This window comes from Notamacropus eugenii, chromosome 6 (genome assembly GCF_028372415.1).
Source record: "Notamacropus eugenii isolate mMacEug1 chromosome 6, mMacEug1.pri_v2, whole genome shotgun sequence".
NCBI lineage: Eukaryota > Metazoa > Chordata > Mammalia > Diprotodontia > Macropodidae > Notamacropus > Notamacropus eugenii.
In genome coordinates this window covers 17,097,705-17,386,062 of record NC_092877.1, presented here as the reverse complement: position 1 = coordinate 17,386,062, position 288,358 = coordinate 17,097,705, and the positions used below count along the sequence as shown (strand labels likewise).

General features: G+C 45.5%; 3 protein-coding genes across 9 annotated transcripts; 2 read left to right on the top strand and 1 right to left on the bottom strand.

The window, feature by feature from the left end:
• The first annotated feature begins 3,479 nt into the window (after positions 1-3,479).
• CAPRIN1 (cell cycle associated protein 1) lies at positions 3,480-48,164 on the top strand. Of its 4 annotated transcripts, XM_072619194.1 has the most exons (18): positions 3,480-3,643; positions 4,177-4,401; positions 19,669-19,731; positions 19,837-19,923; positions 21,588-21,909; positions 23,653-23,790; positions 27,506-27,558; positions 27,635-27,721; positions 30,583-30,738; positions 31,108-31,216; positions 33,231-33,292; positions 34,372-34,482; positions 34,696-34,845; positions 34,981-35,131; positions 39,130-39,324; positions 40,699-40,799; positions 41,389-41,452; positions 46,928-48,164. In XM_072619194.1, the coding sequence occupies exons 2-18, from the start codon at positions 4,177-4,179 to the stop codon at positions 46,990-46,992; spliced, it is 2,139 nt and encodes a 712-aa protein (XP_072475295.1). In that variant the 5' UTR covers positions 3,480-3,643; the 3' UTR covers positions 46,993-48,164. The 4 variants fall into 4 exon arrangements, with proteins under 4 accessions (XP_072475295.1, XP_072475296.1, XP_072475297.1 ...); XM_072619195.1 differs by lacking the exon at positions 27,635-27,721; XM_072619196.1 differs by lacking the exon at positions 39,130-39,324.
• A 2,346-nt stretch (positions 48,165-50,510) lies between these two features.
• NAT10 (N-acetyltransferase 10) lies at positions 50,511-75,810 on the top strand. Of its 4 annotated transcripts, none has more exons than XM_072619191.1 (28): positions 50,511-50,638; positions 51,459-51,580; positions 52,824-52,915; positions 53,539-53,710; positions 55,662-55,784; positions 56,475-56,536; positions 57,860-57,974; positions 58,061-58,168; positions 59,187-59,320; positions 61,313-61,406; positions 61,835-61,933; positions 62,878-63,014; positions 63,218-63,342; positions 63,670-63,917; positions 64,080-64,196; positions 64,478-64,579; positions 65,020-65,094; positions 65,563-65,679; positions 67,268-67,401; positions 67,497-67,545; positions 68,279-68,375; positions 68,454-68,564; positions 69,319-69,491; positions 70,213-70,332; positions 70,518-70,616; positions 71,542-71,615; positions 73,668-73,751; positions 75,141-75,810. In XM_072619191.1, exons 2-28 carry the CDS (start codon positions 51,473-51,475, stop codon positions 75,250-75,252), a joined length of 3,081 nt encoding a protein of 1,026 aa, XP_072475292.1. In that variant the 5' UTR covers positions 50,511-50,638; positions 51,459-51,472; the 3' UTR covers positions 75,253-75,810. The 4 variants fall into 4 exon arrangements, with proteins under 4 accessions (XP_072475292.1, XP_072475294.1, XP_072475291.1 ...); XM_072619193.1 differs by having other exon boundaries at positions 50,621-50,959; XM_072619190.1 differs by lacking the exon at positions 50,511-50,638 and adding an exon at positions 50,764-50,892.
• Positions 75,811-87,292: 11,482 nt separating this feature from the next.
• ABTB2 (ankyrin repeat and BTB domain containing 2) lies at positions 87,293-276,694 on the bottom strand. The gene is made up of 17 exons (XM_072619189.1): positions 275,739-276,694; positions 140,095-140,241; positions 132,950-133,163; positions 111,822-111,974; positions 110,531-110,696; positions 107,356-107,445; positions 106,931-107,032; positions 104,659-104,755; positions 103,412-103,547; positions 100,358-100,587; positions 98,197-98,375; positions 97,752-97,857; positions 96,916-97,018; positions 96,153-96,243; positions 92,864-92,932; positions 91,947-92,060; positions 87,293-89,309 (listed from the first exon to the last, which is right to left on the bottom strand). Exons 1-17 carry the CDS (start codon positions 276,610-276,612, stop codon positions 89,112-89,114), a joined length of 3,069 nt encoding a protein of 1,022 aa, XP_072475290.1. The 5' UTR covers positions 276,613-276,694; the 3' UTR covers positions 87,293-89,111.
• Positions 276,695-288,358: the final 11,664 nt, after the last annotated feature.

Here is a 288,358-nt window from a genome sequence, read left to right as displayed (position 1 = left end):
CGCAACCACTGGGATCAAGGAGATGGGCATTTCAAGGGAAACTGCCAAATACAATGCACATTTCTCATCAATGGGAAAGAGGTATTATAGACTATGCATTACCTACTGAGAAAACAAGGCTATGCTTCAGCTGACAAGAAGTCAGATAATTAGGGGTTCTGAAGCAAGACTTTGAGAATCAGTTTGTAAAGGGCTTCAAATCATGTTGAATGAAAGATACTATACATTCAACAGCTTTAAGTGAGAAATCTGTGATGATCCAATTGAGAACAGCAGACCCCAGACGCTGGGTGAGCTCCTTTTTTAACTAAAACTTGGGGCAGGTGTAAGGTAACCCAGAAGAGACTCCAATTCACATCTGGCTGGTCATGAATGACAGGCTAACCGGCATGTTTTAGGCATTTCATACTTCGAGCTGTCTCTTACGCCGAAGCAGGCCATTTTGGGTCAATCTGACTGCAGTGTTTATCATCATAGATAATACGTCTGGACTGAAAAGCTTTATTTCTGCGAATAGTGGAGGACATGTGAAACTGACTCGGAGCACAGGTCACGCCTCCAGATGTTCACGTCACCCAGAGGGGACCTGGCCAAAGGGAATGCCCTGTGGCAACCTCTCCTCCTCCTCAGACCTCCTGCCTGAGGTAGGCCGCACTTAGAACGCAGGCTCCTTGCACAGCAGCTTGGCAGAGCCAGTCAGGGCTCCTACTCTAGTCTGGTAACCCTGGGTTACTTTCATGCCAGCATGAGGCTTTGGAGAAGGAATGAATTCCTTTACACAAGAGCTTCTCACCTTCAAGTGTGTAAGCAGATTTCAGGGGATCCATGTACTTTCATGGGAAAGAAAATTTACATCTTTTCCACTAACCCCTACCTGCAAATTAGCATTATATTTTATTTAAAAACCTCCCTTGTATACCATGATCTCCTTCGTGAACTCTTCCTGCGCTATAGTGCGTATGTTTCCCTAGGTTAACTCTGGCTCCCTCTCCCAGAGCCAGGCAGGCTACATATGGACTTTAGGGTACCTCGACACTGAGGGATGGGGGTGTCCTTCCTTGCCATTGGCTTTAGCTCCCATTGGCTGCTTTTGTGAAAAGTCTTTTTTTAAAGGCAGGCTGAGACACTTTGCTAGCTGTGCGCCCTCCGAGTGCTCTCTGCTGTAGGATGGGAGATCACGCCTATCGCCAGGGCTGCAGCGTGCAGCACAGGGCAGGCCTTTACCGAGGCCTGCCTCCTCCTCCCGGTGACTCCGGCTGTCACAGGCCCCAGGTCCATCCGCCCGTCCTCCTCCGCTGTCTCCACGACCCCATCCGCCCACTTCACCCTCTGCCGCCCCTTTTCCTTCTGCCTCAGCCCTTCCCCAACAGCAGGGACAGGCTCCTATCGTTTCTCAATCCCGACGGCTGTGACCGGAGCAGACGCTTGGCCTCCCTGAGGCACACGATGGCCACACCGGCTTGGCCCGTTTCATTGAGTTGTGGCTGGACAAAACCTGCAAACAGGACAGAATTCCGTACGTGGGAGCCCCGATCGTCCAACTTAGAGGGACGGGAAGGACAATGCTGGGAGAAGCACGGGGCTACGGCGGATAAAATACACAAGCAGGGAGGGCAAACATTCAGTGTGGATGGCGGTATCGTCGGATCCCGGCGGGACCTCGGGTGCCATCCAGCCCAAGCTCCTGTTACAGAGCCGCTGGGTCCGAGGTTCTGTCAGAACCTGGGTTCTCTGGTCTAGTCTGAGCCTTCGCTGCGGGCAGAGCCCATCTCAGGCTCCCCAACAGCACCTGTCACCGGACCAGACTGCACACGGACTCCGGGTGGGCAAGCGGAGGCCCAGACAGCGCTGGTTTAGAGGTCACCCCAGGACGGACGTGGGCCGCGGCAATCCGAGGTGCCCCGTGGCCGGACTCTGCCTCGATCGGGTGACGTCACGGGTCCGACGGCAGGACCCAGGGGCCTTAGGAGCCGTCCTTGGCCTGCTAACCAGAACCAGGGGGAGGAGGTCTAGCCCCCTAACGAAGGTACAGCGGCCCGGAGCCGAGGACTCCGCGGCACGGACACTTACTGGTCCCCGCAGAACCCCGCGAGGTGCTGACGGCAGCACGAGGGTCAGACCAGGAGACGCACAGCACGGGCACAGGTGCAAGCCCAACGTCTAAGAAGGGCCTCCTGTTCAGGGCGCGGCGGGCAGGGCCCACCAAGAACGTCAGGTGGCCGCGCTCAGCGCCGGGACAGGTTACCTGCTCGAAGCTTGAACTAACAATGGCCGGGATACACCGGCCCGTGGAGGCCGCCCCGGCACTTCGGGGGGCTCCCCAGGGCGGGTACCGGCCTCGGCCCATCGCCACTGGTACAAGACCCTTCAGCGTCCGCCAGCCTACCACCCGGGCTGCCGCTGGACCCTCCCAGTCCTCAGAACCCCGTGCTGACCGGCCGCGCGGAGCCGGCCTCTGAGGCCCGAGCGCCCCCTCCGCGGGGCGCCCACAGCAGCACCGCCCTTCCCGGCCTCCCGTGGGAGCACGTGCTATCCCCCCCACGCTACAAACCGCGTCTTCTCCGGCACTGCGCAAAGGCATGGCCCACCCCGACGCCTCCGGGGTACCGGCGGCACAGCCCCTCGGATCTCTCCCGCACCGAGCACAGCCCGGGGTCCCCGCCTCCTCCGAGGGGGCGGCGGCGCCGTCGGTCCTCGGGGTCCCTGGGCAGGCCCGGCCCGGAAGGCCTCGCCCTCCCTTCAGTGCCCGGCCGGGGAGCTCAGCGGCAGGGCCGGCTCGAGCCCGAGGCACCCCGCCCCCTCCCGTTAATTCTACATTTATTTCGCTGCGGCTCCAGGGCCGCCCCCGGGAACAAGGCTCTCGAGGGCAGCCGCGCTGCGGCGGCGAACACGAGGCGCCGCGTCCTCGTCCCCTTCTTCCCATTTTGCATACTCTGGGTATCGGGTAATCGCTGCCCCTCGGGAGGAAGGCCTGCGGAGCTAGCGGCCCGGTTTTCGGGCCCGGCTCCGCACGCTCGCCCCACCTTCTCCTACAGGCCCGGGGCGTAGGTGGGGTGGAGATGGGGGAGGGGGGGCGCCGCTCTCCCCAGCTCCGCAGCCCCGCCCCTCCATATAAGGGATGTGCCGGGCCTCCGCCTCTAGACGCCTATTGTCCCCGGCTGGGCAGCCCTCGAGTTCGCCTGAAGGACCCGCGGCGGTCCGGAGGCCCGGATCGGCGGCGCCCGCTCCGCCGCCGCCCGCGGAGCCTTCCCCGGCCCGAGGGTAGGGCGGCTCGGCGGCGCGGGCCCCCGGGCCCGGGTGGCGGCGCGGCGGGCACGCAGGCGGGCAGGCGTTCGCGGCGGGCAAGCCGCGGCGCCGCGCAGGCCCCCGGCTCGTTCCGCTCGTCGGCGCCCTCCCCTCCCTCCTGCTTCCCTCCCCTCCCCTCGCCGGGCTCCCCTCCCCCCGGGCTCGCTAAGTCCCTCCCGCTCGCCTCCCTCTGCCTCACTAGCGGCAGCTCTCGGTGCAGCAGCAGGGACGGGGCAGAGCGGCGCGGCGCGGCCTGAGCCCACCGGCAGACAGTACAATACAGCCCGGCACGCACCGCCACCCTCCCCCCCGCTCGGCCGCCCCACTCCGGATCCTTAGCGGCCTCCGCGCACGCACGGTGAGCCCGGCCCCGGCGCGGCGGCGGGGCCCGCGGCCTCGGCCAGGAAGGGGGCAGCCTCCGGCCCCCCTCGCTCCGCCCGTCCCCCTCCCGCTCGCTCGGGAGGCAGCGGCTGAGGGCCGGCTGCTCCCCGCCCCCACCCCAGCGGGGACCGTTGCTCGGTGGCCGTTGGCGGCGGGCGCTGCGAGGCCCCGCCCCCGGCGCGAGCCGCGGGCCCCGGGGCGGCCGAGGCCCAGGGAAGAGGCCCGCGTGGGGGTGGGGGGGCAGGGTCCGGAGAGCGGGCCCGGCGCGCGCCTCCCGTCCGGCCTGCGCGCGCACCCCCGGCTCCTCGCGCGCGCGCCCCCGGCCCCGCTTTCCCTTCCCCCGCCCCGACCCCCGAGCGTCGCGCGCGCGCCCCCAGTAGGGCGGGCTCGGCGGCCCGCCCGGTGCGTCGCGTTTTGTCCCGCGCCTGCCCCCGTCCGCCCTCTGGTCGCTCGCTCTCGCTCTCCCTCCTAACCCGGCCCTCTTGTCTTCTCGCCCTGTCGGTGTCCAAGATGCCCTCGGCCACCAACCCCAGCAGCAGCGGCAAGGCGTCCGGGCCGCCCCCGGGCTCCTCCTCCGGGGCCGAGGCGGCGGGCAGCGCCTCGGGGCCCGCGGGCGCGGCGGCGGCGGGGTCGCAGCAGGCCGCGAGCGGCGGCACCAGCTCGGTGCAGACCGAGGCCATGAAGCAGATCCTGGGCGTGATCGACAAGAAGCTCCGCAACCTGGAGAAGAAAAAGGTGCCCGCGGGAGGGGGGGCGGGAGGGGGAGGGGGCCCAACGGGCCGGGCCGCGCCGCCCGCCTCCCAACTGCTGGGGCCCGCGGCCCCCCGGGCCTTTTGTCTGGGGCCCGCGACCCCCGGGGCGGGCGGGGGAGGGGCCGGCGGGGCACATGGAGGAGGCGGCGAACATGGCGGCGGCCGGGAGGGAGGGAGGGAGGGAGGGAGGGAGGGGAGCGCTTCGGGGCCGCCGCCGCCTGTGAGCACAAAGCGCGGGGGGGCCGGGGGCCGCGGCCACGCCCGCGGGGGGCCCTTTTGTCTCCGCCCGCCCTCGGGCCGGGGGGGCCGGACGCAGCTCCGGTAGAGGGGCCCCCCCCGGGGCCGGGCGCAGCTCGGGTGGCCCCATTTTACAGAGGAGGAAACTGAGGCAGAGAGGGCCGCCCACGACTGGCCGGCGCCTGAGGTCTGACAGACGCAGCCCCGGAAATTTACATTCCTGGTTTACCGCTAGTCCTCCGAACCCTGCTGACCCGGACGGCGGTTTAGACCTTGAGGCCCGGTCCGGTGCTGGGTTCCCGGCAGCCAGTTCTTTGTCTGGGCTTCACCCTGGGGTTCTGTGCCGGGGGCGGTTCTGTCAGGGGAAGCCCCCCTCTCCGCTGGCCGGCTCGGGCTCCAGGAGGGCCGGCTTCCCTCTTGCGGAGGAGCGGCTGACCTGGGCAGAGTAATGGCACTGAAAGGCCCGGGAATGCGGTTTGCTTGTAAGTAGCAGAAATGTTCTGAGGCCGTTGTGGCTGGCCCGGGGAAGCCCGCACGGCAAGGCCTGTGTCGAGAGCAGCGCCTCGATGCTTCCAGGCTGTGCAGCCGGGCCGGTCTGGGTTCCGAATGTGCTGGTAGCCCAGTAGCGTTACTCGCTGCCGCCTGACCTGGCGGGAGGGGCCCCTGCCCGGGAAGGTCTGCGCCCCAGGTGTGCCTGTGCCCGGCCCTGGCACCGTGCTCGGGCGCGTCTGTGCGTGCAGGACCTGACCCGAGCCCAGAGTTTGGGCCGGGGCGGTGGTTCTTAGAGCGGGGCCACTGAGTCCCGCGGACGGGCGCTGCACCGCGCCTGCAGGTGTTTTTCCCGGAGTCCTTGGCCATGGAGCTGCTTGCGGGACGTTGCTGGTGTGCGGGTTATGTAATAGCACAACGTGGTGACACGGACCAGGCTGGGAATGAGAGTGGGAATGCCGTGTCGCTTTCAGTAGCAGTCTTTGGAGACTGAGGTGACGGATGCAGTGAGCTATTTAAGACAAAGAATTAAGTTGTTAAAGGTAAAATTTGAATGATTTTAGTGATGGCCCAAGCACTTATTCCTTTTGGTTATTAAATGAATAGCTTATTGTAGAATGTTCTGAGACGATTAACAGCTTTCTCAAAAGCTAGGTAAGCATTTATAATTTGGGTGAACTGAACATAAAACTTGCTTTTCCCCCCTAAATCATCTGGCTGCAGTTAAAAAAAAATTCTTACTGGCTAACTTTCTTAGCTATCAGTTTGCTAGTACAGAATTAGGAAAATTGATGAAATAAAATTAGATGACTAGACGGAAGTGTTGATGATTTTGATGTAAAATCAAACATTTTATCATATTTAGATTCTTTTTACTTTCACTATTAAAACTCCGTGTAAGGGAGCTCTTCCACATGGAGGCCTAAGAACTTTTCCCTACATTTTGGTCAGACTCTTTGTTCCTGTGTAACTAGTTACTATGAGGAAATTTTTTTTTTCCAGTGATTTTCTAGTTTCAATCTTAGGAAAACTAAGGGTTTGTTCAATAAAAGTTTCACCTAGTTGGATGAAAGAATTTTTTTCCCTCTGCATTGTTTTTTTCTTAGGTATGACATAATAGTTTGCCTTTTAAAAGACCTCTTTGAAAAATATGAATTTTAAAGCATCTGAGAACTGAAACTGGAAGTTTTTTTATTTTAAAGTTCTGACAGGTTCAGAGGTGAGGAAAAACAGAGCAAGTAACATTTTAAAATGTTTTGATGTTGAATTTGCGGGGTAACACCAGTGTAACTTAGGGAAATTTGGCAATGACTGCAGTAGGTAAAACATTAACCATTATAACCTTTCTGGAAATGCAGAAATTGACAGCTTTGTAATTAAGATGAGACCCTTTCAGAAAGTCACTCCACAGTATAGTTGGCAAGAATTTCTTATTGCATTAAATATTTCTGTTTTTATTAGCACTAATCAGGGGGAAAAGATAGTCTCTTCTTATTCCAGAACGTGATGGGGTGCTGCTAAGCACTATTCTTGCTTTATTTTTTTCAACAGTGCTCTCTCTTGTTTAGGTGACACAAAATAAAATCGTGAATGTGCTTTTCTTTTTCTCTGTAGACATGTCATAGGATAATCAATTCTTGGGGCCAAGAGATGAAATTTGTTTGCTCCTTTAAGTCTCTGGTTTATTAACATGTGCATTTAGTTAGTATAGCTTTTTCACTGCATTGCAGAGGACAAGGTGCCTTCCTTCATGTCTTGCATTCACCTTGGCATAAAGGAAAGAATCTTTAATACAGATTTTTTTTTTAAAGAAGTAGACAAAGTTTTTTCTAAAATATTTGACAGTGGTGATGAGTTTTTACGTGTGAAAAATGTGCTTTTACATATTTGACCAAGGATTAAGATTATCTTTTAGTGATTCCTGTCAACTTTTTCATGGCTGAAGTAGAAAAAAGGTTATGTCATAGAAATAAATAATTACTGACATTTATAGTGGGCTTTAAGGTTTGCAGAGTGCTTTATGGTACATTTTCATTAGATCCTCACAGTCACCCTACGAGGTAGATAAGAAGTAAGAGATATTCTCCACATCTTATAGATGAGAAAACCGCACCAGAATGGTTAAGGACTTGCCCAAGGTTATGCACAGGGATAGTAAAGATCAGAGGATTTGAACCCATCAGGTCAGTTGTACTCCCACGTATAGTCTTGTATACCATAGTGTCTAATGACAAACCCCAGATGAAGTACACACACAGACACACACACACACACACACACAAACACACACACCCCTCCCCACCGACTGTTAGTGGACAACCTTTAGGATGTTTGACTCCGTCTCTGAATTCTCAACAAGTGCCAGTACTCTTTCTTTGAAAGGGAGTGGGAATGATAGCAGCTTGGGTTGGTAGAAGTGATTCTTTAGTTGTGGCAGCTCTCCTGGTTTTTGTCATGACAGTGACTCTCACGTACACCAGGACCATGGACTCCAAATCCAGTTTTATTTCCACTATGCAACACTGCCTGTGGTTAATTTATAACAGTTTGCTAACTTTTAAAAGATATGAGAGTATGGATTCCTAAAATTCTAGAAGTGGCATGCCATCTGGTCTTAGTATTCTCTTATCTTTGAACTCAAGGCTGGATTAGGTAACTTCTAGGGGTCCATCTAGGTCTAAATTAAAGTTTCGTGATCTTTGGAGCTAATTCACTTCATTATGGAATGCAGGTATAGTTATATTACTGTCCACTTGCATGACAAACAGACCATATAAAACCCTATAGAAGTTGGAGAGTGCAGTGATCCATCACATTAATATGCATTGTTTGAAGTCAGACATGGGGAACAATGAGAAAAACTGTCCCATCTTCAGAATCTTAGTGTGGAAGATTGGAGGTCATCTAGTGCAAACCCCACATCCCCAAGCTTGTCGGCAACCCCCTTGACGGGTGGTCTCCAGGGCAGCCTGTTCTACTTGGAGATTGTCCATTTGCAACTTCTGCTCATTCCTTCGTAGTTTTGCTCATAGGGGCTAAGCAGAGTAAGTCAGTCTCTTTTACATATATTACCCGAGTGTTCTTTAGGCCAAACATCCCCTCTCACTTGGACTAATTCCCATATGGCATGAATTATATAGGTCTTTCATTTTGCTTGCTCTCCTGAGTTCCCTACCTTCCTTCCTAATAGGTGACTATTAATAATACTCCATATGTCTGACCAGGGCAGAGTGTAACAGTTCTCTGGCATCTTGAAACTGGGATACTCTACCTTGATGTGTGTTAAGATTATGTTAGGTTGTTGTGGCTGTATTAGTCTGTTTATTCTCGAAAAAATTTCCTTTTTTGTTACAAATTTGACAAACACGAACCTTTTTATGCATAAAGAATAAAAAAGGATTATATATGAAACTGAACAACTAAGTTTTTAAAGTGTGCCTTCTGAACTAGAAGATGGGTCGTGTGTATTTTTTAAAAATTTTTTTGCTTTTTTTGGTGTCACTATCACCATTCTCCCTCCTATTTCCTCACTATGTCTGAAAATGTAGGACTCATTTTGCACCTATTCATCTTTTTCCTGAGGTTGTGATAATTGATCATTGCACTGTCAGAATTGTTAAGTCTTTAAAAGTTATTTTCCTTTAAGGTATTGGAGGTATTGTTTTAGTAATCCTCCTGGCTGTGCTCACTTTGCATCAGTTTTTTCAGGTCTTCTTAAGGTTTCTCTGCTTCTTTCCCTCTGTGTCATTTCTTAGAATGCCTTACATTCGTATTTTGTCATTGTTTTACCCATTTTCCAATTTGTGGTTGTTCACTTTGTTTCCAGTTATTTGCTACAACAACAAAACCCCTTACTTTTTTGTACTTATGAGACTTTTTCTTTTTGTGTTGCTGATGTCTTTGGGTTGTGTGCATAGTGGTATCACTGGGCCAAAGGGTATGCTGTGTCGTGACTTTTTGGTACAGTTCCAAATTGCTTTTCAGAATGATTGCACCAATTCACAACCCCTTCAATATTGCAGTAAGGTGCCTGTCCTCCCACAGTTCACTAAGCTTGCAGATCACTAAAACACCTATTTTTTAGGGGGGTTGGGTGAGCTACTTAGACATGTCTCCCTCATCTAGACTCGTTTTCTGCATGTTGAAGCTGAGTATAGGGTTCACATTATGTTTTGGCCACTGTTTTAGCATCTTAAGGTATTTTCTGAAGCCTGATTCTGTCATCTAATTTGATAGCAGGCCATCTATGCCTATATCTAAGTTTGATTAAAAAAATGTGTTAGACAGTACTGGGTCAAGCATAGTTCCTTGGAGAACTTGACTAGAGTGCTCACTAAGTTAGTAGAAAATGGTTGTTTGCAACCAGTTCAAAATACACTTATCTGTCAGGCTCCCATCTTTTCATCTTGTCTGCAGGAATAGTATGGGAAGCATCAGTAAAGTCTAGGTAAGCTACCTTTATCAAACGAATCAAGCAGCTCTATTAGAAAAGGAAATAATGGTTAGTCTGCTTAGACTGATTTTCAAAGTCATGTTGGCTGACTGTTAGCACTGCTTCCTTTTCTGAATATGCACTAACCATCTCTTTAGTATGGTGTCGTAAAAATCTGAAAAGAATCCAAGTCAAACTCGACCTATAATTGGCTTTGTCTTCAAATTTGTTTTTTGTTAGTCTTCCCAGAGAAAAGTTCCAGAGGATAAGAATGCAAATAAAAGCTCATTGTTACAGCTATTCTTATAAAGAAAGAGATCTGTAATGGAAGTTTTAAGTCTTCATGGTGATTATATGAGATTGAAATATCAGTGTCTTGTAATGAAATTGCTAGGAATGACAACTTTTTAAAGCTTTAAATGGAAGCTTTCTTAGCACTGTGGCAGGCCTCAAATTAATTTTTACATAGTGGTATATGAATGATAGAAAAGGGGTGGGGAAAAGCATTGTTGAGTTGGGGAGTATGGGGTATGTGAATTTTCTCTCCCTCTCAGTTTTGGATGTCTTGATTCATGTTTGTTCTATTTGGGTTTTTTCTATTGTCAGAGAATGGAGTTTTAAATTTTAATTTAAAAGGTTGTGGAGGCTGTTTTGTATGGCAATTACAGTATGGTTCATCTACTGGCTTTTAATTTAAAAGAAAACATTTCCACATTTCCCTATTTTTCAAAGTGTATTAGCTCACCTGCTTCTTTAGATTCTCTAATCTATTCCTTGAGAAAGATTAAGCTTTTCATTCCACTCTCTCAACTAGAAGGATTCTCCCTTCCTTTACTTCTGTGGCAGTTCTACCACTCTGTTTAATACTTAGACTAGGGATACAAAGAAATAATGATTTCTTGGTGTCTTCTTCCCAAGTGTGGTTAGGACAAGGGACCCTATCCATGTATGCCGTACAGTACCTTGCACACAGTAGATTGAATAAGTTAATTGAGTCATTGTGAAATTTCATTTTAATAATTGGATCAAGAAAGCAAGTGAACTTTTTCTGGGACAGCAGAACTGTTGCAAGGAGCAGCTTATTCTACTGGTGTTTACTAGGGTAGATCGCAGTGTAATGGGACTTTTCTGTTGCAGTTTTGAGATTTGAGGAGTAGTAGGCCAACCGATTTTACAAAGTGTAATAGTGTCATTTAAAGGTTAGCAGCAGAAAGAAAGTGAATAAGCATTTATATAGCACCTATTTGCCAGGCACTGTGCTAAAAGTTTCACAAATATTATCTCATTTGATCCTGTTAGATAAGTAGATACTGTTATTATCCCCATTTTATAGTTGAGGAAACTGAGGTGATCATGTTGAGTGAATTGTCCAGGGTGTTACACAGTTAGTAAAGGTATTAGACTCAGGTCTTCCGGCTTATGACATAGGATCACATAGAATTCTTACTAACATAAAAAGCATCTTAAACTGTTCCTAGAAGCATTTTGGAGATTTATTACATTCTATGTTACTGTTAAGCAAACTAATGGATCCACAAATTTTGAAGGTGATTCAAGCTTTGCTAATTCTGAATTCAAGATTACCCTTTTAAAGATACTTGGTTTCCATTTTTAATTACAGATCAAACCTTTTGATTTTCAAAAGAACTATCTAGATCCCTTTGATTTTCCTGGAATTTTATTGTAATGGATATTGCTCTGAAAATACCTGAATAATTCAGAAGATATATTTTTTCAGATTATTTACCAATTGTACCTTTTAAACTGTAGAAAGGTTAACAGTTATTTCAGGACAATAATGATTGTTAACTAAAGGGATTCAGCTTAATTTTTAATAATGCCCACATCTGTTTCTTGCTAGAATCATGTAGTTCCATTATTTTCCAGTTGTTATCTAGTGCCAAGACTGTACAATGATACCTTTGCTAGAGTAGTTGGTATTCTGTTTTACCTTATAGATTCACTGTGCTTACGTAGATGCACATTTGAATTTTTCCTTAATTTCATATAGGAATCAATAAAGGTTTTTTGTGTGTGTGTAAGCAATAATCACCTGGGAATGCACACATTTATACGTCTGTGGAGCTGGAGACCAATGTCTGCTTGAATGCCTTTAGGCCCACTATCTAAAGGTGGGCTTTTATTGTTGGACAGCTCTAATAGCTCTAAATTTATTTCCTCAGCTGAAAGTTCCAAATTGACATCACTAATCTCTGGTTTAGAAAAGAGAAGCAAGATAGACCTTGAATTGTTTGTTTTTATGCTGTAATCTCTAAACCGTGTTTCATTCCCTTCTTCATTTTATCACTCTGAACATAACTTTAAAAAGACATTTTTATTCCTTTAAATTTTTAAGGTCTTTGTTCATTCCAGACTTATTTTCTTGTGACACTATTGGTGTACATTTACATTATTATTCTGTATCCACTCATGCTTTTCTGCTGCTTCTAGCTTTTGTTAATTAATGCACTTTTAAGATTAGACTCACTAGCAAATTTTGTACTACCATATTTTTTTTCCTTTTCTCTGAGGTTCTTTTCTCTTTAAAATGGTTTATTGCTTGAATAACAATTGTTTTATTAAGTATTTACTATAAACAAATGCTGGAAATTAAAAATAATAATAATGATTCCTACCATCAAGGAGTGCACATTCTATTGGAGGGATACAGTATTTACACAATTCAGTAAGAATGGGTAAAAAAGTATTATTAGTGTTTTAATAATTAGGGAGATACATGCTTTTTCTTTTAACTTCAGAATTATTTTCGGTTGTCAGAAACAAAGGCTTATCTTTTTAATGTCAATATTCTACTGGTATGTGGCTTTGTGAGTCTTAGAATGGAAGAATTAAAGATAATTATAATAGAGGCACATAGTGGATATGAGCAAGGCACCAAATAAGGACAGAATTAGGAAGAAGAATTAGAGTTTAATAAAGTCATCAAACTTCTGAATTAAAAAAAAAAGTGGTCTGGTCATATGGGTAGAGTCCCATGTGTAGCCCTGATATTGCATGGGGCCCTCTATGTTGGAAGATGTGGAAAAGGCCACATAGCCTGGGCAGTGCAGTTAAGGGTGACTTGGAATCTGCACTTGAAGGGACTATGCAGTCCATCAACAGGCATTTCTTAAGGCACTCTGCTTCAGGCACTGTGTCAAGTGCTCAGCTATGAAGTAAAAGCCAAACAAGTTGTGCCTTCAAGGAACTTAAATTTAAATGGAGGATACCAAATGTGCATGAAATGCCAGCTACAGAGTAGATGAGGCATTAGCAAGTGGAAAGGGGGTGGCAGAGGAGGGAATGGCTCCAGGAAAGACCTCATCTCCTGGAGGAAAGAATGCTTGAGCTGAGTCTTAAAGGAAGGAAGCTAGGGATTTTAAGTGGTGGACATGAGGGAGCGTTCCAAGTGTAGGGAATAGCACTTGCAAAGTCATGGAGATTAAGTGCCCTCTTTAAGGAACAAGAAATAGACTAATGTGGCTAGAACATGATGAAAAAAGATCTGGCAATGGATTGGAAGAGTGCTGAATTGAATGGCAATGGAGTTGTGAACCTGGATGATGGTGAGGATGGTGATGCTCTTGGCAGTAATTGGGATGTTTGGAAGATGGGGAGGATCAGGGGAAAGATAATGAGTCCTCTTGGACATGTTGAGCTTGAGATGCCCAAGCACATCCAGTTTGAAATACCCAATAGACAGTTGGTGATGTGGCATTGGAGCTCAGACTTCAAGTTGAATCTGGGAATCATCTGCATAGAGGTTATAATTGAACCCATGGGAGTTGATGAGAGTACTGAAATAAAAGGACAGAGCCTTGGGTATCCTTCCCATTTTGGGGAGTTGATGTGGATGAAGATCTTGCAAAAGAACTGAGGTGGCCAAGCTGGGAGAAGAAACAAGAGAGAGCAGTTATGAAAACTCAAAAAGAGCTAGAGTATCCAGGTGAAGAAGGTGGGCAAATATGTTAAAGGCTATGGAGATGTCAAGAAACATGAAGGCTGATAAAAAGACCATTAGATTTGCCAGTTTAGAGATCTTGGGTGACTCCTGTTTAAAAAATATATCAGTTTTATTTGATTTTCAGTTCCAAATATACTTACCTCTTTCTTCTCCCTCTTCCCCCCCCCTCATTGAAAAGGCAAGAAAAATAAAACCCATCTTAGACTGTATAGTGATGAAAACAAAGTCTTGCATTTAGCCATGTACAAAAAAAAGGAAGTTTTTTGTCTTTAAAAGTTGATTATCTTTATAATACTGCTGTTATTGTATAAATTGTTCTCCTGCTTCAGCTCATCCAGCTCACTTCACTTTGGCATTAGTTTGCATTTTTCTGAAACCATCCTTTTCATCATTTCTTACAGCACAACAGAATTTCAGTTACATCAAGTATCATGACTTATTCAGCCATTCGCCAGATGATAGGCATTCCCTATCCTCTCAGTTTTCTATCCTTTGCCACCACAAAAAGAGCTGGTATAGTTATTTTTGTACATATGGATCCTTTTCTTTCTATGACCTATTTGGAATACAGAACCTAGTAGTAGTATTGCTAGGTCAAAGGGTATACACAATTTAATAGCATTTTGGACATAGAATGATTGGACTAGTTCATAGCTCCAGCAGCAGCGTGTTAATGTCTCTCTTTCCCCAAAAGCAGTTTCCATTGAATGAAGATGGAGACCAGATTGCATGGGGTTCAAAAGAGAATGAGAGGAGAAGTGAAGGCACTGCCTTTTTCAAACAATTGAGCTGAGGAGAGGAAAGCAGTCACAGGAGGGTCTAGCGAAGGGTTTTAAAGGTGGGTATGTTTGTAGGCAAACAACTACATGAAGACTGGAAGGGAGGGGAAGGGAAACAGGAAGACATGTTGGGAGGTTATTACAATAATTCAAAGGAAGAGATGCTAAATAAGAGTCTAACTGAATCAAGGGTTGTTTGTGAGCCTCTCTCTCCTCTTTGGCAGACTGGTAATACCTCTCAAAAGGTTGGGCATCTGATAAGTGGATAGAAAGATTGAACATTGTCATGAAAGGGTGTGATACTGAGGGTGGGGAGGATGACAGGCTTGGGGAAGACTCCAAGTGCATGGGGAATACGGAAGAGATGACCCAGAAATTACAAGCCCCAGTGGCTTGGGAGAATTGGAGGCGTCCAAAAACACTTCGAGATTGGGAAGAGAAGCAGGCCTGGGGAAAGTATGGAGGGGATGTGTTGAGTTTTTATTGTGAGGTTCCAGAAAGAAATCCAGGTCATCACCTTCACTGAAGACATTGAAACCATTCCCCAAGAGTTCCCTCCTTATCTCACCTTCATTCTAGTCTCTGATAAGACCCTTTGCTTGCCAAGACATTTCAGTTATGATGTGCTTTTAGGAGCAAGGGGAAAAACTTCACAAGAAATTCCTTAACAGTCACACCTCTCCTCTTCCCCCCACCCCCCCAATCCCTCATGATGTAATACAATTTCATGATACTCTACATCAGGGTTCTTTAACCTAGAGATTTGAACTTGTTTTTTTTAAGTATTCTTTTAATTGTTTCAGCATAGTTGGTTTTCTTGGCAATCTTAAGGCATTTTATTTTTATTCATTTAAAAACCTTTTGAGAGAGGTTCTTAGCTATTCTGAACAACCCTTGATTTAGTTAGACCCTTATTTAGCGTCTCTTCTTTTGAATTACTGTAATAGCCTCCTAACTTTTCTTCCTGTTTCCCTTCCTTTCCTTTCCAGTCTTCATGTAGTTGTTAAAATAATCTTCCCAGGTGTAACTGTGTCCTTACCTTGTGCCAGAACCTTCAATGGCTTCCTAAGGTCTATAGAATGAATACAATATACGAACTTCTGAGTCTAGTATTTAAGACTCTTTATAATCGGATTCCCACCTCTCTTTTCTACCCTCATTTCACACTACTAAGATTCTCACACAAATAATTTACTATTCCCCAAATACAATCTATTCTCTTAGTTTATGGTGTACTCTCTCATCTAAATTTATTCCATCTACCTATTAAAACTATATTTCTAGTCCTACCTCATATGCCATTCCCAGCTATAAGAACTCTCTTTTCCCCTTATCATAGTCTATTTTCATACTTATATGTTATAGGTTTCTAAGGGCAAGGCTTAATTTTTAATCTTTATATCTCCATTTCGTTTCACCAAGGCATCTATTCAAGAGAATAAAAGGTTAGAAATACAGTTCTGTTGAGTCACAATTATTAAAGCAGCTTAAATTAAGTAGCTTTCTGCTACTTGTGAACCTTTCTGAGCTTTAACAAATATGAGAAAAATGAGAGTGCATAGATGTGGAATAGGTTGACTTATGAGGTGTAGAGAGTTACTGCTCTGCAAGTCTTAGAGGGAAGGGAAACTTGAGGCTGTTGCAGAGAGGGTTTACAGATGAAGTAACAGGCCCAGCCTTGCTAAGTAATTTGCCCAAGGGTCATAGTTTCTTAATCTATCAGATGAAGGAATTAGACTGTAATCTCTAAGGACAGTGATAGAAACCCTGGTGCTAGCCTAATTCTAAAGCTACTAGTCATTTTCTCCACCCAACCTAGAAGTAGAAACACTAACCTTACCTCTCTACCGTGTGTGTGTGTGTGTGTGTGTGTGTGTGTGTGTGTGTGTGTGTGTGTGTGTGTGTATACACACACACACATATACCTCCTTCCTTTAACAAAATAGTTTCTCCTGTTTTGTGGTGGGAGGAGTTATATACCTACATAACTTTGGTTTTATGCTATTTTCTTGTTATATACCTATCCTTTTAAACATTCATTGGTGCCAAATTAAAAATATCAACATCCCTCCCCAGTTAGACCATCCTCCTGTAACTCACCAATTTTTCTTTACACTGTAATCATTATATTTGTTTCTTGGTTCTTATTTTGAGTTAGTTTGATTAAATCTTCCCAAATTTCTCTGCATGCCTTGTTTGTTATGTGATGTTAGTTCATATTCCACAATTTGTACAGCCATTCTTTAGCATGTCAATGCTCACTTTGTAGTTTTTGCCATCACAAAATACTGATTTTAGGGGGTGGGGTGGTGTGTGTTTATACTTGAAGATTTCCATCTCTGACATTGGAGGCATGTTCCCCATAGGGATTACTAAATCAAAGGATATAAACCACCTACATATCTCCTTTTCATCCAGTTTGTCTTAATTATTTACAAACTTTCTATATCTCAGTTGTAAAGACTTGCCTGAGGTTCAGAGAGGTTGTGATTTGTCCAGAGTTACATGCAGTTGGCTGTCAGGTGTGGGATTTTGAATTCATTTCTTCCTGCTTTCTGTTCCACTATTGCACACAACTACGTAGCAAAAAGAAATATTGGGGAAGACCCTAAGATGAAGGAGTATTGAGAAAAGCTTCTTGCAGAAGGTGGGACATTGGCTGATAATTGGTGGAAGCCAGGAGGCCAAGATGAGGAGTGTGCCATGACAGTGTCCCTGGATTGTAGAGTTATATGGAGAGGAGCAAGGTGTGAGAAGAATGGAAAAGTAGGAAGGGCTCTAAAAGTCAAGCAGAGGATTTTGTATTTGATCCTGGAGGTGATAATAGGGAGGAGCTTCAGGAGTGGTTGAATGGGGATGAAATGGTCAGACCTCTGATTCTAAATTCCAGCATCATGGATCTCACTGTTCCATTCTACTTAGGTACTGGGCATTAGGTACTGGGATGAAATTGGCAGGCCCTCAGATTCTTCTTAGCTCCGTTTTGGTGACTTAGAATGTCTCTTAGGGGTTAAATGACCTTTTGTGGGACCTAGTCGTATCTCACCCGAGCAGCTAGGTGGCACAGTGTATAGAGGCCGAGCCTGAACTCAGGAACTCTTTGTGAGTTTATATCTGGCCTCAGACACTTACTAGTGAGTCACTTCACTCTATTGGCCTCAGTTTCCTCATCTGTAAAATGAGCTGGAGAAGGAAATGGCAAACCACTCCTGTATCTCTTCCAAGAAAACCCCAAATGGGGTCCCATAGAGTTAGACGTGACTGAAATGACTGAACATCAAAAATAATTTCATAGGTGCTTAAGAGGAGCTGCTTTTGCTTTTTCCAGTTTTAAAACCTCACTTTGGACCTGTTACCTAGTACAGACTTCAGTGTAATATTAGCTCTGTTTGGTATACAGGCCTCATAAGTGTAGAGTACTGTGAGCCTAGAGCAAGACCTGGGTGCTTGATTGCTTATGTTGTGTGTAGTAGGAACATAGAACTGTGTGTACCTCATGTACCCCTACCAGGCTAACTGCTGTTATCTATCTTGAGAGAGAGGACTGATGAACTCTTGAGTGAAGATTGAAGCATAGTGTTTTTCAGCGGAATCTAGAAATAGGTTTTGCATGACATGATTTGCCTTCTCAGTGGATGGGAGAGGACCTGAGAAAGGGAGAGAATTTGGAGCTCAGAATTTTTAAAAATGAAATGTTTGACTGTTGGTACACAATGATGCCAGTAATTCTCACATGAAATAATAAATGTGGAAGAGATACAAACAATGCCAGTAAGGTGTAGAGATTATTAAGGATTGGAGAGATGTTTTCTGGGCTTTATAGATAAGAATATTGTTTGAGTTGGCCTCAAGAAACAATTTGGAGCCATGGTTGAGGTGCTCCACCCTTATTTTTTTATTCATTTTTCTGGGAATATTTTTAAATAGTGGTGTGGAGATGAGTTCAGTCTGACACCTAACTCAGAATTGATCACTATGTCAATAACTTTATATTCTGAATTTTAAGGCTTTTTCCTTTTCATTATTTAGATATAGTTTCTAAATGAATGAATTCTAACTGTGAAAGGGTGAATTTTAAAATATCAAACTCTATTTCTTGTTCTTAAATCATCTCTAGATGGGGGTAGGGAGGAACCTGAAACCAGAAATGACTGGTCTTTGTGGGCCAGATGAGCAGTGAGGTTAGTCTGGGAGGGAGGGAGGAGGGCTGTCTCCTGAGAACAACCTGAGGCACATCCTTCTCCATTCTTTGGGTCTCGGGAAAGGCCAGTTCAGTATTATACAGATGACGATAAATATAGATGTAGAGCTTATGTTAGTATTTCATTTTTGCAAATGCTTCTAATTCCAGTGCAAATCCCACTTCCTCAATATAGTCTGAGGATATCAGCCCATAGTAATCCCTCTTCTTTAACTCCTTTTATGTTTATTGTCTCTGTATGAAACAAGTCAGTCCACTGACCTATTCTCTAATTGCTTATACCATATAATTTTGCACTTTGATTTTTTCCTTCTATAAGTTAATTGTTTAAAAATACACATTTTCAAGCCTCAGTAAAACGTACATTTGCAGCTATTCACACATTAAATGAAACTACTTTTAAGTGTCTGTAGCAGCTTATTAGTGAATTTCTTTTTTATTTCCCTTTTTTTCAATCGCTAGTGTATTTAAATTTAACACTTTATAAGATACAGTGAACTATATTTATCATATAGGGAACTCTTTTTAAGTTGTCCTGATTTTTGCTGTTTTACAAGATATTGTTATTATATTAGACTCAAACCACACCAGAAAGTTTCAAAACTTGGTTGATGGTCCAATTGTAGCACCTTAAAAAAGTATTCTTGTAGAACTTGTTGCCCAATCCTGTTTCATCTTGCTGAATGTTTTGATTGATTAGGCAGGAGCATTCCTTATGGATTGTAACCTTATTAGTTGTTTGAGGTGCCTATAATTTGTCTTTTTGTCTCCATTTAGGAATTGTGTTTTCTATGCTTTTGTATTTTTTCTAGCTCTTAGGATTTAAAAAAAAATTACTTGAAGTGTTAGTGTTATGTTTTTTACTTAGAGCAAAGATAAACTTATGAGTGTGATCACTTAATTTTATATTGTGATAGTTGGCATTTGTCCTTCTAGAGTATTTTAATATACTTAATGGGAACCTTGCTATTAATGGTTTGGCAAACTTGTAGCTACAATCAAGACTGGTACAAATCTAAATTTTATGAATCCCAATGGAATCTTAATACTCTCGGTTAGTTTTTTAGCTTTGTCATGTTTTAACGTGTTTAAATTAACTTTGTCCCAAAATATTGAACATCAACTTTTTTTATTATTATTAAACCTAGGGCAAGCTTGATGATTACCAGGATCGGATGAACAAGGGGGAAAGACTTAATCAAGATCAGCTGGTAAAGATCTTAAATGTTTAAAGCCTATGTTTTTGCTACTATAAATAAGAAAATAATACTTTAGTTCAGGATATTTCCAATAAAGATGAACTCTTGTATTTGTAGGATGCAGTGTCTAAGTACCAGGAGGTCACAAATAACTTGGAGTTTGCAAAAGAGCTACAGCGGAGTTTCATGGCCCTGAGCCAAGATGTAAGTAGATAGTGGATAACTGGTAGCAATACATGTGTGCTTTTACATCAGGCATTGGGGATTCAAACAAAAATGACTGTGTGTCCACGTTCTAGTCCTGGCTCTCTCACTTGCTAGTGGTGTGATAAAACATTAACTCATGGGATAATGACAAGAGCAAATTTAAAGATGTTACAATAAATGTTCTTTAAATTCCCTTCTGCCTTTAAAATTCTATAATCTAGATATAGTGAAATATGAAAAAATTTTAGATAAGGGTACATCTGCAGCTCAAAAGTAATCATCCTTTTAAATGTCAGTGATGTTTAATTTAGTCACTGTGTATATGCTCTGCCAACACAGATCACATCTAGTCTATCTTTAGTCTTTGAGAATTGTTGTGGCTAAAAAGTTTTATCACCTGCATCCAACTTGAATGGAAGTAATGAACTTCTGTAAGCGAAGGTAGGCAGGATGGCAGACAACCCAGTCTTTCATTATATTTGACTGAAATACACTGTATTTCACTGTATTTGAAACCTTTCCAGCTTGGTTTAGGACTTGTCAGAGCTGGCAGAACTCCTGGAACCCATGGCCACCTTTGTGCCATAATGAGGACTGAAAAATGCAACATTCATTTACAGGTCACTTCACGTATATAGGTTAAGTAGTACCTTTTCCAGGAAGACTTCATTAATTATGTCATGTCCTTAAACTTTACAGCCATCCCTCTCTCTGCACTGTTGGTACTGTTTTACAGTAGAAATGTCCTTTGTGGGTTTTAGGTAATGTGGTATAGAGCAGAGGTGTCGGAATTCCAGGCCCAGCCTGAGTTGATACTTCTTTTTCTATTTGAGTCTGACACTGCTGGTGTAAAGGAAAAAACTTAGCTTTGGTAAGGAAATCTGGCATCATAACCTGACTCAGACATTTTAATTGTATGACCATAAGCAAATTATCTAAATCTTTGAGTTCTTCATCTGTGAAGTGGAGATAACCATACTCAATAACAGGTACTTCACAGGATTATTATGAGAAAAATGATTTCTAGATCTCGAGGACACAGTGCTTTTTATTTTTAGTCCATAAGCGTGTATTCATCCTTCGCTGCCAAAGAAGACCATGCCATCAGAGAAATAATGACATGACTTGCACTTGGCTTTGTTTTGAGTGAGGGAGGGCTGTGCAGGTCACCAGCCTCACTTCTCCTCCAGAGCCATCTGAATCCAGTGACCAGATGTTCATCAGGATGACTGAAGATGACCCAGGGTGAGGCAGTTGAGGTTAAGTGACTTGCCCAAGGTCACACAGCTAGTGAGTGTCAAGTGTCTGAGGTGAGATTTGAACTCAGGTCCTCCTGACTCCTGCACTGGTGCCCTATACACTGCACCACCTAGCTGCCCTGTAGTCCATAAGTAAAGAAAATAGAGATAGGATGAAATTTTTATTTTAGAGTGAAATTATATTATAAAATTTTGACATTTTTGTGGCAATTGATATTCCCAGTCTTTATGTTAAAAATAGTTAAGGATGATGCAGTGACCTTGAGAACCAAGACCTGGAATGAATGGTTAAGTTAGGCATATGTTGCACATATTTTAAGACAACTTAATGATTTAAAATTTACTGTATAGTTGAATAGAAGGCATATCACTGTTGATTATTTAAAATGTTTATTTTGGTAGATTCAGAAAACAATAAAAAAGACAGCCCGGCGAGAACAGCTCATGCGAGAGGAAGCAGAACAGAAGCGTTTAAAGACTGTCCTGGAGCTGCAGTTTGTTCTGGACAAGTTAGGGGATGATGATGTCCGCAGCGACCTGAAGCAGGGTGTCAATGGTGTGCCCGTCTTGAGTGAGAACGAAATGTCTGTTCTGGACGACTTCTACAAGCTGGTCCAGCCTGAACGGGACATGAGCATGAGGCTGAATGAACAGTATGAACAAGCGTCCATTCATCTGTGGGACTTGTTGGAGGGAAAGGAAAAACCAGTGTGTGGAACAACCTGTAAGTAGCTCTGGCTTCAGCAGGAGGGACTGGTCTGTTGTACAGAGGGAGAATTCTTCAGATGTGAAACTGAGACTCTCTGAAAGGTTCATGGATGATCAGATAGACTCTTCCTCAGAAGATGATTGGTATGAGTACTTAGGGATACATTGATTGGCACAGCTGAAAGTTAAAAGCTAAATGCATGCCAGCTTCTGACTGCCAAGGCACTGACCCAGCCCTCCTCCCGTACATCGCTCCTGTGTTACTTTGGGGTCATTAGTCTTTTGTGGATGTTGCTTAGTCTTTTATTTTCTATTTAGCAAATAGAATTGGGTCAGTCTTGTAAACAGACTGCTTAAACAAGCACAAATGAGGGTTTATGCTGAGTTACAGGAAATCAGTATGTCGTACAAGGAAGGTAGGGGCCAGAGTCAGTCTTAGGAGATTGCTGAATCACGTTGAGCACATTACATTTTAAAAACATCCTAACTGACGTCTACATTAGAAGACTGCTTAAAAACCCTGTCAGTTGTTTTTGACTTTTCAGAGCTTTACCTGACAACATTTCAGAAATATTCTTGGACTTCTATTACTGGCTTATGTACCATGAAATTGATAACTTAAAAGTGAACTTTTAGATTCAATTTGAAAGAATTTAAATTTAATTCTCCTTGTTGTGAGATGCCCAAAATGTTGTGAAAAAAAAGTAGAAAAGATCTGAAAGTAAATTGGTTTGAAAGTTTCAGGCCAAGATTGTACTTTGTACGTTTTGTATAGTGTTTGGCATTTTCTTGCCAACCCAGTAAGTATGTAATGTTTTAATAAAGGATAAATTATCTTTCTTTACATGAAAACTACAAAAATTGAACCTTTTATCTCATCACGATATGCTGGGGGGCAGCATGATATGATAATAGAAGATAGGACTTGAGAATTAGAAGGCCTGGTGTTCACGTCCTGCTTCTGATACTCTGTAGTTGTATCATCTTAGGCAAGTCATTTCACCCGTATACCTCATTAATATTTGTAGTGTTTCCTTAATGGATTTATGTTGAACAGGTAAAATAATGATACAGAGAAATTTGTAACGCAAAATAACTGAGCTATTTGTTAATTCATTTTGAGACATAGCTATAAAGTAATAAGTGGTTTCCTAGGGCATTCATTAAAATTTTGTATGACTTTTGAGGTTGATTTTTGTATATTGAACTCTTCTGAAAAGTTATCTGATCGTAAAATGAGATTGTGATAAGCATTGTAACATCTGACAATTGTGTTTTGAGAAGACTACAGCTAGGTGGTAAATGTAGCTTGACTATTTAATTTATACTATAGAAAGGCTCATACTGGCCCATTTTACTAAGGAATAAATAATAAGATGCCAGCCTTAGCATTTCATTGGCCATTCATCTTTCACAAATAATTGAATTGTCCTCAGAAGTAAAAGTTCAGTAACAGTTAAATTTGACCTAAATAAGAAGCAGAAAAGAGAGAGAAAAAGGCAGGGCTTGGAACCAGTTGAGACCCAGGGAATGGTATTGCCTTTAACTTGCTAGCTTTGTAACCTTGGGCAAGTCAATTCTGAGCCTCATTTCTCTCTAAAATTGGGGATGATACAATGTGATATCTCCCTCACCTGGCTATTGTGACTATCAATAAAAATGTATCTGCAATTTATTTTCAGTAAAGTAGAATGTCAGGAGGACTTTTTGAAACGAAAGAATTTTGTTGATATTTATTCTTGCTCCATGTTTCTCTTAGATAAAGTCTTAAAGGAGCTGGTTGAACGCATTTTTCAGACCAGTTACTTTGATAGCACCCACAACCACCAGAATGGCTTGTGTGAGGAAGAGGAGACAGCTGCTCTTCCAGCAGGGGACGATCAGGCCGCAGAAGCCGGTAAGGACACAGTAGTGAGGTTATTTTCATTAGGGTTGAGAAGCTTGTTGCAGTTTATGCCTCAGTGTTGGTTGTCTATGTCTCTGTACTTGGTTATGCATGTGTGTGATGCCCTTTATTTTTTAAAAAGAGCCTTTTAAGTACTAGTGTAATAGAAACTTACTATCTTTTAAGTTAGATAGATAAAACAGTTACTGGAGGGTTACTGTGCTGGGCCCTGTTGAGTGCTGGGATACAGATATAAGCAAGTCCTAAGACATACCAGGAGCTTCTGTGACATCACCTGCATAGGGCTGCAAGGGGGGAGGAGGAAAGGTCGCCAGGCAGAGTGGGGCCTCAGGGCAGAGATTGTTATATCAATATCCTTTTTTACTCCCTTCCCTTAGTCTTATTCCTGGTATTCTAAGTTCCAGAAATTGACTACTTTTGTTTTTTCTTCATTTAACCCTTACCTTTCCTAGCTTAGAAAAAAATAAGGTACGTAATCTCTGGCCTCTCCATCCTGTCTTCTATTTCACTGATAGGAATTCTCCTTTCCAAGAACCCCTTTCTAACTCCTCGCTCCTTTAGTATTCTCTGGATCTCATTCCCCATAGGCTTCAATAAGAAGCGTTCCCTAATACAGCCTTACTTTTTTATCTCTTTGGATCTAAGTTTGGTTGTTCTAATGATAATGTGTTCAGTCTGGATTTTTATTGTTTGGAGGACTCTCTTTCATGTGTACATCATCCTTGTGCATATTTTCTTGGTTGTACTTAACTTCACTCTTGAGTCATTTGCTTACGTAATGTTTCCTATTCCACAGTTCTTCATACTTGTAATTTCTTCTGGTGCATTATTCCTTTATTAACGTATTACAGTTTGTTTAACCTTTCCCAATTCTTGAGTCACTTTGTTTCAAGTTATTTTGCTACCCCAAAAGAGTGCTATTAGGAATATTTTAGTTCAATGGGACCCTTATATCTATCTTCGACCTTGGAATATATACATAGCAGTTGGATATCTGGGTCAAAGGATATAAAATATTCTTGTCACTTTTTAGAAGCATAATTCCAAATTGCTTCTCAGAAGGTTTGTACAATTAAAAGCAGAAGCATTGTTACTCAGTGTTATTGACCTGCCTTTCAATATAGTGCTGGACAGGTAGGACTGTCAGCTTTCTGCTAATGGAAGCACAGTCATGATGTTGAGAATAGTAATTATAATCTGTACGGCATTGGTTCAAACCAGTGATGTTTGAGGATTTTTTTTTTTTAAATAGCTCTTCAAAAATTGGAAGTAAACTCACAGGTGATCTAATTCAATCCGTACCTTTCAGTTCTAAAAGAAATTTAAATACTGTATTTTTCAGTGAATTCTCTCCATCTCTCCTTCCATTAAGAAAAGAAAAGACAAACCCTTGTAATAAATGATGCATTGTTTTGGCCATGTCCCCAAAATAGATGTTTTATTCTACGATCTCAGTCCATCACTTTTCTGACAGTGGGGTATCCATGCTCCAAGACTGGTCCTCTGGAATTGTGATTGGATATTGCAACTGATCTGAGTTCTTAAGTCTTTCAGAATTGTTTGTTTTTGTAACATTGATGTATTAATTATTCTGGTTCTGTTCATTCTTCATCAGTTCATATGAGTCTTTGTAGTTTTCTCTGAAATTACTTTTTTCTCCCCAGTTTTTGTAGCATGGTAATCTTCAGTAACATTCTTATATCATAATTGGCTCAGCCATTGTACATTTGAGGGGCAGTTTTCCTATACTTTGTCACTAGAAAAAGAACCCTTATAAATATTTTTGAACATATGGGTCCTTTTCCTCTTTCTTTGATCTCTTTGAGATTATAGGCGTATTAGTAGCATTACTAGGTCAAAGAAAGAATATGCAAATTTGGATGTAGTTCCAAACTCTGCAGAATGGCTGTACAAGTTCACAGCACTACCAACAGTCCATTAAAGTGTGCCAGGCCTTCCAAAATTTGTCATTTTCCTTTTTTGTCAAGTTGGCTAATCTGATTGTTTTGAGGTATAACTTCAGAATTAGTTCAGTTTGCATTTTTCTCATTATTAGTGATTTGAAGAATTTTTTCCCCACATAGATTCTGATCTCTTCCTTAGTCTGCCCATATACTTAGACTGTTAGAGAATAGCTCTTATTTTCATAAGTTTTAATCATTCTTCCTATCTCTTAGAAATGAGATCCTTATCAGAGAAGCTCGCTGCAAAGATTTCACATAAAATTAAGATTTTGAACAATAAAACCCATGAAGGAAAACAATTCCAACCCTTATACTTGAATAGGTATCATCTCTATAACTTCAACAAATGATGATCCACCTTCATCTTGGAAGATCTACCTAATTAGCAACGCGCTCATTACCTTTTTAGGTGTAGTGCATTTCACTTTTGGATTATTACAATTAATGGGAAGCTTTTGCTTATAAGTGAGTCAGAATTTGTTCTTTGTCAGCTTCCACCCATTGTTCTTGCTCTACCTTCTTAAGTCAAACAGAATCAAGTCCTAATCATTTGTCTCTGGTAGTCCTTCAGGTATTTGAGGAGCACTTACATGTCTCCACCCCCACTCCCCCATCTTTTCCAGGCTAAATGATATCTATGTCCTCTTCCCCCTTCTTTTCTTGGAATTGCTTGATGGTCGTTCTTTTGGACATGCTTAAGGTTTATGTCCTTTGTGGAGTATCGTGAAGATTGAGGTCTCTTGAGGGCATAATGTACTGGAACTCTCCTTGTAGCCTTCCTTGTCCTGGACATAACTGTGGCTTTCAGTTACTTTTGGGATTGGGAGCTGCCAGCTCGTTCTGTCTTGTGCAACTTTCAGTTTACTCAAACAATGGTTTAGCCATGTCCCCTTCTTTTCTCAACTTGTCACTGTTCTCTCTTTATGAAATTGATTTTTTTTGCTATAAATGTGGGAAAGTGGTATTGGTTCTAATAATTTAGGAAACTGTTAATGATAGTGGATAATAGGTAGTTTGTGAAGGAGGGTGTAGTATAAAGAGCATTGACTTTGAAGTCAGAAGAGAAAGGTGCAGATCTTTCTTATTTCTGCTAGTTACCTTGAGCTGGCATAGCTGGGGCAAGTTATTTCCCTTCTATGGACCTTAATTTTCTAAACTTTGTCTTTAAAATGAGGGACCTAGGCCAGATGATCCAAGACCTCTTAAAAGCCCAAATATCTTCTTAACCTTGTATAATAACATCCATGAAACTAACTTTGCCTTTTTAGCAGACATCTGGTATCTGATAGCTATGCCTTTCTCCTGTATGCTGTTATTTCCTATTTCTTCTGCCCAATTTTGAATTTATAATCTTGTTTTCATGGTATTAACTGTCCTCCTACTGTTGTTTAATTGAAAATAGTATTTTTATATAACACAAAGTGAGATGAACCATATGTTCTCAATTGAAGATTGTCATTTTTTGCATCACAGCTTACCAGATATTCTGGCTCTTAGTTGAATTGATGGTAAAATTTTTCTAAGATAATAACCTTGAAATCAGATAAGTATAATTCCCTTTAAATATAGTCTTTAAAGAATATAGTAATGAAAATTTAGATTTAAAAGAACTTTAATTTTGGGAAATATGCCTAAACTATTTGATCTTCTAGTTACTTTTTTGTACCTGTATTTATCATGTGAAGTTTTAAAATTACAGTACAATATACTCTTAAATGTTACTTTGTTGTTTCTTTTTCTAGAAGTTGAGACAGCAGAAGAATATGCTGAACAAAATGAAGTTGAGTCAACAGAGGTATGGTTTTTATTTGAATGTTGTTTGCGACTTTGCTTCTTTAAAAAAATGCTCAACGTGCCTTTTTTTTCCCCAGTATGTAAATAGACAGTTTATGGCAGAGACTCAGTTCAGCAACAGTGAAAAGGAACAGGTAGATGAATGGACAGTTGAAACAGTTGAGGTAAGAAAATGTCTGTGTTGGAAATTGATGTGTAAGTTTGATGGCTGTTTAATCCTCATTGATGGATATTTAACTTTGCCCAGTAATTCTGAGTTATCTTAAAACCTGGGCTTGTAAAAATTACACTTAAAAGAAAAGGAAGGGGCAACTGGATGTTCCAGACAAGGTGTGAATCTGATCTCATGGGGAAGTTGAGTATTTCTGACTTTTAGGATTATTTTAACAGTATTGTAAAGGACTGGCAACAAAGTAATTGACACAGTTAAGATTCCATTTTGATAGATGCCATTAAGAAGAGAAGTGTAGGTGATAAAATGATTTCCATGTACCTGTGGATCATCCATTTTAGCACTTTGAAAAACTTTGTTTTCAGCAAATACTTCTTTGTATTTCTAGGTCAGTCCTTGTGTGCGGAATTTTGTGGACTGTTTTCTACCAAGTAGCACTTACCTTCCAATTTCCCTTCACCTTTTCCATCTAAAGCACCCTCAGAAGGATCCTTTATAACTTTAAAACTTTCTCTTAAAACAATGCATATCAAAATCTCTAAGCTTAGGAAGAGCAAGGGCATGGGTGGGATGCTTTTGATCTTTTGGCTCAAAGTATTTTAAAACTTGCTAATTTAATAGTAAGAGAGTTGATAGGTCAGCCCTCTTTGGTCTCCATATCATTTCAAGTTGGGAAAATAGAAGTTCTCCTAAAATAGTCATTTAAAATTATTACTGTAGTTATTAAATATTACAGTAATAATTGTTAATAACAACTGTTATGTTGTCTTATGTATTATGAATCAGGATGTTATTTTATTTGTGTTGAATGATTGTCATGGTTGGTTGTTTTTTCTCCCTCTTTCCTTCTCCCACCATCCCACCACCCTCAGCGTGTTGTAGAGTAGTAGATTAGTGAGGATGGAAGCCAAATAGTGGGAGGTTAAAGAAGAAATAATTGGAAATGGTAGGTATGAGACTTCTAGGTATTGGTAGAAAGCAAAAAAAGCTTGAGTCTGTGGTAACTTGTAAGAAGCCTCTGAAATGACCGCAGTAAGTTCCTGCTCCTAAAGGCTTAGCTGATTATACTGTGTCTTTATAAGGGCCCTCTTAGAGAGATTAGACTTCTCTTGTCACAGAGCTTCCTTCCTTTTACCTGTGATATCATCACTACAAGTGGACAGAACGAGACCTCCATGCCAGGAGCTTTGACGTGACATGGGTACCGAGGGAGAATGCAAGCTCCCTGATCTCAGCCTGGGTAGCTTGCTCCTTCTGGTTCCGCATTTCTCTGACTTCCCTCCATGTTCTTGACTTGGATTACCTTCTGCTTAGTATTTGTTTGGGTCTATCATATAGAAAGAATGTGAGCTCTTTGAAGGTAGAGGCAGCTTTGTTTCAGAAGTCTTTGTGTCTATGCTAAAGCGCAGAGAGCCCAACATTGGGAGGCACTTACTTTGTAAGTGCTTTTATTGTTTGAGAAAGTAAAGTAGGACAGTAAAGAAACCAGTGTTTTAGGAGTTCTCATGTTGATGTCTGGATGTTGTAGCTTCAGTATAGAACTCTCCACACATCTTTTTCATTTTTCACATTTGCATAAAGATGACACTTTCTCATGTTAGGAGAATAATCTTATTGTAAAAGGTCCAATCATAACTTAAGGTATCCACATATAATACTGGTCTAGAGTCTATCCTTTTAGGGAAATCCTCTGGATGACTAGTTACGGGTATTTGTTAATATTTTATGTATAAGGAAAGGATATATAATCAGGTAATAATTTAGTTAAGGTGATTTAAGTAAGCACAGGTAATCAAGCTTAGCAAGAAAGATATCTAAACAGAGTCTAAAATGGAGCTGAATAATGAGTATATATATTTTTAGTACTCTATAAATTATCCTACTGTGTGATAACATGGGGTTATTATAGTGATGCCTGCTTTGTTTAGATAAAATTGTAATAATTGTGTATAGGCATGTGAGTTAGATAGCCCTCTGCTATTAAATAAAACACGAAATGAAGTTTGTGCTCACCAAAGGTGTTTGTTATGATTTTGGAAGGAGTATCAGTAGTACCTGATATCCTCCAGGAACATAGGAAAAAAGAGGTGAAACGTGTGTGTTTTCCAGATTAGTCTACGTAGTACTATGATGAACCCACTGACCGAGCGTAGTATGTTTCTTGGACAGACGTTGGTTAGACTAGACAATGAACTGGGTCCAGAATTGAATGGAGGTGTAGGCTGGATCAGTGTTGAGAAATTATGCAGTGCTTTTCATAATCTTAAGTTCTATGTGAAACAAAAGCTGACCTTGATTATTATGTTCTTCTGGTGATTTTCTGGTTCTGAGTCCTAGAATTCCGTATTCTACAAAAAACCAAAGACTCCCTCAGGGACAGTGGAGGTCCACGGGCATGAATAAACAGCAGCATGTTAACAGTGTAATACTGTACAAAGGGAACAGAAGAGTGGTCAGAGTGATACTTGACCAGAAAGAGCTCAAAGGGTGGGGTGTTATCGATGGTCCTCATCCTCCTTGGTTTCTGCGCAATGTCAGGTGCTTTAGAGGAAGGCTTCCATACCATGGTGTGAACTCTAGAGGATTAATGAGAAGACACAGAAGGCAGTTCCACCAGGGTTAGCCCCAAGAAGAGAAAATGTAAATGAGTTTGGATCTTACTGGAGAGCAATCATCTATGATGCCCACAGCAGATCTCCTGGAGATCATGGAAATGTTAAAATAACATTTGAATAGTATCCACATTAAAGCCTAGTGATTTATAGCACTAAATTGTTACATAATTTCTGACTGCTTTATAGTTACCTGTATAATGATTTTATTACCCCTTGCCCTCCTCCCTTTTTCCCTAAGGTGGTAAACTCACTTCAGCAGCAGCCTCAAGCCACATCCCCCTCTGTGCCGGAGGCCCACTCTTTGGCTCCAGTGGCTCAGGCTGATCCTCTTGTGAGAAGGCAACGAGTGCAGGACCTCATGGCACAGATGCAGGGGCCGTACAATTTCATACAGGTGGGTGAACAGATACAACTTGTTTTTAAATTAGGGTAATTACTTTTGTTGTTGAATTATGATTTCATAGACTCTAGAAACTCCCCCAAATTCCCTTCTCCTTTGTCAGCATCTCTACCTCTTATTCCTCAAAACGTAATGTCTGGATCCTACCTTGTCATGGAAAGTACAAAAAAATAGGACAGTGATTTCTCTTGTTCTGTGATCTGACCAGTCAGTAACTGGCATGGAAACTGCATTGGCATGTAGCGGCCTTGAGCGGATCACCTAGGCAGAATCTAAGCACCCCACCCCACAGCTGAACTGAGGCCCTGTGGCTTCGGATGGTCACCACTGTTTCTCTTTCCATTTGGGTTTATCTTGTTGTAGGATTCCATGCTGGACTTTGAAAGTCAGACACTTGATCCTGCGATTGTGTCTGCACAGCCTATGAATCCATCCCAGAACATGGACATGCCTCAGCTGGTCTGCCCTCCAGGTGAGTGACAGCAGTGTGCTTCGAGCATGTCTTTAATATCAAATATATGAGATGGAGGGGGAGAGGACAGAGATACACCCTGGCCAAATGACTGAGCCCTTCTCAACCTCAATTTTCTCATCTGTAAAATTGGGATGATAGTAGCACATGTTAGAATCAAATAAGATAATATTGGTAAAGCTATTTGAAAACATTACATTGATATAGAAATGCTTCCCATTAATATCATTATCATCATTATTATTAGTTGCCTGAGAGAAACCTAGAGGCCAAGTGAATTATGGAAGATTGCTTAGTCAGTGTCAGAATTGATACTTGAACCACTCAAGGCTTCCGGAGTCGAAGCCTTGTACCTTCTCCATTTTAGGAGACTTCAGCGTTTGGCATTTCCCTTGCCACCCCTTCCCCACCCCCATTAATACACACACAGACTAAGAATTGTTGGCTCTAAAACCTATTAAGCGTCCAGGAGAAATTGAACCTGAAACGACGCAGAAGAAGGGAGATTGAAGGAGGAGCCAAGAACCAGCAACATTAGTCCAGAATGCCCTGCGGCAGCATGGGTGTTAGCTGCTTTGGGTGCCTTGATGCCCTTAGAATTATTGGGGGGAGGGGCAAAGGGGCGTTAGAAAGAAACTTGTAGGTCTATATAGAAAATACATTTGGAAGAGCTGTGACAAATTACTGATAATTTTATATACTTTGATATTTGTTTAATAAATGGTTCCATGCTTCACAAGCTTATTACATGATAAAAAGCCAGATACATTAGATAATTAGAAACTCTAAAGGAAATAAAAACCCATATGAAGTCAGTATTTCGTAGTTCTTTTATCTATCTACCCATAACTTTAGAGGACTTAGGATTGAATCTGTTGGAAAAAGCATTTCAGTATGACTTTCTCATAAAGATAACTACCAGCAACAGTGATTTATCCCTGAGGTTGCTTTTGAGCTACTCAAAGGACCATAGATGTATGGTTGGAAGGGATCTTCTAGGTCAGGGGTAGGGAACCTGCTGCCTCGAGGCTGACTTCTTTGTAAAAGGAAGAAAGCAGGCCTAGAGGCATGAAGTGACAGCCAGAATTTGAACTCTGGTCCTCTGACCCAAAGGCCAGGGCTGTGCCTGCCCTGTTATACTGTCTACCTTCAGAGCCAAAGAGAGTGCTCCACACAAGTGTGTCTGACGTGTATTTTCAAGGACTTTTGCTAATTTCTACTGGAGCAAATGAAGATCTTTTGAATTGATTAGCTGGAATTATACTGTATACAACATATATATATATGTGTGTGTGTGTGTATACATACATAAATACATGGGAGGCAGAATTATTTTCAGACGTTTTTGCTGGTAATAAAGAAATTGGGAAGGAAATGACGACTCCTCAGCCTTTGGTTCAGGCCACAGACAGAATGGGCATTTGGGTACATTCTTCTCTCACTCTTTTAATGGAAATTTTTATTCTAAACTTAGTAGCCAACAGCAAAAAACTCCAAAACCACAGAAACGTAATCTAAACTATTTCAGTCCCAATTCCAAAAAAGTATATATGATCTTTGGCAGTGATATCCAAAAACATTTCTTTCTGATTTTTGTGCATAGTCAAAAGGCATGGTTTTTGGTATTGTTTTGACTTCAGTTTTTAATATTAATGTTTGTGATTTCTTTCAGTATAATAATACATTGTGTATATGTGTGTGTGTGTGTGTGTGTGTGTGTGTGTGTGTGTGTGTGTGCGTGTGCATGAATGTATATATGTATGTATGGGTAACCCATTAAATTTTTTTTAATTGGATTGCCAAAATTGAGTGTTCTCCCAATAAGATCATTTGAAATTTGTTTCATATGGGCTTGTTCCATCTTAGCCATGTTATTTCCATTATACTACTACCATAATTATAAAAATTATGTTATAAAAATGACTAGTCTTAAATGAAGTAGTTGAAATGATAGCTATTTGGAATTGCTTAGAAATGACGACGTGTCAATTATCAGTTCTTTGTCGAATTGCAGTTCACACTGAATCTAGACTCGCTCAGCCTAATCCAGTTCCTGTACAGCCAGAAGCTACACAGGTGAGGGTAATTGTCTATCCTGATCTTTTTTCCCCCCATTTTATGTGATCTTAGAGGGTCATAGATTTAGAACTAGCAGAAACTTTAGAGGTCCTGTCACCTAGTCTAGACCCCCTTGATTTATGGGTTGAGAGACTCCAGCTCTCACAGAAGTAGTCATTTTTACCCAAGCAATTAACCCACATTTTGGTTAGAGTTTGCTCTTCGGTTTGGAGACCCTTAACCTTTCATTTCAAATCAATTGTTAATTTGTATTTTTAGAAAACCTTTATTGCTGCCTCACCTGTATCTGTCTTGACTTTTCTCTGGTGGCTGTAGTTGAGGGATAGAAGAAAGATTTTCATTCAAAAATAAGGAGAAAATTTTACCAAGTGAATTCCACAAGCACCGATTTCTTAATTTTAGGCTCTGTATAACAGAGAGATTATATTAAAGAAATAATTGTGTCTCCAGAGCACAGATGTACCCAAACGCAAGTTAATCCAACTAAAGAACTTGTTTACACACACACACACACACACACACACACACACACACACACACACACACACTCTGCATGTGTATATGCATACACATGCGCTTTATACATATACTTTTGTTATCTAGTCTTCAAGTCTTTAGATTAACTGTAAGATTAGGATTTAGCATAAACACTGTTACTTTCATCAGTTCTTTCTTCTTTTTTTAAGATGCAGTATTCCATACTTTTATTCTCCATCTTAGAAAAAAACAGGTGTATTTTGCTTTTAGTTCATATCTTTTGGCCAATTTTGAATTGGGCAGTGATCAGTTCTTTCTTTTTGAATGAATAAAGCATTTATTCTGTGCACAGCCCTAGGGTTGCCGATGGAAAGCTCTTGAAGAAGTCCCGCTCTGAGGGAGGCTTCACCTTCAGGGCCAGAGGGGCAGGGCCTCTTCATAGGTGTCTGGGGCTTATTTGCCAAAAAAGATTTTTCTGCTTCTTGACAAGGAGATGATTTTTTTAAGTCCTCCCAGTGAGGGGAAATGATTTTTTTTTTCCTACTCCATTTGGCAAATCTAAGGGGCCTCAAATGAAATTGCTACACTTTCTCTTCTAGGTACCTTTGGTTTCCTCAACTAGTGAGGGATACACAACATCCCAGCCCATGTACCAGCCTTCTCATGCTGGAGAGCAGCGACCTCAGAAGGAACCCATTGACCAGATTCAGGTAGGCTTGATGGTTGCAGTGTGTGATCACTGCATAAAGAACGTTAGAGGACATTACTGCTTATGGTAGAAAAAACACATTTGAGTAAATGAGATGTTTTGTTCTAGATTAGTCTTACCATATAAAGGTACATTTAAAGAAGTAACCTATTGTCATGGACTAGTCGCTTGACCACAGGACTCTGCTGACAAATATTTTGTGCACTGTTTTTAGGCTGCAATATCACTGACTGCAGACCAGGCCCCAGCGTCCTCACCCCTTCCTGCTGCTTCTCAGCCCCAGGTATTCCCAGGTGGATCAAGCAAACCTCTACACAGCAGTGGCATCAATGTCAATGCAGCTCCATTCCAGTCCATGCAAACGGTAGGCAAGGGAGCGTAGTCTGGATGCTCATGACTTGGCAATGTTTGCAAGTTTCTGAAACTTGTTTTTCACACTTAATTTATTTTTAAATTATCTCATCAGATGGTATATTCATAACTTTTTATCTTCTTACAGGTATTCAATATGAATGCTCCCGTTCCTCCTGTTAATGAGCCAGAAACTTTAAAGCAACAGAATCAGTACCAGGCTAGTTACAACCAGAGCTTTTCCAATCAGGCTCACCAAGTAGAGCAAACAGAACTTCAGCAAGAGCAGCTTCAGGCCGGTAGGTAAACATCATATTTCGATTAAATAACTAACTTGTTTCCTGTGTAGTTCCTTGGTAACATCCAGATTGTTTATGAACAGAATGAAGCACTCATAGTTCATAAGGAGGTTTTGTGACTAGATACGGCACTAGCCATGGACATCAGTTATCTTTTGCTTATGATACATTGAGTAGCTACTTTGTATTTGAAAATATCAAGAATTAAAAGGTCAGGGACTGAAATCTGTAGTGTCTGCTTACTTAAATGAAGTAATATCCTAGAAAGGCTGTCATTATGTAATGTAATGGGAAGCATACTCACATTTTACTTGACTCCTAGTTGATCTGACCCTAGATGTATCTGCCATGTTGCCTAAACCTGTTCAGAGCTAGATCACTTTATTTAAACTTAGCTCTTAAACTTGACCATATTAAAGCAGTGATCCAAATTATTTATGGAGCAAACATTTAGGGTAGAGATGATAAATGGATTACAAATGTTAAGTGGTAAGACAGTCTCTAAAACAGTTTTTATATTTACTTCCCAGCCATGGGAATCTATTACATCTAACCCATGCAGAGCTTGGACTCCTCTCATTTAGAGCCCGTATTCATGTGGCAGTAGTCAAATGCCTAAAAAAATGGAAAATTTTCTGTGAGATTCATCTTTCAAAATTGTGCTTTGTCCATCTACAGAATTTTAAGTACTCTCAAATATTCCATGGTTTTCACAACTGATAGCATCCCTGTGGATTCACAAATCTTTTCTTAGGCAATCACTAATCTACTTTGGCTGCATCTTCACGTAAAACATGCTGGCCATTTTGGATACGAAACTTTGTAGGTGGTATAAAATGATGTTAAATGGGCACATGATTCTATTTGGTCATAACCATTCTCCTAAGCTCAGTCTTTATTGTGGTGATGAATTTCTAGATGGTGCCTGCTGGCCATGATCATATCACTATAGTATGATACTCATGGTGTAATAGAAAGAGCACAGGGCAAGGAGACAGGTTCTGTTGGTAACTAACTGTGTGTATCTCTGGAATCCTCCATAGTAAAATAAGAGAATTATTCAAGGGGATCATCTCTACAGTCCCTTTCTTGCTCTAATATTCTGAATCCTGAGACTCTCTTGGTTGGATTTGTCCTATTTGTAGAATTTCTAAATTGGTCATTTTTCACATCTTAATATTACGTGCTTAGATAGCTGCAGTCATACTAAAGAGAAGAGCCTGCTCTAGTGATGAATGTAACTGTTACTGTTCATTTGCAGAGTTCAGGGTTAAAATGACTGGGCCAGAATTAAAATGGTAGTGACTACTGGTGACGTTTTATTCGCGTTATGAATTCAGCTCTGAAATGGGATCCGTATCTTCCCATTCCTCCCTGGAGTGTCTTTGAACAAAGGCAATAAAATTCGGTCCTGAAGGTGCTATTACAGTCAGGTGCTGTGTACCTTTAAGTAGATGTGTTTTTATAATCTTAAGTCTGGAGAATAATCTTTTCAAGTGGGTGACTTCAGAGAGACCATTAGAAATGTAGTTTTGAGTCATGGTCATAATGTAGGAAAAGATAATGTGGTATTCATTGGGTGTTTATATACCATATTCAAAGAAAGGGAGTCAAGGTAAGAGATTTCTGGGATGGAGTGAGTAGTAACAGTGAGGGCTTAAAATTCATTTCCGTACAGTTTGCGACCTAACTGAAAAGATGCTCAAAGTGACATACCTGCTAAAAAATGCCATCGAAAAGTTAGTCCCTGCCTATGGCATTAACTTTTTTGTCACTGTAGAGTAGGCTGTTAGGGTATCAGCTTTTAGCAGTGTGACCATTCAGGAACGGTTCTAGAGATTTCCTGGCAACTTGGGGCTTACTTAGAAAGTAAGAGTACATTGTATGATTGCTGAAAGTGACGAGCTTCTAGTCACCATCATCTGCCACCCCCTCCCCCCAACCCCCTCCAGTGGCCATTTGAAAAGTAAGTTTGCTCCTTCTTCCCACTTTTTGATCATCAAGTTTAGGATCAGCAACAGGATTGTTCAACACCAGCTCAAAGACCCAAGCCTGGTATCCTTAGGATGGAGGGCTGTGGGGGAGGGGGGAGGGGAGGGGGCTGTGGGCAGCGAGTGCAGGAGAGATGACTTGCTAGAGCGGGTAACATAGGCTCTTTGGAACTGAAAATAAGCAGTATGGCACTTGACTCATGGGCATTTCAAGTATCCAAAGGATTCTGGATAAGATGATGTGATTTAATTTATCTGCTATAACTCCAAGGGCCTCTTATCCTTGTAGATTTATCTTGTGTTTAGTAAATATTCTTTACTATTCTATAATGCACTGTGCAGAATAGTAAGGAGCAAGATAAAGAAATAAAAGTAAATCCTTGCCCTTAGAAAGAAGCATGAAAAGATCTCAGGTTTTATTAATGAGCAGCGCTAAGGTGAGCCATGTCACTGGGCTATTTCTGCTGTCTTTTAATCTCCCTGGTATAGAGTTTTATAGCCATTTCCATCTGGTCTTTGAAATCATGAAATTAGTATTGGACTATAGAAATGTTATATGAGTGTGTTCTGTTTACAAAAGTTGTGAGTTAATTGTAAATGCTTATGTTCTTCTTCATCAGTACCTGATTAAAGAAAAGTATAGACATGGGTATTTTGAGAAAAATGTAATCATGTTCCACCAGGTTCTATCCTCATATCTGTCCTGCTAGATATACAAAATCATTTTCAAATAACTTGATGTAGGAAATAAGTAATTATGCGTGCTCATTTTATGTTAGTTGAATTATTCTAGAACCAGATTTCTGAACTTGGGGTCTAAGGACCCCCAACATTTCTGGAGATAGATTTTGACCTTGGGTGGGAGGGAAATTAATTTTTTATTTCAATATTATTGGTTTCCTTTGTGATCTTGTGCTATTTTATTTTATGCATTTAAAAACTTTTTTTGAGAAGGAGAACATAGGTATCACCAGACTACCAAGGAGTATATCTGTGAGATTTATGACAAAAAAAAAAAACAACTTAGGACTTCTTGGTCTAGAACAAGGTCAGTAATGACAGTTATTTGTATTTTATATTGTGCTTAATAGACCTGCTCTAATACTGGTTTGATCATATCTAGCATATCTAAGCACACCTTGAAAAAGATTGTCAAACTACGTATGTACCAAGCATAATGTTGAAACCATGTCACGAGGAACAGCAGTTCAAGGAATTTGGCATGGTTTAGCTTAGGAACTTAGATAATAATCATTATATTATTAGCGATTAGATTTATTTCTGTTAACTGCAGAGGGATAGATGTAGTCAATGCGTAAAAAACACATGGAATTTGTATGTTGACTTGTTCTGAGGAAAAAATTTAAATGTGACAACTTTGTGCTGGTAGGATAGGCTCATCCTAATGGAAATGTTCAAATGTGTGGTAGATGATCTTCAATGAAGGAAGCTATAACATGAGTTTCTATTTGGTGGTGCATATCGGACCAGATTCTTTTCAACTCTTAATATTATCTTTTATGTCTTACATACAGAATGATGTGCAAAATATTTTATAGGATTTAAAATTCCAATTAAATCGGCTCTTATATTTAACCATGCCCTTATATTTGTATGTGGGCAGCTAGGTGGTGCAGTGGACAGAGCACCAGTGCAGGAGTCAGGAGGACCTGAGTTCAAATCTCACCTCAGACACTTGACACGCACTAGCTGTGTGACCTTGGGCAAGTCACTTAACCTCAACTGCCTCACCCTGGGTCATCTTCAGTCATCCTGATGAATATCTGGTCACTGGATTCAGATGGCTCTGGAGGAAAAGTGAGGCTGGTGACCTGCACAGCCCTCTCTCACTCAAAACACAGTCAAATGCAAGTCATGTCATTACTTCTCTGATGGCATGGTCTTCCTTGGCAATGAAGGACGAACGCACATATATTCGTATGTGTATATGTACATGGATGTACTGTATAGTCCTATATTGGCTTTTGTGTGTGTGTTGTATTTTAGTGGTTGGTACCTACCATGGTTCCCAGGACCAGTCGCATCAGGTGGCAGGTAACCACCAGCAGCCTCCACAGCAGAACACTGGATTTCCACGTAGTAGTCAGCCCTATTACAACAGCCGAGGAGTGTCACGTGGAGGATCTCGTGGCACTAGAGGCTTGATGAATGGATATAGGGGCCCTGCCAATGGATTTAGAGGTAAAGAATGAGTTCCAATAAACAAAATTTATAAAACATCTACAGTCAACCCTATGGTAGTTACTAGAGTACAGAGGCCAAAGGAAGTAGTTCCTTCCCTTAAGGTGCTCACACTCTGTCATTATGCACTGATCGCGATTTTGTCACTTGTTTTTCAGTGGCTCTTTGTTACCTGACAGAGCAACATCATTTCTTCCCTGATCCAGCAGTAATCTAAGTGGTCTCCTCACCTCCAAACTTTGCCCTACCCATTCTCTGCTTCATAGATGCCAGTGATAAAGCATGGGCCTGGCATGTTGCTCCCTGGTAACTTTAGCATTAAACACAAATTCTTCCATTGATAATTTAAAGCCTTTCACAGTCTGCTCATAACCTACATTTCCAGTCTCTTTAGCCAGTATACTCCAGTCTCTGCACCTGCGTCTGGGTTGTGCCATCTGGCTAAAATGCATTCCTCTTCACCTCTGCCTTTTAGAATCCCTATTTCCTTCAAACTTAGCTCAGGCTTCACTTCCCCAGAAGGCCTTGCCTTGGGCCTCCCTACTAGAATCACTTTGTATAAGTCATCTTTTTTGATAGAACATAAGCTTCTTGACAAACAAAAGATTGATGTTTGTTTTATCTCTGTCACCTATTCCAGTGTCTGGCACAAAGACCTTGAGTATAGATGATTGTTAACGTGTTCCAAACCTTTCCAATTTGGGCACCATACTACTAACCTGTACAGTTTTATCTCAAAAGCTTTTCCCTCTCAAATAGACCATCAATTTCCTACTTTCATAATTTGTCCATGCTGTTTTCTTACACCTGGACTTTGCTGTCTTCCTTTGCTGTCTCTACCCCTAATTCTCAGTCCCAACCTTTTCTTTTAAAATTGGTCAGCAAGCATTTACTAAACACTTAGTGTGTGCTCGACAATGAGTACTACAACTATTTCTACTTCACACCCCACCTTAATTGCAGTCTCTTTTTTCAAAAGAGCTCTCTGACCTCAACTAATACCTACCTGTATTTATTTTGCATTGTAGCAGTTGCATCATTACTTTTTAGCATTAAGTATTTGTCCTATCTTTCTAGACTGTAAGTTCTATTAGAGGAATAATCTGTTATTTTTCACTGTCTCCCTCCAGTGATTATCATGATGTTTGCACATAGCGCAGCCACTTAATGAATACAGAAGGTCAGGAATATTAGGAAATTGAAAAACATAATTTTTTTTTCTAGTAAAGAGATGGGGGAATGTCTTACCAGCAATCCTTATCTTACCCTGCCTTCTTCATACACTGTCTCCATTCCTCATTTTCTGATATAAGTCTTTGGACAAATATTTAAAATCTCTTGTGAAGATTACTATTTTTCTTTTATCTTTTTTAGGAGGCTATGATGGCTACCGCCCTTCGTTTTCTAACACTCCAAATAGTGGTTACACGCAATCCCAGTTCAATGCTCCACGAGACTACTCCAATTACCAGCGGGTGAGTAAACATGTTTTACTATGCTTAAAAACTAAACTAATTACACTAATGATAGGATAGGTGATTATGATAGGGAAGAATACAAAGCTAATATTTTCTGTTTTTGTTATTTATAGAGACAGACTGTATATATTTTGTACATGCAAAGAAAATGATTCCAGGCAAGAGTGTTTCTTTTAACACAATGTTTTTATGTCACATTACAGCATCAGTTGTTGAAGCAAGATTTGATGAACCAGTTTCAGAATCTATTTAGTGTACTTAGTCTCTTCCGTGAATTTCTAAAAAGTCATGAGATTAAAGTAGGAAGTAGTCTTAAAGATAGTGTTTTTGACTCTGTTCTTTCTCTTAGTGTGGGATCTTTGTAAAATGATCATTTTCAGCTAATTTATTTTGGTAGTGGACAGTTTAAAGGGGTTGAGGAGAATTAATCTTAAAAAAAAAAAGAGGAAAAAATGTGCTTGCTTCTTAAACTTCAAAGGTAATTTTTAGGAAAGTGATTTGTATTTATGTGTTTGATCTTGCCTGGCATTTTACGAGTGTTATATCAGTAGGTATTGTCTTATTTTCATGTTTTTTTGTCATTTAGGATGGATATCAACAAAACTTCAAGAGAGGATCTGGGCAGAGTGGACCACGGGGAGCTCCTAGAGGTAATGTAGAAGAGTGGGCATGTAACAGTTTTCTACCAGAGTGCATTGACTATTCCTCATCTGCATTTAGATTTGTTTTTGTCCTCACCAGAGATATGATTGTGTTATTTTTAAAAAGGTCAAGGTTTTGTTACTTTGAGTTAGAAGTGACTTTCAAGATTTAAATCAACCTGGTCCTTTTGAAGATAAGGAAGCTAATGCCCAGAAAGTACCATAGTCATGGCCATAGATTAGTTACCAGGGGGTAAATTGTTTGGCTCTGATGGAATGGGTACCATTTTAAGCAAATACCACAATTATTTGCATGTTAATTTATTAAATCAGTTTAGCATTATATAATATCTAAAGTGTTTTCACATAAATGTTTTCATTTGATCTCTCTCTCTTTAAAAATAGTGTTAAGTAAAGAAAGTCTGGATGTTCTGATTTTACTGAAGCATAAAATGAGGCTTTAGAGTGTGCTAGATAAAACCTGATTTTTAGTAGGATGTGACATTTTATAAGGGGATTCCCCAGAGAATCTCTTATAACTAGTGAGCTACAGAAGCATATTGTAATAGGTGTAGGGTTTGCTTTATTTTAAAGATAATTTTGACATGCAAACTTTATCGCAACAGACCTTTTAATTAGCTACAGGGTGACTTTAGAAGCAGGGGCATTGGATGAAATTTGGGGAAGTTTATTGACTCCTGATTCCAGAAAAGGAAAAAAACAATTAGAACTCTCCCAAAATAGTATATGTTACCTGGGGAAAGTAGTGAGTTTCCCCTCTCTGGAAATCTTTAAGCAAAAGACGTCAGGTCTATTTAATGCAAATGCTGTAAAAGATTATTGTTCTAGACATGGGCTCTTGATATCTCTTAACTCAGAATCTCTGACAAACTACACTTGGAGGAATCTGGGTGAAGGTTCCCAGGATAATGGAATCCTAAAGAAAGTTGCAGAAACTAGCATTGTTTGGCCTGGTGGAAATACCCCAAGCGCAATCTATTTGAGGGCAGGGACTGGCTTTTGTCTTTCTTGGTATAACCAGCATTTAGTACAATGTAGTATAGCACATAGTAGGCACTTAACATTTGTTTTATCAATAGATTCTTCCTAAGTGTTTGGAAGGAAGTATGTAAAGTGATTTTCCTTGACCTTCTTGGATAAGAACTAGGACATTATATATTACTCTGGTCTTCACCCCCTCCTGACCCAAATTCCTTGCTGCCTGACAGTATACCCTGCAAAAACTAAAATATTGCAAGGTGAGGATTGTCTAAAACTGGAACAATACAGAAGAGGGTGTCCCCTTCCTAGGGAAAAAGTGGTAGATAGATTCCTCTTCACACAGGGTGTTCAGACTTAGGCTGGATGACCACACATGAGGGAGGTGACTGTAAGAGCTTTCATGTTTCTCCATTGGTTTATGCCCATTGGTGAGTCCAGCCTCTGTCTTAGAAATTCTAGGACGTAAGGATCCAAATCTTGAACACGCTCTCTTCCAATCAGTTTTTTTGCTCATGATATATTTTCATGTTGAAAAATAATTTTTGCTGGTTTTTAAAAGCTGTGTGTGTGTAAGGAACTTTTAAAACTTACACAGAAGTGTTTGTATGTACATAGTCAGTAGTAATGTTTACATCTACACGATCACTTAGTCATTTTTTGTGTTTGACTTTTTATATGTTGCTGTTCTTGATCTTTTAACTCCTACTAAGATAACTTTCCTTACTGAGGCAAGTTGCCAACTCTGTAGCTCCTTTGGAAAATTATAGTGAGCCCTTAACTCGTACACTTACCAAGCTGTTTCCAAAAGTTCCTTTTATAACTTGATGGTTTGGAACTTGGGAAACATATTTTCTCATGGAAGTCATTTTTTACTTCATTAGGTGTTCCTAGACTAGGAAGTTAAAATTATCACTAAAGCTCTGAGCATATGCAATCAAAAGTAATGTGAAGTAATATTATTACAGTATTTTAATAAAGATGAGAGAAAAAAAAGGTATACCTCCTACCAAGACATCCAACTAAATTGGTACTTCTGTTAAGTGTTCCTTCTTCTCTCTCCCAAAATGACCTTCCTGAAGACTTACCCCTTCTGCTCTGGGCAGGTTGTGTAGACCATAAATGTAAGTCCTGCATATTATCTAAACTTAGGTTTCCCCCAGTCCCTAGCAAAGTATACCCTGTAGGATCTCTTAGAGTATGTGGAGGCTCTTATTCTTCCAGATTCCCCTTTGCCTGTCGATTAGATGCAGATGCTTGAGGGTTCTTTCTCTCCACCCAATCCCACTGGACCTTTGTACCCTGTTTGCCTGTTTGGTACTTGGATTGTGCTTTCCTTTGGCTGTTCACCATTTATTCGGTCAATATATTGAAGGCACTTCTGCCGTTTTACTTTTCTATATAAAATTTGGGTACATTCGTCAAAGATTCACTTTTGTAAAAGTGAGTTTTTAAGATTGGCTTTTAAAAAAAGTAGTTGCCAGTGCCAAGTGCTTGAAGACATACACTGATGAGGAACTCATGGGAAAAGTTCTGTGAAATGCTGCCTTCTCCTTTGGGGAATGTGGTTCTTGGGTTCTCTTCATTTTTCTCTTCCACTTTTATTCATGGAGAAAGCCTAGAGCATCAAACACAACAAATAGATGAGATTGGCAATGGAATGAGCCACAGAGGGAGTTGTCAAAGATTCCAAGCCCTGGAAGGGGTCTCAGGCCTGTCTTCCAGGTGCCTTGGAATAAGCACCATCTCTTAACAAGTCAGGATTTGTCTCCTTTGGGTAACTGTCATTGTTGGGAAGTTTTTCAGTCTTCTCTCCATTGCTCCTATTTGCTCCTATTGCATCTTTTCCATGTAACCACCCTGCCAGCCTCTAACTGCTGTCATATTCCCCCTTTCCAGCTGAGCTCCTTCAGTCTTTGCATGGTGTTTTCTAGAACCTTCACCATCTTTGCTGCCCTTCTCTAGACAAGTTCATTTTGTTTATGGCTTTCACTAGAGTATTCTAGATATGGCCTGGCTAGGGTAGAGTTTATCACAACCTGTTATTTTCTGTCTTCTGGGACATTAGACATATGCCTATTCTATATGGGAGAGCATTATTGATATAGTTGGAATTTTTGAGCATGTTATACTTTTTACTGGCCATCCTGTCTCACTTGTAATTCTCCTCTTACAGCCCTCAGCAAGAAGAGACCTTGCAGCATAGATGAAGGCTTGAATTGTTAGGGTAGTCTTAAATTCTTGGCAGGGATTAGCTACTCCAGAACAGTAGGACTTCAGCCAGACCCAGGTGGAGGAAGGAACGAGTGACCTACAGATGCAGCTGGGGGCAAAGTTGCTTGCTTCTTGGGGGGAAATGCATATCCACCGTTTGACTTTTCAGTGTAGTGGAAATGGTATTAGTATCGTATGAAGCTTTGTTCCCTAAAAGCATTCCTAAGTTAGGAATTCTGGTTTAGTAGATTTTATCTTTAAACTTTATCTCTGGTGAAGAATTGATTTTTGTTTACTACAATATTTTTTGTATTTATAGTGCATGATCACATAAACCTAACTAGTTTCTCCTGTCAAGTTCATTAAGTAATACTTTTATGTGGAAGTAAGTATTTGTGAACAGAACCACTTTTTTACTTACACATTAGTTCTGTAAAAATTCTGAGAATCATTTAAGGTAGCTTTTTTCTTTTAAAAGCCACTCAATTTTGATCGCTACTTGTAGTACAAATCTTAAACAGTTACCCCTGACTCTTTAGGGATAGATTCTCATACAAAATATGCCATTTTAGAAAGATGTTTTTTGTGATATGTAGAGAATTTTAGCTCCTTTTTTTCATAGATTACCTATTTTGCTAATAGTCCTACTGATTTTGAAAACTCTAAATAGGCCTTTCCGAATTTTGGGGAAGGGAGTCATCTGATCACTAAGGTGAAGCAGTGTGACAGGTACAGTGGTGAGCACTGATTGTAGGTCAGAGGGCCCCGATTCAAATCCCACCTGTGATACTTGCCACTTGTGTGACATTTGGTGAGCCATTTATCTCCTGCATGAGCCCCACCCTTATCCCCCCTTCATTTGTAAGTACAAAGGTTGGACATTGATGCTTGGAGATTCCTTTCTCTTGGTAGAGAGTTGGGTGATGGGTGCTAGTAGTTTAACTTTGTTTAAGTTACCCACTGCATATAAATCTACCGGTTTCATGAATAGTACAGGCAAGTTCATAGTAATTTAAGACTAGTGAATAATTTTCCTTACATCCTCCCCGTGAGGGGTAGGCAATACAGGGTCATTTTTTCCTTTTTTTAGAGACCCTGGAGGCTCAATGTCTCATCCATAGAAATACAGCTATTGAGAAGCACAGTGGTCATGTGGAGTGACTAGAGAGCTGGTCTTACAATGAGGAGGACCTGGTGTGGAATTCTGGGTCCTGTCACTCTTGAGTGACTTGTCACTTAATGTCACTGAGCCTCATTTTTCTTCATTTTAAAATGAAAGAATTGCCTATCATAGTAGGTATTGACATTATGATGACCTTAAAATGAGAGGTCTGTAATGTACTGGGCAAACCTTAACAAGTCTTGCATAAATATCAGTCTTTACTGTTACATGACAAAGTGAGGATTTGAACACTGGGCTTCCACTTTAAAGTCTGCCCTTCTCTCTGAGAGACCTTCTGAAAGGGAGTTTACAAGTGAGTGGGTGATGAGAGGGCTGTGCCCCAGGATCACTTTCCAGCTTGGTGGTAGGGGAAGGCTTCAGAGAACACAGCTGTTTGCATTTGGTCTTTGGGGGATTGTTCTGGATGAAAATGAGAGCAAGAGCCTTGAGGCAGAAAAGGTGACCATAGTACAGTCTGACTGATGTGTGCCAAGTATGTTGGGAAGAGTAGCGTAGTCATTGGTGAAAATGTTCAGTTCCATTATAAACATCTTTTGTAAAGAAGAGATGAGTTGAGAATTAGTGGGGTAGCCATGACAGATGGGTGAGTATGCCACAGGGTATTCAATATTTGCATCAGGCTTATTTTCTTTTCTCTTGTCTTGGGGTGTTTAATAACTAGGAGCTAGTTAGCTAAACAAATGAAAGGAACTCGAGTTAAAACAATCCTGGTCCTGATTGTAATAGGACAGAACCTAGGTTTGTAGCCTTGTTGCACAGCCACCCAATCCTACTTTTAAGTGAATGCTGTGCATTTTCTTCTTAAAAGTTACTCTCTTTTCCTTTTGGTGTTTATATTGGAAAGTATTTGCTTTGTTTTTGTTTTTTTTGGAATGAACAATGAATATCAATGATCAGTTGAGCTGAAGAGATTTGAGTAAACATGCACAGGGAAATCTGTAAAAGAAGAAATCTTCAATACATGGAGAAAGGCTTTTGAGGCCTGGCATTTCATGCCTGTGTCTATCTTTTGGGATTTTGTCTTGAAAGAGAAATTGAAATACCAGTGTGTGAGAAGACCTAAAAGCCTGTTTTGTTCTGTTCTACAGGTCGTGGAGGGCCCCCAAGACCCAACCGAGGGATGCCGCCAATGAACACTCAGCAAGTGAATTAAACTGGTTCACAGGATTACGTTTAAAACGCCAAAAACACACTGGCCAGTGTCCCATAACATGTTACCAGAAGAGTTATTATCTATTTGTTCTCCCTTTCAGGAAACTCATTGGTAAAGGGACTGTTTTCACCCCATAAAGACAGGACTAGAGTTGTCAGCTTTATGTTACCTGGATATGGAAGGAAACGATCTTTACTCTGCATGTTCTGTCCTAAGCGTCATCTTGAGCCTTGCACATGATACTCAGATTCCTCACCCTTGCTTAGGAGCAAAGCAAAACACACACACTTTTGGGGTGATCAGGTCTCCATGGTTATAATTGAAGTGGCTTGGAAAAAAAGCAAGATTGACTCATTTTTGGCATTGGATAAAAATCAGCAAATCAGCCCTAGAGTTGTTGTTTTGATGGTAATTGACAAAAACTAAAATATTTCCCATGAAAGGAAGATGGAAAGAGTGGAGTGTGGTTTGGCAGAGCGACTGCATTTCACCGCTTTTTCTGGTTTAAATTGGAGCGATGAACGTTTAGATGCATACTAAAGATGCATGGGTCCCTAATTACACAAATAAGGCTGACTACTTTTGATACAGCACTATTCATCACCAGGCCAAACTACTGTGGTTAAAAATATATACACATAAATTGCTTTGTAACAGCTGATATTGTACAAGACAAAGCCAAAATGCAAAATTAGGCTTTGATTGGCACTTTAAAAAAATCTGCAACAAATATGGGATGTAATCTGGATGGCCGCTTCTGTATTTAATGTGAAGTATTTAGATACCTTTTGGAACACATTTAACAGTTTCTTTGATAGCAATGACTTTTGTAAGGATTGGTACTATATATTTATCATTCCTTATGACATGCACATTGTCTGTCACTAATACTTGACCTTGCTGTATTGTCATCTAAGTAATTGGTACAGGTACTGATGGAAATCTCTAATGGATAAACATAACACTTTGGGTCACATGTCTCTCTCTGCAGCCTGAAGGTTTTTAAAAGAAAAGGATATCAAACGCCTGCCGCTGCCGCCCTTTAAAATCGCTATCTTTTGAAAAGCACCAGGATGTGTTTGGATCGATTTCCCCTTTTAAGGGAAATGACAGCCAGCAGTTTCAGTTCTAATGGTATAATTAAAACAAATAAAACGTGTTTATAAAAATTGTATCCTGGAACACTGGTGTTGAGCAGCTGACATACGCAGTTGAGATCATAGAGTTGTTCATTGTCTCTGAAGTTTCAGTTATCTCCTGTTCCACTGAGGTTTTCCTACAGCTTTTGTTGTGTACCTGCATTTACTGCTTTCTCTTGAATTACCCACATGAATGGAGTTCGGTTCTTCTTCAAGGCTTTGGTCTTGCCCACAATAGTGATCTCTTCCGTTACATGAGGAATCCCCCCAGGTTTCCTGGGGGTGCCCAGTGCAGTAGTGACTTAGCCTCTCTCATGCTATGTTGGATCTCCTGTGTGCAGTTGGAGTGCTAGCTGTACTTCGACGTGCCTGTGGACTTCTCTGCTGCTTGCTGTTGCATCCCACTTTGGCTTCCTGTTGAATTAATCCCATGTATTAAGCAAAGGCTGCTAAGTTAATGATACTTGTAGTCCAGAAACTGGATTTTGTTTTCAGCCTTCAGCTCAGTAATTTGACGAGTAGGTTTTCAGTTGCTTTAATTTTTGAAACCATTCTTAAAACACTCATTGTTAGAAAACTGGACTTTTGCTGACCTTGTAATCTACTAAAATGATAGGCTATTGAAGGACTCTTGAGAACATTCCACATTCAGAAGTTTTGTAAAGGGGCTGGGGTTGAAGGGCGGGGGGGTGTCTTTAATGTTTATTTTAAAATAAAATAAGTTCCTGTCTTTTCTCATTTTTGGTTGTGGTACATCTTATTGGAAGGGTTATCTGTTTACTTTGATAAGCAAGAAGGCTTCTTGGCCAGTTTTCTCCCCTAATTAAATCATATCTGGCAAGGATGTACCACAACCATATATAAGTGCTGATAAATATAGTGGATTTTATTAGTAACATGATAGCTAACATTCCTATGGAAAAAACTTGCTGCTTGTATAGAAGGTGCCTTCACAGGGTTTGTTTTAAATAATATTTAGGGCATTTAACATGATGAAATAGTGCTGTCTTCCCCCAGGGATGGTATCAGGACTCTGAGGTCTGTCAGATACACATGCATGTATGTGCACCAGCAAATGTACAGCTTTTCTTTTTGGGGGAGGGAGGGCGGGGAAGAGACGACCTGTTGCACTTAAAAACACAGTTTTTTTTTCCCCCACATAACCAATTCATGTCATTAGAAATTTTTAAGCTTCATTAAGGTCTGTATTTAAAAGCAAGGCTATTTTTATTAAGCATGGTGTTTTAAGTAGATGCCTCATCATGGCATGGTGGTGACCTTGTGTTTTTAAAGGCTACACCAACTATGAGGTCTGTCAGGTTCTGTCAAAGGAAAAGCCTATGTTGAACGTGCGTATACAATGACTACTTTGCCTAAGAAAATGCGTTGTTTGGCCCATTTTGATTGTAAGGTCCTCTGAACTCCAAGATCATTGTTGAAGTATAGCTTGCATATTCATAATTGCAGAAATTGTCTAGCAGGAATTGGTTTAAATGTTTACATGTTGTGGTCGCATTGCCCTAACAAATCTGTTGAGTTTTTCACGTCAGTCTGCACCCACTTGGGTCTGTTCTCTTCACCAACAACAATGGAAAAGTCATCTTTAGGCAGCTCCGTTTTTACAGCAGGAAAACGTGTATTACAAAGTCAGTGATGTCCTGGTGAATCCGGAATTGGTATAGATTATGGATGTGCACTAAACAAGTCCTCTGACTGGGTGGTGGAGCATCTGTTTTATTTAGCGTGGTTGAAAAGTGTCGTTGACATACCTTGGTCAGGACTAACTTTGTATCCCTCAAAGAATCTGGAGACTTGACTAGTAACTCGTGGTTGAATGTCCTCCCAACAGCTCAGCAGTCAGGAGCTTCCGAAGCTTGCGTGTGTCCCTGTTGTGCGTGCTACAATGTTGCCAAGAGGCTTGCACTTCCTTGGAAACTGTCTCTCTGGAGCTCGTTAGCACAAGTTGTTACTGAAAACTTGCTGAGCGGGTGCAGGAGGCGGTCCGTGGGGACCTGAGGGACGAAGACGGAGGAGTGGGGGGCAAGAAACACCCTTGTTTAGGGGCCACGGCTCCCCTCCCTCGGCTGTGCGAGCCGACCATGTGCAGTGTCGGCCTTCTGTCCTGACGCGGGGGGTGGCAGGTTGGGGTTCCGGTGCTCAATGAGTCCGACTGTTTGTGGCCCGGACTCGGGAGCAGGGAGGGGAATGCACGGAACCAGCTCGGTGTCACGGGCGGGCCTGGTGCGAGTCGTGAACCCGGGGAGACCTGGGGCGGGGGAGCGGTGGTTAGGAGCCACCACGCGGGCTGCCAGGAAGTTCCCCTGGGGACCCCCAGAAGCGGGGCTGCGGCTTCCTCGGACGGGACCCCGGGGACGGCGAATGCAAAGGCCTGGAGGTGGGAGGAAATCCACCGTCCCTGTTTGAGCAGAGAGGAATACTGGGAAGGAAGGCTAAAAATCCCGGTGGTCTTCGAGCGCGAGACTGAGTCGGCGCAAAAAAAGGGAAAGGTAGGACGCCAGACCGGAGAAGGCTTTCGGGACACCGAGCTCTGCGGAGGAATTCTCGTGGGGCCCCGCCGATACTGGGGGGTGACGTCACTGGAGGGCGACGCGATCCTGGTAGGTCCCCGTCGGGGCCGCCCGAGCGCGCCTGCTCACGAGGACATAAGAGGCGTGGCCTGCGCGCCTTCGCTCTAGGCCGCCTCCGTGACCACCTCTGCCGAGGGCCCGGGGGCCTTCCTCGTGGCGCCTGCGCACGAGCGGTAAGCTCCACGTGCTTCCGGCTGGCCCACCCCAAGCGGCTTCTCGCAGGCTGTGCTCGCCCGGGAGGTAACGGGGTCGGGCGGAGTGCGGGGGGGACCGGAGCGTCCGTGGGCGTGTCCTCTAGGGGATCTGTCGGCCTTGGAGCCGTGACCCCCGCCCGCCTCGGCCTCCGCTCCTGTAAAGTAAGGGAGGACGGCGCGGCCTTGCTGTTCCAGCCCCTGCTCCTGTGAGCTAGCCTGTGATGCCACCCTGCCGCCCACCCCTGACCCCGGGCGCGTCCCAGCGATTGCGGGCGGGTGCTTCGTAACACCCCCACCCCAGCCCCCTTGGGCCCGGTGTTTCCAAGCCCCCCCTTGCCCTGCCTCAGTTTCCCCATCTGTAAGGGAGGCAGATGACAGACACTCCCGGGCTGTTGGGGTTTGTTTGGGGGGGTCTTTACTCCTTGCCATAAGCGCCCCCTTGTTTCCGAAGCTGCCCACCTTGGGTCGGTGCCAGGGCCGGGAGGTCCGGCCGGCCCTTGTGGGGGGCTGACTCAGTTTCCCCCGTGTGCCCGTTTCGTCCTCAGGGCCCTCCTTCGCCATGCAGAGGAAGAAGGTGGACAACCGCATCCGAGTCCTCATCGAGAACGGCGTGGCCCAGCGGCAGCGCTCGCTCTTCGTCCTGGTGGGCGACCGTGGGAAGGACCAGGTGAGCCCTGGCCGGGAGGACTGACCCCGGGAACCCCGGGGTCCTGGACAAGCCCTGTGGGTGACGGGCCGGGTGGGAGGATGGGGGGGCGACTGACCCCGGGAACCCCCCGGGGTCCTGGACAAGCCCTGTGTCTGACGGGCCAGGTGGGAGGATGGGGGGGGACTGACCCCGGGAACCCCGGGGTCCTGGACAAGCCCTGTGGGTGACGGGCCGGGTGGGAGGATGGGGGGGGGACTGACCCCGGGAACCCCGGGGTCCTGGACAAGCCCTGTGGGTGACGGGCCGGGTGGGAGGATGGGGGGGGGACTGACCCCGGGAACCCCGGGGTCCTGGACAAGCCCTGTGGGTGACGGGCCGGGTGGGAGGATGGGGGGGGGACTGTCCCCGGGAACCCCCCGGGGTCCTGGACAAGCCCTGTGTCTGACGGGCCAGGTGGGAGGATGGGGCTGGGGGGGGGCTGGCTTCTGATCCCTTCTCCGAGTGAGGACAGAATGCCTCAGTTCCCCTTGGCTCCCTAAGGCTGGAAGGGACCTTAGAGATCGTTGATCCCGGAGCCCTGGTTGTGTAGGTGACAGAACTGAGGCTGGCCAGGTTCTCCTCCCCTCCCAGCCTAGCCTCCAGCTCGGTGGCCCCTGTTTCAGTAGCTTTGGGCTCTCTTCAGGCTTCTGACTGAATCACTGTGTGCTGGGGGAAGCCTTCCCTCTGAAGAGGCATCACTCCACCATCTGTTAACGGCCTGCCTACTGTGTGCCAGGCACCGGGGAGGATCACCGTCCTTGCTCTCTGAGACATTCTGTGGGGAGATATAAATACAGACTAATGGGGGGGGGGAGCGGAATCAGACAAGGCTTCTGGGGAAAAGCCCTAAAAGAAGGTGAGGAGGGAGAACATTCCAGGCACGGGGACAGAGCAGGTGAATTTAGATGCCTTTACAACTGAAATCTTAATCTCCAGATTTCTCCTCTGCCTCCTGCGTTTCCGGAGGCTCACCGTTATACTCATTATCACTAACACACGTTCCTCTGTTTTGTCTTTATGTGGTGAGCTCCTTAGGGGCAGGAGTGGTCTTCTGTCTCTTTCTGTATCTGCCAAGCAGCGGTGCCTCACGGGTACTAGGTGCATAATGAAAGCTTGTCAGTTGATGGATGGTTGCTTCTTCAGGAGTTCCCTCCCCTCCCTGGCATAAATGGTCTCATTCCGTTTCCCATCCTGATCCTGTGCCGTCTCCTCCCTCTGGCAGGTGGTCATACTCCATCATATGTTGTCAAAAGCGGCTGTGAGGGCCCGGCCGTCTGTGTTGTGGTGTTATAAAAAGGAGCTAGGCTTCAGCAGGTGAGTTTGACCCCTTTTCTCTAATCCTTATAATATCTTCGTAGGCCCAGCGCCTCCGAGGTTGCCTGGTGCAGTCCCCCTCCCAATTTTCCAGGTTGCAGAAGTGGAGAATTCAAGGCTGCATGTGGCCTCTAGGTCCTCAAGTGTGGCCCTTTGTCTGAATCCACACTTCACTGAATAAATCCTCTTCCTAAAAGGATTTGTTCTGTAAAACCTGGACTCAATACAATAGCAGCATGCAAGGACCTAGAGGCCCCATGTGACCTTCAGGCTGCAGGTTTCCCACTCCTTCCAACCATTAGAAGAACAACAGTAGCTAGTGCTTATAGGGTGCTTCGCAAGTAGCATGCCTCATGTGAGCCTCACCAGAAGCCTCAGGAGATAGATGCTGTTATCATCCCCACTTTCCGTGGACAGAACTGAGGCAAGCTGTGCCCAGGTAACCCTGCCCACGGTTACAAGCATGGCAGGTGTCTGAGCTCAGATTCTGCTCAGTAGGTGGTGACCTGGGCAGATTGCACCCTCCCTTATGTAAAATGGGGGTGCCCACAGCCATTGAGAGCATCAGGTTGGGGGCTGTGCCACCTTCCGCACGCTCCATAGGTGCCGGCTTCTCTCTGCAGTCACCGCAAGAAGAGGATGAGGCAGTTACAAAAAAAGATAAAGAGCGGCACACTGAACGTCAAGCAGGATGACCCCTTCGAGCTCTTTGTCGCAGCCACCAACATCCGCTACTGCTACTACAACGAGACCCACAAGATCCTGGGCAACACTTTCGGCATGTGCGTCCTGCAGGTAACAGCCCAGCTGCGGTGCCTGAGGGGAGAGGGTTGCAGTCTGCCCTGTGCAGATGCTCTCAAAGGGTGCTTAGAGTGGCCTCTGTTTGCTAAGTGTTTATGTATACGTATGTATGTGCATATGGGGCAGCAAGATGGCACCGTAGTACATAGAGTGCTGGGCCTGGAGTTAGGAAGACCTTACTTCAAATCCAGCCTCAGGCACTTACTAACTGTGTGACCCTGGGCAAGTTGTTTAACCCTGTTTGCCTCAGTTTCCCCATCTGTAAAATGAACTGGAGAAGAAAATGGAAAACCACTTCAGCAGAGGTTTCTAAACTTATGTGGCTTAGCGCTCCCCTTTAAAAGAAAAATTACTCAATCCCCCCCTGGAAATCTACTTTCTTTAACCCTTTAACATTTTTTTGAAATTTGTCATTTAAAAAAAATAGAATTTTTTTTTTAATGACATCTTGAATTTAACAATGTATTGTAAATTTGTGTTTTTTTCCTTGCACGGAAATTTTGATGTTGCAGTATTGCCATATTCGTATTGCGTTGTAATTAAGTCATTACATGCACGCACATGTTCCTGCCAGTGCATGCCGGACTTCCTGACACCGTATGACTGTTGGCTTGTTGCCAACACTTGCCTGTTAAGACCTGTCAGTGAACTTGACCCCTGGTCCATTATAACTTGCATTCTGTGTGTTTATTTGAAAAATAACGTAATCACTGTGACCTTGAACTGTTACACGGCAGATGAAACATATAAGAACCCTATGCTTCCACTGCCCCCTTCTTTTTGTTCAATGCCCTGCAGTTGCACCAAAGTCTCCTGCCTTCCCGTGGGTGGTTCCTGTGCCCCCCAGAGGGCAGTGTCACCCACTTTGAGAACCTCTGCACTTGAGTATCTTTGCCAAGAATATCCCAGGTGGGATCCTGCCAGGTCAGACATGGTGAAAAGAGTGAACAGTGAGAAGTGTGCCTGCAGAGGAGAACATGGAGGCAGATCTGTCTGTGTAGGCATACGTCTATATGCACGTGTAATACGTGACATACATCTACATCGACGTAGATGTTTATAGAGAGCTAGCATTTGTAGAGTTCTGGAGGGTTTGCAGAGTGCTTTACAAATGTCTCACCTTATCTTCACAATGACACCGGAAGATAGGTGCTGTCATTATCCCCCATTTTACAGTTGCAGAAACTGAGACAAATTAAGTGACTTGCCTGGGGTCACATAGCCAGTAAGGGTCTGAGTCTGGATTTGAATTCATCTTCCTGATTCCAGGTCTGGCTTTCTATGTACTGAGCCCCCTAACTTGCAAATTTAATGTAATATTTTCCTCTCTACCTCCCTGGGAGGGTGGGGGGTTGGTTCCTTGCTGTGAAGAGAGGCCATTACTGACTTCATCCGCATGTGGAGGGGTGGTCTCTAGCGGTATGCCCCAGAGAGCATCACTGGCCCCAGCCGTTGGCAGCATCCTTGTGCATGTCCTGACTGAGGCTGAGCCACCTTTTGGGATGGCGAGGTCTCAAGCTGTAGCCTGAAATGAATAAGAGACTTTAATGGGGACTGCTGGTTGCTCCTCCTTCCCCCCTTTAAAACACGTTTATTGGTGGGGAAACCTCCTGTCTGTGCAGGTAGATCCAGTTCCATGTGCTGCTTTGCGTTCTGCTCCCTCCCTGTCCGGGGCACTGAGATGCCCCTGAGCTCCTCCAGGCTGTGCTGGCAGGGCTGAGCTGGGGTGGGTGCGCAGGCGCCCTGTGACAGGTGGACAGAACAGCTCATTGTCCCAGTTGTGGTCAGAGGGGAGCTCCATCCTTGGCTTCCTGCAGGGGGTGGAGCATGTCAGGGCTGCCCTGGGACACCCCTTGCTGAGGGTCTTCAGGCAGTGGGGCTGCACGGGGGATGTCTCGTCGGTGCTTTGGATGAGTAGTATTTGTGCGTCTGATCCTCCTCTTAGGACTTTGAAGCCCTGACGCCAAACCTGCTTGCACGGACGGTGGAAACAGTGGAAGGGGGCGGCATCATCGTGATCCTTCTGCGGACCATGAATTCCCTCAAGCAGCTGTACACCATGACCATGGTGAGCCTGTAGTGTTGGCGCAGGCCTTGTGGTCATTGCTCTGATGGGGGTGGGCCACCATGGTGGGCACACAGCTTGGTGAGGGGCAGGAGCATTCAGCTTGGGAGCAGGCTCTGCCCCTCGGGCCCAGTGGGGAAAGAGGATACATAGACAGATGATGAGAATATGTATCATTAATTGCATGCCCTGCCTGTGAGGGAGTAACCTAACACAAGCCCCAGCACAGGGGCTTACACAGGCAAAGGCATGCCATGGGAAGCCCAGGCTGTGTTGGGGAGGGATGGGATGAGAAGAGGTATACAGAGAGGATAACAATAGGAGAGGAGACTGGAAAGAAGGTGGAGGACCTTGAATGCCAAAGGCTAAGTATAATGTCTTGCTTTGGTAGGGAGCCACTGAGGGTGTTTGAGGAGAAGGGTGACATGATGCTGTTGTCCAGCTCTGCACAAGGGGCACAGATCGAGTGGTAGAGTTAGTCTATGGGATGGATGGAGGGAGGAGGAGAGGGGAGGGGAGGGGAGGGCTGCCCACCATGGCCCAAACCTGGGAGGCGGGGCTGCCCACCATCGTCCAGGCTGGAGGGAATAAGGACTGGTGGCAGTGAGAACACAGGGGAGGAGAGAAATCAGATCTACATGGCCCTGGAAGGGCCCTCCTTACCTGCTGACCAATGTCTCCTTGTCCTTCCAGGATGTGCATTCCCGCTACCGGACAGAGGCGCATCAGGACGTAGTAGGACGGTTTAATGAGAGGTGAGACTATGGGCCATGTTGCTCAGCAGATTCTTGGGGATGAAGGGTGTTTGGGGTCTTGAATCCATCCAGAGACTTTGACCTGGTTTGAGAAAAGGCATCGTGGAAATCCAAGATGATGATCCTTTAGGAAGATATTAACAGTGTTACCAGATTAATGGGGGCATTGTAGACAATGGAAGGGGTCTGGCTTGGGGAGTTGAGACCTGGACTTGTCTTGGCTTTTACTGAAGTAGGGAATGGTATGTCTGGATTCAAACCCAGGCCTTCTGAAAGCAAATTCACCTGTTTTCCCCCATTGTGTGGCAATTCCTCCCTATTAAGTACAAATGAATAAGGGAGGAGTTTGGGCCACAAAGTCGGAGGGGGAGTTTGAGCTGAGCCTTTGAAGTGAGCTAAGAATTCGAGGAGGCCACGGCCAAGGGAGGATGAACAGACAGCCTTTGTGTGCCAAGGAAGATGGGCGGTTCAAGGAGCTTCTCTCTGAGCTTTGGTGACCTTGACTTAACTTACTCTCTGGTCCCTCCAGCTCTCACAGTCTGTGACTTCCTTTAACTTCAGTCACCACTGAGCAGTTCCTTCCATTGGTGGCTTGGGTGAAAACACCCATGGGAACCTTGTTAGATATGCAGGCTGGATCACCAAGCCTTGGTCCTGAAAGGCAAGGCTGCCGGGAGTCTCCCATGAGGCGAATTGTAAGCATCAAAATGTGGAAATCAGAGATGTTGACATTGTAGGCTGGCAGGAGGATCTGAGTTGGAGTTCCACCCTGACATCCAAAGCCTGTGTGTGACTGTGGGCAGGTCCCTAGACCCCTTGGTGCCCTAGGCAGCTCAGCGCTCTGTGGTCCCAGGATGTCTGACAGGGGTTAAAGTGACTAGAGCTGGTACATGATTTCATCTGATCCTCTGAATAACCTTGTGTAGTAACAGCTAAGGGCTACAGTGGACAAAGGGCTCTAAGTCAGGGAGACTGAAGTGCGAATCCTTCAGACATGAAGTAGCTGTATGACCCTGGGCAAGTCACTTTACCTCTGCCTGCCTCTGTTTCCTCATCTGTAAAGTGGGGATGATAATGGCCTTTATCTCCTAGGGTTGTGAGGATTGAGTGAGATAATGTTGGTAAAGCACTTCACAAACCTTAGAGCCTTCTAGAAAGGCTATGTACTGCTTTCCTGAGGCAGACAGAGGGGAGATAAGTTGTCTGGTCAGTGGCAGAACCAGGTGTGGGGCCAGACCAGTTCCAGTGTCCCTACAGAACTTGGCTCCCTCTGTGTTTGGAAGGACGTAGAGGGGAGGGGCTGAGCTGCTTCCTTTCTCCCAGGTTCATACTTTCGTTGGCTTCGTGTAAGAACTGCATCGTCATCGATGACCAGCTCAACATCCTGCCCATCTCCAGCCACATAGCCAACATTCAGGCCCTGCCTCCCAAGACACAGGTGAGCACTGGGGCGGGTGGAGCGGCGGCATACGTCATCAGTGGTCATCTTGGAGGTCATCGGCCTCTCTCCCCTCTCCCCAACAGGATGATGACCTTTCCCCTTCAGACCTGGAGTTGAGAGAGCTCAAGGAAAGCCTGCAGGACACCCAGCCTGTGGGTGTGTTGGTGGACTGCTGCAAGACGCTGGACCAGGTGAGTGAGTCCCCACAGTAGCTTCCTTTCCATAGCACCATCTTCTGGTATTCTTCTCATTAACATGGCTGCCCTCTTGGGTTTACCCGATGTCTCCTCCATGTGCCTTGACATCTCCAGCGTTCAGAGGTTTTCAAAGTGCCTTCCTGCCCTGTTTATCTGGGCCTCCCAACAATGCCTGAAAGACGACAGCCCAGTTCACTAACACTCTCATTGGACAGGTAAAGAAACAGGCCTGGAAGGGTTCTCTAATGTGGCCACAGTCACACAGCTGATGAGATTCAGAGGCAGGATTTTTCACCCAGGTCTGTGATACAGCAGAGTCAGGCCTGGGTCCTGGTGGAGGCGTGGCCATGAATAAGCCTGTGGGTATGCGCTGGGTACCTGGGGATGTGTGACTCAGAGGAGTCCCCAGAGGACCTGGGGTGCCCTGTAACTGCCACATTCTATCCTTCCCGGGAGCTGTCCTTTGGACCTGGGTTCCAGAAGACCTGAGTTCATATCCAGCCTTGGGTACCTGTTAGTTGTGTGTCCCTGGGCAAGTCACTTGACTTCAGCCTGCCTCAGTTTCTTCATCTGTAAAATGGGGACAGTAACAGCACCTGCCAACCAGCGTTGTTTGTAAAGCATTTTGCCGTGTTCTAGCACTGCATAAATGCATGCTGCCATCACCATCGTAGTGAGAACGGAAGCCCCCCAGGAGCTAGTTCCGTCTTTTTCCTCTATACATCCCCAGTGCTCAGCACAGGACCTGGCACGCAGTAGCTGTGTTACCCGTTTATGGACCGATTGACGATCATTGTTACTGTTGACAGCCTATCTTGCCTTTGAGCCCTGTTGAAGGCACGTTCCCCAGGCTCGGCCATTTGCTCTTTCTGTTCTTGGCTTTTCCTCTCCTGGGGAGGGCAAGAGAGGTACCCAGCCCCTACCTCCACACCGAGGAGATGGGCTCTTCTCCCTCCTCTTGCCCCAGTCCTTGGGTTCTCTGCTCACCCACTGACTGCTCTCCTGTTTGTAGGCCAAGGCTGTCCTGAAGTTCATCGAGGGCATCTCAGAGAAGACCTTGAGGAGCACGGTGGCGCTCACGGCTGCCCGAGGGCGGGGAAAGTCGGCTGCCCTGGGCTTGGCCATTGCTGGTGCAGTGGCTTTTGGGTGAGTGGAAAGAATGACTGCTGGGGAAGGCGGGAGGGGGGGGGGGGCGTGCTGTGGGGCCTCTTGTGACTCTGTTCATTCATCTGTGAAATGGGGCCAGTGGTGCTCGTGAGCGTGAGCACTCATGATGGAGGAAGCTAGGAGAGACCTGAGCCAGGAATGCCCTGCTGGCATCTAGGGCATCTAAGTCCTCACCCCTTCCCAGGCTTCAGGCAGGTGGGTAAGACTTAGGTGGATGCTCTGCTCCTGGCATGCTGGGCACAAAGCCCGGTCTCTGAAGGCAGAGGATGTGAGGCCTGCCTTTTGCACTGCCCTGTGTCGACCTTGGGGCAGTCTGTTGACTTGTTTGGGTCTCGGTTGCTTTATTTATAAAATGGGAAGTTGGACAAGGTGGTTTCTGAGTGCCTTCCTCTCCTGAGAGGTACGATTCCCAGGTTCTCCTTTTATCATCTGTTTTCACCTGAGTCTCAGGTTTTTCACATAGCTATGAGGGGCAGGGCTAAGATGGTGACTCCCCTCATTATTTCCATGATAGGCTTTATTGTTTTTTTTAAGATTGCTGCCCTTCCTTATTCAAAGGAAATACAGCCAAAGAAAACCAAATCATCTCGTTGCTGACGTCTCACAGCATGTGCCTTGTTCAGCACCTGTGGCCCCGAATTCTTCACATTTGACTATTCCTTAGGGAATTAACATTCCCTCCTGTTCCTAGGCCTCTGTTTCTCATCCCCCACTTGACCAGCGCTGACCATGGGAGGGTGAGCGGGGCAGGCCCTTTCTGAGGGCACCTTGTCCTTCTGGCCTCTTGTGAGGAGACTGACCCTGTGCCTCTGGCCTCAGGCCCCAGCTCTGGCTGTAGGTCTCACGGTCCCAGACTCAGCATAGCTATGACAGTGGGGGGACCAGGCATGGTCAGAGATGTGAGGATAGAGGAGCTCTGCTCTGCAGACCTGGACAGCATGTATTGGGGAGGTTCTTTGTCATCTCTCCAGAGGGGACTACACTCGAGAAATACCAGGAAATCACAAGGTTGCTGTCTTAACCCCTGCTGAGCCTCAGCTCCCTTTCTCTCTCCACATTTAAAGCAATGAGGCTGAGTCAGAGGGACGCTGATGATCACTTAGCTCAAATTCCCAGCAACCCCCTCATCTTTCATGTCCTTGGGTCTCTGCTCAAGCGCCCCACCTGTGTCTGCCCTGCTGTCCCCTTCCTCCTCTCCTGCTAGGACTTGGTCAGACCCCAACCCCCCCCCCACCCTCCAGAGGAGGCATTTTCTGATCTTTCTGGGCACTGGTGCCTCGTGCCCTGTGTGTCTGTTTACTTGTGGGTATGCGTCGTTTCCCCAGAAGATGGCTGAGGACAGGGTCTGTTTTATCTCTGTTCGGTCCCCCATTGTACAGATGAGTTCATGGAGGTCCTGTTTGAGCTAAAATGACGTCCATATTTATACAGCTACTGAGTATCTGAGGTAGGCCAGGAGTTCCTGGCTAAGCCTAGTGCTCCAGCCCCCTGGGTGGGGTACACCTGTGGGTTCCACTAGTGCCGAGTGCACTTTGGTCAGCACTTGGTCACTGCTGGACTGATTGTTCCCTTTCCTGTTGCAGATTGAAAGCCCCTTCTCTCTCATCCCTAAAGGTTTTCTGACTGAGGCTGGATGACCATGTGTCATCATGGCTGTAGTAGTTGGGGGTCATGGTCAGCTGGAGGTTGGACGAAGCGGCCGTTCCGGTCCCTTCCTGTTACATGAATGTGTGACTGTCCCAGGTCTCAGCTCCCTTCTCTGTACGATGGGGACAGTTCTTCCACTACCTCCGCCGTGAGGCTGTGGGTGAGGATCTGGGGGCAGGATGCGTCCAGGCCTGTCCTTCAGCCACTCCTGGGTCTCTCGCTGCCCCCTCCCCTTCAGCCTCCCAGCGATACCTGTTAGGGGAACACTTGTCTCCCCTTCTGTGGAAGGTCAGTGTGAGAAGCAGCCTTTCCTTTTGTCTTCAGGTACTCCAACATCTTTGTCACGTCCCCCAGCCCAGACAACCTGCACACCTTGTTTGAGTTCATTTTTAAAGGCTTTGATGCCCTTCAGTACCAGGTGAGTGACCCAGGGAGGGTGTGGGCACAAAGGCCCACCTTTGCCTTTGATTTCAGAGGCAGAGCTATGGGCCTGGAGCTCTGGGTGAAGCATGCCCTTTGTGATGCAAACCAGTGCCTGTAACGCTATAAAGCTGGCAGTCTCACTTGACTCTCACAAACAACCCTGGACAGTAGGTGCTAGTATGATCCCCATTTTACAGAGGAGGAAGCTGAGGCAGGCAGCTGTGAAATGACTGGTCCAGGGTGTTGCAGCTAGGAGGTCTCAGAGATGAGGCTTGAACCCAGGTCTTTGTGACTTGAAAGCTGGCTGTTTGGCCATGGGGAGAGTATTCGAGAGCAGGGCTGACCTTTGTCTCTGTTTGCTGTGGATGTTGCTCGCCTACCATCCATCTGTTGCCTTCACTCTCCCTCTGACTTGCATTTCAGGAGCACTTAGACTATGAGATCATCCAGTCGCTGAATCCAGAGTTTAACAAGGCAGTGATCCGGGTGAATGTGTTCCGTGAGCACCGGCAGACCATCCAGGTAACGCTCTGGTTGGTTCTGACCCCGCACAGCTTCCCTGATGCCACTCCTGTGGCATCTCCTAGCATCAGATGCTGCCTGAGTAACTGAGCACATGTCAGAGAGCATTGTTTTACGATAAACCTCTCCAGATTTTTGGCCTCCTCCAAGGGAAAATGTTTACATTTAACAAGCATGCCTTAGTCATCTTGAAAAGTTGTGGTCTTATCCCACTTTTCAATTAAATCAGTGGGGCTGAGAGATCCTAACCGGCTTCAGGTAAATAGGCCCTTTGTTCCTCTGTTGGACTGACATCAGGGTGTGCTGGCCTGTCTGTCACTGGGTCAGTAACGTCACCTGGAAAGCCTTTGAAAAACATGCATTTCCAACAAATACTCCCTTCTTTTCCATTTTAAACAACTCTTTCCCAAAAGCCCTATAAATCCTGAGGAGCTCCCGTTGTCTGGCCAGGGAAGAGGCCCCTTGTGGCTGAGCGCTTTTGGGCCGGATGGAGGCCTGGCCTGGCGGCCTGGGTGTTGTCCTTGAGTCGTGAGCTGCCGTGAGGCTGTCAGCAGTGTGCTTGTGCAGACCAGAGAGGAGTCTGGCCTTGTCCTTTCTCTTTTCTCTTCAGACTGATGGCAAAAACATCCTTTTGTGGAGTAGTATTTTTTCTTGCTTTGCTCATCTGGAATTTATGTAGTGAGGAGAGTAGCTTCTTTCTTGTCTATGACTGTGGAAAAGAAAAGAAATGCCGAAACTTGCTGTCCTTCTGAATAGGGTTCGGACCTGGATCAGTGATTTTCATAGGGTGGGCAGACTCCCCCAGGTCCCATGGCTGCAGAGAAGGAAATAAACATCGGAGTGAGGTGGCCGAGGAGAAAGGAGGGAGGAGCAGTGGTACAGGCTGCCCCCTAGCACCTTCCGTGCTTCCCGGGGTCCCACCTCCTCCTCTGTCCCCTCCTCAGTATATCCACCCTGGAGACGCAGTGAAGCTAGGTCAGGCCGAGCTTGTTGTCATTGATGAGGCTGCTGCCATCCCTCTGCCCTTGGTGAAAAACCTGCTTGGACCCTACCTCGTGTTCATGGCTTCCACCATCAATGGGTAGGAGTGGGGGGAAGGGGGGGCCATTTGGGGGCAAGGGCAGGCAGGCTACCACCCCTGGGGCTGGGGTTGGGTGGGCCCAAGGGTGGATGGACCCCAGGTGGTTCATCCACACTGTGTCTTAAGGTTAAATAGTGAAACCAAAGGTTCTCAGGCATAGGCAAGGGCATCTCTTTCAGCTGTTTCTGCTGTCTTTGATCTAGATATGAGGGAACTGGCCGCTCATTGTCCCTCAAGCTGATTCAGCAGCTGCGGCAGCAGAGTGCACAGAGCCAGCTGAGCACCACAGCGGAGAACAAGGCCACCACCACCGCCCGGCTGGCCTCAGGTACTGCCCCAAAGGAGTGGAGCGGACGTCAGAGGGACACCTGTCTTCTGATGTCACTGGGTCCCAGCCTGGGAACCAGGCCAGCACGGGAGGAGGAGCAACACCTGGGACATGGGGGCCTTGGCAGCTGGGGTGGCATGGAGGTGCCGTGACACGGAATGGCCACGAAGCTGGCAGGTGCCAAACTGTCCTGGATTCCAGAAGCCCCTGAGCGCGGTTCCTATACCCAGTCACTGCAGGACGGGGAGGGAGTCACTCCGGACAAAACAGCACAGGGGGCCTGTCTCAGGGGTCCTTTTAACTCTTACTTTTCCTCCCTGGGGGCAGCTCGAACACTGCACGAAGTTTCCCTTCAGGAATCAATCCGCTATGCCCCTGGAGACCCCGTCGAGAAGTGGCTGAATGGCCTGCTGTGTCTCGACTGCCTCAACATCACCCGGATAGTCTCAGGTTGCCCTCTCCCCGAGGCCTGTGAACTCTACTATGTGAACCGGGACACCCTCTTCTGTTACCACAAGGCCTCCGAAGCCTTCCTCCAGAGGCTGATGGCGCTCTACGTGGCTTCTCACTACAAGGTGACATCTGACACTAACCTAAACCATCAGAGGCCCCCATTCAGCAGCCTTGGCTCTGGGGTTCAGATCCTCTCTGCCTGCCTCCCTGAGCTGCACCTGCAGTGCCCCACTAGCTGAGAAGGGATTCTCATGAGTATGTCTGACCCTCCTCTTCCCCCCCAGAATTCTCCCAATGACCTTCAGATGCTCTCTGATGCCCCAGCTCACCATCTCTTCTGTCTCCTGCCACCTGTCCCTCCTACCCAGAATTCCTTGCCAGAAGTACTTGCTGTGGTCCAGGTATAAAAGGCCCAACCATGGTTTGGGAGTCACTTGCTTTTCTTGTATGGAGGTGAACTGAGGACCTTGCAGGATCCTGGGAACTCCAGAGAGCCTGTGGCTGGTGGGGGGCTCTCTGATCCAAGAGGAGAGTCTTCAGTATCCAGCCTGATGCTTTCCCAGAAGTGGCCGAGGGCATGGGCACTGGGGAAGTACTCTAGCCTGGGTTTGAGGCCTTGCAGTGTGACCCATCTCCCCCGGTGTGGCTTTGTGACTCTCTTCCCCCATCCCTGCCCGGTTAGGTCTGCCTCGAGGGGGAGATCTCTCGTCAGTCCATCCTGAACAGCTTGTCTCGAGGGAAGAAGGCATATGGAGATCTGATTCCCTGGACCGTCTCTGAGCAGGTGACGTGTTTTTTGTTGTGTTTTTTGCTTAGTACTGAGCAGTTACATCTTTGGGTGTAGTTAGCAGCAGAGAAAAGCTTTTTAGTTCAGTTTTAAAAACCCACAAAGTTGTATTGATGTTTGTTTTTTTATATCACTGTCCCCAATGACTCGAAGCCCTCTCCCACTTTGGGAGAATTCTCCCTTTCAGCAGATAAGCTTGGTCCAAGAAAATAAATCATCACACTGACCGCTGGCTAAAAATGCATGCCTCCCTCTGCCCCTGTAGTCCACCACCTCTGCCAAAAAGATGCTTCAAGCCTCTGGTCATAGTTGCTCACTTGCATTTTTCAAGAGTTCTGAAGGAGCACTGGAATGCTGCTAGGTTGTTGTAGTCATGGTGTAAGCTTTCCCCTTGGTTCCACCTATTTCTGAGTTGCTGTCTTATGTCCCCCACACAGTTCCAAGACCCTGACTTTGGCAGCCTCTCCGGTGGAAGGATCGTCCGCATTGCCGTGCACCCAGATTACCAGGGGGTAATGCATGCATGGATCCTCTTGGGCTGTCACTATGGGGCTGTGACCCCGGGAGTCCTAGTAGTGAGAAAGGCCAGGTCACCCTTACCACTGATGCCCCCTTGTCAGTCCCTCTAGGGTGCACACTCAACTTAGGTAAGTGAGTGCTCTGTACCAGACTCGACTCCAGTGCGCATCTTGTGTCCCTAGGAGATTCCCGCTGTTGAGTCACCCACCGCTGTGACCTCAGGCTAATGGGGCCTTGTCTTGGGCATCTCAGGACAGGGAACAAGACACAAACTGAGACTGCTGGTCCTTGAGTTGCCTTTAGCCTGGTCTCAAGACTAGCAGTCTTGAGTGGTGTGTTGTGACCCTGGGGAGGAATTTCCCAAATGCCAGCCAAGAGGAGGACTTTTGGCCTGTGGTAGGATGGGATGGAGTCCTGCAGGCACTGTCTCACACTCTTGTTTGTGCTTCTTTGCTGTAAAGATGGGCTATGGTAGCCGGGCCCTGCAGCTGCTTCAGATGTACTATGAGGGCCAATTCCCCTGTTTGGAGGAGAAAGTCGTCCAGAAATCACAGGAAATTAACACCGTGAACAGTGAGGTGAGCGACGATGGCCGGGGCTGCTCCTGGAGAGGCTCATTTAGTGAGATTCCATGGGACCGTGATCAATCAGCTCTCATCATCACTTTTGTTAATATTCAGTTAGATCAGTGCGCCTCTGTCGGTAATCCTGACGTGGTCATACCTTACTTTGGTGAGGCCTGTTAGAGGAACCCCACACTCAATGAATTCTTGAGTCCATGCCCATCTACATGCACTTAAGGTTGTGCGTCCACATTGGGTAAACACCACCAAGCTCGTGTTCACGTGTCCTCCCCCCTCCCTTACCCAGGAGGCCTCCCTTAAAGTTGAGATTTTTTTTTTCAGAGAAGTTTTTATAAAAATTCAGAAAACTTCGCAAACCCTGACCATGACTGCCAGCATATGCAACAGCCCACAGCTGTAGTCTCTTCCTCTGTGCTGGAGGAGATGGCCAGAGCCTTCATTTTCCTGGCTGCGTGTGGTCATCCTAAGTGCAGAAGGTCGGGGCTTTCTGTTCTTCTCATTGGCTCTGTAGACATCATGTATGTAGAGAGATATACCACCTGTCTACACACACATCTGTGTGTGTGTACACGTGTGTACATACATGTGTCTTTGCACATATGGTTTACCTGGTGCTCTTCTGCATCACTTCATCCAGACATTCCCATGCTTCTTGAAGGTCTCCATGTTCCTTGGGTCCTACAGGGCACTCTCTCTGTGGTGTAGTGCCTTATTTAGCCATCCCCACTCTGGGCATCTACTTGGCTTCCAATTCCCCCTCCCCCAAATATAACCAAACCAGCTACAGCAGGCCCCCCTTTCACATGTTTGCCCTGGAGGGGCTCTTTTAGAGCTGGGAGGGACGTTGGGGGGTGCGGGGGTCATCTTGTTAGCCCTTCATCCTTGAAAGGCTGAAGCTGTGGCCAGAGAGTTGGCATAGGAGGGACTAGCTCAGGGTCGTTTAGGCCCAGCTGAGATAGGTCTGATTCCAGAGCTATTTAAGAAAAAAAAAATTAATAGATTTTATTTCAGCTCAAGATGCTTCCCAGCAGACATTCGCAGGTCTTTCTCTCCCCAGTACACACATACATACTTGAATATGATTGCCCAGCAGTGTAGTGGTAACTGGTGAGAAGGGACCCCAGAGGGCATCCGATAGTCTGTTCCCTAAAGACGAGGAGAACTTAAGACTTGTTCAAGGTCAGACAGATAGGAAGAGGCAGTGGCAGGTTTTGAACCCCGGCCCTCTGATGCCAGGGCTGCTCCTCCTTCTCTCTCACACCTTCTTTGGGTATACATATATTATTATTCCCAATTTATAGATGATACTGAGGATCTGAAACTAGTGTCAGCTGCCCAGCATCCCACAGCTCATACGTGGTGGCCAAGATGCTGCCTGACACAGCCCAGTATCTGGCATGTAGTAGGTGCTACATGGTGCTTGGCTGCCTTAAACCTGCTCTGTCCCTGGAAGGGCCACATGCTCTTCCCAGAAGCAGTGCCCCACCAGCCCCCACCAGGGTAGACTAAATGGTCACTGAGTCATAGTCCGAACCTGCAGGGAGAAGTGAGCGACTCCCCCTCTTCCTGACTTCTCCCTTAGGCTGTCAGCTTGTTGGAAGAGGCTGTGACTCCCCGGAAGGACCTGCCCCCATTGCTCCTTAAGCTGAGTGAGAGGCCTGCAGAAAGCCTGGATTACTTAGGTGTCTCCTACGGCTTGACACCGAAATTGCTGAAGTAGGTCACCTGCCCCATGTGGCTCTGGGAGCTGTCCTGGGATCCTCCCAGCTTGGCTGCTCAGCACAAATGTACGATGTCTGTTGTTCCCTCAGGTTCTGGAAACGTGCTGGATTTGTTCCTGTGTATTTGAGACAGACACCGGTGAGTGTGAGAGAGAGAGGGTAGGGGGTGTGTGTGTGTGTATGTGTGTGTGTGTGTCTGTGTCTGTCTGTGTGTCTGTGTGTGTCTGTGTGTCTGTGTCTGTGTGTGCGCACTCATGCACACACGAGTGCTCCATTGTCCCATGAGGGAAGTTTGGCATCCTATGAAGGAGTGATGCCTTTAATACTGGTATTTATAGCTCCCTAGGGCAGGGACAGTCTGGCCAGAGTGAGCCTCAAGAACCCTAGAATCACAGTGAATGCGGTGAGGGGGTGGCCCCTGAGGACTTGGACCCCCTCCATGCCCAGCACTACCTGGAAGGGACACCCAGCATCTTTACACCTGGATCCTTCTACTTGGCCTCACGTGACAGGCTATGGCTTTGAAAGGGCTACCTGTCCTGCTGATTCCCAGGAGGCCATTTGCTGGGGGCCTTTGCCTCTTCCTGAGGGGCGGCTTGGTACGGAGGCAGGGGACAGTGACAACTTCTCGCCCTGGAGCCTGAGTCTCACTCCACTGTGTGTTTGTGGTGCTTGGGCATGTGTTAATGATGTTAACATGTTACTGGTGGCGTTCCTAGTCACTCATTCATTCTCTGGCCTAAAGGAGAAAGACCATCAGAAAGGTAGCGAGAGCCCTTGTCCTGAGGGCCTTGGAGTTGTCCCTGTGTGGGGCCGAAGCTCAGTGCCTCCGCCAAGGACCGTGGGCTCACGCTTGGGGGTCTGTTTCTCAGAATGACCTGACGGGTGAGCACTCCTGTATCATGCTGAAGACCCTGAGTGAAGAGGAAGATTCGGAGCAGGAGCCCTGGCTCCCAGCCTTTTGGAAAGGTATGGACTCAGGGGGCTCGTGGGAGGCCGGGGCTGCTGAGCCCCCAGGGCACCGACTCACCCTGCTCTGTGCCCCAGATTTCCGGAGGCGCTTCCTGTCCTTGCTGGCCTACCAGTTCAGTGCTTTCTCACCTGCCCTGGCTCTGAACATCTTACAGAATAAAAACATTGGGGAGAAGTCCCAGGCAGGTGAGTGAGTGCTCGGGTTTGAGGGGGGACAGGTTGTAACAATGGAAAGCAGAGGAGGCAGAGGAGAGAGCCCTGGTCAGGTCGGGGTGGAGGGGCTGGACACCCAGCTTCTGTCACCTTCCACTCACCCCTGCTAGCTGCCAGTGATAGAGAAGAGTTAAAGCTTTAAAGTTTGCAAAGCTCTCTGCCCATAATCTCTCCTTCAAGCCTCAAACACCCTTGTGAGGTGGGTGGTATTCCCATTTTACAAAAGAGGAAACAGCCTGAGGGAAGTTCAGTGCCTTGCCCAGGGCTGCAGTGAGTGTCCGAGGCAGGGTCTGACTCCCAAGTTCAGTGCTCTGTCCACATGCCTTTTTAACTACTCGCTTTCCTCATTTGTCATGTGGAGAATAACAGTACCTGGTCCTTTGACCTCACTGAGGAGCTCATGTGCATGGATGTATGTTAAAAGGATATGTTGGAATGGGAAGGATTCCCAGGGTTCCCTTCTGGTTTCAAGATGGTGCCCTGCTGCTGGCAACTGTGGTCTATTCAAGTTAATCTTGTCCCAGGAATCTGGGCAGGGGGACATGAGGCCCCTCCAGAAGGAATGGTGAAGGGAAGTCTGGGAAATTAATCTTTTCCTTTAAAAGAAAACAAAGTCACCTGATACTGACTCAGGAAGAGTGAAGGTGACAGAGAGAGGGTTGGTGGGGGCGGGTTTGACCTCAACTGAGGGCGAGAACAAAGCCCACCTTGGGCTCTGTGTTCCCAGAACTGAGCCGAGCAGAGCTGGAGGTCGCCTTTCTTTCCTATGACCTGAAGAGACTGGAGATGTATTCCCGGAACATGGTGGATTATCACCTGATCATGGACTTGATCCCAGCCATCTCCAGGATGCACTTCCTGAATCAGCTAGGGCAGCTGTCCCTGTCAGCCGCACAGTCGGTATGTCCAGCGTCCCTGGCCCTGGCTTTGGGGCAGATCCATTGGGCCACGTGGCTTGTCCCAAGTCCTCTTCATCCTCTTTGAGCCTCGTGACTTCCTCTGAGGCCAATGGACTTAGCAGCAGCTTAGCTGACCATCGGTCAGTAGTGGTTATTAAGCACCTACTATGTGCTAGGCATTTCTAGAGATACAGTGAAAGACTAAAGACAGACCCTGCCCTCGGGGAGCCCATAGTCTAACAGAGGAGACAGCATGCAAACCATCACATCCAAGCAGGACATAGATAGGATTAATGAAAGGGAGTTGTCTGTGGCTCTGTCACCCTGGGATATTATAAATGAATGTGAGTACCCTGGGATCCTGTAGAGAAGTTGGGAGGAGCAGTAGGGTCTTCCCTCTGGCCTACCGGAGTCTTCCCGCCAAGGCTGGATGAGAGGATTCTGGAAGGTACAGGTAGCTTTGTAGTGGCATCTCGTCATCAAACTTTGAGATCTGGTGATCGTTTTCTTGGGCTGTAGGAATTAGTGATGCTTTTAGTAGTGGGCTGAAGGGAAAGAGTCCAGAAGCCTATAAATGGTGGTTGTGTCATTAGCAGTCATTGTCTGTATTCATCAGTGCCACATGAGAATGGGCACCAGCCAACTTAAATTAGATGGTTTGTGTCACCATGTTCGGGGCTGACTAGGCCAGGAGTGTGCTGTGACACCTTCTTGTCCCCCAGGCTCTTTTACTGGGGGTTGGCCTGCAGCACAAGACCATGGACCAGCTGGAAAAGGAGATTGAGCTGCCCTGCAGCCAGCTGATGGGGCTTTTCAACAGGATCATCCGCAAAGTGGTGCAGGTAACAGGCCTTTTCCTTCAAAGAGAAATCTGGGTCATCGCCTGCATCTCCCTCGACACCCCATCCTTTCCTTCTCCCACACAGTGTAATTCAATAGTGAAAGAGTCTGATGTAGGCAGTGTTCCATCCTAGGGGCCCCCCACCTCTGCTAGAGACACGAGCCAGTCCTCTGTTTCCTTCCTCAGTTGTTCAGCGTGATCCAGGAGAAGGCCATTGAGGAGCAGATGGGGGCAGCAAAAGATGTGGTCATGGAGCCCACCCTTAAATCCCTGAGTGAAGACCTGGTACGTCGGCTCATCTCCCCGGGAGCTTCTGTCCCTCAGGCTCTCTCTTAACTCCAGGGGCACCAGCCTTGTCTTTGAAGCCCTAGTCTCCCTCCTTAGATTTTCTGTCCTTCATCAGTAAATGCTAATTATTGCTACGGGAACATGTGTCTCTTGTCCAGAAACAAGTATTGCTCCAAAAAGACTTTCCTCTGTGTCAGCCGGGTGATGTGAGAAAGAAAGAGGGAAGGAGGAAGAAACGATGCACAGGCATTTATTTATGTTTACTCTGTGCCAGGCCCTGAGCTGGGTGCCGGGAATGCCAGGCGGTCCCTGCCCTAGAGGAGTGGGGGGGGGGGGGGGGGGGGGGTGACAGAACATTAAAGGTTGGGTTGAGGAGAGGCATGGCTTGAAATCAGGACCAGGGCCAGGAAAGGAATGGAGGCTGGGCGGCCTGGACCACTGCACAAGGTGGAGGCCTCAGGAGGACCCCAGTTCAAGTCCTGCTGTGTGTCCCTGGGCAAGTCAGTTACCTCTCTTGATCTCAGTTTTTCTCATCTACAAAATAGGGAATTCTGAGGAGTCCAAGACAATCCGTAACCTGTTTTACTGCCAGTGGGCAAATCATCTCTATTTATGTGTGATTCTTTTTCTGAGCCTTGTGTGAAAACCTGAGCTCTGTACTTCTTAAGAGCAGAGAGGGTTATTCTTTTGGTTAGGAGCTCCTTTGTCCCCCACCCCCAAACACAGATTTAGACTTGTGTGTTGGTGTGGAAATATTTCTCCCCTGAGGGAAAGGTAGCTGTCCCCTCAGTAGACTCTGGACAGATGTGCTTGTGTGGGATGGCAGGGGAGAAAGGAAATACTCTTTTCTCTCTTTGACTTGTTTTGTCATGGCTAAGTGTCAAGTTCTGACTTACTTCTGCTGTTGGTTTTACACATTCAGGATGAAGCTGCGAAAGAATTCCAGGAAAAACACCGGAAAGAAGTGGGGAAACTCAAGAACATGGACTTGTCACAGTAAGGGCCTGCTCCCAGCTTCCCAGAGCCCCTGCCGTGGCCTGGAACTCTGCACTCAGAGCCCTCTCCATAGAAGGAAAGCTGGGAATTCCACCAGTCTCTGTCTGTGTCTGTGTCTGTGTCTGTGTCTGTCTCTGTGAGACACACATGCACACACGCACACACGTGTACGTTTTAGCCTCTTTGGTTTTTCAGGAAGGGTTCTCTTACTCTGGGGTGATAGCTGCTGTTTTTAGGTTTTGAGGCCCAGTGTTTGGAGCATCTCTTAGACCAGAACTGACATTCTCCCTCCTCCAAATTTTAGCCCATACTTTTCAGGATGCTTCCTACTTTCCTGTTTCATCTCAGGAACCATTTATTAGCACCCATGTATGCTGGACGGGCACTGTGCTAGGGTCTGGGAGTTTAGGTGTGTCACTTCAGCAAGAGAATTTACAAAACTCCCAAAGTAAAAGGTCTCATGTAGTTGAGTACATTTGGCCCTGTGTATGTCAGCAGCTCTGGAGGGGATCAGTGTGATGAGCAAAAAGCCCCTGATGCTGTCTGCTTCATTCATCAGCCTCCTGGCCCTCTTTTTTGTTGCTGCATATTGCAGCCTGGGGGAAAGGGCTGGAACATCCTTAAATCTTGGAAAAAGTCTCACTGTCCTTGTGATATTGTCCAGGTCCACAGGAAGTCAGCCTGGGACCTCAGCAATCCCCTGAATCTCATCTGTCTTTGCCACTGGTCCATCAGTGCCTGCTTTCTGAGGGGAGGACGGGTGGTTTTCAGGCGCCCCTCAGCAGGTAGAGATGGGCCCAGATCCCCCCCAGCCTGCTTTCTGCTGTAGAATCAGGTGGCTTGGGGGCATCTTCCTTTTTTCTATTGAACTGACAGGTGGACCCCAGCCCAGTGAGGCTGTCCGCATCATTCTTTTCTCCTTAGCTGACTGTGATGATAGGACTCCCCCAGCCTCGCAGGCATGCCCCAGTTTTCACACCAACCTTCTCTAGGTGTGGTAACTGTCTCCCCCTTGGTGGGAGGGAAGCTCCAAGAGGAGTGATCATCTCTCCCTAGAGGTGACCTCGTCTAGCCTCCTGCCTTGGGCAGATGCAGGTAGGGAAGCTGAGGCCCACACAGTGGGCTCTTTCACCTCAGCCCACCTGGCTGTGGCCCCTCCCCACCCAAGTAGCCTAGTGCACTCACTGTGAGGAAATCTTTCCTTTTATCAAGACTCAATTGGTCTCTCCAGCTCCCTGTACTTGGAGGTGACTCTCTTGTCTTGGTCCCTTTCCTCCCTCCCATCCTCTCCCCTGAGTCATGGACTGGCGCCATGTTCCCAGGCCCCCCCACACGTCACGTTCACAATTCCAGGTTCTGTGGTGTTTGGGGTACTTTCAAGAACCCTGGGAGGTAGAAAGGGGATAAGTGTTCTCTGTTAGCACTGCTTTGGGGAGGAGGGAAGAAGATCTGCAGGAACTCAGATGATACAGCTTTTAAATATCTGGGACAAGATTCGTAGGTTCTTGGCTCCCAGACTGGAAGGATCAACCATCGCATTTTACAAATGGTTTACATTTGCCTTGGTTCCCCAGTGAATACAGAGGTGCGATTGGAACCCAGAGCTTTTCTGATCGCTGCTCCAGACGGAGCTCTGTTGTGAACATGGGATAAGAGTGGGGACTGGGATGCGCCTCAGATCGCAGTGGGCTATTCTGAGACACAGCCCCCAATTCAGTGACAGACTTGGAACAAGATGGGGGATTGAGGGGGCTGGGAGAGCCATCATAATGGTGTGTGGGAAGGGGATGGTGTGAGCTCAGGAACCGGGGAGGAAGGGGAGATGTCTGTTTGAGGTTTCCACAGGGGAAGTTAGTGAGGCTGCCAAAGGACAGCAGTTTGCAGTGATTCCAGCAGGACACCCCCAAGCTGGACCATGAGCTCTCCCCCTTCCCCTGACTGCATCATGGTCGCCTTGTTCCTCATCCTGCATGCCTGAAGCAGGCTTCACAGACTTTTTCAAAGGTGGCCCCTGCCTCCTGCTCCTCAGACTTTTTCCTGTGCTCTCTGCAGATACATAATCCGTGGTGATGATGAAGACTGGAACGAGGTCTTGAACAAAGCCGGACAGAACGCCTCCATTGTCAGCTTGAAAAGGTGAGACCTGGAGCCCCTGGAACTCAGGAATCACCCAGCTCCCTCCCTCTCTGTTTTCCACATGAGAAACCCGAGGTTCAACCTGGGGAAGCAACTTCCCAGGGAGAGTATGAGGATCAGCAAAGTCCTAGAGAACCTTGGGTTCAGCCCCCCAGGAGGTGTAAGAGATAGATTAGGGGGCTTTTATGTCTTCAGGGATTAAAATGGAGCCATTCTCGAGCCTCACCTGCCTGACACCTTACTCAGGGCCAGTTGGGCCCTCCTCTGTATCAGGAAGCTTCCAGCCTCTGAATTCCCCAGGGTTCAGGAAGCCTGATGAAGGAGGTGGGGGGGGGGGGTGCTTCTGAGAAAATGGCTTAAATCTGTTTTTAAGAATTTTTATCGGTGACTTTTGACACTGGTTGTCTCTCAGCCTCATAATTAATTTTTCAGTCCGGTTAACATTTACTAAATGACTGTCCTTTGCCCTCCCCCCCTCAAGTATGAGTGCATGCACACACACCCTGCTAGGTGTGCATGGGAACAGCTCTGGAAGACAGATGAAATTCCCTCCCCAAGGAGGTGACATTCGGCCTGGAAGGAGAGTGTGCACAAGGCTCCAGTGAAGGAGGGGAATCAGGGACTGTTCCTATAGGAGGTGGCATATGGCGAGTCTTGGAGGGAGCTGGGAATTCCGAGGGACATCGAGGAGGGGCGCGTGTGCCCTTTAGGCCAAAAATTAGTGCAAACACACTGGTCAGGGGAGGGATATCGAGTGTCAGAAACATTTGAGCAAACCCAGCTAACCACTTAACCAGGCCCACCAATGACTGCCACCTTCTGTGCCCATAACCCACCCCACCAAGAGAAGGGAAGGGGGTCAGGCAGCATGTCTTCTGAAGAACTGTGTGGTCATCACAGCCAGTCTTAGTTACCTGCCTTTTGGCGTTTGTGGTTTTGGAAAGGTTCGCAGTGTGTGTCATCCCTGTGCAAGTCACAGGGATTCTGGTTTTCACTTCATGGCCTGATATTGGGGGAGGGGGGGGGGGGGCGCGGCACCAAGAAAGAGCTCATAGGAGATTGTTTCAGGAGACCCCCTTGTCCCCACAGTAAGCGGGACTCCAGCTCCAGGAGAGTTTGGTCCTAACTGGTCCTAGTGGATTGTTCAGGTTCAGCCTGAGAAGCAGCAGCTGTCATGGTGGGGAGTGAGATGCTCAGATTCCCTCTTAACCCCTGTTGGGGTCTTTGCCACTCTGGTTTCCAGATTGGCTTCCAGGCTAAAACCCTAGGAGGAGCGTCTGAGGCAGAGAGGCCAAGACCCAGCCGTATCAGCCAGTGCGGGGTCTCCCTGGGGTTTTTGATGGGTGTGTGTCTCCACCCTTATCTCATCCTCCTCCTGCCTTTTTTCAGTGACAAGAAGAGAAAACCTGAAACTGAAAAGGATCCGAAACAGAACAAGAAGCTGAAGAAAGGCTGGGATATGAAGAGCAAAAAGGACAGCAAGCAGAAAAGGAGGAAGTGATGTGGGATGCCAGCTCGGTACTGGGAGACCCGGAGAGAGAGGCGGTGTGAGGACGGAGGGCAGAGCTTGAGCCCCTCCCGTCCACCCACCCACACCCCCTTCCATGTTTCTTCTCCATTTCCTTCCTGGCCCACTTTTGCAGACTTGTTCCCACGCACCCTGGAGAATCCGAGGGACTGAAGACTCATGCACAGGATACAACACAGGGACCTTCAGAAGCCAGCTGTAATGGGCACGAGGAATGAGGACTCAGGGCAGGGGATGCCAGGATAGGTGCCCACTCAGGTCTCAAAGCCAGATGCCTCAGGTCCGGGATTGCCTGCATCCTTTGGCAGTCCTGATCCCCTCCCATGTTTCAGGACTGGGAAGTCTGGAGCTGACAGTAGGCGGAATCGTGCTGGCTGCCATTTTGTTTTAGGTGGACTTGCACATTGATGCTGGAAGTTGCCACTCTTAGGCAGCCTGGGGGTGAGAGGGGAGTGAGGCTTTTTTTTTTAACACTTTCAATCCCAGAAGGACTATTTGCTGGTTGGGTATTAAATACCTTTGTGTATATGATCTGTTCCATGCCAGTTATTGTCTGATCTGTGAGTTGAAGAAGCGATGGTGAATACGGGCCAGGAGGAGAGAGCAGACACCTGCTGGCTGGGAGACTGCGGGTGCTCCCAGAGCCATAAGTTGTAGACGAGTTACTGAGGAGCCTTGGTGGAGAGAGGTTCACCACGTGGAGTTCCACTTATACTGATGAACTCATAGGGCCAGACCAACAAATGCTGAGAAAACGTGAGAATCCAGTCATTTGATCCTGTGTGGGATGGCTCAGGTCGCTGCATAAATCAGTTACTCAGAGGCCTCTCAAAGGGATGGCAGAAAAGAGATTTATTCGATTCTCGAGAAGCGGGGCTCACCTGTAGGAGTAGGAAAGCTGAAGACAGAAAAGGCAGTGATTTATATGGACCCCAATGCAAGTCCCTCCCCCCCCACTGACCATTATCCTCATTAGCTGAGAATATGGTCTTACATTCTAGACACGAAATCTAACCAATCCCTTTTGAAATGAAGACATTGAAGAATTAGGTAAACTTTATCCACTCATTGAGACCCTAATGTACTACACAGTTTTATATCTTTATATGGAATTATTCTTTTCTAAAAATATGGTAACCTTGAGCCTCTCAGTCTTACCTCACCCCTGGGAGAAGAATTACAACCTGAGAAGTCTTCACTAAACCTATCCCACTCAATCCCTGGATGCCTGCAGGGTTTAGAAATGGCCCAATGTGTTTGCCGTCAGTGGGTTATGGACATAGGGGTTGGTGACTTGACCTCAACGTCAGAGGCAGACAGGAGAGTTAGGAGGCAAAATCTTGTTCCAGGTAAAGACATCTGAAAGAGCGGGGGGGTGGGGGGAGTGGGTGTCCTGGATGGGGAACCCAGACACCAGTTAACTGCATTGGAACTTGCTCCAGACCTAGGGCCTACAAGGTCTGTCTTGACTCTCCTTGAAGGTCATGGGAGCTTAGGCAGTCCCCAGCCCCCCCCAAAGCCGCATGCCTCCCTCCGGTCTGAATTTGGAGGAGTCCCTGCGTGAACATCTCTGTTGCTGTGACTCATCCTTCTCTTCTGGCGCCCGCTTCTGCTGCCATACTTGCTGGGCGATTTCTTTGTCAGTAACAGTCAGTCAGCTGCCGTGGACTTGGCTTGCGCAGGGTTCTCTCCCTGGCAGTAGCCGCTGGTGGAGGCTTCATTTGTGCCTACGCTTGATGATTTTCCCCGAAGTGGTCTCAGGGAAGAGTGTTATTTTCAGATCAGTGAATCTTCATAAGGAAAGTATGATTTCTAAGGCAACTACGTCCCCTATTTCATGAAATTCACCTTGGATGAGTCATCTTATGTCTTAGCTGGCTCCTCATCAGTAAAGTGAAAGCGCTGACCCTCAGGACGGCCAGGGAAAGCAACTGCTTCAAATCCTGGCTCTGCTGTGGGCTGGCCATGGTCCCCCTTGCCCCCAGTCTATAGTCCTGCGCTCTTGAACCATTTAAAACATTTTAAAACCTTGAGTCTGTAAATTCACAAAAAGAGTTAAGGACTCTTTAGAAACTGTATGCATAGAGGTGCCATTTCCACAATATCCTCATTTATTTTTCTTTGTATTTTGATTTTCAGAATGAATGTGGCCATCTCAGATACTGAAGTTTATTTCCATAACCTACTTTCAGTCTTTGAGATTATAGTAAACATCCCTTTTCCATGAGTTCTGATGGACAATTCAAGGAAGGTCTAATACTCGTTGCCAAAGGGAGGTGGTATGGGGCTGGGCTGGAGGGTGAAGGGGAGGAGACGGCTCCTGGCTGAAAGGCATTTTAAAATGCAACTCCCTGGCCTCGATCCCCAAAGGGAGATGAGTCTTGACCGTTGGGGTAACTGCTGGGCCGCCTGCTTCATCTCAGCCTCAAAGAATAGCGCTCAGCAGAGGAGAAAATGGTGTGAAGGGCGATGGGAGAGAAGGCCTTTTGTTTCCACGGCCTGCCAGTATATCAGTGAGAGACTAGACACCTATCTCCCCCTGACCCTGTGTTCAGAGACAAGGTTGAGCCATGCAGCTGATTCGAAGGGTAATGAGACCAAGGCTTTTCCTGTGGTAGGAAAAGGTGGAGCCTGGCTCAAGAAGGGGGACTGACTTGTTCCCCTAAGTGTTCAGGCCTGAAGTCTGCATACTCAGAAAAACCTTGGACTGTGCACTAAGCCCAGCTTGAGCTAGAATGGGAGGCAGAGGCAGGCTAGGGAGGGGCTGAAGTTTTCTACCAGCCAAGAACCAGTAAATGAACCTTCCCAACCCCCAAGGCTCCCTCCAAAATAGGTCCACCGAGTTTAGGTGAGAGTTGGAATATGTTTGGAAGATGGGGGCAAACTTCCTCAGAACAGATATTATGGAATCAGAGTTTAGACCAGGAGTGCTTTGGGTTGTCCCCCCACCCCACCCCCCATAAAAATACTTCAAACTAAGGAACAGCAGTGATTGCCTCTGACTCCCACTCTAAGCCAGAGCCAGGGAGGCTGTACTAGACCTCTTCTTCATCTCTAAGACCGTAGCCTTTGACCTCGTCCTAGTGTTCTTTTCATTAATACAGCCGTTGTCTACATCATTTTCTTGGTAGGAGCTTCCTTCTCCCTTTCAGGGGAGGCAGTGAGGTAGCTCAGTGGATAGAGCACCAAATCCTGGGTCAGGAATACCCGAGTTCAAATCCAGCCTCAGACACCAGCCATATAAGCCTTGGGCAAATTCACTAGAACTTCAGTTTCCTCAACTGTAAATTGGGGGTGTGGATATCAGCACCTGCCTCCCACCGTTGTGAGGCGGCTCCAATGAGATCTTTGTAAAGTACTTAGCAATCTTAAATGAAAGCTTGCCTCATTGTTTCATACACCATTTCCCATGTTTCTCTGAATTTCACATATATAGTCTATCAATAAGTAGGTGCCTACTGTGTGCCAGGCCCTGTACTATGCTCTGGGGATACAACTACGAAGAATAAATTCAGAGCAGTCAAACAGATGGTACTTTAAGAAGGACAGGCGCACCCTGAACATGGCTCCAGCCAGCAAGCGTTTATTGAGATTACTGCGGGTCACCATTGAGTCATGTGGGAAAACATGAAATAAGTTCTGTCATTAGGGTCTACCTTCTAGAGGGGGAACCAATCTATGGTTGGAGGTTGTCCTATGTTCTTGAAGTGAGCCAACATGACACCACTATCCTAGAGTCGAGTCACAGTGTGTCCAACGGACTGCTCAGACCATTACGAGCTCGGAATGCCCTACCACAGATTGGGCACAGACAGTTCAGTGAACATTTGGGGTGGTTACTCCAAATTGGCACATCCTGTGTTTCCTGAGTTGTTTCAATTCTGCTTTGCTTGTAGAGCACAGCACCTTCTCTGATGTGGGCACGCCGTGCTAAGCGGTCCTCTGCCAGCGTCTCCCAGGTCACGATCAATTCCAAAGTTCTTGAGACCTTGAGAGTGTCCTTGTATCGCTTCTTCTGACCACCATGTGAGCACTTGCCCTGTGTGAGTTCTCCATAAAACAATCTTTTTTGGCAAGTGTACATTTGGCATTTGGACGACGTGGTCAGCCCATCGGAGCTGCTCTGTCTGAAGCTGAGTTTGAATGCTTGGCAGTTTAGTTCGAGGAAGGACCTCAGTGTCTGGTACCTTATCCTGCCACGGGATTGCCAGAATTCTGAAGGGAGAGCCAATATGTAAAATAAATAGGCAAATAAAAGGAAAAGTAGAGTGTAATGATAAGGTCCTTTCAGAGAGAAGGCCCTAGTGGGAAAGGGAAGTTGCTTCTCATTCTCCAGCCTCTCTGCCCATTCCTCTGTTGGATCTTCACCCACAGCTCCTTGCTCTCCCACCCTCCTGTCCTACCCCAGTCCCTTCTAGGGATTCAGTTATCTACACATCATTCTCAGATCTATTTATCAACCCCAGCCTCTCTCCTCCAGACTGGACTCCACCTGCCCCCAAACATCCAATGGCAGCTTGAATCCAGCCTGTCCAAAACGGAACACAATTCTCTTTCCCCCAAACTCCAAGCCACATCCTAACTTACCAGTTGCTCTCAAGGGCCCCACCGTCATCCCAGCCACCCAGGTTCACCAGCTTGGTGTTGTCCTTGATTCTTGTAATCCCTTCCCATCAAGCTGTTGCCGGGTCCTTTTCCCCTCTCGATCCTACGTTCAGAGCCTCTCCTCCCACCCTGCTATCACCGCAGTGTGGGCCCTCAACCTTAGCCTTCCGCTTGGTCTCTTCTCTTAGCCAGCAAAGAGAGGTCACTCCCTTATTCAGAAAACTCCTTCAGGAGCAAGTCTAAATTCCTGTTTGGCTCCAAAAGGCCTTTATAACTTTTCTGGTCTAATTACACCTTACTTCCCTCCATGTTTTCTGAGACCCAGGCATGCCAGCTTCCTGGTTGGTCCTTGCCTCTTGCCCATTTCTCCACTCTGGGCATTTATGCTGAATCTCTTCTCATGTCTGGAATTCTCTCCCTTCTCATCTCTGTCTCATAGTTTCTCCCAGAACTTCCTTCAAGTCTCAACTAAAATCCCATCTTCTTCAAGAAGCCTTTCCCAACCCCTCTTAATTTGTGCCTTCCTGGCAGCTAGGTGGCAGAGTGGTTAGAGCCCTGAAGTCAGGAGGCCCTGAGTTCAAATGTTCTGAGTTCACACATTTACTAACTGTGTGACCCTGGGCAAGTGCCTTCCCACTAAGATTATCTCCAGTTTATCCTGGATATATCTTGTTTTTACACAGTTGGTTGCATATTGTCTTCTCCACTGGACTACGAGAACCTTGAGGGCAGGGAATTTTTGTATGCCCAGAGTCCAGCACCAGTGTCTGGCACAGTAGGTGCCTAGTAAATGTTCTTTCTCTATTAGACTGTGAGCTCCATGATATCAGGGACTGTTTTCTGCCTTTTGCGAGGAGCTCGGTGGTAGTGGTACAAGTGGGCAGAGGGCTGGGCCTGGAGTCAGACCTGGCCAGCTGTGTGAGACCCTGGGCAGGTCACGTACCTTCTGTTTGCCTCAGTTTCCTTCTCTGTACAATGGGGATAAAAACATCGTTTACCTCCTAGGGCTATTGTGAGGATCGAATGAGATAATATTTGTACAGCGCTTAGCACAGAGCAGGCGCACAGTAGTATAACTGATTATTTCCTTGCATCCCCATCGTGTATCACCATGCTGGTTACGTAGTGGATAATAAATAAATGCTTGTTTACTTGACTTAACTAGAAGCTAGGGCAGTTGGGAAAATCCTCCCTGGAGGAAGGAGGTCTTTGATCTGACTCAGGAAGGAAGCCAGGGAAGATAGGAGCTGGATGTGAGGATGGGCAAAGTACAGGGGCACAGCTGGGCAAAGATGAGGAGGTAGGAAATGAGGACCTGCCTTTAGGAGAATCAGTTTAGGGGCTGAGAGGAGGATGGACTGGAGTAGGGAGAGACAGGAGAAAGAGAGGTCGACCATAAAAACAATAGGCACAAAGGGATGAGGGCCTGGACCAGGGAGTGTCCATGTCAGAGGAGAGAGGAGAACAGACCCAAGGGTGGCAGGGTTTGGCAATGGATTGGCTATGGGAGGAGAGAGAGTGAGGGGTCACAAGTGATGTGAGATTGTGAACCTGGGGGCCCTGGAGAATGGCAATGTCCTTGATCATGGTAAGGAAGTCTGGAAGAAGGGAGGGTTTGGGAGAAATGATAATGCCCTCAGTGAAGCCCCAGAAATAGTGATCCAGTAACTTAGCATGTCAGGAACCCTCCTGGGGCTCAGGGCCAAATGAAGTCCCTATATAGAACCCAGTTCAGCGGTGAGGATTTGCAGGGTGCAGACTTGAGCCCTGTATTTTTGGGGGGTCAGCTTTTAAGCAAGCTTTTCTCTGACAGGTGTGATCGCCAGTATCATTCTGTATCATGCTCCAAATCCAGAGAAAAAAGGCTCCTCTCCCCAAGACCCCACCATCTGGGCCCCAGACAGAGTGAATGACATCTGTAACGCTGCTGCTGTCTCAGCAAATCCTTGTGGAATTAATTCAGATGGGCTGGGCTAGAAACACTGTCACCAGGTTGGTTGGTGGGCTTTGAACAAAAGCTCATCTTGAATGGCCTGCTATCCCCCAGGCTAGAAAGGGGGGGCGCAGGCTGGGCCTCCATTGCTCATCTGGCCCTGGGGGCCCCAGCTGATGCCTTAGTGACTGGGAGAGAGGGTACAGTCAGCTGTGCAGACAAGAGGGGGTGGGCAAGAGGAGGAGGGAATGTGACAGCTTCTGGGGCTAGAAAAATGCAGGCTCATTATCTGTGTCTGTTCCTATCACCTCCTTGCAGTGGGCAGAGACAAGAGGCCCAGCCTCCCAGTGTCTTCTTACAGGTGGAGGATGGGAAGATTTATCGTCTGTTCCCCACCCCCTTCTGTTTTATGAGAATTCATTTCAAATTGGAAGGAATTTTGAGGGGCAGGACAGAGTGGAGAGGTCTATGCAGCAGTGAGTTTACCTTGTACAAGGGATCCCAACACCATTTTCTTGTTATCTGGCCCCCCAAGACTGGGCAGTTAGGACAGGGAGTAGGGGGCGGGGATGGGATGCTGAGAGTCAGAGGACAAAAGGCCCCAAGGAGGCAGCTCATTTTGGGGGGGGAAGGTGATAATAACAACAGCCAACATTTATGAACTTTGCAAAGTCCTTTACAAATATTATCTCATTTTATCCTAATGACAATCCTGGAGGTAGGTGTTACCCATTTTACAGATGAGAAAAACCAATCCAGGGTCACACCTGAGTAAACACCTGAGTCAGGATTCCAACTCGAGCCTTTGTGGCTCCCAGAAAGGCCTCTATTCACCCCATCATCCAGGATCCTGGTGATAACGTGGGTGGAATATTAAAAGACTCGCCTGAAGAGTCCCAGATCCCTTCTCCACCTATGCCTCCAGGAGGCCTCTTCCCAAGGCAGGATGTAACTGAGCCCAGCCAATGGGGGAAAGGACCAGGAGGCACCTTGGATCCAAGGTCGATCCAAGCTCCCTTTAATTTAACGGATACCTTTCAGCCCCCTCCCAGTGCTGCTGAGCAAATAGGGCATTTTCACCTGGATGGGCCCTGCCCTCCGCAGGTGCTCATGGGGCAACAGCTAGGTTATGGGCCTGACCACTGCATTCAGGCGGCTAGGTAGTCTTAGATTTCCCCCGAAAGTTCCTCCAACTTCAATGGCCAGCCGGAGTCAGGCCACGGCAGAGTGGGGGGACCAGAATGGCGAGGGGGGAGGGAGAGGCCTGAGTTTGCAGGAGGAAAATGGGGTTTAAATCTCAGCTGTTCCCCTTCCCTCCCTGGAGACACCTAGAACTTTAAGATCCTTTCAACTCTAGAACCACAGGCCTCTGTCCTGTTGCTCGGGTCTTAGAACGGGAGAGAACTGCAGAAACCATCCAAAATGCTCCGTGTAACAGTCAAAGCACTTCCTCAAAGGCACACCAGCAGTGGGAGGTGACCAACCGAGACAGGATTTGAACCCAGAACTTCAGACTCCACATGCAGCATGCTTTTCACCAGCCCACTTGGCTCTTTCCCTAACGCCCTCTAAGGTCTTGAACACCCTTCTGGGGCCCAAGGTTTTCCTCCAAGGGGGTCTGGTTGACACTAAAGAAAACAAATCCTGCCTCAGGGAAAACAAATAAGGCAGGACCAGATCCACAGATAAGCAGTTGTTTAGACGCTGACCAAGGAAGAAAAACAAGTGCGGTGTATTGGAGGCGCCCCTGGTCAGCCCAACAAGCCATCGTTAAACAGTCTAGCAGTGAGCCAGGCCAGGCGCTAAGTGCTGAGGTTACAAAGAAAAGCTCTCACGGAGTCTGACCGGGAGAAAACCTGCAAACAACTCTGCACAAACAAGCTGGGATGGAAAAAACAGGAAATCAGCATTCATAGCGGAAGGTGGGGTTTGAAGGGGCCAGGGAGGTCAGTAATGAGAGTGGAGAGGGGAGAGTGGGCCAGGTATGGGGGGAGGGGAAAGACGAGCAAGGACAATCCTTGGGGGCCATCAGACAGAGGGTCTTGAGCAAGAAACAGGCATTGTCCCTGGATCCCAGAGAACATGGGAGGGGGCGAGAATGGAAAGGTAGGAAGGGGCTATTCATTGAACAGAAAGGGGTGACTTGGTCAGCCTTAGGAAGATTTGTTTGACAACTGAGTGAAGGTCAGCTTGGAGTCCATACCAGCTAGGGTCTCTAGACCCCAAGGACAACCCTCCCTTTCTCCTTCTCACTTCCCAGTGAACACTCCTCAGTTCCTTTATGTAAGAATGAACATTTATTTCAACAAATAAATTCAGTGAACATTTGTTATATTAAATATCTCCTATATGTAAGCGGATGGGAGTGGGGAGTGGCAAAGCAGTGAACCTCAGTAAGTAGATGGTAGGATGTGACATCTCAAAGGAGAGATGTGGACACATCTAGAGGAAATTTGGAGGACGGAAAGATCACTTTCACCGGAGGGATTGGGGGTCTCTTGGACAAGCCAGTGTACCATATGGAGCCCCAGGTCCATGCATTTGGGGCCAGTGACTTCAATTGGTGTTCACCTTTCCCTTCTTAAAGGCATAGACTCTCTTGCCTTTGCCTCTGTATCCCCGTATCTAGGACATAACAAGTTCTAATTTATTGATTACTGATTGTGGGAACTTCTGGTGTGAATGTTCCTTCCACCAATGTGGCTTAGTGACTTATTGGTAACTTTACCTTTAATCAGGATATTCCCCAGATTACACAGCTAAAATGTGTCAAAGGCTAAACTTGAACTTGTGTCTCCCTGAATGCCTGAGGCTGGCCACTCAGCAGGGATTAATTCAATCCATTTCTTCTAGCTGAGAGCAGGCCCTACAGAAGTCCGATAGAAGAGGGCTTTCTTGATCTGCTGAGTATCTCTCTGGCCCCCAGAGGGCGACATGACCTCATATTGGAAGGCTCCATATTTTTCCCCAGCCTGATTCTGTACCCAAGACCTGGTCCAGGCTCTGGACAAAAGAGGCCATTGGTTGGGGTAGATGGGAGGTTGGAGGGGAAGAGGGTGGAAGGAAAAAAATCACATCCTCCATGAATGGGCCTTTGGGATGAGCTGCACCCCAATGGCAGGTCCAGGCTCCCCTGGCCACCTCTAGAACACTCCCTGGTAGCCCCATGGTCAAGCCCTTTGACACTGTGACCTTGTTCCACCACGTCTCAGGCAGGAAGCATTTTCATTAACCATCTTTGACTCAGACTTTCGTCAGTTTATGAAAAACCAGCCTGGGGAGCAGCTGTGTCATCCGCCCCAGCTTCCTCCATCTTCATCTCTGGAAACCCAAGCTGAGGGGGAGCAGAGCCAGCCCGGGCTGGCTCAGGCCATCAGACAAGCAGGCAGCTGCAGCTGCCTTTGGCAACAAGCTCATCTGTGGAGCTTTAGAGGACAGTCAGGTTGAGAGTGACCACCGAGTCACAATGGGAGGAGGCCCGGATTTACAGTGAGGACCTGAGTTCAAATCTTCCCTCTTCTACTTGGCACCTGGGTGGGTCTCATCGGTAAAAAGGAAACAGATAGTGGTGAAACAACAAAGACTAGGGTCTAATAGTAAAAGTGAACATTTAGTGTCGGAAGTGGGATTGGAATCCAAAAGTTCCTGGACTTCAGGCCCGTCATTCTATGCACTCTACTGTGCTGCCCAAGAGAAAATGTGGTCCCCATTCTCTCCTGATCCTGACCCCAGATATCCCATCCCCAGATGGTGGGAGCAGTTGGTGGAGGATGTCAGTGACTTATGTTGGCTCACAAACACTGGCCTAAGAATAAATCGATAAATAAAGCATCCCTCCCCACCCAAGAAAGCATTTGTCTAAGGACCTGGGTATGAGGATCACTGGGAAAACTCCACCCTCAGTAGGTGTGCCAGTGTCTCCCTGCCTCATCCCTCCAGAACACCTTCCCCATCTCCTCCTGTGGGATCTTGGGTAAGTTACCCTCCCTCAGCCTCAGTCCCCTCCTCTGTCAGATGGGCTACAAAGCCCCTGAAATTCCTTCCAGTTCTAGAGACCATGATACTAGAACTTGGGGTTTGGAGTCTCCACAGAAAGTAATAACAGAGGGACCTTGTAGATGAAGGTAAGAGCTGCCATATATGTTATGTTAATATATGATAACATAATCCATTATAATACATAATTTCCATAATATATAAATATAAAATTATTGTATATTATAAAATTATACATGTATATACAGATAAAATTATAGTTTATATGTAAAACATGTAATAACGTATATTATTGTCAGGCACTGAGTTAGGAGGCAAATAGGAAGGAAGTCCCTACCCTCTCTTGTTGGGGGGAGGGCAGCGGATGCCTCCTCAAGCTTTCCAAAGCCCTCTTCTCAGGTGACTTACAGCAGCGGCTCAGGTGAGGCAGGTGCTCATTTACAGCTAGGGAAGACCGTGATTCCCCTAAGTTATTTTGATGGCAGAGCACAGACTCAGCCTGAGATCTCGTTCTGACTGTGTGTTCTATACACGCCCAGTGCTTCCTTTCTGACCTCTTATGGGTGCCCGGTCATCACAAGGGGCTTTTTCTTCCTCTTTCTTTTGTAGGGGGAGGAGAGCAGAGAGTTGAGCAGGATTTGTTCGGTAAAATTTGGCTTCAGTCAAAAGGCCCCATGTGGCCTCAAGGCTGCCCCTTATCTTTTTCCTTTAAAGGTGATTATACCTGTGGAGAGATGGTCTGGAGTCAGGGAGACCTGAGTTCAACTCTTGCTCCTGCTGCATCCTGGCTGACTCAAGGGCCCCAGGCGCCTAAGACCTTGAAGTTAACAAGGCAGGTACTGATCTCCAGGAGTTCCCAACACCCATTAAATTCTAGGTCCGAGAGAAAGCAAAACAAAAAACAAACCTGTAATCCCTCCCTACCTTACTGAGCTGTTGGAGGTTGATAGCATTCTCCCTCTGGCTTACAAAGTGCTTTGCACACCCAGCCTCAAGCCCAATATAAATGTCAGCTGTAATTATTTGTGATTAGGGTACCGTCTGCCTGTGATAAGACTATCTTAGGATAGATAGGAGGGATTCTCCTGTTTCACCAAAGGGGAAACAGCAGTTTGAGCCAGATCACTGAGGTCACAGGAGCACCAAGGCTGGGATTTTGAGAGGGACAGGACTCCAGTGATCATTTTGTCCAAACTCCTCATTTTAATGGGGTGCAGGGGAGGGAAGCAATTCTCCCAAGGTCCTGTTGTTAGTGGCAAGAGCTAGGATGGGAACCTACGTCATGTCCTTCCAAACCCAGGGCTTTTTCCAGTGCCTCCCAGTGACCAGCAAGACTAGCCTTTACCCACTGGACACCCTGTGTTCTCCAGGCCCCAAACACCAGTGCCTACTTTGTCCCTCTCTCAACCAAAGGCTTAATAAGGGTCAACACTGCCCCCCTACATACACACACTTCCTCACTCACACCAAGCACAGAGATTCACTGTTAACGAGTGTTTATTGTTAATAAAACCCTGATACATTTACAATAAATGACAACATGAATTAATGTACAGTTAACATATCATACAACATTACAGCAATAAAATAATGCCTATACCTTTGTACATCTCGCCGAAGCAGCTATTTGAAAATTATTTTCCAGTATTTCAAGCCATTCAGGGCTTTTTCCCAGGCTGCCCCAGGGGAAAAGGACACTCCCTCCCCAAAAGCCATGCATGGCTTTGGGTGAATAAATAAATTCTGTTAGAGCTCAAAGAAAGTACAGGCTGGCCCCCCGCAGAATGAGATGCCCATGAACCATCTCTTCTGCGTTCTGGTCCATACATACAACCAGTTCAAGGGGCCTAGCTTCCTCAGAATCTCATGTGTCTAGGAGGCCAGGAAGCAGAGGGAGTGTGTGGTCTGGACTAGGTGGTAGAATACTGCAGACTCCCCACCTTTCTCGTTCATCACCCAGTGTGGTGGTAGCATTCCTTCATGCCAATCTCTTATGAATTGCCAAGAAATGTAGGGTCTCCTTCCTTCTCTTCCCCATTCCTAAGACAAAAGACGGGCTCATTCCAGCCTGAGCTCTCCAGACAGCTAGTAGCAATGGTCTTGGCCTAGGATGGCCTGTCAATCAATGCTCTGCTTCAGCCTTGGTCTACACCTGAACTCTCTCTCATCATGGCCAGTGTTCCCTGGGTCCCTGAAGACCATGAAACACAGTGAGGCCAGTGTAAGCCCCCCATTCTTTGTCATCTTATCTCCTACCTTCCTCCACTAACTTTCCTTTCCCTTCAGACTAAAAGCCAAATGTCCCCCTCCGCTGTCTTGGAAAGGAAATTTCTGACAGTCACTGGCCCTGACTTTCAGAGATCTGTTTTGACCTACCCACCCAAAGTCCCAAACCAGAAGAAAACTGGAGAGTGAACATCTGTACAGAGAATTCAGTCCCATATGGAGCCTAGGCAACCCCCCTCAATGGCAGGGTGTTGAGGAAAATGCCAGGGGACTGTGGGTGCCTTACCTCCATGGCATTTAAGAACAGGCCTTCCTTGGTTTACTAGCTGTGATCCTGACACATGTTATTCTGCTGAAAGCCACAGTCCACTACCCCCATTCCCTTAAGAGCCCTTGTCCTGACTTGGAGATGGAGGGCACTTGGTGTGGCCTAGAGGAGAGTCCTCCTTGGCCATAGCAGAGTATGGTTAAAGGCGGGTCCAGAGTCACATTAAACTGTCCACATTTGGTAATTACCCTTCAGAGCTGAAGCCACCTAAAAAAGGGGTGGGGGTTGACTGTAAGTACAAGCTGGCAGCACATGGTTTTTTGGTGCTAATGTAGCAGAAGGAGGGAATGAAGACCCTGCCTTTGGTGGCATAATAGCATAAGTGGTCTACAAGTCCCATCTACAGGGGCAGGCTGAGATGGGCACTGAACTAGAGATATATACACAGCATCGGCACCACCCCTGCCATGGAGAGACAGGATTTCTCTGGGGCATTTGGATTCCCATGGATAATGTGGACTGGCTAGCTTTTGCCACAACCCTCTCCTTTCCCATAGAGTCTTCTCTGTGTTCAGAACACTGTCCTCCTTGGGACAGCTCCCCAGCTGACCTTCCCCACAATAAAATGGCAGGGCAGTTGCCACTGGTGCCTCCTGGCATGAGTGTGTAGAAGCCAAGCTGTTCCCTTCCCCCTGTGGGAGGGTTGGCCAGGCTGGTGGGCAGTGGGCAGCCTTGAGATGCTGGAGATCTGCTGGGAAGGAGCTGTCCTGAGGGGGGCCGGGCAGGGGGCATGGCTATGCCTCCTCACACCCGGGAGGTGATGTACACCGAGTGCACGCGTTCGGCCAGTGTGTTCTGAAGGTCTTGTAAAGGATCCAGTCCTTGCACTTTGCTGCTGCGGCCATAGATAAGCTGCCGGAAGGAGTCCTGCTCCAGCAGGGCCTTCATGTGCTTCAGGAAGAAGCCCTCACAGAACAGGGCCAGCTCCGGAGCATTGTGGATCTGTACAGGAAAGAATGGCCACAGGGTGAGGCTGGGCAGGGTCAGGGTGGGAGGCAATGAAAACCGGGCCCAACTCTGACACACCCTAACAGCATGAGCTCAGACACCTGAGCAGAGCACTGCCCACTGCCCTGAACGACTGTACAGGTTGGATGCCACCAGGCCCTTCCTGGCCATGAACACCATCCCTCTGGAAGTGATTTTGTCCCTGTTTAGAAGTGCATACTTGTTCTCTCCCAGGAAAAAGTAAGATCCTTGGGGGTGGCGCTTGTTTCTGCTTCTGCAGCCTTAGAACTCAGACCAGCTTATTCAGCTAGGATGGGTCAGAATTGGAGTTTTGGCACACCTCGAATCTCAGCGTGGAGGAGCCTGGTGCCCTAGGACCTGTCTTCCCTACGCACTGGGGAACTCACTCAGTGCACTGAGCCTGGAGTCTGGAAGACTCATCTTCCTGAGTTCAAATCCAGCCTTAGATCCTTACTGGCTGTGTGACCCTGGGCAAGTCACTTCACCCTGTTTGCCTCAGTTTCCTCATTAGTAAAATGAGCTGGAGAAGGAAATGGCAAACCATTCCAGTATCTTTGCTAAGACAACCCCAAACGGGATCATAAAGAGTCAGACATGACTGGAAAAACAACTGAACAATACTGGCTCATAATCTGGCACTGCCTTCAACTGTTCGAGTTTGGGCTGGTCTTGTCTCTCTAGCAAGAGTGGAAGTTCCTTGGGGGCAAGTGCCCTAATTCACTATTTCCCATATCCCCTTCAGCCATGGGAACCTAGCAGGCACTCAACTTATGGTGGATGAATGAAGCCTTGACAAAAGGTTCTATCTGCCTCTTCCTCTTCCTCTCCCCAACCCCCACTTTGTCTTACTATCTACCTATCTCTGATCTCTTCCAACCTGTCTATCACCTCTCTTTCTGTCTGTCCATCTGTCCATCTATCCATCCATCCATCCATCCATCCATCCATCCATCCATCCATCCAACCTTCAGGCACTAGCTGTGTGATCTGAGGCAAGTCACAACCTCTGTTTGCCTCAGTTTCCTCAACCGCAAAATGGAGATAAGAAGACACTCACTTCCCAAGGCTGTTGTGAAGATCACATGAGATAAACTTTGTGAAGATCTCGGCACAGTGCTTGGCACCTAGGGGTGCTATGTAATGCTGGCTACTACTATCAATACTGTATTACTGTTATCTGATATCATTTGTTCGTTTCTAATCTCTTCAGCTCCGCCATCTGGGGCCAAGCAGAATCCCTCTCTGCCTTTTTTCCCCCATGGCTCCTCAGATCCGCGAAGGCTGCCACCATGCCACCCTTCCTAAGGTTTCTCTTCTCCAGGTGTCAGGGCTCCATCTTCTTGGACTCTCCCTGGGAGGGCAGAGTTCCCAGGCCCCCTGCCAGTCCATCTCACTCCTTTGACTGCCCCTCTTGAATTGCAATGCCGAGCCCTGCCCTCGGGGCTCCGGATAGGGTCTGACCTGGGCACACGGGCCCCTCTCTCATTCTGGATCATGCCTCTCTCACTCCATCTGGACCATCATCCTGTGGACTCCCAGGGAGCTCCCAGGCTGCCAAGATCCCCAGCTGTGCTCTGGGACACACCTGACCTTCTCCTCCCCTTAGATTCTCATGTCTGGCCCCCCTCTCTATCACTTCCCTAGCCTTGGCTCCCATCCTTTTCTGGCATTGCCCTCCTCTGGGCCCTCTGCTGAGGGTGTGTGGGCACACACGCAAGGCAGGGGTCACTACTGCTCGTCTCCATTTACTGGCTACTTCCCCAGGCCGCCTGGAGACTCCCATTGCCCTAGAGACTCTACTGACCTCCCCATTCATATCATCATCATCATCGTCATCATCACATCACATTTCCAGGGTATTTTAAGGCTTCACAATAACCCTCTGAGGCAGGTCACTACTACTACTACTACTACTACTACTACTACTACTACTACTACTACTACTACTACTACTACCACCAGCTAGCACTTATAAAGCACTCTAAAGTTTGCAAAGCATTTTATAAATACCTCACAGCCACCCTGGGAGGGAGGTGCTACTATTATCCTCATTTTACAGATAAGGACACTGAGGCAGGCGGAGGTGAAGTGACTTTCCCAGAATCACATCTATGGTGGAATTTAAACTTAGGCCTTTCTAACTTTACCCCCTGCAGCCCCGTATGGAGGAGAAGGAAGAGCAGGGCAGATCCTGGAGGATTTCTGGGAGTTGAGTTGCCGTATTCAGTTCCTCAGCCTGCCAGGTTTCTAAGGTCCCAGCACGGAAGAGCAGCCTAACCCTCAGGACAGAGGGAGGTCTTAGGGTGCACACTGATGTTGTGGAAAGAAAGGGGGGAATCACAGTGGGAGGTGGCAGAGCATGACGTTCTGGCCCATGGATAAGCAAGGCGTCACCAACTTGAGTGTGTAAGTACCAAGGATGAGAGGTAACCCAGGTATCAATGAGGAGCTGACAGCATCTCTCACTCCAACCCTCCCTTCTCTGGCAAATCCAATCCAAAATGGCAGCTCTGTTTTCTCAGAGTGTTCACAGAGCTAGTTGGACAGGTCTTATGCTGGTCCATTGGGGGCAGGGTATGATGTTGGGAAGGACTGTGCTTTCTTCTTTACCTTGGCATACTTGTAGATGTTAACAGAGCTCTCCATGCTGATGGTCTGGGAGCACATAATCTCACAGTGTCTCTGAAGGGCATCGAGCTGGAATAGGCTGGCAGCAGACAGCAGCTATGGGGGCAAAGATGTGCACATCAGTCTTCAGGAAGGCCCTGGGGCAACCCAGCAATCTTTTCCTCCCTTTTCTCTAGAGCAGCCTAAATTCACCCTAGAGATGGCACTCAAATGGAAGGAGGCCAGCATCTACCTCCAATTCTCCATTGTGCCATCTCGCTCATTAGCTCTACTACCCTTACTGACCCTTGGGATTGGGGCACCCTGGCATGGATCTATGGTGATGGCTGGGGTTTCTTGTCCTAGAAGACCTCTTAGTATAAGGCTCATGCTCAAGTGTCAGGGTGACCTCCGGGTAGGAAGGAAGGAAGCAGGGCCTGAGATCAGATGACCTCTTGGAGGGAAGCTGGGGAGGGAAGAGGCTACACCTTCCAACACTACAGCATTACCAGTTGAAAGGGAAGCCAAGCCCCTCAGAGATCTGCTCTGTGGCAGTCACAACTAACTCCTTCAGCATCCTGTTCTCTAACACAAGAAGGTGGCTATCTTTCCTGGCCAGTCCTCCTTGTTCCACCTCCAAGACCTCAGCTGTGAGGCACCTTCTGAAGGCTTGAGGCTCTACTGCTCTTGGCAGACACCTCTCCTCACCCCCCAAGGTGCATTTCTGAGATGATCTCTTAAAATAGGCCAGAGGAATTCCCAAAGAACTGCTCCAGTAGAGCAGGAAAAACTAGCCCTCATGGTGACATATCATTCCGTGGAGCAGGCTCCATACTCTCGGGAACTAGTAGGTAGGAACAAGCTACCTCTTCCCCACCAGCACCAGTGGGACGATGGCATGATGCCAGCATCAAGCTCACCTCAAGAATGTCAGCGGTGGGGATTTCCATGGACTCTGTTCCTCCATAGTAGAGATACTGCATCATCAGCTGAAATGGATGGTATAACGTGAAAGCCAATCCAACCCATGAGCAGCTTTGTGGGGCAGTGAGAGTGACTGGGAAGGGAGCTAGGCACAAGGATTATCCTTGGGTCAAGGCTCAAGAGCCAGAGGGGATCTTTGACAGCATTAGTCCAACCTTTCTTTTTACAAATGAGGAAACTGAGGCTCGGAGAATTCGTGGAAGAGATTGGATTCAAACTTAGGCTGAGCCCAAGTTCAGCAATCTTTCTTTTCTTTAAAAAACAAAACAAAACTATGTATTGACAAAACTGTCAGTTCCCTTCTGAACTTTCTTCTGCTTTTTCTGTGTATTTTAAAAAAATGTTTCATTGATGCTTTTTTCTACTATCAGACTTTTCAGATGCCTGGGTTCAGATTCCAGGCTGGCTACTTCTTACCTGGTTGAACAAACTGCTTAACCTCTCTGGGGTTCAGTTCCCTCATCTATCACATAAGGAGTCTGGTTGAGGTTGTCCTCCCAGACCCCACGAAGCATGAGGCCTCGTGATCCTCACATTGTCGCCTGACACATGAGCTGTAGAAAGCACAAAGACTGGCTTTTGTCCTTGGGCTCCCTGGACAGGATCCCTCCCTCCTGCCCCTCTGCTTTATTGGGGCTTCCTTCCCAGGTCCCACATATTAAAAATACAATTGGGAGAAAAACAGACCAAAATTTGAAGGCTTTTGAGGCAGATGGTGTAATGGAAAATGGAATTAGATTTGGAGTTGAGGGCCCTGAATTTGAATCTTTCTACCAGTGTGACCTTGGGCACCTTCCACTCTGGGCCTCATCTGTAGAATGAGGGGTTTGGGACAGAAAACCTTCAAAATCCCTTTGAGCTTGAGATCTGATCCTATAAAAATCATTTGGGTCCTAGGTTTATCCTTTCCTGACCTAGAGTCCAAATATCCTGGTTGGGGTAGAGAGAGAGGCCTCTGCTTGGAAATTCAGGAGGTGGGAGCCCCTCTGATTTTCCTCCTATCACCCCCCAGGTCTCAGGCTCTGGTCCTAGAGGCCTAGCCAGCTGATGAAGCCTGGGGCCCATAGTCACACCCCATTCCTCCAACGGGGTTGGAAGGCACCCAGGCCTCTAGAGACATGCTCATGCTAGTTTTAGCAACCTGGGAGCAGAAGCCAGGCAGGAGGGGTGGGAAGGGAGGGGCTCAAGACCAAATTTGGCCTCATGGCCTGGGATAAACCTGGCAGGGAGAGAAGCCTTTCCAAGCGGCAGAAGTTCAAAGCTGGGGAGAACAGGAGTTCAGGAGGGGGGGGTCTGTCCCCAGTGGGTGGCTCTCTGGGATTCCTTGACAGAAAGCAATTTGGGGAGGGGGTGGGGTGGGAGGTTATTCTCTGCTTTGGAGGCTGGTGCCCAGCTCACACAGAACTGCTCTCAGTCAGAAAAAAGGAAAAAATCCCTCCTGTACCACTAAGGAAACAGACCCAGCAACTGGCTAGCAACTAGCTTGAGTGAGCCTTGGCAGGGGTTCTTTCTATTAAGGTTATGCCTTTGGGGCTGTCAGAGACACCAGAGGGTCTAGAAGAGAAGAAATCTAGCCACCTGGGGGGGAAGGGAGGCTGGAGGGACTGCCATGGGGCACTACCCATCTGGGATTTCTAGGCTTCCGCCAATGGGCCAGCACCCTGAAAGTCGAGGTGGAAAAGGCTGCTCCCTCCACAAATCTAAACACGGGATCCTATTTCTACAGACCTCTAGTTTCCTGTCCAGATGAGCCTCTCACCAGCCTCCTTCTTCCCCAAACAGGGGAAAGGGATGGATGGAGAAGGGAAAAGGGATACAACAAAGGATGGAAGGAGGCACAAAGAAAGAGGGGGGAGGGGAAAGCCAGATGAGCTGGGATTTGACCAGCAGGGGCCCTTCTGTCAGGGGTGGGACTGGTTCATGCGGTCTGCTGTAAGAGCTGGAACCCCACAGGCTAGGACATCCCTGGAGAGCCTGGGCCACAGGTTAGCCTCAGGGCAGCCCATTGGCAAAGAGGGCCCTGTAGGGGGCCAGGTTGGGGAATCAAATTTGGTGCCCAGTGGAGCTATACCTCTCCTTCCCGATTTAGAAGTCAAAACCAGAAACCTGAATGGGGCCCCTCTACATGCTCCCCTGTTTCGAACGAATGAATCTCCCTGAGCTCACATAAGAATGCAAAGTCAACAGACAGCAAACCAGAATCTTTCCTAGTGAGACAAAGCTGGTTTTTGGTCATAGGAAGTGAATGAATGCCTGCTCTGACTCTTGGCATTTGTGCTGGAGGCAGTGTGAACTTTGAGCTGGGGAGACCAGACTGAGCAGGAGAAAGGGCTGGGTTAGAGGCATCCACATGGCAACCAGGGGTACCACCTGAAGGGGTAACCTTCTTCTCTGCTTGCTTGTGGGACAGGACCTTGGACAGGGCTGTTTCATCCTCTGTGGCTGTGGCTGAGCCCAGGCTGCTCAGGGGGCTGGCCCTGACCCCCATCTCTCCCCCATTTGTCCCCCATTGGAGTCAGTGTAGAAAAGTAAAGAGCTACACCACTCCTCCCTACCTCCACTACTTCCAGAAACTCCAATACAAATGCCATCGGATTATTCTGGGCATACTGTAAATAGATACCCTATTTAGCAGAGAGCCTGATCTGTGTGAAAGCATGGAGACTACAGGCGTGAATTCAAATCCTGAGTCTGACCTTTCACTAGAGTGTGACCCTGGCCAAGTCACTTGTACTTTTGTATTCACTTTTTATCATCTGTAAAATGGCGACAGCTATCCTAAGATGACCTACATCATGGGGATATGGGAGGAAAAGCACTTTATACCAAAGTATTATAGAAATGTGAGCTGTGTGACCTTGGACACGAAACCAGGTAACCTCTGTGCTTCAGGGTCTTTATCTCTGAATGAGGGGAGGGGACTAGATGATCTCTCAGGTCTCTCCCAGCTGTAGAACTAGGATTCCAAGTCAGCTCATCTCCTGGGGCCTCACTTTCCTCATCTGTCAATGAAGGGGTTGAACTAGCTGGCCTCTAAGGTCCCTCCTAGCTCTAGATCCATGAACTAAATTAAAGCGACTTGTAGTTAAGAAGCCAGGGGGACTCGGATTTGGGTCGATATTTGGTGTTCTAGGAAGATGCCTTCCTGCTCTTAGAAAGGTGACTAGCTCACATGGGGATAGAAACATCATTGCCCTCCGAAGAGAGCACAGGTCTTGAGCCCACCTGGAAAATGTTATACTTCATGTCGCTGATTTCGATGGTTTTACTGCTGTTTCCATCTTGCTCTGACTTATTGGTCATCAGGGTCTTGAACCTGAAGCAGACGAGACAAAACCTGGTTTCTGGAATGTTCTCCTAGCGTGTTCCTCTCCTTACTGACCAAGGTCCCAGTGGCTCCTCAGCTCACTTTCCTAGTCACTCAGGCAAGACCTCTCTTAATCATTTCAGAAAAATCTTCCAAATGAATCCCCTCGGTGGCGGCGTAACTCTCTGTTCTCCACCAGGAGGCCAGAGCCAGCCCTTTGTGGGAGAGCCTGGGCTCCCTCGGACAGAAGGCCAGCACCCCCGTTCTCAAAGACTGTTGTTTTCTAATCACAAAAGCACTGACAATAGCATGAACCAATCGTCTGTGGGGGATATCCCCAAGAGGTCTAAGTATTGAAAGGATCTCGGCTCCTTCCTACATCTAAGAACAGGACAACATTTTCCTCTGGAGTGGGGCATCAGGGGAGGGGGGGACGGAGAGGTGGCCTGGGCTGGAGTCTTTTTATTATTAAATTCCATTTTATCTCCAGTTCCAAATGACCAGAACTATTGCACTTGTACTAATGCTCTGCTCATGTTCCAGGACTTTCTTCATCAGCTTTTGACAAGTGAGATTTCGCACAGTCTAGCAGTGATTTTTCATTCATTCATTCGTTTTTTTAACTCATCTCATTCATTAGGCAGGCCACCCGAGGCAGGAGTCACTGAACGCTGCCCTCACCTATTGGAAGCAGTCACCAGCAGGACTTTGTGTGCGTAAAACAGCTTCCCTTCCACCAGAAAGGTCACGTCTGACATCTCCTTGTTATTCAGAAAATGAGGATCTGAGGGAGAAAAGGCAGAGGAAGGAGAAAGGCTCAGAATTAGCAGCGCCAGCTCCAGGTTCTAGAGGGTGAGAAGTGGGTAGCAATGTGATGCAGTGGAAGAGCCTGGGCGACCTTGGACACGTCCCTTGGCTTCTCTGGGCCTCAGTTTCCTCATCCGTAAAATGATGAGATTGAACTAGATGGCTCCTGAGGTCCTTTTTAGCCCTAAACCTCTGATGCCATTACAACCCTGCGAGGCAGGTGTAATTATCACCTATTTTATCTATTTTATAGACTTCCTATGACACCATGTTATCCTGTATTTCTTGAGCATTTCTATTAATTGGGGAGGTGGTAGAGTTGGAGATTTTCAATTGTGGTGCTCCAGAAGACTTTTGAGAGTCTCTTGGACAGCAAGGAGGTCAAATCAGCCAATACTTAAAGAAATGAACTCAGACTATTCACTGGAAGGTCAAATACTGAAGCTGGAGCTTAAACACTTTGGCCACATGAGAAAACAGGGCTCATTGGGAAAGACTGGAGGCAAAAGGAGAAGGGGACAGCAGAGGAGGAGATGGATAGATAAGTGTCACTGGAAGAAAAGACATGAACTTGGACAGAGAGGTGGAAAGAAGAAAAAGGAGAATAGGGAAAGAGAGAGAGAGGAAGGGAGAGGGGCCAAGAGGAGGGGAGAAAGGGAAGGAGAAGGGAGAGTTTGCAAGGTGAGGGAAGCTGGGGGGAGCTGGGTTACCTAGTCGGGCTGGCAGGGTCTTCCTGATCTCCGGGATGCTGGGGATGGGGCTGCTCCCATAGCAGTGTGTGAAGATGCTGGCCAGCTGCTGGATGATGGAGTCATTCTGCATTGGGGTGGGAAGCACAGACAGGCCTGGGTCAGGTTCCCTCACTATGGTACAGCTGCAGATGAGCTGTGGAGGCCAGGAGGAGGGCGGCCAGGCGGCCATGGCCTTTTGTCTCTGCTCTATTGGGCTTGGCGGGGAAGGCGGTCCCTCAAAAGCAGTTCTTTTGGCCCCCAGCCCCAGCCCCGGCTCAGAGCAGACACGCTGCTGTCCCCCCTGCTCGTAGTGGCCAGGAGAGACGTGGTTTTCCCATATTGGGGAGGAGGGTGCTAGTGGATGAATCCCATTGGCTGGGGGAGCCTGGGTGGTCCCAGGGGAAGGGGAGGGAGCGCCACTCACTTTGCTGGTCTTGAGGATGTCAAACATGAGCTGGAGGCCCTCGGTCACCAGTTCCTCATTGTAATCTTCCTCTCTGATGGTTCCAAACTCCCTCAACAGACTCTGGACCACAGAGTACCGAGACTGAGAGAAGGATGTCCTCAGAGACTCTATCCAGACATGAAGCTTCCAGGGGACACCTGGTGAGGATGGGGGAGGGGGGGAAGAACCCAAGGACCTCTTAGAATGAGCAAAATGGGCATGATCATAACTCCTATCACCAGAGGTTATTGTGAGAATAAAATGAGGTCATATATGCAAAGTGATCTGCTGTCCTTAAGTACTGTATAAATGCTAGCTTTCAACATGATTACTGCTACCACTACTCTGGGCACATCCCTTAACTTCTCAGTATTCCTGGCAATTTCCCAAGACTTGAAATTAGAGATGAACTGCCCATCTGCATTAGTGGACAGACTTTCTATGGTTCTGTAGACACGAAATCATAAGTCTGGGTCAAAAAGTCTCCATACTCTTCTCCCTCCCCACCCTAAGCCCACCCCAGACCTTCCCAAGCCTTTGATTTATGAGAAACCTTTTAGAGCGAGACCTCAGAGGTCATCTAGTTCAATGTCCTCATTTTACAGATGGGGAAACTGAGGTCCAGAGAGACTGAGTGACTTAGCTGGTGGCAGTCAGGCCAGTCCTCAGGGCTCTTTCCACCTCACCTCCACCACATTCTGGCCACGTGCCTAAGTCTTCCCACCCCCTGGGCTCCTCCCCAAAGCTGGCACGACAATGGAGAGGTTTTTCCCTGCCTGGGCCCTGTGTGAGCTCTGTCCCATTAGAGCTCAGGGAATGGCTTGCTCAGAGTTAGCCTGTAATGAAAGCTTTAATTCACACTTATGGCCCTCTGTTGACAAGGCAGGAGGTCGGGCACAGGTTCCAAGTGAGAAGAATGGCTGTGCTGGGAGCTTGGGGAAACTGGGCCCTGCACATCTACAGCTGGTCACGTGGGCCAGCCTGGGTCAAGATGCCTTCACCCTGCAGGACGGGGGCTTCCTTGGAACCCCTCACCCCATGCATGTCCCTGCAGACACATTTGCTGGGGAGAGCTGGCTCTTTCTGATGCAAAGGTTCAGCCAGCCTGGAGGACTTTGTTTTCTGGCCTCCACCCCCATCTAAAAGCCTGCTCTTGGTCGGAAGCTCTGGAGCATTCCTCCTTGCCAGATAGCTGGGGATGTTTGTGACTTCAGATAGAGCATAATTACTGTTTACAGGCTCCCGGGGACATGTCAGAGAGAGATCTGAGTAACTGAAGATGCAAAACTAATGATACTTCTTGGCAATTAGAGAGAGATTGCATCTTGTCTCCCCAATCATGCTGAGGTGGGCATTGGGGTGCTAGGGGTGTGCACACGAACCAGTGAGATCCACCAGACTCCCTCGGGTTCCATCGCCCCCATTCTATAGACAGGCAAACTGAGGCCAACTCTGATAACAGACAGAGCTGGGCAGGGTCTTCCCTGATTGCTTTGCTTCCTTCCATCCCTCTAACTGAAATCATTTCTGTGTTTGTGGTCCATGATCAGGAGATGGGATTGTTAATCAGTAAATCAATTATTAGGTACCTGCTGTATAATCAGGGGGCTGGACCAAGAGACCTGATGAGATTTATTACAACTGGAAGACAGGAGCATGGCATAGGTGTCAGGGAGGGAGCTCGAGATGTGCCTTCACAGGGAGGACCTGGGCTCAGATACTACATGCACTATTTGCTATCTACATAGACCTCTCTGGCCCTCACCTTCCTGCTGTGTAAACTAGAATGTTTGACTAAGTGATTGTGAGGTCTTTCCAGCTCCACGTGCTACGATGCTACCTCCTAACGATAACTGCCCAGAGCTCTCCCTGATCACAGTATTACATGAGCCTGGTCTCAAAGCCGGTCACCTTCCCCACTCATCACGTCTGTCACAGGCTTTGCACACAACAGGTACAAAAGCACTAGCATTTCAATTAAGTCAACCTCCCCTACACATACTGATGATTAGATTCAGAACTGGCCTTTTCCCTGCTTCCCCACCACGGAACTTCTATTTGCCTTTTCTGAAGCCGTAGATGGGCAGGAAGAAGTGGGTGGGGTGGGGGAGGGGCCGAGAAGAGGCCCTTGGGAACTCACCAAGCGTCCTCAGCTCCATGGTGATGTCCACGTAGCCATGCTCAGCACTGTAGTACATGGCCTCCTGCAGTGCCTTCATCCTGGTCCTACACAGCCGGATCTGGCCCTCACTGCTACTACCCTGGCTGGAGGTGTCGCTCTCCTCCACACCCTCAGCCAAGATTTCCTCCAGAGAGAGGACGTCTGCCTTTGACTGCTGTGGCTGGGTCAGGAGCTTTCTCAGGACATTTCTGTAGGACAAGAATGGAGAAGGCAAAGAGAAAAAGGAGAGAACCCCATGGGGACATATGTTAAAGCATTCAGTTATTCACCCATCTATCCATCCAACTATCCATCTACCCATCTGTCCATCTATGCATCATCCATTTATCATCTATCCATCCATCCATCCGTCCATCCAACTATTCATATGCTCATCTATCTATCTGTCTGTCTGTCTGTCTACCTATCCATCCGTCCATCCATCCATCCACCAAAACAAATATTAAGCATTGAGGATATAAAAAAGGACAGTCCTTGTCCTCATGGACCTTGGGGGAATGTAACTCATAAATTGAAGAGTAAAGATGTATGCAAAATATACAAAATATTACAATATTACAAATATTACAAAATATACAAGATGTACGCAAACTATAAGAAAGCAGCATGGTTTAATGTATAGGAAGCTGGCCTTAGAGTCAGGAAGGCTTAGGTTCAGGTTTTCCTCTAACACACGATGGCTGGACACTTAACCTCCCAGTTCTCCAAGCAAGTCTCTAAGATCATAAATTGCTGGTCTGCACTGGTATAGAATTTCCTCATGAAATCAAAGGTCCACTCTCAATTCCCATGTAAAATAAATAATAAAAAATCGGGGGCACCAACGAATTAATCTCACTCCTAATCTCTTCTGCCCATTGAAATCCTACCTAAAGTTTCTAAGGCCAAGACAAATGTCCCCTCCTCCAGGTAATCCTCAATGACTCAGCCATCCACAAAAGATCTCTTCTTCTCCTGGACTTTCAGAGTGTTCTTCCAAGAATCACATTCTACCCTGTGTCTTATCTTTGCTCCACTGGGGAGGGACTATGTATCTTATTCATTCTCCTCAGTGACTTGTATGCAGCAAAAGCTGTGTGGTGTAGTGGACAGAACATTGGACTTGGAGTCAGAAGGACTGGATTCAAATCACATCTCAGATACTTATTCATTGTGTGATAATCTCCCTGTGCCTTAGCTTCCTCATCCCTCTCTTACAATGTTAGCCCACTGAGGACAGGAACTTTTCTGTGTTTGCATCCTTGACAATGAGCACAGTGTTTAGCAGGTATTAATAAAAGTTTACTAAGTGCTTCTTCATTCACTGGTGTGCAAAATGGGGAAGGGAGGGTTGGACTCACTGGCCTCCAGGATTCTTTCTAGCTGGAAACCTTTGAGCCTCATAGGTACTTGAATGATTTTTATTGAATGAAGGATTGATAACAGCTAGCATTTGGACTATCAATAGATGGATGTTTATTGGGGACAATCAAGGCATGCACCTGTCAGCTTGTCGAACTCTGCCCAGCATCGGTCATAGTCTAAGGTCTCCAGAGAGAGAGCCAGCGACAGGGCTACTTTGGACAGGACAGAGGGACCTCTGAACTCCATAGGGATCTTTGAAGTACCAGCCTTAGACTTTCACCTACACCTTTCCCACTAAAAAATGCAGATTACAATTCTTTCATCATCTCTGAACTTCTATGCTACTTTATGTAGGAGGAAGCCAAAGACTTTTCCAGGGTTGTCCTTTCTTCTGGTCATTCCTTATCTCCTTCCACACCCTAGTCACCTCACAGGGTCATAGAATTTAGAGCTGGGAGGGATCTTAGAGATCAAGTAGTCTAATCCCCGCATTGTACAGATGAAGCAATTGAAGCCCTGGGCAGGGAAATGACTCTTCCAAATTCACTGGAGTAGTGAATGGTACAGCTGGGATTTGAGCCCATGTCCTTTAAAGGCAAATCAAGTGCTCATCCCATTGCCCCACACTTCCTCCTTGGACCTGGGAAGCAGTCATGCACATAGGGAAGCTGAACCAGAGAGACAGCAGGGCCGGTGCTGGTGACTACGCCTGAGACTCTCAGCTAGGGGGCAGAAATAAGGACTGGCCTCAAAAACTCAATCTGGGCAGCCCCTGATGAGACCAGCCCTCCATTTTTCTTCCTGTATCTCAGGGGCTGCCACGGTGTGAGCATACCGCCCCAGAGAAGGGCCAGGCAGAGGCAGCGCTATTCCTCCAAGTGGCCACCAGTGGGAGTTGTCCCTACACATATGGGACCCAGAGAGGTCTTGAGATGCTTTCTGAATGAAGGTGTCTTCTTGGGCAGATATAAGGATAACCTATCCCACCCTTCCCTCCATCCCTCTCCCTAAAAGATCCTGTGCTCTGGAGAGAAGGGTTAGGAAAAACAATCATCCTGCTTCCTCACCCCCAAACAGCCTGAAGAAGGCTTTCTGGCCTTAGAATCCAGAGGCCAGGGACTACCTCTCTCTCCGCCTCAGTTTCTTCATCTGTAATATGAGGTAGCTGCATTAGATGACCTCCATGGTCCATCCCAGCTCTTTATCTACAATTCCTTTCAGTTCCAAATCCTAAACTTTTAACGGGGGTGAACAGTTCTCAAAGCTGTGCTATACTGCAAAGGGGAAGACTGTACTTGGGCCAGTTAGGACTTCTGAGGATTCATTTTGGGGGGATGAATGGTGAAAGGAAACGAAGCCACGCCTGACGTGTGATAGCCTGCCATTTTTAGGCTTATCTGGTACTGGTTCATAGTTAGGTCCTTATGCTTTAAAAAGCCACTGGTTGGATCAGTTTAGAGATAGCAGCTTCCCTCCATTCTGACCACAAAGGCCAAGTCTCCCTGAAAGCAAGCCCTGGGCAGCCCATTAAGCCTTTTCCTGACAAGAGACCGGGCTTTTCTCTTCTTCCAGCCCTATCATCGCCTCCCATGGTCTGCAGCAGAGGCTCCTCCTCCTGGTTGGATGTACTGGGAACCTGTAGGGGTAGGGGTGGCAGGCTGTACATACCTGTGCCCATGAGCTGCTGAGTGGCTGAAGCAATTCATATCCTCGTGGAGTGAGGAGGCCATTCCATTAGCTTCTAGCGTGCTCAGGAGAGGGTCAGCTCCCCGGCTCAGTAACAAACTGACCAGCTCATAGTTCCCTGGCACAAAAGGCAGATCTTAATATAGGCCTATATCTGAAAGACTTCAAAGTCAAAGGATACAAAACCAATCACAGAGGCATTTTTTGGGGGGGCTGATAGCAAAGGACTGAAAGTCAAGTGGCTGCCCAGTGGTTAGGGGAATGGCTGACCAAATGATGGCACGTGAATATTAGGGAGAATTAGTGTACCATAAGAAAAGAGCAAACATGGAGGATTCAGGGAAACTGAGGCAGACTCGTACAGACTGATGCAGAACAAAGAGAGATGAGAGGGCAATCTATACTGTGACCACATTCCTGTAAAGGAAAATCATGGGGCAGCTAAGTGGTAACAGGGGATGGAGCCCTGGAGTCAGAATTTGACCTCAGACACTGTGTGTGACCCTGGGCAAGTCACTTAACCCCAACTGCTTCAAAAAAATGGGGGAGAGGGAGGAGTCAGGCATTCCCTTCACTTGGCAGAAAAGTGGTGGACCTCGGGGGTGGAACGAAACACATCTTGCCAGACAAGGCATTGATTTGTTTTCTTAACTGCTATTTCTTTGTGACAAGGGAGGGTCCTGTTTGGTGGGGTGGTGGTGGAATCATCCTAATAATATTAAAATAAAAACCACTTCAAAGGGACACCTGACTTGGGAAACTTAAAGGTGAAAGGGACCTGAGGGAAGCCTGTCGCTCCCCTTACCAAAAAGAAAACAAATAAACAAACATTTTGAAAAACCTGGCTGGGAGACATTTCACAAGGTGGGGAGTAAAGAAATGCCCCAGAAAGACAAATTTAGAGAAGGCAGGCGATCTCTTCTCTCCTTTGGGGTCTCTGAAGGCCACCCAGAGAAAATCTTACTCAGTCAAGGATTCCCTCCTGGTGTCTCTGTTTAGTCTTGTCTGGGTGCCAAGTTCTTACAAACCCACTGATGGATGGGGAGAGTGGGATGCCAGGGGACAGACTCCAAACTCACTGGAAGGCTTTCAAGTTGCCCCACCCCCTCCCCAATTCAAGGGCTTTCCAGGGTCCACATGGTGCCGCTCGTGACACTGGAGTGTCAGCTGGGATAGCAGGCTCCTGGTGTTCGGGAGCCCCTTGGTGGCTGTGGGTGGGGGGCAATTACCTGCTGCTGAGGCCAGCTGCAAGGGTGTCTCTGCGTAGCTTTCCTCCTCGCTGTTCGCTGCGGAGCCCTCCACGTGGGCACCGGCATCGAGAAGCAGCTGTCAGGGAAAGGGCAGAGAACTATGGTGAGCCTGGAAGGGGAGGCTGGAGCTGGGCAGGCTGGTGGGGGGATGGGGTGGGAGTGCAAGAGTGGGGAGAGGAAAAAGTGGCTGGGCCCTGTGATACACCAAGCATCAAAACTACATTTGGGCAGCCAGAGGAAATGAGAGTCCTGTACATTAGGGGCAATCCAGGAAATAAGCCCCCAGAGAAGGATGTCCTTCCCTCAGTCATCACCTCCTTCCTCCTGTGGCTGTTCCCCTTGATACACTTGCTGGGACCAGTGACCTATTCTGGATACTGGAAGGAGCTTCAGCAGACTCTTAGGGACTGCAACTCTCTCAAGTCAGAGAGTGGGGAGGAAGTGTGATGGGGGAATGAATTCCACTCTGTTCTCACTAAGGTCAAGGTCACCTTTGGAGACCTTGGCCTTGGGGCTCCTGGGACTGCTGACGTGGGCTTCGGCACCCACTCATCCATGCCTTATCCACTGACATGGAGAAAGAAAGGACGCTCAGTTCAGTTCAGTTCAGTTCACTCTAACCAGCATTTTTTAAGCACCCATTTTTGCCAGGCGCTGCTCTGCGTGCTGGGGACACAGTGACAAAATTTAAAATCCCTGCCCTCAAGGAGTGGACATTCTTCTGGGGGCTATGCTATATACAAGCTGCCTGATCTCAGGCAAGGCGCTGAAATTCAAGGCCAGGAGTCTCTTGAAGAACCAACCGGGCTATGGTAGGGAGGGATGAGGGAGAGGAAAGGCAGGGACAGAGGTCAGCCACAAAGCTGCTGACAGAGATGCTTGTCAATCAAAAACAAGTCCTGGCATGGCAGGCTCTGCCAACGCCAAGAGGGTGAAGGTGGCAATGAAACCGGGCACAAGTCTAGACATTCCCCTGGAACAAGGAGAGCTGCCCCAAAGAGGAATGGCCCTGCCTTGAGAGGTGGTGAGTCTCCCCTCTTTGGACGTCTTTAAGTACTGGCTGGATGACCACTTGTCAGCCAGGTTTCAGGGGGATTATTCTTAAGCCCATGGTTGGATCAGATCCCCTCTGAAGTTCTGAGCCAGTATAATGGCACTTCTGAAGACAGAGGACCTATGTTCAAATTCTGCTTCTGAGGCTTTTTTTTTTTTAAATCTCTGCAACTCTGGGCAAATCATTATACTCTGTGCCTTGTCTGAAAAAAGAGGGGGCTGGACTAGCTAAGCTCGGAGGTCCCTTGTCCCTCTATGGCTCTGAGCTCAAGGTCTTTTCCAACTCTGGCATTCTGATTCTGGGACCCTCCCATCAGTCTTCATGCAGGCTGATGGGGGAGATGAAAAGTGGGGTGTCTTTAAGGATATACAGCAAGCTGGCCACATCAGATGAGGCATCCATCAGATGAGAACTGTAGAAAGAGGACTGGATATGGGGTCAGAAGGCCTAGGTCTGAATCCAAGCTCTCCTACTTACTACAGCAGTGACCGTGGACGAGTCAGCTAAATCTCTTTGGGCCTCAGTTTCCTTTTCTATAATGTGATATCAGATCCTCTCCTTCCCCATGTTTTGTGAGTATTTTTCTTACCATGACATTTGAGCTAATCTTATCCTTGGGTAGATCAATGAAAGCGAAACATAGTAGTGGGGGCTCATGGGCTCTGGTTTTAGAGGGACAGGTCCAGAGAATACCCCAAACCTGGAGTAGCCACCATCCAGGAGACCTAACTTGTGAGTTAGGGAGGGGATATGCTCCCATTATGCACCATAAGCTCTGTGAGAGCAGGGACAATTTAATTTTTGTCTCTGTGTCAATAATGCTGAGCACAGTGACTTGGCATATAGTAGGCACTCAGCGTCTGTTGAATGATTTTTAGGGTCTGTTCCGATTCTAACTCATATGATTCTATGAGCACACCGGATGGAGCTCCCTGGCAGGGCTGGTAATGCCCCACTTCCCAAGGAAGCTTCTTCAACAGACCTAGGACTGACAAAGGACAGAGGAAGAAGATGGTGCATGTACATGATCCTTCTCTTGGTGTCCCTTTGATACTCAAGTATCTCCCTGAGGCTGGGGTTGTGGTAGGAAGGAGCCTGGGCCAAGGTCAAGCCCACACTTGAAAACCCTGATGCTGTGGAGTGGTGCAGGTGTAAGGGAGGAACATTCTGGGAAGCGATGAAGGCCAGGGAACTCACCTGAACAACGGAGATATGACCGTGTAGCACAGCAAACGTCAGAGAGGTCCAGTGTCGGCTGTCAGGGTGGACTGATGGGTATCGGGGAGAACTGCTTGGGACCTGGGGAGTTGGGAAAGCCAGTTGAGAGTTCACTTTCTTATTGAGGGGCCATTGTTACACCTTTGACTGACACACCTGAGAAGAGGTGAACATGCCACCACTGGGAGGGAGGAATGTGCAAGTTGTTGGCAGGTGGGAGTGGGATGCAGCTACCACTGGACTCTCATTGGCCCGGGAAGCAAGGCTTTGCCTCAAGTGTGACCTCCCTTTGACTGGCCCTGGCTCCTGTCCTTCTGGAGAGGATGGGGCTCCTTCTCTTGGGGCCCATGTCTAGGATGGCCAAGAAGGCAGGGCCTGCATACAGGGGTTTGGAGGTCACTTACTGGGATGTCCAAGTTTGCTCCAGCATCTATTAACATCTGGACCATTGCCTCATCCCCAGCAGCGCAGGCATACATCAGTGGAGTCATCCCCTAAATGGACAAAGACAGAGATACTCAGCTGTTTGAAGGGTTTCAGGGAGATTTGTGTTCCTGTGACTCAACGGACTGAGTCAACATAGTGTTGACATGTTATTGGCAGACCCATGGGAAAAGGGGCACCATGGAGTGGGTGAAGAGGACCTGGCTTTGAATCCTGACCTAGACACTTACTAGCTGTGTGACACTGGGTAGGCTGCTTCAGGTCTCAGTTTCCTCAGTTGTAAAATGAGAGGATTGGATTCAGTGGCCTCTGAGGTCCCCCTATGGAATGCAGACATAGGCAGACTGTACTTGGGACATATGATGGTGATTTAAAGTATAGAACATAAGGCAGGGATAATCTTATTTTTGTGTCTGCAGCCCCTGTACCTAGCAGAGTTCAGCCCCCATATGCTCACTGGATTTCCTGATGGACTGTATGTTGTGTAAGTATTACTCCTGCCTTAAAGATAAGGAAACTGAAGCTCAGAGTAACCTACCTGGAGTCACACACATCTAACCTTGATCTCTTCTGACACTAGGTCCAGTGCTCTTAACCCACCAAAATGTCTACATCCCTGGGGGATGCCAGAGCAGGCTACAAATTCTGGGGTTCTGCCATCTCCTACCTGTGTCATGATCACCAAATAGATGTAATTTGGGAGGGGGCTTCAATTTTTTGAGCTGTAACATGATCAAGTTTGGGTGGAGTGGCCTCTCAGGGACCTAGACATAGTCCTAGTCTATAAGACTTAATGGTAGATGAAAATGGTGGGTGAAAAATCCGTGGTGGGGTAGAAAGCTCATTAGCCATTGACACACCAGTTCTCTCATGGCTCAGAAATGTCTACGTGGTGCCGCCACTTCCCTTCCCAAGCTTGAACAGTGATAAGTGCCTCCACCTTCCCCAAAAAAGCTCTGCAGAGAAGGAGTTAACTCTCAGTGGTTTTCCTCAGAAAGCATTTTCCTGGAGCCTTAAAATGTTATTTATTAAGTGATGTGTGTGCAGACAATATCGCCCAGCCTTGTAAATCCCTCTCTCTGAATGCCTGGAGACAAATGAATAGTCTGAGATTCATCAGGGAGAGAGACGGGGCTGTTTACCAACAGATCACTCTAGAAATATCAAAGGCCAGCAAATAAATAGGAAAGGAGACAGTTCAGTGCCCTGGGAGAAATCTGCTCCCCTCGCTGGGGCACAATCTGACCCCTCTCCGATGGCCAACGAAGCTGTCGGCCCCTTGAAGGTCGGGTCTGACTTCTGCCTCTTTGAATCGCATTGTATAACAGAGTGATATTAAAGGTCTGGCCCTTCTGACCTTAATTCCATTTTCTCCCACTACCAGATAAACTGGCTGTGACTTAGCACAGAGACCCTTGGTGGTCTCTCAACCCTTCACTGGCCTTAATTAAACCTTCCCAGCCCCCCCTCTCCCTCCATCCAATCTGAAAAGAAATTCTGGAGTGTATCGAACATGTACATATAAGAGATAAAACTGAAAGAGTTATTCCTTTTTTATAAAGAAGAACATATCCCCTCAACAAGTTTCTTATGCACCATTGGAGGTCTGTATCCCACAGCTTGGGGATTCTTGACTTCCCAGCTAGGTCCTAGATGGCTACATGATACCTAGCTGGGAAGGTTTTGTTGTTTGCTTTGGGTCACAGAACTAGTCAAGTCTCAGGGGTGGGATTTGAACCTAGGCCTTTCTGACTCCCCACAACACTCTCCACCCTGGTTTACTACCTCTTTTCCCTCAGGATGCCACTGCTCCCACCCTGCTTCCCCCCAACCCCAAGCACATTCTACCTATTTCCACTTAAATACTTTGAAACACTTTTTTTTTGCCCAGACAATTCTCCTTCATCCCCCCACTAACTACAATCTCCTCATTCCTCCTCTCCTCCAAGAAGCCTTCCCAGACTATGCGCGCCCACTTCTGAATTCCCCTGGCACTGATTGCCTGGACTCTCCATTCAGCACCCAGTCATCAATGACCTTATCGAGTATAATTTCTTTTCTCTTTACTTAACTATATCCAATGCCTCTTAAGGATAAGGAGAGTGTGCTGGCCTGAGGACATGCTTGCTGGTCATCTGGGGCTGTAGGTGAATCACCTGGTCTGTCTGGGTCTCAGTTTTTTCATCTGTAAAATGGGGACAATGCCTTCCACGTCTATCAGAAGGTTTTTGTGAAGGAAAGATTTTACATCAATGTGAATACAGAGACCTTGACACCTGTTCTGGAGTCAGGACCTGGGTTCAGGTCTCTCCTCTGATACTTACTACCTATATAATTCTGGGCAAGTCACTTAATCTCCCTGGGTCTGTTTCCTCATCCATGAGAAAAGAGAGTCGACCATTTAGCCTCTAAGGTCCCCTCGATTTCTAAGTCTGTGAACCAATGAATCCCCTACAGTGCCTAGAACAGTGAAATGCACACAGTAGGTGTTCAATCATTCACTCTGTCCGATGAAAGACTGATGGTCACTTGCATTTGTGTGTGTATTGAATGCCTGAGCAAGGTACCAGGCTGGCTTCCCTTGACCTCCCAGCCTCTTGTTCCCGCCCCACCCCCTACCCAGTAAAACTCTCTGGAATTCCAGGGTTAGAAGTACAGCCTGGAGAAATGGAAATCACATTTCTGGATTTCCTAGCTTGAATTGTAATGATAATAATAACAAACAACTGCCAACACTGACCCATCCTCATATGCTGTACTTTCCCATCATCACACAAATGTGAGCTGCTTTACACACACTATCCCAGCTGAGGTGAGGTATGAATGGGAGTAGGGGGGAATTGTACCAGGGCTTGGGACATAATAAAGTCTTAATAATAATCTTCCTTCTCTCCCTCCCTCCCTCCCTCCCTCCTTCCCTCCCTCCCTCCCTCCCTCCCTCCCTCCCTCCCTCCCTCCCTCCCTCCCTCCCTCCCTCCCTTCCTTCCTTCCTTCCTTCCTTCCTTCCTTCCTTCCTTCCTTCCTTCCTTCCTTCCTTCCTTCCTTCCTTCCTTCCTTCCTTACTTCTCTTATAGTAGAAATTTGGAAGACTTGTTTTTCACTGTTCAGACTCTCCCTAATTTCCCTTGTCTCTACCTGGTCGTCCATGGTGTTAACTCCATCAGGTCCCAGTGCCTCGATGGCCTGGTTGATGAGATCTGTCCTCCCACAGTTGAGCATTCGGAAACCTAGGTCCTGGTTGAACTTCTCAGTGGCTGCTTTGGCATCGAGTCTCCGAAAGGAACTGAAACAGCATTCAGGCCTGTCCGAGAGAAAGAAAAGAGGGTATGAGCTGCATTAGAGGAACTCTTTCTGAGATGTGTTCAGGGAGTGTTTCCACTGGGACTCACCGCAGTCAGGCTACCCCAGAGGTGCTAGGCTGGGGGTGAGACTTCTACAGGATCATATTGGCCAAGCGAAGGATGGTCTTAGACACAGCCAGCCTCATTCTTTCTCAACAAATCATGAAGTCCAAAAAGCACCTTGGTAGTGTACATTCTACCTCCCTCCTGAATCTGGGGTGCGCTACTGGAAATGTCTGTGTCCTTACCCGTTTCACATCACTCCCCTTTATATACTCCATATCTCAGCCAGACTGGCCTACTTGGTATCATAGATTTGGAGCTCAAAAGGATGGAGGAAGACATCAGTCCTTGTTTAATGCATTTCATACCTGACATTTCCAGTCTCTCCCAGTCTCCCTATAGTGGCCTCTAAGCTGGGAACGCTTTCCCTCTCACCCATCCCTAAGAATTCCTAATTTCTTACAACTCAGCTCAGCCTCAGGCACCATGTGAGGCCCCTACTCAATTCCCCACATCTACATCTATTTATCTGTGTACATGTTGTTTCTTCTCAACAGAATTTAACTCCTTGAGGGCAGAGGTGCTCTCTCGCGTTCTCTCTCTGTCTGTCTCTCTCTCTCTCAACAACCCAATTCCAAGACAAAGGAAAGGGTTGGAATTCTTCTGCTGTGTCCATAATGCTGGGCTCTTCCACGGGGCTTTCCCATTCCAACTTGCCTGTTACATGTACCGATCATGGAATCTCAGGAGATGGGGACAGTCCCCAGGGACCAGAATTGATTGAGATTTATGAGCTAGTCTGCTAATACTCCTGGGTATTTATGGGGGACTTTCTCAGAGAAGTTCAAAACACCTTATAGCCTTTACCACCCACCCTCCCAACATCTTTGTGAGATGGGAAGTGTATGATTGTGGCTAGCAGTGGCCACAGAGGAAGAAGTCTGAAACACATTGCTTCCCTTGCTCAACAGAAAGCTGTCTGTAGGCTTGGGACCACCACCCCTACCCCTGCCAGCTCTGTCCTTACAGAGTGTAGAACTTCGGGTGTTCCCATCCCAATCCAACAAGCACATCTCACATACTTTAACTGCCGGGGCTCACAGTCCAGGCCAGGTAGGAGTAGTCGGGCTGTCTGCCGGATGTCATCACTGTCCACGGTCAGGCTGCGACGGTGTTCTGCGTAGGTGATGGCCACACGCATCCATTCCATCAGTGGAGGGAGGAGCATGAAGGGCCTGTAAGAGCAAAGAGGCAGCCGGGTCAGCAGGCATGGACATGAGTCAGTGACAGGAAAGAAGAGGATGTTCTCCAGTGTTTCTTGGAGAATGGCTGGCAATTAATTTGTCTTACGGCTTCTTTAAAATAATGCTCCCTTTTTGTACCCTGTCCAGCAAGCTGAAAGGGAGAGAGGCAACAATTCAGTGAGAAGGAGAGGACGTCATCAGGAGAACCACCTCAAACTGCTATGGGACGGAGAGAGCACCAGACTGGGTCAACACCATGCTGACTGCTCTATCTCGTGCCTCAGAAACATCAGACACAGCCAGGGAAATGTTACCAGTGGTCAAGGAAGGCCAGTCAACAGTCAGTTGACAAGTTGATTGTCTGCCCAGTTTCACAGCCCAGGTGGAATCAGAGAGTTGGGCCTCATGGGAGCAGAGGAGACAGCATTGGATTAGTCAGGCGTCAAGAGACCTGAGTTTTGGCCTCCCACAAGCCAACTCTTAACTTCAACAAGTCATTAAGCAATTCTGAGTCTCAGTTTCTTCAATTGTAAAATAAAGGATGATCTCAAAAGCTGTTTCCAGAGTAAGCATTTACAACAAGGATTTCCAAATGGGCAAGGTCACTTTGTCCCTGTCCTGCCAGCTCAATCAATGCAAATAAATTAGGGGTGTGTGTGTGTGTGTGTGTGTGTGTGTGTGTGTGTGTGTGTGTGTGTGTGTGTGTGTGTGTGTGTGTGTGTGTGTGTGTGTGTGTGTGTGTGTGTGTGTGTGTGTGTGTGTGTGTGTGTGTGTGTGTGTGTGTGTGTGTGTGTGTGTGTGTGTATGCAACAGTACTAGAAAAGCCTCAGTCTCTTAGGCTGAGGAGAGTAGCATCAACCAGCCCTATGATGACCTGGCCTGCCAATGCTCCAGAGCAGGGCAGTTCATTTTGCACTACTGTCCCATGAAAGCCCCCACCTGAAACATGCACAGAGAGATAGGACACTGACAAAGCAGGAGAGGGCTTTTTGGGAAGTGTCAGGGGCATGAAATCCTGTTAGGAGAAAGGTTCTATAATAGGATTTGGGAGTAGATCTTTCCTCTAAGGGCTGGGGGGTGAGGGGACCTCCTACTTCAGAAGAAGCAATTCAGCATCTCAAGGACTTTTCTGTTTTCATCCTGTCATGAGCAAGGTAGAGCCGGTGCTGACACAGGATGTATCTTTGACAAAAGGCCTGTTTCCTCCCCCTCCCCCAGCCTCCTTTGTTCCTTCTCAGTCCTGCCTGAGATCACCCACCATCTTAAGTCAGAGAAACAGCTCATGGCTGGTCAGGGCCACTCCTGTTAATGAAGGAAGGTTGCTCAGGATCCGTTTGGAGGGCTTTGTCTAGCTTCCCCAGGCAATGAGGACCCCCTCAGGAGACCATTTCACAGTCTAATAGATTTGGCCATTAGGGAAGTCTCCCTGACAACCAGCTTCCTTGCTTCATGACTCACTGGACATACAGACTGCCCCAGACGGATTGAGCCCTTTTCCCCGCTCACCATCACAAGAAGGAAAGCTGTCACCAGAAAGCTGCACCCTTAAGTAGTCCTGCTAATGACAAGCCAAGAGATCTATTTCCCTCTTCTCTTCTTGTTCTGTCAACTGCAGCAGGCTCAGGGGAGGGGCTGCTGAACGGGACCCAGGCTTTCCTCTAAGTACCTTGGTGCTGGGTCAGCTAGAGCTCGCTAAGGTCCATATTTGCTTTACCTGCCTGTTGGTTCACTTGGGATCAAAATATGAGCTTCCCAAGTATAAGATGAGGAAAGCATGACTACACAGGAGTATGTTAGAAGATCTGAGAGTTTTAATGGATCACAAGTTCCATGTGAGTCAATGGTGTGATCTGGCACCTCAGGGAACTAATGGGATTTTAGCCTATATTAGACAGGCATAACTCCCTGGAATTAGGATTTGATAACGCCCTCTGTACTCTGCCTTGGTTAGATCAAATGTGAGTGCCATGCAGAGTTGTTTTGCGTGCTCTTAGAAGCAGATGGCTAGCATAGAGGATAGAGGATGGGACTTGGAGCCAGGAAGATCTGAGATCAAATCCTGCCTCACACACAATTGTGTGACCCTGGGAAAGTGACTTCACCTCTTTCCTCTTCTGTAAAATGGGGTTAATAATAGCACCTGCCTTTCTCAGTTGTTATCAGGACACAGTGTGATAACAGACGTATTTGTAAAGTACCTTGCTAACTTTAAACTGTTCTATGAATGCTAGTTGCTATTATAATATTACATTATTAATTATGATAGGAAATATAACCATATTGATAATATTGAAATTACCGTTAACAATGACAAGAAATAACAGTCAGGATGGTGGTTAGGAATGGGGACAGGGATGAGAGGCAAGAATGAATGAACAAACCCATGAATTATCTTCCTGCCACAGTTCAGTTCCTAAAGCCAACTGTCTGAGAGGTTCAGTCTTGATCACAGACCTGCAGTGTTTTTCGTAAATTAGACGATATTTAGATTTCCAAAGTACAGTTGAACATCAGAAGCTTTCAGGTCAAAACAGGAAGCCAAGCTCAGAAACCCGTAGTCAAACTGCCAGCTAGCCCCGTCCTTTTTAGCCACAACAAAAAGTCAGTTAACCTCTCTTAAGCAACTTCCAGTGACAGGAGAGTTGCTACCTCCAGAAGCAGCCTTTTCCATTCTGGGATTCCTCTAGTAATTGGGTACGATGTTCAAACCTGCCCCTCTGCCTATGCTTTGTTGTGTGGAGCAAGTAGTCTTTTTGTAAGCAATTCCCCTCCAAATACTTGTTAAGTGACTTGAATTGGACAAGTCACTTAGCCACACTGAGCCTGTTTCCTCACCTGTAAAATAAGGGGGTTGGTCTAGATGACGCCAACTCTAAATCTACCATCCTTTGACTCACTGAGCTTGCAATTCACTTAAACCATCTCTAGCTACACTTCCTGCACTCCACTGATTATCTGAGCCCAAAGGTACAATTAATTTTACATGTATCCCTATTTATTAATGTTTTAAATATTAGCTCCACTGGATATGGCATAAAATTTTACTTACATATCATCAAGCCTTGGGAATAGAAGAGCAAAGAAAAAGATAATTCACAAGTTAGCAAAACAGTGTTGTGTTCATTGGGTGATCCATAGAGCTGAATGTATGGATTTTATTGCTATAAAACCTCTTGAAGCCTCTCTCTGCTGGGATGTGTCCCTCATCTGCCCAAACCCAACCCAACAAGGCAGAGCTAATGGGAAGCTGTGTTCTAGTGAGACACAAATATCACAAGGAAGTTGGGTGCTTGAGAGCTGCCGGTAGGACGCTTTCTACTCTTTTGAAGATGGTACACAGCTACATGCATTATTAATAATCACAAAGAGAGCCATCTCAAAGATGTTTTCTGAAGACAAGGTCATCTTGTTTTCCTTCTGCCCTTGGGGTACGTCTGCTCCTCATTTGAATGCAATTATGACAATTCCACCTGCAAAACCAAGCTCCTCCAACCCTCTTTCCTCGATAAAAACCACATGGGGACTGGTGGAGGGTGAAATAGTCAGGGACGATGCCTCAAACGATGGCCTGAGCACCAGTCAAGAGACCCCGCTGAATTTGTTCCTCCCTAATACGCCTCTTCTGGGTCATGGGATTCGTGCTGCAATTTCTCTCCAGAAGAGTTAAGTAGGACAGCGGTAGGAGCTTTGGAACTGGAGCCAAAGGTCCTGGGTTCAGATTTCATTTCTGCTACTTATAAGTGGTATGACCTTAGGTCAGCACCTTCTTTTCTTGGGCCTTGGCTTTGTCTCCTATGATATGGAGCCTCTCCCTGAGGCTCTTTCTAGCTGTGTTCTATGGTCCTATAATATTTTTTCTCACTCCCTGGGTGTCTTTAGAAGAGCTGGCTGGTGTTCTTGGGCATGCTGGACCAATCCAATAAAAACGAACCCCACTGGCTGCTTCTACAAGGTAGAAGGGCCCCCAAGGAGCAATGTTGAAATGTATCTGTGGATGGGGCCTCTGCTTGCTTTCCCCCTAATTAAAAGGGGAAATATTCTCCCTTCTTGTCTTTCCTCTTGGCTGCCTCTGGATCCTGGGGCAATGCTGATCATATTGACATGGGCGTTGACAGCACCAGTGTTGGGCAGAGGGAATGCAGGGAAGGGTCTTTAGGGCCAGAGAAATCCATGTCCTCTCAGCTCCTTTATGCTTGATAGCTTTCTTCAGGCAGGCTCGATGTTTGAGAAAGCATCTGGCAGTTCAGATGTTGGCAAGTCAGCAGCGGGAAGAGGGCCAGGGCTCTGTCTCTGGATGGCCCCGATCCATCTAAGGACAGCCTTCCCATTTGAGGAAAGGGAATAGTCAAATCATCTGGAAGTCAGTGTGGTACAATGGAAGGGAGAGAAACTTAGGCCTGGGTGCGAATCCTACCATCTCTTATCCCCCATACATGCCATGTCTGGATGGTTCTCCCTCCTTTCTACCTCTTGGAATCCCTAGCTTCCTTCAAGGACAGTCTTCAAGTGGCTTCTCCAAGAAGTGACTCCAATCTCACCTTTTGCAAACAGCCTTTTATCCTGGTCCCCACAGGGCTAATGCCTTCCCTCAGAGACTGTCTCCCGTTTACAATGTATTATTTTGTATGCACAGCGTTGTTTGCAGATTGTTTCATTAACATGTGGGTTCTTTGAGGCTGCTTTTACATTTCTTTATGTAGGGCAGCTAGAGTACCAGGTCTGGAGTCCAGAAGATCTGAGTTCAAATCTGGCCTCAGACACTTACTTACGGTGTGACCCTGGGCAAGTCACTTAACCCTGTTTGCCTCAGTTTCCTCTTCTATAAAATGAGCTGGAGAAGGAAACCTCCAGTATCTCTGCCAAGAAAACCCCAAGATGGGTCATGAAAAGTCAGTCATGATTGAACAACAACATTTTGTATTTACATATCTGGGTATGGTGTTTTTCCCCAATAGACTATAAGGTCTTTGAGGGCAGGGAAAGTTTCCTTTTTGTTTTTCCATTCCCAGAATCTAGTACAATGCTAAAAACATGGCATGCCCTTAATAAATGCTTATTTGAATGGAAAAAAAGCTAAGAGGTACTGTTGGGAGCTATGTCTCTACATCCTGACCATAGACTACTCCAATGGATGTGACTTCCAACCAGGATTTACTGGATGGTGGGATTCTCTGGCCACCAGACTCTCCACGTCCACTGAAGTCAGTGTACACTTTTTAGGACTTCTGCAGGCTGTTTTCTGCTTTTGTGACCAAGGGAAATGAGATGTCTTCATCCTCAGTAGATCTCTGCCCTGGCTTCTGCCTATCATTTCAGAGCCAAGGGACAGTTCATGGACTAGTTCATTCTCTAGGTTGGGGGAAATGATGAGTACTGTGGTGGGCAACCTCCAGTGAAACAACCTGCACCACTTAGTATCACCAACTGTCAGAGCTAGAAATGACCTGAGATGTTGGCTAGCCTGATCCCCTTTTTCAGAGAAGGAACAAGGGTACAGAGTGACAAAGCAGAGTAAAGGATCTCTAAGATCACAGAATTTCAGAATGGGATGGGAACTCCAGGGGCCACAGAGGTTGACTCCAACTTGGAAGACTCGTCTCTTAGAACATACCCAGTGAATGTGTGTCTAGCCTCTACTTGGTGATTCCCAAAGAAGAATCCAGTCTCTTCCAAGGCAGCCCATTCCATGGTTGAGTAATTCTTAATTGTTAGTTTTTTAAATTAACCTAAATCTCAAATCTGTTGTTTTGTGACTTCTACTCACTGATCCTGGTTTTGCCTCTTGGAGCCAAATAAAACCAATCCATTTTTCAGGCCTCAGTCCTTTAAGTACTTGAAGACAACTACCTTGTACTCCATGACTTCTCTTCTCAGGCTAAACACCCTGAGTTTCATCAAATGAGCCTTTATGATAGATTTGATCCCCTTCACCACCCTGGGCACTGTCTAGCTTGGTAACGTCCTTGGTAAAATATGGTCCCAGTGTGATCTGATCAAGGGGGAGGATGGGACCATTACCTCTTCAGTCCTGCTTCAGGACTTTCTCAGAAGTAATTACATAGAATCAGTTAGTGAGTGGCCACATCTTGTGGCACCCAGGGCAGGGCTCACATCACTCTGCCATGTTGGCTGGAGAGCAATAGCTGCTTTCTGTATTTTTTTCCAACTTGAAGGGCCATTTGCACCGCAGACTCAACCGCTCCTATGGAAGGTCTTGAAAAGGCCTTCCACAGGACCTGGTTTGTAAAAAGCCTTTTCTTTCCACCTTAAAAAACAGAGTGCAGTGGGGGAGAAAGAATGAAAACAAGCAAACTGGAGGCCCTGGTTTTAAGAGAGCCTCGAAGCTTGGAAAAAAATAAATAAACCCTGTATCACTCAGCACACTTATGATTTATTGTGATTCCAGTCTTAGAAGCAGTGTCTTAACAACGGGGAACAGGAAATGACTCCAATTTCCAGGCTCAAAGCAGGCCCTGTTCCTACATAGGGAATGGGCAGGGGGCCTCAACAAAACTGGTCCAAGTTGGTGGCCTGGATGCCCGCCTACAACCAGCAGTTGTGAGAAGAGGCCAGCAAGATTCAAGGGCTTTGGCCAATGCTCTGGTTGGAAAGTCAACTTTGGCATGGGGGTGGGTCTGCCCACTGTGTACTCATGTCTGTATATGCACATGGACAAGTAGTATCAATATTGACCTGCATGATCCTTACCGTGGACCCCCTGTCCCATCTAGTCTGTCCTAGAGTCTTGGGAGACCAGATCACAGCTACTTAATGGAAACATTTGGTTAGAAGCCCAAAATGTTTTCAGATTTAGGGCCTTGATCCTACAGCTGGGAAGATTTAGAGAGGGCACCAATGACTGGTAATGGACTTGTTTCCTGATGACCAATTTCATCATCATCTCTTACCCCTCAAGACTCAGAACCCCAAGAAAGGAAACTCAAGGGGATGGGCCAAAGGAAACAGTTTATTTAGGAAGGTGTGGCCAGGAAGATGTTCACCCTCAACCCCCAATGATCTTTCCCTCTGACACACCCTCATTTGCCTTTTGTACCATTCAAAATGATCCAAAGAATCCTCCCCTACCCCATCTACTTTGCCAAACAACACACCCATCCACTATTCTTTCTTCATCACCAGGAGGCGAGCGGGTATTTTTCCTATGGTTTGGGATAGAGACATTACAGATCTAGACTGAAGGTCCAGTTTCCTGAGACAGGGGCAGGGGAGATGAGAGTTCAGGCAATTTCCAAAACGACAAGTCTCTTCACAGGTCAGGGACGGCCCAAGTGCAGAAAACTGCTCAACATGATCCAGGTAGATTCCTTGGGGCCCAGAAAGAGTTCTCATCACAAATTCCCTTGCCCCCTCCCCCCCAACCCCCAGTAGAATCAGGGTGACTAAAAATGGGACTAAAATTCTGGTTTAGAATACAAGAAAAGTAGTGTTCTCTGAAGCCAGACTCTCCTCCAACCCAACTGAAACAATTAGAGTCCAATTCACATCTTGGGTTAATTATTGGGAAAAAATGTTGGGTAAACCAGAACGGTTTCCTCCAGCTCAGACCTCTTTAGACGTCTCACCCTGCCACTCCTGGTGCCGATCCCATCACTCACTCTCCAGAGGGGATTTCTGGGTAAAGGTTGTTTCATAGGAATGGCTTTGGGGTCTCTGAGAGGGAGTGCGCTTCCTTTAGCGTGTTCTTGTTCACCCCCTGCTCCTCTTACCCCATTTGGTATCCATTAGCACAAACTCTAAATAAAGATCTGGTCCCTAATGCTTCCAGCTGGAGAGCTTATTTGCACTGGGATAGGTCTGGAATGACAACAAATTCCCAATTATCCATAAGTGGATTATCTGTGACAGCCCCCAGCTTTCTCCCACCGCCATCTTCAGTCTATTCACCCTCCCAGCTCATAGCTAGGTGGTGGTTGACAGTAGAAGGGGTCCTCAGCTTTAATACTAGGCATGATTTTGGAATGAGGTTAGAAAGCCATTTAGAAATTATTTTTGGATGAGCTCAAGGAGAGTAGGCTGTTTTCCCTATGGGAAACTAGAATTTCTTGAATGGCCAATGAAGGACCAATATTTTGAATTAATAATATTTGACTGGTACATAGCTATGGGTTATAGAATACTATAGTCTCTGAAACAGTAAAACTGCAAATTGTGTGTACTCATCCTTCGTTGCTGAAGAAGACCATGCCATCAGAGAAATAGTAACATGACTTGCACTTGACTTTGTTTTGAGTGAGGGAGGGCTGTGCAGGTCACCAGTCTCACTTCTCCTCCAGAGCCATCTGAATCCAATGACCAGATATTCATCAGGATGACTGGAGATGACCCAGGATGAGGCAATTGGGGTTAAGTGACTTGCCTAAGGTCACACAGCTAGTGAGTGTCAGGTGTCTGAGGTGAGATTTGAACTCAAGTCCTTCTGACTCCTGAACTGGTGTTCTATCCACTGTACCACCTAGCTGCCCCTAAAACTGCAAATTACTCACAGGACAAAGGAGAGGTGTACGGGTGGTGTGTTTCAAGAGAAATCAGGGAAGGCCCCCAGAGGTAAACTTATGGGCAAATAAGACTCTGAGCTATATATGATGGGCAGGTGTGGATGGAGTAGAGTCTGCATTGTTAGAGGGAATATACCCATCAATGAGACCACTGATCCATTTGAGTATTTGGATTAACCATAATTCACTTGATTTGTACCATGCCTCATCCTTCTCCACTAAGTCCAGTAAAGTGAGAGGGGACTTTCAGATGGGGCCATATTTATTCTTTTTGGGGTGAGTAGGAAGAATATTGGTCTTAGGATCATGGAATTTTTGGGGGGGACAGGGAAGGGAGTCTACATCTATGATTTAATAAAGATAGGTATTTTCCAGCATGGAAACTACTTTCATAGTTACAGGAGTTGTAGTTTTAGAAAACTGCCTGGGTCACTGGAGTGGTTAAGTGACTTGCCTAGGGATACAGTCTCATAGTCACAGAGGCAAAACTTGAACCCCTTCCTTTTAACTCCAAGATAGGCACTCTATTTCCCACCATGATACCTGGTACTAGGGGATCATTAACTCAAACTGGAAAGAGATTTTGAAGGTTATCCAGTCCAAGCCTCCAAGTGAAGAATTGAGGCCAGCAGAGGGAAAGAAACTTGTCCAATGTCAATGGAGGAGCCAGGATTGGAATCCGCATCCTTCAACTCCAAATATCTAGCATTTATTCCAACTACCTCAGGACTTAGGTTTGAATCCTGATTATTCATACCTGTGAGACCTTGGTCAAGTCACTTAAACTCATTTGACCTTAATTTCCCCATGGGTTAAATGAAGACCTTGGATTTGGTGAGCTCTTCCAGCTCTAAATCGGTGATCCCATGCTCCTGTCTGGCTCTACCCAAAGCACTTCCCCTCTCTTGGTTCCAGTTTGGATGACACGATCTCTAACATTCTAGATCTCAGGATTCCAGACACTGCTAACATTTTCATGGACCATACAAACTGTTGAGTTAGTACATGTATTTGGGCTTAGGGTTACAGACGGACAATGGGCTGGATGCAGAACTGAATACAAGCAGATAGGACTGTAATTAGGAAAAGGTGTATTGATTTTCCTGACTGCTACCTAAAACTATCTTTTTAATACTGACATACTTCCAGTGGCACTCTCTGGCTACAAAGTGTGGCATATAAGTCTCAAAAAGAGCATAACTGTAGATGATCAATGGGAAGTCACGTGGTGGGTGACAGCAGCTGACAATGGTAATGTTCATGTGTGAGAGAAGACCCTGTCAACAACTCTGTGTCACAGACATATCTGATCCAAAATGGACATGGGCTAGTCCTCCACTGGGAGTGAGAAATGATATCTGGACAGCCTATGGACTGCATGGGGTATGAAAAGAAGGGCAGGCTCCTGGGCAGATCTTCTGGGGAGGATTTTGCAGAAAGAATTGGGCACAAGAACTATGGGAATGGATGAATATTCAGTGAGCAGAACCAAGACCATAAAGGAAAGAAAACACAAGGAAAACAATACTGAAAGACTTTGTTATGCTGATCAGTGCAGTGACCAAGCATGCATGGATTAGAAAGCGTATATCTTGTGTGCTAAGGTGGAGACAGTTTCTGCCCTCAGGGAGCTTCTACTCCTTCATTGTTTTCTTGTGTTTTTCGAGGGTTTTACAGAGTCATAGCATCTACAGCTGGAAAGATGGTGACAGAGACCATTTGTGTGGAGTGCAGTAACATAGTGGCCATGACCTCAGAGGACTAATCTTGACATACAGGTGGTGAACTCCAGGTGTGGAATGAGGCATACAATTTCAGACACAGTCAGTGTACTGATTCATTTTGGTTCTAGATTTGTTTGTTGTGGGATAGGATTGGGGGGAGAGGAATTCTACCTGAAAGTGAGAGTTACATAAAAAAGGAAATGAGAATGAATAAAACATCAAAAGACAAAGGAAGGTTCCCTGCAAGAAGTGCACAGGAGGGGGTTGGCTTGTGTGTGAGCAGTATCCCAGGCAGTCCCCATGCTGATGAGATCAGGAATCTGCCAAGTCTAAGTCCTTGAGTCAGAATGATTGAAGCAGGGCTCCAAAGCCCAAATAAACCATTTATTAGAAACTTGGAGAGACTTAAGTCTTTGGTTACTAGAGGTTACCAGACACCCTCATGTCTCCACAGATCCTTCCCATTAGAAAGAAAACCAGTGTGGGGTTGTCATCTTTCAATCAAAAAGATAATTCCTTCATGCAGCACTTTTCCAGTTGGAAAAACTTTCCTGGGAAAGCCCCATGCTCTGTGACTTTGCAGGGACTCATCGGTTTCAGTAAACCAGGGTGAGAATTCTAGACAGGGTTCAGTCTAGACAACGCCTAAGATCTGGGGTGGCCTGATGTGGTACTGCCACCCATGGGGGATGGCGAGGGGGCCCTCTGGACCCACAAGCACCAGCGCCCCTCAGTCAAGCCGGGCCTTTCCCACTGAGGATTGGGAGAGAGTCCGAGGCATCTTGTGGGTGAGATAAGACAAATTCCAATCAAGCATGTTGGGCAAGATGCCACCCTTTCTACTCCCTTCTCACACTTCTGGGAGCACTCACAGCCAACAGTGAGCCAGACCTCTTTGCTTGGTTTTGTTACACGTGGCGGATAGATCAGAGCGTGTCAGGCTCACAGAGCAGTTGGCCCAGTGGGGACATCCTTGCCCATGTGCTTTCTGAATGGAAAGGCACAGAACTGGCCTCTCTCCCTCTACCATTCCCTCTCTTGCTGGAGCAAGACTTCTTTTCCACCCCAAAGATTGCACTTGGGCTCTCTCTCCAGGGCCTTGCTGAGGTTACGTACTCATATTTATCCTTTGCTGTGGCTAGTAACAAACCTCAGGCCCCATTCTGATGCAGGAAAGCCAGAGAGGAGGAGGCCTTCCTACCTTCTTCAGAGTGGGTACCCTCCCAGCTGTGGCTAGCACCGCTTAGACCTCTTTGCTTTCAACAGGTGGGCTTAGTCGGGTGCTTGGATTAGGATATTAAAGGATATTAAAGACATCAACTCCTTTCACCCAACAAGCATTGATGGAGCACCAATTGTGAATCTTGCCAGTCACATCTCTTATGTTCGGGTTCTGAGGATGAGTGGCATTGATTTAAAGTGGTCTCCCTGCACTTCTGGGCTTCCAGGGTGAGAGTTTCTAGTACCCACACTAAGGCCTCTTAGAGAAAATGGTAGATATAGGTATCCAAGGAGTTATACATATCAATGTGGGGCAGCACCCCAAGATAGCAGAGTTCAGAGTCAGTTATAGAACTGAAATCTTACAGATAGTTGGACCACTTTGATGTAAGGAACAGAGAGTCAGGAAAACCTGAGCATAAATCCTGCTTTTAGAGATTTACTAGCTGTGTGGTCCTGGGCAAGTCACTTAGCTGCTCTGTGTCTCAGTTTCCTTTCTTTACAAAAAGACAGTTCAACTAAATGGTCTTTTAAGTCCCTTCTAGGTCTGCTTCTGTGATACTAAAAGTCCAAGGGCTCCTTGTCATAAACTTTTCCAGCATTGTCAAAAAGCTGTCGTGAGATGGTTAGAGAAAGAAGTCATGGGGAGGGATCCCTCCCACTTAAAGAGAGGAATAAGGGAAAAGCCTTGTCACCATCGTCATCACAGTATTGCTGGCTGATAGGCTTAGAGTTAGAAGGGACCTTGGAAGTCACCCAGTCCAGAAGGGAAGCTGAGCATCACCCTGGCTGCTGTTTCTTTAACCCTTTAAGGTCTGTAGGGTACTTCATGTACCACGTCTCAGGCTGGTGCTGATTATCCCCACTTTATAGATGAGGAGAATGAGGGTCAGGGAGATGAAGTTACCTCCCAGGGCTAGCCTCTCAGGCAGCAGAATATGAAGCCAGGGCTTCCTGATTCCAAGTTTCCTACTTTGTCCACTCCAGGTGGGTTCTCTGGTTCCTCTGGCACAAAGCAAATGTGAAAAGTCTTCTACTGGCTTTTCCTAAGGTGTTTCAGCTCCAGATCTATGACCCCCGGTCCTATGAACTCGGACCCGGGGCTGACTCCCTGACAGAGAAGAGGCTTAAGCAGACTGTTCCCTTCACAATCCATCATCTGTACTCACAGCTGTGTCTACACCACGGACCAGAGGACCAGACACCCAAGAGCATAAGAGAAAGAAACCTTCAGGGCCAGGAGTTGCCTTCAGTTGACTTCCCCTTCTTCTAATCTCATCTCTAAGACTCAGAGGTGAATCCCATATTCCACCAGGTGTTCGTCTCCTGAAAAATCCACAAACAGTAAGGAGATGGGAATTGGGACAAAACCTGCCCGTGTGGGCTGTAATTCTGAGAGAGGAAATGAATCTTGACTATCAGTCTGACGAGGCACATAGGAACAGGCAAGAAACCAGTCCAGTTTGGCTCTGATCAGCACAGGGATGTCGCTGTACTAGCCTCCAGCCCTAGGCTCTGAAGCTTGGCCCTCCAGGGCCTCCTTCTTTGAAACAAAAAGGGAGCAATGATGATGATAATAATGAAAAAATAATAACTGTCAGTTCTCCTTACAGTTGGGATTTCCTGCGCTGAGCTGGAGACAAAGAGCATTGTGGTGACCACCCTCACAAAGCCCCAGGGCCCCACGGTTGCCAGCCCCCTCTCTCTCTCCCTGCCTGTCTCCAACAATAGGACAGGAAGCTGTACCAACCTAGCAGCCCTCAGCACAGCAGTCAGCAGCCGGGACGAAATCCTGTCCTTTCTCCGGGTCTGTCAACATTTGGCACCAACTGCTTCCTCCGTCTCGCCCAAATCCCTTCATTCTTTCTTCCCAAGGAACTTGGCACTTAATACCCTTTGACTGGTCCTCACTGAGCTGCGGGCGATTAACAGATGGTGAAATGGGCCCAGGATGGGTTAGTGGCACCGCAGGGCAGGAGGAGAGCTGGAGATACTAACCACAGTGGACCAATGAATCACATGAGCACTTATTAAACACCTACTAAGTGCCTGGCCAAGAACGACAGCTATCACCTCATTATCTCAAACGGGGACTAAAGATGATTCGTTGTCATTTGTTTGTTCGTTTTGAGCCCGAATCTGATTTCATTAGTTGCTGAGATTTCCTTGTGAGGAAACGCCCATTACCAGTGTAGATCGGCACCTGGTCTTTAACTCATACTCTTTGAGAGTTTTCTGGGGTACTGAAAGTTAAGAAATATAAAGTGCCTACTATATGCCAGGTATGCTAAGTGCCAGAAGGGAAAAAGACAGTCTCTGCACTCAAGGAGTTCCCAATCTAAGGAGGTGACAACATGCAAACAAGACGTACAAGGGATAAATTGGAGAGAAAGAACAGATAGCAGCATTTAGGGGGAGGGGCTGGGAAAGGCTTCTTATAGAATGTGAAATTTTAGTTGGAGCTTGAAGGAAGTCAGGAGGCAGAGATGAGGAGGGAGAGCATTCTGGGCATGAGTTAAGTGACTTGTCCAAGGTCACATAGCATGCATGTTTAAGAATGGAACTTGAACCCAGGTCTCCCTGACCTGGAAGTGGGTCAACTCTTTATCAGCTACATTACATCACACTATTGGTCATAACAGCTAAAGTTCTGGGCTTGGGGACAGGAAGAATTAAGGTTGAATCCTCCCTCTGATACTACATTTGTGACCTTAGAGCAAGTCACATAACATCTGCCAGCCTCAGTTTCCTCATCTGTAAAATGGGCATATTAATAGTACCTCTCAGAAAAGGGTCAGATGAGATAAAATACATAAAGCACTTTGTAAACTTAACATATGTATATGCTAGCTAATATCCTTATCTCTTGTTTAATATCCCTACAGCAAAAAATCCCCACGCAACTAATTTGAGATGTAGGCCCATGAGTGTGAACACACACACACACACACACACACACACATGCACACACACGCATGCACACACACACTGTTATCAAATCTGAAAAGCGTCCTGTGCCCCAGGCAGAGAGCAGGAGGGAATTAATTGGATATTAAGAACTGACTGCATTTGGTATATTAAATGTACATTAAGTGCTGGGGTTCATACAATTTTCCATCCAAGAATCACAAGGAATGTGAAAGGTAAAGTGCAGGAAAGTGATCACTAACTAAGCTCTTCTAGCTCCAACATTCTTTATGGAGGCAGCATAGCATGATGGAAAGATCTGGAATTAGAAATCTGGATTCAGGTCCTAACTCTGCGGCTTCCTAGCTAAGCAGCCCTGGGCAAGTCACAACCTCTGTGAAGGTTACAGGGGAAGATCCACAATTGTTAAGTAAGAGCCTTTCTGACTCTTCAAGTTTCTGAGTCTTCTAATTAGATGGATGACCTTGGATGGATAGTTCTTCTTTCTGGGTCTGTATCTGGGGAGGGATGAACTAGATGATAATGAATATTCTCTCTCTGGTTTAGAATTCAGTATTTTGATCAAGATGGAAGGGTTCTATAAATCACACTGATTCCTCCATGGGCAAATAGACTCCATAGTGGTTCAGACATAAGCTGAGTAGGGACCTCAGGTATCTCTGTTCCTAATCCTCTGCTTTTCCAAGCTTGAACCACATCTCAAGTCCAATTCACTTGCTCATTTCCAAAAGAGGTCAGCATCCCTCCCCTCCCATTCCTCCCTCACCAAGGTAGGCCTCCATGTTCTCGGGACGAAGGCCTATAAACAGACCACTTCAGAGGTTTATGAGTTTGCCAGGCTGGGGAATAATCTGAAACACTACAGTCAATTCACTCACACACCATCCTCCTCTCTTGTACTTGCATTTTCAAGTAAGCAGATGGAGATTTAATGCACAGAATGGGAAAAAAACCAAGAGCAAAAAGCTTAACGTGGCAAATCTTCTTGAAATGGTATTTAAGGGAGACATACACAAAACAAAGCCCTGGCTGCTATCATCTCCACATTTGATAAGAAACCACTTTTGCAAGCTGAGCAAAAAAAAAAAAAAAAGACAGAGAAAAAGAAAAAAAAAAGATGAATGATCTCGAGTCTTCTTTCTTAACGCACTGCATTTTGTGGATCTGTCAAGTGTTTCTCCAACAGGGAGGTGCCTCCCTAGTCCTTGCACAGTACAGGACCAAGGCAGAAATCTCTTTGGGCTATGTATGGAGACTCAGGCCACTGGCTGGATTTTTCTGAGAACGTGGGGAGGGATGCCCTGCCCCCAGGCTGGGCCCAGCTAGCCTTCATCCTACTCTTTGTTCAAGGTGCATATATTTGGCTTTACTTAACTGTATACATGAGGTCCTTCCCTCAGAGAACAGCAGAATTTGTGAGCTTTTTGAACAGAGACTGTGTCATTACTGTGTTTAGGGCTATTGCAGGGTGCCTGGCAAAAAGGAGGTGCTTAATCAATACTTGCTGAATGGAGTTGAATGTCCAGGAATCTGCCAGCCCAAGGGAAATTCTACCTCTTTGTCAGGTGGCCAGGCCAGGGTAGCCCGTCTCAGCCTCATTCCCTCTTACCCTTGGTGTGGTTGGCCCTGATCGCCAAGAACAGTCCTCAAGGGAGCACCCAGCCTGGACTTGTCTGGTGGAAATGGGCCAGCTTTCCCTGTTCCCAGGCAGGCAGAGGCTCGGAAGGGGTGAGGGAAGAAAGGAAAGCAGGGTGGGTGCAGCCGGAACTTTGGGCCAGGGCTTCTCTCAGGAAATTCCCCGGCAGCACCTCACTGCCTTCTCCTCCTCCCCTGATAAAGGGCCTGGGGGAAAGGGACCTGGAAGCATGGGGATTAGGGGAGAAAGGCTGCACAAACCACAAAAGCCACAATGCTGCACTGAAGGGGATGGGGGGGGGGGGGGCGTTGGAATGGGAGGAGGATATGCTGATCCCAGAGCTGAGCCAGGAACAGCTCAACACAACATTGCCTATCTCATGGGTACTTAACTGAAGCACTGAGAGGCCAAGGGCCTCCAGCACTGGGGGTTCTCCATCGAGGAGGCTCAGACTGACTTAGGTCCATCAGATCAGAATTGGAAGAAGGAACCCTTGGAGGGTATTTGGTCCAATTCCTTCATTTTATATACAGGGACACTGACACCGGGAAAGGTGAAGTCACTTAGGATCCTAGAACAAGGGACCTTAGAGGCCATGCAGGCTGGCCTTTCTGGGACTCGGTTTCCTCCTCTGTAAAATGAGGGAATTGGACTAAATGACCTCTAGCGTTCCTTCTTCCAGCTCTAAATCTATGCTTTTCAGTCACTTCTCTTCAAGACTCAGTTTCCTCATCTGTAACGTGAGGGATTAGATAAGGTCTGTTTCTTGGGTCATCTCCAATTGTTCTGATCTATATCTGACCACCAGACACAGACGACTCTGGAGGAGAAAGTGAGACTGGGGACTTTGCCCAGCCTTCCCTCGCTCAAATCCAATTCACTTGCAAGTCACGGCATCACCTCCCTGATGTCATGGTCCTCTTTGAGAACGAAGGACAAACCACGCAACTTGAACAAGATGGTATATGGGGTCCCTTCTAGCTACAAATCTATGTTCACAAGTCACTTCTCACTTTGGGACTCAATTTCCTCTTCTGTTAAATGAGGGGTTGGACAAGACGGCATCTCAGGTCCTATCTAGCACTAAGTCTAAAACTCTACTGGACCTACAGGAATTTCATACTACAGAAGTATGAGCCCAAGGTCCTTTCTGGAGCTAGAGAAATCAGTGTTTGCACATGGAAATGGAGAAGTGACCATGAGAACTAAGAAGTCATCAAATTCTCTTTTTTTTTCCCTTTTTCTTCTCCTTAATCCAAAGTTAGATGTTGGTTTAAACCAGGCCCCATATCTCCCTCCTACTGAAAAATTCCCAGATCCACCTCCTTCATGCCTGACTCCACACTGTGGGGGATCTCCGGCAGGTCTGATGCACAGAGTGACTCTGGGATGGATGTGGGGTGGGGGCGGGGGCAGAGTCTGAGAAACAACCTCACTGATGGGTTCTTGGATGGTGGCAGCTGCCACCCAATCCCAGGGAAGCCCACGGGGCACAGCTACTCCCCAAGGCTGAGGTTTCTCTGCTTGAGACTCTGACAGAGGCTCTCTGGAATGATACTTGGTGAGGTCTGAGCCCGCAGGCACCTGAGGATCTGAGATGATGAGAATCTGTTTACTCACTGTCTCAGAGCTGGGTAGTTTTGCCCATCACCATGATGACAGAGAGGATAGGGGAGTGGAATATGGCAAGAGATCATAAGACTCTGCCCCTAAACTGGCCTATTCCCCTCAGTGTGGCTCATAAGCTGATAGAGCTCTTACTATTTCAATAGCAAGAAACTTCTCTTCTTTCCTTAGGAGTATGTAAACTCCTTGAGAGCAGGGACTGTTTTGTCTGTGTCTCCTTGGCAGCACACAGTAGGTGCTTAATGGGTGCTTGTGGAATGGTATACATGGTCAGACTGGGTTCATGCTTTGGTTAACTGTGCTAAACTGCTTCCTTCCCACCCTTTCTTTTTTTAATTCATTAATATAAGGGATGGTTCCCGGGGCAATCCTCTCTGGAGTAAAGGAAATCAGCGTGCACGGAAACGAAAGGGTCACCAGGAGGAGTGACTAAGAGATCATCCAGCTCTAGATTTTGCCTTTTTCTTCTCCTTGATCCAAAGTCAGAATGTCCTGGTTTAAGCTAGGCCTCATTTCTCTCTTCTACTGAAAAAGTCCCAGACCACCTCCCCTCACACCCAACTCCACACTGTGGCAGCAACCTTGCAGGTCTGACATTCAGAAGATATCAACATAATTAAAAAAAAAAGTCCCTGTCGAATTGTTAAAGGACTCCTCAGATCATGTTCCTCATGAGCCCCCGCCAGCCTTCTTTCTGAGGCTTCTATATTTACTCCAGTCACTCAGAGGCCTACTCCGAATGTGCTCACTCTGGCCAGGCCCAAGCGTCCTAGTGAAATTAGGGCCTGGCAAGACCCTGCAAGGGCACTCATGCCGCATGCCTTCAGGCAGGACCATGGCTCAACCATGGCTGAGAGGGGGGCTTCTGCTCTCTTCCTTAAGGCTTCTAGAGAAGGTCATTCCCTGGAGTATGGTCTCCTTTCTTCATACTCTGTGGCCTCCAGTCAGAAAGGTCCTCTCACTCAACCCCCACCCCGCCTCCCCGCCTTCTTTCTGTTTTATTCCAGAGACTATGCACCTGTAGGGCAGGGGCTGTGACCACACCTAGACTTTTGATTATGCCAACATCTAGAAAGCATCCTGTGTGGGTGATGGGAAGGTATCTGCATTTTCCACTTTCCCAGGCTATCAAGGGTTCCCTGGTACAATAGGGTGGCAGGGCCCAGGTAGAGTCGGAATGTGACCACTCAGTGGCCCAGGACCCACCCAGCTTCTCCTTGCTCATATTGTAATCCCCAGTGGTCAATTCTTTGCCATGGGCCCAAGCCCTGGGAAAGATCAGGCCTAGGAGGCCTGTGTTCATCACAGGTCATAGAACTTGTCTTCAAGCCAGATCAACCGGAAGACCCCTTGAGCTGTTGCTATTGGTCTAGAAGAGACTCCCTCCATCATGGGACAACTTAGTCTGAGAGCTGCCCCGCTTTCTGCAGAAGCAGTAGAGAAAGCCCCTCCCTCACCAGCTGTCATCCCTTGCTGGGGTCTTTGGTAGACAATGGACAGGAAGGGGCAGGTCTGGTGTGGAGAGTGGATTTAGAGAGATGGTTGGGGTAAAAATCAGAGAGCTTGGAAATGGATAGGTCTTGGCCACAACATAGAAGATGAGTGAGTATCCTCACGCTTCCCAATATTGACTGAGACACACACACACACCCCCTCTGTATACAGTATACAGTGTGCTTTGGGAACACTCTGTGTGTGTGTGTGTGTGTGTGTGTGTGTGTGTGTGTGTGTGTATGTGAGAGTGTGTAGGGGGAGTGTACCTCAAAACAGGAAATGAGTGGTCAGAGTTTCAGGCAGTATGTGTGTGTTGACAGTTACTCAGGCTCAGTGGAATGGGTTGACGGTGATGATGGGAGCACAGCACAAAACAGATCTCTTCCCTTAAGTGGGAGCGATTAGTGGGCTAGCCGTCTGTCTGTTCCACCAGCAGAGATATCTGGAACACAGCTTCAAATCTGCACTGTGGGAGGGGGTCTTAGGAGAGGCCCTGGCTACCCTACCCTTTCCCCTGACTGAGCCAAAGAATCATCCCATTTTCTTCCTATGGCCAAGAGGTCTGGGGTTTCCCCACATGCTTTTTGGCTGTGACTGAAGCCTTGGGCTCAGTGTTCTGACTGGAGAGTGGGGAATTAGTCACCCAGTAAAAAAAGCAACCTTCTCTACTATATTGAGACATTGGCCATATAGATAACGCTGGCCAGTAAATTGGGATGGGAGAGGGACTCATCCAGGCTACCAGAAGACAGCTTGCTCACTTGGAAATCTCTAGGTTGCCCTCATTTTAGGACTAAAATATAGGAAATTGTTTATTCTTTTTAAATATTGGTTTTAATTTCTCATGTGCCTGTGATGACTCACAGAAAATACCTTGCTTGCAAATGTGTTTGGGCAACCCACAGGGTGGTGTATGTGTGTGTAGACACATACATATGTATATTTTAAACTCATATGTAAAAACATACACACCCCAATACACCTCAAGCACTAACCCTAGTCGATAAGACTAGGTTCCTAACTAGGGGTCCCCAAGGGATCTCTCTGTGGATCAGATTTCAGGGAGGGAGCAGTCTGTGGGAGAAAAAAATGACTTTCTTTTCACTAACCTCTAGCTAAAATGTAGCATTTCCTCTAAGGTCCTTCCTAGCTACAAATCCTCTGGTTTTATGATGCCATCTATATCAAGGTAGCAACTTCTCCTTAGCATTGGGAGGCACTTGGCATCAATTGTCACTTCCAGGCTGGTCACTGTCCATCAGCAATCAGGTCTTGGTCACATTAATGGGGTTGGGAGAGAATATACACCAGGAAAAGACTTTCCTAGTAGAAAGGGTTACGGTTCTTTGAATTTCCCATGAATCCAGCTCTTAAGGCTTGTAGCTAACCCATCCTCGTAGGCTTGTGTAAGGGAAAGAACTGAGGAGAACTGGGTTCTAGTCTTGGTTTGCCACCTAAGCTCATGAGCAACAATGGACTGCTCTGTGCCTCTTTCCTCTCTTTCTACTAAATGGGGAGATAATCTCCAAGTCCCTTCTACCTCTAGCATCCTACAATTTGGGATCCCAAGTTAAGCCCATTCTGAAAATCTAGCTACATATCCTGGCTAGGCCCTGAGCCATCTTGGACCACCAATTTTAGCCTCTGCCTGGGCTCACAAAAGCTTTGTGGGAAGGCGCTAGCACCAAGCCCTTATGTCCCCCTGAGGCTCTGGCCCCTTTACCCAGCTCGGGTGGCCAACAAGCATCTCATTGAGGGTAACGCGCAGGACCCTCACACCCTATGCCTCCCTTGGTGTCCATTCCTTGCCAGCTTTCCTACCGTTCATTGTTCAGGGTCATTCTTGGCGGGTCCAGGTTGGGGTTCTCCATGGACTCCATCTGTGGGCAGCGCAGGAAATAGTAGAGCGTGTGGAGGGCATCAGGAGACCAGGTGATGGGCTGCTGCGGCTGGCGGGCCTGGCGGGCCGGGCTGGTGCCTGGGCAGAGAGGATGGTGGCACTGCATGTGATGCATAGCCCGGGAGACCAAATCACCTGCAGGGAATTGGGGAAGGGGGACCAGAGAGAGAGGAGAAAGGGGAAATAGAGTCTGAGTTTTCAGCCCACGGGTGTAATTTCTCCTCAACCCAAGGTTCTTGGGTTGCCATGAGAAAGCACTTCCCTCTAACCCTAATTATTATTTACCCTCAGAGCTAAGAGGCGAGGGTGAAACCGACTTCCAGACACACAACACCAATTAGGTTTGCCTTTCACTTACAGTCTTGACTTAACAGCTGAATTAGACACTTGGCAGGGCCAGAGGTCTCCTTGGGAGTTTATGCTAATATGGTTTCTTTTTCATCATCCTTGCTCCCTCCAGCCCTGGCAGGATTTCCTCCATCTCTTTTGGCTAAGGAAATTCATTGCTACCTCTTCTCTCTCTCTCTCTCTCTCTCTCTCTCTCTCTCTCTCTCTCTCTCTCTCTCTCTCTCTGTCTCTCTGTCTCTCTGTCTCTCTGTCTCTCTCTGTCTCTCTGTCTCTCTCTCTCTCTCTCTCTCTCTCTCTCCCCCTCCCTCCCTCCCTCCCTCCCTCTCTCTCCCTCCCTCTCCCCCACCCTGCCCCCATCTGTCTGTCTGTCTCTCTACTACCTAAAGGAGGCCATTGGTTTAAGTCTCAGGACCAACAGGGGTCCTATCAGACTTACAAACTGCAGTGTAGGCAGGTGGGAGACAGAGGCCACAGTCTCTGTACCTAAGAAATGGGTGCCTTTGGCAATTCCCCTCAGTGGAAGGGACACCAAATTTGGAGAATAGGACCTGGCTTCTATAACTTACTACTTCTCTGACCTTGGGCAAGTTGGTTTATTTCCTTGGATCTCAGTTTCTTTATAAAATGAGGGGGTGCAATTAGATTATCCTCTGAGGTCCTTTCCAACTCTAGATCTATGAGCCTTACTCTGTTTCTTACCACCAGAATGACCTTAGGTAAGGGATCTCGATTTCCTCCTCTGTCAGGGGAGTGGAATGGACTGGGTGACCTCTTAGGCCTTTTCCATCTCTAAATCCTGTAACATGTGCCTCGTGGTACATTCTCAGACCCTTCCATTTCCAGGACCTATGTTGATTTTCAATGCCCCTCCCCCCCCCTGCAACTTTCCCCAAGCAAAGTACAGGAAATATTCCTTCATTGTATGCCTAGTGACAATACTGAGAAAGGATGGGGCCAGAATAAGTCTGGGCACCTGCAGGTACCTCAGCTCTGGGAAGGCTGGGAGTGGGAAGTGGCAGCCCTTGTGCTCTGTGTGGCCCTTTCTCTGACCCCTCCCGTGCTGAAGAATTCAGGGATTCCTTCAGCTTTGTCCACAGAAATGCAGAAAGGCATAAGGAGGCAAAGTACAGAAGTGGGATATGGATTAGCTGTATCCCTTTTGAACTTTTAAACACAGAGATCATGAAAGCTTCATATCAGGGTTGAGGGGGGGGTGGTGTTCAGTCCTGGATTCTATCCCTGAAATGCCAGAGGATCATAACTTTAAAGCTGGAAAGGCCCTTAGAAGCCCCCAATACAACACCTTCACTTTTCAGATGAAGAAACCAAGGGAGGTGATGCATATTGTCCAAGGCCACACAAAGAATAAGGAAGTGCTGATCCAGGATTAAAACCCAAATAAATCTTAATTTAGCTCATTCATTGGAGTCTGACGCTTAGCTCCTGGGAGTATCAATTCACTCTTAAATCTAACCTCTGGATGAGAAGGTGTATTTATTGTTCCAGAACTCCTGGAGATCATCTTTAAATTAGGCAGAGTTCCTGCTCATGGGCTGTGCTGGACGCAGGGGATGATTAGCAAACAAGCCTGAAGAGATGAGCACATTTTCATTCCCCTCCACAACCACCTCAACCCCCAGCAGATGCCCCAGCATCCCTCTAGCAGTGACTCATTTCTTCTGGTCCCAGCTGAGAGATCTGGGGAATCTATTTCACAAAGCCCACCATGCCTGAGTAGGCCCAGGCTAAGCAAGGGGTGAGGGGAGGAAGTTGCCTCCATCAGAGGCCTGGGATCCAAACATTCACCTATATTCTAGGAGAATTCAAGGAGTGCTAAAAGGAACTTTTAAATGGAAAAAAAACCCCTGCAAATGAAAGCAGGTTACAAAAATTAATGACAAAACCACCCAGCTCTGGGTCAGGGGCTGATACTCACTAGCATACAGATGATGGAGCTGGAGAAGGTGATGCCAGCAGCAGGTCCTACCTACCCCACCCCCTTTTTTTCTTGAAAAAAAATCATGAAAACCAACCCAGGAAAATGCAAATCACTCTGGTTAGTCCAAGCCCCAGAGTATTTTTAAAATTACACTTCTCTCCTTCTTCTCAATTCTCATTTACCATGACAGTCTCCTTCTGGAAGTCAAGCCAACAATGAGGCTGTTAAACAGCAAGGTCTGGTCCTGCCCTCTGGCCTCCCAGGGCCCAGGCGACTTGCTTAATCAACCTCCTGGCCAGGCACACTGGCCTCTCAGCCTTTCCCCTCTTCGTGGCTCTCTCTCAGCTGCAATAAGTTGAAACCTGGCTCCTGTTTCTCCCAGCCCAAATGTCATAACTCTTGGCAAAGCCACAGGAAGGAAAAAGCCAATAGCATCAAATGAAAATAGTGTTGAAATGGTATTTCAAAGGCACAACAAAAGAGGATTAAAAAAAAATTGCTATTGGAGAAGCCTTTGGCATCTTCCAGCCAAAATCCAGAGGACAGGATTGGGAACTGGTGGCAACTTCCAAAGGTCTTTCTGAAACACAGAGCCAAGTCATTTTCTCTTCTCTGGGGCCTCAGTTTCCTTAGCTGTAAAAATAAATGAGTTACTCTCGAGGACCTTTCCACCTTTAAATCTGTGATCCTATGAAAGGGACCTGAAGAGCCAAGAGGGATCACCCGAGGCTGGAGCCCTCACAAGCCCTGCTAACATCTCCAAATGGATGAGAAGGAGCCCAGGCCTGGGCAATCTCCATGCTTTCAAATAAGGACATGGATGCTCTGCTGCCAGCCCTGACTGGCTCTCCCCAACCTGGCATCTTCTGGACTGTGTGTCTGCTTGGCCCCAGAGACAAGAGTGGGTTTCTAAGTGTTCTCTCACCACATGTTTTTCTTTATTTACTAGAGCCTTTTCTCAACTTCTCATTAGACTGAGGACCCAAGACTCAGTATACCAGGGCCCCCTGGCTTCTTCCTGGGCTGATGCAGGGGTGTGATGGGACCAGGGGACGAATAATAATAGCTAATCTTTACATAGAGCTGACTTCGTAAGTCAGGCACTAGGCTAAGTGCTTTATAGTTATTCTCCCACTTGATCCTCACAACAATTCTGGGAGGTCAGTGCCATTATTATCTTCATTTTACTAATTAGGAAACTGAGGCAGATAGAAGTTAGTGACTTGTCCAGCTAGTAAGTGTCTGCAGCCACATTTGAACTCAGGTCTTCCTTACTCCAATCCCAGGGCTCTACACACTGTGCCCTAAAGGATTCAGAGTTTAAAGGTCATTCAATCTCACCCTTTCCATTTACTGAGCAGGAAACTGAGGCCCAGAAAACGGAAACAACCAGCTTAAGCTAGTTAGAAATGGCAGTAATCATAATAAAATGGCGATGGTAATGGTTAATAATTATAACAACATGGCTATTATTTATATAATACCTCAGTTTGCAAAGTGCTGAGCTGGGACCAAAACCCTGGAGGCCAAAGTTGAACTTAGAGGTCTTTTCACGACATCCCCCTTTCTCAAGGGGCAGCCCAGAAACAGAAGCCAATGAATGTGGAGGGAGAGGGAAGAATTCTTTCCCCCCTTTCCCTTTCCCACCAATTAACCATTCAAAGCTGATGGTCAGGGGTCCTCCAGGTTCCAAGCCAGTCTTTTCAAACCTCTTCATGAAACAGTCAATGAAAAGAGCTCCGAGGGAAGTGGCATTTAGAGCAGTCCTCATTTGTCCTGATTGCCAGGGAGAGGTGGATGGGGTTTTTTTCCTTTCTCTTCTTTTCCCCTCCCCCTCTCCATCCTGTCAAGTTTTCCCAGGTGGGGAGGGGCGAAGAACAAAGAGGAGCTTTCCAAGCTTCCTCTGCAGTTGGGCCCATGCAGACCGATACTTCTCAACCAGTCTGGCAGGCTCCGTGAGGTGCAGACGTTCAGAGAGCTAATGAATGTCAAAGCCTTCCTGGGCGAATTTAGGGACCAGCTGTTAGCAAAGTGCCAAGTATCATCGGCCTCATTCTGTTCTGTGTCTCTCCCTGTACCACCTCCTCTTTCTTGCTGAGACAGGACAGGGGGGTCAGACAGATCCAGGCTTCGGGAGTGGGGAGGGGGGAGAGAAGAGGGATGGTCAGAGGCAATCGACCACATCAAAGAGCTTTCTCTGTTGCCTATGATGAGTCAGGATGGCTGTGGTATAATGGAAAAGCATTTCCCAGGTGCTTGGGACGTGCCAAACATTGTGCTAAGTGCTAGAGACAGAAAAACAAAATCAAGGCAGTTCCTACTCTTGAGAAGCTTATACTCTAACTGGAGGATTCTACACATAAAGTGAGGCTCCCATGCAGGTCACGGCAGATGGAATGGCCAGGGAGGTATTTAGGTAGGGAAAACAGCAGGGCAGATGGCAAGGCCCCAAGGACCTTAGAGAATAGTGAAGAAGGTAGATGATCCCTTATCAAGAGGATGGTGGGTCCAAGGGTCACAGTGGAGTGGAGTTCTACAAGAGGTATGGATATGGAAGTTGGCACTGAGCTGACAGTGGGCATACTGTGCCTGTAGGGAATGGGGAAGGGGGATAATGAAGGTTGGTTGGGAAAGGAAAGACCCATAATTCCCCTAAGCTGCAGCAGGTGGTATCAATCTGTCTTCTGACTGACCACTGGACTAGTGTCAGCTTACCAATGCCTAGGTGAGCTGTGGCATGGCAGGTGGGCAGATACCAGGGATTCCACAAGAGGCAAGCAGTACAAGTGGTCAGGAGGAGGTGACAGAATGATGGCGGTGCATCAAAACTATTGGGAAAGCCAATGGAAGCCAGACCCTCCCTTCCCATAGGCCCTTTCCCCTCCTTTCCTCTTCTCCACAAATGCCATGGGTGTGGCAGCTGCACTGAACAAGAAGGAATTATGTTTGATTCTGGTCCAGATCAAAGTGACCCAAAGAATGCCAGTGCTTAGATACTGGCAGCCTTCATGGGGCAGGATGGTCAACATGTTTGTGCAGTGGGCAGGCAGTTTGGTGTAGTGGAAAGCTGCTTGGGATTGCAATGAGAAGACCCAGGCACACATCTGGACTCGGACACTTCCCTGTGTGGTCTGGGGAAAGTCAGCCAACTCAGTCTGTTCCCACAAAATGCGGTGATAATAATCACAACAGCAAATATTTGTTGTATTAATAATCCATCCTTAATACAATTGATTAATATAATTATTAGTAACTAATATTTAGATGGCACCCGCAGGTTCTCAAAGTGCTTCCACATATGATCTCATCGGATTCTCACAGCAATTCTGTGAGCAATTCCTTTATTTTATCTTTGATTGGCTCTGTGATTTAGCTGAGATAGGAGTGAGGAACTCCTCTTCCCGATGCAGACCAATGCCTTCTCTGAGACTTCCTGTTTTATAGCATCGATCAGAGGTAACTGGGAGGTTAAATTACTTGCCCACGGTCACACAGCTGTGATGCATCCGAGGTGAAACCTGAACCCAGATCTTCCTGACTTTAAAGCTGATTCTCAAAGACAAGTAAGTACAGATGAGGAAACTGGGACTCAGGCGGTTAAACGAGTTATCCAGGGTCACACGGTTAGTGGGAGACAGAAGCCAGATCGAATGCATGTCATTTTGTCAATAAATGTTAGTTAAGTACCTGCTACATGCAGGCACTGTGCTAAGGGCAGGGGATACAAAAAGAGGCAGAAGTCAGTCCCTGCCTCAAGGAGCCCACAGTTCAGCTAGGGAAACAACTATGCACAAACATATATCCAGCTGTCCCTTGTGAGTATCTGCCTCTCAAGTGCCATCTGAATGTGAGAGCTGGATACAGACAACAATCTAAATGTGAGTGAGCATTATCTAGCACTTTTTGACAATAAATACCAAGTGCCACAGCCCATCACCAAGAACTCCCAGACAGGCTGTGGCCTGGGATTCGTGGCGCCACTGGTGGGTAAATATTTGTTGTTGACAAAGGTTGAGATGGAAAAGAAATTCCTTGCTAGAATCCCATCCCTGGAGACTCCATAACCTGCTGGGCCCTTTTCCTCCTATTCTTTATCACAGCCAGGGCTATTGGAGCTTGGAGATCTGAGTTTTGCTCCAGACTTTCCATTAGTTTGTAGCATATGACCTTGAATGAAGCGCTTTTTTTCTTCTTAGGGAAGGAGAGAGGGAGAGAAACAGAGAGAGACAGAGACAGAGACAGACAGAGAGAAGAGGAGAAAGAAAGAAGAGGAAGAAAGGAGAGTAGAAGAGAGGAAAGTCAAGCACTGAAGAAACCACAAAGTTCAGTTATTCACAGCAAAAGACCAGGAATCCATCACGGGCTCGTAGACCAGTAGGCCAACTTGATGGAGAGCATAATGGGAAGGTCCTGCCTCAATACTGCTTGGCTGATTACTTCTTCGTGCCCTGAGCACACACATCTGCTACTTACTGGGGCCCTAATGATATTATTGGGGTGAATTCATACAGAGATGGGAGAGGCAATTTAGACACAGACATTTCTCAATTAAGTGGGACAAGGATAAATGAGAGCTATGTTGGGACTTCTGAAGCTCATTGCCCCTCAGATCCTCACTGTCTTGGCTTTGCTGCTGGAATGGTGATGATTCAGGAAACATTCCTTAGGCCAGGGGGAAGTAGAGGAGGAAGAGGAAGAGAAAGAGAAAAAGAAGATAATTTTCTAGCTTCTGTCCTTCTCCCCCTTACAGTCATGCCCACCAGGAAATGTGAAACTCACTCAGTTCAGAGATGCTCCCAACACAGGTGGCCAGCAAGGATTGCTCTAACGTCCGGAGCTCCAGCTGGGCATAGGCATCAGCTCGCTCATCATTGCCCATGGAGCCATCATTGTAAGGGCTGAAGTATGCAGGAAGGGAGAGGACACCTAGGGAAGAAATAAAGTAGGATGGTTACAAACTGGGGGGCAGAAAAGGGACAGGGAGCCAAGAACCCAAGGTACAGCATCTCAGTGCCCAATGAGACTTCCATGAGCACACACCTTGATAAATCTCCTCAGTGATGTACCTGACAGTCATCCAGCCTCTATTTAATGGGAGGAAACTCATTACTCCCCAAAGCTGTCCAGTCCACGTTGGGATGGTGGTAACTATTGACTCACCCTCCCTTTAAATATGCTTCATTTCAATTTCCAACCATTGTTCCTAATTCTGTCCAATGGTGATGAGCAGAGTGGGTCTAATGCCTCTTCCATGTGACAGCCTGTTAAATATCTGAAGACAAGTCTTATGTCTGCCCATGGTCCTTTGAACATCATCTCAACATCCCCAGCTAAAGCTCAGTTTGTCCAGACAGGGCTCACAGAAAAGGTCACCTGTAAAACAGACCTTGCACAACAAACTAGGTAATTTACCCTAGAAATTTTGCCATCCATCCATCCATCCATCCATCCATCCATCCATCCACCCATCCATCCATCCATAAGTATTTAAGTGCTTACTATGGGCCAGGCACTAGTGATACACAGGCAAAACCATGGTCCCTATGTTCGAGTTTGTGGTCTAATGGGAAAGGGGAGTGTTCAGAACTGGGTACAACCCTTCAGGTGTGGCCTGATTAGGGCAGAATACCGAGGGGGGCTATTCGCTATTCTCCATACCTGCCATTCTATTTCGTATCTGTCCCTTCCCCTAAAATACTCTTCCTGCTCACTTTCATCTTCTTTCTTTTTATTATAATTTATTTTTTTAGGCAATTGGGGTTGAGTGACTTGCCCAGGGTCACACAGCTAGTAAGTGTCAAGTGTCTGCATTTGAACTCAGATCCTCCTGGCTCCAGGGCCAGGACTCCACCTACTTCACCACCTAATCACGACTCACCTCGATGGCCACTTTCCACAAGGGGCCTTTCCTGATCCTTCTGTTGCTGCTGTTCACACTATGTTTTCTTTTGACATGTTGCTCCCTCCCCGTAGAAGCACTGTGCCCAGTGCAGAGGCATTTAGTAAATGCGTTCTCATTAGTTTATTAGTTTATCATATCTCTAAGATCTAGCATAGCACCCGGCATACGGTAGGTGCTTCATAAAGGTTTCCTGAAGTGAATAAGGCCAAAAACTAGGGGGCTGACACATTTAACCAACATACTTTTATATGCACCTGTTGTCTCCCCATAAGATGACACCGTAAGCTCATTGCAAGGAGAGATGGTTTCATCGTTTCTATTTGTATCCTTAGCAGCTGGCAGAGTTGAGGTTCAATAAATACTTGCTGACTGACTGACTGACACTTATAGAGCCCCCTCTTTGGGAACTATGCAATGAATTGCAGCACTTCCACTTGGCGATATAAGTAGAAGCAGACATTAGCTTCCACCCCATAAACCCCAAAGGGTCATTTTCCTTCACGTCTGCAGAATTTCCTAAACCTCCTGCTCTCCTCCTCTCTATACCAGGAAGGGAGAAGCTCAACACTACAAAAGGCCTTTGGAAAAAGGCAACTGGGCATTTCTGATTTTTATTTGGATGACCCCGAGCTGTACCAGTGCTGCCCGAGGGTCACTTATCCTCAGGCATCCAGTGTAGTGCCTTACTAAGTTTTGAAAATGTAAACTGAGTCTGGATTAAGGTGACCAGTGGATGCTTAAGAGCTATGGACACAAGATTTCTTGAATAGAGTCTCCTAAACTTAGGGTGCCATCTTCCCCTTCTGTACAATCCATGCCTCCACTCTTCTGTCCCAAGGAGCGAGAAGGTACATTATTATTTCAAAAGAAAAATTCACTGCAGCTATTTTTTTAAAAAATCCACACCACTTTTTGAGAGAGCCAGAGATTTCCTGGATTTCTTGGAATATTGCCAAGATGGCTTTGGAAATTTCAGGACTGGGACAAAACTGTGAGTACCACCAATGACATCCAGAATTCTCTTGAACTACTAGAGAATCCATGCCTCTGAGTAATGCATTCTACACATTTTAATGGACCACTGCTATGATAAATACCCAAGCCTCCTGGTCGAGTCCTGACTCTATGGGAACCTTGAGGTCCTTCCCTATCTCTTCTGAAATAACCACGTCCTCCCACTATCACCCAAGGAGTCACCTTCCTACACAGCCCCTGGTAGAACTTTTGTTTCCCCAACTTTGAGGGTTTTGTGGAAGTGCAGCCTCAATCCTGCCCTGCTCTTGGCCAAGATCTCCCTGCTTTACTTCACGTCAGCTCTGCCATTGTATGTTGGTCCAATCCTGTCTTGGTTGGGCCAGGGGCTGGGTACAAGGCTATTCTTCTCCCACCCCCCTTTGCCTGAAACAGATCTGTTCACATCCTGCTCAGACTTGGCCAAGAATTACATCAGGCACTTCCTAGAAGTCTCTTTCATTCAGAGAAGGGCTAGCTCTGGTCCCCCAGGGGTTTTGAGCTCTATAGTGCTGTTCCCTAAAAGAGAAGCTCTTACAGACAGCTGGGTAACCAGAATAATTAGGAAGTGGAAAATTAAAACAAACTGAAAGAAACAAAAACAATAACAAAAATCAAATCCCAATGCTGGTTAGCTCCTAAACCCGAAAACTCAAACTCACAGTCGGTCCAACCACACTGGAAGCAATCCCCACACACCTCTAAGCTGTTCCATACAGACCCTGTCGCCATCTCTTTTCTGTGTAATCCTAAACAACAACACTGGTGAAATGTGCAGGAAATTTACAGCCTTTAGAGCAGGGGAATGGGGAATTCAGCTGATTTGTCAAAGGATTCACAGAGTGACAGAATTCTAGCAGACTCTAGAAACAGAAACCTGGCGTCTCTGCTCGTAATTCTTCCCCTCACTACCCCTTCTCCCACAGGGCTCTCACTTCATACTGTCAGGAAGACAATGGTGATGGCATAAATCAACATTTGACCCAAGTCTTAATTTCTTCTTCTGTAAAACGAAGACAACGGCAGTAGCACCTCCACTCCAGGCCTCTTTTATCAGTTGAACTGAGAACTATAAAACGCTGACAACAGCAGTTACTAATTGACCCAAGCCTCCTCCAGCCCTTGGTGGCAGATGATTATGAAAAGGTATCAGAAAGCTGTTCTTAAGGGACACTCCCTTCACTTCCTCTCTATCTCTTCTTGTTGTTGTATGTAATATTAGCCCATGTCCTCCCTGGTCCTCCGTGGTGACGGCAAAGAGCTGCCCACGGACCTTTGAACATCATCTCAACATCCCCTGCTAAAACTCAGGTTGTCCAGACAGGGCTCACAGAAAAGGCCACCTGCAGAAGCAGACACCTTGCACAACAAACCAGATCATTTACCCTAGAAATTTTGTCAATCTTCACATCCCATTTTATTCCAGTAGCGATAGAAGGGAAAACATGCTCATGTTCCTCTTTCACATTATTTATTAAAAATGGGGATGATGAGACCTGTGGTATCTGCCTTACAGGGTGATCGGGAGGCACTTTGTCAGCCTGAAAGAGCTTACAAATTGAAGTTTAATTCTTTTATTTATGTTATTAATATTTCCATATTGCTTCTGTATGCAGGTTATTATTGCTCTGGGGATCACAGATTTTGAACTGAAAGGAACCTCTGAGGCTATCAGGCTAAACCCTTCATTTTACAGATGGGGAAACTGAGTCAAGTGACTTGCTCAAGGCCACAAAGATATTCAGTGTACCTACCAAAAAATCAAGAAAAAATACATGTACCTAAATAAATCAATTATTCTTGTTAGTGTTATTATGAACATAGCATAATTAATTATTATTTCATTCTTTGTCTTTGTATCCCCACCACCTAGAACAATGTCTGGCACATAAAATCTAACAAACAGTTAGTGACAGATTGACTGGTTAGTTGATAGAGGGATAAGCCTGAGAAGGAAGGTGAGGGGTGATGGATCTTTTTGTTTTTCAGTCATTTCAGCCATGTCTGACTCTCAGTGACCCCATTTGGAGGTTTCTTGGCAAAGATGCTGGAGTGGTTTGCTGTTTCCTTCTCCAGCTCATTTGACAGATGAGGAAACTGAGGCAAACAGGGTGAAGTGACTTGGCCAGGGTCACACAACTAGGAAGTATCTGCGACTAGATCTGAACTCAGGTCGTCCTGACTCTAGGTTTGGTGCTTTATCCACTGCATCATGTAGCTGCCCCTAATTTAGGAAGCTACTTTTTGCTTAAATCCCTCACCGCCTCCCCCCCACCCCACCCCTCCTTCCACCATGGTCAAGGGCAGCAAAAGTAGCTCATCTTACCTGGTGCCTCTGAAGTTATAGCTGGGCACACAGGCAATTACTCTTATTTCCCTTTAGAAGAAATTTGTCTGGGATTCCCTTCCCCCACCTGTTTTCTTAGGTGCAGGATTCTGGGGTAGGGTAGGTCCATAAGCTTCTGAAAATAAAAATTATACTGCCCCACTAAATGGTTTCCAAATAGTTCATGTAATCTAATCCCTTTTATTTTTTCTTTTAAAAACAGGGTGCAAATGTTTCCATTCTCAGAACTGGGGTTTTATAGTAGGTGCTTTTTTCTTTGTACATTGGCCATACACCAAAGAGTGACTTTTTCCTACGACACCCAGGTCAGAGTTTAAGGATATCACAGATTTAGAAGAAATTCCATCAGTTTAACTTTCTCCTGCCAATCTAAGCCCAACAGAGATTTCTTTTTGAGGAGGAGGGTGAAGAAAAGAGAGAAAAAGAAAAACAGGAAGTTTGGCAAAAATATGCCTGGCTGCGTATGAGTCAATGATGAAGGCTGAAGTGAAGTACAATGGAAAGGGCACTGGGTTTGAATCAAAGGAGCTGGATTCAAATTCAGCCTGACATTTGCTAGCTGTGTGACCCTGGACAAGTCACTTCATATACTTGTGGTCTCAGGTAGCTGCCTGAGGCTTTACTACTACATCATACATCGGTTGCCATATGTGATGATGGAGTAAATTACTATACTTTTCATCTCCTTTGTGCATTCTTTCCCCTCTCCCCCACTTAACAGCATTTTATTTTTTTCAATTATATGTAAAGATAGTTTTTGACATTCATTTTTGTAAGATTTTGAGTTCCAGATTTTTTCTTCCTTCCTCTCTCCTTACCCCACTCTCAAAGACAGCAAGCAATATGAAATAGGCTATGCATGTAACCATATTAAGTGTATTTTCACATTAGTCATGATTTAAAAGACCAGAACAAAAGGGAAAAACCACAAGAAAGAAAAAAAAGAGAAAAGATAGTCTGCTTCCATCTGCATTCAGACTCTGTAGCTCTTTCTCTGGAGGTGGACAGCATTTTCTATCATGAGTCTTTTGGAACTGTCTTGGATCATTGCATTGCTGAGAAGAGCCAAGTCTATCATAGTTAATCACTGCACAATGTGGCTGTTACTGTTACAATGTTGCTGTTACTGTTACAATGTTCTCCTTGTTCTGCTCACTTCACTCAGCATCAGTTCATGTAAATCTTTCCAGGTTTTTCTGAAATCTGCCTGCTCATCATTTCTTAAAGCACAATAATATCACAGTACATTCACATGCCACAACTTGGTTCAGCCCTTCCCCAGGTGATGGGCATCCCCTCAATTTCCAATTCTTGGCCACTGCCAAAACTCTGTGCATTCTTGTAAGATAGTCATAGGACCACAGATCTTGAGTTGAAAGGATATCTAATCCAACAACTTCTTTTTACTGATGAGGAAACTGAGGTTCAGTGAAGGTCACACAGGTAATGAACATCCAAGGTGGGACTGAAAGCAATACAAACCCATCAACTTTCTGTTTGTGCAACAGGCTTCAGCTGAGATCCCAGAATGCCTACAATGGGGCTGCTGGGGTAATTCAATCGCAGAGTGCCGGAAGTGATCACCATTACACAGTAAAGCAATAATGAGCATTTATCACTACAGGAATCTGCCACAGAAGGAGAAGGGAGATCAAAGGGAGAGGAGGGCGACAGGCACTTTGTTTGGAGACCAGCATCTCAGATTTCTTGTTGGATAGAAAGGAAATAGCATTAATGTTGTATCCAAGTTGCATTTCTCTTCCCAAGTCTGTAAACTACCTTCTTCTGGCTGGATTTTGGGGGATGAGGGGGAGGCTGATGCTCGGTCCCCTTTTCCTACAAAGCTGCCATTGTCCCTCCCTGCTTGTGCTAAAAGCCACAGAATTTAATTTGTCCACGGGGACTCCCAAACACGAAGGTGAACCCCAAGAGAAGGATAGGCTCTCTGGAAATGATAACCAGCTGAGAGTCTGTGGAAAGAAGGTTGGATTTGAAATCAGAAGTTTAAGGTTTACCTTTGTGACATGGGGCAAGTCACCTTATTTATTCATCATGTATCTATTTATATCTGTGCCTCAGTTTTCTTATATGTAAAATGAAGGGACTGGACTGGATGACTTCCAGGGTCTTTTACAGCTCTAAATCCATGATAGATCATTTACAATTGAAGGAAGATGGTCTTGGAATTCTTCCTAGGAAATCGTGCCTTTTTTCTAACACAACGCACACTTTTTGATGGAGGGAGAAGTTGTATTTTTGCAAGATGTTTAATTTAGAGCAAATATCACTTTTACTGCTAGCCCAGCAGTCAGCTGGTGGGAATTGGGAAGAGCCAAGGTGGCAGCGGTCATATGTTGTTGGTTAAATTCGCCTCCCTGCTTTTTTAAACTGAAAACTAATAAAATGGAGTCTGTTCTCAGTCATTACCCCTCTGAGCAATACTAAAATAAAGTCAGGGGAACCAAACCAGATCAATTTCAGGAAATTAAACCTAAAGGTGAACTTTGGAAAGCAGAAGGAACAGTCTCCACATTGGGCTGTGTGGTCGGGTAGGTGAGGGCTTGGACCCCTTCACTCCTTCCCTTTGAAAAAGATCCCTTGTTATTTAGAATTTAAGAGGTCCTGGGTGGCCTCTTTTCCAAGATACGACATTAGAGAAAGGCCTGGAGAACAGAAAGGACACCAACTGGTACAGAAGAAATAGGTCCTGGATTTGGAGGGAGAGGAATGGCATTTACTATCTGTGTGACCTTAAATGAGTCTCCTTGCCTTGCAGCCCCCAATTTTCTCATCTGTAAAACAAAGAGACTGGTCTAGATGAGGGGTTCTTTACCTGGGGGCCATATCTATGGACAGATTTTTGAGGGAGGGGGGTCTGCGGAACTTCAGTTGGAAAGAAAATTGCATCTTTATTTCAATATAGCTGTTCCCTTGGTAATCCTATATACAGTTTAACTTATGCATACTTGTACATACAAGGACCAAATTAATGAGAATGATAATAATCATACAATTTTTTAACAATGATGATGATATGAATGGTAGCTTAGATTTTATAGTATTTTGTAGATTGGAAAATCTTTTCCCACAAAACCAGAGGAAGAAATTCCATCTAAGGATGCAGGCTGGCACTTTCTTCATAACTCAGAGAGTTACCTAGAACACTGAAAAGGGAAGTGAAGGTGCTTGGGGCTCACCCAGCTGGCACGTGCTGGAGGCAGGAGCTTACTATTAGATTTTTTCTTTTGGACTTTCCCCCCTTTTACTAACTTTTATATTATGGTTGAAGGCATCACTATCCTCCCAGACCCTCAGGCTCACAACCCAAGTGTCACTCTGGACTCCCACTGTCTCTGCACACCCTCCCACACCATTTCCAAGCTATTGCCAAGGCCTATTGATTTCACTTTTACAACATCTCTTGACCATGCCCTCTTTTCTCCTCTGACACAGACACCGCACTGGTATAGGTCTTCATCACCTCACATCTTGATTATTATAACAGCAGATGGTGGGTCTGCCTGCCACAAGTCTCTCCCCACTCCAATCCATCCTCCATTCATTCAGCTGTCAAAGTGATTTTCCTAAAGATTTTCCCCCACCCACCAAATAAACTCCAGTGGTTCCCTATTACCTTTATGATCAAGCCCTAAATCCTCCATTTGGCATCTAAAACCCTTGTAAGGTGCAACAGGCTCAGATGGTTCAAGAATCGGGTTGAGTGGAACTCAACTCCCACTAATGGAAAAACAACTTGGAACTTCCTTCCCACAGAAGACGGTTTAGGAGAGCTTTCTTCGTCTGTGAAAGATGGCATCATGTCAGGAAGGATGATGTTTATTTTAAGTCGACAAATGAAGAGTGACTAAAACTACAGGGACCAAGATGAGCTAAAACCCTATGGCCGAGGCCTCCTCTGACAGTCAGCGGCTCACTCTCAGCTCTGAAAAGACTTAAAATACTGCAGTGATGACACTGAAATAAGGGAATGCCTGGCTGCTTTCCAAGCAGATAATGCAATGGAGATTTTCCCTTAAAAGCCAAAGGGAGCGTCAACATGCTGACTTTATTTTCTCTTTTTTGCTGACGCAGAGATGCAGTCTTGGCTGGGCCAGGAGCCAGCCCTCTGAATCCGGGGTCCCCCTTGTATCAGCCCAATGTGATGGTGACTCAAGGCTGATTCAGGTGAACAGTCATAGCGGGGACTTCCGGCACCCCTGTGTTGTCTGATACAAGCAATGAGATCACTTGGCCTCATTGAGGCCATGGGAGCAAGAGAGGCTTACACGGGGAGACTGTTCATTCCGAATGCACACTTCGTGCCAGGAGGGATGGAGCCAAAGCTTCCCTCCTGGCCTGGGCATGGGCTCTGAGAAATCACATGATTCTCCTAACCTCTCCCCCAGCCCCAAGGGCTGCCCATGAGGGGGTGGGACACTGTCAGAGTTTGTGTCCTCCATGCTGGCTGAGCAGCTTTGAAGACCATCTTCCTGAGCTCCCACACAACCTCCAGCCCCACCTTTGTAACTCTGTGCCCTTCTCTCTGATGAAGAGGTGAGTCTCCTGGCCTAAATTTTGACCCAGTAAGAGCATGACGTGGTGGACACAATATCGGCCTTGGAATTCAAAAGGGTTGGGCTTGGATTCTGCCTCCAACATTCACTTGCTATATAACCAGGGGCAAGTTATACAGTTGTTTTGATCTTCAGTATCCTCATCTATAAAATGGGGAAAGGCAGCATGCTCTAGGAGAGAGCTGGCCAGAGTAGAGAAGACTTGGGTTCAGGACTCATTTCTGGCATATTGTGATCCCAGGAAAATCACTTAACTCCTCACAGCCCAGGCAACTCTTTCAGACTATCAATTGCAAAACAATCCATCAATCTGCAAGCCCAAGCACCTACTATGTGTTAGGCACTGGGAATATAGACAGCATAAAACAATGAAATACAATGTGATACAACACAGTACAACACTGGTATGATCTCTACTCACATGGCGATTATAATGATTAAGGTCACTAATGAATGAAGCAGATGAATTCATCAGGAGAGTGTGTTTTGAGTTAAGATTAGTGGGGATGCAGGATAGAGCCTTGGGGAACACCCACGGTTAAGGGGAATGGCCTGGATGTTGAACCAGCAAAAGAGATTGAGGAGTGGTCAGATAAGTGAGTAGGCAATAACTTGAGGAGATGGTTGGGTCCAGAGAGGGATTTTTTAAGGATGAAGACTTGGGAATATTTTAAGGAAGTAGGGACAAAACAAGTAGCTAGGGACAGGTTGAAAATTTGACAGACAGAGGAGATAATTGAGCTTGTGGTCTTTTTGAGAAAATGGAAGGGCATGGGATCATGGGCAGATGTAGAAGGTTGGTTGTGGCAAAGAGAAAGATCACCACATTACCAGACAATGAATTGGCAGAAAGAGTTTTCTTATTTTTGATGTGCATTTGTACCCCCAATACCTATCGCAGCGTCATGGTACATGGTACGTAGGAGGGATTAATAAGTGCTTGCCGAATTGAAACTGGTAGATACATGATGTTTCATTAATGAATTCGTAATCTTATAGAGTCACCAGCTTCTTTAGCAAGAGGCAAACAAAATCAAAACAGCATTTACAGTTAATAATAGATTCTACCATGGGACAAATGAGAAGAGAAAAAAAAGAAAGAAAATATCTGAGAGAGAGCAGAGCATGACTGAGACTTTGGTCCAGTGAGGGAGAAATGGGCCGGGAGAAGTAGAAGCAAGCTCCATAAACATAATAGGAATCAGAGGTTGGCAGAGGAAACTACCAACATGACAAGCCAAAGCTGTTGGCCAAGATATCTATTAATAGGATGCTAGTAAGCAACGTCCTCCACTGGAGTCTCACACTCTGGTGTGACCTGTATCATGTGGAATTCGGTCTTGGGTTGTTTTCCTGGGGTTGGGGGGAGTGTTACAGGAAATAATCAGCAGGGCTAATCAATCAAAAATTTATTAAGTACCTACTACGTTCCAGGTACTGTGCTAGGCACCAGGGACACAACAAAAATGGAACAATCTCTGCCCACAAGGAGGTTACATTGTTTGTCCCAATCTGTTGGCCAACAGTTTGGACCTTGATGAGGCCATTAGCTTCCAGAATGTTAGAACTGTGAAAAAATAGGCCACTTACTTAAGGTGACACTAAGACATAGACTTGAACTCAGATCTTCTGAAGAATATCATCTCTCTCTCTCTTTCTCTCTCTCCCCTCCCTCCCTTTCTCCCTCTCCCTGTGTGTTTCTCTCTCTTTTCTTTTCTCTCTCCACCCTTTTCCCCTCCCATTCTTTTCTTCCCTTTTCTTCCTTGCCTCAAGTTTTATACAAAGTATAGAATGGTTTTCATAAGCACTAGACTTGGAGTCAAAAGACATGGATTAGAGTTGGGACTCTGAGCCTCAGTTTCCTTATCTGTAAGATGGAGATTAGGATGCTAGCACTACTGGTAGCAGGGGAGAAATGCTTCTTTTTGGGCATCGGGAGAGAGCAACCATGGCCACCATGGATAAAGAAAGGGCCCAGGCCTGTGATTTAATCAATATAGAGGCCTCCTTCTGCGGAAATCTCCATATACAAAGAGAAGAGAAGATGTGGTACAGTGCTGTAGTCTGGGATCCCGACTAAAAACCACGACTTCAGGCAATCCTCTAACATCTCTAAACCTCAGTTTCCTTAACTAAAAAGGGGGTGGATTAGATGACCCCTGAGGGCCTTTCTCCTCTAAATCTATGATCTTACAAGCCACTGGGCAGCAGCTGCACAGAATGCCGGATCCGGAGTCAGGAAGACTTGAGTTCAAATCCAGCCTCAAACATTTATTAGCTGTATGACCCTGGGAAAGTCACTTAACCCTGTTTGCCTCAGTTTCTCATCTGAAAAATGAGCTGGAGAAGGAAATGGCAAATCACTCCAGTATCTCTGCCACGAAAATTCCAAATGGGGTCAGGAACAATTGAACATGACCGAAAAATGACTAAAACAACCGAAGCTATTACCACCACAACACTCTTCATTATACAAACATAGAAGACTCCATCTTATTGGTTAATCAGTGACTTGAATTTGGGGGAGGGGAGCATCTATTTTCTTAGGAAGTGCTATCAGGTTTCCTAGCTCATTTTTCCTTCACTTTGGGCCTTATGGACAGGGTGTTATAGAAAGTTTTATAAGAAGGGGAGGGGGAAGATTTTTGAAGCAATTCTCTGTGACTTAAGGGAAGACTTTTGTTGGGTGTTACCATCTACAAATGGAAAAACTAATTGTTAAGCATCTCAGGAACGATTCCTTTCACTCACAGAATTCCCATTACAAGATTCCAAAGGGATCACATAGACTCCATGGAAAGGGAACACTCTATGACCTCGCCAGGCCTTGCCAGGCTTGGGCGACTGCTTCTCCCCAGGAAGGTTACGTCAGAACACAGGAGGGAACAGAGGTCAGTGGTTATTTCAGTAGCTGAACCCTCATTCTAGAGAGCCCCAATTTCTATGACACAGGATGCCCCCCTCACTGGAAAGAGCTCTCAGAAGCCCTCCCAGAAACTAATCCCACCATCTCCTTGCCCAGATTTTAAGTACCAACAACATCTGCAAAATGTGAGATAACGATGCTTTCCCTGCATCCCTTTTGAGATTGTTGTGAGGAAGACAGCTTGGTAACCCTTGAAATGCCAGAGAAACATGAATTATGGTAAATTTCAAGCCAGACAAACTTCAGCTGCCTCTTCTTGTTTTACAGGACTGTCCCCTCATGTCAAAAGGAGAAGGAGATTCTACTGTTATGTAACCTTGAGCAATAGACCTCTTGGGACCTTAGATTCCACATCTCTATAGGGAGGTAGATAAACTAAAAGTCTCTGGAGTTTCTTTCGACTCTCAGTGAAGGGAACCTCCTGATAAAATCTTACAGTTGGAAACAGCTGCTAACCTAGACCAATTCTGTATGATTGTGGCTGGGCACCTAGGATGGTCCTCGCCCTAGGGTTTCCTGGAATATCTCTGGAAGATGATCACCTCCTTTCATCTTGGACCTTTCAGAGGGAGGTTACTCTGACCCTTACTGGGCCTCCAGATAGACACCATTATTTTCCATAGTGGCTTTAATGGGAAAACCAGGTCTAAGACAGTTTGACTGAGTTACTTGTCCAGGTTGTGCTGCCTTTAGAGAAGAGTTCATGACTTTGGATGTCCTTGAGTCTTTTCCCCCCTCCTTCTCCCAAATTCTGGATGGCTCCCATTGGTGCTTTTATGACTCCAGTTCCCAGACTCAGTTGCTGACAGCAGAGGGCTGGCTGCCCAGGGGCCAGCTCCAACCTAACACCAGCCCTCTGCTCACGTGGCTAGGGGCTGACTAGAGGCATTCAGGCAGTTTTTTCAGAGGGTGAGAGAGGACAATGGAATAGAACTGAATGCACAACCGGCTTTTTTCAGCTTCAAGGAACTGGGGGAGGGTAGGCAGGGAGATTTCTTTCTAGCTAGGAAAACTAGATTCCCAAAGAAGCTAGATTCTATAGGTACCCTCTGGCCTGGAAATCAAATATGATGAAGAAGCTTGACTTTCTCATAGATCAAGGCTCAATGACCCTTCTAGGAATGCCAGACTCTAGGGTCAACACTTTGTGGTTTCCTCTGCAACTCCTTTGGGTGCATGGAAATCCCTCCCTCCCCCAGCTCCCCCTCAAGAGCCTGATGTGATCCTGTATACTTAACAGTGGCACACGGCTTGGGCCCCAAGTCCCTCGAGGTTGGTTTTACAAACTCCTACTTTCGGTCTCAAATTAGACTCATTAAAAAGCAAATTCCCCACAGGGCTATAAACGTCCTGTGGACAAACGGAGAGCAATTTTATAAGGGTTGGCTCGTGATTTGCCCACCAGCACTATGAAAGGCATGGAAACAGAGATTCAATTGTTCATTGTTACAATGGGAAAAAAAGCCCAGGCCCTGATCACAGGACTTGAGTTCAAATCCTGTCACTTCTCACCTGAATGACCTTAGGTATGTTACCTCCATGGGCCTCAGTTTCCACATCCATAAAATGAGAGAATTAGACTGGATGGACACTGAGATCTCTTCTAGCTCTAAATCCACAAGCCTATTTTCTTTTCCCTTCATTTACATGGGCACTTAACACATACCCCTGAGGAGAGGGAGCTGGTAGGACAGTGGATAGAGCTCTGGGCCTGGAATAAGGATGTCATGAATGCAAAATCCAGGCCTTGCACACTTCCTAGCTGTGTGATCATGGGCAAGTCACTGAAGCCTCTGTCTGCCTCAGTTTCCTCATCTGTAAGTTGGGGATAACAGCACCCACCTCCAAGGGTTATATAAATGAGATAATAATTGTAGAGCACTTAGTACACACAGTGGCTGACACAGTGTTATACAGATGTTTGTTGTTGTTATTATTAAAAGCAGCAGAAACAAACCCTGCTCTCCAGGAGGTCACAATGGCAGAATCTGAACCTATGTCTTTCTGACTCTAAGAACTCAGTTCAGTCAGTCTCAAGTGAATAGGGTGAAGTCAGGGAGAATTGCTGCTTGGGTAAGGACTGGACATTGGAGGGCACTTTCCTCCTCTCTCACACTCTTGCAATCTGTCTGCTGCAGCACCACCACTCACTCTGTGATCCCCAGTCACGCTTTCTTTCTTTCCATTTGTGCTCCCTTCCCTATCTATGAGGCCTCTGCTTTACTTCCTCCCCAGAGCTTTCAGGCTGGGATTCACGATCACCATCCTAAAGCTATGCTCTCTCTCCAAGGGGTATCTGACTCAGGAGCCAGCCTGGACACATCGAAGGGTTTTGCTGCTTCTATGGGCCACACTCCCTCACCCCAAGCTACCAACTCCCAACACAGGGAGTGAGAAAGCTCAATCACAGAGATCTTAGAACTGGAGGAAAGACTCTTGGGAGTCATGTAGAACAACCCCTTCATTTTACAGAGGAAGGGCAGGGGCAAGAAGAGAAGACAGACTGTCCAAGCACACCGCAGGGAAATTGGAATCAGGACTTGAACCCTTCACTCTTAATTTCCCAGAGCGGAGAACATTGCTTCAATGTTCTAACCTGAGTTCATCACCAGTTAGGAGACCCTTAGTGTGATCAACAAATCTAGTATCGTGAATTTAGTACTTAGAAAAGACCTTACAAGACATCAAACCCAACCTTGTCATTTTATAGATGAGAAGCCTAAGGTAATGGGACTTGCCCAGGGTCACGAAGCTACTTAAGTATCTGAGGGGGGATTTGAACCCAGGTCTTCCAGCTGCCCTCTGTCCCTAAAGCCACATGGACTGCCTCTCGGAGGTGGGGGTGGGGGGGTATGTGCATTTCTGTTTTAGTTCTTCAATCCCCAACGCCAACCAATCACTCAGTTTTTGGCCCCTTGTGTCCATGCCCACTGCACAGGGAAAAAGAAGAGCGCTGGAGAGAGAAGCGATAATTATGGGCTCAACAGAGCAGCATCTTAGGCATAATATCACAGCTATAGAGCCTGAGACCTCAGAGGTCCCAGAGTCCTCATTTTACCGCAAATGCAACTGGGACACAAAGAGGTTACACACTTGCTCAGTCCTCAGGTAGTAATTATCAGAGGTGTGATTCCAACTTCCATCTCTTGGAGGCAAATCTAGTGCTCCTTTGTCTTCACATCACATCACATCACACATCACATAACAGGCAGGGGGATGCTAGGTAAATGTTTAACTCCTGCCTCCCCCAAAAGGCATGACACCCTTTCAAGTTTAATCTTCATCATTAAGATTTCCCCCATCACTTTCTCAAGTCTGGGCAATCGACAAAACAATAAATCAAGCCCTGATCTCCAGCGTCTGCTGATTTCCCAGGTGTAAATACTCCCATGGCACATTTAACAGTTGGTGGCTCGAACTCTGCAGAGGTGTTTGCTATTTAGTTTACCAAGTCAGTCAACAAGCATTTACTTATCGTGCCACGCATCGTGTTAAGCTCTGTGGACACAGAGAAAGGTCCAAAGAGTCCTTGCTTTGAAGGAGCACCCATTCTAACCAGGAGAGGGGGGCATCAGGTAAAAAGATATTACATACAGACTAGATGGGAGGTGAGGCACTCAGTAAAATCTCCACTGCCCTTTCCAGCCCTTTGATCTCATGATTTCTTCTTTCGGGGAAGGGATCGAGGACAGTCAGACACCAAAAGGTCTCAAGATCAAAGTGCCACAAGAGGGGACACTGCCCTTTAATATTTCTAAGGCAAAAGAAAAGCCTCCCTGTCCTCTGCCATCCATCCCTACTTTGAAAACTTAGAGTTATTATCTCCTTTGTGCAGTCTTCCCTGAGTCCTTGGAACCAGATGTGCTGTGGCCCTCCCCCTGCTCCCCCCAGCACTTGGCTTCCTTTCTCTCTCCTGGTACTGATCACAGTTGGCCTTGCAGGATGGTTACTTATGTTCTTGTCTCCTCTCTCCTCTCAAATTGTAAGTGCCTTGAGGCCAGGGGGTCTTGTACAGTGCTTCCCCCACTGGACCTGGCACCCGAAAGGTGCCAACTGACTGACTGTCTGCTGACTGACTAGTTTGGCCCCTCCCCAGGAGCAGAGCCTGAGAGGCAGCCTCAGTTCCAGCTCACATCTCCTGCTATAAACAACATCTCTGATGCTAGAGGGACTTTTTCAGACCTGAGCCCCTGCTGTCTTGGTGTTTCCCCCTCCTCTCAACCCGCCTGCTTCTTTCTCCGAAGGCAAAAAGAAGAAATAAGTGTCTGTCTGGAAAAATAAACACATGTGCTCTACTTGAGAGAGCTTGAGATGGGGCTTGGAGAGTTCTGAAGCCCCCATTAACTATGGGGCTTAGAAGAAACCACTGACCATTTGATTCTGATTTTCTCAAATAAACACTTGCAATGACTTGGCAGGATAAGGTCTCCCCTGATCCAGGAAACCAGTTCCTTTTGTAGGGGCTTCTCCTCCGGGGTGGGGGTGGGGGAGGAGCAGTGCCCTCTCTCCAAGCCAAATTAACTTCCTCCTGGGAACAATTCACAATTGGAGGCTGGAGAGGAGGAGGAGGTGGAAAAAGAGGGAGGAGGGATCAGAGGAAGGAGAAGTCCTTTTGAACCTAACTGTAGCAGCTGATCTGAAGTTCCTGGAGCACAGAGTTTGAGAGATAGGAAGAACCTATTTCTTCAAAGTCCACCCAACCCTCCCCTGCCCAGCCTTTTTTCCTTACTCCAAATCAACCCTTTGGATTCTTGGGTCCATGGGAAAAGGGCAATAGTTGTTGAGGATCCAACCTTTGCAAAGGAAATTATTCAGATTGAACTTGTCAAATTCTCTCTCTCTCTCTCTCTCTCTCTCTCTCTCTCTCTCTCTCTCTCTCTCTCTTCCCTCCCTCCCTCCCTCCCTCCTTCCCCTTTCCTCTCCCACCCAGGAAGTCCTTGGAGCCCTTAGATTTGAAGTCTGAGGACCTGAGTTCAAATCTCAACTTTGTCACTTTCTGCCTGTGAGACCTTGGGGAAGTGATTTCCCCTCTGTGGGTCTCAGTCTCTACATTCCCACAGAATGTAAGGTCCCTTGAGGGAGGGGACTGTTTTATTTTTAATCTTTGAACCCTCAGAGTCTAGCATGGTGCTTCCTCAGGTAGATTCTGAGGATTTCAAGTTATTTCACAATTGAAATCTGAGGATAGTAGTCTCTTTTCCCCCTCTTCTTGACTTCATTATTTTTTCACATTTTCAAACTATAGTTTTCTCCTATACATGCTCGCAGGCACTCCAAAGCCAGGGAAGGAGCAGGAGGGCAGGAAAATAAAGCATAAATACCCCAAACCCTCAAAGGATAAACATTTTAATAAGCCATGGGCCCTGGAGAATACAATGGTTGGATTGGAGATCTATCTGCCACTCTGGCTGGCCAGCTCCCTTTTCCTTCCTTCAGGTTTCTCTCCCTCACCTCAAATTCTGCCCCCTCCAAGCTGTTGCTCCTTTCCCCTTCTTTCCCCTTTCATTCCCTGGTCCCAAGAGCTTATGTCAATTTAGGTCCCTTTTGTCACCTCCTGGTCCACTGGAATCACTCACACATGATGGCAAGTCAAGAGTTATAGGAAGGATTTGTAATGGAAATTCGCGATTAGCAGCCGAGTTTAGATTCATATATTTAGAGCTGGGAGGAACTCAGAAGTAATCTAATCCAACCCCCTTCTCTTTTTACAGATGAGGGGAAGGAGGCTCAGAGAGGCCACTTGTTCAAGGTTATATATAGTGACTAAGCGTCAGGGGCAAGATTCAAACCTGGCTCCTGTCTCCAAATTCTGGGCTCTTTTTCTGGTAAGGTCTTCCTTCTCCATCCCAAATCTGACCTATTTCCCTGGCCCTATTTGCTTATGGAGAAATTGGGGGCTCCCCCAAGGAAAATTAGAAGGAGAAATAGTGGGTTTAATCATGGACCAGACACCAAAAAGCTCCAACTTTGAGGTGGCCCAGGACAGACATATGTTATTCAGTTGTTTTCCGTTGTGTCCTATTCTTTGTGACCCCATTTGGGGTTTTTTTTGGCAAAGACACTGGAAAGGTCTGCCGTTTCCTTCTCTAGTTCATTTTACAGATGAGGAAACTGAGGCAAACAGAGTGAAATGACTTGCCCAGGGTTCCACAGCTAGTAAATGTCTGAGGCCAAACATGAACTCAGGTGCTCCTGACTCTAGGGCCAGCACTCCATCCACTGCACTTCCAAGCTGCCCTGTAATAGTTATATTTGAGGTTTACTTATTGCTTTTCACACACGGCTAGTAAGTGTGTGAAGTCAAATTTGAACTCAGGTCCTCCTGACCACGACTCCATCCATTGCGCCTAGCTGCCCTAGGAAGAACATTGCTTTCTACCATTTCCAAGGCAAAAGAAAAAGGGAAAGCCATCATCCTTGCTTTGAAAACTGTAAAGCAATGCATGAATAGGAGTTATTACGGTCGTTCCCTTAATTATGTCTATCTTCACAGCCATTTCAGTTAAATTCATTAATTCATTAATTTCAGTAAAAATTAAAGTTAACTTCAGTTCAAATTCTCCCATTCTGATGAGCAAAGAATAGAAGTTTATATGTAGCCCATGGCCTTGAGACTGCATGTGGCTTTCTAGGTCCTTGGGTGCAGTCTTTTGCCTGAGTCTAAGTTTTACAGAACAAATACTTTTATGAAGGAAATTGGTTCTGTGAAATTTGGATTCAGTCAAAGGGCTGCACTTGAGGACCTAGAGGGCCACATGTGCCCTTGAAGCTGCAGGTTCCCCAACTCTGGATACACTAATAGCACCATAGTTACAGGGCATCTTGGCTACACTGTCATTTAATGCTCTCAGTAACTTTGCAACAATCGCAGTCTTAGGACTAAGGAAATTGAGGTTGATAAAGACCAGAGCCATAACTAGACTAGACCAATTTGGCCTTTGGCTTAGGGCACCAAGTTCAGAAGACTATGAAAGAATGGCAAATCCTTCAACTGCTAGAAACAACAGAGCTTGGCACTTTGTTCATAAGAATGCTTTTTAGGGAGACTTCTGTGTTCTTCCATCCTCTAACTCAGAATACAGCACAATGGGGTCAATGCTGCCACAGGTGGAAAAAAGTGAACATGTGATGTTCCTGCTACCCAGCACCATCTCTCTGAAATCACAGCTCACCAGTATGGGGGAGGGGAGCACTGGTCAACTGGGGAGCCAGAGAGGAGGGGGAGGGGTGACCTCTGGGTTGTCATGTGAATCTAAATATAGCTTTCTGTGGCAGCTTCCTCCAACCTTCTTCAATGGGGACTCCTTTGAAGGAGAATGTTGATGACCCTCCCCAAAGTATTTATAGCCAGTTCTATGGCTATAACGATGCAGGGACCAAGGCCCTGAGCACATGACTTTAGTCTATACCCTTTGTATATGTCTACACAGAATCTATTTTCATAACAGAACAAGTTCTGATTTTGGCCTTTCCTCTGTGGATTTAAGATAATCTTCCTATAGGAAGATAAAGGCTTTGAAGGAGTCAGATCTCTGTCACCCAGGGTTGGGGTGGGGCAGGGGAGAGGGATGGTGACATGGATGCTGTGAAGCCCGTGTTAATAATAAAAGACAAACACCTTTCTCATGACAAACCTAGGAGGGAGGCAGGTCAAGTATCATTTTTCCCATTTTACATATAAGGAAACTGAGGCTCAGATAGACAAAATGATCACAGGGTCCCATCTCTAGAACTGGAAGGGACCTTTGTCCCTTCAAACACATACGCGCGCACACACACACACACTCTCTCTCTCTCTCACTCTTTATATTTCCACATTATTCATGTTGTGAAAGAAGAATCATAACAGAATGGACAATGATGAGAAAGAGAAAATAGTATGCTTTGATCTGTTCCAACTCTCTCATTTTACAGATGAGGAAACTGAGACCCAAGGAGGTTAAATAACCTTCCCAAGGTCATACAGGGAGTAAGCAAGTATTAGAGAACCTAAGTCTCTGAGCCAGGATTATTTCACTGCTTCTTGATATCATGTAGATGGCAAAGAGAAGAGTGAGGCCGGAACCAACCAATCTACAAGCATTTATTAATCACTAACTGTATTCCTGGCTGGGGGGGGGGGGGGGGCGTTAGGGCTAGAGAGTCCTACCAATCTCTGCTCTCAAGAAGCTCAGACCCTCCCAATCAACTTTACTATATTGCCTGCTGGCATCATAGGCAGGCCACCGGAACGGTTAACCATAAGGCTGGTTCCCTTTCTGAGGTTTTTGGCTCCAGGACCCTGGGATTTAAATATCTTTTCCAGGTCCTTTCTTAGGGGTTTTGGAAACCTGAGGCAGGATGGTCCAGTGGATAGAGAACCTTGGACTTGGAATCAGAGGGCCTGGGTTCCAGTCCTGGCTCATACGCTTACTATTTGTATGACTTCACTTCTCAGATAGGTGCCTCAGTTTCTTCATCTGTAAATTAAAGGAGTTTGACTAGACGACCCAAGGTCCTTTTTGTTCAGTGCTAAGTAGGCGATTTGGTGCCCTGAGCCAAGGAAATGTGCAGTTATATTCTTTACTGAGTGGTGAGGCCCCAAAACCATGCTTCCTGGCCTGAGGGCTCCTTCCTACAGAGCCCAAGAAGGGGCTTTCCCCTTTCCATCATCAGACCTTGATTGTTGTGGGTTACTGTGCAACAGAGAAGAGTCTTTACCTAGGAAAGGCCCTGGAGCCTGGTGAATCATCCTTATGAGCTGCCTGGCAAGGTGAGGGAAATAACATGTGTGTGTGTATGTGTGTGTGTGTGTGTATGCGCCACAGAGATACAGAGACAGACAGAGAGCCAGAGAGAGACACACATAGTGAGACAGAACACATAGAGGGGAGGGAGAGAGGGAGGGAGGGGGAGGGGGAGGGAGAGAGAGAGAGAGAGAGAGAGAGAGAGAGAGAGAGAGAGATTTTCTCATGGGATCTGATGTTGGAAGGGGCCTTACAGAGATCACTCTCTCCAGTAGTTCCTCACCTGTCAGGCCCCAGAATGTGCAGGGTGGGGGCAGGGAGGACTTTATAGTTATCACAAGAGGCCTCTGAGGCCATATACACATCAAACATTGCCATTTTCATCTCCATTTAGCTCTAAAATGAGAAGCATGACTCAGTACCATGAATGAGCAAACACATAGCACCGTCTTCCTCATTGGTCTCCCTGCCTCCAGCCTCTCCCCTTTCTAATCCATTCTCCACTCAGCTTGCCAAAGGGCATACCTAACCATGTGACTCCCCTCCTAGACTCCCAAGGTTTCTAAGTGTCTCCGGGATCAAACAGAAACTTCTTTGGAATCCCCTTCACAACTTGGCCCCCAACCTGTCTTTCAGCCTCACTATACATTTACTCCCACTTTTTCCCTCTGAGATGTGACCTTCTTCTCTGTTCTGTTTCAATAACAATAATTTTATGCCACACTTTACGGTTTGCAAAAGCACTTTATAAACATTACCCTCACAATCCTAGCAGATTGATGTAATCGCTACCCCCATTTTACAGATGAGGAAACTGAGACAGAGAGGTAAAGGGACCTACCCAGGGTCACACAACAGCTAGGAAGTAAGACATTCCCTTTCTCACTTCCACCTCATAGACTCCCTCTCCTTTTTTAAGACTCAGGTCAAGCATCACCTGCTACAAGAACCCCTTCCTGACCCTCCCACAACCTTCCCTCCATAACCATGTTCTATTTTACTGCCCTGGATTAATTGTGCATATTTTTTCTGCACATGCCTTTATATGTACACACTGTCTCTCACACAAGAATGGGAGTTTGATGGAAACAAGGACTACTTCCCTTTTGTCTTTGTATTTCCAGTGCCCAGAAAAGCGTATGGTTCAAAGTGGGCATTTAACCTCTGGTAACTGAATGACTAACTAGATGAAAGTCTCACATGTAAATATACTTTTTTTCCCCTGGATTTATGGTTTCAACTGGATGGGGAACTCCCAGTGTGGAAACTTCCCACCAATGAAGATCAACAATTGATCTAAAAATTTATCTTCTTGAAGAGATTTAAGTGACTTGTCCAAGGTTAAGCAGCTAATACCATATCAAAGGCAGGACCTGAAGCCACGTCTTCCTAACACCAAAGCTAGCCACTATTCCAGGCTGCTGCCTCTTCTACCATTTCACAAATGTTGTGTTTAACAAGAAACAAATCCATTTGAAACAACTTCTAAATTCAGGTTAGTAAATATATGAATAAAGTTTTGCCATCTCATATTTTCTCAACCAACAAGCTAACACGACAATGATGATGATGGTGATGTGTGCTGAGGGTGTGTGTGTGTGTGTGTGTGTGTGTGTGTGTGTGTGTGTGTGTGTTGAAATTTCCATTAAAAAGGAGTCCTTTAAAACAGTGGGGAACATTGATCCCTCCCCATTCCATCCCCATTATACTGATGAGAAATGATGAGTCAGAGGTGCTGTAATAACCCAGAGCTATCTGGGAAATCTGCCCCTTTCCTTGACATGGAGATCTGTTATCTTACTCTCACTTGATAATAACCTAAATGGATTACACCCTAAAAAACCAGAGACCTGGGAAAGAGACACCCAAACACTTAGGATGGTTCCACCCTACAGAGTAATTCAGGCTCCCATCTTTTCTTTGGCTCCTCACCTTCATTGCTCCTTTTCCCAGGAAGCCTTCCTTTATCCACACCCCCATCTTATAGCTGGAAATGCGCTCTGCCTCTTTGCATCTCATAGGAATCTGTATTCTCCTGCACTAACATTCTCATTCTCATTCTCCTCCTCCTCCTCCTCCTCTTCCTCCTCCTCCTCATCATCATCCTCAGTGCACATTTCATCACCTCTGTTGGAGTGGGAATTCTTTTGGCATAAAGATTATTCTTATCCATCTTGAATTTCTTGGCATCCCCCCCTTCCAGCATGTAGCAGGCACTTAATAAATATATGAATAAAGTTGGCATCTGAGGAGAAGCAGGGTAAAGGACAGGAGCAAAAGCACGTGGAAGGTGCCTCAAGGGCATTAGAAACTCTTCAAAAAAGTCATTCCTTCATTCCTCCACCCACCCAGCCATCCATCCATCCATCCATCCACCCATCCATCCATCCATCCATCTGATAAAATGAAGCAATGCTAGGCACCAAGAAGATTCCAAACTGATATAAAATAAGACCCCTAGCCTGCAGGCTCTTCAGACTCTCTATCTCACCTGGCTGAATGAGCTTACTAACTGCTGATTAACTGAAGAGACTCTCCCACAAGTAGCTGGAATCAGGATTCATACTCAGGCCCTTTGATGGCAAATCAGGCATTTCTACTGTGGGGATACCTTCTCTCTTGATGAGAGAACTAAGTGCTGCTTTAGAGGAGAGTTAGAAGAATCCATCCGAGGCAGCTGATCTCCAAAGACAAGTTGGGGGAGGGGGTCAGGGCCGGAAGCCTGTCCAGAGAGTTGGAGCAGGGGAGTCGGGAGTGGTCCAGTTGGGAAGTCTCTTGAGCTGTCATTCTTCAGAAGGAGATAAAAATGGAAAGCGGTGGGAATGGGGGAGGGGAGGATAAAAATGGAAAAAAGGGAAAAAATTGGAAGAGAGGAAACAGAAATGACCAAAATAGAGCAAGTGCTTTCTTCTTGAAAGACAAGGTCATTTGGAATGGCTTAAAGGTTTTCTCTGCGCTAAATCTGAAGGGTTCTGAAACAGTTTGGAAAGCATGGAAACTCCTCTTCCTCTGTTTTTGAGCAGCAAAAGTGAAAATAAACAGAATTAGCCCTTCCTTCTCCCTCTCTGATCTTGTTCTAGCTGGACACTTATTTAAGTGTTTGCAAAATGTGGGGCAATTCTTCTCTGGTGCCTTTGAGAGTTTATCTCCAAGAGAGGGCGGGGTTCCAAGTTGACCTGTAAATTCCCTTGACTGGAACATCCTCCAAAGGCTGGCTAGATATCCATGTCCCTCCTTTCTTGAAGCTATGACAAGCAGCAGACAGGAGGTAGCAGAAGCTGAAAAGGGAACCCCCCCCCCCCCCAATTCTCTTTTGATCTCTTTCCTCTCTCCCTCCTCTAGATTTCAGTAACACATTGATTTACCTCTCCAAGCCCTCAGGGTACAAGGCTGCCCCTTCATCTCAGAGAGAAGTAGATGATGATTGAGATGCCAATTTATCAGGCCTGTCTGATGGGGGGAGGGTATAAGGCAAGAGAGGAAAAAGCATTTGAGGAGTGGGAAGAGAAATGAATTTAAATCAGTTGGAAAGCTAGTTTCTGTGATGGATTAACTACAACTTCCCTTTGACCTAATCATCTCAGACAACAATATATTCTTTAAGTGTACTATGTAGGGGTATCCATAAGGATTTCAACTCTCTACTTGTAGAGTAATTTTATTGGGACAGTGATCCATAGGAAACATCCTCTCCTCTTTCTTCCCTTCTGTGTTCCCATAAAATACAGTCTTATTTCAGTCTTCAGAGCCCTCAGAGGAACTTTGCCTCAATTTCATTCAACAGACATGAGTGCAAATAATCCTCATCCTCCTCTTCCTCCCCCTCCCCCTTGCTAGAACAACCAAAGATATTACTAGTTGTTCCATGGACTTAACATTCTTGCCTCTGCTTAGGGCCTATTCCCTCTTTATTTTAGCGCTGGATAAATGTTTGTGGAGTAGAAAAGAATTAAAGGAATCTGAGGGTGAGGGAATCTCCAGGGAGTGAATGGGCACTCCCTGATTTAATCAATCAACTAGCCTTTTTGTATAAATGAGGCATTTCACATATCAGATCTACTGTATGTGGGGCTTCCTTAAAAAGTCAGGCTTAGGCTAAACTCTAAAAGTTTGCTTTTAGGGCCCTCATATTCTCCTCCCTACCATCCACACTATCCAATCCTGCTTTAGAGAAAGGAGCCTTCTGCTCAGCTAAAAGGGGTAAACAACGATAATAAAATACGCCTGCACCTCAATACTTGCAGACAATTACAAACCTCATTTTGTGTACCTGTGCATAAGAGAAAAATAGCAGGATGGCCGTTTGTCCCAGGACCATTTAAACTTGAACACCTTTGACCATAAAGATGAGGATGAAACACTAACAACTCCCATGTTACCCTTTTCTTACTTGCTCCTTGCAATAACCTCCTCAAACTCACTTTACAGATGGAGAAACTGAGGCTCAGAATTGCCAAGGGACTGGCACACCTCCTCCTGAATCCAAGTCTGATACTCTATCCATGGAGGGTTGGGACTATCTTTTCGTTGTTACTGGTATCCCTTGTTCTTAGCACAGTCCCTGGCATCAAGTAGGTACTTAACCAATGCTTGGGGGGTGAGGGGATGGGACGTTGTTTATTTGTTTTTAACCAGGGAGAGTTCACAGCAAGAACCTTTTGAGAGTTCTTGAGATCACCCAAATCAATGACCCACCACAACCCTCCCTCCCACTACCTCTACACATACCTCCATACACAACATGTCTGCCCAGGTCTTATGGGCTGAGAGTAAAGTCTATGAGATGGGGAAGGCTGGTTGACCTCCATCCTCTTGATCACACAGTGAGGGTGCTGTTTAGGGCTTTGCAGTTTCCACCTTTACTAGGTCTCCCTATGGATCCCTAATATCTACTTTGAGTCATGTTTGACCTGCTTATTTAATGTGGTTGGATCAAAGGACAAACTCAGTACGGAAGCCAGTAAGGAATGTCAATTTCCTCCCTCTAGCTATTCTTTTTCCTAACATTTTCTCACTGCTAGACATTTTCAGAAACCTGAAGTGATTTGACTTAAAACCTCTCCAGCCAATTACTTTTCTTGCTGTGATACCCGCCCCTCCCTTCCCTACCCAGCTCTACCCCCCCCACCCGCCACAACCTTTCTCTGGGTGGGGAAATGGTCCTTGAGGTTTCTGATGGAAAGAAACTATCTGGACAAACTTGGACAAGTCTCATTCTGTCACTCATCGCTGACCAGCCATTGGTCAATGCTCCTGAGTGTCTGCCGCCTGAAATGACACTTGGGCATCTATTTTTAGCAATAGTCTATGCACCTCTGCTGGGCCCCTTCCTCCTAGGAAAGACATTTTTAGCTCCAACTGCTTCAGTCTGAAAATATCTCTTAAATGTCTGCTATGGACAAGGCACTGGGGATGGGGGCAAGGGGCGGAGTCCCTACCCTCAGGAAGCTTATCTTCTGCTGGAGGGATACAGTGTGTATATAGATAAGAAAACATAAAGTAGCCACAAAGTATTGACAGTACTATGAGCACTAATGATTGAGGAGAAGGGTTCAGGAAAAGGCTTATATTGAAGGGGGCAGTTAAATTGAGCCTTGAAGAAATCTAGGAATTGCAAGGGGAGGGAAATGAGAAGAGGACACATTTGAGGTATGGGAGACAAAGTCCCGGAAGTGGGAGATGTTATGTTATGCACAGGAAACAGCAAAAATGATCCTGTCTGGCTAGAACATAAAAGGTATAAAGAACTACGATGGATTCAGTCTGGAAAGACAAGTTGGAACCAGAGAGTGAAGGGCTGGGGGATGGACTGAAAAGGAGAGTACGTCCGAGGTTACTGCAATGGCCCTGGCCAAAGGCGATGGACAGCCCAGGCTCCAGGGGGGTTTTCTTACCACAGATGCCTTCGCTCACTCTTTGGGGGCCCAGGAAGGTCTGGGAGGGGGAGAAAAGCCAGAGGCTGAGGACCTGAGTTATCACTTCAAGTCAGCTGGAGTTTCTTATTTCTGTTACACGTCCAAAGTTCCTCACCACGTAAGACAGTTAATAGACTTACAAGATTTGACAAATCATATGAAAATAATCCAAACTCCTACTGCCGTTCGTTAAGGCCTATTTGACTAGGCTTCTGAGGGCCCAGGAGGGGGAGGGGTGCAGAGGTTTTAGTGGGGGGAGGGGATCTGGCTGCACTTTCTCTTTCTTTTTCTTTCTTTTTTTTTTTAAAGTTCAGAGCCAAAAGAACGTCCAAAGAATACTCTCTTTCCCACAGTTTCCGAAAGTTTTCCATTTAATGAGCCGACTCCTGCCTGCCAACAGTGAGGCCAGGTCTCTGAGAGGAAAAGCTCCCCAAAGTAATGATTCCAAGGAATTTCTGATCCTCTACCTGGCTGGGATGAGAAGCATTACCTCATGGCCGGGTTGAGGTGCCCTGAGAATTGTGGTCCTCCCCTCTGCAGCCAGTGTGGGCTGGGCTGTTAAGGGGAGAAGATCTGGATCCCAGAAAGGATGCCCACCCACCATGTATGCCAGTTAAACCAGGTAATGATCAGAAGGGGGAAACATGGACCTCTAGCTTCTGAAAAGGTCTCTGACTCTCCTTGCCCAATCACAGCGGGAAGCTTCATTCTGAGAAGGCAGCTTTGGAGCATTGCCAGAGAACTCTGCTCCAGGGAGCCTGGCTAGCACGATCTCCACTAGGGCCAGCTTTGTAGTTTATTAGCCAATGGGCAAAGAATGCACAGGCTGCTTCTCTGTTACCCAACTTCCTTCGGGCCCAGGACCCCTGCCTGGGGTGGTAGGTGAACAAGACAGGAGGGCAGACCAGGCTCCTGCAGATGACACAGATGGGAGAGGGGGGCATGAGGCTCAGTCCCAGACCTGTCTTTGCAGACTCCCAGTACCAGGTCAGGGGGTATGCTGTTTTCCCAGGGATAGCCGTTGACCTTCACACTCAAGGGGACCAAAATGACATCGCTATGCCAATACATATAAACACATGTATGTGTGTGTATACCTGTAAATGATGGGCACATGTGTACACATATGTTATATAGTAATAAAAATATATAGCATATATAACCATATATAAATATATAGTATATATAACTATATTACATATAAATATATAATAATAAAGATATAAATGATGACTATAATAATAATAAAATAATAAAAATGAGGAGGAGAAGAGAAACAGTAGCAAATGAACTCCTGGAGGCGAGGGACTACCTGATTTTGCTATCTGGATCCCCACAGTTTAGCCCAGTGCCTGACTGCCACATCATAAGGCACTGAATTGGTTGAGCTTTAAAGTCTACAAAGCACTTTAAATATATTCTCTCATTAGTGTTCCTTGGAAGTCCTTCGAGGTAAGTGGCACTACTAGTGTTAGCCCCATTTATTACCCCCATTTTACAGATGTGAAAACTGAGGCTCAGAGGGATTAAGGGTCATGACTAAGTAAGCATCAGGATTTGAAACTAGGTCCTTTGACTTGAGGGCCACTGAACTTTCCATTCTGCTTCACTTATCAGCTAAGTAATTTGGGCAAGTCACATGGCTATTCTGGGCCTCAGGTTTGTTTTTTTTTAATTATTTGTAAAATGGGTGGGTTGGACTAGATGGTTTCTAAAGTTGCTTTCAACTCTAAATCCATGGCCCTCCAATTTGAAGCTCCTCAGTGGTAGAGGTCAGATTGGAGTCAAGCTTCTCCTAGCTCTAAGCCTCAGCACTATACACCACTGCCTCTAAGGAAGCCTCCCAGATGTACTGTCCCAGATGGAGCTGTCAGTGGCTAGGGGAGGTCAGCCCAGCGACCACAGTCTTCCCTTATGTACTTTCAGCAACTTTCTCAGGATTCTTTCCCTAGGGCCCGAAGCGGGGCTGGGCTTTTTTTGCTGCTTTGGAGTTCTCAAAGTACAGCATCAGCTGGGGGAAGGGCCAGCCTTCCTGGAACTCAGAGTGAGGTGTGGCCCACTGGGAATGATTCAAAGGAGAAAAGTCCCTCAGTCCTGAAACAAGTCCTGGGTTGTAATTTTACCATTCATTAGTCACTCCTTCGTGTAAAACACTCCCCTTTCCTGGGTCCTGTTTCAATATTTTACTGCTGCTAGGAGGGTCTGAATTGTAAGTCTCTACTACCTTGTTCTGAATGAGATGATTGGAGGAGTAATATGGTGTGTGTGTGTGTGTGTGTGTGTGTGTGTGTGTGTGTGTGTGTGTGTGTGTGTGTGTGTGAAAGAGAGAGAGAGAGAGAGAGAGAGAGAGAGAGAGAGAGAGAGAGAGGAAGGGAGGGAGGGAGGGAGAGAGATAGGCAGAGGGTTTGAGTTGGTTGGCTGCAAAGACACAGAAAGGAGGCAGGGATTCCAAAGATAAACTTCACATGTTTTGACAAGTTTGACAGTGTGCAATCTCAAACCACATTGGTGGATCCCAGAGGAATCAGATAAACCATACCTGGAAAATGTTTGAAGAAAAGAAGGCGAATCAGACAATAATAAATTTTCTATACTTTACAGGTGCGGGTGGGTACATGGAATGCATGGGAGTGGGCTCCGGTGGATGCATTCTCCAAGTGAGCCAATGGTTAGGCAGTCAGTCTGACAGTCAACTAGACAAGTAGGACACATCTGAGATATTTCTATACAGAATAAATAACCACTGAAGGCTCAGTCCTGAGAAGTTTGGAGGAAACGGGAAAAAACACTTTAATCAAGATATTGGTCTTAAAGAAGTATTGACTAAGAAATCTCTAGGATAATAACAGCCTGCATCCAGATAGACCCTTCCAGGTTAGGAGTCAATCAACTGACAACTGTTTAAGTGCCTACTATGTACCAGGGATTATGTATGGTCCTATAATAAGTAGCACACATGTTATTATGCTCATTTTACAGATGGAGAAACTGAGACTCAGAGAATTTGAGACTACAATTTCATACTAGAAAGTTAAGCCTCCCCCCTCCCTCCCAGTTTTTTTCAACCTGTATCATACATGGAAGCCAGGCATCACTACGCTTCCTGGTCTGTTGCTATTCAATTCTTTCAGTTGTATCTGACTTTCCATGACCCCATTTGGGGTTTTCTTGGCAAAGATACTGGAGTGGTTTGTCATTTTCTTTTCTAGCTTATTTTAACAGATGAGAAAACTGAGGCAAACAGGGCTAAATGACTTGTCCAGGATCACACAGTTAGTAAATGTCTGAGGATGGATTTGAATTCAGGTCTTCCTGAAGTTCTAACCACTGAACCACTGAGCTGCCCTATATATGTGTATGTATATTTGTGTATGTATACATATACATATATGTACATATAATACACATTATATGTACATATATATCTCTATCAGTTAATAAACAACAAAGCTGGCACTAGTGGAGATTTTATACACACACAACACACACACACACACACACACAAAATGCTGTAATCCCCCATTAATCTTGAACTAGAGATTTTTCAAATTCACTCATTGCATACGTGTGTGTGTGTGTGTGTTGTGATGACATGACTCAAAATTGTCCAACACATTTAATACCTAGAGTTGGGTTTAAGAAAAAAACAAGTTGGCCAAAGGCAACTTTTCTGATGAGACAATTTGGGGGGAAAGCCCTGTATGATTGGCAGTTATGGTTATCGTGATTATTTCTAAAGTGTGAAGCGATCCCCTGTCCTGTGCCCTTTCTATTTTACTGAAACAGGCAGAAGAACCGAGCGGAGTGCCAAGGCAAGGAGGTATGGCTTCTACCTGGGGATGAATGTTGGCAAAGTGCCCGTGCATAGTAATTCTTGCACTTTACCATCCTAATTAAATCTCCCTCCATTCCCAGGGATACTTTGGTTGGAACTGGGAATTTGATAACTGCAGAGACTGCCTTAGCAGGCAGATTTTTGCCTTCCCTCAAAAGGGATCTTCTCTGCCTTCCTCCTCAGGGCCCCAGGTCCAGGAAGGGTCTTCCCCTCCAGGATGAGTCAAGCCTTGCCCCTCCCCTTTGAGTTAGGTCAGTGTTTACTGTCTGCCTGGAAGCAGACAAGAGAGGTTGACATCAGTGTCATCTGAGGGGCACGTCACAATATGATTAGCTCTGTGGAGAATTGCCATGAGTCACCGAGTCAATCAGCTGGACTCAGAGAACTTTCTGTTTAGGTATGAAGGAATTTCATTTTAGAGGTGCTTGTTACAATTAGACTCGAGAGACTCCTTACCTGTTCCTGCCTCCAGCTCCTGAGAGCAGGAAGCAGAGAAGTGGGGGATGGGGAGGTCAGTGAGAGAAGGACCTGGTTGAGAGGAAAGGGAACTTTGATCCTCAGAGCCCCATATAATTAGGCGTTGGAGGACCAAGAGAGGGAAAAAACCTGGGAGGTCACTGAGTGCAGTCTTCAAAGTTTACAGTTGAAGAACCCAAGACTCAGAGAGGTTCACTGATTGTCTAGTGTTACACAGTAAATGTATAAAGCAGGATTAGAGTCGAGGGTCTTCCTGTGCCCTGTGCTGAGCACTATGCTGCCTCATCCAAGAGGCATCCAAAAGGGAAGGCTGGAAAGAGTACAGGGTGGAGGTGGGGGTGGGGTGGAGTCATCAACTTCTAGGCCAAAGGGACATTTTGGTTAGTGCCGCCTCCAGCATCTTCATTCTTCCATCCACTCATCCATTCAGCTGCCCAAATCATCTTCTGCAGTTCTGACCATGTAGCTAGCACCCAGTCCCCAACCTTCAGAGTGGTTCCTTCTTACAGTGAGTACCAAATACACTCTCTTCCACTGGGGTACATAAAGTCTTCCCACAAGCTAGATCCCCCCTGCCTTTCCATTCTTGGGTGCCACATTCCCCCCACCTCTTTGTGTCCTCTATGGCCCAGCCCACTAGGCATCCTGTCTCCTGGCTCTGGGTATACCTCTCAGCTGATTGGAGGGCACCCACTCCCTTCCCATCTCTGCTTTTCAGAATCCTTGTCTCAGGCTCAGTAACCATCTCCTCAGTAAAGTCTTCCCAGACTCCTCTGGTTGTGAAGGATCTCCCCCTCCTCAAGTCAGGTAGAATTTGCTTTTTGGTGGTCACCTGGCATTTTCACAATGGAATACGAGCTCTCTGACAACAGGGTCTGCTTCATTTTTGTCTCACCGTACCCAGTGACTAGAACACTGCCTTACTCAGATATGAGCGTTGCCTTCTGCCATTAAAATGCAAGTTCTTTGAGGGCAGGGGCTGTCTGATTAGTTTTTACTTGTTTGCCTACCACATAGCACAGCCTGGCTTTCTCATTTTCATTGTCTCTCCCTGTCTCTCTCTCAGAAGAATCTCTAGAGTGGAAACCACTACCATCCTTAGCTAAGGCTCAATAAGAAAGCTGCCCAGGCACATCCGGGCCATTTTACAAAGTTTTTTGGAGGCCTGGGGATCTGAAGATCCCCCCATCCCTCACCTCCCCATCCCCCACCTCTCTGCTTCTAGCTCTCAGGGAGCTGGAGGCAGGAGCTGGTAAGGAGTCCCTCAAACAACAGGTATTCATTACAGTACTGATTATACTTGGTCCAAATATAATTATGCTTTTTTTACAGGTTAAGAAATTTAAGTTCAGAACAGGTCCCCCCAGAGGACCTAACAGTGTCTGAAGATTGCTGGGAACAAAAGCGGAGTGCCAGCGCTTTGCAGGGACAACACTAAATCACCGATGAAGAACGCAGAGAAAATAACATATGCAATAAAAGGAAACTATCATACTTGATCCCGTCTTCTCCCTCCCATACCCATAACCCATTGACTCCTGGGTTTCTTCCATGCTTCCTCCTCCAAGTTCTTGACTTCTTATCTGGGGGTAATCCTAAGCCCCCTGGGGAAATGAGTTTAGAGAGGGGTTAAGTGACTTAACAAGGTCATCTGTCAAGCTAGAGATGGCACCCTACCTTGAACAAAGTCTCCTAAACCCTAGCTGAGGGTTCTGTCCATTCCATTGCATTAAGAGGCCAGGTCTTGACCCCAATACAGCACCAACATTCAGTGGACTCCCATATGTTAGTTTCTTGACTCATATGTAGGACCACAGGATTCCAGCTACTCTGTCCTTCTAGAAAGCCCCCATACTTTTAAATAGGAGAGACAGCAAGATCAGGGCACAAGGAAGCAGACTGACAAAACCCACTACATTTCCCCAAGAGAGCACTAAAGATCTCAAGGAGTCAGTTGTTCTTCAGAATACTGGAATTCCAAGCTTAGGGGCTCCCAGTTACCAAAACGTTCAATGGTCCATTTGGCTTAAGCACCATTTCCCTCTGCGTAGTGGGGCTTTCTCTCTCTCTCCAGCAGAAGGCTGCTGACCCCCTTAGATAGTAACTAGCCTCCAAAGGAAGGATTTTTTTTTTTATCTCCCCCAGTCATTAAATGAATAAACAGCTCTAAGACTCCTAGGAGATAAGAGGGCAATCCAGCTGTGCTCCTCTGACCTTTGAGAGTTCTTACTGAGAAAATGGAAGACAGACCCAGGCTGGCTGGATGGGGAGACAGGAGACAGATGATGGCTATTCCAGCAGCAACACAAAGAGATTGAAAACCCTGCACATTTTTAGCATGTGACCAGAATAATTTGTCTTTGCCAGCAGAAAATGGAGAAAGGCTGGTGCCCTCAGCCTGAAGTCAAAATGTGAAAAGGAGGCAGGGAGAGGAAAGAAGAGGGAGATCTAATCACGGGCATTTGTGTCACTGACCAAGGTGGCCAACGTACCATAACTCCTGTATTAAAGGCGGGGAAAGAGGCTGGGGGGGGGGGGGGGGAGGGACTTGCCCGTGATTACATAATTAATGTGTCAGGCAGGATTTGAAGTCTAGTCCATTAACTCCAGGTGTCCAGAGCTCACCCTGCCTAACCTCAAGGTAAATCTTAGTTTATATCATTTACCCACATTAAGCTACCGAATCATTCCCAATCTGATTGGGCTAAGGACCACAGGCCCATGGATCTTGAGACATAATTGGAAATGGATCTTGGAGGTGATATAGTTCAACTCTCTTCAGTCACAGATGAGGAACAGAGGTCCAGGGAGGAGAGGTTATACTTATCCAGGAGTATACGGGGAATTAGTATCTGAGGTGGGATTTGAACTCAGGTTCTCTGAGCCTAGAGACAGGACTCTTCCTCATATAGAAACTGACACTTAAAACATCACCACTCTTGATCACCAGCCTGGGAATGATGTTTTCTAGGAAGTTTCCAAAAAAGGCACCTCATATACCCACCAACTGTAGGAAATTACAGGTTCAAACTTTTGCAAGGGGCTCTGGGAAATTGTCTCTGAATTGGATATCCTTGTTGGGTAGGACATGTTTCCCCAGGTTTCAGGACATCTATACCATGCTCCGAAATGGGGCGGGGATGAGGAAGGAAGAGATCAGAGGGTCCAGGTTAGAAATGGCCATTTGGCTCCATTAAATATATTTTTTTCCTGATCTCACTGAGCTATTCATTTCACTGCAAATTAAAGTCTAAAGTCTTTCCAAGCTACATATCTATTTCTAGTGCTACTGGCAGAAAAATTAGTTTTTGATGACATTTTAAATGGGTCACTACCTCCCAAATGGAGGAGGGGGACAAAAAAATGGAAAGGGAAAGGGAAGGCAAGTCAAATGGATAGGGATGGGGAAAGGAGGTGAGGAATAGCTAAGGAAATGGGCAGAAATGAAGCCCAGTTCAAACTTAGTGTCAGAGCCCATGCCAAACAGCACTTTCTCTCTATTCTGAACCCCATCAAGGCAGCCTGGCAAAGTTCTACGAACACTAGACTTAAAGTCAGCCAGACTTGATCTCAGACACTAATTAGTTGTGTGATCCTTGGCAAGCCACACCTCAATCTCCCATCCATAAAATGGGAAGGACTGTACCTGCTGAACCTCTACCTCTCTCAGGGGGTTGAGTATTTTGCAAACCTTTAAAGTGTTAGGTAAATGCCCTTTATTCTCATCCTTCCTCCCCAGGCTCCCCCCTCTCCACATTGGTATCTGGTAGGATAATTCCCTGGGCCTCCAAGCCATCACCAAAGGCCATACTGATGTCACATGTTCAATAATAAAGAAAATGGAAGATCTTTTGGTATCAAATGAGGACATAAGTGAGAAATGCTTTGTAAACCATAAAGCTGTGCTTGACTCTTTGTGACGACCCCATTTGGGGTTTTCCTGGGAAAGATATTGGAGTGGTTTTCCATGTCCTTCTTTGGTGCATTTTACAGATGAGGAAACTGAGGCAAACAGGGTGAAGTGACTTGCCCAGGGTCACAGAGCTGTTAAGTGGCTGAGGGTGGATTTGAACACAGGAAGATGAATCTTTCTGACTCTAAACCTGGCACTCTATACAAGTAACATCTAACTGACACATAGCAGGTGAGTTAGAAGTGCTTTGAATTTAATTGACCTTAGATGGCAAATTTTACAGATAAAGAAACTGAGGTCCAGAAAAGAAAGGCTAGATATGAAGCCATACAGTCAGTAGATGGCACAGCTGATTTAGCTCGATATTAGGTATGTGTTCTCACTATATCCTGCTGCCTCTTCTAAGGGAAGAAGAGCCTTCAAACTTCCTCCTTTTGCTCCAGAAGAGCAAGGTGCATCCTGGGAAGGGGTGGAAGGGGGACAAAGTTCTGCTGTCAGGGAAGCCGGACACAGTCTGGCTTGGGCAAGGTTGGCAGATAAGTGGGAAAAAGGCTGAAGAGGCATGAGGGATTCCCCCTGTCCCTGAGAGTTTCAGCACAATAAACATGTAGAAGGACCTCAGGTTCACAGCCCTGACATTTGGTGGATCCAAAGGCCCCCAAAGATCTCAAGAAATGTCTGAAAGTTTGAAAAACAATTCTAATTTACGAATCTATGATTCAGCTTCTTGGATATATGACTTCGCTTTCATGGGGGCTGGGAGAGGTGAGAATTATGGAACCAGGCAAATGAATCCTTCATACTTCAATGTCATCACCATGGGGCCAAAACTTCGGATCTGCAGGCCTTTCAAATATGCGTAACTGCTTACTTCTGCTGGAGGCTTTTTTTGAAATAAAGATTTGAACAATTCAAGACACCAAGAAGAATGCCATGTGTTTCTGACCATGGACACAGAGGTTGGGGTGGAGGAGGAGGAGAAGGGTGGAGGCAGGAAAATGTGCCACACAGAATGAAGTCTTTTCTTAGAGTTGCTTGCTGGGTCAAAGGAGTCATTCCCCCACCCCCACTCCCCCCATTTCTAAAATTAAGTTTTGACTGTGTGTGTGAAGATGGCAGAACATGGGCATCTGTAATACAAGGTACAGTGGGGGCGCATTTGATATATGGCTCCTATTCAAGGGGGCTCCTGGAGGAGAGGAGAGGGGAGGGAAAGACAGGGAGAGAGAAGAAGGGGGGGAAGAGAAGGAGAGAGGGGGAGAGAGAGAGGGAGAGAGGGGAAGGGGGAAAGAAGGAGAGAGGGGGGAGAGCAGGGGAGAGGGGGAGATGGGGAGACAGGGGAAGAGAGAGGGAGAGAGGGGGAGGGGGAAGGAAGGACAGAAGAGGAGAGGGGGGAGAGAAGGGGAGAGGTGGGAGAGAGAAGAGGGGAGAAGAGGACAGGAGAGGAGGAGAGGGGGAGAGAGGGAGTGTGTGTGAGTGAGTGTGAGTGTGAGTGTGTGAGTATGAATGTGCGTGTGCGTGTGCGTGTGTGTGTGTGTGTGTGTGTGTGTGTGTGTGTGTGTGTGTGTGTGTGTGTGTAGGGGAAAGAATGGTCCCTTATGTTTACTAGCCACAGGACCATGTGACTTCAGGAGGAGAGCCAGGGCTTCTCATCTCTGAAGCCACAATCAGCTGTGATTTATGACCCATCCCCGGGCGACGAGCCTGTATCTCCCTTGTCCAAATATCAATGAAAGGCAGGTGGCTGGGACATCAGACTTCCCAGGCCCCTGTCCTTATAAGCTACCCCCTTGAGAGGGCTGGGGCTGGGGGTAGTGGTTGGGGAGGGGGCAGGGAGAGGAGGAGGATGATCAAGATTCAGCCTTAGAAGCTTTTTCATGGAGGGATGGTCCCTTCCCACTGAACAGCACAGTGGACCTCGTCCCCTCTCTTCCTCACTCAAACACTGCAGCAAGAAACTAGCTGAGCCTGGTGGTCTGCTACCACAAATTCCGTGACAGCTGTTAAGGCCAAGTAAGCAGGCTCCCATCTAGTCTGAGATGAAAAATTGGTCTCCACTTCAAAACAAAGAGTCAGGGAAAAAAGGCTCCTCTCGGTGTTCCTCTTCCCAAAGGTGAGACCGCTTTACTCCCACGCTCAGCCACAGCTGCTTCTCCACAGTCTATCACAGAAAACACTATGATAGAAGCAGTGTTGTTAAGTGGTTAGAGCACCAGATTCAAATCCCTCTTCATCCCGATGAGCTGTGCAACCCTGTGCAATCATTTTGATCTCTCTGAGCATCAGTTTCCTCAACTGGAAAACAGACCCAAAGACCTCTGAGATCCCTTTCCAGCTCTAAATGGAGATCCAGTCATCCAAGTTCAGTGACCCTGGGCAAATCACTTCCCTGCCTCTGAATCCAAGTTTCTTCATTTGTACGTCAAAGAATTTGCCCTGCTTAAGAGGCAACATGTGAAGCAGAATACCTGCCCCATCTGGAGTCAGAAGACCTGGGCTCGAATTCCAGCTCTGCCTCTTCTACCTTTGTGACCTCAGGGAACTCACTTCATAATAGCTAGCATTTATAAAGTACCTACTATGTGCCAGGGGCCTTGCTAGGCACTTACCAAATATTATCTCACTTGATCTGCACAAAAGCCCTGGGAGGGAGGTGCTCCTACTATCCCCATCTTACAGATGAGGAAACCGAGGCAAACAGAAGTGAAGTGACCAGTGCAAGGTCATCCAGCTTGCGTCTGAGGCCAGAGGTGAACTGGCTCTAACCACTTTTAATCTCTAAAATGAGGGAGTAGGCTTAGATGACCCCGAGGGTCCTTTTTCATTCCAGATCTATGACTGCCTCTACATTTCCTTCCAGACATAAATCCCTGAGGCTTCCTCCTCCCTTGGTTTCATGGGTGTTTTCAGCAACACCAAACCCACACTGGCCCCACACAAACAAGCCTCTTGTCTCCTCTGCCCTCCCTGTGGGACTCACAACAAAGCAGCTTTTCCCCCCAAACAACTTCCAGTAAAATAAAATGACATCCAGGTGGGGCTCCACCTCTCCTCCATCCCATACTGATGGGCCTGTCAAACATGTCAGGTTCAGCTACCTGTCACCACAAGGCTGGGTGACCATTTAGAACTGGCCAGCGGCTTTCTGCTGCTTCTCAGCCAAACTCTTCAAAGGCAGCTCCACCTCTGGAAATTTTTTTTCTGAGAGATGCCCAGCTGAAGAGAGCTTTTTTTCCCTTTCTTTTTTAAATTGATGCCTTCTGCTTTTCCATCACATTCATTTCTGAATATACCCTTCTCACTAACCCCTCCCCTCCACAAAACTTTCTCTTGTAACAAAAATTAAAAAAAAAAAAAAGATTCAGTTCAACAAAACCAACCACCTCCTGACCACATCTCAGGGGACAGAGAGCAATGCAACTCCGCCCCCAGACATGGTCCCCTACCTACGTCAAGAAAGAGGGGAGGCAAATGTCTTTCTTTTTTGCTTTAAAAAATGCCAGCTTTTAGCATTTGAATAAAACTCCCTACATTTCCCATAAAACTGGCAAAATATCCAGTCTGCATAGAGAAAGGAAGGGGAGGGGAGCCAGGGACAACAGGAGATGACTGAAGTCATCCGTCTCTCTTAAGGCTTCTCCTGGCCTGCTCATTTATTGACTCCCCCAGAACAAAGGCCTTCCAGGTGAGGCTGCCCAGTTTGTAAAGTATTTCTGCTCATTTGATGCTCACAGCAACCCTGCGAGGTACTATTATTATCCTTAATTTACAGTTGAGGAAACTGAGGCACATGAAGGGGAAGTGACTTGCTTGGAGTCACACAAGTGGCGGAGGCAGGGTTTGAACTCCAAAGCTATATGGGCTTTTCCCTTTCAGGTTTGCTCAATTACAGAGGATCGCAGATTCTCAATAAACATCAGCTGGTGATGTTGATTGACCTGAGGAGTGGGGCATCATTTGGCCTGCTTATCAGTTAGAAACCTTTTCATACTGTTTCCCAGGGAAATATCTTCTCAAATAGCCCATATGGGCGGAAGAGGACTAATGAGTCAGATGCTCTCTAGAGTCCAGCAGGAGAGGTACCAGTCCTAGCTGACTCTTAGCACACTCCCCAGGACACATACCTGCTTCCTGCAGCCCGAAGTATAGTCCAGGGAAGAAGGAAGAAGGCTCACAGGCCAGGGAAGCTATGTGAGGGACCCAGTGGGCTAGGAAGCCTCAGGTTCCTTTTGGGTGGACTGAGGTTGTCCCGGCTCTTGAGCCACCTCTGGGCAAGGGGAGGTCAGAAGGGACCCAGCCAAGTGCTTCCTGTCTGTGATACAACAAAACCTTCACACACCGTGGCCAAAGTGTGGGAGGCAGGAGAAGGCTTTCTGACTTCAGTACGAATCCCGAGAGTCTGTGAATCACGACTCAGTCAAAGGAGAGAGGATCCTGCCCAGACAATACTGGAGAGGTTTTGTCTCTTGGTGTGTCAGGGACAGACATCATCAAGACCACCTAGGGAACAGACTTAACTGAAAAGAAATGGAACAGCCCACCCCTACACCCTACTCCCTACCCCCCGTTGAATTCCCCAAGTTACAACAGAAAGAAAGTAGGGATATTGGCTTTTCAGTAGGGCTCCGACTGGCATCTTCCATTCTCTTAATCAGCCAGAAAGTAATCATTGAACAACCCTGTAAGTTAGGTATGATTATCCTTATTTTGCAAACAAGGTCAGAGAACTGAAATGACCTTTACCCAGCATCACACAGCTGCTACACAAAGGTAAAACTGAAGGAGTCTTTGTTAGCACAGGCTTTGAAAGCACAAGTGGACAAATGTGCCTCCTTTTCCTCAGACTACAGCTTCAAATGACCTCATGCGATCTTCAGGAGGAGGGAAGGAGCAAGCACTGGATTCGGAATGAAAAAGACCTAGGTTCGAATCCTAACGAGTACTTATTACACAGTTCCATGCTTCCTCCTACATGAAAGTCTTTCTTTATACTCCTTGTTGACTTCTCCTCCAAAAGCTTACTCTCTCTCGAAATCACTCTGTGTTATTTTGTTCTTACTTATGTATGTACATTTTGTATCCCACCTACAGAATGGATACTCCCGAGGACAGGGGCTGTTTCATTTTTGTCTTTGCTTGGCATGGTGCCTTGCACATAGTAGTATGAATTAAATGCATGACCTTGAGAAAGTTGCTTAACCTCTCAGGGTCTCAGTTTTCTCATCTGTATAACGAGGGATTCACAACAAGTCAATTTTAGGCTCTTTACCAATTCTAAATCCTATGGTCCAGCAACAGCAAGGAAACCTCACTGAGGGCCTGTCATGGTGCATATGGTTCTCAGTTGGCTTAGAAGGGGGAGGGAAGGTAACACAAGAGACAGAAAACTCCACAGGGCCAAAGACTCTGGAGGGAGGAAGAGGGGAGAGACATGTCTATTCCTGGCTTTGTCAGAAACAGCTGAGTGATCGTGGACAATTAAACGACACTCTTCAAGATGATGTCTCCTCCAATACTAATCCAATTCACCTACGCAGTGTCTGATGGTTCACAAAGGGCTTTTATAGCCATTATCTCATTGGAACCACTTGGTCTAGCCAAGATAGGAAATTTGGTGCAGGTGCCGAGGATGGAAAAATTCCTTATTGGTGCTGGCTGCTCCCTTTTCCTTCCACTCTCCAGTTAATCCCCATCTCCACCCTAATGAGGCCAGGCCCATAATTATCTTTTCAGCATTCCTCTTACATGACAGGAACACTCTCTTGCCCTGGTGTTTTACCAAATAGCCAAATGCCCCGGCTTCTACTCTCAGTTACCTCAGAACTTGAGCCCTGTATTAGTCACCTGTCTTTTCATCTGGACTGGGTATCTTTTCCCAGCTTTTTGCCTTCACCATCAACTCCCACCCAAATCCCTACCATCAGACTGTTGGTCCAGCTGGTTAATATCTCCTCCCTGAATCCTGGCCACTGCCGAGAGTCATGTGGAAGCCTGGAGCTCCTGAGCCAGGCTTCTTCTACCCCTCAGAGTTCTGAGAATGTTGTTCAATTATACATGTGGCCTCTTTCTACCCAGCTGGAGTGCTGGAAGATTAGGCCTAGCCAGGGAAAGCAGACCTCTCTTATCAAAGCCCAACGTAGTCACTTCAAGGAGAGGGAAACTGGAGGAAGAGCGCCCTGGAAAATCTTCGGCCCCCCTCCTGCCCTGTGGACAGAGTACGTATTAGCCAGTCTTCTTCCCCTCCCCCAGGAAATTAAATGCTTTGTTTAACTGAGCATTTCCTAAAGTTCATGCCACAGAACTGTGATGACATGGAATATTTTGGAGGAAAATTTTGAAGCTACAAATATTTTTCCTTCTTAAATATTAATTATGAAATTATGCATATGACAAAAATGCTTATTTTGTCAGAAGCTTGTCACTATGAAAAGAGTTCATTTCCTTTATTTTCCTCCCAAATTTCTCCAACCTTCCTTAGTCCTCTGGTCTTATGTGTCAGACTCCCTCATCCAGCACTGATGGATTTGGGCAATAACTTTCTAGTCTCCAAGAGTCCTGTAACCAAATGAACTAAGGAAACATGATGTTATCTTGTGTCTCCTTTTGCATGGAGTTAAAAGCAAACATGCTTCGGTGTTCCCTGCTGCCCAAGGCTTGGAGACCAGCACTTCTCTCTGTCAAAAACCATCCTCTCTCCTTTCTTCTGCCTACAGAAATCTCTCTTTACTGTTGGATGTCTGAGTACAGACTGGCTGACCGCTTGCTGAGGCATAAAGGGGATTTAGGTGTGGGGAGGATGAGATGCCCCTTCCCATTCCGAAGACCCCAAATTCTCCCCTGATATCTTCCCTTACACAATCAAAGAATGCTTCATTTGGAAGGTTTCTCAAGGGTCACCCACTTCAACCCATACCCCCAAAGAATCCCTACCAAGGGAAAACAAGTGGACATTTAGTTTCTGCTGGAAGTCCTCTGCTCCAAGGAGAGGAGCTGACCACCCTTGAGACACTCTGTTCCACCTGTGTCCAACTCTAATTGTTGCCAAGCTTTTCTTGATCTTGAGCCTAGATTTGACTTTCTGCAACTTCTCTGGCAATCCCACCTACCTCATCACACCGTTCCTTTTTAGAAAGTAGTATAATGGTTAGAGTATTGGAGTGGGAGTCAGGGAGATCTGAGTTCAAATTCTGCCCCAAATATTAACTAAATGTGTTACTATCTGTATACGTATTTTGTTTCTCCCAGAGCATGCAAACTCTAACTCTCGGAGGGGAGGGATTTTTTCCTTTTTGTGTCTGTACTCCCTAGTCTTGGAGGTTCCTAGGTGGCACAGTGGATAGAATACTGATCCTGGAGTAAGGAAGACCTGAGTTTAAATGTGGCCTCAAACACTTATTAGCTGTGTGACCGTGGGCAAGTCACTTAACCTCTGTTTGCCTTAATCTACTGAAGAAAGAAATGACAAATCATTCCAGTGTTAAACCCCACGGATAGAACTGACATGCTATGGTCTAAGAAGAGTCAGACACAACTGAACAACAATTCTCTAGTCCTAGCACAGTACCCTGCACACAGAAGGGGCTTTTGATGGCTTCCAATGCCAAGTAGTGGATAGAAGGGAGGAACATGCCAGCGACTATGGATAGCGACTTTCCTGGGGAAAAGGAAAAAAGGCATCCCCTTGCTGAAGGCTCCATCCTAAACCAGTCACAAGGTGGAGAAAGACATCCAGTGGTCACCAGCCTCAGGGGTGGAGTCATAGGTATTTTCCATAAAAGCCAAACTCTGGTTAATGGATTTTTCTTCATCTTGACCTACACACGATCTATTGGGCATCTATCATTTAGAAAAGAATGGTGTCACATCTAGAGAGTGGAGGATAAATCTCTCATAAGCACCATCTCCCTCTCCCTCTTCCCCTCCCCCCATCCAGAAGTGTTCTGAAGTCATCAAGAACAAATGAGATTGGATTACATTTTCAGTGTGAGCATGGCTACCTGGGAAATGCTACAAGGAGAGTTTGATTTCTTGTTTTGTTGATTGTCCAGATTTAAGAAAGTGATGAAGAAATTGTTAAAGGGGAAAATTAAATTTAAAAGTGTGTCCTGTGGATATTTTCCCCCCCAGAGTTGGTTGTTAAAGATTTGCCAGCAAACCCCTTCTGCCACCCAACCTATCTACCAGAGTTCCTATTATTCTGTGAAAACTAAGAAAGGACCCTCCACTAATGGGGATGATCTTATCCAGTTTATAATCTACTAATAAACGATGCAGACAGACATAAATCAAACATGGAACAGTCAAGGGGAAAAACGTGAGGTTAATGAAATGCAGTCTGAAGAAAAAAAACACAATGGTGATAGTTGGATGTACAAAGTTAAATCAATAACCAAAATGGGAAAGGAAAAAGAAACCAAGCTTAACAATTTAAAATCTGTCTTATCCCTGGTGAATTTCATCTAGTTCTGGGACCTCTAAGAAAGCACCTTTTCCCACTCAACCCCTGAGGCATAAAGGAATACTGTTGTATTTTGGTCTAGCGTTTTTAATGAAGAAACAAAAGTGGGTTTGTCATAGAATTTTCTGCACTTATTGCTGTCATAACATATCTGCTTATGGAATTGCACTGAGGCAAACCCCCATATGCATGTAAATGGGTCCAGAAATTCTGACCCCTAAGTGGTAGGGGGTCTGTTTGAGAAAAGGAAGGAGGAAAATCAGCAAGAAGGGTTTGTGTGGGTAACCTGGATGCTGTAACTCTTGGAAAACAAGAGGAAAAAAAACAGGCCTGGTGTCAGGTTTAAAAAAAAGCTTAAGGCACCATTTTTCCCTTCTTACAAAAATAAACACATGGGCTAAGGCTGATTTTCTCTGGCTTCAAAACTTTGTAGCAAAAGAGGGAAGGAATGGGGTCCTGGGCTCCCCAAGGGTGAACACTGGCTTTCCTCATGTGCTTTCCCATCTTCACAGAGCCTAGGGCAGAAATAGGGTGGATGTTCTGTATGGATGTTTCTACTGACTGGGTACTTTTCTCAATGCTTTTCCAGACAAAAAGGGAGCCACTGAGCTACAAAATTTCTGTTCTTGATCGATCAATCAATTGATTGATCAAAATTCAGAATTTGTCTATCAGAAACATTCTTCCTTGATTGGAGAGGGGCTGGACAAACTATGCTACACAATCGTACAAGAAGAAGCTGGTGCAGTAGGGTATGGTGAATGAGAAATTCGAGGCAGCAGGGGTGGCAGGGATTGTATGAGCAGTAATGCACAGTGAAAAAGAGAGAACCAGAAAAACAGTATGTACAGTTGCAACGTCAATGAGAGCATCACCAGAGGGAAGCCAAACTCGTAAGTGAAATTGTTCTAAAAAAATCAATATGGATTCCAGAAAACATACATACTTTCAGAGAGAAACATACATTTCTTTAGAGAGAAATCCACCACCCTCCTCTTGGCAGGGAGGTGGAGGACTACAAGTACAGAATGCTGCACACCCTATCAGATGAAGTTGCTGTATTGGTTGGTTTTGCTTAATTGTTTTTCTTGCTTACTAGGGAAGGGTCGATTCTTGGGTAGTGTGGTGGTTGACTAAGAAATAACTAATGTAAAAATGAGCCATCAATAAACCATATTTTTAAAAGGTTAGAAATATGCTTAACCCAGTATTAGTTCCAGACTGTGTACAGTAATATGTGCAGTGATGGTAAATATTATAAGTACAGAATTACCTCCTTATTCTCCATTTCTTTAATATTGCATGAGATTTAGCATTCCTATCTCCAATTACCACTCTAGAAAGTCAATTTGCAACACAAACAATGTGAGTTGACTATAAGAGGTATTGGCGGGCCACTTAAAATGACCAGCGAATTTTGAATTCTCTGAAGAGTTTACAATAGTGCTCTACGACTTAATTATATAGAAGCAGTGAGGTGGTGCAGTGGATAGAGTGCTGTATCTGGAGTTAGGAAACCCTGAGTTCAAATCTAGACTCAGTAGCTATGTAATCTTAGGCAAATCACTTAACCAATGAACAATATGACTGTAATAGAATATTACTGTGCTATAAGAAAGGACAAACAGGATGATTTCAGAAAAACCCAGAAAGCCTTACATGAACTGATACAAAGTGAATTGAGCAGAACCAGGAGAACGTTGTACACAGTAACAGTAATACTGCACGATGAAGAACTGTGAATGACTTAGCTATTCTCAGGAATACAATGATCCAAGATAATCTCAAAGGACTCATGATGAAAAATGCTACCCACATCCAGAGAAAGAACTGTTCTTTGAATACAGAGTGAAGCATGCTTCCACGCTTCCTTCCTTCCTTCCTTCCTTCCTTCCTTCCTTCCTTCCTTCCTTCCTTCCTTCCTTCCTTCCTCCTTCCCTCCCTTCTTCCTTCCTTCCTTTCTCTTTCCTTCCTTCTTTTCCTTCTTTCTCTCTTTCTTGTTTTGTTGACGTCTTCTTGCACAAAATGACTAATATGGAAATGTTTTACCTGATTGCACATGTATAACCTATATCAGATTGCTTGCAGGGAGTGGAGAAAAGGATAGAATCTGGAATTCAAAATTTAAGAAAAAAAAGCTAAAAATGTTTTTAATATGTAATTGGGGGAAAAGGAAATATTATTTAAAGAAAACTTTTTTGCATTAAAAAAAGAATTGGGCCAGCTGATGTCTACGGTCCCTCCTGCTCTAAATCTGATGAAGCTTTGAAAGGCAGTTCACACAGGGTTACAAGATATAACTCGAGTCCATGGATTCAGGGTGTTGTGATGATCTGTAAGTCAACAAGCACTTAGTAAGCGACTCCTATGTGCCAGGCACCGGGCTAGATATTTTCATCTCATGAAGAATAGCAGGGCACCCAGGGGAAGATAGAACCGTGGCTCTCCAAGCTGAAACTTACAACCAGCCTGGCTCTGAATGCATTTCATAAACCAAACAGGGCTGATGCTGCCCTTCCTAAGGCAGGCACAAAGATTTATCTTCCCATGAACGAACATAAGAAACCTTAAGTGTGTGTGGCTTAATAAAGTCAGAACTTGCACAGTGGTGGGACAAGCTCAAGTGCATCCTGGTTCATCTCCAGTCATGCTGACGGGTATCTGGTCACTGGATTCAGATGGCTCTGGAGGAGAAGTGAGGCTGGTGACCTGCACAGCCCTCCCTCACTCAAAACAAAGTCAAGTGCAAGTCATGTCATCATTCCTCTGAAGGCATGGTCTTCAGCAACGAAGGATGAAGACAAGTTCGAGTAATCTCATGTCCAGAGCAATGAAAAGGGCTTCTGAGATCCCAGAGCTCTCTGAAGAGGCCACCAAGTGCTTGCTTAATTGAGGGCTTTCCAGGTCTTCCCCATCAATGTGGAGGTCTGATTGATGGAGAGGCATTCGCTGGTTCTGGCTGGCTTCCCATTTACTAGCTGAGTGACCTCAGGCAAATCACTTGACCATCCCAGGGCCTCAGCACCCTCGTGCGCAAAATAAGGGACCTGGAGTTCCCTTCCAGCCCCATGTCTGTGATTCTTCTTTTCCCTTCCAACACTGAAATCATGAGGCTGGTTTTATGACCCCCAAATGCTGGTTGCCCATGGAAATGACCATGAGTCACAAGTTCAGCATGAACAAGGATGGGAGTCAGTGTCTCTAGCTCCAGATGAGTGAGGTGTGGCAACTTTGAAGCAGAGAGCAGGGAGGGAAAGTGAAGAGAAGACAGGAAAAAACAAACATTTGCTCGCTAGCAGCACATTAAAAAAAATGAAAGTAAAGAACTAAGAAAATAACAACATTCCATTGCGCATCTGTAGCGCCCAGGGTTTAGCTTGGTTCCTGACACATGATGTTGTTCAGTCCTTTCGATCCTGTCTGACTCTTCATGACCCCATTTAGGGTTTTCTTGGCAAGGATACTGGAGTGGTTTGGCATTTCCTTCTCTAGCTCATTTTACAGATGAGGAAGCTGCAGCAAAAGGGGTTCAATGACTTGCCCAGGGTTATACAACTAATAAACATCTGAAGGTAGATTTGAACTCAGGAACAGATGAGCCTTCCTGACTCCAGGACAGGCCAGGCATTCTATACACTATGCTACCTAGTTACCCCCTGGCACATAAATAGTGAACTGAATGACTTTACAGTTAGAAAGTGATTTCTATAGAACACAGTGTCACAGATTTAGAAGTGGTAAGGACCACTGAGGTCCACTAGTACAACCCCTTCGTTTTATGGATGTGGAACTAAGGTTCAGAAAAGCTTAATAATTTGTTCAAAGAGACACAAGTCATAGTGGAGACAAGGACCTTAACCCAGGGCTTTGTGACTATTCATTGGTACAGATCAACCCTGTGAGGGAGGCAGTATAAGAGTCAATTATCACCCCTCTCCTCCATTTTACAGATGAGAAAGTGGAGGCTCCAAGTAACAAAGGACCAGACACAAAGAGGCCTCCAGGCTAAGACTCATTCAACTTCACCCTTTGCCTCTGGAGAAACATGGTCAGGGGGGCAGCTAGGTGGTACAGTGGATAGAGTACTGGTCCTGGGGTCAGGAAGACCTGAATTGAAATCTGGCCTCAGACACTTACTAGCTGTGTGACCCTGGGCAAGTCACTTAATTCCAATTGCTGAAGGAAGGAAGGAAGGGAAAAAGAGAAATATGGTTGGAAATCTTAAAATCACAGAGTAGGATGGGACCAGTAGATTATAATCGACTTGAAGGCGGGAACTAATTTCTTTCTGTCTCTGTCCCCAGCACCTGGCAAATAGCAAGTGCTTAATAAATGCTTCTTGAATTGAGTTGACCTTAGAGATAATATAGTCCGAACTTCTCATTTTACAGATGAGAAAACTGAGGTCCAGAGGGGAAATGAGAGACCCAAGACCATCCAGCCAATAAATGACAGAACTGGAACTGGAACCTGGGTCTTTGGACTTGTCCAACATCACCCCTCCCAGAATATGAATTCCTCTCTCCAGAGCCAACCTCTTATGGCGCTTTCATTGGCATAGATCTGGGTTTATTCAGTCTCAGCAGGTGAGAACTTGGTGCAAGGGCCATACTCCCAGTCATGACTGGTGATACACACAAAATGTAACCAATCAGTAGTGGTTCTGAATCAGCCTGGTTACAAGGTCATTTTTACACGATCCACCTTGAGGACTGGAGACCATCTGATGTATTCTTCCCCAAACGGATATTTCCTTTTCAAGTTCCCCACGTCATCACAATGATTTGAATGCTAGAGCTTCTCTGTGAACTCAGTCTTCCCCCATCCCCACCTTCCCAAGAGAAGAGAACACAATAGCAATTCGCTTGCTGCTTTGAGGCTTCCTGTAGCCAAATCCCCCAGGAATGAGGCAGACCAAAGAAGGGGGGGTGATCAAGTGGGACAAGAAGGCAGCGTGATACATAATGAGCGTTTTCTGAGTCCAATAATCCCTCTGAACCTAGCCCGCCAATACCTGCATTCTGTCTGGCATTATGGCCTTGTGAATAAAACATGGGCTCCAATTGAACACCAGGCTGTAATTCAATCAGGGGTCTCTGAAGAGGACATCCCTAGCTCCCACTGCACTTTCTTCCCCAGGTAAAGTTACTTTCCAGCATCCCTGCCTAGAAATACATATACACCAACAATTGAGAGATCTGTCTTCTTCAGGTAGAAATATGAATTCCAAACTGCTAAGGGATTAATAAATTTTCCTGTCATTAGGTTTCTGGAGCTCCTTAGGGGCACTTCTCCCCTTTAAACAGTTTCTTTATCAAGATGCAAATCTAGAATCTCTGAGTCCAAATGCATCACTTTCTCCATATACCTCCTCAATTTAATTAAATCTAAAATGATAAGGATCATCAAATCACACTCCCTCCCTCTCATTTTTGGTAAATGACTCAGATAAAGAAATGGCTCAGAAAAATTTTTTTCAGCCAAAGCTGTATATTTTTAAAATCCAGTGGTGGCAGGGAAGGTTTGAGATCTCTATCAGCAGATCATCATAAGGTCCCTTTGATGAATCTGAGATTCTAAAAAAGGGCAATTAGTTCAAACTCCTCACTTTGTCAGAGGAGGTTTCTGAGGCCCAGAGAGGGTAAATGATTTACCTAAAAAGTCACACAGCTAGGTAGGCACTGACAGCATTCATAATCTGTTATGTCAGAGGTTTGTCCCTCACAGATTATATGTGTATGTATATAACTCTATATTTGTATATTGTTTATAAATATAAAGGTATATATAACTATATATACATATATGTGTAGACACATTATATGCATATACATATATACTATGTACACTATATATATCTATAGATATAGATATATATATACACACACAGACAGAGAGAGAGGAAGGAGACAGAGACAGAGAAAGACAGAGAGAGAAGAGAGTGTTAATGGTGTGGCATTTGCAACATTTAGAAGGAAAACTGGAGGATGGCACAGAAGCAAAACCCATTGTGGGAAGGGTATTGGTTTTATACAAGCGACAAGACAGAGGAACAATGTGCTTCTTTACAAACATGATCACTTGTGGGACCTGGGAAAGAACAGTGGACAGAGAATTGGGGTTTACTGTGGGATTGGGACAAATCACTTAATCCTCTCTGGGTTTGCAAAGTAAAGGGGTTGGACCAAAGAAGGGATTTTTAAGCTTTTTGTGTCATGGATGCCTTTGGCAATCTGGTGAAACCCATGAATTCCTTCATAAAATAACAGTATTTTTTAAAAAAGTCATAATTAAAGGAAATGCTAAATTACAGTTAGAGATTAGTAAAAATAAAGATGATTTTTTCCCCCTTTCTCATTTAAGTTCAATCCCAGGTTAAGAATTCCTGGACCAGAGGATCCAAAAGGTTCTTTCCAGTTTGAACACTTGCTTCATTAAATAGCAACCCTGCTTCCTACATTTAAGAGGAGCTGATTAATATCAATTCCATCTCCAGTATACATAACCTGTCGAGCATAAGCCAATGGTGTAAAATGAGGCCCACCCGCACAATCGTCCTGCCTGAGTCCTATATCTAGAACAGTCACATTGATGACAGAAGACGTAGGATCCCGCTTGATGTTAATGGCTACAAACAATGGATATATTCCCATCTTATAAATTAATAGAGAGGTTAGAATGGAATTAGAATCCCCAGAAGGGAACACCCCTTCTTGCTGGAAACTCAACACTTAGCTGTAATGAGTTAATTCATTTAGACCTTCCGCATAATGAACACAAACATATACACATATATATATGAGGATTCTTCTTCAGTTTGAATTCATCATAATGACCTACCCACCGCCACCTCCCCTACCTACCAAGACCATGTACAAAGCTGGTAGATTCTCTGAATTTCCTCCTTTGAGGAAGCCACAGAGGACTTTTTATTCCCCTCCAATTCAGTGAGAGCAGTGGAAGCCCAGCTGCATCTCCCGATTGCAGGAGGCACATGGCCGCCGCTGCGCTTCCAGAGAAGGAGGACATTGATGATTCAGCCACGGGCAAAGCTCACTTGGGATTTTCAATCACATTTCCAGTTCTGAAAAGTACCAGTGCCCTGGTACTGAGGGCACTGTCCCAAAGGGAGAAAAAGCACAGCAGGCCAATCTCTGGTTCTGAGATCTAACAAGCAATTTTTGTGCCTGAGAGGACATTAAGGACACTCATTCTGGGTGACTTTATTAGGGAAAGAAGTATCTGGGACATGTAAGCTTTCTAAGCTGCTGATGGAATGGTACAAGCAGAGCTGGGGCCAAGGGTGCAGCCATAGTTGGAGGAGGCAGAGAAAGTGTGCCCCAGGACAGAGCGACTTTTTGTTACTGAAAAAATGGTGGCAATTGGAGGCTGAAAGTGTGGTTTTAGGGTGAAAGATTTCAGGGAGGGAAGAAAGTATGGCCCTATATGAGATGACAGTTGGTAGGAGAAGGGGGGAAGCTAATGGGAGTACTGTCTGAATCCTTTACATTTCCAGGCTTCGAGAGGCCTCTCGCTTCTAGGTCAAGGCTAAGACTAGGGGCAAAGGGAAGGGGACAGAGCTCAAAATGCCCTGGAAAGTGTCATTGGTGCCCTCCAAATTTCTTGCCCTACTTTAGGCTCCCTTGTCCATTCAATCCTTTGCCACCTTGGCCCGCTTTCTAGTGATGCTAATGGCACCTGCAGAAACTTCTCTGTAACAGGAATGTGTCAATGGTGGGAACCCCAAAGAAATTCCAAATGGGCACCTGAAGAGTATGGCATGTTATAGCAGAAAATTCAGCAGCCTGGGTCAGAGTTAGGAGGTCTGAGTTAAAGTCCCAGCCTTGGTATTTATTAGCCAAGTAACTTTGGGGCACTCATCTCATCTCTATGGACCTGCATTCTCTTTGGTAAAATGAGTTCGGGGTTCTTAACCTTTTTGGCCCTGTGGACCCCTTGGCCTGGCTGGCAAAGCCTATGGACCTCTTCGGATAACGTTCTTAAATGCATGAAGTAGATTTACAAAGGAAATCAATGATATTAAAATGCAGCTACAAAAATATTTTAAAAACAGGTTCCCAGATGCCCAGGTTAAGAAAGTCTTTCATTATACATGATTTTTTAAGGTCATTTCCAGTTTTAGGATTTCATGATTCTACTAGAACAGAGTATGCCCTTGAACACTCCCTTTCAGCTTCCTGCCTTCGAGATGGACATACTCCAGGCTTGGAACACTCTTCCTTCTGGCCTCCAACTCTTTATTAGGAGAATCCCTAGTTTTCCTTGAAAACTGAGCTCAAGTACCACCTTCTTTATCTTGAGCCAGTCACTTTTCTCTGGGCCTCAGTTTCCTCCTCCATAAGATGAGGGGTTTATATTCATGGCCTCTAAGGTCCCTTTCGGTTCCAGATATATAAGCTCACAGTGGGTGACCCTGGGTCCTCCAAGGCTGTGGCGATGGAAATATGATCTCTGGCAGGTCCTGCCAGGCCGAGAAGGCTTCCTGCCCAGACTGGTGATGGGTCAGATAGTTTTCACTTTAGTACTGGCCTAGCTAAGTCAGGGGATGCTCATCACCAGGCTCAGAGGCTATGACAACTCTGGAAAAGTATCAGCTAAAGCTTAAAGGGTCAAATCTGCCTTGGTGGAGGAGGTACCCTGATGATAAAATCCCAGGTCCTTAATTAGAGGTCATCACATACATTCAATGTAGGATGATTTTCTGTGTTTCAAGGGTCTTCTGGACCATCTTCTCCTTCATCATAATGCTCCTGTGTGTTATTTGATGAGAAAGTAGGAAAAGGATCTGCCATCTTGTAAAGAAAGTAGGGAGGTTTTGGGTGTCTTCCAAAATACCTCCAGCCAAGGTGAGGTTTGCCCATCATCCTTTGCTGCTGGTTTTCTGCCTGGCTTCTCTTGCTGAATGATATGCCCTGTGGGCAGAGACTGTTGCTTGCTTTGGTTTATTTATTGTCCCAGCAAGACTCAGATAAAAGACAATAATTTAAGAGGACAATAATGGCCGCACTGTTTCCTCTGGGGGTGCTTGTAACGGTTTGCCAGATCATCTTGGTGCCAGCTCCTCTGACATCTCTGGTTGTTTACACCCAGGCACCCAGGCTGAGAGTGAGATGGGGAACTCGCCATTAGTTCAATTAAATCCGTTCACTATGGCAGTTTCCTACTATTCAGTTCAGTCACTTTTTAGTCATGCCTGATTCTTTGTGATTCCATTTGGGGTTTCCTTGGCAAAGATATTAAAGTGGTTTGCCATTTCCTTCTTTAGCATATTTTACAGATGAGGAACTGAGGCAAACGGGGTTAAGTGACTTGCTCAGGGTTACACAGTTATTAAGGGTGTGAGGCTAGATTTGAACTCAGGACCCCAGGCCCAGCCCTCTATCCACTACAGTGCCACCTGGCTGCCCATTTTCCACTACAGAATTTCACACCTGAGAGGACTTAACTGTAATCTAATTCAGAGGGGCCATGGACCCCCAAAGATCTATGAACTTGGATTAGAAAAATTACCTCTTTATTTTCACTAACTTTGAACTGAAATTTAGCATTTCCTTTCACTATTAAAAAAAATATTATTCTGAGAAGAGGCCCATTGGTTTCACCAGACTGCCAAAGGAGTCTAACTTAATTCAGTCTGTGGCTGACACAGAAATTCTTTACACACACTATCTCAGGTGACTGAGACCCAGCTCCTGCCTAATCAAAGGACATCGAGGTAGAGCTGACTAGAACTCAAAAATCATCTTAGTCCAACCCTCTCACTGACAGATGAGGAAATAGAGACCCAAGGAGGTTAGAGGAGTTAGGATCATAGGACCAAACTGGAAGGAGCTCAGAAATCATCTTGTCCAACCCCTCCATCTTAGGAGAGCTCTAGGTGGATTAAGTGACATGCTCAATGTCTCACAGGTAGGAATTAACAGAGCTATGATTTGAGCCCAGACCCTCAGATCCCCCAAATCACTTTCTTTCAACTCCCCCATGCTGCAGAGGTGATAGAAAACTCAGTACCTCTCAAGGCAGCCCAAGTCACTTTTGAACATGTCTGTGTCTTAGGTTTTTTCACGTTGAGTGTGTGCATGTCCATGTGGGCACACATACCCCCACACCCACCTGGCCTCTCTCACTCTCCCCTTGTTGCCCCATCCATGCCATTAATCACATTCTGACTGGAATAGCATTCCCACGAGAAGTTCGGGATTCCTGAGAGCCCTGCTGGAGGTGGGGGCACGGCCCGGGTTATGTCAGAGCAGCCGATGACGGAACTGACAAGAAGGCTTGCTACAGATGAGATGAAAGCCAAATAGATAATGGGCCCCAGGTTTGTTTTCAACTGAGCTCACCCCAAACCTGAACCTTACTGCTCAGTGACTCCGGGGGGCTGCTGCAGAATCAGGAACGTTCCGTCTGGTTCCCTCTGGTTTTCATTACCGCTCTGGGCTGGTGTCTGTTTTGAAAGGTTTAGGTTTAGCATTCAGCTGAAAAAATGAGAAGGTCATGCACAGAGAGGGGTGGGGCGGGTGTGTGTGTGACAGAGTGTGTGTGTGCACATGAATGTGTGCTATTTTTCTCCCCATTGATGCCAGAATCCATGGTTCCACATTCCCCAGGGTTTGTGTTCAGTGTTAACATTCACTGAGCTTCGAATTGGGGGAATGAAAGAGGCTTTCATTGCAACAACCCCCCCCCAAAAAAACCTCAACAAATAAGAGAGAGAGAGAGAGAGAGAGAGAGAGAGACAGTGTGTGCGTATGTGTGTGTGTGTGTGTGTGTGTGTGTGTGTGTGTGTGTGTGTGTGTTTAGAGAATGTCAATCCATTGGTTCCAGCTTCTAATTAGCAGCCCTGCTCGGGTAGAGTAACTCATTCCATAACCCTGACTCATTCCACCACAGCTCCTGGTTTGCTTCTCTTTTCACCTGTCCCATGCCCTGGTGACTGGAGCTGCTGGCAGCTTACCTGGGTAAGGAGGGATCTGGTCTTTGTCCTTCTCCTCCTCCCCCTTGGACAGCCAAGGTGGAGCAAGCAGAGAGGCTGGACCAACGTCCAGGGTCAGCCATGCCCGGAGGGGCCCCTTTCCTAGGCCTTGGGAATGGGTCTTCATTCAGCCCATCAACAGCTCTTAGTTTGCTCATCTCTGAAGTGAAGGGTTGGGACTAGGCTCTCTCTGAAGTCTCTTCTAGTTCTGATAGCTGATGTTTCCTCCCAAAGAGGTTTAGGGGTAAGAATACATACATACATGCTTAATACACTTACAGACACACACATAAAGACAGATAGAGATATATAGACATATATGTAGAGAGAGATATAGATATAAGTATCTATATCTATGGTTGCATTTTCCCCTTGTGCTTATTATACCCACATATTTTATATATAAGGGCAGCTAGGTAGCTCAGTGGATAGAATGCCAAAGCCTAACATCAGGAAAAATCATCTTCCTCAGTTCAAATCTGGCCTCGGACACTTAGGAGCTGTGTGACCCTGGGTTTGCCTCAGCTCTCCATATGTAAGTGAGCTGGAGAAGGAAATGGCAAGTTACTGCAGCGTCTTTGTGTCTGCACCAAGAAAAGCCAAATGGGATCACCGAGAGTTACACAACTGAAATGACTGAACAACACACATATATGTGTGTGTATATAAGCATTTGTATGTATACATGTATATGTGTATGTGTACGTATGTGCACATGCATACTTACATAAATACATACATACTCACACATACACACATTCCCATCCCCAAACTACCCCATTGGAGAGATCATGGGATATCAGAACTGGAAGGAACTATAGCGCAGTGGTGTGAAATTCAACTAGAAATGGGGATCACTAACCCATACATATCGATCCCTTCGGGCCACTCATTGTCTTAGTTTTAAAATGTATCATATATTTTATCTATTTTGTTAAATATTTCCTACTGACATTTCAATCTGGTTTATATTCAGAAATGCTGTAGACTACATGTAGCCTGAATGTTTGACCCCTCTTTCTTAGAGAGTATCCAGTTACCACACAAATACACAAATATGTATATATGTATGTATATTCATATACATACACATATATGCATACATATACATATACACATACACACATGTATCTACACAAATATGTATATTTATTTGTGTGCCATGAGAGATGTTAAGTAGGGATATATGAATGTATGTTTCCTTCATGCCACTATCCCAATGCGGACTGTCATGAGACATGAGGTAAACTGAGGGACCAAGGAGACAGAAAACATTCCATCTCTTATCCAGCAAGACCTCCTTGTAAGTGTAATAGGACACTTAAACAAGTTTAACTTTGACTTTGTCAACTTCTAGGGCTTGAATGTTAGGTGGGTCTTGTTCCACTGGAAGGAAGGAAGGAAGGAAGGAAGGAAGGAAGGAAGGAAGGAAGGAAGGAAGGAAGGAAGGAAGGAAGGAAAGAAGGAAGGAAGGAAGGAAGAGAGGGAGGGAGGAAAGGAGGAAGGGAGAGAGGAAAGGAAGGAGGGAGGGAGGGAGGATGCATCTGGACCATGTCCTGAGTTGCCTCAATTCCCCCTCTGGGTCTCACTTTCCTCATCTATCCAGTGAACAGTACAGAACAGAGGGCCTTGAAAGGCCTTTCCACTGCTAACATTGTCTTCTCCAAGGAAGCATGGGGGAAAATGATGGATTTGGAACCAGATCTCACCAGCTCTGCCTCTGCCTGACCCACTGTGTGACAACATCGAACGTCCCTGGGCCTCTATTCTCTCATCTATAAAATGGGGGCCTATAGCTGACAGTCTCAGAGGTTCTTTCCAGCTCTATCATTCTGTAGAATTCTAGGTTCTTTTGCTAGGGGACTGGCTCCTGAGGAGTTTTCTCAGCCTGCTCTATGGATTTTCTGTGGTCCAGCTCTGACTCAGTCTGAATGTTTGGTTTTTTTCCTCCCCTCTGCCATTTTGCTGAGTTGGCTGAGAACATTGCCCAGCCCTTTTCTTTAGAACTGGTCCTTGTCCAAGTGCCAGAGAAACTCTAAACAGAGCATTTAAGAGCAAAGGTGATGTTTGCTGGCATCATGATGGGTTAGTGGTGTGTTTCCCTTGATCCTTTCTGTGACTCTGAACTGTCTTGTTGATCTGCTGGGTTCAAACACCAGCTCTGGCACTGATTAACTAGGCCCACCTACCTTCCCTGTGCCTAGACCTCACTTTTCTCATCTATAAAATGGTATAGGAGGTAGTTAAAGAAAAATCTCTGCCTCTTTTTACATCCTACAGAAGTTAGGAGGGTAAATGAAATAAAATACAGGAGAAGTTGGTCCTCTTAAGAGGAGTGGACTTATTTGATTCGCAGGTATGGGAATCTCATCATCTACAAGAATTATGTGCTATCACCCAGTTCAGGTGACATTTTGCCTGAAAAATAAGCCTATTTTGGAAACAGAAGCAAGTTGAGTAGGTGTGTGGGATCAAAACTGAAGTTTAAAAAAAACATTTTGAGGTGTGGGGAGGTAATTATTCAAAGGGTAAAGGGGAAAGTACGAGAAAAGATGCTGGGCATGGTGGAAAAACAAATTTGATTGGAGTCAGGCTGACCCTACTTCCTATGTGACCATGGGAAGGTCACTCCCTAACTCTGGGTCTCAGTTTCCTCATCTATAAAATCAGCTTGCTGGGATAGACATTAGCTAAGATTCCTTTCAGCTCTAAATCTGGGCTCCTACGCTCCCATGAAGTTGCTTCCAAAACTGGAAGGTGGAAGCAGGTGCCCCCAGAGGAATGGCACCATAGCAAAACCGAGCCCTTTGCCAAATCCCATAGCAAGGGGCATTAAAGCCCCTGAGGGTCAGAGGGCATCTGAAAGGACACTACCAACAAAACCTTAAGGTAGACCCATCGTAGACAAGGCAGGAGCAGGATGTTGGGGGTGGGGACTGTGCCAGAATCTTTGATGATTCCCTAGGGCCTGGGTTCTGCTAAGAACCCAATCTCTCCTCTCTCCCATCCCCCTTCTCTGCTAACCCTCACCTCTGAGATTCACATGGTCGTTCATAAAGCCTGCCCTCCTTTCTCTCCCACTCCCAGAGTTTATTCTGCAAAGGCTGATGACTAAGGCCATTGAATTTTAAAATGCTACTGTACCCACTCCTTGGAGTATTCCTTCACTTCCCACCTCCCTTGAATTCGACCTCCGGCTCCTTTCTCCTCCAACATGTGGTTGTACTTAGGGGGCAGACTGAGGTAGTTTAGGTTTTCAGAGTATAGGAATAGCAGGGAAAGGAGAGAAAGCATGATAAAGGGATAGAGGAACAGTCCAGAAAAACAGCCAGAAAGAAACCCAAAGCTCCCTCCACCCCTTCTTATTAAGAGCACTACAAATATATATGTCTTGCCCCTCCAGGTAAATGAATACAGGAAAAGAAACCAGTAATCAGTCACGTGGCATAGAGACCTCCAGATGTACACATTTCACATGGATGGGCAATACCTTGGATGGAGTGCCAACCTGGCCCTTGGCCAGCGAGCTGCACTGGCAGCAATCTCCCAGGAGGTCACCACAAAGATTCAAAGCAAATAATAGTTATAAAAATATGAAAAATGGGTTTGTGAGCATGATCAAATGCCAACTATTGTCAGACTCTCAAGTTGTGGCTAAGGTTGTGGTTGATTGTAACGGATTTACAGGTTCTGGAGGGCTGGAACCTTCTGGTTTTGCCCATAAGAGTTAGGTGTTTTGCCCAAGGTTATGGGAGTCAGTATTTGAACTCAGTTCCTATGATAGCCTATACTCAAACAGATGCCAGGCAAGGATGAAGGACAGACAAAGTTGTCCGTTAAAAGAATGGAACTCACAGGATGTCAAGCGCCCACCTGGGAGACCAAAAACTCAGTAGGACAAGGCAGTGATCCAGATGGAAAATAGTGGGCATGAGATCATTAATCCTAGTATCCAGAGGTTGTTTTGTGGTCCCATTGTGAGGACTGATGCCACAGATCCGAACTTTTATTCAGTTGCTTCAGTCCTGTCTGACTCCCCTTGACTCCATTTGGAGTTTTCTTGGCAGAGATACTGGTATGGTTTGCCATTTTCTTCTTCAAGTCACCTTACAGATGAGGAAACTGAGGCAAATAGGGTTAAATGACTCGCCCAGGGTCACACAGCTGGTAAGTCTGGGGCCAGATTTGAACTCAGGGAGATGAGTTCCTGACTCCAAGCTTCTATCCACTATACCACCTAGCTGCCCATAGATTCAAATACGAATCTCCATTCACCCCTTGAACAATGGATCTAGTTAGGTTGGATTTTTCCCCAGACAACTTATTAATGTTGTTTATTTTAGCCCTTTACTCCATCTCCTACCATATTATTATATACTTTACTTCAGTCAGAAATCTCAGATTGCCATGGTGGGAGGAACGTATTTCCAAATTGAGCACTTCGCCTCTGAGGTCAAGGACATTCTAGCCAGAAGCTTAACTAGTTTCTTTTAATCAAAACTTGCCACTTTGATGGAGCCACCTAGATGGAGAAGGCACAACTTTCTTCTCTGCTGGTGGGACCGGCTCCCTTAAAAGTCTGTTCGAAACAAAAACCCCACCAAGCCTTCCTCTGTGGTCCAATGCCTTGGAGTAAGGAAGACCAGGGTTTGAAGTTTGTCCCAGGCACTTACTAGCTATGTGACTCTGGGCAAGTCAATTAACCTCTCAACCTGTATCCTCATCTGCAGAGAAAATGAGGAAGTTGGACTCAGTCCCTTGCAGGTTGACATCTATGACTCTAGCAAAGCCTGTGCTAAGTACTAAGTGGGAGGCAGTGAGGGCTAGTGGAAAGCACACAGGCTTCTGAGTCAAGGACCCCCACCCCCTGCCCCCATGTGACTGTGATTTAGCATCTCTGGGTCTTTCCTCAACTGTAAAATGAGGAATTTAGACTAGATGACTTAGACAGTCCTTACTGGTTCTAATGCTGTGAACATATGACCTTATTCCTTCCTAAAGACCCCCTGAAAGTCTTCCCTGTAAACAGAGGAGCTTACTTCCATCACTGTATGCCCTGGTATTTCATCCTGGCCCCTTCTCCCTAAAAATCTCTCTAGTTTTGATCCACAAGCTAGCATAGAGCTCACAGTAAGACAACAGACAATAAATAAAAAATTAAAAAAAATTTTAAAAAGACAATGGACAATGTCATTTGCTCTTCACTCAGTTTCCATCTTGGATAACACATGGAAGTCTGTAATATGTATTCCTTTTCTTTAAAAGGAAATGCTGAGTGAGCCTTCCCCCCTCCCCCCTTAAAAGTCTGAAAGCTCAAGCAAATGAGCGTAGAGGGCACTTCTTTCAACAGCTGAAGGCTTTGTGATTGTTCTGCCCCCATCTTCCATGGCTGAAACTCATAACTCTGAGGGAGAATTCAAACTCAAGTCTTCCTGACTCCAAGACCAGTGCTTTTATCCCCTGTGCCACCTAGCTGCAGTTCAGAATTATCATCCATGGTACAGTCGGGTATGAGAGGGGCTATGCAGGACAAATGCACTTAGGATGACCCTTCAGGTGGTATTGTTTTAGGGCTGAAAGGGACCTTAGGAAATCATTCGTCTGACACTCATTTTATTGAAGAAACTGAGGCTCTGAGAGGGGGTAATGACTTGCCCATGATGTCATTGGCCCTCGTAGTAAATGGCAAAATTAGGATCCCCAAGGACTGAGACCCTACTCCACTCAGGGTGGAGGAGGAGAATAAAGACTCCCTTTCATCAAGACTTCCAAGAGACCAAGAACAGTAGATTGTCCACATTTAGGGTGAAGGGAGATTAAGTGTTACAGGTAAAGACTAAATAGGGACCCCTTCAAGGGTGGCTACGTTCACAGTGGATCAAGTTTGAGGCCTGTTGTCAAGAAGACTCATCTTCATCAGTTTAAATCTGGCCTCATACACTTACTACCTATGTGACCCTGGGCAAGTCCCTTAACCCTCTTTGCCTCAGTTTCCTCATCTGTAAAATAAGCTGGAGAAGGAAATGGCAAACCACTCCAGTATCTCTGCCAAGAAAACCCCATGGACAAGAGTGACGTGCTATGGTCTACATTCTGCTGGCCAGTGGTGTAAGCTTAAATTACAAGTCCTCAAGCGTTTGGAGGAAAACAACATCCCTCCATACTTTTTTTTTTTTTCAGTCTAGCTGGGTTGTATGCTGAAAAGATAACCAGCCTGGAAGCTGGGAGGCCTGAAGTCTAGTTCTGTCTTCTGTCTCTGATTCTGAACTCTGAACAAATTCACTGACCTTGAATAAGTCATATAACCTCGTGCTGAGGCTTCTGCCCCTATAAAGTGGGGGTGATAGCCCCTGCAGTGCCCAGTCCCCAGGGCTGATCTGGGGAGCAGATGACATTATTTGAAGTAAAAATGACCTGAGAGACCAGCTAATCCAACCCCCACATTTTAGATCTGGGGAAGGGAGGCCAGTGCTGAACCCAAGGTCAACCAGATAAGTATCAGACATGGGATCTGAACCCAGGTTCTTTGACTCCAGAGCTAGTCATTTCTACTGTGCCACACTGCTGGGTGAATCAGAGCGGCAAACCTGCCCTGCAGGGGCTGCTTGGGCTATAGTTATACCTGTGCTCCGAGTGGCTGTAACTGGAGCGAGGTGGAGGTGGAGAGGGTGAGCCTACAGCTGCTGAAACTCTGGTGAAGTGATCAGTGTTGGATGGATGCCCTCTAAAGACAGGAATAGCCTTTTTTATTTTTTTAATATCACTGTGTTTTTTTTTAAGGGAATAACCTGTCCCTTCTCCACACCAAAAAAAATCCCCAAACAACTGAAAAAGTTTGCTGTGGCTTTACATCAGGAAGTCCCCTCAGCCTCAGCCCTGTGGTAAGGGGAAACTCCTTGCGTGACCTAAGAGAACATTTGCTCTGGCCTGAATGACATTTGCCAGTTACCTACAGTTTCAATAGCTGAGAATAGCCCTCTGTGCCATCTATCTGCACCATGAGCTGAGGCTGGAGGAGGGGTGCTGGGTGGAGTAGCTTGCAGTAAGGGGAAGGAACCTGCTTTCCCAGCACTTTCTAGAACCTTGGTCAGCCACATGTTCTCTGGAGTCAACCCCGGCAGCCCAGGTCATGTGATCTGGGTAAAACACTCCCTAGGGTAATACTGTCCATTCAGAACACTTCACCTCTGGCCCCACCCTTGTAACTCTACTATAGTCAAAATGCTAGGGCAGTCTTGCAGAATTCTAGGTCATTCTGAGAATTCTTGCCACATACAGTTTCTCAGTGATGTGCTAAGCCTAAAATGATGCCACACGGGATGGATGGGTGGGTCAAAGGATCATAGATTTAGAGGAAAGAGACCTCAGAAGCCACAAAATCCAACTTCCTCATTCTACAGATTAGGAAATTGAGGCACAGAGTGGTTAAGTGACCTGTTCAGGGGTTACATATCTACTAAGTATCTGTGGCAGAATTGGAACCCAGGTCTTCCATAAGACAAATCCAGTAACTCCAGGTAAGGAGCTAGATGGCATTTTCATCTTCTAGGTTACCCTCCTAAGTGTTGGGGGAGAGGTTTAGGAGGTTCAAAAGGTAAGCTCTAAAATGTGAGCTCTAAAAAGTAAATAAAATTTACTAAGTGCCTATTATGGCATCAGGTACTGTCCTAGGTGCTGGAGGTATTGAGATAAACACTGTCCTTCTGGCCTGATCTAAGTTTGAAGACATATTCTCTCTTTTCCAACTCAATTCAAGCATTAAGGCAACTGATGATAAAGGCTGATGTCTCTCTAGACCAGGGGTTCTTAACCTGGGATCTCTAGCTTTTTAAAAAATCTATTTTGATAACATTTTAATATAATTTGTCTTCCTTTGTCACCCTATGTATTTCATTTTATGTATTTAAAAGCTATAATTCCGTGAAAGGGTCCACAGGCTTCATTTGCCTGCCAGGAGTCCCAGAGCCCAAAAAAAGGGTAAAGGCTTCATTCATATTACCTACCCTCACCAGAAGAAGGTGGCAAGGTAGGGTGGACAGGGCATGTTTCTGTCAAGTCTCACCATCTACATAAAAGTCTTTCTGACTCCTCCAGCTTCAACAGTTTTCTCTTCAAAAATTATTTTCTACATACATACATGCATACACACACGTGCATGTTGTTTCCCTAGTAGAATGTAAATTCCTTGGGGTCAGGGACTGTCTTACCTTTGTTTTTGTATCTTCATCCTGGAACACAGTAGGCACTGAATAAATGTTTGTTGGTTGATAAAACTAGAGCCCTAAGATCAGGATTCTAATGTCACCCATGTGACCTTGGGCAAGTCACTCCGTTTCCTCATATGTAAGATGATAGAGTATAGGGTAGCTAGGTGGCACAGTGCATAAGAGTGCAGGGCCCACAGTCAGGAAGACTTAAGTTCAAATTCATCCTCAGACACTTACTAGCTCTGTGACCCTAGACAAATCATTTAACCCTATTTGACTCCGTTTCCTCATCTGTAAAATGAACTGGAGAAGGAAATAGCAAACCACTCTAGTATCTCTATCAAGAAAACCTCAAACGGGGTCATGAAGAGTCAGACATGACTGAACAACTGAAAGATGAGAGGGTAAGGATAATCACTAAAGTGACTTTCAGCCCTGGACAGCATAATCCTTTTAATTTATTCCTGAAAATGCTAATTATTAATATCCTGGAATGGGACAGAATAGAAAAAAATAGCCCTCATATTCTGTAGTTTTTTTTTTAACCATAGGAAAGGTTGCTTTTTCATTTTATTTTTAAGTCTAAAAGGAGATTGAAGGTGAATTATTCACAGCAGATTCATCCAGGGCAAGAGTGTAAAAGAAGTCTGAGCTGAATCTCAGTCCAGAAGAACTTGCTGACAGTATTCACAGAACACCTTCGATGGACACTAGTGGCAACTTATCCCTGCCTGGTGGTTTTAGCATGTCTTCCAAACCTTTCCTGCCCAAATCCCACAAGCCACACTCATACAGAGAGACTAGACAGGTGCCCTGTCTTTGCTAGCCTGGCCTATGGGAAGGGACTTGGCAGAGCAGTTCCCTGCTCCTGTATCACCTAGAAAACCCCTGTTCTGGCCTGAAGAATGGGAGCTAGAGGTATGGAGGGGAAGCAACATGGCACTGTGGAATGAACTCTGGGCTTGGGGATGGAAGCCAAGGTCTTGGCTTTTCTACGTTGGGTGAGAGTTACCTCCTAGAGTCTTAGTTTCCTCATCTATAAAATTGGGGGGGGAGGGTTTAAACTAAATGATGTCTATGGTTCCCTTCTAGATCCAGGAATCCATCATCTGAAGCATGATAACAGGGAGGAAAAATAGATTTGGAGTAAAATGTCCTGAGTTCCAATCTTGACCCTGCTCATCATTATCTGTGAAGACAATTTATTTACCTTCTTTGGGTCTCAGTTTCCTCCTCTATAAAATGAGGAGAGCAGGGCTAGATGATTTAAAGTTCATTTCCAAGACTTATACAAACTGATGCAAAGTGAAATGAGCAGAACCAGGAAAACACTGTATACGGCATCAGCAACATTGTTTGATGATCAACTACGAATGACTCAGTTTTTCTTAGCAACACAATAATCCAAGACGAGTACAAAGGACTCACGAAGGAAAATGTTATCCACAACCAGATACAGAACTGACGGACTCTGAACGCAGATCTAAGCATATTTTTTTCACTGTATTGTTTCTCATGGTTTTCCCCCCTTTTGATCTGTTTCTTCTTTCACAAATATGACTAATATGAAAATATTTTTACATGGTAGCACATGTATTAACTATATCAAACTGACCACCATTTTCAAGGGAGGGAGAAATAATTGGAATTCAAGATCTTGTAAAAAATTACGTTAAAAATTTTCTTGATATGTAACTAGCCGGGGGGGGGGGGGATATAAAATAGTATTAAAGTTTTTTTAAAAAGTTCCTTTCCAGCTCAATCAAATCTACCAGTCAACAAGCACCTATTAAGCACCCAGTGTGCACTAGGTCCCGGGGATACAAATCCAAAGAATGAAACAATAATCTTAGTAGAAACTGAAAATCATCTTGACTCTTTAGGTAAGACCTTTGGTAGAAATGGAGGGACATGGAAAAGTAGGACAGTGAAAACACACTCAATCTAACAACCATTTATTAACTGCCTACCCAAAGTAAGGCTGCACAGCTAGGTGGCTCAGTGGATAGAGCACTGTTCTTCAGGAAGACTTGAGTTCAAATGCAACCTTAAACTCTTACTAGCTGTGTAATCCTGGGCAAGTCACTTCACCTTGTTTACCTCAGTTTCCTCATCTGTCAAATGGGCTGGCAAAGGAAATGGCAAACCACTCGAGTATCTCTGCCAGGAAAACGCCAAATGGTGTCATGAGACACAACAAACAATGGAGTGACAACAACAAAAAAGTCAGGCTGAGAAACCTGTAGCTACACCAAGTAATTCTGGGTGGGGAAGGGGACTGACAATGGGAAGGGAGAATGGGAATAGGCCTTGGGTGGGAAGTGACACTTGAGCTGTGTCTTGAAAGAAGTCAGGAATTCCACCGGTAAGAGGTAAGGAGGGAGTGTGGAGACAGCCTCTGCAGAGGGCATAGAATGTCCTGGTCAGAACAGCAAGTGAGTGAGTTTAGTGGGAGCTGGGTCCAAGCATACAAATTTGGGTAAAATAATAGATTCCCTTTTTCTTTATTTACAGGTTCCTAGAGGAAGCTATTTCGTTTTAATGCTCACAGATCCTACTTTGGGGAATCTTGGCAGGAGATCCATTGTTTGGGAGAATGAATGGCTATGGTGGGTGTCGCTGGAATGTCTATCCTGGAAGCCCAGCCCCAACAGGACAGCACCATGAACCAACAGCAGTGAGCCCAGGGACAGTTTGTACTTTACAATGGCTCTTCCATGAATCTTCAGAGCAGCCCACCCTTTGGACCTTGGATCTAATGCCCAAAGCAAATGCTGTTGCAAGTAGCTGTGATGCATTCAAGGAACAGACTCTGACCACAAACCAATTAGAGAAGTAAAGAGGAGGAGAACGCTTGACCTGAAGGTCAAAGTGACTGTGTGAGAGCTTGTTTTCCCCTCAGCTAGAGAGGAACAAGAAGATACAAACAGCCACGATTCAGGGACCTCAGCAAGCCTCAGGGTCGGTTTCTATGCTTTCCTAGGTTGTGACAGGCTGTGTAAGGACAATGAATACACCCTCAGCTGCTTCCTGGAGGGAGGCTTTAATCATCAAGGCCTGATATTAAAGGAATGAGTATTAAATCACACGTTGCTTTCCCCCTGGGGTTTTCTGCCCAAGATTTCAAACCACTCTCCCAACATAAAATTAACTAGTAATAAGAATAGGATCCTTTACCTAGAGCTGGAAAGGACCTCAGAGGTCATCTAGTACCAACCCCTCATTTTACAGGTGAGGAAATTCATGTCCAGGAAGGCTCAGTGACTTGCCTAAGTCTATACAAGCAGTAAATGTTAGTCAGGATTTGAACCCAGGCCCTATGAACCAATGTTCTTTCTACATACTACACTAATTCAGGGGAATGTTAAGACAATTGTCAAGTTAGAAGCAAAGTCGAAGGGCACCAATTAAAAGAAAATTCTTTATTCACAGGGGAGACAGTTTATCTAGGGACTACATCCAAGTCGTCCCCACCTATCTGGACCCAATCTTTGCTCTGTGATTAATACCAAGGCCTACCTGGCTGGTTCTGGTTTAATTTGGGACTTCCTCAGTGTGAGTTATTAGAATGGATTACAAAGAGATGTTGTGGGACCACATCTGGACATGAATATTTCAAGTTTTTTATCCAAGAAAGCTTAGTGACAAGGCAGCTAGGTGGCACCGCAGACAGATTAATAGACTTGGGGCAGGAAGACGAAATGTTGAGTCCTGTTTCAGGTGCTAGTTGTGTGACCCTGGGGAAGTCACTTCACTCCCCTCATCAGTAAAATGGGGACAATAATAGTACCTACATCTGAGGGCTATGGTGAGATAATATATGTAAAGTTCCTTGCGTAATTTAGAGCACTCTAGAAATTCTAGGTATTATTATTATTTTCCTACCAGAAGGCAGGGAGATGGGCCAATTAAGATCTAAGTCCAGAGATTGATTATATGTCAGCATGTTTCATTCAAATACGCATAAAGCTATATTGATTTGTCCTTAAAAGTCACCATGGGGCTCTGACCTGGAAAACTTTTTTTGCTTTTCCATTCTTCTTGGGCATCAGATCATGTGATAGGCTGTCATGTGGACAGAGAGAGCAGGGCCCGGACATTTTCTTCTGACTTGTGCCTGGGAAATCAATCTTGGTGCTGAGGGGATGGGCAACATGAAGTGTGCTCAAGAATCACCTGGGCTCTAAGTTGACGTGGTCCCTTCTGATCTGTTCAGGCCCTTGGCCGGTCCACATCCATATAGTAGCCAGGAGTGTGAGCTATGCCAAACCACACACTGACTAACCCAACGCAAGGCCCAACAGGAAGAATGAGATTCCATCTCTTGGATGGGACCAATTCATCCTTCCTGGATCCATGACAGCATTCTTTGTTCAAGAACTGGATTCTTAGAGCCAGGGCTGCAGGAGAGGAGCCCAGGCAACATGTGACTTAAATGCAACGTCCTCACCTTGTTGGACTCACACCTCTAAATTATCCCATGGGAAGGGTACCTTACAAGCCTCTCTTCACCCCCAGAGAGGGGTTGGCTGTTGGTTGTGCACACATGGAAGCCTTTGGACTTTCATCCAACGGGCAGCCATGGATGGGGACAAAAGCTCTTGGAGAAATCATGACACCCATTTCCTCCAAACACTGCCCATAGCTATGCTTTGAGATAGGGGTCAGGATTTGGAAGGGTGAGGAAGGGAGACAGAGAAAGACAGGGAGAGACAGAGAGAGAGACAAAGAGAGAGGGAGAGACAGAGAAAAAGACAGAGAAAAAGAGAGACAGAGAGAGGGAGACAGAGATATACATACACATAGACAGAGACAGAGAGACAGAAAGGGAGAGAGAGAAAGAGAGGGAGAGGGGGAGAGAGAGACAAAAAGACAGAGAGAGACAGAGAGAGAGGGGGGAGAGTGAGAAGGAGAGAGGAAGAGAGAGGAGGGAAGAGAGAGACAGAGACAGAGGGAGAGAGGGAGAGAGGCTAAAGGGCAACCTGCTCCTCCAGGGCCTGCCTAGAACAAGTTTCAGGTGACGCTGGGCACTTCATGTCTGCCTGAGCCTCTTGTAAATCTCTGCCCCTTACACAGGGCTCCTTCTTGCCTTCCCCTCCTGGGGAACTTTTCATCTGCTTTTACTGGCCAGTGGGACCAGTTTTTCACCGGGCTACTGGGTCTCCTGTAGTAATTGATTTTAATTATGCACAGCACGCTAAGGGATAATGAGGCCTTGTGCAGATGCTTTCATCTGGGGAGCTCTGCAGCCCTGAGGCTGGGCCAGCATGGCCAGAGAGGCTGCTCAGTCAGCCGGCCACCGACCCTCTCTTGATGTGTGACAGGGTGGAGGAGACGCCTGGCTGGGGTTCAAAGGGCAAAGTCAAGGTGGAGAAGAGAGAAAGTTTCAGCGTCAGAGGCCAGGGGACTCCTACAGGAAACCCTTCTGGCCTGGTATCCATAAACGCTTGCTGCAGAGCGCACCCTTGCTTCCACAGGTATCTTCCAACTGCCTGGATGGACCAGTCTGCTGATGCATCCAGCACTAGGTCACTAGCAGCTGGGAAAGAACCCTGTCCCTTAAATTGAGGACTTAGAGATGGCACACTTAGACCTTTGCTCATTACAGGCTCACGGGGCAATGATTTAGGACTCAAAGTCAATCAACAAGGACTTTGTGCTGACTGTGAGCCATGCACTAGGCTAAGTGCTGGACGAAGACATAATAATAATAGCATCTATTTAGCCCTTTAATCTCCTCAAAGCACTCTGCATACCTTATTTAATTCTCCTAACAGCCTGTGAAGCAGAAGCTATTAGTATCCTCACTTTACAGTTAAGGAAACTGAGGCACAGAGAGATTAGTGAGACTTGCCTAAGATCACCCAGCAAGCAGGCATTTGAAGAACATTCTGAACTCAGGTCTTCCAGACTCCAAGTTTCCTCCTCAAGGAGCTCCCATGTTAACAGGGGAAACACTAACCCTAAATGGGTACGTACTCAACATACAAAATCAGCACCAGGATCCTAGAGCTAGAATTGGACAGGACCTCGGAGACCATCTAGTCCAGTCCTTTGGACAGAAAAGGAAATCTTGGCCCATTTTACAGATAAAGAAACCAAGGCCCAAGGTTACGCAGTTTTCAATGTCCAACTAAAAAAACTTTACAGGAAATTAGCTCCTGTGCAATGCAACCTTTTTTAGTTCATTTGAGTAATTCCCAAGAATACGCTGGCGGGGAGGGTCCTGAGCAGTTTGACACTTTAAGGCCCCATCTAAACTGATCTCCCCCAAAAGGCCTAAGCAATTACTCTTGGTCACAAGTAAGACTGAACCTGGACTCACCTGAAGCTTCCAGCCCCCATAGCACAGTTCCTACAATTAAGAGGGAAGCATTAATACATAAAATCCTGTTGTGTTTTGTGTACCATGTGGAGGAAACAGGGCAGAGAATTCTGTTCCCCAACCCCCAAAGGCTGCATTTTCAAATCTTTGCTTTATTGGCACCCACATCTGGATCAGATGAATTTCAAGTATGGCTTTCAATATTTGTACCGCTTAAGGTTACGATACTTGACAAATCTCAAATGCCAGGCTGTCAAATCAAATTAATTTGACCAGCCACAGGAGAGAAAGGGTTGAGGAGAAGTGGGGGGCAGGGTGGGTTTGGAATAAAGGTTACAACTGATCCATCCCTTTTGATCATGGAACACAGAAATAATGGCACCAGGGTAAAATTGGTGTCCGCCATTAAGGTCCACTTTTACTCAGGATCTCGATGAGTGAGCTATGATGGTGTCTGTGGGAGGTCCAAGAAGATTTTGCCTGATCTATATCCTTGGGAGGTAGTGTAGTACACAGGGAAGAATATGGAGTCTTGGGGTCAGAAAACTGTACTACCCATTACTAGTGGTCTGACCATGGGCATGCCTGTTTACCTTTTTCAGCCTTAACTTCCTCATGTGTAAAATGGGAAGAAGAACAAAATAATACTTGCACGCGGTAGCTGTGACTCAAATACCCTATAAAACTGAGCTATGACCATTACGATTATACCATTATATATAGAGATGCCAAGATTCTAAAGTGATTTTAGCAAATTTTTTTTTTAAATCAGCTTACAAGATAGCAGTTTCCTATGATGAAATACCATCACTGAAGACAGTAAAAAAAGACCAATGTGAGAAAATATTTTCTATTGTAAATGCCAATCTAGGTGTCTCCCACTGCTATCCGTCCTTCAGCTATCCACCATGTTAATGACTGAATTGCTAGATGAATAGGTCAGCTTGATAGATACTCACATGGCTGACAGTCATATTTTGTAATTAAAAAACCAGGCAAGGGATGTTACAGACTTGTGGGATGTCAGAGCTAAAAGAGACCAGCTGGGCCAAGTCTTTTCTTTTTACAGATGAAGGAAGTGATGTCCAGAGAAGTAAAACAATTCATTCAATATGTTTGCATGTACGTGTGTATATAAACCAACATATTCATAGCGGCACGTTTTATGTTAGCAAAGTACTGGGACCAAAAAGGGAAGCGGACTGAACAGACTGTGGTACATGAAGGGAATAAGCTCTAACTATGCAATGGAAATGAGGAATTTAGAGAAACCTGTGCAATGATGTCGAGTGAGATTAATAAAAGAAAGCCAAACTCTGAGTAACTGAAAAGACCAACAACGTTTCCTGAATACAGATAGCAAAGGCCTTAGTAGAGAAGAGGGAGATTTAGGGCCAAATGTCGCCTGGTCATAAATGTGGTCAAAAGTTGACCACAAGTTCCAAAGTGGTCACAATATTGGTTGTTTTGGCTTTGTTACAAGGTGTAGTCAGATCTGGGGAGGATAAGCTGAGTTATAGATGGAAATGGCTGTTGTGTGATAAGAAGAGATAAAAATAAAACTGCTAAAAATACAAATTTTGGTGTATAAACAAAGGCATGAAATATAGGAGAGGCCTTGCTACCAGCAGTCAGATAAGCATCTCGGAACTCCCCAAGCTGCCCCTTCCCTGAAGCGTCTCATCATCATCCCTGACAACAAACCACACTCAGAGCATGGTTTCAGGCTGTAGTGGACACAAAGCTGAGTCACCCTGCTTCAACAAGGATCAAATACCAAACGGGAAAGGCTTTGAATGTTAGAAGTATAAGAAGATTTATGCTCCCAGAATACCTAGGACTGCAAGCAAGGGAGATGTGCCAAGGCTGAGCCTTCCTGCTGGCTCTTCACTCTTGCCTCACCTTAACATAATCATTTTTATGTTTTAATTTCCTCACCATTTTAGGTCACAAGGTGCTGACCTAGCCCAGTTCAGGTGCCACTTCTGACATAATACTTCTGGATTTTCCCCATTATCAGTTGACTCATTCCTCAAATTAAGATGCATTGCTAAAATGTCCATGCCCTTTGACTCAGAGATCCTACTGCCCCCACTCTCTCCCACCCCCAGGAGGTCAGTGACAACAGACAGGCCCCATCTACACCAAAATATTCACAGTAGCATTTTTTTGTGGTTGCTAAAAACTAAAAACAAAAGAGATGCCCATCACTTGGGGAGCAGCTGAATAAAAAGTGGTGGTACATGATTACGGAGAAGCATGGGAAGACTTTTATGAACTGATGCCAAGTGAAGTAAGCAGAACCAAGGAACTGATGTACAATAGTTACAGCAATATAAATGCGAAGAAGGCCACCTTGGTAGACAATGCTGTGAAATCATAATGATCATGCCTGGCCCTGAGGAAGACACAAGGGAAGACACCTTCCCCACCCTGACTCTTTGGCAGAAGTGGGAGGCCATGACCATGGGAGTAGGACAACGGTAGAGAACCTCAGACTTTTCTGACATGTTGTTGAGTTTTGAATAACTTCCTTCTCTTACTTTGGAGGGCTTTCTGGGAGAGGGTGAAGAGGGGAATAGAGTGAGAAATGTCACATTACAACAAAAGGAATAAAGAGTTATTTTAAGTAAAGAAATGACTTTGACTCACTTCGTGTATACACATTCATGCACAGCATTATCCCTTGAGTAAAATCCAAGCCCCTGGAAGGAAGAGAATGCTTTTCCTTTCACCTCTCTATGTCGAGGGCCCAGCTGAGTGCCATTCTTAACAAACACTGGGTGACCTCAATGTTCAAACCTACAGAGGAACAAAGAAACAACCCCAAACCAAACATTCCACTAATCCCATCCTTTGATGTGAGGGGCAGAAGGAGAGAAGGAGGACTGGAATTCTCCCAAATTCTCCCATTCCCTTCTGAACTTGCCCCTTCTGCCACTGAGATTCCTCAATGCAAGAGTTGGGCTCAATTCGAGAAGAGGTGCCAGCCCCCTGACGAGTGCACATGCTACCAACCCTGCCAATCAGAAAGATGGAAATGGATCACTTTGGGGAAATTCATTCATTTTCTCAGGCCATTAGAATCCAATTAGCAAATGACCCAAATGGTTTCCCAATGAGCTAATGGATGTGCCCAAATGGTTCATTATCCACCAGAAAATTAAGCACACTGGTGACCTCACAGGAAGCAGAGGGTCTGTGGAGACACTGTGAGTGGAAAGAGCATTGACTTCAATGTTAAAAGTTCTAGTCCTGGCCCTGCCAGTAATTGACTGTGAGATCCTGAGCAAGTCATTTCTTGGAATTGCAGGGCCACAGGGGACCTCTCAAAGGCTGCCTTGATCCTTCCTGTATCTGAGCAAGAATCTTCCCTGTAACATACCTGGCAAATGGTCCTATAGCCTTAGCCTGAAAATGTCTAGTGAAGGGGCGCTCATTACCTGCTCAGACAGCCCCTTCTTTACTTGGATAGCCCTAGATTTCCTTCTCTGCCACTTTTAGGTGCTGATCCAACTTCTGCTTTCTAGGGTCAAGTAAGACCAATTGAATTCCTTTTCTGTACCACAGACCCTCAAAATACAAAAAAATCCTCCCTTTCTGCCAATTCATCTTTTCCTTGGATTAAACATCTCAGGTTCCTTTGGCCTGTGACATCCTTCCCAACTCCAGACTGATTATGAGGAGCCACTGATCCCAAGGCTCTCTCAAGGACTCAGTTTCCCTGAGATGGGTGCTTGAGAGATGCAAAGATAAATAATCCAGTAGTTAATCTAAGGTGCTCTAGTTCCCTGCTAACTGGAAGAAAAAAGTTTATGTAAATAACCCTAACACAAAACAGCCTGAGTGCTAAGAGACTTCTAAGGAGGGAAAAGTCACTTTCATGGAGTGTGAGATCTTGGAAGGCTTCTTGGAGGAAGTGGTATTCCATCTGGATCTTGAAGAATGGGTAGAAGCACAATTCATAGAAGAGGACAAGGAAAGAGGCACAGGGAGAAACGAGGACAAAGGTACAAAAGGTAGGGAAACCCTGGGAGTGAGTATTTCAGGGATGATGAATAGTCCAATTTTGCAGGAGGGTAGAGTGTGTGAGGGTAATGCTAGCTTAAGGGACTAAATAAACATTTGTCAAGTTTAATACAGCACTTTACAGCTGATGAAATGTCCTCTTCTGGGCAAGATAAAGCTGGAAAGGCTGTCTGGAGTCACACTGTGGAGGCCTGGAGTGCCAGGAAAAAGAGGAGCATTTTATTGGGTTGGCAGAGAAGTCAATGAAGATGTTTAAGCTTTGAAGTGATGTGACAGAGAGGCCTATTAGGAAGATTAATCTGGAAGTGGTAAATGGAGGATGGATGAGATTGTAGGCAGGGAGGCTAGCAAGCAGAACGTTAGCTCTCCCCTGGACTGTTACAATCAGCTTCCCAGTAACATTAATAAGGAACCATGGGGGAGAAGGATGAAGTCCTTGGCATCTCCAGACAGGATCTGCTGCTGCTGGAGCATTCCTCAAACTAGAGAAGATAATCTTACATCCAATACCTGTATTTCAGCTAAAAAAAAAACCTAGTCATTTTATCCATCTGTCCAATAATCTGTCAAACATTAAATGGAAAATAACTCTGGAGTTTTCTGTTTGTATTCCCAGAGCTTGACACATAGTACTACATAACAAGCACATCCTTCATTCATTCATCCAGACTTGTCCCTGATCCGTTTCTCTCTGGACTCCACTGAACAAGCTAAGAGGAAGGCAATAACAACGGACATGTGCGGAGTCTTTTGTTTGCAAGGTATTTCACAAATGTCATCTCACTGGGATCTTCCCACTCACCCAGCTGATGCTATTATCCCTGTTTACAGATGAGCAAACAGAGACTGAGTTTAAGTGACTTGTCCAGGGTGACGGAGCTAAGATAAGATTCGAACTCACGTCTTCCTGACTCAACTCTACTCTGCCGTGATGCCTCTGAGGTAGCATGGTGGTGTTGGGAATGGTTAAGAAGGTAAGGGAAGTGAGAGATAAGGGCTAACTGGACACAGAAATCTGGGTGAGTCATCAACAGAAAGGCATCTGGATAAGGTGCAGGTTTGAGGAGGGAAGGTAACGCCAGAGTCTGTTTCAGACAATCGTGTGATTTCAAGACTAAAGCAGGAGGGACAACTGAATTCTGATCATAATGTCAAAATGCTCCAATCGTTAATAATCGTTGGCTCTAAAAGTCAGGCGACATTTAAAGTGCTACAGGGCAAATGAGAAAAAGATGACTAATTAGGGGCTAAAATAGGAAAACAGAAGGAAACTGTGAGGGAGAAAGAGAGGGTGAAGGGGACACTTCCTATGAATTGCAGATGAGGATGGGGCAGAGCAGTTTCCGGGAGCCAAGCATATATTAATATATCGTGAAAAGATAGGAAAGGCAAAGGACTGGGAAGGCAAAACATATCACAGATGCAGAGAGTGGAGCCTAATTAACACTGCTGCCTGCTAAAATCTGGTCCTGGAGTGACAGGCACGTTTTTGGCCATGACACCCAGAAACAATGGCACCATGTGGGGCCCGTTAGCCATGCTCGCCTATCCCCAGACCTGCTCCTAGCACAATCCAGATGACCGGTGTTAATGAAGCTGGGCCAGGCAGAGACACAAGGCCCCATTTTTCAGATCTGACACTCAGCTGGGCAGCCCCCAGCTTAGGGCCTTGGAGAGCCAATCAGGGCACCCGAGCAGACCTCCCCAACAGCTCCCATCCATCCCCTTCAGTGGAACAATCAGCTGGGGAGGCAGGTGCTTTAAAATAGGTCACAGGCACTTGGGCAATCTGATGTGGTTTTCCAGGAGCCCTGTGGCCTGGGGAATAGAAATATTTTAATTACACTGAGGGCAAAAGATGAAGAAGAAATTGTGTTGCCTACTAGGCTTAAAGAGAGACTCAACAGAGGTGGGGGGACTCACAGTGGTCCGCCCCCTTCATGGAGGTGGAGATTACCTCCCCACCCCAGGCTTGCTAGCTGGCTCTGACAGACTTGCATAGCTGATTATATGAGGACAAAACCAAAGCTGAGGCTATTGATTACTATCTAGTATCTCTGGGGATTCATAATTATGTGCCTGTGTCCACGCATTCTCTGCTGCTAAGGTAACTGATAAATGGGCCAACACGTGTTTCTGCTATCAAGATAACAGGTTGGAATTTTTTTCTTTCTTATTTCCTTATTTCTTTCTTATTTCATAAGTACTGGAAAGGACCTTATGGTTAGAGAACCAAGTAGATAAATGTTGGTGTTACCAGGTAAATACACAGAGATCAAAGACTCCGAATTCTGTTCTTTGGTGTACCATCACTCACACAAGGTTTGGAATTGGAAAGAGAAAGCACCTTGTCCAACTTCCCTTTCAACTCAGAATTCTTTTCTACAACCCCAGCTGGAATATGGTTGTCTACACTGCACTGTAATAGGTCCAGGGATGAGAAGCTCACTCCCTACCCATACTACAGCTAGAGCCTTCCCTCTGAGAGTGCCTTCAGACTGCTTTGTATTTACCTTGTCCAAATGGAGTTGTTTGCATGTAGTCTCTCCCATCAGAATGTGACTTTCCTGAACAGGGGGGGCCATTTTTTTGCATACGTTTTTTCCCTTTCTTTCTATCTCCAGAGCTTAGCACAATGCATGACACTTGTTCAGTTGTGTTCTTTCTTCATGAGCCTATTTGGGGTTTTCTTGGCAGAGATACTGGAGTGGTTTGCCATTTCTTCTCCAGCTCATTTTACAGATAAAGAAACTGAGGCATACAGGGTTAAGTGACTTGCCCAGCGTCACACAGCTAGTAAGTGTAAGAGGAGTCTTGCTGACTCCAGGACAGCGAGCTATCCACCGATCCACCTAGCAGCACTAGTAATCATTTAATAAAAGATTGTTGACTGATGTGAGGCATCCTGGCATATCACTAGACAACTCCAATAAGAAAATTCTTCCTTTCGTGTATCATCTGGTTTCTCAGTAGCTTTTACCTATTGTTCCCAGTTAAGCCCTTGGGAGCAACAGAGAGTAGAATGTCCCCTTCTCTTTCTACATTAAAGCTATTCAAATATTTATTGGCAGCTCCGTGTCCCCTTATACACACTCCCAAAGTCTTCTCTTCGCCAGTGAAGTGTCTTCTGGTTTCCTCAATTTGTGTTTGGCACTTTAAGACTTCTTACCCTCTTCCTAGTCCTGATTGGCTAGATATTCTCCAATTTGTTGTACCTTTCAAGTGGGCCACCTGAGTCCTTTCACCATGAATGACTCTCACACCATGTCTACCTTGTCCTTTTTTTATGCAAATGATTGTTTTCTAAAACGGAACTCTATTCTGCAGAAATTCCATTTTATTGATTTGGGCCCATCATTCCAGACCATGAATATCACTCTGAATCGAATTCCATCTTCAAGCTTATTACTGATCCCTCCCAGTCAGGAGTCATCCACAAATTTCATGCTCATGGCTTTTCTTTTTCTTTTTTATTCCTCCAGGTCCTGGATAAAAATGTTGGACAAAATAAAGCCCTGGAAGTTTTCCCCTATATTGCCATCAATTCACTAATCATTGCCTTTTGAGTAGGGATATTTAACTTTTCTATGAACCTACATGACCCTACCCATGTTTTTCCACCTCCTCTACAAAGGTATCACAATCTGCCGAATACAGTATTGAAATGAAAGACATGAAATGTCAGAAATATCTCTACCAGTCTAGTAAGACTACAGAAATAATAACTGACATGCCCACACCATTGTAAGGTTTGTAAAATGTTCTCTATGCCCACTGCCTCATTTGATCCTTACGAGAACCCAGTAGGGATAGGGATAAGAGCATTTTTCTTCCCATTTTGCAGGTGAGGAAACTGAGACAGAGAAGTTTAGTGACTTGTCTGTGGTCATGCAAATAGTTAAGTGTGAGATGGGATTAAAATCAAGGTCTCTTCTGACTCCCAAGCCAATGCACTTTCCATATTCTTAGCGAACTCTTAATGGCTCCTGGTAACCACTTTTCTAAGTGTCTGCAACCCATTTATTTCATAATCTCTTCAAGAATTTTGCCAAGGATTGACAAAATAGATCCATGTAATTGTAGTACATTACCAATGATGTTTTAACATGAGAGAAGCAGCATAAAATATGTAATCAAGGACCCTTATGGCTTGAAAAGGAGGTGAGATGATTATGGATCAAGGGTGAGGAATAACGAATGGTAGGTGAGTGGTAGGTAAGTGACATATTGGAATCCGTGAAATGTTAAAAGAATAGAGACAAATGTAAGCATGTGGAAACAGATGGAAAATAATAATAACTAATTAATGATAGCTAGCATTACATAGTGCTTTAAGGTTTGCTTAGCACTTTTTATATTCTATTTCAATTGATCCTCACAATAATTCTGGGAAGTAGGTGCCATTCGTATACCCATTTTACAGAAAAGAAAACTGAGGCAGAGGGAAGTGAAGGGTCTTGCCTGGGATCACAGAACTAGCAAGTACCGGAGGCAAGATTTGAACTTGTTGTCTTGACTCTGAGTCCACATCATAGAGGACAAGAATCCATGCAGAGTTTGTGAAATGTATCAGATCATGTGCCATGATGATGGGATCCCAGACCCAAAGTACCTACTAATACGTAGCAGGTGTACTGTTCTGTGGTTTCTGGAATCTATCTCCTCCCACCTCTTTTAGGAAAACTGATAATACATTCTTCATCTCCAGCGTTCTGAAGCCTCTCCTTCTCAGTGGTTTTCCCACAGGTGCTTGACAAGAGTTCCGTAACTGAACTTTCATGTTTTTAGCATTCTGGGACATAATTCACTTAGGCGTGGAGATTCAAAATTGTTGAGAGTGTCTGGATAGACACATGACAACATACTCCCCTCCTTTCTCATAGAAATGAGGGCTCTGAGTGTGGAATGCTGCACACAATGTCATATTTAGTTGATGCGTTGGTTGGTCCTGATGAATAACTTTTTTTTTCTGGCTTTTTCTTTTATTCTTTGTTAAAAGGGTGGCTCTCTGGGTGGGGGAGAGAATGAGAATTGAGAATGGTGACTCTCTAAGACTATAAATTGCAGGGCAGGTGACAGTTGACATTGGGACAGGAAGTTCCTCACTAGGAACTCCTACACCAATTATAATAAAGTCCAATAAAAATAAAATTATAATTCCTGGCACATAGTACTTATTAAATGCTTGTCGACTGACTAATAAACCACAATTTAGATAGAGCATTTTAGAGTTCACAAATAACCCTGTGGGGTGAGAGAAGTACAAATATGGCCATGGTTTTATTGATGAGGAGCTGGGATCATTAGAATCACAAAGCTACCAGAGATTGGTGCCAGGATTCAAACTCAGGGCTCCACACTCCAAGCTCAATAATCTTTTCAGGAACCCAGAATCTTTGCACACAGTAGGTACAATTATATCACCCTGCCTGATATTACAGGTTTGAGTCACTCCCCTTCCCCTCCTGTGTGAAGGCACAGAAGGGAAAAACCAATGCTGAGGGAGGAGGCCAATCTGGCCAAAAGACAGAATTTGTGGGGAGTAATTTGAAGTAAGTCTGGAGAGGGAGGTGGGAACTAGTTTGTGTAGGGCTTTGAATACTAGCCTTAAGAGTACCTGGCTGAGTTCCACTGTATCTCCAAGGGGGATCATGGAAGATTCCTGACTCTCCAGTCTAACAGCACTTTCACAGGGTTTGAAGGAGGTCCAGAGAGGGAAAGTTACTTGCCCAAGACCACACCAGCAGTGTCAGAACCATCCCATGCCGCACCTAGTATTCTTTCCACTGGGCCACCCTGTCCCACCCAAAGTGGGTCCCTCTTGTCTGTCATTCTTATTCTCCTATTTATTGCTAGGTTGTGTCTTTCTTTCACAATTTCCACCTGGTAATTGGTACTGGGGGGTAGGGGGTGGAGCTGACAGGAGGCAGGATGTCTGTGCAGGCTGCACAGGCCAGACCTCCTACAGAAGCTGGGATTCTCTGTTGCTGCTGAAATCACTCCCCACTTGGATGACTAAGGGGTGGCTTTGTAATGCTGTCTATACAGTAAGGCTCTGTTTTATCGCCCTCACATGAAATGCAGCCCTCCTCCGGACAGTACTGTTTCTGGCCAGCACATCAGCTGCAACCTTTACAGCTCCCTCTGGGCCTATGACTAAGTTGCTTTTTTATTTTTTCTAAACCAACAGTGATAGACCAACAAATGCAGCCCATTTTTTATTGATTCCACATATTCTGTTCAGGCCTCTTTGCTGACCAAGAAACTGGTTCTGCCAATGGGAGAATGTAAGGCAACAACATGTCAACAAAGATTTTGAACAATGGTTGGGTCCCACTGTAAAGACAAATGACACTGAAAGTTTTAAGAACTCTGATCAACACAGTGACCCACCATGATTCCAGAAGACTGATAATGAAACCTGCTACCCTTCCCCCACACAGCTGTGATGAACTCAAGGTGCAGGTAGAGACACATTTTTGGACATGGCCAATGAGGAAAATTCTTGTATGAGGAAAATACATGTTTGTTACCTGGGTTTTTCCCCTCCATTTTCCACTGGGGATAGGGTAGGGAAGTGAGAAGGAGAGAAAAATCAATGTCTGCTAATTGAAAAAAAAGGAGGGAGGGTAAAACGATTGTCACATAGATTTGTTTACAGAAAGAGAGGGCCTTATGGCAGGTCAATCAGGATCGAGTTATTGCCAAAAGAAGTTACCAACGGGTTAGCCTTAAAGAGCCAGATCTTACTGGTCCATCCATGTAGAATCTGTGCAACATGGACAGCAAAGCAGCCTAAAAACACTGAGCACCTGCTGCAGACCCATCAAGACATGACTCGGGGGCTAGAACGATACCCTAGAAAGTCACCATCATTCTGAAACTCACTGATGGCAAATCCTCACGCTACAAACAGAGGCCTCCATGCTTCCATCATTCTGTTGTTTTGTTAAGTTGCTTCAGTCACATCTGACTCTTTATGACCCTATTTGGGGTTTTCATGGCAAAGATATTGGAGTGGTTTGCCATTTCTTTCACAGTTCATTTTACAGAAGAAGAAACTGAGGCAAACAGGGTGAAGTGACTTGCCCAGGGTCACACAGCTAGTAAGTGTCAAGGCCAGCCTTCAGGAAGATGAGTGACTCTAGGCTTGGCACTCTATCCACTGTTCCACCTACCTGCCCCCTTGAGACCATTTTACAGATGAGGAAAGTTGAGAATTGGTTAAAAAAGAAAAGACTGTAGTAGAGTTATAGCATCCTCACAAGCACAAAAAAATGATCCCTATTTTATAGATGAGGCTGAGAGAACTGCCTGTGCTCACACAGCTAATAAGGGTCAGAGGTAAATGGGGAAAGGATTTGAACCTCAGGTCTTATTGGCTCCGAACTTGGCCCTCTTCAAAATGCCATCCTTTCTGCCTTTTACAGGTTCTCTTAGAATGTCCTATGGACAGTGATCTGACATGAGTCTTCCCCACCTTAAGGACTGCCATACCTTATTTTATGAGAAATTGAGGCATGTATGTTGGGAGAGGTGGTGGTGTAAAGGAGGATTCAGTGTACCCAGAAATGATTAATATGCAACAAAAAGCATCAAACGATAAATAAAAATAAATAATAAAAATCAGTAAAGTTCAATAATAATAAGTTATTTACAAAATGAAAATGATCAAATCTTAATAATAACATATTATTTAATAAATAAAATTGATCAAATATTAAAATAATAATTTATTATTTAATAAATAATATGCCTCTTCCATGGTTTCATGTAGTAGGTAAGGGAAAACATTCTTACCTCTAGCTCTAGCTTCTTGCCTGACTCCCAATCCTACCTGAGCTCTGGACCTAACCCTCTTAGCCACACTGCCCTGGATCCTCTCGTCCATCCCTGACATTCCCTGTGTCTCCGCTTCAGGAATGTTCTCTCTCCTCTGACCCTCAGGCTCTGAGTTGTTTCTGCCTCACGCCTCCCCTACACCATGCTCCTGATGCGAAGGGAGGTCTGGCATCCTGGGTCCATCAATCAGCTGAGGTGCTGACAGTTGCATCCTTAACATTCAAGGAGACAGGGTAGAAAGCAAAAGCTTGCTAGGATTATTAATAAAGTAGCCTTTGTTCGCAGTAACCAAAAAGTAAAACCTCATCAAGAACCATTCAGTGTTTCTTTTTGCTCCCTTCTCTTTTCCCTATTTGAAGCCCCTTAGTCTAATCAGGTAGGTAAGAAAGAGGCAGGGGCTACGTTGTGATAAGTATGACTTTGGAGGGTGGGTTACAATTTTGCATTTTCTGTGATTGAAATTTCTGAAAGGGCATCAGACCTGGTCAAGTTATATGGTGCTAATTATGTCATTTGCATCTTAGGGGCCTGGTCCTTGTTAAGAGATGGTTCCTTGTTCCTTGCATATAGAAAGATTACTCCACTGGTAGCGGGTTTTGAGTTGTCTTTTTCATAGTGATAATGGATTTGTACTAAACAAATTTCTTACTCTCACTTAGGACCAATGACAAGAATGTCCAAAATAGCTGGCTGGGGCTAGACATTGTTATTAGTGGCCATGGGCAGAGAGAGGGCATCTTACAAGACCTTGCTGGGGCCTACCCAGTCCCTGGGCTAATTGGCCACTGGTGACAGTCAATAAATGCTTTCTGAAATTAAGCCCAAGATGGATGGCATGGAGAAAGTGTTAAGATAATGTCCATTGCCCATGCATGCACCCCGTGTTTAGGAGAGCATATAGAATCTCTTTATCATAAAAGGGATGTTCCTGGAAAAATCAAACAAGGGATGGGTGTGGAAACAATGCAGACATTAAGGGGAGGCTCTGTACTGGAAAGAAAACTCCTGCTGAGCCAAGGTGAGTGAAGGGGGAGGTGCAGTGTGTGCTAGAAAGGAGAAACTAATTGAAAACTGAACACAGACAGATGAGTGTCTCAGGACATTCTGCATTTCATTTCAGACCAGTCACTGAAATCACCACCCTTGAATTTCTCATGTTCCATCTCTGAAGTGCTTTTAATAGAAACTGTTAGGAACTTTTCCCAACAAAGTTTTATTTTTAAAAAATTCTCATATGGCTTGAGGGAATAAAATTCTTTTTAAGATCCACAGTGGAAAAGTAGGGTTTTATAGCTGTGACCTCCCTGATACTAGGTCTGCTGCTGCTGCTGCACACAGATCCACTTCCGGATTTCGGACATTACCCACCATCACCAGATTTCTCATCACACTGTCTATTAATGAGCTTCCCATCCAAGTCAACTATGCCTTGGTCCCCAAGGAAACTGGCTTCGTGTTTACAACATCTTCGTAGCTCCATGGATTAAGGGAATAATGGTACTTTTTCAAACTGGTTCAGAATCAGCTTTGATGTCTTTATCCCAAGCTGACCAGCTCTAGCCAACCTTCCACACTACTGATTACACCAAGAATAGGGGATGTGTTCTATATTGGGATGCAGTGTTGGAGGGTTTTTTGTTTGTTTTGGTTTGGTTTTTGGGAGGTAGGCGTAGGAGAAAGAGCAAGTGTACACACTTGTTCCTATCCTAGAATGATGAAAGCACTGAGTGATTTTATAAGGCGCACAAACATAGAGTAAACCTGGCAATCAATTCTATTTAAACTCACAGATAACTTTCAGCAACTGGTAGTCATGGCAATGTTCTATGGTTGGGGGGTAGGACCCTGTTGCCTAAAGGATCAGTAAACTACCCAGATTATAATGGGGCAGTATCAATTGAAAAAAGCAAACGTATATGAATCACTGTCTATTTGGCAAAGGAGTTCAAATGAAGTGTCCCAGTTGTCAAAAGTAGCTGAAATTCACCATCCAAATGAGGGATTTGAAATGAACCGATTTAGGAGTCAAAGAACAGGAGCAAATAGTAATAATTTGTTGAGCCCATCTATTTTCTAAAAGTAGTGAGCATGAATAAAACTGAAAATTAAAATATTCTCCAAATCAGACAGATATTCCATTCATTTCAAGACCCTGGTCTGGACTAAAGTCTAAAGGATCAGGGAGAGCAAAGCAGTGTATCCTGCATGACGCTTTCCTTCCATCTGGAGAGCTTCCCCTGCCTTTCTTCCCCCCTCCTCCCCCAAAATATGCAGTCAATGAAAAACCACAGTATTCTGCACAAGGGCTGGGAATGATTTAGGAAGGTCTAATTTGGAAACTTCCTAATTCAGCTGGAGAGCAGTGAGGTTTACAGCACAAAGATGAGCTTATGTACCTTGGACACGGGGGGACATCAGCCAGAACGTGAAGCCCTTTGGTGAACAAAGACTAACTTTAAGCTGCTGGATTGCTAGGGTGGCATTGAGCTTGCCTCCCCAACAGGCGTGGGTAAGTGGCATTGCTTAAGTCCCAGCCCTACCTACTCCCAGACAGAAAAAAAAAGCCCATTCAGAAATGGCAGGGTCACCAGTCAGTCCTGAGGTCCCTAACTGACTGACCTGCTCAAAGACCCACCCTGCTAGCCATTTATTCTGAGGTTTGGGGGAAATCTATTTTAGCTATTTCAACAGTAAAATCTAAAATCTAAACTTTATTCACCTTGAACATTTGCCAAAATGCCTTTCAACAACATAAGATGTCCTAAAAGTCTTAGTGCCATTTTAAAAATGAATAGGAGCTTAAAATGGCACTAAGATATTTAGGACACCCTGTATTTCAAGGCAAACAGGTTGTAGTCTTAACATCTTGGCAACATTGACTTTTTTCTACCAACCAATAGAGACGGGTTCTGAGCACATGTGCCAACATTCTGCCCCCGTAAACCCCTCCACCTGTCAATGAATGGGAGGAGGGGGGAAGGGAATAAGCCTTTATGAAGCACTTACTGTATGTCGGGTACTCTGCTAAGTGCTTTGCAAAGCATCTCTTGCTTTTGGCCTTCTTTAAGCTACATGCTTTGGAAAAGGAGAATCAAGAGCTCAATCTAGACATATGGTTCAATTTCCAATGTAGTTTCAGTTAAAAAAAAAGGTTACCTTAATATGAAAATACATTTATACATTTCATTCTAATATTCAAAACAGACTTTTTAATCACTCTGATGGGATCCCATCAGCATAAAACTCATATCAAAACCCTATTACCTAGACTAGAGCCTAGATGATTAAAGAGGGAAACTTGGGAATCTCATTTCCGTTTTCTATCTTCAGCGTCCTACCAGTCTCATTTTCTGGTCTTCCCATACAAAACTAAAGCAATCTTATTGGTTTGGGTTCAACAGAGCTGAGCATTCTCAACAATAGGTATGTTTGTGTCCACGAAAAACAATGACAACAGAACAGCAATAAAGGTTTCTGTTTTAATTCAGTTCTCTGTCCTCCCCGACCTTCCAAATCCTGTCCATTGCACAGCTGAGCGACTGAACATGCAGCTTAAGGTTTCATGGGTACTTTTGGGAGACTTTCACATTAATCCTCTACTCTGGGCAATGTAGAAAACATTAAGTGAATCTGTCTGAAGTTAAAATATGTACTTAATTCCCACTACAAGGGAAGGATCTCTTTAGCAGATGTCTTTCTGGAATGGCTGGTGACAATAAAATAGGAAAAACTGAAGAATTCAGAATTAAAAGGGGGGGGTAGGTAGGAGAGGAAGGAGGGTGTGGTATGGAAATGGTATACCACTAAAATTTCTAGACGGATGGTCTCTGAACAATACATTTCAGACTCTTTCTGGGACATTGTTATAAACCTTGGGGGGGAGGGGTTCCCTAAACAGAGAAAACATACCCTAATCATGTAAAAAAAATTTTTTTAAAGATCCACTAATTTAAGCAAGAAGTGGCTTTGATGTTTAAGTCAAGATCTCAAAGGGTATCGGGTTCCCTAATTCGGAGGGCCTGTGTGTTTAGAAACCTATGGTAATCTTCCTTTTGGAAAACAGTGAAGACATTTGTTTGAAAAGCCAAGTGAGGCTTGGAGCCATCAGAGGTGGCAGGCTGAGGGCCTGGAGCTGGGCCACAGCTCTCCACCAGTGGCCAGGCCAGCTTACCCCCCCTCCACATGGAATATTGTGGGTCAGCCACAGAGACCTGCCCTGCAGCCTGGAGGAGGGGAGCCTCCTTTTCATACATAATGGAGTTTCCATTTCCCAGGCCCAACTGACTGCTGCTTGCCCCGGCCTTGGACACAGGGCTATCATACCCAGGGCTTTGCAGCCAGCTTGTCCAAGTCATCAACTGATCACTGCATTTGTATAGAGAGATACAAGTAGGTTCCCAATGTGGGAAAGATTGCTCATCTTGCCCTATCACTCTACTGACTTGGATAAAACAAGTTTCCTCTCCTTGCCCCACCCCCAAGTCCCACGAAGTGTTTGCTTTCAAAGCAGTTCTTTCCCACCCTAATGAATCCAACTCAGTGCTAGCTCAGCAAACCCACTCTCTTCAACTACCATGATGAATTCCAAGATATTAAGAACCAAGTCACACTCTCAGTTTCACAAGTTACTGAGACAAAAATCAGATTGCATTCAGCTCTGGGTAGCAGGAGACACACATTGCAGGCGTTTCAACTTCCAAAGTCATGATCAGAATGAAATGTGCATATACCAAGAACATAATTAACGTTTTCATATTTCAATTACAAAACCCAACAGTTTCACTGTTAAGCAGCTTGCCCCAACTCGGGAGGAAAAAGAGCAAAAAGTGACAAAATCCTACCTTTGGACTTAATCCATTTCTAGTACCATTAATCACTGGTTATTGGTGGGGGCAGAGCTCATTAATATAAATGAGGAGACTCGTAGACTCACATTAGCATGCTATTAATTTGTTTGACAACCTACCAAATCACAAGAGCTAAAATAGTTAAGATGTACAATATTATATTGAGTACAGAAGAATAATTGGGTCCCATTAATTTGCATCTCCATCTTGCCAGATGTAATTGGGCACAATCATCAGTTCATCCATTTCTTTGTAATTTTCTTTCTCTTACCATTTAAAAAAAGTGGGGGAAAATACACACACACACACAAACACACACACACACAGTCCTGGGATTTGGTGAATTAAGTCTGTGTAAAGGACTGCAAGAAAAATTTTCATAGTCTGATGTAGTTTGTTAACACATGTAAAATGCTTTTAAGCTGTTCTCTCCCTTGCTTCATTCACCGTCTTTTAAATTAAATTGAGCCAGGTTATTCGTGAACTGAATGAGTGTGTTAAACTTTTTGCTGATGGCTGTTCTGACTACCAACCCTGGCAAGACCCTAAGAGGCACAGGAAGAACAGATAATGTCCTGGCTCTCCTAAAATCCCGATACGTTGATTCCTTTTGTGATCTCCCTGCCAACGGTTTTTCACCCTGTAAGATTACAGTCCTAATTATTCCTCAAACTTTCCTGTTATTTTAACCCAGAGGAAAGATTTGATTGTCAACAATCTTTCTAATGAAGAATGGTATTTGGAATCATCACGGTGGTGGAAAGGAGGAGAAACAACGTCACGCCTTTCTCTGAATGCCCTTTGCTGATTGTCCTGTGTAGAAATTCAGGAATGCCTGTTAGTGGCCCCCCCACCTCAAACTCTGGTACAGCTATACCACATGGGAAGGGGCATGCCCGCAGGCAGCAAGGCTGAGCCTGGGACACTGGTCTCATCACTGCCTTGCTCTTTACTGCTGTCATACAAGTCATGCTGTTTATTATACACGCTTCCCCTCAGCTGGTTATTTCCTATTTATCCTGTCTCTAGCTTGCTTGTATATATTTGTTTGTCCGTTGCCTACCCCATTAGATTGTGAACTCTTCCAGGGCAGGCATTGTCTTTTGCCTTTCCGTTACTGGTGCTTTGTATAGTGCTTAGCACATGGTGAGCGCTTAATAAATGCTTATTGACTGATATACCAGAGGCATATACTGACATATCAAAGGAATACAGAGAGAATGTGCTAGTCCCCCCCTCCTCCTTTCAGGAAGGGAGAGTGCAAGAACCTAGTCACTAAGTAAAATACTCTGAGTGATCCCGAATTGCCACAGTTAGGCTATTTACAAAAGCTCACCCGCAGTCTCCTCTCACTCTTCATCACTCAGCATCGTCAGATGCCACCACCACTCCTAACCTTCCCCCTGTCTCCTCTGTGGTGCTAACACACACGGTTACTTTGGCTTCAGTAGACTAGTTTCACTTGAGGCCTTTTTATATTCTCAAACCCCCAATAATCCTGAGGTTACTAACTTTTTTTGTTATGAACAAACCCCTCTGAAATTTGGGTAAAAATGATGCCCCTGCCAAAAATGTTTTGTAAATGTGTAAAATAAGATACAAAGGAAGCAAATTATACTGAAATACAGTTAATAAAATATCTTTTCTTAGTTAAGTATATGGATTTCAGATTAAGAACCCTTGAAATAATCAAATTCTACATTCCATTTTTCATAAGCAAAAAGAAGGGGGAAAAAATTTCAGTACCAGCTTGACTTTAAACCTCTCCTAGTAGAACTCTGCCCCACAGTGTCATGTTGTTCTCCTAAGATCCTGGATGTATTACTTGGGTCATTTGCTGTTAAGAAGATGGACAAATGAATGGAGGTAGCCCCGCCATATTCCTTGGGTGCCTCACTTTCTTCCTTCCCTTTTAATACCATCCTTCTGAGAACACCATTGGCATTTCAATCTCTTCTACAAATAGAGAACAACATGGCTGTGACTCAAGGTACTCAGGAAGTCAAGGTCAGCACAGTGTGTTGGTGGTTTCTTTAAAGAATGATTCACTGGAGTTATACCATGATACCAAGATCACCACCTTCTGGACAGAATCAACTTACAAAGAGAAAGCTTTCCTCAGGGCTAAAAATGGCAAAATTCACCATTTGCCATAGTTGAGGAATAGGGTCACAGTCACAGACTGGCAAATCTAGGATTGAAGGGGAACTTAGAGGTCATCTTGGTCAACCTCTTATTCCAGAGAGAAGAAACTGAGGCCCACAGAAGACAAAATTACTTACTAAAGGTCATACGCAGGTAGTTTAGTATCAGAGTCAGCGTTTGAACTGAGGGTTTCTGACCTCCAAATGTAAAGCTCTTTACTAAAACATCCTCCTTGTTTTAGTAAATTGAATATTTCACCTCACTGGGAAGCCCTTGTCTAACTGAATGTCTGCTGTTTGGCTCCAGCCCAAATGTCAAGCACTTGGATTGTCATCATTGCTGAGATTTTTTTTTTTAACTTATATCCTATAAAATGCTGCCTTTGGGCAGGAAGTCAAACTCAATCTTGCATATGATAAGCTTTTAATGATGCAAGACCTTCTGAACCCCAAACTCCTTCAGCTACACAAAAGATCTACACAAGTTGGTTGACCTTGCTTTAATAAGTGAGATACCTAAGTCTACAGGTGATTTCTCTGAAGCCCCAGTCATCAACCAGAATGAGAACCAGGATATTCCCACAACCAAACTTGAATTTTTTGGTCCACTTCACTAGCTGTAAGTCATCACTGCTAACTTCAAGTTTACTCCCCAGTATGGTGGTTCTGAAATATAGGATTATCCCAAGAGGTCTGGGCCCACCCTAAACGGGGGGTAGATTTCAGGGTAGGTGGAATTTTAGAACAATGTCAGGGTTAAGATGACAGGTGCAGAAGATACCCCAAACTCAATGCCTTCCCTTGGCAGATTTCGGCCCGATGCTTATGACATTTCCCCATTTTCAGTTCTCTGATTTATTGTGGAGGCCACAGGACATTTTCCTAGGCAGACACCAAGCAGACTGCATAAATGGCATTAGACCCTCTGGAACAGGGCTGTTTGCCAGATTTACGGTGATCCCATGGAAGGCAGCATGGCCATGTGGGATCTGGCCATCAGGAGACCTTTGTTCCAATTGAAGCTTGGCTAATTATTGACTGTGTGATTTGGGGCAAGTCATTACCCCTCTCTGGGTCTCACAGCTTCACCACCTGCCAAATGTGGGGCTAAACTAGAGGGTTTCTAAAGTTCCTTCTACATCAGAATCCTACGTCCCCCTGATAAGATCCCTTATCACCCACCAACGAACAAAAAAATAAAAACCGCCCCTAGCTAAGGGTGTGAAGACCACCTCTTCCGACTGTTCATCCTGCCTATCACTCCCCAGACCAAAGCCCCTTCCCCAGCCACCACCCTCCTATATTTGCTTTCCCCCCCCCATTTGAATATAAGCTTCTTAAGAGCAGGTACTGTCTCTATTTTGCATTTGTATCTCTTGTCCAATGCAATGCCTGGCACATTATTACCTGCTAAACACATTTTTTTAAATTAATTTTTAAAAAACTAACAAGTATCTATATTCTCTTCCTCCCCCCTGAGAACAAAACACCCTGGCAATACAAAATGGCTAATCAAGCACAGCAGATTCCAGCGTTGGCCATGCCCAACATTGTGCCTCATCCTGCATAGGCAGTCCTTTACTCATTCATTTGCTGGTTAAGCTTACAGCTGGGGAGAAAGGACGAGATAAGAGAAGGAAAAGGTGAGGTCCGAGAAAACCCAGTTGCAACACAGGAAGCATTGTATTTTTCAGGCCTGGGTGCATGGTGTCATAACATACTGAGGCCATCATGTTTGCTCACAAGAGCTCGGCCCTCCTACTGTAGCTTCCTTTGGCAAAAGGCTTAGTCACCAAGTCAGTCAACAATGAGCACAGCTTTTAGCAAGTGGAACCACCGTCTTCCTTTGTGCTCTTTAAAAGGAATCCTAAAATTGAGGAGTGCCTGTGAGGTATCCCTTCAGAAGAGCCTGGGAAGAATGGGAAGGTGGGCCATAAGTTTTCAGAATGTAGAAAGACACAAACACATGGAACTTGAGGGAGGCAAGAAGGTAGAGGAGAATGAGAAATGGATTTGAAGTCTGAGAACCTGGGCCCAAATCCTGGCTCTGACTCTGTCTACCTGCATGACTTTAGGCAAGTCACTTAGCTTCTCAGTCTCAGTTTCCTTGGCTGTAAAAATGAGGTTGAAGGCAGCTGCATGGTGCAATGGAGAGAATGCTGGACCTGGAATCAGGAAGACTCATCTTTCTGAGTTCAAATCTAACCTCAGACACTTGTTACCTGTGTGACCCTGGGCAAGTCACTTCACCCTGTTTGCCTCAGTTTCCTCATCTGTAAAATGAGCTGGAAAAGAAAATGGCCAACCACTCTAGTAACTTAGGCAAAGAAAACCCTAAATGGAATCATGAGGAGTTGAACACAAGTGAAACAACAATTTATAATTATTGCTTCTATTATGTATTAGTGTTATTTGAACATGGGTCATCTCCTCCTACCAGACTGATAGTAAGCTTGAGGGCAGGGCCAGGGTTTGATCTAAACTGGGCCTCTCTGGTGACTTCAGTCCCACACACAATCAAGGTTAACCAATGGTCTGTTGACTTAAATGGAGCCCTTCCAGCCTAACTCCACCCCCCCCCCCAAACTCCAGATTGTTTTTTACCCCCCCAAAGGAACAGGAATGATGATTCTTGCAGCACAGAGTTCTTTTTATCCAGAGGACAGCAAAATCTCAGCAACTGTTCCCTTTAATAGATTTTTCATTTTCTGGGAAAGAAGTCCATGCACATTTTACTGCCCCCCTGACAAATGTTTTTGCAAGCATCAGATGTGTCAAGTTTCCAACTGCTGGGATTTTTTTTCTTAGAGAGAGAGAGAAAGGAGGGAAGGAAGGAGAGAGAGGGAGAGGGAGAGAGGGACATATATATATATGTATGTATATATGAGAGAGAGAGAGAGAGAGAGAGAGAGAGGACGGGGGGAGTGGAAGGGAGTGGGGTGTGTATGTGTGTGAGAGTGAATGTGTGTGTACACACACGTGAAAGCCAGCAGGTCCCATAAAGGCTTAGCTGTTCACACACTTCATGAAAACACTGCCAAGCATAAAAAAGCTCTGGGCCTGACTCTAAAGCTCCCCAGTGTTTACAGCTCAGTTTAGCACTGACACTGAGCTGACTTTCAATTTTCAGATGAGATCCAAACAGTTGTTATAGATCAAGTATGTGGGAGGGCGGGCTGGCCTTTTTAAATATAATCATCGCAGTAAATGAATAACTCACATTTCTTTAGCATTTCGATGTTTACAAATTAGGTCTCAGTTTCCACTTCTGTAAAAAGGGGGGATTGGACTAGAACAAGGGAGGATAACCTGTAGCCTTGAGAAGATCCCACAGGTCCCCTCCAGATCTCAATCTGGGATCCAGCGGCATGGATGAAAAAGACTCAGTCAAGTGCTATGGGAGGACCATAAATGCAGAAAGTGGGGGGAATGTGTGACCCTGGAGGAGTCACTTCAGGTGCCCCTCAATTCTATGATCTATAGTGACAACTGCCCCACCTGTCTCACAGGGCTGGTAGGAAGAAACAGCCCAGCAAACTGTAAGTGCTGGATAAACAGGTGCAATTATTTCATTCCATTGCCACAGATACAAAAGTGGAGACCTCGAATGATTAACGGCCCAGGTTCTCCCAACTGAGTTTCTGGCCGACCAAAGGTCAAACAGGTTTTATTTAAATTCATGTTGTGCAAAATCTTTTAAAAATGGACCAATCTAGAAATTCGTTTTGCTGAACTATATAATATAATGGTTAAAAAAGTTTTTAAGTTGCTTCTTGGTGGGGGCAGGAGGGAAAATATATGCTATCAGAATTAAATTTAAATTTAAAAATGAGCTTAAAAATTAAGATACTGTTAGACGTAAAGGAAAAGAAAGGAAAAAAACCAATATACCCCTCTGCTTCCTTACCTGCGCAAGTACCTGTTGAGTAGGAACATCCCAACACTGGATGTGAACAAAGGTTGGAAATTTTAGGATTATTAGCCTATGTGTAGAAGATGGAATTTCATTTGCGTTGACCTCAGGATACACACACCCTGGGAGATGTGGGGAAAATTCTTCCCTGAAGCAAACTTATTTCTTGCTATTTCGTCTTCTCCTCTTAAAAACTAGAAGGCAGAACAAAAAATCCTGCTAATTTAGAGGTTTTAATAACTGATAATTTATTTTACTGATTGATAATTTAGAAATAATATATATGTATATACATACACACATATGTATGTATGTATATGTGTGTGTGTATAGTGTTCTAATAAGTTTAACTATTCTTCCAACACTCAAATTAAGAACTTGGGACACATGATTGTTCTACTGTGATCCACAGAGGTAACCCTGGGTCAGGAAAGCCTCTAAGACTAAAGCCCACAGAGTACAAGCACCAGCAGGTCCTTTATCAAGCTGGAAAGGCTTTGGTGATGGATGGCATGCCTTTCCTCTGAGGAGCAGCCCAGCTAAGGAGAGAGAGACTCATCCTCAGCTTGGCTGGAGGAGGACAGATTTTCCGGTAGCAGAAATTCAATCGAGATGAAATACTAAGCTGTAGGAGGGTTGAAATCTGTGTTGGCGGTATGAGTACTCTCACAAGGACAAAATCACAGGCGCCTGAAGGAACACTAAAGCATGCCACAAATTAATAGGGAAAATTCACACGCAAAACCAAACACTCTGAACCACCAGTGGGATCAGGATCTAGGGTGGTCTGACTTTCAGGTAGTGTTGCCTCCACCAGATCAGGCAAAATTACCTCTGGCCAATGCCTGATGTTTCAAGTCTGACCAGTTTGCTTTATTCCAAGGTTCCTGTACATGTTAGGCTAATAAGAGTAATATCTCACTTGTCTGTAACTCAAACAGCCAGTAATCTTGATTAGTCAGACCAGATGAGAACCAAGAAGGAAAAAAAACAACCAAGGCACTAAAAAAAAAAAAAGGCTTTCTTAGCAAATGAGGAAGGGGGGAGAGGTTTGCTATAAGCTGACGTAGGGAGAAGAAAGAGGTAAGAAATGTCAGGAAAGGAAAAAGAAAAACTATGAAAAAGAACTCAGTGGGGAGAGCAGCCCTTAGCACACGGTACTCCTCAATAGTGGTCCAGACCCAGATTACAAGACACAGTTCATGCCTGCATGCATTCAAATAAGTTAGGGACTCAAAATTTCCATGGATATGTCATAGTAAAAAAAAAGTTTTGAGTACAGAACAGTATTATAAGACAGTTCATTCATTCATTCAAGCTATGAACTCTTTAAGAAGAGATAGATAGGGTAATTTTTCAAAAAATTTCCATGCATAAGTCATAAAAAAGTTTGAGCACAGAATTATATGACAAGACAGTTCATTCATTCCTACATTCAAATTATAAACTCTGTTTAAGAAGAGATCTATATGATTATTTTTAGAAAAATTTCCATGTCATAATTTAAAAAAAAAAAAGCTTTAATGTTTGAAAGAGATAAGTGCTAGGCTATCTGGAAAATTTGGAAAGGTACTCATTCCCCAGGGGTTCCAGATCACCAAGGTTTTTCTTTCCCTCAGTGTTCAGTCAGTGGATCTCAATGGCACCAACTGTCTCTGGGAGAGAAATGTTTGGGAATCTCCATGTCGGTCTTCAAAGCTGGACCTGAAAGTAACAACAAGTCTTTCTGCTTCACAAGGAAGACTTCACAGAGGAGGAAGACAATTTCCTTATTCCTAATGTGTTTACCTATAGTGTTGTAGCTTGGATTTCTTTCCTCTACATGCCTTCTTTGTTGGGGGGGGGGGGGGGGAGACGGACTACTTTGCTTTTTAACTTTGGGCTGAGAATTCACATCTTAAAATCAGACTTTTTCAAGATGGTGGCTAATTTTGAGCTTGAAACAATTATTTCTTACAAGCAACAGCTCTCTGCGAGGGGATAGAGAAAGGGATATAGGAGGAAATATAGGTGATATAAAAAACAAAAGAAATAAAGCAATAAAAATCTGTTTAAAAAGACAAAAGTAATGTTCACGGACTGAGAGAAAGAGATTCTGATTTGTGACTAGAGCCAGGCCTCTTCTCCATGGCTAGGGGACCTCTGAGAGCCATCAGGTAACAAAATGAGGTGGCCATTTTTAATGGGAAGTAATTATTTCAAATATAACTTCAGTTCCTAGCGTTCTGCCTTGGGGAAATGATGCCATTTTTTTTCTTCTGACATAGTGCCTATTGTACCTCGGTGAGGGAGTACTGGGAGTTAGGAATCTACTGCTAATCTTGACTGGGACAGGATTCCTAATTACAGGTATATTGGGAGATGAAGAGTACCTTTAGACTCCAAATAATCCCCATCAGGCGGCGGTGGCAGCATCAGCATCAGGTGATTCTGCCTGGGGAAAGTACCTCAAAACTGGATGGAGAACTTTTTAGGCAGCAATTCCTGCCACCCGACATTGTCCCATCCTCCCTTTCTATTACCCTCCCCCCAAGGCAGTACCCTGTTCTTTTTGATTTCAAGTCGGCTGATCAGAAAACACCATCAGCCACTGCCCACCTCACTCCCCGAATCTAAAGGATGTTACTTCTCAGCTTAAGTCCTCAACATAACAAGAAACCACTTTTGTTGTTGTCATGAAGGAACAAGGAATGCTATTAGCATTATAAGGCAGCGGAGGGGAGCTGGCCTCCAAGTCCCAGTCAAGGTCCCAGCCTGGCTATGTGACTCTGGGCAAGCCACCCAGTTCCCCAGGGCCCCCATATCTCAGACTATACCAAGGACAGATCTGCATGAACGGAGAAAACTCAATAGAAGTTTGCTATACTGCTAACATCACGGGTCTGGTCCCCAAAGTCCTGTTTCGAGCTGACATTCACTCCCATAGCATCTTGAGATTTGTGGAATACTTTATAAATGCCTCCTTTGAGTTGACCGGAAAGTCAGTGGGTTGGTTGGTTGTTGTCCTTCATTCTTAGAGGACTAAAATGACATCACCATGATAAAGTGAAGTTTCAGTGTGTCCGACTCTGGCTGATCAGACCAATATGAGCTCAGAATGCTCTACCACAGGTTGGGCACTGATAGTCTGTGTGAATATTTGGGGTGGATACTCCAAATTTGTACATCCTACATTTACTTTGTGCTGTCTCAATTCTGCCTTGCTCATAGAGCACAGCATTTTTTCTGACGTGGGCACGCCATGCTGAGCGATTCTGTGCTAGTGTCTTCCATGTTGCAGTCAAATCCAAAGTTCTTGAGAGAGACCTTGGGAGTGTCCTTGTATTGCTTCTTCTGACCACCATGTGATCACCTGCCCCATGTGAGTTCTCCATAAAATAGTCTTTTTGGCAAGTGTATTCTTTGCATTCGAATAACATGGCCAACCCATTGGAGCTGCACTCTCTGAAGCATAGTTTGAATGCTTGGCAGTTCAGCTTGAGCAAGGACTTCAGTGTCTGGTACCTTATCCTGCCAGGTGATCCTCAGAATCTTTCCAAGACAATTCAAATGGAAGCAATTCAGTTTCCTGGAATGGTACTGGTAGACTGTCCATGTTTCAGGCATACAACAATGAGGTCAGCATAATGGCTCTGTAGACCTTTAGTTTGGTAGTCAGTCTAATACCTCTTCTCTCCCAAACTTTTCTTCAGTCTCCCAAACACTGAGCTAGCTCTGGCAATGTGTACGTCAACCTCATTGTCATTGTGTACATTCCTGGAAAGTACACTACCAAAGTAAGTGAACTTCTCCACAGCATCCTATAACTACTGATTATCTCCATTTGACAATCAGAGAAAGTGAGGATGAGAGAGGTGATTTGCCCAGGGTCAGTTAGTACTAGTCAGAGGCAGGTTTGAACCCAAATCTTGTTGACTTCAAATTTAGTCCTGTACTGACAGCCTCTTTAATGGTAAGGAGCCCCTACCAGATTGGTTAAGGATACTCAAGCCATAGGTAGTCCTCAGCCTCTGCTCCTGCCCCCTGAACTCTCCCCCTAAAAAATTAGCAGAAAAGCAAGTTAGCCACAAATAAATAAGACATTCTCATCTCAGAAACCCTGTTAAAAATAAGGGATGAGCTGCGTGTGTCCAGTCTAATCCATACTCTTTATTTAGAAAAGCCCGGGGTGATGAAAAGGTTAAGAAAACTCATTCCTTGCTCTCTGAGTAACTCCTGCAGAAGGCAGAAGGGGCATAGGCTGGGTGGGTTGCTTAAGCCTTCTTGGAAATAAAGCCATCACCACCAGCAGAAGGAGTGTCATCATGAGGAGTCAACGACCAACTGCGCAGAAGCCTGGAATGGGGGGAAGATGTGGGGTTAGAGACATCCAGGCTGGGCACTACAGATGGCCAGTCACAACCTCTCCAACAGGATGTGGTCTGACCACATTCCCCCAGGTGTTGGGTAGATGAATCCAGGCCACTTGGCTGAGGGAAAGCAAACCATCAGCCTATGGATGCCAGGACTGTGCCTACTGGAAAACCCCATCTCTCCATCCATTGCTACCTCCGCTCCTAATTGAGGAAGGGGTCTACCTTTGTCTTCTCTTTTCAATTTAAATTTTTATTGATCTATTTTGTTTGAACTTTATCTTCGTTACCCAATATCCCTTCTTCCTTTCTTTTCCATCTGTTATCACAAAGAATGTTAAATGGGGAAAAACCACATTTCCACAAACCTAACCAAGTTGAACAGTGTATGCACTATTGTACACTTGGATTCCCCCACTTCTGCAAAGAAAGGAGGGGGAGGAGCCATCGAAGCATGTTTTAAAAAGCGAGAAGAGAACAGAGTGAAGGTCGATAGGAGATAGAAATAAGCAATACAGCTTTGGAGGTAATATGCTGAATCTATTATATGTTTAAAGAGAAAAATAGGAGATTCATAATGGAGATTTGCATCTTCAGTAATGGATCTCTTTTCTGTTCTGCTTTGGGTAGAGAAATTCTCTTATTTAGTGTTGACTGGAAAAAAGTCAGAGAGGTCCATTCCCCTTTTCTACTTTATGGCAAGCTTAGCTATTCTCATTTCACAGCTTTCAGTTTCAGGGTATTTTTTTGGTTTTATTTTTTTGTTCTTCATATTTCAATCATTTTTGTAGTGCCTGGGAATCCTGCCTTCTTGTTTAAGCAGCCTCTTAACCTTAATTTGGGGCATTTTGGTGGAGTCAAAAAAAATCTCTTGAATGTTTTTTTTTTCCTTCCAAGCACTTTCTTGGATAGACAAGAGGCCTTCAAGCTACTTGCGCCCTCCCCCCCTTGTCTCCCCCCAAATTTCCCTTCTCCACACTGCTGCTTAGGATAGGAGAAGGTGAGTTCCCCCTCCCCCACTCACTCTGTTGTGTAACTGTGAGATAAACCAGGGCTACAATTTCCCTGGCCTTTGATATGTGACTCAGATAAATCACAATGTAGAAACCTCCAAACTCCTTGTGCCCCCAAAGAGGGGCTTTCCCCACCCTCACTGATAACCTGGAAGACCCCTTCTCAAAACCAAAGCCAGGCCAGGCTGCTTCAGCTGTGGTTGGCCTGTCCTGGGTCAGGAGGAGGAATAGGGCAGAGGGATTGCTATGTGTTGGATGAGTTACAGGTCAGGAGATGAAGGAACATGCTTTTAGCTGATGAATGTTCCCCAGTCCCGTGGTTTGCAACAACAGAGCGAAACAGAGAAGAGAGGAGTTGTGGGTGAGAGGTGATGAGAAACATGACCCCTAATATTCCCAATGACAAGGTCTTGTTTCGATTCTGTTTGCCCCGGCATCTCTCTCAATTACAGCCCTGAGGAGGAAGTAAGAGTTTTAGAACTAAAACTAGCCCACAGCCCTGATTGGCTTTCTGATCTGATTCCCAAAAGGTAGAGGAGATGCAGCTTCCGTCATCCAAGACAACAAGGCTCTAAACCTCAGGTTCTAGATCTGTTCATAGGCAACTGCTAATACAGGACAAGTTTGAGGATGGTATGGGAACCTGATCAAAGGAAGTGCCTTTGGGAAGAAATCAGTTGCTTGAATAAACTCAATCACTACTCTTTGGTGTATATTTGGAGTGGGTGGATGGAGGATGGAGGAGGAGGGTGTGAAGGATTACTAAGAGGCAGCTATCAATGTAATTTAGAGCAAACCACTTGGGGGGGAGAAACCACCAAGCACCCTCAGGAGGCAGGAATGCATTTCAGCATTCTTTACAAATGGGGGAGTGAGTGTGAATATATAGTCTACCTGGATTTTCCCTTTATTGAAGAAACCAGATGTTCAGCCCCAGATAAAAGCCTGCCTGTGTGTAGGGAAAAGCAAGGTTTCCACCAGTAGACTTGGTTGCATCATAAATCAAAGAATAAAAGCAGAGGCTAAGCAAACATCTAGTACCTTCTACTCCATCTGTACATACACTTGCCCTGTCTATGAGTGTGTGTGTGTGTGTGTGTGTGTGCGTGTCTGTCTCTCTCACACACATACACACACACTCTCTCTCTCTCTCTCACACACACACACACACACACACACACACACACACACATACACACCCCTGGAATCTTAACTCATGCAGGCCTAGGCAATGAGCCTATGAATTTGATTTTAAAAATCATTTGTAATATCAGCATTTCACTCTAATCACCTTCCTTTATGGTCCTATGTGTTTTATTTTAAGCATTCAAAATAATTATTTTAAGATGGGGTCTCCGGACTTCGCTATAAGCCAGACAAGACTCTTGGCTGATTTCCTGGATACATACATGCAAGGTATTATCCCAATTTCTTAAGTTCATAGATCTAGACAGAGAGGTGGTACACATAAACTATTGGCCTTGGAGTCTGGGAGAACTGAGAGTTCTAATTTGATCTCAAAACGAGCCATGTTCTCAGGGCAGATTACTTAGCCCCTCAGGCTCCTCGTTCATAAAATGGGGATAACAGTATCTACCGCATAGGATTGTTGTGAGCATCAATGAATGAGCATATGTGTAAAGTGCTTACAAACCTAAAAGTGCTATCTATGTAAATGGTAACTAGTACTACCATCATTATCACTTTATTATTACCAATATCTGTAAGGAGGCTTAGAGGCTATCTGGTCCAGACAGTGTGTGGTCAGGCAAAGCACATATCACAAGGGAAACTGTTTCACCGATGAGGAAGGACTTCTTTAGTCTGGCCTCCTCACGAATGTCTTTTTCCCTCATTTCAAAACCTAGGACTGGAAAATCCTGAAACAGAAGGCTTCAGAATTCCACATAAAACAAGGCTTGCCTTTGTAGGAAGGTCTGTTCCGGATAATCTGCCTATAGATGAGGCAGGGTAGCAGCAGATACTATATCTGTGGCAAAAAACTGGCTTCGAATTCTGAAGTCTAAGTAGAAACAGACCAGTCCATAAGAGAGAGCCCTAATTACCACAGAATGAGATTTCTGATTAAAACCATCAGTTGTATGTGTATGTGTGTATAGGGGGTGGGGGTGTTCCAGTATTTTATTGGATAAATATATTGAGCGCAGCCTGAATGTTTGTTAATTTTTTTAGTTGATGGAGGAGAAATCAAGTCTGTGGAATTGTTTGCATTCATAGCCACCTTGGCAAAGGGTACTACGGAACATGAAGCTTGGCTCTGCTACTTAAGAATTCCTTCTCCTGAAGCCCTGAGATGTTGGGACTTGGTGGGGCTGCTTTGTGGAATCCAGGCCGTGAGCATTTATAGGGTCAAATGGAAACAATTAGATTGGTTTCCCCTTCCCCTGGAGTTGCATCCTGCTGCTTTCCAAAGGAAACAGTCCCACAAATGGGGCAGGCATGCCTGCAGCCCTGAAGTCGCCTAAGTCAAGTGATGTCTCAGGGGTGTACAGGTGTGCATGTGTGTACATGATGTGTACAGGTGTCTGTGGATCTCATTTTCTGCCTTAGAACAGATGAAAGGAGTGGCCCATCACCACCTATCATTTCATCCTCTCCAGAACTCCCTATATACATTCAGAACCTCTACAGACTTAGGCACAGCAAGTGGCAGTCTCCTAAACCGTCCCCCCAATCTTCCATTCGCAAATGGAGGCACAGATCAATGAGAACGATCTGTTCAAGTCCATCAGACACATAAGCCTCTTATTTTCCTATCCAAACTGCATACGATGAACCAAACAAACACTTCTAGGTGCTCAGTAACTGTTTTATGTGGTCTCTCCCTGAGGATAAATGCTGGTTGGCCTTTTTCTCCGCATTTCCGGTGCTAATCATGGTGTCCAGCATAATCTCTGAACTCTACATGGAAAGGTTCTAGAGTCAGAGAACCTGGGTTCAAAACTCCCTTTCCCCATGCTTACGGTCTTTGTTGCTTTGGGCAAGTCACTTAAATTCCTTCCATGTATTTCCTCTGAAGGGGGTGGGCTAGATGATTTCTGAGGTCTCCGCCAGCCCTAAACTTAGCATCCTCAGATTTCATAATCTTAAGTCATTTAAATACTCTAGGCTTCAGTTTTCCCATCGAGATCCCTGCCAGCTCTGGATCTCTGTTCCTTAGACACATTTGGAAGACTAGAACCTTGACTTTCAGTCTGTGTTCTGGGCAGAAAAAACTCAGAGCAGCTACTTTAAAAAAAATCATTTCCTAACTTTCTGTCCACTACAGCTGATGGTCTGGGGCTCATGACCCACTGGAAGGGCAAGTGATACCACCTGGATCACATCCTTTACTATGGTCATTGACTCTCCCATAGAGTCATAGTCTGAGAGGCACTGACCATGTATCAACATGAATTTGCCATGAATATTTCATCAGTACCTACTAATGGAACCAGTAGAGCAAAAGACAGTAGCTCCCCACCTGTGTTTCTGCTGGTTCTTCAGACCCTGTGTTTTAAAGCATGGCTAATTTTGGAAAGACTATTAGAGGGAAGGAGAGAGAGAGAAAGACAGAGACAGAGAGAGACAGAGACGGAGAGACAGACAGACAGAGAGAGAGACAGAGACAGACAGAGAGACAGAGAGAGACAGACAGAGAGAGACAGAGATAGTCGGAGTAGGAGAGAGGGCTGTATAGCGGATAGAGCAAAGGTCCGAGAGTCAGGAAAACTTCAATTCAAGTAACACTCCCCACTCCAAGGCAATTCTCTAGTCTTCAAGACTCCAACTTTCAGGGCATCTACATTGGCAGAGGGCATTTCCTCATTGGGAGTTCCCTAAAATAATGACAATGTTGAAAATACTACTACTACTAATAATAATGAGTGGACATTATGCAGCACTTACAGCTGGTTAGGCACTGTGCTAAGTGCTTTACAACTATTTGATTTCATCTTCAGAACACTATTATCCTCATTTCACAGATAAGGAAACTGAGGCCCAGAAGTGAAGCAACATGTCCACAGTCACACAGCTAGTAAAGGTCTGAAATTGGATTTGAACTCAGGTTTTCCGGGCTACACGTCTAGGACATGGCAGAATTAAGGACTCAAACCCAGGCCAAATGTCACACTCTTCCCCTGAGGCCAAGCTGACTCCCCAGAAACACAGTCTGACAGCTTTCAAGTTCATTTGGCCACTCTCTCTAAGCAGAGAGCCTATCTCGGTGCCTGGTCTAATTTATTGCAGTGAGTGTTGGCACATTTATGACACAGTCCCTCCACCCAACGTAAGACCTTCCCTGCTAGAACAGGTAACATAGCAAGGTAATACATGCCCAAACCAGGGTCAAGTCAACTAGAAATACTGAGATGTGACCACTTTGCTGCTAACAGCATCCATTTTTCAGATAATTCCTGAAAGGAGTTCATGCCTTTCAGAATATTAAACATGGCTCCTGTGCTCTTGTTCACACTACTGACTTGCTTGACAAGCTCTTTCTTCAGAGGAAACACAACAGGACAGTGTAGGATGAATTAGTCCAAATTCTGCTTTAGTTGGGTTAGATGGTTTTATTTTATTTCAGCACTGCCAAGTAAATTTAAGGAGGGAGGGAGGAGGGAGGTTACTTTATCTCTTGCTGGCATGAGAACCAGATGCGCATTCTGTGCTGGGGAGACCGGGATGCAAAAAGAGCAAAGTCTCGCGTTCCTTGCTTTCCGGAAAGAGCTACCTGTTACCCTTCATCTTCTCAAGCTAAACCATCATCAGAAAAGTCCATAAAATTCACTGGTTGGAGAAATAAGAATTTGTTGTTTTTTAAAGGAAAGCTTGGCTTTTTAGGAAACTGGGCTTCTGGGAAAAGTCCAAGAAATATCACATTGAACAAGGAAGCTTCTTCAATACCTTTCTTCGTTCCTAACCATTCCATGGCAGCCTCATCTCCAAAGGTGCCTGCTTCTCCCATCGTGAAGCTTGGGCCAAGCCAGAAACTAAGCCCCCCTCCACACCCTTGCCCCTGGCTGCTGGGGTGGAAGTGCACCTCCCCCAACTAAAAAAAGTTACAGGGGAAGTAGGGGTGGGGCCCAGACCACTGAGAACACTAGGAAGGCCCCTGAAGACAAGGGCAAAAAATGCTGAGAGCCAAGGCAAGAGACAGACAGGAAACCATAGGTCAAAGCCTTTCTCACCACATCAAATACTGAGCTCAGGTGTTAACTGTGTGAGCCCTCTGAAGACATTCCCAGAATCTTCAGCAAAGCTCATTCTGGCCTAGTTTTCTTGGGGGGGACTGTCAGAGAAAATGAAATTCAGTTGGGACTGGCAGTTCCCTGAGCTATCATGAGTTATACAACAGGAAACTCAATGAATCAAAGACAGAGCTGGAAAGGAGGGTGATGACTATTTTAGTCCAAACCTATTTTACATACTGGGAAACTGAGGGCCAGATGCAGGAAGTGACACAGATAGGATCACAGGCTTAAAGGTTATCTGGTCCAGCTCTTTCACTTTTCTAGATGAGGAAACTGAAGCCAAGAGAAAGTACAAAACTTTCTGGGTTCGGATCCCAGGTCCAGCCTCCAAGTCCAAAACTTTTAGCATTACACCATTCAGGGTTAGTCCTAGCCTTAAACTAAGAACAGTCTCTGAGGTCATAGGGAAGGGATCGTGGGTTTTGCAAAGACAAAAGTCAGACACACTTACATGGACCCAGATCACAAGCCTTCAAACGCTTTATGTACTAATCTAAGACATATCCCTGAATAGCGCAGGAGTTCAACGATGCTCCAGGAACTGTATCTCTAGTTACCCAGCTCCATCCCCAAGGGCACTTGACTCTTCAGTCACCTGGCCTTGCCCTCTAGAAATTGAAGATCCTGTTCCCCGCTTCCTTCTTTCTAGAGCAATCTCACAGAATTTGGAGTTGGAAGGAACCTGTAAGAGATCACCTTTTCAATCCCCATGCCTTTGACAAAGGAGGAAACTGAGTACCAGAAAGTTTAAGGAGCTCTCCCAGGGCTGCAAAGGATTTGAATTCAAGACCTGGCTGCAGATCTAGTGCCCTATCTGGTACCACTGCCTTGCCTGAGAAGGAAGGCTGAGGCTGGTCAGCGTGTCTGCCCTGGATTCAAGGGTCCTTCTGGAATCGTTCTCTTCTTCTGGAGTCCAAGGTGTCACCTCTATAGGAAACCTAAGGCATCTGATTCTAAGCCTTGGTGACAGAGCCAGCCTACTGGGGGAGAATCCAGAATATTTGTAAATCGCTTGGCCCTGTTGCTAAACTCTGAGGTTTGGCTTCCCAGGGCTCCTGGAGGGTGGACTGGAGACTGTCCCTGTGGACTTACAGATCAGTTTCCAGGCAGGCTGCTCATTAAAAAATCATTCACCTCTGCCAGGGGCAGCATGGAGGCTGTGGGAAGATCTCTGGATCAGAACCCAGGAGACCCCAGGGTCTAGTTTTATCTCTGTCATTTAGATACTGGCTGTGGGGTCATGGGACAATGAAGTACTTGGCCTCAGTAAAAGAAGGGGATGATACTGGATGAACTCTCAAGATTCTGCCTGTCCTAAATTTCTCTCCTGGATCCAGGGGCAGAATCTTAAAGTAAAATGCCTGGTAGTCAATCAATTAATCAATAAGCATTTAAAAAAACAGTCCCTTTCTTCAAGGAATTTACTTTCCTTTGGGGGAGACAATCCATATACACAGACAGGTATAAGATATATATGGAGATATACAGTCATACAGAGGGATGGAGAAGCAGGGTGTTACAGTGGAGCTGAATTTTGAAGGGTGCTCTGGATTCTAAATGTGGGGGCAAGGAGGTAAGGAGAGAGGGCATTCCTGGCACGAAGCACACACCATACAAAAGCTGGAATATACTGTACACAGAGAATGGTCAACCAGCCAGTTTGGCTGGAACATGGCGTACAGGAACAGGAATAATGGGCAGTAAGCCTGGAAGGAAAGGCAGGACTGTGGAGGGCTGTAAATGGGAATGGAGGAAGCTGATTTACATCCTAGAGGCCATAGGGAGCTATGGGAGGATTCTGAGCAGGATAGTGGCATGGTCTTGCTGCGTTGGCTTCAGGGATGTAGAGAAGACACATGGACCAAAGTATGCAGTGACTCATCAAATTTTGTCATTCAATCATCCAACCTTTCATGACAAAACCTTTCTTGGCAAAGACATGGGAGGGGTTTGACATTTTCTTCTCCAGCTCATTTTACAGGTGAGGAAACTGAAGTAAAAACAGGGTGAAGTGACTTGCCCAGGGTCACACAGCTAGGAAATGTCTGAGGTCACATTTGAACTCAGGTTCTTCCTGACTCCAGGCCCCTGAACTCTAACCATTGCACCACCAACTTGTTTAAGTTGCACTTTCAATTTCCAATCATTGCATTCAAACTGTAAAATGTCATCTGGACATAATGCGCCAAAAGCTCTGTCCTTGGGCCATTCTTCAGGGTCCATAAATAATGTATAAGTAATGAATAGGGATTACATAGAACTGTTGTGGAAAAGGTCCTTCTATTGATGGCTGAATCTATTGAACGATGAGTCCGCTGAAACCAGAAGCGAAGCGCATTAGTAGGAAACACAAGTCCATCTCTCTTTCTCACCCACTAGGCCTTCCCATATACCAAACTAAACTCATTGTTCTTATCTCTCCCTACCTTACCAATTTCTGTGGAAGGCATTTGAATCCTTCTAGTCAGTCAGGTCCACATCTAGCAATCCTCCTCCTATTCATTCATTCATTCATTCATCTCCCCTGTATCCAATCAGCTGCCAAGTTTCATTGTCTGTATGCTCACAATAACTCCCACATCTTGCTATCCCTTTCTCTCCACCCACCTGGGCTACCAAGCTTAGATCTTTATTATTTTTCTCTTAGAATACTGCAACCATTTCCTCAAATTACCTTATATTTACTTCTCTGTCTACATAATTCATCCTCTCAGGAGACTTAAAAGCTTCCTGAAGATGGGAATTATTTGAGTTATTTTGGTCTTTGCATCCCCAGGGCCTATCACTGCCAGGCACATGGTAGGTATTTAAGGAATTGTTGAGATTTAGGGGCCTGGGAGCTTTTGTTTTGGGGGGCCAAATCCCAAAAACATAGTCTTTTCCTTTTAGGAGTTCAGATCCCATCACCATCAGAATGACAACGGGTTTGACTTGAATCACCCCAGATGTAACCAGCTCCCTACATTCACTGGCAAGTAGTCTGGCAAGGCTTTCAGCTGTTGCTCATTTCCTCCTTTAGTTCCATAGGGCAGAGACTAGGGCAGTTGGGTGATGTAGTAAATGGAGCCCCAGGTCTGAAGTCAGGCAGACTCATCTTCCTGAGTTCGAATCTCTATCTCCAGCACCTAGAGAGCAGTAGCAGGTCCAGAGTAGATGCCTAACCATTGCTTGTGGGTTCCATGCTGCAGTGATTAGTGGTAGTAACTCCCCTTGCAGAATGATCTTCCTTCATCCCAGACCCTCAGTGAACAATTACAGATGTGATCAGTCATCTGGAACACAGCCAGCCTGTACAGAGCTATAACTGAGGAGCCAGGAAGGAAGAAGAGACTCTGGCATCCACAGCTGGCCCCAGTGCCTGCCAATTTCTACCCACTCTTCCAAGGCACTAGAGTTCGACTTACACTTGCTGCCCACACTTGGCCTCTAGGGACACAGCGGTGCCCTTATCTATATTCACTGAGATATGGGGAAAAAAACCATCTTTTTCTGTAGAACCCTGAGTTTCACTGAAACAAGGTTGGAGTTTTTAAAAAACACTAAGGGAAATGGAAACCAATGATGACCAAAAACCCCCCACCCACACAGCAAAGCACAGAGTGAGATAAAAGGAGAGATTACACGTTTCTGATCTGGGCTTTTTTAAGAGTAGCCACAACCAGGCTTGACTTGTACAAATTTGCCTGGTTCCTCAATCCTTTGCTTCAAACATCCCTCTCTTCTCTCTGGCCCATTCCATTTATCAGAAAAGTATTCATTCAGGCAGGCAACAAGCATTTATTTAGTGCTTACTGTGTGCTAAGTATTGGGGATACAAATGACAGCAAAGAGACAGGCTGCCTCAGGAAGCTTACAGTTTAATAAGGAGGACAGTAAAGAAAAGGGAGGAAAACGGGGGAAGGAAGGAGAAGGCACCTTCCTGGGGGCATAGTGGCAAAGACCAGGGGCAGAAACATAGCTGGGAAGAGAAGGAGGGGCATCAGTCTTGGCCAACCTGGGCCTTTGCCATAGCTCCTCAATGGGAGAAGGGAGTCAGCATGGTGGAGAGATGGTTCAAAGTGAGAAGGCCCTCATATTCACTATCAAACTATTGAGGATCTCCTTACCTTTTGGTGAAGTTAGGTTTCTTCATCTATTCCAAATTAGCACCTAGGCTTAATCTATGTAGGGGCGAGAGGTCATCTTGGTGGGATGGCAACTTTATTTTAATTTAATTCATCAGTCTGATGCCAATCCTAGTTAAGACAAGCTGGAGTCTGGTTCTGGGTCCTGTAGTTTAAGAAGGACATGGACAAAATGGTGTGCCTCTAGAGGAAGGCAACCAGCATGGTGAAGAGCCTTGAGCCCATGACATGTGAGGAGAATCCATAGAAGTTTAGTTGGAAGGAGAGAAATCTCCAAGGGAGACTTGGTTGCTGTGTTCAAGTACCCGAAGAGCTCTTGAGTGTAATGTAAAACAAAGCTGGCCCAAGAAAGAAAAGCCAGGAGCAAGGGGTGGAAGTCAGCGATACATTTGGGCTCAATGTGATGAGGGAAAAGCCTCCTAACAAAGTGAGAGGGGCTGCCTCAAGAAGCAATGAGGAGTCCTCTCCTCCTTGGAGCCCTGCAAGGAGAACTGGATGACCACTCGTCAAGTGTGTTATTCCAATTCTCCAATTGGGTGACGATGTACAAGTCACTCAGCTCCTGTAGCTGACGCAAAGGTGACTCTGCCTTCCAGGAGGTCACAGCGCCACACTGAACCCAGCTCTTCAGCAGGGTATCTGCTTGCCTGAAGACACAACCAGAAAATTCCTTCCCTCATTGATCTATTTCAAAGGTCTTCTTCTGTGGCTGGGGCCTCTCCCCTTGGGCTGTTGCTCTATCTTAAGAACACCCCAGCCAATCCATGGAACCTGAGCTCGTTCAGTAAGCTGAGATGATGGACATATTACTTGATGAATGACCAGTCCCACCCTCTCCTCTCTACTGAGGTTACTTGCACTCCACCCATTTTGACTCTATCTAGATGCCCCCAAGAGAGGGGTCTTTCAGAATCTTTTCATGACCATTGTGCTGTACCAAATTATCTTAAATGTACATGAAAAATGTCATACATAATTCCACCCAAGGGACAAGGGGTATTGAAATACGAGGAGATGTAAAAGAAAGAGGAGATACACCTACTCCATTACACAATGTAAAAGGGGAGAGAAAATAAATCTATTTGAGAGAAAGATACACATTCACAAAAAGGAGGAAAATATGGAACTTCAAACTACCTCACTGGCTACAGCTGTAACCTGTACCCTACTAATAGCAAACACTTATTTTTGCTAGGAACCTGTGATTTCATTGGAGTAGGTAACTTCCAATGAGGAAACTCTCCCAACGCAGATATTCTGCAATTTACAGGCTTAGAGAACTGCTTGGGAGCCTGGGAGTTTACATGACTTGCCCAGGTCATCGGGCCAACATGCCATCAGTAGCTGACCTTGAACCGAAATCTAGTTGACTCTAAGGACTGCCATTCAGCTTTGGGTGGTGTGGTTCAGCTTGACTAGAATGTACTACATGTAGATGAACCCAAACCAGACCTAGTTCCATCCTAGCCTTCTAGCCATAGTTTGACTAGGAGATCCAACTTTCTAGACTGGGCTAATAAAGCAACAGACCATGTCCTGTCTCTTCCCACCTTTTGTTTCTGGGCCTGTCAGCTGCCTGTTGGTCTGATCACCCAAAACCTCTTTCCCTGGTTATGGATCCCCTAAACGTTATATCTGCCCCTGTCGCAATCAGGCACTGTCTCCCTTTTTCATTTCTATATCCAACATAGTGCCTTACATATGGTTAGCACTTAAGAATTTTTTTCTTTCATTCTTTCATTCATTCATTCATTTCAACTCTCCCAGCTGCTTTTCTTCAACAATCTAGAGTTAGAAAATAGATCAATGAGAGGCTATTCTCAGCAGGCCAAGGCAATTCTCTTGTCTAAGTATTTAGCAAATTTTCTTTTAAGTAGAGAGTCCAAAACAGAACTGGATAGGTATTAACTGGACTGGGACTCTTTTCAGAAATATATTTATTGTGTATATCAGGATCTATGGTAAATGCAGGGGAAACTAGAACCTGCTGGGAGGACCAGATCCGAAGTAGGCTAGTCAAGGTAGTTCACTGGAAAGGAAAGACTCTAGTGAAGCAGGCTAGAAGATCCATCTTTACAGGCAGGGCTAGGGAATCAAGCAATCCACCAACAAAACCCCACCCCAACTTTTCCACTCCATCCCATCCCAACCCCTCCTCCTCTCCCCTCCCTAGGTCGTAGCAAGAAAGTCCTCAATTCTCCTAGCTTCCTACATTTCCGGAAATCCCAGCTAGAAATGAGATTTCCCTTAGGAATTCTCAAAATGAGATTAAGAGCTCCTAATCCATCTATGGTGGAATTTTCCATTGATTAATTTAACACTGAATTTCAGGAAGACCTATATCCCCAGGAGGCAGATGAGGAACAAACTTCACTTTTGGTTGATAAAGGACATAAAAGCAAAGGGAGTTTTTCCTACCCTGGTTACTCCATTGTCATGTAATTGTGCAGGAAAAGCGATAACCAAAGCACCCCTTCCTTCCAAAGTCAGTTTTGTTCATTTCAGAGTTAGGGCAAAGAGGAAGGAGGATTGAAGATTCTTCTCACCATTGCTCTAGAAGCCTGCCCGACTCCCCTCAAAAGAGGAGGAGTGGCCCAGACCCCCTTGGCCCCCTCCCATAGTTCCTTGCCCGGACAATGAGCCTAGAGTCCATCTGGCTGTGTGGAGCTCCTGGACTTTCCATTCAGTCTGGCTGTCAGTAGGTAAAAGCCCAGAGAAAAAACTGATAAATCACAAGGTTACCTCCTTGGAAGCTGGGAGACACATTCTCCCTTGAAATCAATTTAGCTAGCATCTCTTGAACGCGTCCTAAGCCCAAGTGCTATTTACAGGTGCCGTGATTTTACTCTGCCAGTGCAAGTTCACATCTTAGAGAATTATCCTTAGCCTTAGAGAATTATCTAAAGCATTGAGAGATTTAGTGACTTGCCCTGTATCACACAGCTAGTACGTGTCAGAGACAGGCCTTGAACTCGGGTCTTCCTGGCTTCCAGGTGGGCCCTCTCTCTATTCTATCACACTGCCTCTGAAATTCTGGAGATTTAACAGCAGCCCTTGCCTTCAAAGTTCTTGCCTTCTATTAGAGAGGAAACCCATTGGCTGAAACCCTTGGAAGGATGCAGCATCTGCACTGGTTCACAGGATCACAGATTCAGGGCTGGGAAAAGACTTCAGGGGTCAGCTAGTGACTTGTCTGGGCAGTCAGCCTGGAGCACATCTGGCTGGGGAAGGGAAGGAGGAAAGGGGAAGGCAGGGTTCCTGGACTTTCCACTCATAGCTTGACTACCAGTGGATAATAACTCAGAAAAAAGTGAGAAATCATCAGATACCTATTTGGAATATTCTGATAGATGAGAGAATGGGGACCTTCTGAGAAGCAGTGAGCTCTCCAAAGTTACACAGCTAGGGAGTGGCAGAGCTAGAATTCACACCCACATCCTCTGAATCTGAATCCAGGCCTCCTTCCACTGGGCCATCGAAGACAAAGAAGGAGGAGAAAGCAAAGAGGGAATCTGTGGGCTTCATTTTGGACTCAGTCAGGCTCAGTCCCTGCATTTCTATTTATGGTGTTATTCAAAGTTTTCATATGAATATTTTCTCACTTTTACCTTCTCAAGTTAATTTTTTTTCTTGTCTCTATCCAAGGAGGAAAGTTTTTAAAACCATACTGCCCACTCTGAGAAAAAAAAAGAGATGCTACTGATTTTATGATGCTGCTGGATTGTCAAAAGGGCACCAAGGTGGCACAGTAGACAGAGCCCTGGAAGACCTGGGTTCAAATCCAACCTCAGACACTTACTAGCTATGAGACCCTAGGCAAGTCTGCATTTTCCTCAGTTTCCTCATCTGTAAAATGAGCTGGAGAAGGAAATGGCAAACCACACCAGTATCTTTGCCAAGAAAATACCAAGAGGGATCACAAAGAATAAGACACTACTGAAAAATAACTGAGCAACAAATGATTGTCAAAAAGGCTCTGCTTTAGGAAGACCTCTATCTGTGATCTCCTTGTGTCCCTGGCTCCCTGGGTATTCCATAATGTCTTACTGTTTCTATCTGGTACCATATACCATATGAAACACTCAATAACACAGGAGAAAAGCAATGGGGTAAAAAACCCAACTAGAATAGAGAAGCCAAGCTGCTCTCACCTCTTGGCAAAGCGGCCCAAGACCTGCCAGAATCCAAGACAGCCATTTTCTATGATGGGCTCTTGCCAACAGCACTGTCCAGGTCACAAACAAGCAGGTGCCGCTGCAACTAGGCAGTGAATCAGGTCTTGGCCCAAGAAGCAAATGATAATTATTCAGTTCCTTTGAATAAGATCTAGTCCCTTCATCCTTCCAGGAGACCTGGCCAAGCACTTCCCTTCACCCTTTATGGGCTCTCTAAGTGATGCAACTGTATATGTGGAGTCACTCTCTGTGCTGTGGGCACCAAGAAGAGAAAAAAATACTCTCCCTAAAGTCCATCGGGCAGCAAGGTGGCACCCTAGCGCCCAGAGCACCAGACCTGGAGTCAGTTAGACTCAGCTTCCTGAGTTCAAATCCAGCCTCAGGCATTTACTAGCTATGTGACCCTTGATCTGTTTAATCTGCTTGCCTCAGTTTCCTGAAATGAGCTGGAGAAGGCAACGGCAAACTACTCCTGTCTCTCTGCCAAGAAAAACCCAAATGGGATTTGACTGAATAACAACATAGGGTCAATCATCTACACAACAGTAAGTATACCCGTTTGGAGGGCAGAGATCATGGTTTTTTGTATCCTCAGTGCCTGGCATAATGCTGAGCACAGAGAAGCTTAACAAATGCTTTGTGGCTTGACCATCTGGCTCTAGTCAACTCTAGGTACCTCTAAGAGGAAGCATGGCACAATGGGAAAAGCGATAGACCTAGAATCAGAAAATCTGAGTTCAAACCCCATCTCTGCCACCTGCTATTTATGTGAGCCTGGACAAGCTACTCTGCTTTGTTGGACTGGTTCAGTTTCCTCATCTGTCAAATGAGTGGGTTGGAGCAGATGGCTTCTGAGGTCCTTTCTATGAAGCTCTCAATCTATGCCCCTTTGAACCCAGACTGTTCCATTTCTGAAAGAGAAAGCGGAGCAGCCATTGAGGCTGCAAAGAAGACACTCCCTGTCCTGAAAATGTGTAGCTTGCCATGATGCTGTCAGCACTTTCTATTTTCAACCACAGTTGATTAAAAACAATAACCAAAAGACTGTGTGATGTTCAGATGGTGGCGTCACCAAACTTGGAGCCAGTGCTCTTTCTATTCAGAATAGCATTAAGTCCAAGAGAGATTTGCAAAAGGGAGACATGGCACTCCTTTTTATCTGTCATCATTTTAAATGCCATGAAGACAGAAATGTACCCATTTGGAGAAACCATTTGGAGTCTTTCCTTCTAGAGAGGAAAAGGCAGAAATAAAAACCCCTGTTAGATAATGAATGCGACAAATAATAATTACACTAATAGATATGATGGAGAGACTCTCCTGGGCTTTCTGTGTCCATTAGTGGTCTTTTAGAAACTCTTCAAATCACTCCCCAAAGGTTTAAGCTATGCCTGCTCAAATAAGAGTTACTAAAAGTGTATTTTACATCCATTTCCCTTGGCTTCCCTTGGGCATCCCCCAGAGGACGCCATCTTTGGAAGCACTGTTTGTTCGTTGTCCTTTTATGAATGCATAGCTTTGGAGATGTCAGCACAACAAGCTGATGTGCCAGATTCTCACAGTTGTTTCCAATGGACAAGATGGGGTAACAAGAATATAGGCCTGGCCCATCCCAACTGATGGCTGGACGCTTCTGTGGCCAGGTGGAGGCCAGTTCCTGAATGGTCTCGTTCGGGAGAGCTCATCGTGGCAACTGAAACTCGCTTATCTTTCATTCATACTCCATAGAATTGTTGGGCATTGCCAGTTAGTCATCTTATTCCAAGCCAAGCATATTCTCTTCCCTCTTGGCTCAGTGGCAGCAGTCACTCTCCCATTAATGAATTCATGTCACATTCTATAACGGACAAGAGCAAGGGGAGGCATTGAGACAGGCTCAGCTTTCACAATGGGCACCCCAATCCAGCCAAGAATGGAGATGGGGTGGGGGTGGGAGTGGGTCAATAGGTCGAAGCAGCCCAACCCCCGTGCTCCAACTATCATTCCTTTGAACGCATTAGCACACTCCTGGAGAAATCCATCAGGGCAACTGTGGAAAACTAAGTGGACAGAGATCTATTTGGGGGGCAGGGGGGAGGCTGGTACGCTGAAATATTTTCCAAGCCATGAAAAGTCCCTTTCTGAACATTTTTTGGAGAGACATCTGCAAAAGCTAAAGGAAGGGTCCCCTTGTGATTTTTCAATTTGATTTAACAACTTCTTAAGTGGGATGGAAATGTGCTTCCTTATGAATGAGGATTTTTAGTTACTGGGCTTGGCTGCAGAGATTTCCAGGAAACCAGGAGATGAGGATCACCAGCCTTAGCAGCAGCCCCCTCCTGTTTTTTCCATCGGCACATCCCACGTCAGGAGCGAGGGCTTGGTTTTCCAAGGAGGCTGGCTTCCATCGGGAAAGGCAAGAGAGATTCCTTACAGATCTTTCACTAAGGTATTGCCTATTGTGTATCCGGTCCCCACCCCCTCTTTGTGCCCCCTCTCCTCCCCTAGACTTCGGGATTATTTCTGAACAACTTTGGAGACAGAGGAGGAGGAGGAGGAGCCCCCCAGTCAGATGAATCAAAGGATCACTTGCGATTATTCAAATAGTGCTTAATGTGGAAAAACTTGAAAAGTCTTAAAAACTGGCCCTATAAAATATAAGGAGTCTTTAAAAAAAAAAAACAACAACAACCAAGTTTCACTTTGCAGCTCGTGTTTGGGAGAATAGGCACTCTGTTCTTTCTCACTCTCCCTTTTAACTGCAACCCTTCTACTAGCTGTGTGTATCTTGGACCCTTTCCCATCCTACCATGATTTCCTGTCTGAGTCTGGGTCCCATGGCAACTGGAGAAATTTGGAGAGCAGGCCTAGCCAGGGGTGGCAGGCTAAGCAACTGGTGCCAACTGGGATCATCTTCCGAAACAAATATATTATCTATCGTCCTTGGCTCTGCCCGAGGAGTTTAATCCAACCCCCACCTAACAAAAATCAATGCTCTCTTACAAACGGTTTTTTTCAGTATCCTTTCTACCCCTCTAATAACACACTCAGAAGAAACTCAGATCATTTCAAGATCATTTAAACCTTATGCTTAAATTTGCATTATTAGGGGACCAAGCTGCTGAACAGTAATCAAGACATGAAACAGACTCATCACTAGCTGATGTATGGTCTGCTGGAATTCACTTATGAACCATGGTAAATCCTCATTCATTTATGAGCTGGGCACATGCCATCCTTAAACCATGATATGGATATTATTAGTAGTATTAAAAGCTGGCATTAATCTAATGCCTACTGTATGCCAGGCACTGTCTTTACAAATATTATCTCAGTTTATCCTCACAACCAACCCAAAAGGTAAGTGTTACTATTATTCCCATTTTACAGTTGAGGAAACTGATGCAGGAGGAAGTTAAGTCACTTGTTGAGGGTCACACAGTTCCTAAATGTCTGGGGCTAGATTTGAATATGGGTCTTCCTGACTCCAAGCCTGGTTCTCTATCCACTGTATCACCTGGCTGCCTCTTAAACAACAAGCATTTACTAATTGCCTGCTGTATTGCAGGAGCTGTGCTAGGGGATGGGAAGCCAAAGACAGAAATAGAACCCTTCCTGCTTCAAGGAGACTACATTCTGTCAGGGGAAACAACACACATAAATAAATGCAAGGGTATACATGGTAAATATAAAGATTTGAGGTCAGGAAAAACATATTAACAACGAACACTGAACAAGGAGCAAAACGGGCCTCCTTGGAGGGTGGTGGCTTCCCCTCCTTGGAGATCTCCCCATTGGACACTGGACAACCCCTTGTTGGCTTGGTTGTAGTGGGGATTACTGCTGTGTATGGATCAGACTAGACTGCTGCTAAGATCATTTCCAACTCTGAAATTCTATGATTCTGTCATCTCTTTGAGGACACTAATAACTTGGGGAGATCAGGGAAGGCTTTATGTAGGAAGTGGTGCTTGGCTTGAGCTTTGAAGGTGTCAGAGCTAAAAGGGACCCAAAAGGCCAAAGAGTCTATTTTATCGATAAGGAAACCGAGGCCTGGTGAGAGTAAATGACTTACTAACTAAGTGTCAGTGGTGGAATTTGAACCTTGGATCCTTGCTCAGATCCACTAAGTTTATCCGTAAGTTTATCTTTAGAACTTGGTCTCCCCTTTTTTTAGTCTTTTCACTATCTCAAGGTTGGATATTCTCAGTCCCAGCTGCCCAGTACTGTCATTACATTATACAATGGTACATTAATCTCCTGCTCTCTGGGATGGAGCTGACAAATTCATTCATATCAACTCATCAAGGATGGATAATGCTTCCTGTTTCATCCTAGTCTTTTTTAGGGATAAAGGACAAAGTTTGAAATGAGAGGAACAGATCTCTAATTGTAGAATGCCAGGCAACAACCAGCCAAAGGTCTACTTTGGGCAAAAGCTTTTGGTATTCCACCATTTAAGCATCTGCCCACTATGTCAACGGCTTGGTCTTCTTATGGGATAACCAGGACTTAAGACAGTTCTTTAGCCAGGGGTAAGGAATCTGCAGCCTGGAGGTCACATGTAGCCTCTAGGTCCTCAAGTATGGCCCTTCGACTGAATCCAAACTTCGCAGAACAAATGACCTTAATAAAAGGATTTGTTCTATAAAACTTGGACTCAGTCAAAAGGCTTCACCTAGGGACCTAGAAGGCCACATGTGGCCTGAAGGCTATAGCTTCCCCACCCCTGAACTCTAGACCTCTGATTTCATCAGTGTAGGAGACTCCCTTCACAGGTGCATGGTAACTCATTTATACCCTGGCACTCACAGCTTAAGGAACTTGTCCATGGTTCCAGAGCTAGCATGTGTTAAAGACAAACTCAGGACTTCCTGACACCAAGACACTTGACCATGATGCCTTTCAACATTCCTGATGAGGGATAAATGGAGGGAGGTGAAAGCATGCCATCTTATAGATGCCATGACCCTTTGTAAGCCATAAATAGGAGCCTAAGTACTTCATGTTCTCAGAAAAGTGGGGACCCAAAGCTAGAGACCAGTAATAAATGTCACAGTTCCTGTTGATGGTTGTTTCAGCCCTACTACTTATGTAACTGGGTCACCATTAGGGAAGTCAATTCATTTCCCTGGGCCTTGGTTTCCTCATCGGTAAACAAACAAACAAAAAAGAGGAGGTTGGATTTGATCACCTCTGAGGTCTCTTCCATCTCCAGATTCCTGTGATCTTAATGTCTAAGATAATATTATCAGCTATGGTCTAAATCTTTCTCCTACACAGAAGAGATCCAATATTGGAAGTGAGCTTTTAATGTAGCATGAATCAAAGACTTTACATCTGACATGAGAAGGAAAAATGAAGGGCAGCCACACTCAATGCTTTGTGCCATGGTCAGCTTGAAACCTATGTAGTACCAGAGAAACAAGATGGCCTAAGACGCCTGAGTGATCTATGTTCTCTACATGCTTGAGTCACCATAAATAGAATGTCAGGGAGATTTTCTTGTTTTTATCTTTTAATGGTCATATGGTTGTTTTGACTTTTGGTCAATGGATTTGGTAATGACTTTTAATGATCACTGTTAAAACTCAGTGAGATAAGTCTAAAGCTACAAAGAATTTGCTTTGTCTAATTAGCTCATTACATGGTCCTCCCACCTGTTGATCACAGCCCTCCATGTTTGGTGCTTGGGGAGAAGGAACAGGTGAAAGAGTTGCAGGTGAGTAGCTCTACAGGCACCTCAAGAAGATAGGAAAGTTTGGAGTTATCACCCACTGGTCTCACCAAGGTTGGGGCATTTCTTCGTAGCTACCCATCCCAACCAACCTGATTGAAGCCTCATTCTAGTACAGTGCCCACCATAACTCTTGGTCCTGCCCTTTTGGTCCAGTTCTATAATAGAACCATGGAGTGTATGGGGTGTTCAAGGAGGATGAGCACCTCCGTTGTGAGGGCTGGTCATCCACCTTTGGTATCCACCTGTCACTCAACTCTCTGCTGTGGTTCCAAGAAGCATGCTCAGCAGCCATGCACCAGTAAACTGTCATGGCAGACAGGCTAAACCAGATTAAACATAACCAACAGGCCTCAAACCCATTGGTGAGTTAGGGGTGTATCTACCCCAAGCAGGTGTAGATTTTCCCCAGAGGAATGGGCAGATAAGACCAATTTTTTTCCAAATGCCATGAAATAGGCTGAAGGAGAGTGCTGTGGGTTTGGTTAAATGATGAAGATGCCAAGGTCATCCATTACATCCCGAGGCATCACTAGTCATCTTGACTTTTGCCCCAACACTGAACTTTGATGACTCAGGAAAGAAGATTGAGGCTACAACTTTGCCTCACTTAAATACATCTCATGGAAAACATTGTCATTGGTTCTCTTTGAAAATGAAGGACAAACAAGAAGAAAAACAGATGTTTGAATCTCCCCCACAGATCTCCAGGATCTGCCATTGTTTCTCCTTTGTGTATGCCTAGCAGAAAGTTGGAGTGAGGGGTTGAGGGAAGAGATGGGAGCTGGGCTGCCATCTGAAAGGACTGTTGGAAGACATCTGGTGACATGGAACAGTTCTTCAGACGAAGTCTAGGAATCAGTCCAGGTAGCCCATATCTATATATGGACCCAATGGTCCAGAATTTGGTGGGCAAGATGTGCCAGAACTTAGGGTACAGGTCATATCAGGTACAGGTTCACCCCTTTCTACTTGGCACCAACACTTCCATGAGAGCTTCGAGTCCACCGAGTGGGGAATCTGCAGCCTCGAGGCCACAAAAGGAACATACTTACGGCCTCAAGGATGCAGATTCCCCACCACTATTCTAGTCTAATCTCCTTCCCTTTCCCTTCACTTCTTAAATGCTCAGGCTAGGAGGCAGGAAGTTTAGGAAAACCTCAAATCTAGCCTCAGATATTTATTAGCTGTGTGATCCAGGGAAAATCACTTTACCTATGACTGCCTCAATTTCCTCAACTGTAAAATGGGATAATAATAGTGTCCACCTCCTAGGGTTGTTGTGAGGATCATAATTATACAGAAACTGGCACATAATAGGCACTTAATGAATGCTCGTTCCCTCCCACACCCCTCCAACTCCAATTGTGGCTTAAAATTAGGAGAGTTGGGTAATCAGATTAGAATGGGTCAAAGGGCATTAAGTAATCTCAGTCTAGGATGATGAATTCAAATCCTTCTCAGATGCTTATTAGGTGTGTGACCCTGAACAAGTTAGCCTCAGTTTCCTCATCTATAAAATGGGAATAACACCACCTATCTCCCTAGGGATCCCAGGGTTTGCTAGCCTCTTGCTGAGCTGAGGAAGACTGAACACAAACTTAAGAGAAATAAAAAAGAAAGGGGAGCCCAAGCAGAAATTCTGGCCAAAGGAGATCACCCATTCTCCAATGGAAGCCTTATATCGTTCCCTGTCCTTAGATTTTCACAATCCCCACCTCCAACTGTGGTCAGAATCAATGAGAGAGGGGTAATCAAGAACGAAGGGGCCCAAAGGCACAGTCCTGAGGGCTAGGGGCAGGAGGGGTTCATGTACCCCAAAGCCCAAAAGCCAGTGCTCTCTGGGTTTCTCCAGCTTTTCTCTGTGAGAGATCACTTTCTCTCCATCCACCCCTACCCAGCTGCTCCCTCTGTGCTCAAGCACTCCTTCCTGCATTTCCTCATCCCGGTAGAAGGATGAAGGCATCTGCTTTCAGACACAGGCAAAGGATACTGGTGATTTCAACTACAGCTGAATCCAGGCAGCTTCCCAGGGCTATGTCTTTCCCACGTCTTCAGATGGGCAGGCCTTGAGCATTCAAAATAACCACAATCCATACACACCCCAAGCCACTAGCCCTCTTCTCCTTGACAGATGGAAAAACAGAGACTTTCCCTTTGGTAAATGGGAAAATGACTTGTTTAGATGTGGGATCAGTCTAGCACCCTTTCCTCCCTCTCACCATAATTTGCCAATTTGGAAGGTACATAAGAAAGAGACTCCCAAATTCTGCCAGCTGTCACCAGCTGTCTCTACAACTATCCTTCAAAGGACCAGAGTTTTAGAGCTGATTTAGAGGCCAGTGCCCTTATTTTACAGATAAAGTAACTGAGAGTTGGGGGGATTTAGTTATAGAACCGAAGTCATGAAGATAGTGCTCCAATCTTCTTATAAATGAGGCAATTCAAGGCCAGTGAGGTAGAGAGGCCATGTAAAGTAAATTTGGAGTCTAAGAACTTGGATTCAAATCCTGCTCTAATGAGTACCACCTGTCTAATCCTGTACAAATCACTTAGCCTCTAAGTCCCCTAGTTTCCCTCTTCTGTAAAAACAAGGGGCTAGATGGTCTCAGAGGTCCCTTCCAATTCAAGGCGAATGATCCTAAATAGGGTGAAAGGCTTCTCCCAAGGTCATATGTTTAACAAATGGCAGAGCTAGGAAGGATTTAAATGAAGGTCCCTCAGACTCGAATCCTCTTAGTCCTGCCCTGACCCACACACTACCACAATCCTAAAGATGTGGCTTTGCAATGAATCTCCCCTCTCCATATGAAGGGAAGAGTCAAGGCTCCCCAGATCACCCCCTGAGTGCTTACTGGCCTCTCTAGATACAAGGATCTCCACACAAAGGCTCCCAAAGTACAAAGGCATAATGCAATCTGTCACCACAGTTCCTTCCTTTCTCTTTTCCTCCCCTGTAAGATGATACTCTATCCCTGCAGAGAATCAAACACTCCCACTTTTCTTCCTTAAACTATTTACCAAGGGAAATGGAAGGCAGAAGTATTTTCTTGAGGCATTTTCATTCAGAAATGTCTCCAGTAGTGAATCCTTCCTGTCTAGAGACAAGTGAGGTGGTGCAGTGGGTAGAACACAGCGTCTGGAGGTCAAATTCAAATCTGACCTCAAACACTTAAAAGCTATGAAACCTTGGACAAGTCACTTAACCTCTGCATGCCTCAGTTTCCTCAACTGCAAAATGGGGACCATAATAGCATCTACTTTTCAGGGTTGCTGAAAAGACCAAATGAGGTAACATTTGTAAAAGCGTTTACATAGTACCTGGCATATAATAGGCACTTAATGACAGATGTTTGCTTCTTTCCCCGCCTTCCTGACGATCATATCAACAATTCATGGATTTCACAAGTAGAAGTGTGGAAGAGCTTGAGACGTCTTGATAAATAAGCATAAGATTGTGTATGTCTGAGTGTAAGGCAAGTGGATGGTAGTGTTAAAGACACTGGCAATCCTCATGCTAGAGACAAGTCCACCCCCACCCCCACCCCCATGGCCCCTTGTGCTGTTTCCCTGGATGGTATCACAATCTAAACTTGGCAAGAGGAAAGCTGGCTGCTGTTTGAGGTTTGGGGCGTTGATACTGGCAATAAGCCTCAGAGTCCACATTTTGGGGAAGCATGGGAAAGAATCATGGTTTCCATGGTAGAAAACTCCCTATCCTTCTCAAGGTTTCTTTGAAACATTCTTCTAATATGGATCCACATGTAGACTTCTTCAAAAACTCTTTTGCTTACCATCAAGGAAGACTTGAGCAATGAAACACAAAGAGATCTGCCTTCTGATCTAGTTCCTTCCCAACTAGAAGAAACCTGAGGTTCAGCAAGTGTAGTGGGTTTGCTATTAGAGCCACTTGGGCCAGTGGTTCCTCTTATCTGAGCCTCAGTTTCCTCATCTGTATAAAATGAGGGGCATTGCGCAATATGGGCTCTAAGAACTAAGGGATCTACTAAGATCCCTTCTAGCCCTCAATCTACGGTCCTGATGATGCTAGATTTTAAATTTCGTCCCAAGGTGCTAGATCAGGGTGAAACACTGTTTAGCTCGCTCAAGTGGAATTAGTTAAAAGAATAAGAGAAGGAGGCCTATGTGAAAAGCTAGAAAGTAATAGGTGTAGGTCAGTTAATCAACGAGCATTTAGTAAGCTCATATAAGTGCCAGGCACTGCGCTAACCACTTAATGTGACCCCAAGAGAACTCCAGGGGAGTCGGACCCAGGAAAAAACAAGAGCCAAGCCCTGGGAAAATGCCAGAATGGTAGGCCTCGAAGGACACGTTAGACCCCAGAGACTCTTTACACCTTCAATAATACAGTTCCTAGAATCCACCAAAAGGAAATGCAGCGATCTGACTGGGAAGCCTCTCTTGTCTCCTTCAAGAAGCAGGCTGAAGGAGCAAGGGAAAGTTCTTTGGGGCTCAGAGTTACGTCTGGAGGTTTGGAGCACTAAATGGTTAGTTACCATAAAGTCAAACCACCCATCTCCGTTAAACATAGCTGCTGGACCAAGACGATTTAGAAGAGAAGGGATAAGATTAAACACAAACTAGACCCCTGGTTAAAGTGTGGAGAGATTAAGCCCATAAAAATGGATGCCCTTAACCTCAGTTTAGCATCACAAAGCTCCCTAGAGGCTGAAAGATTATCTTAGCCCAACTCTCTCATTTTTACAGATGAGAAAACTAGGGACCAGAAAGAAGTGACTTGCCCAAGGTCACAAAAATTGTAGGATTCAAAATGTGGGACTTTTTACTCTGCTCCAGCATCCTGTGATACAGCATCTCACAAAGCACACATGCAGAATGAATTGGAATCCTAGGGTAGACTGTTGCTACTGGAGTCAGGAAAATCTGAGGTCAAATCCAACCTCAGACACTTACTAGCTGTGTGACTCTGGGTAAGTCACTTAACCTTTGCCTCAGTTCCCTCATCTGTAAAAGGGGAATTAATAATAGCACCTATCTCGAATGGTATTTGTCAGGATCAAGTGAGATAATATTTGTAAAGTGCTTGACAATAGTAGGTGCTATTTAATTGTTAGTTATTTGGCAACTTGGTGGCAAGGCAAGAAGAGCACCAACCCTAGAGTCAGGAAGACTTGAGTTCAAATCCATTCTCAGATACTTACTAGCTATGTGACCCCAAACAAGTCACTTAATCCTGTTTGACTTAGCTTCCCCATCTGTAAAATGAGCAGGAGAAAGAAATGGCAAACCACTCCAGTATCTTTGCCAAGAAAACCCCAAATGGGGTCATGAAGAGTTGGACATGACTGAAACAACAAACGATAATAGTTATGATTAAACAGCAGCAGCAGCTGTTTCTGTAAACTTAAAGATTTTTGAGAATTGTGGAGATCCATATATTTGGTCCTTCCATAAATGACCTTTTCTCCCTGTGGTTCTACCACCACTGGGCTATAATCACTGACATCTTGTTGAGAAGTGAAACAGCTAAAAGACCTGAATTGTCCAAATTCCACAGAGCTGGAATATCAACATGCTGATGAGCAAACTCTACGGCTGTTATTTTGGAATCTGGAAGAAGGAAGGTGCCAGATCCCAAATGAAGACTCTTCTTTTTTTCCAAATCGTTATCCACAAATGATCCCCCCTTTCGCCCCCAAAAAGTATGGGAGAGGTGAAATCAGTCCAAAGTACGTGGTAGTGATCTCCCTGGGCTCACTTCTGTGCACACAGTAGATGGGAAAGGGTAAACAAGGAAAGATCTGAGCCCTCCCAGGGACCATAAATCAGGAAGAGGTCTCAAGGAACTAAACACTTCCAAAATTTCTTCCTGTTGAGCTATTTTAAGCGACTCACATACAGCTTTCATATGAGGTTGCTGGTTCTGGGTTTTTTTTTTTAATTCACTCTAACAGAACAAAAATAAAGCATTTAGAAGGTTGTATCTTCATACACCAGCAAGTACAAATCCCTTCACCGTGGTCTCCTGGCTATTAGGTTGGCCTACCTTCACAAGGTTCAGTTTTTCCAGTAATTATTCTGGGATAATCTAAATACTCCACTGGTTCAGAAATAGAGAAGAGAGACTTGGGCCTCCCACCAACTTTTCTTTTGGCCGTAGAAATCAACCCATTCTTCTGCTCCACAAATACCAAAACATGCTTCTCCCCCACCCATGTCACTCCTGGGAGAGGAAAGGAAGGAGCTGAAGGATCCAGATTCCCAGTTCGGTTCCTGGCCTCTTTTCTTGAGAGGTCAGGAAGGCCTGGGTTCACTGTCCCAAATTTGACACAAGACGACTGGGCCAAAATACTTAGTTCTCTCCTTACTCAATTTTCTCAGGGCTCCCAGGCAGTTTAAGACTATGAACTGCAGAGCAAGTGATGATTTGCCTTGATAGAGGGAGTTTCCTTACTGGGACTTCCCTATGGGGGAAGGGAAGAGAAGAGGAATTTATTTATATAGGACCTACTATGTGCCCAGCACAGTGCTAAATACTTTTACAAATGTTATCTTCGGTCTTCACAACAAATCTGTGAGGTAGGTACTACTATTAGCCCCATTTTACAGATGAGGAAACTGAGATAAAGTGATTTGCCCAAGGTTGTAGGATAAAATGAAATAATTTCATAAAGTTCCTTGTAAGCCTCAAAGTGCTATATAAATGCCAGCTGTTTTTATGATTACTCATTTTCCTTCCCTACAGTGCCAACTGCAACAAACAACATTTAAAAATACCTTGCTGGACCAAACAGCTCAGCCTTCTCAATTAATCACAATACTTGCCTCTGTCACACACACGTTTTAAAGAAGGGTGTAGGCACATTTGATTACTTTTTTCTAGTCATTCTCCTACTATAAATACTTATGTCTGGCTAAGCTGGCCACTTCATAATGCTGGCTTGTAAGATCCAGCCGTATGAGGTCACCTTGAACCTAATCCTCCCACAATGTTGTGGTTTTGGAACCTGGAGTTAAGGGTCAAGGGCTTCAGTCCTTGGACTGAGAGAACCAGACAAGACACAGATTTGTGGAATAAAAAGCCACCAGTGTGATAATCACAGATAATCTCAATACAAAGGGGCCTCCACTCAGCACTACTGCATGGTCAGGTCTTCAGGGAGTACCCAGACCACATCCCACACTGGACTTATCCCAAGGATGCTAATAGCCTTTAACCTCAAGGATATAATTTCCAAGTGGCCTGGTGTGTACATATACACAAACTTGGGACAAGCATGTGTTTTGGGTTTTTTTTTTATAGACAAGCATGCCCATGGGTCCATGTGGTTCAACATGGCCTGACCTTATCTAGGCAGTGAGGTGGTACAATGGATTGATCACTGGACCTGGGAGTCAGGAAAGCCTGAGTTCAGATTCTCATTTGGACTCTTACCAGCAGTGTGACTTTGGGCAAGTCTCTTACCCCGTTTGCCTCAGTTTCCTCATCTATGAAATGGGAATAATAACAACACCTCCCTCCCAGGGTTGTGAAAATCAAATGCTGTAATTATTATAAAGTGCTTTGCAAATCTTTAAAATACCATATGAAAGTTAGCTATTATTATTGTTAATAATTATTTATATCCCAGCAGCAAATGTGGTTTTTCCACACTTCAAGGCACAGTCCCAATTCTAAGGGAGATTCTCGACATCATGTAGGGAAAAAAACCAAATCTATTATTTGCCATTTGGGTCTGAATCCCCCATATGGTTTCAAGCTTAGCTTCCCTTCGGTTAATATTCCCCACACAAGGCCTACCTCCTGTCTCTCTATCAATTTCAATTCACTTTTTAAAAAGAAAACAGCATACTGAACCCCCAGTGGATTTACTAGAAAATAACTCTGTAAAATCTTGCAGCAAAATCTTGACAAAGTGTACTTACAACAGAACTCCTTCATGATGCCATGTTACAGGTGAAATACAATATATCGAGTTTTTATGGCATTGCTATGCTTCCAGGGACATGAAAACCCATGTGTGACCACAGGATTTCTATCACAGTTGACATTTTAAGTCTTATTTTTTTTTTTTTTTTATCAAGTCTCTGTTCAGGAAAGGAAAGAAGGAAGGAACCATGTATTAAGTGCCTACTTTGTGCCAAACACTGTGCTAAAAGCTTTACAAATATCTCATTCTGGCGATGAGCTAACCCTAATTGGAGAATTGGAAAGCGTCCCTAAATCTTTATGAAATCTCTTAACCTATTTCTTTCAAAAAAATGTTAACAAGACAAAAAAAATTGCTGCCATTTCTCCAATGACTGTTCCTCCTCACTTCCACTAAAATCCCCCTTTTCAACAGTTTGGTTTGAGTTAGCATGAAATAAGCTGCATTACTAAAACTCATGCTGCATATTTCCATCGGAACCAACTGCCATATTGGGCATAATTATAACTCCCAATAGTGTGAATTTGAATACATGCAACCATTTTAAGAGGCTCGTTTATTCCCACTAACAGGAACTTACTTCCTCCATACCTATTGGTCTCCCCTTGGAGGCCAGCATCCCCCTGGGTTTCAAAGTCACTATGGGTCAATGCCTTTGTCTGAGCTCCTATGTCTTTCAGCACTACTTCCCTTCTTATTATCATTGTGTAAATTGTTTTCCTGATTTGTCTTACTCTACTTTCCCAAACTCCAAAGGGCGAACTCAATTTTTTCAAATCACACTTAACAAGCAAAAACATTCATTTCCAAGGAAAGCTTGGGGTTATTTTTATACTACCCCTCAGTGCTCTGCTGTTTTCCATATCCTTCCCATCCCCCATCCTCCAGTCTGAGAGTCCTGTTTTGTACCAAGAGTTGCAAAAGCAAACACAACCAGCTGCAGTTTACCTCGGTTTAAACGTCAGAAGATTCATTTGGCGTCGCGATTGCTTTGCCATAAAAATATTACTTCGAGGGCCCCCAAAGAAATGCATACCAAAAAATGCTGCCTTCAATTTGAAAGGTAAGTTCATCAGAGAGCCCTCTCTGGGGCCCCTGACTTCTCTTTCCCACCCCCAACCCCTTTCCCCATATGTTTGGACAGCCGAAATGATCTTGTGTCATTTGTATTGTCAAGACTGGCAGCTGGTTACAGTTTCAAGGTCAAGTCTGGGATGGGTGATGGGAGGTCTGGGGCTGGGGCTCGGGATGCAATGGGGAGCATTCTAGTTTTCTGAATTACAAAATGCAATTTGGAAAAATCTCAGCCTACAGTCTGGCAAGGCCACAAACATCTGGATAAAAGATGTGGGCAGGGTTTCCACTTTGTGGCTTTATCTCCTACTATTTCCCTAGGCAGACCTGCTCCCACCCCCTGTAACACCCCCTCGTCACTTTGCTTTCTCCAATTCATGGCTCATGTCTTCCCTTATATTGCCCTTTCTGCCTGAAATGTACCTTCTTGCCCTCTGCGACCTGTCAAAATCCTAACCTTCTTCCAGGTCTGGCTTAAAGGTCACCTCCTCCAGAAAGCCTACCTTGATTTCTCTCGTAGTCCTTTGTGTATCTTTTGTGTGTGTGTAATCTCACACCTCCTCTTATGATGATGTCTCAGTACCCCTAGGAGCTGCTTTTGGCATACCTTATCTCTGTGTTCCTACTGGATTCTAAGCACCTTGAGCGCAGGGGCTACATACATATATGATCAAAGTTGGCAAAAAGAACATCCTGAATTTGGAGACAGGAGACCTGGGTTCAAATCCCCCCCTCTGATGCTGGCTGTGTCACTTTGAGCAAATCTCTTAGCCTATCAGCCTCAGTTTCCTCATCTAAAAATTGAATATAAACCTGGCACTGTCAACCTGGTACATGATAGGCCCTTAAGAAATAATTATTGATTAATCGCTTGATGGGGCTGTTGTAAGGAGAAGTACTATAATGGTTATCCACAGTGCATTGTACATAGTAGGTGCTCAAATATTTTTTTTGCATGGGTGATGGAAGGAAGGCAATGAAATTGTTTAGGCTTTTTTAAAAAAATGAACACAAAACAATACCACAAAATGTGTTTGCATGACAGGCCTAGAAAACACAAAAAACCTGACACCGCTTGGTGGCTACAAGATGGCTCAGACATCCAAAGCCAACTCCATCCCTGGGGCCCAAGGCCTGAGAGTTCAAATCCATCATGTCTGCAATCCTAACAGGCACAGGAGATACAGCACAGGCCAGATTCTGTTCCGCCCCACAGTCGCCTCTGTTTTCCCGGCAATGGGCCTCCTCCAGAAAGTCACAGAGCAGCAGCGGAGGCTGCTTTTTCCATCACCCCTGCCCCTTCTAATTCTGCAACTCTCCAACCTGTTCCTCAGCAGCCTCCTCTCTCTGGATACCAGGGTTTCCCAACATGGATCATTCTTATCCACTCCTTTGTGCCCTCAGATGACACTGCTGTCAACTCCTGTTGAGTCTCCAAGGGAGTCAGTGCTAGAAAGAACCCCAGAAGCCGTCCTAACCCTGTCACCGTCCAAATGAGCTGAGGCCCTAAGAAATGACCATCATCTACCCAAGGCAGTGGGTTAGGCAGTGAGTTAGAGCCGGGATGGAAACCCAGGCCTTCCAACTCTTTCCCTCAGCACTATGGGGCTGTTCATCTAAAGTTACTCCTGTCAGCTTTCACAAGCTCCCAGATCTACAACTGAAGGGGATTTTAGAAGCCACACAGTCCCACCTCCTCATTTTCTAGATGAACATATCAAGGTCTAAGGAGGCTCATTGACTTGTCCAAGGCGGGATTTTGAACCCAAGTTCTCTGCCTTCGAAGCCAGGCCCTTTTCATGACCTCATGCTGTCTTTCTGAGAGTAGGGGGAGGTTTGTATAGGGAGGCAGGTGCTTCCCAAAATGATGATAACTCCATTAGCACCAGTGAGTCCCTCTTCCCTGTCTAGCTGATTCATCACTAATTAGGATGTGGATGGCGACCCATCTGACCATGCTTCCACTCCGTTTGCCTTATTGATCACCTGGCAGCTGATGTTTCTGAACGGACGAGCAAATCTCCCACCCCTCTCTTAGGAGGAATGATAGAAGCTTATTAGAATCAATGGCGCTCCGATGTGTTTGGCTTAGAGGGCCAGAAACCTGGAACCAAATAAACAATACACGTTGTAGGGCAATTCCTTGACTCTCTACACGGGCCATCTGCTTTACCTAGGGAATAATGCCATGTTTTAGCCTACACCCAGGAATTTCACCAACACAAGATCTGCTTCATAATCTCCTTTTTAGTTGGAAGAAGAGAAGGCTAGAAGTCAAGAGACCCAGGATCTAGCTGTGTGATGCAAGGTCAGTCTTTAGTCTCTCTAGATCTCAGTTTCTGTCTCTGTAAAATGGGAACAATAAAGACAGAACATGCATGTGTGATTTCATTGGTGTAGTGAACTTCCAGAGGAGAAAATCTCTCTGCCAATACTGGTCAATACCTGATCTTCAATTTACAGTCTTAGAGAATTGCCTGCTACACTTAGAAGTGACTTGAACAGGGTCACACCATACATGTCAAAATTGAGATGCAGACCCAAATCTTCCTAGCTCGGAGGCCAACTCTCCCTGTGCCATATTTTCTCTCCAAAGAGAGAAAATGTTTGTGAGGATAGATAAGTTAAGAGCTGTATATGTGTTTTGGGGAAGTTAAAGCATCCTCCAAATAAGCAAGGCGTACAACTTGGGCCACCAGAGCACGTGTCAGAGGACCTGGATTCTAATCCCAGAGAGGTCACTAACAACAGCTGACATGTACATAGGACTTGAAGTTTTTACAAAGTGTAGCCTTGGAGAAGTCATTTTCCCTCTGTGGACCTCAGTTTCCAGATCTGGGAAATGAGAGAGATGGATAAGATGAACTCTAAGGCCCCTTCCAGCTCCAATATTCCATGATTCCATGAAACACGATCTTTGATTATTATTGCAAAAGCCTGGAAACTGAAGCCAAAGATATCACATGGTGTCCTGTGTAAACGTGGCGAAAAAGACAAACACCGACTGGGTCAGGTGGGGACAAACCCTCGTGTTCTGCCCTGAAATGCCCCTGGCTTATGTCAGAATATTAAATCTTGGTGCTCTGTCCCAGGAAGGGTGGGCAATTAAATGAATACCTTGCTTCATTTCTTAAATAAGCCACACAAAAAAGGAGACCATGCACCTTATAAACAAACAGCTATCAGGTTAGAGTCTGGAAACCTGCACTACTCCTGCGCTTTGAGGGGAATAAAAGAATAAAGTGGCATTTCTGAAGGTGGTGCCACTCCTGGGCACCACCATCTGCCTTTTCCACGCTCCAAGTGACTCACCTGTTAGGTATGTATCAGGCACCTGCCTTGAAGGCCTTTCTGTTATTATTCACCATCTCCCTGCTCCCGAGGAATTCTGACAGCAACCTCTTTCCAAAAGAAGTCTCACAATTCAAATCAACTTAACTAGCATTTATTAGGATAAAAAGATCCTAAATGAAAGGCTAGAAAAGACCTCAGAGACCATCTACTCCAAGCTTCTGATTTTGCACATAAGGAAACTGAGTCGAAGAGAAGCAAAGTGATTTGCCCAAGAATCCTGTATTTTTCCAGATCAGGAAACTGAGGCCCACAGAGGGGAAATGACTTCACCAAGATCACGCTTTGCATTTGTAGCAGAGTCAAGATTAGAACCAAAGACCAGACTGAGCCCAAACCCAACGCCTTTCTACTCTATTGTGCTCAGTCATGGTGCCAGACACTGGGTCACGGAAAGAAAAATCAAACAGTCCCTGCCCTCAAGGAGGTTATGATGCATCAGATTCCCTTTAGAAATAAGGAAATAAGATGCCAAATGGCTTGCTTAAAGTGATAATTATAATGAGGAGCATAGTACAGTAAGAGCGACAGAGCCTGAGGACCTTGGTTCAAATGAGGACCACCTCTGGGACTTAAGGCAAGTCACTTCAGTTCCCTCTGCCTCAGTGTCCTTATATGAAAATCCAAGGGCTGGCCATAACAGCTCTCTATCTGGGGGCCTATGAAGGTTTTAAAGCACTATGTAGGAGACATTTTTTCATGAGATGCTCACAAGCCCCTTGTAAAGTAAATCTTCATATATTTTACTCTGCAACGAAGTGACACTGGCCTCTTTCCTGTTCCTTGCACAGGACACCCCATCTCCTGACTCCAAGAATTTTCCCTGGCTGTGCCCCATGTCTGGAATGCCCTCCTTCCTCATCTCTGCCTCCTGGTTTCCTTCAAGTTCCAGCTAAAATTCCACCTTCCGAGTAAAGATTTTCCTAATCCCTCTCAATCTTAATGTCTTCCCTGCAAGATCTTCTCCAGTTTATCCTGTATCTATCTTGTTTGTACATGGTTGTTTGTATGTTGTCTCCCCATTAGATTATAAGCTCCACGAGGGCAGGAAACCGTGTTTTTGCCTATCTTTGTATCCTCGATGCGTAACACAGTTCCTGGCCACACAGTAGGTATACATAGTAGGTGCATAGTAGCACACCTACTATGCTTAATAAATGCTTGTTGATTTAACAATAGTTACTGTTGACTTCACTTTACAGGGGAGGAAACTGAGGCTCAGAAAAGATTTAAGTGACTTGCCCAAAGTTATACAGCTAGTGTCAGGAAGCAGGATTCGAACCCAATCTCTCCTGACTCCAGGTCCAGCACTCCTTCCAACAACGCTATACTGTTGCTAAGTATATCTCTTAGCCACTGGAAGCATCTCTTTGGCATCCTTCACCTGGGGAGAGGTATCTATACTTTAAGAAGAAAGCCTTTCCTTGGTCTTAGCACTCACTGGGCATGGGCACACAGTTTAACAAAATGCTTCTTTGGTTTTCAGTATCTAAATTCTGACTTGACCTGTACTTTATACAGAATTGGAAGGGGGTAAAACAAATGAGCCAACTTCACCAAGTGACTTCCTCAATGGAACTTTCAGTTGAGCCAATCAAAAAAATGGAAGGGGTGGGGTGGACTTGGTGAGCTGATCTCTAAGTCCCCTTTTCAGTTACAGTGTTCATTTGAAGGCATTCTTCTACCTTATCATTAAAAATATACACTTGCTCTCTTCATTGTTCCTAGAACTGGCTTCCCTCACAGTCGTTTATTCAGGCACAAAGAATTAAGTTTTTATTTTCCAAAATACCTTCTTTTCTGGCCTCCCCAGTTTCAGTAAAACCATCTGAGAAAAGACAAGGCAAACTGAATTTTCCCCTCAAATCATCCAGGTGCTAAGACTGATCCAAACAGCCCAGGGCTGCTCAATTAGCACTTTCTCTGGCTGTAGATTGCCACAGTGGGAGTCCATACCCTCTGACAATCCCTCAGTTAAGTTAACCCCACAGGCTGGGGAAGGTTTTCTTCCTTGCCATCACACACAGCAAGCATTTTCTTTTCTCTGCTCGAGCTAAGATGTTCAGACTTGCCCCAGCCGGCTTCTTTTAAAAGCAAGCAATTCAGAAAAATTGGTTTGAGAAGATGTGGGCATATCTCTCTCTCATGGTGGTTCTTCAATGGAACGTAAACTTCCTGAGGATTAGAACTGTTTCATTTTGTTTTTGTGTTCTCATTACCTAGCAAGGGGTTATATGGTTAGAATTGGAAGGGATTTTGGAGGTCATCTTACGTGAAGCCAGCATTTTACATATGGGGAAACTGGTGTCAGAGAAGGAAAGGGAACACAAATGGAGGAAACTAGATTCAAGCTCTGGACTTTGGAGTCCTGGGACTCCAGATTTAAGCACTATTTCTACTACACCATACTGTTTCAGACACATTGCTTGACAAATAGTCAATAATTCAATGATAATAGTAAATATAAACCCTAATAAATACTACTAATAGCAAATAATTCAACAAATATTTGTTAAATTGAAACAGGGAAACCTGTTTCAAACGAGTCTCTCAAGGGGATTACAGACACTGTTACTGTATCTTTAAGAACCAATTGGAATGTTGTGGATAAAGCAATTTGTGCTGCCTCAGACGTGGTGCCTGACAAATAGGAGGTATGCAATAAATGCTTTCTGAACTGGATTGAATTTATATACTTTGTTGGAGAGAAAATTTCCACCCATAGCCTATTATTTAATCCCAAGGTCTAAAAGCTAAGGAGACTTTTCTCAGTCTTTACAGACAGCCATGAAAGACGTATAAAGAAATATTCCAGACCAGAAATTCAGAACTTAAATTTACAGCATCAAGTTTATCTATGCAGAATAAAATGAGGAAACAAACTACTATCTTCTCCCAGAGCTGTGTTTATAAGTGCCCCTCTGTAAAAGGGGTTTCACTACCTCCACATAAGGAAGCTATGACGATATTGTCATTTAATGGCATTTCTCTAGTAGCCTGGACATCAATATCAAATGAACATGCAATATGTAACTCCTACTCTACAAAACTAAAATAATGCGTTATAAACACCCTGGGATTTTTATCTTCCATCTCAGGCTGAGCAAAGTCATCTTTGTCTGGCAATCTGCATAATGGACACGAGTAGTGCTGGCTTTTAAATTCCAGGTTAGAAAAGCAGAACTTTAAAAGCCATATACAGCTGAGTCAAATGCATACTCCCATACTGTATAATTAACTAGCATAACAACAATAAATGTATAATTTAAAGGGAAGATCAGCAAGGGAATATTACCCATCCCCCTGTCCTCTGCCAGTCAACATTTAGGATTCAGCTGTGCAAACTCTAACCTCACTGGCCTTGGGGATATTTTTTAATATTAACAAAAGGTTTGGATTTCTGGGTTCCTTCCCCAAGCAGTTTGTTTCTCTAACTAGCTTTCAGGCAGAAGTAATTAATTGCTTTTCTTCTAAACATTCAATTTAGTTTGTCTAAATAGACTCAATAAATCAGACCAGTTATTGTTTCAAGCCCTTCTCTCTCTCCCTCTCTCTATTAACATGTATTCAAAATGAGTATGCTGAGAACAGAGAAGTGATGAATGGTCACCCAGTCCAGTACTATTCCATGGAGATGGTGAAATGTAAAAGGGGAAATACTCTTTCCAATTAGAGAAGTTTACTACCTCAGAGTGTTCAGTTATCTTAACTGCTTCCCTTTTCGTCAGGTTTTGGTTTTTTGTTGTTGTTTTTTTTAATGTCTGTAGGTTTTCTAAATCGGCTTCCAGGCAATATGCTTGATAGCATCAAATACTCCTTCTGAACGGAAAGCCCCCAAAAGTTTACACAGGATGAGAATTAGCTCAGTTGCATGAGCACCCACAGTTCGTGGAAGACACCTGCTTTCTGGAATCAATAGGCAGCCAGGAAACAGTGGAAAAAACACTGGATTTGTCATCAGAGGTCCTGGACCCATCTCCTTCCTACACAGTTGACCCTGGGTGAGTCGCTGAATATCTCTATATCTTGGCTGTCTCATCTGGTAAATGAGGGGTTGGCAGATGACCTCTGAGGTCCCTTCCAGCTCTGACTGAGTTCAAGTCAGGTACCACATCTAAGTCCTTGAAGTACTACATCTAGGATACAGTGAGTTTGGGTCATTCTGCATTCTCATGATATCTGGAAAAGCACCTCCAACTCTATTCTTTTCCATTTTTATCTGCAGCTAGAGACCCCAGAGGTTAAGTGACCTGCTCAGAGCTGGAGGCGGCAAACCACAGGCAGCAGCTGTGTGTGAATGGCAAATTTCAACATTCATCTATTTATTGTTCAATGAACAAATATTTATGGAACACTACATTCAAGACACAGTGCTAGGTGCCAGAAAGGAAAAAAAAAAAGGACAATATCTCCTTACCCTGACAGAAGTTATAATCTATTAGGAAAGATAAAAGACATGCACACCAGTAAGCGCAGCACACCTGTTCTTTGCTTTGTATGGCTAAAACATTGGGTTTGGGAGTTCACATCCTGTCTCTAACACTTAGGAGCTGTGTGAAACTGAACAAATCCTGTCAGCCTCTCAGCCTCAGTTTCCTTATCTGTAAAATCAGGATAATAGCCCTTAGCTCACAGAGATATATAAGGATTGAACGAGATAAAATATATAAAGCACTTTGTAAACCTTACAGTACATGCAAATCCAACCCACCACCATCACCACCTTCATCATCATTCTACATCCCTTTGGGTATTACTGAAGGAGCTGTCCTTTAATTCCAAAGTGTCCTCTCCTCTTGAGAAAATCATACTCCCTGCTTAGGAATATGAAAACTGGCTGGAAACCACCCATGGCCTGCTTGCCTAAGCTTCCTGGTGTTCCTGTTTGTGACATCACCAAGCTGGTGTGGAGGAAACCACAATTACTAGTTGTGGCAACACCCACAAAAGCCCTGGATTGGTTTCAGGTAGGGCCAAAGGAGCAGGCCTACCAGATTGGTGGGGGGAGGAGGAGAAGCGGGGGAGAGCTCCCTTGTTTCATGCAATTTCCTTTAGCAGTACAACAAATACAAATAAAAACATACTGCATCAATCCCATTTGGGTCTGCACAGAAGAAGCTTGGGACATTAAAAAAAATTAATTCTATTGCTTTCCATGGATTTTGGATGAAGATAAACAAAGCTGCTCTCTCAATATGTTAACCCTCACAAGCACTGAGCTCTTTCCGATGCTTCTATAGTGCGATGCCTGGCCTTCATCCCTTCCCTCATTTGCCTTGCTGCCCCCAAACTGCCCTCCAATCAGATTACAGGGATGTCTTAGCATGGCACCACTCTAAATATTTTATATTATGCCAACTCTTGAAACTAGAGACTGGGAGGAAATTTGCTGTTGAACACATTTTATACACTAAACATTATTGGGGAAGTGTTTGCCTTTTGCCCCTTGCCCTGAACCATGCCATTCCTTACGGAGCACCAACTACTTGGTGGTTTTCCTCTCTTCCCCATTTGTCCACTCCTTTGCCCTATAGAGTACATATCTGTCCTACAATGTCTAGCTCTTAATACTGGCACCCCAATGTTCCACGTAGTTAAGGCCTCCTCAGGAAAACGTATGAAGTTTTGTTAAAATCAAAGCTTGGTAGGACTTTAAAATATCGCCCTTGAAGGGAGTAAAGTGCCTCTTTTGGGAAAGTTGGGATGGGCAAGGCCTAACCTCTGCCTCTAGCTTAATGCAGTGTTTAACCCATGCCCTCCACCTCTCAGATGGAGACAGGGCAAATTGCAAGAGGACCTCACTTTGTCTGTCCTTCTGAGTCTTCTTTTCCCAACAGTTCCTTAAGCTCTCAACTTTTTTTGTCTGGATGGGGGGAGAAACCCACTCGACTTCTCCTGACTTTACCCACATGTGTACTTATCTAAGCGGTGACGGGGCCAGAACCACAGACAGCGACAATCCACACAGTCCACAGTGCAGGTGTCCGCCAAACTGAGAAATCATCCTAGGCAATTAGTATAATAGACCCCAAAAACCCAATCTTTGACCAAGGAAGGACCAAGAGGTATAGAAATATATCACTGATTCTCAAGTCTGAGTTAAATATGGTGCCAAGCGGCTCAAGAAGCAGCACCGGAGAAGACAGTCCTCCGTGCGTCTCTACCAAGGCCATATCGGTGGTCCATATCTTCCAAAGGCGAGGGGATCGGGGGCAGGACGATGACCTAAGAGGCGCTGGACCCTTCTGGTCATCCCCGGAGCCCCGGCACACCGAGCCATCCGTGCCAGGAGATGCCGGCCCTGAGCCCTGCCCTCCCCGCACACCGGGCAGTCCATGCCCGGAGATGCCAGCCCTGAGCCCTGCCCTCCCCGCACGCTGAGCCGTCCGTGCCAGGAGATGCCAGCCCTGAGCCCTGCCCTCCCCGCACGCTGAGCCGTCCGTGCCAGGAGATGCCGGCCCTCAGCCCTGTCCTCCCTGCACACTAAGCCGTCCGTTCCAGGCGATGCCAGCCCTGAGCCCTGCCCTCCCCGCACACCGAGGGGTCCATGCCAGGAGATGCCGGCCCTGAGCCCTGCCCTCCCCGCACGCCGAGGGATCCATGTCAGGAGGTGCCGGCCGTGAGCCCTGCCCTCCCCGCACGCCGAAGGGTCCATGTCAGGAGGTGCCGGCCCTGAGCCCTGCCCTCCCCGCACGCTGAGTCGTCCATGCCAGGAGATGCCAGCCCTGAGCCCTGCCCTCCCCGCACGCTGAGCCGTCCATGCCAGGAGATGCCGGCCCTGAGCCCTGCCCTCCCCGCACGCCGAGGGGTCCATGTCAGGAGGTGCCGGCCCTGAGCCCTGCCCTCCCCGCACGCCGAGGGGTCCATGTCAGGAGGTGCCGGCCCTGAGCTCTGCCCTCCCCGCACGCTGAGTGTCCATGCCAGGAGATGCCGGCCCTGAGCCCTGCCCTCCCCGCACACCGGGCCGCCCCGAGCCCTGCCCTCCCCGCACACCGGGCCGTCGGTGCCTGGCGATGCCAGCCCCGAGCCCTGCCCTCCCCGCACGCCGGCCGCCCGCTCTTACCGTTGGCGTTCTTGCCGCAGATGAGGTGCTCGTAGGGCTGCAGGACCCCCCAGAGCTCGGCGTCGTTGTTGATGACCATCTCCAGGGCCTCGGCCGACACCTCCCCGCCGCCGTCGGGGCTCGGGCCGGCCGCCAGCACGCGGGCGCGGATCTCCTGCACCAGGTTCTCCATGCAGGCGGCCAGCGTGATGGCCGCGTACTCGTGGATGCGCACGGAGATGCGGGTGTCCACCATCCAGCGGAAGAAGCGGCCCACGGAGAAGGAGAGGCCGCAGCGCGCGGACTTGCCCTGGCGCAGCCCGTGGCCGGCGCTCATGCTGTAGAGGGACAGCGCCTTGACGGCGGCCCCCGCGCAGCTCTCGGCCAGCGCCCAGCTGTGCACCAGGCGCACGGCGCTCTGCACCTCGAAGCGGGTGCACCTGGCGTGCAGCACGCTGAGGCGCTGCGCCTCGCGGCCCACGCGGATCAGCGCCCGGCGCAGCAGCAGCGCCACGCGCCGCCCGGCCTCGGCCGAGAAGCGGGGCGACCGCCGCGCCCCCGGCCCGCGGCGCAGCAGCCGCAGCACGTCGGCCTCCGTCCAGGGGAACTCCTCCAGCTCGGGCAGCCGCGGGCAGCGCGAGAAGAGGTCGGCGCCCTCGGCGTCCTCGGGCAGCGCGGCGCTGACGGTGTCCCAGCTGTTGTGGCGGCTGTTCATGGAGCCCGAGTAGCACCACCAGGCCGCCCCCCGGGGCTGCGGCGCCGACGACGCCAGCGCCTGCGAGGCGGACTGGGACGAGGACAGGCTGAGCGAGCGGCACGAGTCCCCGGCCCCATAGCCCGAGTCCAGGGTCAGGTCCTCCAGGGTCTGGAGGGTCGAGCTGTACGTGCCGGCCATGGGGCAGCCTGGGCGCGGGGCCGCGCGGGCGGCGGGCCGGGAGGGCCGCTCACGGCTCCCTGGCCGGCCTGCCCCGGCTCTGCGCCCCGGCCCCCGGGGCCTGCATCGCCCGCCCGCCGCCCAGGAGAAGCCGAGGGGCGCCGGTCAGCGGCGGCCGGGCGGCGAGGGCTGCCCTCCTCGGAGAACTTGGGGCTTCGGGCGGGGCGAGGCGCGCGTGCCCTCCGCGGGAAGGTCCCGGCGCTGCGAGCGAGCTCTCGGGCGGCCGGGGAAGAGCGGCCGAGCAGGAGGAGGGAGGAGGCGGCGGCCCGAGCCAGCGAGTCCTCGACCGGCCGCGGAGCCAGCTCTGGGCAAACTTCTGCGCTGAGCCGCGCGGCACAGCTGGCCACCGGGGCGGGCCGCCCGAATGCAAATGAGCCCCGGCTGCCTAGCCAATCGTCGGCTCCGGCAGGGCCCCTGTCCGCCACTGCGCTCCTAGGGGGGCGGTCACTATGCAAATTTGAGCTCGACGTCGGGAAACTGGGAGGAGGAAAGGGAGGCGGGTCCCTGGTAGGGGGTAGAGAGGGGCGCAGGGGAGAGGGAGAGACTGAGGGAGAGGAGGGCAGGCGGGAGGTGAGGAGAGAGGGCACAAAGGAGGTTGGGGGACGTGGAGGGAATTTACGTTTCCTTTCATGCCAGGGGCATTATGCCAGTCACCCCGCGGGCACTTTGAGGTGCCTACCATGTGCCAGTCACTCACTATGGTAGACACTGGGGATGTTTAACAGACAGGATGAAGAAGGAATGGCATGGTCCCTGCGCTCCAGGGAGGGAGGAAGCGAGCGCTTCTTCAGGGCACCCTGTGTGCCAGCGGCGTTATAAATGTCTCCTCCACAGTCCTGGGAGGTGGGTGCTCGCTGGTGGCATCTCTCCCCACCTTGTTTGTTAAACACTAAAGGTTTAGGGGCTTGTGTCCGAGGCTGGACTTGAGCCCAGGTCCTTCCGAGCGCTGGCCCGGCGGCTCTTCTACTACAGCAAGTTGCCTTCTTCCATTCTGTAGCGGGAGATGAGGTACACGTATGTACCAGTAAGGGGGGGCACTTGTTCAAAGTAGAGGCAACGTAATGGGGGAGTCGGTGGGTGGAGAGGGCATCCGTAGCCTGGGAATCCCGCGTGGCTCTAGAGTTGAATATGGAAGGAAAAACCAGGGACCAGAAGGAGTGAAAGCTGCACTGACCCGTGGAGGGGAAAGAGAGAGAGAGAGAGAGAGAGAGAGAGAGAGACAGACAGACAGACAGAGAGGAAAGAGAGACAGAGAGAGACAGAGAGACAGAGAGAGAGAAGAGAGATAGAGACAGAGAGTTTGGGGAGCACACATGAGCCCTGGATTTAATTTGGAATTAAGAAACCTAGCTACCACATTCTTAACCGTGTGACCTTCATCTTCCTGGGTTTCAATCTATAAAATTAGAAGGTGGGACTCTCAGACGGTGCCCAAGTACCCCTTTCAGTTCCAACATTACATCTGAAACGTATTCCACCGCCCTCCTTTTCTTCACATCCCTAACTGATAATGTCTTTCACATAGTTGATCAATCACAAGCATTTACTAAATGCCTGCTCTGGGCTGGGCTTGGATAATAATATATCACATTTATATAGCTCTTTAAAGTTCACCACTACACATATTATCTCATTTGAGCTTCACAACAACTCTGTGAGGCACACACTCAGGTACTGAGGTGAGTATTCATATCCCCATTTCACAGATGAGGAGTCAGAACTCTGAGATATTAAGTGTCTTGCCCATGGTCACAGAGCTAGTAAATAGCTCATGCAGGATTCAAATTCAGATCTTTCTTCCTCTAAGACCAACATTCTATCCTTGAATCTAGGGTGCCTCTTCATTGTGATTGGTGTATTTCTATGCTTTTAATCCAACACCAATTAAAAAAAAAAACTTTACCTTGTACCAAAAATCAAAACAATCCTTCTACCTGAATACAACTTTGAGTGATACATGCTGAAAATATGTCTCTAGATCACTGGTGGATGTCTTATATTTCTTCAAATCACTCTTCAGTGCCTAGCACATGGCTGAGCTCAGAGTAAGTGCTAGAAACAAACTGAGACTACCAAGAGTTATGCAGGCATAGTGCAGAATTCTACTCCTGGCCACTCTTATCTTGGAGATTGTCCAAGAAGGGTTTATTACTGGAAGCAAGATGCAGTTTGGCAGAATGGGGGAAAAATACTGGCCTGGGAACCACAGGCTTCTTAGAACCTAGAAGTAGAAGGGATTTTCTCTTTAGACCCATTTAATCCAGTTCCTTCCCTTTACAGGTGACTTCCCCAAGTTCTCCCAAAGAGTGGCATGAGTGGTATTTGAAATCAGTTCTTCTAAGTGTCAAATCCAGAACTTCTCTTCTTTACAGTGTTACACCTAACTGGGTGTCCTTAAACAAGCCAATGAACATCCCCTAGTCTCAGCTTCCACTTGCCTCAAGGGAGGGATGATTTTTATAAAGTTCTTTGCAGTTATCTCTAAAGTGATCTATTCAATATAGGGCAGTTGAACAGCTCTCACCAATCAGGGCTCTCATTTATTTTCTGGCATCAGTAAATCTGTCTTTATTGCACTTACATTTCCTGCTCTGGTCTGTAACTATGCATATGCATGCACAAGAATATGTGAGTATGTATGTATGTGTGTGCACGTATATGTGTGTGTGTGCGCGCGCATATATATGTATATATATACACACACACATATGTATATATATTCCCCCCTCCAGTAGAATCATAAAATGAATGAGGGGATTGTAAGTGTGTTTCCTAATGTCAGCAACCCCCACTTATGAATGGTTTCTTTGTGCTGTTTTACACAGTTCTGACCTTGGACCGTGAGTTGGATATGAACTAAAAATGTCTGGTTTGTTTCTTTCCTTTCTAAATTAATGGCCCTTTTCTCTCTGAAGCTGCTTTTTATTAGGATGGATCGCCTTGGGTTCTCCTTCCACAGTTATTGAAGCAACACTGTCCCCTGCTGTCATCTAGCTCTTACTGAAACAAACAAAATATTAGTGACTGAAAACACAAAAAGACCAAGGCCAGGGAAATCGTAAACTAGACTGAAAACAAAGAAAAGAGAGAGAAAAAAAAGTAGTAAAGATTTTGGGAAGCCAGAAAAAGGAAGGAAACAAGCATTTATTAATTGCCTACTGTGTGCCAGGCATTTTACAAATATCTCGTTTAATCCTGAGGAGAAGCTATTATTACCTCCATTGTACAGATGAACAAATTGAGGGTGGGCAGAGATTAAGTAATCCACTTGTGGTCACAGTCATATAATCTTAGTCTCTTCCCTCTAAAATTATCTCCAATTATTCCTGTCTATATCTTGTTTGTACATAGTTTTCTGCATGTGTTTCCCTCATTAGAATATGAGCTCCTTGAATGTAGGGACTGTCTTTTGCCTTTCCTTGTTTTTCCAATTCTTGGGACAGCACACAGTAGGCGCTTATAAATGCTTTTTCCTTTGACTGGGAAAAGAAAGGTAAATGTTGCCCTCTACTGGATAGTTAGAGAAACCTAATATGGGATTTACTAAACACTAAACACTTAGTACTAAACACCAAGATCCTATGAACTGGAAGGGTCCTTAGAAGATGCCTAGTCCAGACTCATCATTTGTCCTTCAGGTAAGGAAACTGAGGCCCAGGGATATATCATAAGTAGCAGAGCTGGGATTTGAACCCATCCAGTTGACTCCAAGCCCAGCACTCTGGAGTCTAAAGAGCATACTCCAAAGGGTGGGCCATAGCTACCTGACTTCAATAATGTGTCAATCAAGAAACATTGAATAGTGATGGTTGTGTGGACTTGTTTACCCAAATAGAAGTATCTCTGATAGTGGTAGACACCAAGTGATCACCACCACAAATTGTAGAAAGATTACCCTGAATGAACTGGGATTTAGAGGTCAATGCAAACTATGCATTGAAGAGGGTAGCACTGTTCAACATATCGTTGCAGACTGCAAAAACATTCACACCTCCTGTACAGATATGATCAGGAGATGAAACACTAGAAGTTCCCCATCTTTCATAAGTCAGCTGTCAATAAGGTATCATTTTATACATACAGATCACAAAAAATATCCTTGAGAATTCAGTCAGTACTCTACATGAGAGTCAGATCATTTTAAAAAACAAAATGGTTGCTAACCATTGTTTATTGTCATTATTACATTATCATTTAATATTAATCATTTTAATATGATCATTTATATGTCATTTAATATTATTATAATGAGTATATAATATATTATAATAATTATAATATAGAATAATTATTACATTATAGATAATGTTATATATTATATACTATTGTATAATTATTGTTATATATTATATAATATTGTATAATTATTATATAATATATAATTATAATAATTGTTATTTATATTATTATAATATTGACATAGCATCATTCCATAAAAATGGAAGATCATTTTAAAGAGCTCTCACCATGTTGAACATTCAGAATCTCCAGACTACATGGAATGGAAAGCTTGTAAAATATAGGATTCAAAAAAAGAAATCAAAACTTGGTGAGAGCAGGATGACAAATATTATCGCTGTTATTCTAACTGCGACTGAAGGAATTCCGAGGATGCTTCCAGTGTGCCTACAGAAGATGAGCTTATATTCCTATACTTTTATTCCATGAAAAAAGCAGACATTTTAATCTACTTGTATAATAATCTGCAGAACATTTTTAAGCATAAAAAAAATCAGAGTAATGACTTGCCCCAAGGTTTTTAGTCTTAACTCTATTAGGTTTCTAAAAGTGATAATAAAAAGTATGCATTTATATAACTTTCACAATGCATTTCCATACAACTCTGTGAGGTAAATAGCATGATTAGTAGACTTCCCATTAGACAGATGAGTCCACTAGGGTCTCAAGTAAAGTTACTTACCCAAGGTCATTCAGAGAAGAAGTTCAGTTCTGACTCCCAGTCTAACATTCTTTCCACTATGCTACATGAACTAGAAACTAGAACCAGAGACTTATGAAAGGTGAGAATTACTTTGGAAGCTTGAAAAGTTTCTGGGGAAAATCAGTTGAAGAGAAAATAAGTCTGACTGATTACTTGCAAGATAGAGACTATAGAAATTGACCAAGGATGTTATATAAGGGTAGCCTACTACATCTGGAGCAGTATTCCTTAAATCCAGTGAACAGAAAGTTTTAAAATATAGGGAAGAGAAAAGCCTATAATCTTTCCTTGAGATGGGACCACTCTCAATTTCCTCAAAGTCTTAAGGTTATTGTAGGAGAGGACGTATGCTGTAGCAGAGGTCAGTGACTGAGGGGAAGAGAGCAGGCAACTTGTCACTGGGCTATTGGATGATCCTCCCTGCTGGAAGTGATTTCCAATATGGGATATCAGGGTACCTGGCAGCCAGATCCTCTATCCTCCATGTTGGGTATGATGGATGGAGGGTAAGAGGAAAAAGAAGGACCCGCGGGAAATTAGACAGAGAGAGAAAAAAATGCTTGAAAATGACCAGACTACTCTTCGTGAACAATTAACCTGTAAAAAAACCCTGATAAACTGCACCAAGATTTGGAGCAAGGAGAGTGCAGGTTATAACATAGGAAAGTTTGGTGATCATGTATTTATTTTTCTCCGGTCTATGTTGTCCATGTTTGTCTCTGGTCATACAACTGAGATTGGGATAGACTCTAGAGAGCTTTAATTTTCTATTTTCTCGGCATCTTAATGATCACCGTGAAATGGGAAAGCTGTACCATTCCCCATGTTGTCTGCTAACCATAACTCTCATCCTCACCCTGAAGACGTCCTCATGAATATTCTGCCTGAGAGAAGGTATAAATTTACTCCCATGAACAAGAAGGAAATGAGAGAAATTATGGTGCATCACCCTACTGCTGAGTCAGGCTCTTCTCATGAGCTGGCTATTGGCAGGTTATCACCACTGAAAAAACATATGTCTGATCATGTCACCCCCTTGATTGCAAAGGCTTCAGAGGTCATCTGTTGCTTCTAGGAACCCATATACATTTTCTCTAATTTTTTTTCTTTCCAGACTGATTTTACATCACTGTCCCCCTCCCATATATTCTATGTTCCAGCAAAAACTGGCCAGTTTGCTGTTCCCTATGCACGACATTTTATCTCCTATTTTCATAACTTTGCAAACATTACTCCTCCTTTCCCCCAACCTCCATCTTCCCACTCGTGCCTCAAACACACTTGTTCCACATTTCTATTTCTTGGAATCCTTAAGAATTTTTAAAGCTAAGCTCGAGTGACATTTTCTTCATTGGCAGCTAGGTGGCAGAGTGGTTAGGACACTGACCTGGAGTCAGGAAGACTTGACCAGTTGAAATCTGATCTCAGACTCCTACAAGCTGTGTGACCCAGAGCAGGCAAATCACTTAACTTTTCTCGGTCTCAGTCTCCTCATCTGTAAAGTGGGGATACTAATAGCACCTAATTTCCAGGGTTGTTGTGAGGATCCAATGAGATGATATCTGTAAATCATTATGTAAATGCTGGCTATCATTATTATCTTAATCTAACCACTGGCAGATTAGTGCTCTCCTGCCACACTATACCTTGACTCCAACATGGTGATGTCATTTTGTTCCTCTTTAAAAACAAAAGACAACCACCAACCAACCAAGCATGCCCACGGTAAAATATAATCTCTTCTAAGACAGGGACTACTTTGTTCTTGTCTTTGTATATCCCATTTCTAGCACAGTTGCTGATACACATTGTAGATGCTTAATAAAAGTTTGTTAATTGTGGAAGGTTCAGGTGCCAGAAGCTCTCATCCAACCAACTTTCCTAGGTATAGAATCCTATACTAGTCACTAAATGATCTTCAGCTTCAACATAAAGTGTGACGCTGATCTCTGTGAAGGTCTGTGTGGTGACGCCTTAATGCCTGATGGCATGACCATATACTTACTCATTGCCAATGGGATGGAGAGGGAATTACAGCTAGATCATTGCCCCCTCTCAATGAAAGAGCTCAGTCAGCATTGAGAGTTCTGTCTTGGTCTCCCTGTCCACCTTCCAGTACATATGGATGGATAGATAGGAATATCATGGATCTGGACCCTCCATTGTCCAACCACAACTGCTTCCAAATAGACTTTTGTCAGAGTGAGTCTTGGGGCTGTCTGGTATACAAGATGACATTGACTTGACTTTATTTTATTCAGGGGTTCTTGATTTAGGATTTAAAAAATTAGGGTGAAGTTGTCAAGCAGTGCCAGCGTGTTAGATTGATTGAATGACCAGTATTGGACAAATGGCAAACTGTCATCCCAGCTCAGAGCTGGTACAGTCTTGGGGCAGGGGGAAGCCAAAGTTCTCTTGATAGATACAACTCGAGGCCACGTAGCTTTCGTCATATGCAAGTTGGAAAGAACCTGAAAATTAGGCAAGACTTTCAATTTACTGCCAATGAAAGAGGAAATTAAAAAAAAAAAGATTTGGGACTTAACCACCAAAATCATATGCAGCACAAGAACTGAAATGGAAAGAGATATGAATTGGCAAAATATATGCAATACTTTATCTAGGAATACTTTAACTAGAAACTTGTCTCATGTTTTGCTTGAGTTTGAATCCTGGCTTACACGCTTACTAGTTGGTCGTAATTGTGGCAAATCATTTAACCTCTCTGGGCCTCAGTTTCCTTATCTATAAAAGGAAAGTGTTGGATTTGATGGCTTCTAAGGTCCCTGCCAGCTCAAAAATTATGATCCTGTAATGTTGCCTAACATACTGTAGGGATAGTGATTAGCCATAGGCTTTTGATCAAAATACATCATGGAAAATATAATGAAATTAATCTTGAAAGCTAGCAAGTCCTAAGCAAACGTGTTTAGGAATAGGTCAAGACAAGCTGCTAAGGACACTGGCTTCTCCCTTGGAGAGTGAGCCAAGGTTTACTTGGGCTATAGACATCTGCTTTGGTAGCTAGGAAGGCAGCTTACAAGGGAGAGAGGGGTATCTTGAATCTCTGGCCTATGACCATAAAAATTTTTGCCTTTGGGTGGATGTAGTGATGGTCTGGGATGGGAGTCCCCACCCTTGGTCAGCTCTTTCCAGCAACATAATGATTCAAGATAAGTATCAAGGACTCATGAAGGAAAATGCCATCCATATCCAGATAAAGAATTGATGGATGCAGAATGTAGATCGAAGCATATATTTTTCACTTACTTTTATTCTTTCTCATGGCTTTATTTCTTTTTGATCTGTTTCTTTTTCCACAGCTGTGATGAATATGGAAATATGTTTTACATGATAGCACATGTATAAACTACATCAAACTGTCCACCATTTTCAGAAAGAGGGGCAGAGGAGGAAGAAAAATTTGAAACTCAAAATCTTGTAAAAATGAGTGCTAAAAATTTTTCTTAATATGTAATTGGGGAAAAAATAAAACACTATTTAAATAAAAATGAAGAGAAAGTATTGCTCTGTTTTGTTGGTACATCACCTCCATTCCCAAATACACCCCTCCCCCACCCGTCTCTTGTATCAAAGATTAATAAAGAGGGAGAAAAGCATTGATCAACTGAATCAATCAACTGAGTCTGATAGTCTAGGCCACGTGGGGAACCTGTGACCTTGAGGCCACGTGCGACCCTTTGACTGAATCCAAACATCACAGAGCAAATTGGACTCCGTCAAAATTGCACCCAAGGACCTAGAAGGCCATATGTGGCCTTGAGGTCACAGGATCTTCACCCCTGATCTAGGCAATGTGTCTAAACCCACCTTGCCAATGAAAGGAGAGACGTATCTTTTCCTCATCTGTTCTTTGGAACCAAGTTTTGTCATTATAATTAAACAATGTTCAGGGTTTTTTAGTTTTGTTCTGTTTTATGCTTTCCACTTAAATTGTTATATGTTATTTTCCTGGTTCTTTGTCTTCTTCACTTTGTATCAGTCCATATAAGTAAGTGTTCCCGTGCTTCTCTGTATTCCCTCTATCCACTGTTTCTTAGGACACAACAACATTCTGTTACATTCATGTACCATAATTTTTGTTTATGGTCCAACTTCCTAATCAGTGAACTTTGATACTACAAAAGGCTCTGCCATAAATGCTTTGATGTGTATGAGACTTTTCTTTTTATCTTTGACCTTAGCAGTGGGATCTCTGAGTCAAAGCGTATTGAACCCAAAGAGAGAAAAGTAGAACATAGGTGGGTTCAGGCTCCATCTCCTGCTCTAGATGGGCTATGCATGACATCAGACACATTCTCTATTCAGGAAATTCTTAGAAGTAGCTGCTAGACTTGGTCAGGGTCAGTAATCAACCCACCTGCCTGAAAAATATGCCCAGGTCTGAGAGGCAGGGCAGGTAATAGTGGCCACTAGTGAGGAATGTCTTAAGAAAGAGTCTAAATCTGTTTTTAGGCTAAGTAATTTTCAGTGCATTCAGAGTACATGTACTAAGTGACTACTACGTGCCAGTCACAAAAATACAAAGACAAAAGTGAGTCTGTCAAAGAACTTAAATTCATTGAAAGGGGATACAATAGGAAGGAATAAAGAAATGAATGAGCATTTATTAAGTGCTTACTGTTTACAAGCACTGTATCAAGTGCTGAGGGTACTGATAAGAAAGTAAGACAGCCCCTGCTCTCAAGAATATTACACCTTATTTGGGAGAGATAAATTGGGAGTTCAACTGCAGGGTGGGTGGAAAGGTTCTCATGTCCTGTAAGTCCAGTAGAAGGGCACATGACAAAGCCCAGGAGTCCTTAAAATGCCTCAAGATGTTTTCCCTGAAGTGTGGGGAGCCTTGCTGCAGGGGACTAACCCACTACCACTGGAAAGGAAGGAGTGGGCTGAAGGGTTAAGGATGCTGGGTATCCTCTGGAATCACATCATCAGCATTTGGCTAGGAGGTAAAAGGAGGAAGAGTAGTATTGAGGGCAGCTATGTTTGCCTCCATTTCCTCATCTGTAAAATGATCTGGAGAAGGAAATAGCAAACCACTCCAGTATTTTTGCCAAGAAACCCCAAATGGAGTCATGGAGAGTTGAACGTGACTGAAAAGACTGAACAACAACCAAGTGTTGGCAGAAAGGTTCGAGGTGGGCTCTGGATGGCCTTTGGAGAGTACCCAGGTTGTCATTCATCTGGAGCCTTAGGAGGCCTGAGTAATTGGAGGAGGCAGAAATTACTAACAACTAAAGTTGGAAGAAGGGGTCAGAGAAGACTTCAGAGATGATATTGGTACCGAAAATGTTGAAGAAAGAGAAGTACTCTGAGAGATGGAGATGAGGAGATAAAGCATTCCAGGTAATGTAGACTGTGATGTACTCCCCTCCACATGAATTGCGGTTGGCATTGTTCAGTCATTCAGTCCTGTCTAATTCTGTGACCCCATGGACCACAACATGCCGGGCCCTTCTCTCCTCCACTGTCTCTCAAAGTCTGTCCGAGTTCACATTCATTGTTTCCATGTCACTATCTATCCATCTCATGCTCTGCCTTCCCCTTTTCCTTCTGCCTTCAAAATCTTTCCCTCATCTGGGTCTTTTTCAGTGAGTTCTAAATTCTCATCATGTGGCCAGTTTTAGCATTTGTCATTCCAGTGAATAGTCTGAACGAATTTTTTTTAAGTATTGGTTCCTTGAATAGACATTCTGTCTCCCAACTTCTGCCTCCATCCCTTTACCCTTATTGTTACTTATGCCTTGAATGTTCTCCCTCCTTACCTCCACCTCTGGGATTCCTTGGTTTTCTTCAAGAATTGGCTGAAATCTTATCTTCGGCGGAAGGCCCTTCCTGGTCCCTCTAGCTGCTAGCTCTTTCCCTTCTAAGATTACTTCCCAGATAATCTTCATGTATCTTGTACGTACCATGTATGTGCATGTGTGAGTGGTCACTTCTGTTAGAACATAAGCTCCCTGAGGGATTATTTTTACTTTTCATTCTATTTCTAGGATTAGCCCAGTGCCTGGCACTCCACAAGTGCTTAATAAATGCATTTTTATCAATGGAGACAGGAAATAGGACGTAGAATACAAGGGATGATTGTTAGTCAGATTTGGCAGCTTGGACAGAAAGCAAAATAAGGCTAAGAAGGTATGTTGGAGTTAGATTTGGGGGAAGGAGGTCTTAAAAGTCTAAAGAATTTGCATCCTATTCTAGAAGCAATAGGGAACCACTAGATGCTTTTGAGTGAAAGTCTCTGTTTTTGTTGCCTCTTTTCCTTGGATTTGGCTCTTTTGGTTGTTGCCATGATACCATCTCATCAGCTCAGCTCACCTTCTAGAACATTTTATAGTTTGCAAGTATTTTCTTCCCAGCAAATCTTTGAGGTAGAAGTATTATTGCTGATGTCACATGACAGACAAGAACACTGATGCACAGAGAGGGGAGATGATTGCCCAAGATCACCACAGCTGGGAAGTGACCAAGTCAGCATTCCAATCCAGCTCATCTGTCTGTAGGTATGGTACTCTGTCCTCTACACTACATTGTCTTGTTACTCTAAGACCCTTACAATAGCTAATCACTGCTGCTGGACATGGGATGATCACCCAAAGGTATTAGCCCTTCTTTAACTTTTGGTTTATGACACAGGAGATTGCACTTCAGGAGGAAACTACATAACTGAGAGTCAGAAAATGACTTGTTGAGACTAAGGATGACTGGAAAAGATCTGGTATACCACTAGACATCAAGGCTGCA

What these genes read in the sequence shown, in the direction of transcription:
- NAT10 (XM_072619191.1), top strand. Translation starts at nt 51,473, where the DNA reads ATGCAGAGGAAGAAGGTGGACAACCGCATCCGAGTCCTCATCGAGAAC. An exon ending in TCGGCATGTGCGTCCTGCAG is followed by an intron (nt 53,711 to 55,661) that starts GTAACAGCCCAG and finishes TCCTCCTCTTAG; the next exon opens with GACTTTGAAGCCCTGACGCC. An exon ending in CCTGGACCGTCTCTGAGCAG is followed by an intron (nt 64,580 to 65,019) that starts GTGACGTGTTTT and finishes TCCCCCACACAG; the next exon opens with TTCCAAGACCCTGACTTTGG.
- ABTB2 (XM_072619189.1), bottom strand. Translation starts at nt 276,612, where the DNA reads ATGGCCGGCACGTACAGCTCGACCCTCCAGACCCTGGAGGACCTGACC. An exon ending in CTGCGGCAAGAACGCCAACG is followed by an intron (nt 140,242 to 275,738) that starts GTAAGAGCGGGC and finishes TTTCTTCCCTAG; the next exon opens with GTGTCCTCTCCCTTCCTGCA. An exon ending in CTGGTGACTGCTTCCAATAG is followed by an intron (nt 96,244 to 96,915) that starts GTGAGGGCAGCG and finishes CGTCTGCTTCAG; the next exon opens with GTTCAAGACCCTGATGACCA.
- CAPRIN1 (XM_072619194.1), top strand. Translation starts at nt 4,177, where the DNA reads ATGCCCTCGGCCACCAACCCCAGCAGCAGCGGCAAGGCGTCCGGGCCG. An exon ending in ATGAAGTTGAGTCAACAGAG is followed by an intron (nt 27,559 to 27,634) that starts GTATGGTTTTTA and finishes TTTTTTCCCCAG; the next exon opens with TATGTAAATAGACAGTTTAT. An exon ending in GGCCGTACAATTTCATACAG is followed by an intron (nt 30,739 to 31,107) that starts GTGGGTGAACAG and finishes ATCTTGTTGTAG; the next exon opens with GATTCCATGCTGGACTTTGA.